Source organism: Dermacentor albipictus, chromosome 7 (genome assembly GCF_038994185.2).
Source record: "Dermacentor albipictus isolate Rhodes 1998 colony chromosome 7, USDA_Dalb.pri_finalv2, whole genome shotgun sequence".
Taxonomy (NCBI): Eukaryota; Metazoa; Arthropoda; class Arachnida; order Ixodida; family Ixodidae; genus Dermacentor; species Dermacentor albipictus.
The window spans coordinates 103,058,959-103,347,316 of NC_091827.1; the positions used below are offsets into that span (position 1 = coordinate 103,058,959).

Sequence of the window (288,358 nt, forward strand, 5' to 3'; positions counted from 1 at the left end):
CAATACGTACAGCGGGGGGACACTTAGTCGACCCCGTAGGAATGTGCACAGCAAGAATCGGAATTAGAGGCTTTACATACGTCAGCAGGTTTATTGTTCTCCCTGAGTGTTCCCGTGATCTGATACTGGGCATGGACTTTTTGCGAACGAATGGCGCAATTATCGACTTGCAAGAATCACGCGTGTTGTTTTCCACAGAAAATGCTGTTACCATTTCTGATACAGAAGAGCCACATATCTCCTCTCTCCGTATTGTGGATGAAGACGTGATGGTGCCGGCACGGTGCAGTATGACTGTCGTTGTAAGGAGCGACATATTTCGTGACTATGAGGGACTTGCAGACGGAAATATCAGGCTGCTACTGGAAAAGCAAATATGCGTGGCAAGAGGCCTAGTTCACCTGCGTAACGGATATGCGGACGTCCTTTTGACTAACTTTGGCAATGAGGCACAACAAGTGGCGAAGGGAACAGCCATAGCGTCTCTTCATGACTATGCACAATTTGCAGATGTGTCAACCCTCGATGCAGCATCACCAGCTTCTGCCACCTTACCTGTCAGTGTCCTTACCTCTATCGACATTGACCGAGAGCTGTCATCACTACAAAGAGATGAGATTGTGAACTTGGTCACAGAGTTTGCGGAATGCTTTTCGACTTCATCGAAAGTCCGTCGTACTCCCGTCGCAAAACACCGCATTGTGGTCGAAGAACCTGCAAGACCAGTTCGCCAACACCCGTACCGAGTAGCTCCAAAGGAAAGAGAAGCGATAAGAAGTCAAGTACAGGAAATGCTCAAGGACGATGTAATCCAACCATCCAATAGTCCATGGGCATCTCCGGTAGTCCTAGTCAAAAAGAAGGATAACACCCTACGATTTTGTGTTGACTACAGGAAACTCAACCTCGTCACGAAGCGGGATGTTTATCCACTCCCCCGCATCGACGACACCTTGGACAAACTACGCAATGCTTACTTCTTCTCTTCTCTGGATCTCAAAAGCGGGTACTGGCAGATAGAAGTGGACGAGCGAGATCGCGAAAAAACGGCGTTGGTGACACCGGATGGTTTATACGAGTTTAAGGTGCTTCCATTTGGTCTGTGTTCTGCGCCAGCCACATTCCAACGGATGATGGACACTGTTCTCTCCGGACTGAAATGGCAGTCGTGCCTCGTCTACCTTGATGATGTGGTGGTCTTCTCCACTACATTCGAGCAGCACGCGCAGCGACTGAGAGCAGTTCTGGATGCTGTTCGCACGGCGGGATTGACCATAAAACCTGAAAAATGCCACTTCGGCTTTCGCGAGCTCCGCTTTCTTGGACACATTGTCAGTGCTGAAGGCGTCCGTCCCGATCCTGAGAAGATCACTGCTGTAAAAATGTTTCCGAAGCCAAGAGACAAAAAAGCTATTAGACGTTTCCTGGGACTGTGTGCCTACTACAAGCGTTTCGTAGAAAATTTTTCTAAAATTGCCGAACCACTCACGCGACTGACAAAAGCAGATGTCCCTTTTTCGTGGGAGAAAGAACAAGAAGAGGCCTTCTCTGAACTACGACAGCGTTTGCAGAGTCCTCCTATACTTGCCCATTTTGATGAAAATGCCGAAACGGACATCCACACCGACGCGAGTAACGTTGGTCTCGGTGCCATACTTGTCCAGTGGCAGAATGGAGAAGAAAAAGTCATTGCGTACGCAAGCCGTACCTTTTCGAAAGCTGAGACAAATTACTCAGCTACAGAGAAGGAATGCCTGGCGGTTATATGGGCCATCAGTAAGTTCCGGCCTTACTTATATGGCAGACCGTTTCGAGCCATAAGCGACCATCACTCATTGTGCTGGCTGGCGAACCCCAAGGACCCTTCTGGAAGACTCGCTAGATGGAGTTTGCGTCTACAGGAGTGTGACATCACGGTCGTTTACAAGTCCGGTATCAAGCACAATGATGCTGACTGCTTATCACGCGCACCAATCGAAACTGCGTCACCTGAATACGAGCAAGATTTCCCATTTCTTGGGGCTGTGAACACGACGGAAATGGCTCATCATCAGCGTACTGATCCGGAATTACTCCTGCTCATCGAGTATCTGGAGGGTCGACAAGTGAAAGTGCCTCGCGTTTTCGTTCGCGGATTGTGTTCGTATGTCCTCCGGAACAACGTCCTCTACAAACGAAACTTCGAGCACAGTGGTGAGACGTTTCTACTTCTCGTACCATCATCGCTGCGAGCTGAAATCTTAGAAGCTTGCCATGATGACCCTGCAGCTGGCCACTTAGGCGTTAGTAGGACTCTGGCGAGAATCCGCCAGAAATATTACTGGCCGAAGTTGATGAATTCAGTGCAGCACTATGTCAAATCGTGCCGAGATTGTCAAAGACGCAAAACACCGCCACTCAAACCAGCAGGTTTTCTGCAACCGATACAGCCACCAACAGCGCCATTTGAACAAATAGGAGTGGATTTACTTGGACCATTTCCAGTTTCAACCTCAGGAAAGCGGTGGATTGTGGTAGCCACCGATTATTTGACCCGGTATGCTGAGACCTGTTCTCTTACAAAAGGAACCGCCGTTGAAGTGGCTCAGTTTTTTGTCACACACATAGTATTACGACATGGCGCACCTAAGGTACTCATAACAGACAAAGGAACAGCTTTTGTGGCCCGTTTGATGCAGTCTGTTATGAAACTAACACATACTGCTCATAGAAAAACCACAGCGTACCATCCACAAACAAACGGCCTAACTGAACGGCTCAATAGAACGCTCGCTGACATGATTTCAATGTACGTGGACGTCGAGCATCGGACATGGGACAGTATTCTACCATATGCCACCTTTGCGTATAATACTGCAGTACAAGAAACGACACATTTCACGCCATTTGAACTTGTTTACGGTCGGACAGTAACAACGACACTGGACGCGATGTTACCTGTAGACAACAGCACCGAAGACGACCCTGACGTTAGCGAGTACATAGAAAGGGCAGAAGAAGCACGGCAGTTGGCAAGGCACCGTATCATACAACAGCAACACGTGGACGCAAACCGGTACAACCTAGGGCGAAGAGAGGTACAGTACAACCCCGGAGACAAAGTGTGGGTATGGACGCCTATACGTACTCCCGGTCTTTCGGAGAAGTTACTGCGCCGTTACTTTGGCCCCTACAAAGTACTTCGCCGGTTAAGTCCCTTAAACTACGAGGTAACTCCTGAAGGCCAAGTCTGCTCCACACGACGCAGGACTCGCCCAGAGGTCGTACATGTAGTACGAATGAAGCCATACTACGAAAGACATTGATTAACAGAAGTTGCACATACGATCAAGCCTAGCACCGGCCATCCTCTGACCACTGTCCTTCCAAAGCAGTTGGCCTCTCTAGGGCTTTCCTACGCATCGGGACGATGCTTCTTCGGAGAGGGCCGATCGTGTGGTTGCACTTTCTGCTGCCTTGCAGCCACATGCCTCCTCAAGAAGTCGACTGAGAACGTGAGTAGAATGATAAGCAGGGTCTCCCAGAAGAGGCACGGCATGAGAGAAGACGACACTCTCAAGCTCGTCAACAGCCTGATCGTCAGCAGAGTCATGTACTCGCTACCCTACCAAGTGAGGACTAAAACGACCAACGAAGAGATCGAACTCGTCCTGAGGAAAGCCTACAAGACGGCGCTGCACCTGCCGAGAAACACCTCCAACGAGAAGCTGATGCAACTAGGGGTGAGCAACACCTTCGTCGAAATGGCGGAAGCACAGCGGAAGGCGCAAATGAAAAGACTAACGGGGACCTACACGGGGCGAAACCTGATCGGTAGGCTGGGCTTCGAAATAGGAGACGTCGACCGGTACGAGGACGTACCGGCGGGAATTAGGAAAACCTTTAACGTAAAGCCTATACCGAAGAACATGGATCCCAGGCTCCACGAAGGCAGAAGGAAAGCTAGGGCCGAATACATAGAAAAGACAGTGGCTAGAGAAGAGAACACTCTCTTCACGGACGCGAGCATAACTGTAATAGGAAGCGAGGCAAAGGCCATCGCGGTAGTAATGAACAAGGAGGAAAAGCTTGTCTCGTGCGTCTCGGCCGAGATATGGAGCGTAGCTGAAGCCGAGGAAATTGCCGTGGCGCTGGCGGCAATGCAAGGCTATAGGGGGAATAAATCTCTAAATATTCTCACAGACTCGAAAGAGACCTGTCGCAACTATATGAGGGGCAGAATATGCAAAACTGCCCTTAGGATCCTCAGAGGGAGTAACCCCTCGGAGGAGGCGGAAATCAAACACAATCTGATCTGGATTCCTGGGCACGAGGGCATAAGGGGTAACGAGGCGGCGGACGGTCTAGCTCGAGCTAATAGATTCCGAGCTGGGCAGCAGCAGGAGTACCGCGCTAGTTACGCCGGGATCCTCAGTGACAGTTATTCGGAGTTACTGCAACACTACAGGGGGACTAGATTCAAGTACCCACCGCCCCATAAAGCGCTGACGAAGGAGGAAGCAACGGGCTGGCGTAGGCTCCAGACAAACACCTTCCCCAACCTTTTCATATTAAACAAGATGTTCCCAACGCAGTATAGGGACACCTGCCCCTGGTGCGGGACTACACCCACACTCTATCACATAACTTGGGAGTGTGAACGAAACGACGCATTCCGCGATCATAAACCCCCGAGTGCGGAGCATTGGGAGAGCCGGCTCGTCAGCTGCGAGCTCGCCGTCCAAAGAAGGATGGTGGAGCACGCTAGGGACGCGGCCAAACTCAGTGGAGCCCTGGACTGAGGGACCACCCGTGCTGAAGAGGCTTCCCTTCGAAGAGAAGACAGCGTGACGAAGAGATGACCTCGATCCGCGAGAATTCCATTTTATGCTTCAATAAATGTTTCTCTCTCTCTCTCTCTCTCTCGGAGGGGGCTAATGCCGCCAGCATTGCGAGAAGACAAAGACGACCGACATATCCCAACTGCGTAGCCGCCACACCGCGAGCGTCAAGCAAAGCACCGCAAGGCAACGCTTGGCCGGGGCTGACAGGCCGGCGGCTCGTGCGCGAGAATCGGACGATTCGCACGCGACAGCAGGCGACAAGGAGGAGGACGACGTTCGAAGGAGCGAAGCTCGAGAGACGTTTTTGTTGTTGTTGAGTGCTCAGTCGGTTTTTGTTGACGGGCACAGGTTCGCCCAGCATAAATCAGCTTTCACAGAAACGGCTGTGGTAACTGTTGGTTACAATATATATATATATATATATATATATATATATATATATATATATATATATATATATATATATATATATATATATATATATATATATATGGTGGTTTGCTGGATACACCTGTCGGTTACACTTCGCTTCTCCAAGAGGCAAGACGTGCGTCGAGTGAGCTCCTGAACAACCCCTTGCAATGTGGCGAACGTGGCATCATGGATCCAGGACCTGAGATGCCTACCGCATTTATCTTGCATTTACGATTATAATTACCATGAAAGTTTTTTCCTCCCCATGTGCAGGGTAGCCAAACTGGCACGTTCATTGTTAACCTCCTTGCTTTTCTCTCTTCCATTCTCTGTCCTACTCTGTATGACGTTGCGCTTCCTTTTATCCGTGGCCTGCCTGATCTTTCCTAGGACGAAGTACGAAATTAAGGAAACCTAGCTGGGCTTGTCGTGGGCAGCTGTTTTCGGATTCGTGATGCGTCGATTTAAAATACAGACTTCCTATATAAACATATATGACGGCGATATAGGCGAGGTGAATTACGGTAGCCCAGTGGGTTTGGACTAACGACGCTCTTCCCGCAGCATTTTCGTCTTATGCGTGTTTGCGAACGGCAGTAAAAGGTAGATGGGGAACACGCCTTCCAGAAATGAAACATTCGGAATAATCCATTGTTCGATTGTTGGAGATATGTCAAGACCCACGATACGATCTACCTTCAGGTCGGTATCAGCTTCCATTGGGGAAGCTCCGATGAATCGTTTTCAAGGGGTTAGGGTTATAGTTATAAACATCTTTTTCTTGAAATTTCCTTCCTTGCCATTAGGTGAAAGCTGACTAATAAGCATTTAAGTTTTCTTTACTCTTAAGATCGGATGTTAATATAAGGTTGATGTCATTGCAATATCCTAAATTAAAAAGATACGAATAATAAATTATTGCGGTAAATATGTAAACACACACACAACAAAGGTCCTAGTTAATTTCTCATTATTCATTCAACGAATATGCAGCACGTCTATACTGTCCCGTTGTATTGATTTGAAGAACAAGGCAGTCCCAAAAGAGTGAGTCACGAATGTAACTAATTATAAGGCGAGCTTTTGCTGAAAAAAAAAACAATGCTCAAAGCACAACGATGGCTACGCGTAAAATCGTCCTACGTCGGAATCTGATCTACGGATCAAGGCTTCGGTTTATCAGATTGTAATCCACCTACATTGCAACGCAATTTCGGGTGCTCAATTGAGATGGAGAATGTACGCCAGTGTTTGCGTCACGCGCGAAATCTGATTACATAACGCTCTGTCGCTATTGAACCTGTGAGAACATTCTGGATATTAGAAATACATTCAGGCGCGTCTTGAGCTGACCGATAACTTTGGGAAAGTGGTTAGAGTCTAAAGAAAGTTCACCACCCCCCCTCCCCCCCAAAAAATAAAGCAATGGTTTAATGCAACTGCTTTATATACTTGCTGAAATATAGTGCTTGTGGTAAAAAGGACCTCCAGGACTGCACAGCGGTGCCGACATACCAGAAATTCAGGGGCGAAACACTTTCGCATTACTCGCATTTATCAAACCAGGATTTCGTGGTTGAAAGTAGCCCTGTACTCCTTGGGCCAGCTCCACCACGGTATTGCGTTGGTGCTCATAGTTCACACGACTGTACGTACGTCAGCATTAATTGTCACAAAATGGCAGTATTCTCTTCTTCAGGTCTTAAAATTAGACTGCCAAAATGTAAGCAGCAAAACCGTCATCCTAGTACTTGAGCACTTTTCGTCCTAACGTACATGTCGGCACTGCTCCACATGTTACAGAGTCCTAAAGAGTATCCAATGCTTTCACACAGGCAGCTGTCTTTATCCCTGATGATGCCAGGAAACTGAGCCGTATGGCACCAACGCTCGGAAATCTTATTAGCAGTGCACACAATGTTCGCGCAACCTTGTGTAATGTACCATAGCGCTGAGGTACTTCTTGTATAATGTAGGAGAATCGATTGTAAAGGCAGAAGTACACGGTTGGGCACATGCATTTAAGGTGATTAACTTGATTTGCGCCAAGATAACCTGTCCAAGCTTTCACACTTGCTTTCTAAGGAGCCTACTGCACCATGAAGATTTCGGCTGCTTTTAACTGCACCGAATAAAAATATTAAACCAATACAAATATTGGCGACATTTTATCATTCGAATGTCCGGATTGGTAACCTCTAGATACGGAGTAAGTTGAGAAGTTGTGTGCGCAATTAACGAAGTTACGTCAATAAATTTTTCAATAATTGATCTCAGGTGGCTAAATAAAATGCTTAGTTTGGAGCCCGTCCTTGAGATTACCTAGCTAAGCGATGAAATATTGTTTAAACATGCTTCTGTGAGAGGTATTGAACAAATATTTCCCGTTTAAACGCTAGTGCAGTGCGTAACTGACGCAGAAACAGAATGTCTTTAAAGTCAACCTGACAGCTCCTAGCCTTTTGTGAATTACTCATGAGAAGTGTGGCTCCGTGAGCATGTTCCTTGTGGTCAGTACGCTTTAGATTTTTATTCAGGCTGTTCTTTCGAAGGCAAGCGGGCAAGCAGCGTAAATTTTTAATGCCAATGTTAGCTTCTGCGGAGCCGTGCTGATGGTGACGGTACCATCGTGACAAAATATGGGCCGGCGATATTGACGGCTCAGGTGCTTTTTTTGCGTTGATTCGACTTCTCGAAGGAGATAACGCTATAACGCATTGCTATTCGTTCTTGTGTCGTTGATTTAAATATGCTTTTAGATAAACTCCACATCCCTATAATTCCCGAGAGTAGGTGGGAGCGGAGAAATGCGTGCTAACTAGCTAACTAGATCGCTAGCTCACTCGCGCGCAGGCAAACACACACATAGATGCACACACGCACGCACGCACGCACGCTTGCACGTAGGCACACACACACATACATACAGAGGTGCGACATATGTTCCCCGCTTTCACATTTACACGCACCCATGCATGCACACATGCACAAAAATGTTTGCGCCCATGCACACACGAACGCTCATATGCTCACACATGCATAAACGCACTCCTGCGCCCGCAGCTTCAAATACGGAGGCAGAAACACGCGCGCACGCTCAAGGCGTTCACACGCATGAACACTCTCTCTCCTTCCTTGCTGCCTCACAAAAACATGCGCGTGCATCCAGATTGAAAGACACACGCTCGGGGATTACCGTTCAAACTCCAGCTGTAATAAATAGCTTTACGGTTTATATTTGGTGCTTGTTCAAGTCAATGTGACCTCTGCAGAGAGGGTGCAAAACCATTTGCTCTTGTCGTGTGACATAACCGCCCATCGCCGTCCAAAACACTGCTTTAACGCACCGACAATGTTTCGGCCATATATGCATACGTTTTTAGAAGGGACTACCCTGTGGTAGCAGTCAGTTGAAATTTCTTGATACTCGGGCAATATATTGAATTAAAGTTTTGGCCATGCAGTTACGCATGCGCATTACCGTGAAGTTCCACATAATGGTGAAGGTGCAATGTTCTCAATTCCTGAGTGTGTACATAAGACAAAGTACGATATCTTCTTTTTGCTTAACACAAAGACATGCACATGACTGTTATGGCGTTCCAGGAATGAAATCTGATTATAAAGGTTATGACTCAACAAATGAGCAACATGTTGCTTTCTTTTAGGAAGAAAAATATTTGAAGAGTACGGCTGAAAACCATATCTTGAGTTGTGTGTAGCTACCATCTAGTGCATCTAGAGGGAGAACGTGGAACTAAGTCCTATACGGCTTCAACGAAATCCCGGAGCGCGGTATTAAACCGCTGTCATCATGACGGGGGACCATAGGTGCGTGCGCTTAAACCACTCAGCCACGAGCTCCGACATTTCCGCAACGATACGCTTTAGTTTATGAAGACACCACGTGAATTTGCACGACTGTGCTACAAAAGTCGCTTTTGGGAACAGTGGTTCTCCATGTGAGGAGAGTGGAGCGGAGCCTCCGGAGTACATACAATACAGCTGTTATTACCATAGCAGCCGTAGTTTTATCACAGCTACCATACTCGTCTCAAAAATCGAGTAGAAATTTTCGTCGCTTCGATAGGCTTCCATTGCTGAACCTTGAACCGCTCTGGGAACAAAATTCGAGCTTTGTACAGCGTGACCACTCTATTTTTCTCGTGCGGGTTGTCTTTTAGAACATGTCTGCCACCTGCCTTCTTCAATGATCGACTCGTCATTCGCGAAAAACCGGTTCGTTCCATTGGAAACGCGCTAGATTCGTGTCGCGGCCGCTTGGGACGCTAGTTTGCACGTTTCCAGAAAACCTGGACATGGATATCGGCCCATTTCCTTGCGTGATGTGTATTAAAATTTTTTTGCAAGTGCGTTAGTTAACAGTTGTGATAGTTAAGTCGTTGTAAGGTCTATGGTAGACAATCATCAAACATTTAGCCTCGGAGGCCACTCTATTCAGACGAACATTCATGTTGCGAAAATGGTGCTAGAGTGGGTACCTGAGGAGATGGTAATGCTATATTTAGCTAAGACGTTTGACAGGGTGAATAATTCATTCCTACTTATTGCACAATAGCGCATAAATATTGGATGCCGGTTCCTTAGGGGTGTCAGAAGATGTAATGCTAATGGTTGAAGGAGGCTGATAGTAACTGGGTCTGTCTCCGATCAGATTATGTTTCTATTATCAGTAATACAAGGATTGTCTATGTCACCGCTTCTGTTCTGCTTGTATTTAGAGCCACTTTATATGTGCATTTTGAAAGAACAAAATTTACAAGGGTGTAGATTGTCGTCGAATGAGATTCGGGTTCTTGCATATGCAGACGACGTGGCCTTCTTTCTCCTGATAAAACAAGTGTTTAGTAGAAGAGCAGCGGTGCCCATGAAACAGCCTTTGATGTCAGGCGATAGCGTAGATCCGTCGTTTCAGTGGTTGTAAAATAATTAAAAGCGAATAATGAAACGAGGTCGCCAGGTAGGCTGGTTTGACCCTGCCTATCGCCATGACTTCTTCACGTCCGTTGAGGTCGATGGTAATAGTTTTTTTCTGTCGGCTTGAGTACCTTGAAAGGGCCATCATAGGGGGGCGTGAGAGATGGTCGGATGCCTTCACGCCGTACGAAAACGTGGCTCGCTGTAGGCATGTCTTTGCTGACATAAACATTGCTTGATGATGCAACCCTATAAGGGCATGGACGGAAGCGTGCAAACACAAAGCGGAGCTGCTGGACATCGCTGAGTCGGGCGTGGCAACAGTAGCTGGTGCGACGAATTCCTCTCACTGACATGACGGTACTTACAGTGCAGTGCTGGGTAGTATCGAAGATGAATCTATCTTTGATACTGTATCATGATTCATCTGGCAATACGTGTATCAGTACCTGTATTTCCTACATACATGAAATAATGTATCGTGTAGCTTAAGACAGAAGACACTGGGCTACTGCAACATCACCGTGCACAACTGTAGACGTTGGCTGAACTCCGCTTCTAAAGCTGATGCCACTGCAAATACGCCACCTGAATGAACAAGGCAGTGACATTCTTTCGTCTTTTCACCACAGCCCTCCTGCTAGGGCAGGCAGAAAAACAGCAGGGGGTGAAACTTCACAGAGGTATTTGCGCCATCGTGCAGATGCTTCTGATTGATGTTCTTGTAATTAAATGGTGACGCGCTAGCTGGCGTGCAAGCAAAGTACCGACCCCAATCAATTACAAAATCGACCCGCAAAAGACGCTGAGAGCGCAGCGTATAAAGAGCCTTGATGCTAAGGAGCTAAAGCAAACCCAGCAAATTGTTTCAGAAGGGAACTATACTTTATCAAGAAAGCTAAAAAAATTGAGATATAACAGACATTTGACCAAAGTGAAACGAGGTGGGCCTGAGTCGGGAAATTTCCCAGCAAACGTTTTAGCACGTATGCGTTTGCTGCTACATTGTATACGAATATTATAAGAAATTTGCGAATGTGTCGAAGTACCATACAAATGAAAAGTAACGTAACGTATACAATATTTGCAGCAGTATCTTCTATCAGTATCTCAAATAATTGTTGCTCGAGCGCCTTGTATCTTTTCATGATGCAAGGCGCACAAGGTATCTTTGCCCAGTTCTGTTACAGTGGCTTCTCGATATGTCAGTGGCTGGATCGCGCGCTTCGGATGCCCCAGCTACTACTGATCGATCGTGATCTCTTTCGCGAACTCACGGGCCAGCTTGGCATCCACCATACCTTTACTACTGCGTATGAACCCTTCGGCAAATAGAATAGCTGAATGCCTTCACCATTAACTTAAAGCCACCTTCATGGGCAGCCAGGCTCACTCTTCTTCGGTTGAAGAACTTCCTCTTCTCCTGCTAGGCGTTCGCTCCTTTTTCAAGCAAGGCCTCGGCTGTACAGCTGCGTAACTGATCTTTGCCAGAACATTGCGGTTGCCCAGTGAATTTTTCGCACAAGCTGCTGTTGCCACGGCCGACCGAAAGAGCAATGTTCGATGTTTGCACGCTCCTGTTCCTGTTTGCACGCTTTCGTCCTTGGCCTAGTAGGGTTGCATAATCAAGTAATGTTTCACAGCGAAGCTGTATATGGCTAGGGTTACATGCATTCTTGTTCTGCGGGAAAAAACTATCATCATCAATGGCTTATATCCCCGTAAGCATTCAAACTCCCGTAAGCAAGCAAAATAGGCAATGGCTTATAGCCCCGTAAGGAAGATGCTACAAGCACTCAGGAAAGTGAAGCGAACAGTGCTTAAATTCTTTCTAATCACTCATAGAACATAGACAACAGCATGCCGACGAAAAATGCCGTCATCAACGGCTCATACCACCATGAGCAACGGCTCATACCACCATGAGCAATGGCTCATACCTCCCGTAAGTAAGCAAAACATGCAATGACTTACAGTCCCGTAAGGTTCATGGCTACTCACTATGCGTGAATTAGTTGCGATCCCACTACGCCTGTTGTCGTTGTTGGTGATTTCAATGTGGATGTGTCCGCACCGAAAACGAAGCGGTTTACGCGTTCCGTGCTGCAGACATAGCCCTTGCAATGCCACACCGATCCGGCCCAACCGACCACCCAGTGGCGTACGTGCCTTGATTTGACATTATCAAAGAATTTGATTGCAGTGGCGAGTGACCACCGGATGAAGACAATAAATGAGTGTGCGTACCTTTCGTCACATTGACGACCCATCAAAACAATAAATCAGTTCGCAATAAACAACTTCGCAGGTCAACCAACTTCACAGAGTGGAATGGCTCATGATTTTTGTCAACAAAGACATGACTACAGCGAGCCACGTTTTTGCATGGCATAAAGGCAGCCGACCATCTCTTACGCCGCCCTATCATGGCCCTTTCTAGGTACTCATGTGGGCGGAAAAAAACTGTTATCGTGGATCTCAACGGACGTGAAGAAGTCGTAGCAATAGACAGGGTCAAACCAGCCGACCTAGCGACCTCGTCATCATTATCCGCTTTCAACAATTTTACAACCGCCGAAACGACGGATCTACCAAACCACCCGGCATCAAAGGCTGTCTCTTGGGCACCGCTGCTCTTCTCCTAAAAGGGGGGGGGGGGCATGCCTTCCAGCAGCCATCGTCCTCCTCCTCGTCCGCCTTTTATATATAGCGCAGTCGGGCACCTGTGCATCGGGCCTCGTGCAGCGAGGTGCGAGGTAATAATAATAATAATAATAATAATAATAATAATAATAATAATAATAATAATAATAATAATAATAAGGAGCTGCTTCGGTTCCTGCTATCGGTCCGAGCTGTTCTCAGGTCTTTCGCTCGCCGACTCACTCATTGTTGCAGTAATCCTAACCTCCATCTCTATAAATGCAAAAACTGCTCTTGCAATTGCTCAATATTTTTGTGCAGCTTCTGGGTATAGCGTCAACATTGAACAAGTACAGGCTATATGTGTGGGTTGCTGGACACAATGCCATCACACTATGGGAGCATTCAATGGAAATAAGATTTGCGCTATTTGGGAGTACCTCTCTCACAGTATCAATATAGCAACAGTCATTGGTCGGGAGAAGTGGAAATAATGCAACATAAAGCGAATTCATGGTGAGCGCGCAATATGTTAATGTTCAGTCGCGCTGAAGTGTGCAATGTGTTCTTAGTTTCCCACCTCATACATGTGCTGCAAGTACTGCACCGCTCACGAATTCGTATTCAGGCACTGCATCGCGTATTTGGAACACTTATTTGAAACTCGAGTTGTAAATCGGTGCTGCGTGAGAATCTGTTCCTCCTTCATGAAGGTAGTGGCCTAGGATTACTCCATCTCTTTGTAAGGCAAATTGTTTCTCGCCCACATTTTCGAGACCATGCCTATCCGCATTTGTGTGAGATGTTACAAGTCCGATTAGTTCATTATCTTCTTAACGTACCAGTGTCATCAGAGGCCAAAATTGTTTCACGGGCTCCTTGCGAATTATTCTAGCAGGTCGCTGACTCATTTCTTAGTTGAAAGTTCGATTGAAACCGGATGACACTATCAGTGTCAGTCGAGAAGCAATTTCTGCTCTACTCGGAAACTCATTTTTCGCCGATCCATTGTATCGTGCATCTAATTTAGGTCAGCCTTATCAGGATGTACTATGTGTATAACTCTTGAGAATAAAACTTATTTGTTAGATTGCATTCGTAAACAGTTTCTGTCAAAACTTCGTTAAACTCGAGGTGCTGTTTTGTGCCGTGGTCTACGAACTGTCGACTGTGTCCACGTGCTGTGACTATAAATCATTGTTTCTTAGTTTGTAGAGATGCTATAATTTGAGGGAGATTCTCCAGCGGACGCTTAGAAACGGCACTGACATCATGCCATACTCAATTAGGTTCCACCGTTTAAAAGTACTGGCGGCCTTCCCTATGACATGTTTATAGTACTGGCTTTCTACATTCTCTGGAGATATAGGCTGTTTGATTGCCATACCGGAAACCTGCGACCTACAAGATCCTTCTATTCTGAAAATACAGCTTATGTGAGAAGTATGTACGCTGCGCTGGAACGTCTCCTGACTGGATGCATTTGCTGTACCCAAGTGTGTGTTTTTCCGAATTTTGAGTGTAGGCTTAAATGGAGATTAAAGGCAAATATTAGATCGACGTGGACTGTTAATATACCATTCCCGAAACCTCGCAGTGCTTGTCTCGTGCCAAGAAAAGACTTAGTTTACAAGAAAATTGCATCTCAAGGGTCCGAATACATTTTCAGAAATTCAAATTGCCCGCCACCCATCCGGGGGAGTGGTGACGTTGCATACGCCATTGCCACCCTTTGCTGCCTGCCGTTGGTGAGGAAAACGGCGCCTGATAGGCGGCCGTACCGATCCAAGACAGAGTGGTGGATTCACCCCTGCAGCTGCGTTTTGGTCAAGTGGCGTAGACCCCTCAAGCATCCTGCAACATCCCATGGAAGTTGAATTCTCTGCTACTTGGAGTTGGTGCGAGTTTCGCAAGCCAGCAAAACCAGTGCAGCACTACGCGATAACGAAACTGCTGAAACGTGACAGCGTGGGCGGCAGGGAGCCCAGCGGAAACGAAACCTTTGGACCACCCGTGTCATTGTCAAAAGTAATTTAAATGACTTCTTTTTTTCTAAAAATGAAATAGTGCTGCGCTTTTGCGGTACTACTTATCACCATTCAACGCCATACCACCCACAAACAAATGACCTCACCGAACGTACGAATGATTACCAGCTTGTTGTCACTGTACGTCTCAGCTGATCACAGGAATTGTGATGCTGTGCTGCCCTTTGACACGTACGCATACAATACAGCCAAGCACGAAGTAACCGGTTATGCACCTTTCTATCTGTTATAGTTTCTACGTGTCTATCGCTCGCAGTCAACAAACGTTCTTGGATTCAATTTGGCCGTTGACACGCAACGAACACATATCCATTCCGCAGACATTGTGTCGTGCCGAAGAAGCGCGTCGGCTCGCTCGCTTAAGAACGCTCTCTTCACCAGTTTCAACCAAGGGATGCTATGACGCCCGGCATATACATGCCACTTTCGCTCCTGGGGATCCTGTGTTACTGTGGACACCTCTACCGAAGAAAGGCTTGTATCGCAGGTCTCACGTACAGCGGTCCACTCGTGAAACTCAGACGATTAAGTGACGAATCGCCGGTCACGGAAGACTCAAGTGGTTCATGTGGCCCGCCTGATGCACTGTCACTACCAATTATGTGGTTCTCTAACTCGCTCGACGAGCTTCGTCTGCGCCGGAGGAAGATGTTACGCTGCGCGGCGGAACCGAAGAAGAGGAGATGGAAGAACTGCGCGCGGCCTAGCAAATGCCCAACTGCCTGCGATCTCGTCTCTACGAACCCTCGATCGTTTGTAAATAAATCCATCTCATCCCTAATAATAGGACTGGACAAGTAGTATTTTATTTCGTCTTAGAATACAAGGAGGAGGAGGGAATAACTTTAATGTGTCCTGAGGAACCCCTCCCCACCCACTCTTGGTTTAGTGGGCGGCAGGGGTCGCGGGCCGCACCCACGTTGGGACGGGAAGCCCGTGAGCCTCCGCCCTTTCGTGAGCCCTCTGCACGGCCCGGAGCTGGGTCTGGTGGTCGTCGCTTTGCAGGGCGTCCACCCAGTCTTCTTCTTTAGTGAACACGGTGCCGTTTAACGCGGAGCATTGCCAAAGCATGTGCGCTATCGAGCAGTAAGATTCGCCACAATCCGGACATTGCGGCTCTACTTCTGGTGAATAACGGCTCAGTCTGCCTCTCGAGGGGAACGACCCTGTCTGAAGCATCCTGAATATCGATGACTGTGGTCTAGTGAGTTTAGCGTGGGGGAGTGGGAAGGTCCTCCTCGACAGCTGATAGTGTGTTGTTATTTCGTTGAAGGTGAGCAGCGGGTCTCGGTGCTCCCCTCCCTCCCCGCCACCTCGCTCGCCACGATCGCCGCGGTGCGTGAGTCCTCGCGCGCGTCCGTGCGCCAGCTCGTTGGCGTTGGGAAATTCGGGGTGCACGTCGGCCCCCATGTGGGCTGGAAACCATTTGATGAGGTGCTGACCCGCGGCTCCCTCGCTGCCGAGGACGGCCGCCGCTTCCCGGGATATCGAGCCCGAGGCGAATGCTCTTGCCGCCGATCGCGAATCTGTGTAGACGTAAGGACGTTCGGGGTCTCTCATTGCCATGGCTATTGCCACCTGTTCGGCCACTTCGGACGTTACCCCCTTGACCGATGCTGCGTTAATTATTGTGCCATCCCAGCGTACCGAGACGGCCGCGTACCGGTCGCTGCGCCCATACTGGGCCGCGTCTACAAATGCCGCCAGGCCCGGGCAGTTGGCGGTCGATTTCAGCAGTGCTCGGGCCCTCGCCTTTCGGCGCCCCTCGTTGAATTGCGGGTGGACGTTTCTCGGAAGAGGTTCTACCTTGAAAGTGCCCCTTACCGCCGGGCTGAGCGCAATCTTGTGTGCGTTGCAGTCTGCCTCGGCATTTATCCCTGCTTCTTCTAGGATGCGCCTGCCGGCCCTGGTGGTCGACAGCCGCACGACCTGTGCCTTGGTCTGCGCTTCGATTATTTCTGATAGTGAATTGTGGACCCCTAACCGATCGAGCTGCTCCATGCTTGTAGTGATCGGAAGACCTAGCACCCTTTTGACGCTCTTGCGCATCAGTGTCTATTTTGGCCGCGTCTCTCTTGGTCCATTTTAGCGCCGAGGCTACGTAATTGACGTGACTCATAAGGAAGGCGTGGTAAAGTCTGATGAGACTGCTCTCGCTGAGCCCTCCTCTGCGGTTCGTCACCCTGAGGATCAGCCGGAGCATGTTCTCCGTTTTGGACGTGAGTTTCATGACAGTTTGTGTGCTACCACCTTTCGCCTCAATTAGCAGCCCCAGGATTCGTATAGTGTCCACTCTGGGAATCGGCTTGCCGGCATTCGTATGTAATTTGATCGGTATTTGATCGATCGGCGTCAAATTCCTCATGCCTTGTTTTGAGGGCCTGTACAGCAACAGTGCCGATTTGTTGGGTGACAGACGGAGTCCCGTTTCCTTCAGGTACTCTTCCGTTGTGTCCAGCGCCTCTTGAAGAGCCTGCTCGACTTCTGCGTCGGACCCTCCCGGGCACCACACCGTAATGTCGTCTGCGTACAGGGCGTGATTGACGTTGGTCACTCTCGTCAGCCGGTCAGAGAGCCCTTTCATTGCCAGATTGAATAATAGTGGGGAGAGCACCGCCCCTTGTGGGGTGCCCCTCGCGCCCAGCGTGTACCAATCGGACGTGGCCTGTCCAATTTTGATCGTGGCTTTCCTGTCTCTGAGGAAGGAGCCTATGTAAGAGTGAAATTTCCGGCCGAGCCCCATCATCGAGATCGTTTCCATTAGAAATCTGTGTTTGACCGTGTCGAACGCTTTCGTTAGGTCCAGGGCCAGTATGCCCCTGGTGTCTCTGGTCATGCCGTCAATTATATGCTTTTTGAGTAGCAACATTACGTCCTGTGTGGAGAGGCCCGGTCTGAAGCCCACCATGTTATGTGGGAAGAGGCCCTCTCTCTCTATGTACCGGGATACTCGGTTATGTATGGCATGTTCGGCCGTCTTGCCTACGCACGAGGTGAGCGATATTGGCCGCATGTTCTCCGCCGCAAGTGGTTTACCGGGTTTCGGTATAAGTATGACCGAGGCCTCTTTCCACACCTCTGGTACTTCTCCCGTTTCCCACACTCTGTTGATTTCTTCGGTGAGCTTCTCGACCGACCTTCCATCTAGGTTCCTCAACAGTTTGTTCGAGACCCCGTCCGGGCCTGTAGCGGAGCGTCCGTGGAGGCCTTGTAAGGCATCCCAAATTTCTGATTCCGTGAAAGGCGCGTCGAGTTCTTCGACCTCTGCCCCGGCGTATTGGGGATAGTCGCCATCGCCTGACGGGCCCAGTGGCAGATACGTCTCCGCCAGCTCCTTTAGGAACTCGCTTTCCGTTTTGCCCTGCTCCTTTTGCTTTTGTAAAATCCTATCGATTGCCAATCTCTGACTTCCTTTGGATTGTTTGTCGTCTAACAGTTGCTTTAGGAGGTTCCATTTGCGCCCGGTTCTCATTTGTCCGTCTACCGACGCGCACACCTCATTCCAATGTTGCTTGGAAAGCTCGATCGAGTGCGCTTCGATTTCCCGGTTTAGTGCCGCTACTTTCTTTCGTAGTCTGCGATTCAGTCTTTGCGTTTTCCACCTGGCCGTGATGGAATTCTTTGCCTCTAATAGGTGTGCCAATCTCGCGTCCATCCTTTCCACGTTCAGTTCAGTTTGGACAACCCTCGTCGCGGTGTTAACGTCCTCTTTGAGCCTTCTAAAAAGACTGTCTAGATCCGCGTATTCGTTTGTGTCTTCCTTCCTTATTTTGCGGAAGGCGTCCCAGTCGGTGACCTTAAATTCTCTCGGTGGTGCCGCCCTGATGGGGATCGTGACCGCCAGTATGTAGTGGTCGCTGCCGAGGTTCTCGTGCAGGTTGCGCCACTCGGCCCCTCGCACGTTCTTGACGAAGGTCAGGTCGGGCGTCGTGTCCCGCGCCACCGACGTGCCTAGTCGAGTCGGATAGCGGGGGTCCGTCACCAGCTCTAGCGAGCACGTAGTGACTGCCACCAATAGCCGCTCTCCCTTAGGCACTGGCCTTGCGTAACCCCATGCTCCGTGGGGCGCGTTAAAATCTCCTGCCACTATGAGTGGGGCCCCCCTGGCCATTGAGGCCGCCTTCGTTATTACCGATGTGAACGACTGTCTGTGGTCAGAGGGCGGGCTGTACACGTTCACTACGAATACGCTGTTTTTCAGCCAACTGTTCGGTATGAGTTCGATCACGGTTACCTCCGCTTTCGCGTTGCCTAAGTTCAAATCTCGTTCCTGGAAAGAGCATTTGTTCGCGACGAGGGTCGCCACTCCGCGCTTACCCTGTTCGAATTTCGACGAGGCGACCCGGTAGCCGGGCAGGGACACCTCGCTACCCAAAGTTTCTTGTAAGATTATGACGTGCGGTTTGTCCGCCTGTGAGGCAACGAACTGTAGCAGCGGAGCCTTGCGCCTTTTGAAGCTAGCGCAATTCCACTGCCACACTAACAGCTCTCTAGTTGAGTTGGTCGCCATGATTGATGCCTTGGATTTGTTTAGCACCCACAGGCGCCACGTGTGCTTCGATACGCGTCACTCTTGCCGCGAGCGCTACCATGCTCTCCGCTAGTTGCTGGACCATTAGCTGCAATGAGCTAATCGACTGCTTAATTCCCAATAGGACGCTACTGGACTCGGGTTCCGCCGGGTTTCCCTCCTCCGTCAGGGGAGGGGCCCTGCGTTTGACCGAGCGAACCGACTGCTCCCCTTGCGGGGTCGGTGTACTTTGCGGCACCTGCTGCTGCTGTTGGTCGAGTAGCTGAGCAGTGGAACCGTGTTTCCGAAACGATTCGAAATCCGCCCTCATTTGCTGAATCTCCGCCTTGAGGCGCGCGTTTTCTTCCGCTAGCTGAGCTGTTATAGAGTCTTCCTTGTTATGCTTTGGCAATGCTACCTGCGTTACCTTTGATTGTGAAGGCGGTTTTGGCTTGGCCCGGTCCGCCCAGGTCGGCCCTTCTTGAATGCGCACTTGGGAGCGGGAGCGCCCCCTGGAGCGAGAACGGCCTCTCGATCGGCTGCGCTGTTGTAGTGTCGGCACTGTCGAACGTCCTCCTCTGGGGGCACTTGACACGCTGGAATCACGTGATCTACTCTCTAGCGGATGGCTCTGCAGCTGCGATTTCTTCGCATTTCTGCGTCGGCGCCTCCTGCGCCGCACGACGTAAGGGATTTGGTATCGTTGCTTGCACTTGCTGTCCGCCGTCGGGTGTTGGCCCCCGCAGAGGGCGCACTTGGGCGAGCACTGGTGGTCTGCAGCCGGGTCGTTGGCTCTGCAGCCGCGGCACCTCTTCTTGTCAGGATTAGGACAGACGTCGACTCTGTGACCCAAGTCACCGCACCCGTAGCACACGTCGTTCTGCCGCCTGTAGAGCGTGCAGCGTATTAGGCTTACGCCACACATGACGTAGTTCGGCACTTTCATGCCGTTGAAGAGCACTACCACCGTCGAGGTGTTTTTGATCCGCTTGGCTTCCAAGGCCATGGGATTTCTTTGGTTCACGACCATGGCCTGAAGCTGGGCCTCGTTGATTTCGGGGTCCACTCCTCTGATGACCCCCTTGCACGTGTTGTCCGGCGCCGCAATGTATGCGGCCACATTGTATGCGCTTTCTCTTAGGTGAAGCTTTTGAACTCCGGCGTATGCGTTCGCGTTCTTCTCGGTTGGCGTGGACACGACGAGAATGTTTTGGGTTGCGTTCGGACAAACGATGTCTTCCTCGGTCTCGTTCGGCGGGAGTGAGGCCGCCATTGCTAGCGCTTGCGCCAGGCGAATCTGACTCACTTTTTTTACGTCGAGGCCGTCTCTCGGCCTCACTATGATGCGAATATGGTCCCTCGGTAGCCGGGGGAGCCTCGATGCGGCGACGAGGCGCTTGACCGCGCTCTGCGGGCCGGCCGTGCGGCGGCCGCCCTTCGTCTCTGCTCGTCCCTCGTTGCCTCGGTCCGGAACGGTCGGTCCCGGTGTGGCCTTCTTTTTTCTGCCCATGGCCGTCGTCCAGCCAGGGCGATTCAATTCTTCTTGGGAGATGGCCTCTCCCGCCACGACGGTCTCCATAGCGGGCATACTGCCGCGCACACGTACGAGCGAGGCCTGGGCCTGCTCGCTCCTCGCCCCCGACGATAGGCCTAGTCGGGTAAGGCTAGCTGAGCCGCGGCGTGGTCCGAACTAAAAAGCCTCGGAAATGGAAAAGAGTTCACTGACAAGAAGAAAAATCGGACATCGGACATACAAGGATGTTTTTTTTTGTGACGAGTAGTTGTGTACTAGAGGCATAATTTAACTGAAAAGTGCTTTCGTCATCGGGCAATTACTTTAATCGCCCGGGTAGCCTCTCATCGTGCCCTGCATTTACTTCAATTTCTCAATTATTAATGCTCTGTTTGCCATAATATTCACGCTTTAAAATTATTCGATCCCTAATTTATCACTTTAGCTTGACTTAATATTTGCCTTTAGTATCCCTTTAACACCCACGCTTGCAGCAGATGAATATATCTGAACCATATGAATTTGTTATACCGGTGGTACGAAACAAATGTGCAAGGAGCACAGTTTCTGTGAAGTATTTCTTGAAGTATTCCGTGATGGTGGAATAGAAGTGATCTCTAGGACCCCACGTAGACCCGACTTGGAGCATTGTAAACAGGAAAATTAGGATTTTGCGAAGATTTATTGCCAAACACACCGCATCCTCGATACCTTTCGCTGGTCACGTGAAATGCCTTCTGCTGGGGAGTTCCTTCACCGGTGGAAATGCTGATCTCTAAGGGCTCATGCGCTTAGCGTCGCGCAACACAGAGAGATAAGCAGTCAATGAGCTTTTAAGGACGATAAATAACTAAAAATGGGCACAAGTCTCCATGCCATCTTCGTGAACGTTGCGCTTACGTTGCCAGAGACAACCCGTTTAATCGCTCCGCAAGAGAGCTTGAGACATACTTACGTAGTGCGAAAAAGGCAACAGACGACAGAAAGAAGCACTTACAACAGAACGCTAAACTTCAACAGAAATTTTTATTACACAGAAACATATGATTCAGGGGATAGAGCCTCGACGCACAGAATCAACATTTATTTTTTCCTTTCCCCACTCTAACACAGGAGCTATAGGAATAAATCGATGGACTGGCTAATTTCTAGATACGAACACTTTTTATGTGTTTCTGCTAAGCAAAAGTTTCAGTTAAAGTTCAGTGCACTGTCCTTTGCGCTTCTTGCTGCCGTCCGTTTTCTTCTTTGCGCTAGTTATTTATGTCTCAAGCTTGTCTTAAGCAGCATCTAGTCCAACTGTTTTCGCTGATTCAACCGAGTTGTTGCTAAAATAAGGAAGGGCTGAGTCCCTTCAGCGTCGAAAATCGTCGTTGAACTCTTGCTATGGTGGCTGGAAGTGTCGCAAGTATTTTAAGGATAGTGGTGAGATTCGCAAGAAAGGCTGGCGCTGCACTGGCTGACTGGCTCGGTCGATACTTCTTCAGTTCAGCCGTAATTGTCAGTCGAGCTCGAAGAAAATTATTATCTTTTGGGGCACCTCACAGCACAGCATACGTAGGTCACTCTTGTTTATTGCTTATATAAGCGACATCCTTTCTATGCAACCGATGTAAAATGGATAGGTTATGCAGCCAACATGGCACTTTTCTTCAAGATGCATATCCAGATAAAATTAGCTTTTTGGGAAACGATGCACCTGTAGGATTGTCGGAGTGGTCCAAGAGCAAACACTTCAAAATTAGTGCGAAAAAATGGAGGATACATTTTATCGTTTGGAACACACAACTGGCAACAGCAGACATTACGCCTCGGAAATGATGCCGTCAGTATTGTTAGCGAGGTTAAGACACTCGATATTACCTTTTCATGGACGTCATTGAAGCTCACGTAGACTTTGGAAATGTCTGCGACGCAGACAAAGAAAAAATCGACGGTAACCACAACATGAATAATAACCAGACGTTTCAGCTCCCGTACGAAGCTGATACGACTTGCTATTTATGTGTGCGGCTGGCGTCTATTTTGCCTTTGACTAAGATTATTCCAGACCAGGCGAGTTGCAGTGGATGAATTGCAGTGGACGAGAAATACAGAGACAAAAGTTTTACAAACAACATGCATCTTTGCACAATGCTGCGGTGAGGAGCTCCTCATTTGAATTTGGTTGGTGACAACTTTATTTATAGTCCTGCAGAGCTTTCGCCGACGGGGCCTGAGGTCTCCCACGTGGGGACGTCGAAGTGTATATGCAAGTTATGCTCATTTGAATAGAAATATTATTTATTGAGCAACAGCTAGCATACTGTCTTTTTGCTGCAGTTTTAAAAACAAGGACAATAACAATTGCACTCAAAAGCTCGTGCACTCGAGGCGTCCTGTTCCAGAGTTTGCACTCGAGGAGTCCTGTTCCGGGGCCAGCAACACAGCCGACATAGGCCCGAGTGTTAACCATCCTGGTGAAAGCCACGTGCTGGGGCGTAAAACTTGGTGTTGCCTAATGTCTTGGAGCTGTTTTCCCGAGAGCGTCTGTGTATACTGTGTTTTCTAGTATGGCTAGGTTTCGTTCCACGAAATCTGCTCGGGCCTGCCTTCCGGCGGCGTGCAGATTCTTGGTAGGGGGCCAATCTCCAGTGTCTGGCGAACGCTGTCTGGGATGCTAGCAGCCCGATCCTCTATTCCGTCTGTGTTATGCACTATTCTTTTTAGGAGCTTGCGGCCGGTGGCAGTCTGCTGGAGCCTGGCGATCTGTGCAATGAGCTGCGCTTCCGCGAGTTCTTCGAAGGTGTTGCTTATTTTATCGTTGGGCGTGTTTCTAGGCAGATGTAGCGCCGTCTTATACGCTTTCCTTAGTAGCGTTTCTGTCTGTTCTTTTTGTGCTTGGTCATGTTGTGGTACGGGAGCGAGTACGTGACCCTGCTGACCACTAGGCTTCTGACAAGCTTGGTTGTGTCTTCTTCTCTCATTCCGCTTCGACACCGGCCCACCGCCAATTTCTCTGAGATATAGAGAAATAAACTTTTTTCATTCCATTTTCCATTCCCGAGAGCACTCAGTAGACCACCGGTACAGCAGCAACACGGCCAGGCGGCCGGGCCTGGGTGTTGATCAGCCAGACGAGAACCAGAATTCGAAGCGTGTGACTTCACTTCACGTACAAACTACACCGAAGCAGCAGCGGCAGCAGTGCAAAACGCTTCCACGCCGAGTCGGTGTGACGACTGCCTTTCCGTGCCAAAGCCACGTCGACATACACGTTGAGACATCCAGCGGTTGTCCTCCCTGGTGAGGCTGTTTGAAACTGAAACTGAACTTCAGTGGTTTCTTACATTTGTAACTGTACCTCGAGTTTTGACACGTTAGTAACGGGCGTCTTCGTTCTTTGATTATATGGGGCAGAATCTTGCACAAAGTTAACGCAGGAAACAGCATCTTAAGCTTCTTGTTTATTTGATTAATTTCTTGGAATTCGGCTACCTTATTTTCAGGCAACTGCATATGTGCGCCTACTTGGCCACTCGGGCTGTTGTCGTCACATACACGTTCACGTCAAACCTGGGGTTTTCCCTTACGCAAGCAGTTTTTCCCATCTCGTGACGCTCGACAGATACTCGAGCGATGCTTGATGACCAGCAGCTTCCAAAATGCTTTGCATAACATGGATTCCCGCAGTGCGTTGGTCTTGCGATTTATTTTTCCACTGTGCAAGCAGCATCTTTTCTCTGCATGGAAGCTGGTACAACATGCGAGGCAGTGGCATTGAAAGATGTTGTCTCTAGCAGACAATGGCATTCCATAGAAAAAGGTGGTGCATCGGAGAGAGGGCGAGTGGGCACGCTGCTGCTGACGTTGCAGGAAAATAAATGCGCACATTTAGTTTCATAACAAAGATATTGCTTTTTATTATGTCCTTGTGCTCTTCCTGTTCTTGTCTGTATTGCGCAGCTCTTTGCCTAACGATGCATGACCGACTCGCCCAACAACATGAATTATTGAAGAAAGAAGCACAAAGCCGTCTCCATAAAACTTATTGCGCGACAACAATGGATGAAGCCCGTGGCTATAGTGAAGTGTTCTTCCACTGCGCACCTGTGAGGTGGGAGCTACTATACATTGAGCTGCCGTTTGCGCTTTATGGCTACGTATGGATGTGTCTCGTAGAATATTGTCGGTTTCGCATTCTCGGTTCTCTTTGGCAGCGAGTGCATGGAGCTGCAGGTGCTTTTTGTGATTCTCTTCGCTTCAAGTTTCGCCTTGTTGGAATCTAAGCTTCGTGACCAACGCCCACGAGCTTTCGGTATTCGAAAGGTAACAATCCTGTCTCAGAATTTACGCACGTTTCATCGAACAAGGGTGATAATTATGACAGCAACGCAGATCCAGTTCCGCGTTCATGAACTGTGCACAGAAAACGCTGGTGCCGACCACGCTGTCATACAGGAAGCTTATTTTTTTACAGCGTGCGGGATGAAAGTTTGTCTAGCTACAATTGCAAAATCGCTACAGCGACTAATACGAGAAAATCAAACTGTGTCGTGTGCTAACGAAACACAATCAGGCCTGACATTTCATCACTGGTCGAACCGCTGTTTCGCGAACTTTCCTCCCTATGTCGAATTGCGATTGAACTCTCATCTTGGATGCACTTGTAGACAACCAGTCATATAATCTGATATAAATGCACGAACAGATCCGATACGCACAAAGTTCAGAGAGCGGGCTTCGAGGAAGCCAACAAATGGTTTGCCTAGGTGGGTACCCTGCCATTAGTGAGTTTCTTGCGTGTTTTGACCCTTCAAGCTCACACCTGTTCAAGAGGAGCCGCAAGACACGGCTACCCAGCATGCAACGCCTGGCCGCAGGAATGCGGTGCAGAAAAAGCTTTCTTTTCCTAGGCATAGATGAGAGGAATTGGCTTGTGCCCACACCATACTTGTTGAGCACAAAGAAGTAGCTGTGTTAAGAAAATTACACTCGCACAGAACACTACTGAAACAGACGCCGAGTAAAAGAAGGCATTTTATTTTGAGGTCAAAATAAATGGCATCAGTTTGTGGGCAACCATGCCGGGAATTTTCAATTTGTGTTAGAAAATTATGAGAGATTTGGTGACGGATCAGAAAAAAACAGTTAATTCCTGTTGGCTTAACCACACAGTCTGGAATGGGTAACGTATCGGGAGGCGGATAGGTTTCCTGTTCGCAGGCGACTCCAAATATTCGATGCCTAGGCGACTATGTTTCTCGTTTAAGAGTTGAATAAATCACTCCTATTATGAACATCAGAGTACCGTGTATATTACGAAATGGTTAGTAGTGGTAGAGTATCGAGCTCGACGGCGCAGCAAATATCGCCGAAACGATGCTGCCAGGTATCGAGCCAGAACTGAACGAGAACGAAAATTTTTTTTTTGTGAAACCGAAGTGAAGCAATGACGGCCTTCGGCTCAGGTTGGCCACCTTTTTAGCAGCTTTTCATCTATGCACTTGTGACTAAGCCCTTGGACTCAACTATACTATCTCGTGCGTAATACACACCATGTTTCCGTGATTTTATGTGTCGCAGCACCGCTAGTACAGTGTTCAGCGTATCACAATGGCAGGAGAGGAGCAGACCAGGTGTTTCGGTAAAGGCCAACTGCAACTAAATTTCACTTGGGCCAGCTTGACTACAAATGTCTAGCGTGTGCTCTCAAAGTAATCTTCGCAAAGCCGCAGGGCTGGTAATCACCTAATTTTGTTGTTAGCAGCTATTAAATAGTGCCTATGCAGACGACGCTTGCACCTGGCGGCAAATCGGTAGCTATGCCGATATGGCGAATATTGAAGAAGCGTACGCAGCTGTTGATCTCTCAGTTGCGCCAGGTTGCGCCTAGGCAGCCCGGCGCATTGCTCGGTCATCATTTGAGAGTTGACGGGCATTTCTTTGTGCGCGCGTCGTGTATGTTGGGCTCGTGATTTGAGCTGTTGCAAGAATGCGGATTTGGTGCGTGGCCGTCGGGTGCTCGAATACGTACTCGGACACGAGCGATGGCTGTGCAGTGCACAACGCTCAGCATAGGAAGGCCCGAACACATCTTTCCTTTCCCAGCTTTCAGAGCGAAAGCGTGCACCGCGGCGAGGCAGGCAAGTGTAACGCGGACCAGCCAACGCACACAAGGCATGTAAACTGCAGTTGACGAAGCTGCACAAGCTACATTTTAACAGTACAGTCCCTTACCCATCAAAAAATTAAATTATGGGGTTTAACGTGCTAAAACCACTTTCCGATTATGAGGCACGCCGTATTGGAGGACTCCGCAAATTTTGACCACCAGGGGCTCTTTAACGTACACCTAAATCTGGGTGTTTTCGCTTTTCGCCCCCATCGAAATGCGACCGCCATGGCCGGGATTTGATCCCGCGACCTCGTGCTCAGTAGCCCAACACCATAGCCGCCGAGCAACCACGGCGGGTACTTACCCATCCAGATCTGCTTGGCAAACGCTTTCTAGGGATGACTGTGAGTACTATAAGCAGCGATGGCGCACGAAAACCATAGTTGTATTCAAGGTTGATTTTCTCGAGCGATAATTTCCGGTAGTGCATCATCTTCAAAGCATTTCGCGCGTCTCTGCATCGGGTGCCTCGAAGTGCACGAATGAAAGCGTTTCTGACACAGCGCCAGAAACGAGCAGGAACCGCATGCTGTATTTGTAACGAAGGAGAACGCGACGCCACGGCCAATGTGTAGATGCGGCGACAAGCCACGAAGGAATACAATGCCACCTGAACGAAATGGGCCAGTCTTTACCACGGCCGCAGTGCGGCTTGTACGTCGTGGTATCTACGCTACGTGGCAGACCGCAGCTACACGCAGCTGTATTACGTATGCGCAGCGTTTGCTTTGCGCACTATAGGGCTTGAGTGTGCGCTCTCGCTCATATGCTCGTGCGAATTTGCTACGAGGTGTGGACTGGTTTTGTCCTTCACCAGCTTGACCGACGGATAGTAGCCATATCCAACTTGCGTGTTTTGAAGCGCTGTCTGTAGGTTTGCCAACGAGTCTAAGCAGGAGCAGTCAGGAGTGAGCGCGCGCTGGCAAGGATGCGTGTGGTCTGACCTTAAGTTTCACCAGGCTTTAGGCAAGTTAAGCGTTCAAAACTAGTCGAAATTAGCGAGACCAGACGGCTACGACACCGATAAGCGGATTGGCCAAAATTTTAATGCTACGCGGGTGGCCGCGGCCGAGCATGCGCAGATGTTATTCGGCTTCTTCCCGAAGTACGCAATTATGATCGAAATTCGAAAGCACATTCTTCCTTACTTAAGCCTGTTTATTAAACTTGGTCAGCAAATATGCGCAGCAACAGTAGGTAGAAGCGCACTGATCAAAAAACCCATCTTGATTGACGTCAGCTGTTGGCCAGTAGCAGCCGCGTACGGGAATTCGCTATATTGCGAAACAAAGCCTCCAGAAAAGAGTGAGGAGCAGGCTTCTGTTGAAAAGAAAGTGTGCGAGAGACAGGTGACTTCGCGCTTCGCTTGCGAACTCCACGCGCCCCGCACGACTGCAAAACATGGCGGAGATGTTCACAGCAGCGTTCGCTACCAGCCGACTACGTCTTTTCACCAAGCCCGAGGAGTGGTTCGGCAACTCTTTAAACAAACCGTTCTGATACCTGGAGGGATGATCATTCGATGCACATACTTACGTACATCTAAAAAATAAAATTTGAAATAAGGCGCACGATAATCGGGAAGAGAAAACAATGTGTCTGTGAGTGCAGCAGAAATTTCTTTGAGGGAGGCAGTGAAAATATTATGCATAATAAAGCGAGTCTTTCGAAAGGGAAAGTCTTCAACAACTACATTCAAGAAGCATCTCTGACAGAGGACGACACAACTATTTCTGGTAGGTGGTAGCTGATTAATCGAAGTTGTAACATCTCTTAGAAATAAACTGATAACAAATGGACTGCTTAGGTTGCAAGCTTTGTATGGTGTGTTTGCTACCAATGTAAGCAGCTCGAGTGTTGATGCATTGCGGCGCGATAACTTTTTCTTCCTCTTGAGATGGGGAGGTTTGGCCTCGTTCACCTTTCTGTTAGGCAATTCGTCTCTCGGTGACTCTTCTTTCGGTATGTAAACAGTGTCACTAAATTAGACTTAAAACTTTGCTAATAATAGATTCTGCATCAGCTGCAGTTGTCCGTCAATAGAGTGTTGTAGCTACAGCGAATAGCCCCCTCACTAAAGTCGGTTCCAATAAAGAACGCCGGCGCTAGTTTAGAAAGTTGTTTGAAGCGCGAGCAGTGATCTGATTTGTGCGCTTCAAGGAACGCAATGCCGAAGGGATTCATACCGAGCTGGTGGCAGTGTACGGTGACCGTCACCGTCATCGTCTTCCATGTGAATCGGAAGAAAACGATTCAAGCCTCGTGGTTATCGCTTGCCCTTGTGACCAGAGCTCTTCGAAGGTAAAAAAAAGTTTGCGATTCCGGACGTTAATAGAATCCCTGCTATCCGTGAACATATCCTGTGACATTTCGCGGAGGAAAGGCACGCTTATGGCGAAGAAACGCAATCCTAAACGCTTCAAGTCGTCAAAAATAAATACCGTAGAGGCCGCCCAAATCGAGCTAATTCTTTCGAAAGGGTGAAATGGGCAGCATCGCTATGTTTAGTAGAGGAGGAAAGAGATAATGACAGATGTGACACACCATGTCTTGTTTTTATTTCAGTTTTTATCGACAGAAGAACATATCTGGACATACAGCTCGACAAAGCCGTCAACTCATCGATGTCAAGTGGACGAAATACTTGATGTGAAAAATACTTCAATTTATTTCAAGCGACAGTTTTATCTCAACCTTCAAAAGTAATTACAATTACAGGATGCGTACGTGATACTTATGTGGTTTTTTAATCTTCGCAGGACAAGCAGGAACATTTTGGGAAAGTTCCATCCAGGCCGCAAGAAACACATGGAGATCGTTCTTCCAGGTATCGCAATACGTTCCAATCTTATATTTTACTCTTGCTGCAACATGTACTTACATATGTCCTATTCATATTGTCACGTTGTATTGACGGTGAAAAACTACAGTCAAAAAGGAGGTCTACAGATGGAGTAGCACACTCTGCTATAGAAAGTTACAAATACGGCCTTAGAAACACTGGCCAAGGTTTCGGCAGGAGGATGGCCTTTCATCAAAGGCGGCGTTGCCAACATCAGCTGGTTAGTTTAACACGTAAGTAGGGTGACGCCACGTGCAATCATTGTCGGCGGCGGCTGACTGTAAAGGAAGATACTGAAAATAATATGAGCGATGTCGCTTGACGTCCCTAGACATGGTTCCTAAAACGAGGAGGCAAGAACAGGAGAGTCAGAAGGCAGCAGAAAAGAAATGACATCGGAGGGTGTTGGGGGGGGAGCTAAAGGTTAGGAAAGCTTTAGATAACTGAACAGAAACCGCAGTTGTCGTAGGCGGCTTGTCTTTGTGGTTTTAGGAGAGCCGGTCAGCCGGTCAGCGCGCGAGTAGCAAAATGAGATGAGTTGAAAGAGCGACTGGGGGTAACTGGAAGGGAGCGGCTTTGTCTTTCGTGGGACGTCAGCTACAGGATTCGGCGTAGGATTCGGCGATGCCGGGATTCCCCGGCATCGTCGCAGCGGTATACAAAAGTGAAGCGACCGTGTGTGGTGGAGCAGTCCGAAAAGATATGCTGCCGTCTGGGACATTGTAATGTGTCGATGTGTCCTGAACAAAATGAAAAATAAAGAAAAGAAGAAAATCAAAGAAGAAAGAAAAAGAAGAAATAGAAGAGAAAACGCGGGATGGGGCAGATGTACGCGTGAAATGAAAGGGCTCGTATGGTTAATATATGCCTACAAGCGTGGAAGAAAATAATAAATTACGTGGTAGGGGAGCGAGAGGGAAAAGCTGGAAACGGAGAAATATGTGGGCTGAAGAAGCAATATTAGCTCGGGGCATAATGTATCTTTGTGCCTTCGCTAACATAATGATAATTTCAGGTTAAGTTGCAGCTTCTAGCGATTCTGAGTTACTACGTGACAAGTTGATTCCCAGCATGCGTAGAAGTTTAAACTTGGGTATGAGGTATTATTCCGGTTATTTCCTCTGGCGAGGTGAACTTAAATTTGTTTGTAGCATATAAGGCGTTGCTTGACCGTATATATGGTCATGTTCATTGAAGTGACTGGCTACTGCGTTAGGTAAATTGTGTTTTGTACCTGCGCGCTGGCCGTTGAGCCTTGTATGAATTGGTTGTCCAGTCTCACCTATCTATTATTTGTTACAAGTAGCACACTTTGCTTGACGGGCAAGTTAAGCTGGAAGGTACCGTTTGAAGGTAATGACGCTGAACATTTCACTGTAGCAGTAGCGAGGGATCGGAAGTTGGCTTCGTCTTTGTCCCTGTACATTGGTATGTACAGCAATGTCCGTGATGTGTTGCGTCTGTAGGCTACTCGGAGAGGGTCGGGAAAGTTCTTATTAAGTTTGTAGTCGTTGGTGGGAATTGGGTAGTATTTGTTGAGGATGTTATTCACGTTTGGGAGTACGTTTTGGAATTTAGTAGCCAGAAGAGGTGTTGTCAGTCTTCTGATCTTAGGGTGGGGTTTGAGGAACTCGGCTCCCTCATCTTTGGTTGTATCGGTATAAGATTTTCGAAGGGCCGTGCGTGGGTGGTTCCTGTTTGATAGTGGTTCCTTAAGGTGATCGAGTCTGTCCATGTAACCTTGGTTTTTAACGCAAATATGACGCGATCGTGCGGTTTGACCTTTAAGCTTGCCTTGTTTGCAATGTCTTGGACGGTTCCCTGTGTATTCTACGTATTGTTGTTTGTCGTATGGTTTCCTATACAGCAGCGTCTTTAGTGTCCTATTGCCAATATACATTGTGTCCAGAAAGTTTATGCTGTTCAGTTGAGATTCGGATGATAATTCAGATGAAGATTACGAAAAGAATTGAGGAACGTTACAAATGTATCTAGACTGTCCTGACCATGTCCCCATATTATAAATGTGTTGTCTATATATCGTAGGTATATGTGGGGCTTGTTTGTGCAACGAGATAGGTCATCTGTTTCAGGAGCGCCATCAATATGTCCGCGCAGGTGGATGCAAAAGGTGTACCCATGCTTGTCCTACGTAATAGAAGGTAGTAATTGCCATGAAAGTCGAAGTAGTTATATGTCAGAATTATTTCAAGAAGCAAACATTTACAAACATACAAACACATACCGTCTACTACTACATTAAAACGTAGAGCGTTGGATTGCCTTCACAAGATAATTTCGAGTTTCACCTGCCCCTGAGGCCAAGTAGTCCAAAGTCCGGAATGTGCCACTTGTAACAAACAATTCATAGGTGAGACTGGACAAATTAGCTCAATACTCAATGGCCAGCGCACAGACACGAAACACAATTTACTTAAAGCAGCAGCCAGCCCCTTCAATGAACACTGCCTTATATTAGATAAACTAAGGCTCTATATATTACAAACAAAATTTTGCGTACAATTCACGGCAGTAAATAAACGGAATAATGCCTCATACACAAGTGTAAACTCCTACACACTGTGGGAATCAATTTTTCACCTGGTAACATAGAATCGGTAAATGCTGCAACTGAAACTTCATATTCTGATGTCATTAACAAAGCCACAAACACACGTTATGCCACCAGCTAAACTTGGGTCTTAAGTTTACCTATTCTTCCGTTCACAGCTCTTCCCTGCTCTCCCCTACTACAGAATTTATTATTTTCTTCCAACTTTTACTCGACAATACTCTTATTTTTGTATACCTATGTCTCATCAATAACCCGCCGTGGCTGCTTAGTGGCTACGGTGTTGGACTGCTAAGCACGAGGTCGCGGGATCAAATCCCTGCCACGGCTACCACATTTCGATGGGGGCGAAATGCGAAAACACCCGTGTACTTAGATTTAGGTGCACGTTAAAGAACCCCAGGTGGTCCAAGTTATTTTGGAGCCCCTCACTACGGTGCTCCTCCTCATAATCAGATCATGGTTTTGGAATGTAACACTTCATAGTCTGTGTGATCAGCTTTTCAAACTTGTCTTGCTTATGCCCACAGTGCGACTGTTTACCGCCCTATAACTGTCTTAAATATTTGACGTTCACAGACAGAGACCACGCTTTGATAATTTTTGTCCGGCCGTCATGTTGATGGGGTCCCATGTGGCATTGCTTGAAAAGCCGAACGTTGCCACACAGCGGAGAGCTGTGGCATCCTCATTACAACAATTTCGTAGACCACGAAGCTCGCTTCATATATTTGTGTTTGTATATATCACTTAACATGAAGAATCAGGGAAATTGAAGAGGTTAATATTTAGAGACAGCTATGCGAAGAGAATGGAAATGTTGTGTTGGAAATGATATCAGAATTTAACTGTTTTACCGATGTTTTATAATTAAATAAAAGAAAATCTACTTAGCGACATGCTTCACATTTTTCGGGCCAGAATTCTTGTTTCGAATCTCCGTTCGCCGCACTTGGCTATTAATAAGATTGGCTGATGGAGGTCGAAGTGCAAAAAAGGCCCACGCACCGTGCTTTTGGGGCACGTCAAAGAACCCTAGGTGGTCAAAGTGGAACAGGATTAAACCACTACGGCGTGTCTCATAATCACGTCGTGGTTATGGCTCGCAAAAATTGAATCTTGAAATTAATATGATGAGTATATCTTTGATAGACCCTCTTGCTGGCATCTTTTAACATTATCTGAGATAAGATTTAAAACTTTCTGGCATAGTGATCTTAAGAATGATCCAACAGCTGTCAATATATATTTCTCTCTCTACAGGTCGCAATTTCACTGTCCAAGAGGATATTCTTTACATCAGTAAAAATCTTGGATGTGCGGTGATTATGATTACGAAGAAAACGCAGAGTTTGTATTCATCTTAGTACGTTGCTAAAAGATAGCGTTCACAGTGACGGCTTTGCGGACGTGATTCTCTTACACAATCAACAACAAATTTCATCTTCAAATTAAGTAATACCTCCGTTAAGTGCTTCTTTTCCAATTCTGGTATTGGCCTCGAGCTCCACCACTGGAAAAGCTGGCGCCACCGTCGGCGTGACGTGCTAGGAGGGATCACGTGGATATAGCGGCCGCGTCGGCTGCTTCGGGAGCGCCGAAGCGAGCTGAAAACGAGTTTAAATTCCCTCGTACGCTGCGGTCCTCATTTAGTGGCGACATTTTCCCGCTTCGAGTGTCTCTTTTACAACGCTTGAAAGCACTGCAATAGGTAGTGGCTGCCTTTGAAGGCGCGCAACATGGTAGGCTACTGCTCGGTGCCGCAGGGCCGAACGCACGTAACGCAGGCCGGTGTCAGCCTTATTCACACGTAGCCGCAGGACAAGAAGCTGCGTGAAGCTTGGCTCGCGAAACATAAAACCGGCAAATAGTCATCGGCTACAACTCGGGTATGCAGCAAGCACAGACGCGAGGAAGATTTCTGCTACGGCGCCCGGTCTGCGATGTTCCGAAAACGCGCACTGAGACGCTCGCCCGAATGCGCTGCCCGACTAATGTCATGACGGTTTGATCTATGAACTTGTCGATGCTATAGATACTGGCAAGTTGAGTGGAGTGGAAAGGCAACGGTAAAAAGCACATTTAAAGAAAGCATGGCATATGGTCATGTTTGTGTTATGTATTAATGCACTGGATTACAAAAAAAGGGGCAGCGGGAAATGGCACGCTGAGAACACCGATAAACATACAGTGCGACGCTACTCGACAAATAATATTGAAAGGTCAAAGAATTTGGAAGAAAAAAAGATTGAATCGTCGCGACGTCACATCACAGTCCCCGTAGGCGTCGAAGTCTCTACAATGAAGTTATTTTCGAACAGCTCTGGTAGCACCCACGCAACAATGGTTGCTTGCATACTGTCAAATGCTCATATTCTGCGGCTTAAAGCTCATGGCACGGTGCGAAAACGCGCGCGCGGAGAAAGCGAAACAGTGCGCGGACAAGCATGCAGACGCGCAGTCGGTCGCTGCGAATCTACGCGATCGCTGCATTGAGGCTTCGTTCTATTACGCTCCATTTAGTTATACAAACACTATAAGAACATATTGCACATAGCTTGCTCTCAGCGTTTACCTACCTTTCACGCAAGAAGCCGGTTCGAGAGACTACATCGCGGCGACCGCGCGCAGTGGCGTTCACTGTACGTATTCGGTAAAGAGATAGCGTCTGTAAACGATTGTGTGCTTTCAGTTTGCCCAAGATTATTATTTAGACAGTAAGAAACTTCTCTCGTTTCGAAAGTACTTACAGAAATGTCCGGGAGAGCTCGCGCGTGGTGTTTTCAGTGAGCGCTGACAGCAAAACCTATGAGGAGCGCGCCGCGTGATCCCTCATACTACGCCAGCGAGGCGCTTCCGCTAGATGGCGACTCCGTAACGCCTCGCCGCCAATACCTAAGATCATGATCAAAGAAGGCACTTTCAGCTCCAACCTTCTATCAGTGAACGTGTGATAGAAATTCAGAGATCAGTTGCAAAGTATTCTGCATACATTTCTCTAGGAGCCTACTTGTGATACTAATCAAACGGCACGGATGAAACGATGTAGCTGAGAAGCACAGTACGACTGCAATTGATTGAAAAAATCTGCGGAATCCATCTCACGATGATTGTCGAGGCTAATAGATTTATAATTTAATCAATATAGCGACACAACATATTGTTCGCCGTCGAAACGCACTTTGTTTGAGGCTTGTACTGCAGTGGAATTCCTCTTTCGCGCTTACCTAAGAACACTCGGCGCCTTGTAGCACCGACACCGCGAAGCATGGCGCGCTGGTTCAAGCGAAAGTGGAGAAACCCGCCATGCGCTAACCAGGCCCCCCTGGACACGCTGCGCCATGTAGTGGCAATACCGCGAAGTCCACGTGCGGCCTCCGAGACGAGCAGAGTGGCGCGCCGGTGCCTGCGAACGCTGAGCATTGTTCCCTCGCTTGCCGCGGACTCAGTAGCGCATACTCAGTGACCCAAGTTGGTGAGAGGAGCGGCACATATCCAGTTCATTCGTGGCACAGCTCGCTCAAGCGTTAGCGTGCAAGGCGTTCAGTGAAAAGCGGCGCGCACCCAGCGCATTTGCGGCTCAGCCTGCTAATGCGTCGAGTTGCTGTCTTTGAGGAACCCTTGCCATGTGGATTCGATTCCGCTCAGCATCGGGTAAATTTAAGGAACCCTTTATGTCATTCCAGAGTGGTACATTGCCAGGGGCACATACCTTGCTACTCAAGTTGGCATAAAAGAGAGAGAGAGAGAGAGAGAGAAGGAAAGAAACATTTATCGATCGAAACAATGTCCCGAGTGAGGCCCGGCATAACGTAGATGTGGGAAGGCTCCCTAGACCAGAAACCTCTGGCCTCGACTGCCCTCCTGGGCCTGGCGACGAGTTGTCGTTGGTCTTCCAGGTCCCCGAGAGTGAACTTGGCCTCAGATGGTTCGAATAGGTGGTTTTTGTTTGCTTGTGCTCGGTTCGGATCCGTTTCCGGTTGTATTTCGCTGCGTTCATGCCACGGGGATTGCAGGAATATATGCGCCAGGGTGTCGGGCACATTGTAGAGTGAGCAGAGTTAGCCGTGGAGCGTCGGGTATAGGTGATGCATTATCACTCCGTGAGTGTAGGTGCTACATTGTAGGCGTCTGAGGATCATGCCTTCTTCTCTGCAGAGTCTGCCTTCCGGAATAAACGTAATGCAAAAGAGCACATGGGCATAGGGTGCTCCTCCGCTCTGCAGTGAGTGGTCTCCTTATGTCTGGGGTCCAGCGGCCTTGCTGGCCTACTAGCTTCGTTGAATAATGCAAAAGGATTGAAAGTTGGGTGAGTTGGTGCGGTAACATCATCTTGGAATGTAGCGCGAAGTGACACGGACACAGATAGCGCTCGTCCTGTCTGCTCCTTTCTCTGTCCGTGTCAGTTCGCGCTACATTCCAAGATCGTTGATTTAGTTGAGCTGATCCGTCGAGTGGGAGCTGAACAGCGCTGCCTCCCATTGCCTTGTGGTGGAATGTGTTATGGGTACGATGCGAGGCGCGGTGTGCTTGCGCAAGGCCATAGCATGTGATAAAGCATTGCGTATTGGTCGCATTGTTAGCATTTATAGGAATACAGCGCAGCGTGTACGGCGTCGTAGAGACTCAAGTGTACATATGTATTTGTTTGGAGTTTCCGTCTTCTTACGGCTTCCTCTCGCATCTGAGCATTGTGAGGTGGTGATAGTGTTCTTCGTGAAAGACGATAGTGGTGCAGAATGTGAGTGTAGGTTAATGGTATCGCCTCGGAGTTGAACTGCTCGGCCCGTCCCTCTCGCAGCTCCCGTTGTGCATGGCTCGTGTGTATAGGTGTGTTCCTGCTGATTGCCACGTAGTCCACACGCCTTGTATGTATGGCGGGGGCTGGTGCGGTCCACTTAGAACACGATGTGTGGCCCTGGAAATTTGGGCCCAGGAAAAATTTCGGCATACCGTCTGAGAGCCCGTCAGCACTATGACGCAATCCGAGTGTGGCGTCGTCGTAATGGCTAATGCTATCGCTAGTTCCTTGATATGGAAGCCGGCGACGCATTTTTTTTCGGTCCCTTGATTGTCGACTACGCTGGTAATGAATTCGGTCCCTCTTGCAGTGTTAGTAGCGCTTCACGCACCAGACATTTAGGTGGTACTCATACTTCCTAGCGAGCGCTTTCCCTCGGGCTTGTCGCCATCCGATGTAGAAGTTCGGGTACATATTCCTGGGAATCGGTGACACGGGCATAGCTTCCTGTATTCGTATGGGGATTTTTGCTAGTGCGCTGGTATTCCGAGCAGAATATCCAAGACGTTTGAAGGCGCAGCGTTCCGATATCATGCGCGGTAACCTATACGACTCACTCACCAGGTGGGCCTGTACGATTTCCCTTGTCTTGTTGTACACACCTATCTCCTCGAAGTGAAAAGTGGCCGTTCCACGTGGGAGTCCGAGCGCTGGTTTATTCGCATTGCCTATCAGCCAGTCCAGAGCATCGACTTCCGCATTGTGCAAATTTAGAAATTGTGCCGAATACGCAAAGCAGCGCAAAGGCGTCCATTAAAGATGGGCACACAGCTAATGGGGCGTATTGTGACGCAAGAACTATACTCAAAGACCAAGCTTGGCATCAACAAGTTTTATTGAAGAGCGGCACAGACTGAGCGCCACATAGACAGTGCTTCAAGTCGGCGTCAGAGAGTTTCTTCGAACAACGTTGAGACAGGGCCTTAATGTTCCCCTGTGGCAGACTTGAGCCCGCGTCGCGTTAAACCTTGCCGGACGTACAAGAAAGTTGCATCCATGCGTCCATGATACTTACCCAGTCCGGCATCCCCATTCACCGATGTAGGCGTGAAAGGACCTCGTTGGTGACCGGCACATGCACATCGCCACATATTCAGACACCAAAGTTGGTCCGACGGTTGGATTCAAACCCAATTCCCTCAGCACAGCAGCCCAATAAGCTTCCCATTCGACCACGTACCAATTGAAGACGTAGGTAGGCTGGAAGAGGTTAGATACAAATAGATAGATAGATAGATAGATAGATAGATAGATAGATAGATAGATAGATAGATAGATAGATAGATAGATAGATAGATAGCCCCCGGAAAGTCCATCAGGACCCTAAGAGTTCTAGCACATTATTATCGGAAAAAATATTCTTTCAATGTCTTCGCTGTTTTTGAATTTTGTTCAGTGACATATTTTTGAAGCTAAATAACAAAAAGATGATGTGCTAAATATTACGAACGTCCAATTCGCTGCAGCTTCTATATGTTCATGAACGGCCGAAGTAGTTTGTAACTGGCCCCCCAGAAATTTGTTACCCGTTTGGAATGCGTCCAGAACAAAGCGCTGCGGTTGATTTTCAATAGATATGAACCACGATCCTCTATTACTGAGTTATACCGCTGATCAAGTATATGTTCTCTCGCAGGAAGGATGAAAATAAGCGGCTTTTCAGATGTGCTTTCAATTTCGAGAGAAAGACGACGAAGTGTGGCGACGGGTCGGATGGGCTCCACATCTGCTCCGCACAGAAGCTACATTTTCGGCGAAATCACCTCCGCATCCAGATTCTACGTAATCATCGTGTGCCTGAAGTCAGCCAGAGCACGTCAACACCAAACTTGAGGGTGTAAGTGCTATATTTTGCATTTTACGGCCACATCAAGTTTCGAAGCGGGGCCGCCCCGCTAAACCTACTTCGCTAGTGGCGAGGCCTAGCAAAGGCTTCGGCCGCCGCACCGCTGCAGATGGCGAACGCGCTGCTCAATGCCGACGCCGACAAAGCCCACCAATCGTCTACCGGGGCCCCGGAGGACGAGGACATGGAAATTCGCGAATCCCAAGGACTTCTTCCGGCCGCCGGGGAGAACGAAGAAGACAGTGAGCCTTGGATCAATGTTACCAGTCGTGCCCGTCGCCGTCGGCTGCAGACACGCTCGACCACGCCCCAACTTTCCCGAACGCCACCGAAGCCCGTTCTCCGCCACAGCCGATCGGCGATGCGCAAGCCCCGACAACCCCCCCTTCCTGCCGATGATTACAAGTTGGCGGTTCGTCCACGGAACGGCCTGCAGCTCAACAAGGTGAGCCCAGGGAAGTTAGTGGACGCCATCACAAATGAGGCAAAGCTACAAATCGGCTCCACTGGATTCAAAATACGCATCGACGAAGACCAAAACATCCTTGTTCTGAGCACTGCCTCAGAAGCTACGGCCTCGGCACTAAGCAAGATGCAAAAAATTACAATTGATGCAACAACATATGATATTGCATCATACGGAATTTCCCCCGATAACTCTTGCAAAGGGGTAATATACAACATCGATCACGACACCACGCCCGAAATGTTACTAAAACGCATTGAATCTCCCGGATACGAGGTGCTAACATATAGAAGACTGGGAAACACAACCACCATGGTGATCACATTCTTGGGAAAAACAGTGCCATATTACATCGAATTTTCCGGCCTTCTTCTGCGGTGCTACCTCTACAAGAGAACCGTGCCACATTGCCGAACCTGCAACGAGACAGGCCACAGAGAGGACGTCTGCCCGCGGCCCCCCGCCACACCCAAGTGCAGAGAGTGCGGCACTTCGCTAGCAACGGAGCAGCACGAGTGCCACCCTCGGTGCTCTCTGTGCGGCGGGGATCACCCGACAGCAGCGAAAGCCTGCCCCAACAGGTTCCTGCCGCCCGTCAACCGCCGGAAACCTCAGCAGACCCCGAGAGCAGGCTCCTCGTCTCCGAGGCCGCGTGGCGAGCACTCCGCATCCCGCAAGTCGCGGTCCCCGAAACGACGCGGAGCTGTCCAGGGGAGGAGCAGTTCCAGGCCGCGTTCCGGTTCCAGGCGTAGGACCTCATCGCGACGACGGACGCCATCCCATGGCAGGACCTCGAGCCGTGGTCGTTCCGCAAGCGGCAGGAGGGGAAGCAAGGGAGCAGCGCAGGTCACGCAGCAGGTGAGCTGGGCACAGGTTGTTTCTCCCAAAGCTCGTCCCCCCCCTGTTGACACAGAGCTGGCACAGGCACATGCCCAGATTAGGCGTCTCACTGAAGAAAACGCAAAACTCAAATCAGAAATTACTAGCGTACACGCAGAATTCGTAGCACTTAAAGATGAATTGCTTGGAAGAAATAGCACTACCCCTACACAAAACACTTCAACCCCACCCCCGGAGAAGCGGAAACGGGAAGATCAGCCAGCTCACACAGTCACTTCAAACCCGACACCGCAACGATCAACCGCGCAGCCCACAGCACCGCAGGGAGTCATACCCGTCCAATATGCCACTCTCCAGAAGGTAGAAGAGGTAGTAGCAAAAGATATTCAGAGCCTTCAGACATCCCTACAAGCTACCATGCAGCAACAACTCACAGCTATACAACAGTCAGCGGCACAACAACAACAATACGCAACTCAACAACAACACTCTAATACTCAGTTGGCGGAACGCATCATGAGGCTAGAGGAACGCATACTAGCACTGGAAGCTCGTCAGAGCCGGCGCCCCAAGAAAACAGCTCATCAGACCCTACCAGAATTGCCAGATTCTCTGGGCTCCCCAGAACCCCATCTTGTGCACGTATCACCACCCCTTGATAACCAAGATGGCTCCGCCTCAACATATATTCAGTAAGCGCGGGGGCTCCCCAGGCGAAACCACGGTGTGGCAGTGGAATTGCCGGGGCTACAAGAACAAGTATGGATCACTGATACAATACATCGCTACATCAACAAGACCACCCGAAATCATCACACTGCAAGAAACGAACACACACGTCCGCCTACCCGGATACGTCACTTATGGCACCGATACAGGCAGCAGCCTTCACACCCTGGTCAGTAAGAAGCTAGTGGCCGTTCAACACCATCTCCAGCAATCCGACCCGCTTGCCATTCTGCTCGAAATTATCCCACAGGCAACAAAGAAGAAGAGTCCCATGTTTGTTCTAAACGTCTACTGTCGGCCGAAAAGCACGCCATCGGTCCTCAAACTGGTTTTGGAGCAAGCCACGCACGCAGCACGCAACCATCCGCTTCTAATTGTGGGCGACATTAATGCAGCCCACCCCCTCTGGGGTTATACGTACACCAACCCCAGGGGAAACATGCTTCACAAAGTTATTGAGGACATGGATCTCACACTCGTCAACGATCCAAAGAATAGCACGAGGCTCGGCACAAGCGTTCAAAGGGACACGAACCCCGACTTAACCCTCACCAGAAATATCCCCCAAGCTTGCTGGACCAATCTGGAGGAGTACCTAGGCAGCGACCACGCGCTGCTAGCCACCACTCTCCATGGGCTCGAATACAAAGCCAGGATAGGCACAGCTCGCCTCACGGATTGGACCAAGCTGCGGGAGATCAGAGAAGAAAGAGCTGCGAACGAACAGAGCCAACGGCTTCAGTCAATTAAGGACTGGATCACTCAGCTTCAGAAGGATGTGAAGGCACACACCAAAATGCTTGAAACATCCACCACCACTCCAAGCATCGACGCCCGCTTGCTCCACATGTGGGAAGCCCGGCGTAGCCTGCTGAAGCGTTGGAAAAGGCAAAGATTAAATCGCAAGCTCAAGAGGCGAATAGCACTACTCACACAAGAGGCTGCGGAATACGCTTCCACGCTATGCCGAGAGAATTGGCTATCCCTCTGCGACAGCTTGAGAGGAAGACTGAGTACTTCCAAGACGTGGAAGTTATTGAGGTATTTAATCAACCCGGCCAGCAGCAAAACGGAATCCCACCACAATATGGCCCGAGTAATTCACCAATTTCCTGGAAATGAGGCGGACCTCCTTTTGGCTCTCAAAGCCCAGTACTTTCCCACACAGCCATCGGAGCCTCTGCCACCCTACACCGGCACCCCTAACGAGCTCCTAGATGAGGACATTCATCTACATGAGGTAACAGCGGCGATAATGGGCTTGAGACGCCACACAGCCCCGGGAATGGACCAAATTACCAATAAGGCACTCGTAAATCTTGACAGCCCCTCGCTACTAGAGCTTACCGCTCATCTTAATGAAGTATGGAGGAAAGGAAACCTTCCTGAGGACTGGAAAATAGCCGAGGTTCGTCTGATACCGAAGCCAGGCAAGCCACAAGCCATTGAGAACCTACGACCGATCTCCCTCACTTCGTGTGTAGGAAAGCTCCTAGAGCACATCGTTCTCAATCGGTTACAACCATTCCTGGAAGACTCGGGGAAACTTCCAACAACGATGATAGGATTCCGTCCACACCTCTCAACTCAAGACATCCTGCTTCAGCTGAAAGAGGAGGTGATTGTACCAGCGACACGCAACTCCCCCACGGCTATCCTCGCCTTAGATCTTAAAGGGGCGTTCGATAACGTCAAGCACACAGCAATCTTACAGAGGCTAAACGCGCTGGGCTGTGGGGCCAGGACGTACTCCTATATCAGAGATTTCCTCTCCGATAGAAAAGCCATCCTAAAGGTTGGGGACAAAGCCACAAACCCCTTCCTACTGGGCGGGCGCGGCACACCACAGGGCGCAGTGTTATCCCCTCTCCTTTTCAATATCGCCCTAATAGGCCTACCGCCGCTCCTCGATAACATCCCAGGGATCCGGCATGGCCTATATGCCGACGACATTACCATCTGGTCGTCCACAGGGTCCATCGGGGAAATCGAGAGCCGCTTGCAGGAAGCTGCAGACGTGGTGAGCGACTATGCTAAGTCATGCGGGCTCAGCTGCGCCCCCCAAAAGTCGGAGCTACTCCTGGTCTCACCGCGAAAGAAGCACAGAAGCGACTCGCCCACTATCAACATACGACTGGAGGGACACACCATCGTTCCGTCTCAGAGCGTAAAGATATTGGGAATGGTTTTCCAGTCGGATCGCACCAATACAATATTAATTCAAAAGCTTAAGAATACAACAGCCCAAGTTACGCACATGATCCGGCGAATAACAACGAAGACAAGAGGCATGGGGGAGGCGGACACGCTTCGGCTTGTCCAAGCCTTCGTCGTGTCTCGAATAACTTACGCTATTCCGTACGCACTACTCAACGAGACGGAACTCAAGAAAATTAACACAATGATCAGAAAGGCATATAAGCAGGCGATGGGCCTGCCAATCAGTACGTCCACAGAACGCCTACTACGACTAGGTGTGCACAACACGGCGGAGGAGCTGATCGAGGCACATTTATCCAGTCAGCGAACAAGGCTGGCGATTACGGAAGCAGGGAGATCTATTCTCTTACGCCTGGGGCTCTCTGCCCCTCTGAGCCATCCGCCGCCTCAGACTGTGAGCTTACCCCATGCCATCCGGAGAAACATCACCGTACGTCCTCTACCTCGCAATATGCACCCAGTGCACCACGCAGAGCGAAGGGAGGCCCGCGCCCTGGCCATACACAAGCGATACGGAACTTTATCCTCTACAGCCTACACTGACGCGGCTTCTTACTCCAGACGCGCAGCCACAACAGCCACCGTAGTCGTCAACACAGAACATCGGAGCAGCATTTCGCTCACACGACACAATCCCCTCCAAGCCGAGGAAGCGGCCATAGCCCTCGCTCTCTCCCAAACAGAGGTTGAAGTCATAGTGACCGACTCCCAACAGGCGTGCCGCAACTTTGCTAGCGGCAGAATTCATGCCACTACACTCCGGATCATCAAGCAAAAGCCGCCAACGAGATCAGTCATGATCATCTGGGCGCCAGCTCATCAAGGCATTCCTGGCAACGAGGTCGCCAACCACGTGGCTCGAGATCTGACCCACCGAGCCGACGCCGAGGAATCTGAACCCGAGCGCATGCACCCTCTAGTCTCTTACCAAGACATCACACAACACTACAAGCTAACCCGCAGAACATATGCACCCCCACACAAGTCACTACCTAGAGAGCAGGAGCGATTCCTCCGAGCTCTACAGGTCAATACATTCCCCCACCCAATCAGAAATCACCTCATAGACCCTACAAAATTCTCTCCGCAATGCCGCTTCTGCGCAGAGCCCGGGTCCCTCAGGCACATAGTAGGGGGTTGCAGAGCGGCACCATTAAATCATCCGAACCCTTACCCCACTAACGAGCTTTGGGAGAGAGCCTTGGCCAGCTCCGACCTCGAGGATCAGCAACGGCTGATTGCGAGGGCCCAGGACGCGGCCCGAGCTCAAGGCATCCTGGAATGAGGACGCCTCTCCCTAGCTGCATTTACCTAATAAAAATGTTTATTCTCTCTCTCTCTCAATTTCGAGAAATTGACAGCTGCTTTTAATATTGAGATCTGTACGTATTTATCTTTCTCCTGTAGCCGCTGTTCACCGGCTAACAAATGAGAAAACGTTATTGCTTAGTGTAGGATGCGCCTGCATGTATGGGAACTCTCTCGAATATTATCGATGGTTGCATTCGCTGTCTGTAGCCTCCGAACCTGACTGTATGCGCAACGCGAATTGTGTAGTAGTTTCTTGAAAGCACGGAGGTACCAGTGATTACGCTTGAAGATTCGTCTAGTCATGTATAAAATCCGACACGTTTGATCTGCAGATCAAATTTTCGGCGATCGCTGGCTGTGTTGCCGCTGTCGTGCTTTGAATGTCATTTGCTTTTTGGTGCACATGTTTGCCCAACAGGAGGTTAATTCCGTCATTCATAGTTTTGCCGCCATGCTTCGAACATCACTAGAACGTGACAATATAAGCAACTATGTCACACCAAATTGTCAAAGAAAAAAATCACACAGAAACTCCTCTGGGAATTCTTAGTTATGCGTGAGCATGGTGCCACATGCTCCTTTACACGCAGCCCGGTGTCATGAAATATTATGAAACTTGATTCGACCAGCATAAACGACAACGCTGCAGCGTGACGAACTGCTGCGTACGGCGGCGCAAGGTGAATCCACGACACAACCAAACTACTGCAGGTGGCGGCGCCAGGTGCGCTGATGACGTTCCGATCATTATAAGCCGTTATCATTCTTTGGCTCCTTATACATCCGCGTTGAACATTATGAACAGTGATCAACCATATTTTGGCGGTGGCTGCATATAGTGCGGCCGCGCAGGCTCTATCTGATTGGGATTTGCGATGAAGACAGGTTGATGGCTTCGTGTGCGCTGTGTTCTCGCCACTTAGTTCACCTTAAAGCAAGATGCGCGCGCCCCTACCTTGCAAGCGATATGCTATGGGGGCAGAGTGCGGCTAGTGCTGATAGGTTCGTGAACGTTGTTTTGTCGTCGCTTAGTTGGCGTTCGCGCGAGAGGCAGAATGAAGGTAAATTCGCTCGCTGCGGCGGGCCCTATCTTGAAAGCGATCTTATTTTGTTATAGCGCAAGCTTGACAAGGACAACAGAAGGCACATCTGACACACACAGCGCTACTTTCAACAACAGATGTATTTCTCGTTCTGGTCGCTAATATACACCCTCGACCCGTCACAACCTCGACCCGTCACACCCTCGACCCGTTACACGTGGTGTATGACGGGTCGAGGGTGTATAGAATATTCGGAAGGAACGTGCGCCAAGAAAGATTAATTGGTTCTTGTTAAGGCTTCACACATTACAGCTTTCCTCTAAGCTTTCTCCGTGTCATTGAAAATCATGGCGTAGAACAATCAGAAGCAACGCAGTGCCCGTGATTGTCGTTAACAGAATTCGCGTAATTTGCTTCATCGGGCAGATTATACATGTTTTTTTTACTGCCTGTAGCTCATGCACCTTCCCTGTTATCTTATGTTAATGATATTTGTCCAGAAATCGGCATGAATATGTGTCGTGTTAAATATTCAGCTTGGTGATTAGGCTCTTACTACACTTAAATAAGCGGCTGGCTTGACACCTTAATGGTGTCAGAAGCTCCACGCATAAATATAAGTACAGGTTGGCTGCTTTCTGCTAGATTTGGAGAACCTAAAAAAATGCCAATGATTACGTTACTTTCTAATGCGAAATTTTAGCGCAGCTTTTCAGCTGTTTGGACTTTTCGATATATTGAGGCAAACAATTCGAGCAAGACGTGTGTAGAGTTACAGACAACTTTTTATTCTCCACCCATATTCCTTTTTCAAGAAACACTCCACTCCCAGTTCTTGATTTTCATGAAGGAAGCTTTGTGGTCGGAGAAATAGCTTGGTGCAACTGCCTCGCTTATCAGGAGGTTGCTGGAGGCAGCGCGCATAGGCGCATAGGAACGCTGCGCGGCGAAGAGATGGCAGCGATTGACTGACGCCGCTGACGCTGCTAGGGTGTCAACTGGAGGTGACACTGTGTTTCGGCTTGGGAAGCGCGCACCGTGATCTGCTAATACCAAGCCGGCGCTTCGGCAACCGGAGAAAACTGCACCCTCTCGCGCGGTCGCCACTACGGAGGAGGAGGGGGGGGGAAGGTGCCCACGCAGTGGCGAACGGTGCACTCTAAAAAAGTTTACACCCTTTGGGGCTTGCCTTGTCCCTAAACAACGATTGTCATCTGCCTTGCTTGCGTTTCCTCTCTCGGAAACTCGGCGCTCGCTACTTTCCTGTGGAGAATGCTTTGCCAAGCTGATAACGCGCAAACCGTTCGTGACTAGGAAGTACTGGGCTCGCAGCCTTAAAGAAAGGAAATGCGGGAAAGTCAGATGACGAATATTGTTAAGGGACAAAATACAACCCAAAGGGATTAAACTATTTTTAGAGTGTTTGCGTTTCAACTTGGGCAGCAGCAGATTATCAAGATCAGCCGCCACCGAGTCGGCGCTCTGATTGCCGCCGCACAGGCGTGGCATTGGAGGCGGAGCGAAGAGAGCAAGACTCGTGCCGTGAGTGAGAGGTGGCGCCAGGAGCGCGCGCAGCTAGAGCAGCGCGTTGGCTCCTGCGACGGAGCTGGTTACGGCGAGGCACAACGGCGACGGCGGCGCGAAACGCAGGAACGGGCGCCAGGGAGCTGTGCTCTAAAAGATAAGATTTACAACATAATAGAAGAAAGATACGGAGAAAATGTTTGCGGATTTTGTGCAGTTCATAACTTTCGCGGTTGCCTCAGCTATGATAGACCGTTTGCCGAAACTTTTTTTGGATTTTTTCAGAATGCATAGGTTAAGTTGAAGAAGATGCCAGTATACGTATTCAGAATACGGCGTTGATAATACAAAATAATAAGAAAAATGTCGTGCGAGCGTTACTGGTAATAAATATCTTGCAGTGCACTATCTTATCTGAGACCTATGTTTAGGGGATCACTGTTCGAGGAAGAGGGATTTCTAAATAGGCTCCAATTTAAGTGACTCTTACGGTAGTTATCACCACGAGCGTGATTCTTACCACAAGAGTTTCGTTGAAGAGCGGTGCGTATGTACACATTGCCTTCAACTCAGTGACCTAAGTAGTGCCAATGATTGGTTTCGAACCCTGTTTTTTCGGCACAGCAGCCCGATGCGCTAACCATTTGATCACGGGCTACCCTGTGAGCCAGGTTGGCTGGAAAACGGCTCGATACAAACGTACAACCATAGATAGTTAGATAGATAGATAGATATATAGATAGATAGATAGATAGATAGATAGATAGATAGATAGATAGATAGATAGATAGATAGATTAGCCTCGAAAAGTGCGTGAGGTAACCTAACAATGCTAACACATTGAAAATTGCCACGTGACTCACTCCTATGCAATTTTATACGCCGCTTTATTGTAGACTGTCAATGGGTACCCATATAGCGGTGTCTATTGGTGAAAAGGGACCGCCGCACTGCTCGTTAATAATGTACGGAATGCTGTTACACCGACAACTTTTATTACGTGTGCAAAGAGTCCACACAAACCACGAGATCTTTTCTGTTCTCTCGTGCAATGGGCGATTTCGACACATTGTAACTACTACTTTTGTTTACTAAGGGGTTTGTTTGTGCGAGCTGGCTAGATTTCATGCTGGCATACGACACATACGAGTGAGTAGTTGACGCGCTTTCATGATGGGCTGAATCAATAGTGTCCTTTTTGTTCTGGCTTCTCTTGCGTATGCATTTCTCGCGTTTCGTAGATTTTGAGAGGATGATATATTTTTCGTTTTAGTAGACAATGTCCATACACATATTTCACGACGCACATGACATGATCTCATATTTCTTTTCTATCTAGGTAAAACCACCATGTACAACCTGCGAGTAAAAAATTCTACAATAATAGATGGCCATTTCACTGACTGTAAAGTGAAATTCAGTGAGTATGAGAAAAGAGCTGTACAAGTATTGTATACAACCGGATGCCAGAACATATTTGCCAAATTTAAGTCTGCACGTCGCAAATAAAACAATCATTAAAACGCAAGGTTTTAAATCATTTTAATGTGCAATTGTCAAGGAACAGCGTTACAGTATCTATGAATGCCGCAAAGAATGTTTAGGCTGCGTAAGAAATATATAAAGTGAATCTCTTGCAGCAGTAGTTACGCCTATCAGCAATTGGACCACTGGGATTTTTCAAGTTTACTCCTCCATACCGGACCGTGTAATCGCACAGCATGAACGTAAAATGCGCGGATAGCATGACATTCACTTTATTTTTCTGTCTAAATGATGTCTTGTCCACTTCGATAAAAGACACATTATTTCTTGTTCGATTTGAAAGTTTTGCAGACGTCACAAGGGATGGATTGATTAGTGGGGTTCAACGTCCTAAGCAACAATTTAGTTACGAAAGATGCCTCAGAGTTGGACTCTGAACCAATTTAGTACACTCGGGATTTTTTAACCTGCACCTAAATCTAGATATAAAGGCATACCTGGATTTCGCCCTCATCGAAATGAGGCCGCCCCCTCCAAGCAATGTCGTACTCAGCAGCAGAAGTGAAAACCATTGACACCACTGCGGGTAGTGTCGTGAATGGTTTATATGCATGCGTATCGTCCTTGTTTGTCATCAAGAATCCTTAGGACACGCTTTTGGGGGTAATTAATCCAGGATCATCGATGCATCATTATAGTAGGGTGGAAGACAACAACAACAACAACTAATAATAATAATAATAATAATAATAATAATAATAATAATAATAATAATAACGCCATTACTTGTTTAGCATGTAGGGGTACACGACACTGGAGGCTAGCAGTAAAAACTGCCATGAATGACAGCTTCACAAAGCCGTGGGCCCCCATGCACTTGACAGCAGTATGGCGGCATTGCTTACACGAGAAAAAAGAAACAGACACTATGCACAGTATAGTACACGACACACCCTGATAAATGAATTCCATTTTGCGGAAATGGATAGAAACAAAATTATCATGATATAAGAGAGAAAGCAATAAATTTGAGGCCCAGGCACTATGGCCATGGGCTCACTCTCAGGCGAAATTTGTCCTCTCACACATCATGGTGGACAAATTTATACACGCCGCACGACCATTTATTCCAAAACCACTCCAATGCCTCATTTGACTAGCTAGGACGCGTGAGCGCCATGAGTGAGAACACGAGAGTTTGCTCCACGCTGCGGCGAACCTCAGGTCCCATTACACTTCGTCGAAGGATTGCCCCAAGCTAAAGAACGAAAAGGCGGTCCTCAACGAAATGACAAGAGACCGTTTTTCGTGCAGAGAAGCTGTTTCTGGCGTTAGGAAGCTGTACCGCCAACACGGTACAGCAGCACGGTACAGCAGCTCCCGCCAACGGAAAACTGCGCTGCTGATGACATATAAGCTCTGGATTTACAGTCCTTTTGATATTCATCGCTCGCCTTCCCCTAGATGGCGCTCACTCTCACTAATATGTCGTAGGCCCAATGTCAGTACTACCGAGGCAGAAAACTGATTGCCGCAGTTCCTGCGGCACGAACTGCATCGTTGTCGAAACATCAAAGTCCTCAACACAACGTGAACGACTACTTAATCTTTGAAATTATTTTCACGCCTCTTTTGAGTTGAACCAAACGTCATTACGTCGCAGAAGTACCGTTTCTCCCGTCATTTATACTAGACATCAAGCACTATTACACCAGGGTTCGTACCGAGTATTATACGCGGAGCACGGTATCATCACCGAGCAAGTTGAGGACATGCTTCGACCTGGTGTTACGTCTTCCTGCAGTCCATGGCCGTATTACGTAGTACTAGTTAAAAAAATATGGATCGATTCGTTTATGTGCCAATTATCGTCACCTCAACAAGAGTGTACGAAAAAATGTCTACCCTCTACCGTGCATAGATGTCGCTGCGGATTGTCTACATGGTGCCGAATTTTTTTCTTCTTTGGGCTTGCTATAGGGCTATTGGCAAGTCCCTTTGAGTGAGTCCGACTACACGAAGACAGCTTTCCTTGCGCCGGACGGCCTGCATGAATTTGCGGTGATGCCATGCATCCTATGCAATGTACCCGCGTTACTGTGTTTGGTGACGTGGTAGTTTTCTCCCCTGATTTCACCATTCAATTCACTTGTCTACGCGAAATTCTTACTTGCCTTGCCACCTCCTGCCTTCAACGCATCCTAAAAAAATGCCGCTTCGGAGTCCGCCAGCTGATTATACTTCACCAGGTCGCTTCCGAAGACGGCATCCTTCTCGATCCTGACGAGCTTCGTGCTGTTGCAGAATTTCCGCATACGACTACAGTGAGAGAGCTTCAAAGTTTTGTCGGTCCCTGCTCTTCTTTATTGATCATCGCACCACTGACGAAGCTCCTGGCTAGTCGTGGTGACCATTGTGATTGGACTCCAACATGTGACCAAATCTTCACCAGTTTGCGTCATCTGCTTACTGCACTGTTCTATCGACGTTACTACAACCCGAGGTCTGTGACTGAAGTTCACACGGACGCCAGTGCCATTGGTCTTGGAGCCGTCCTTGTGCAGCGCAAGCCTGGATTGCCAAAATATGTGATTGCCTACGAGAGTCGTGCCCTTGCAAAGGCATAAACCAATTAATCTGTCAGAGAAAATGAGTGCTTGGCTATAGTTTAGGGCTGTAAGCAAATTTCGCTCTGACTTGTATTGCCATCCCACCGACATGGTGATAGACCACCATGTGCTGACTTGCGTCACTGAAAGACCGGTCGGGGTGCCTGGGATGTTGGGCTCTTCGACTCCAAGAATTTGACATTCGCGTCATTATGACGCAGATGCACTCTCTCTATCACACATGTGATCCGACGGAACGCCACCCTCATCTAGGGAGGGCCCTGCTGCTACGATTACTGTTATTGACGTGCCTCTGTACAGAGAAAATATCAGTGGATTGTGCCTCTCATTGTCGTTCTGACTACTTCTTCAACGGCTATATGCTCTTGAGTCCTTCGCCGCCAAGCCACTCATTTCGTACTACAGGACGCCCTCTTGTACCGCCAGAACTATCAGCCAGACGGCCTCAAATGGCTGCTAGTCATCACTCACCATTTACGTTCAGACATATGCACGTATTTCTACGCCGACCCACCATAACCTTATGCTCCCCTGCTTAAAGCCTGCGAGTGGCAGCCTTAGCGGTGGTACTGGCGCGACATGCATTCTTACGACCACAAATACAGCGTTTCTTTCAGCTGCACTAAGTTTTTGAAATTAGAAAAATATAAATCACGGTAACGTTATGTTTACCATTCGATTTTACTGATTGTCAGCCTCTAGATACAGAGCAATTTCCGCACTTACATGCGTAAGTAGCGAAGTTACGGTAATTAACTTTCTAATTATCAGCTATAGGTGGCTACAGCAGATGAATACCTTGGACTCCGTCGTTGACGACACTACCCATCCGAATGATAAAATTTTGAATAGAGAGGTTCATGTGGGAGCTACGCGAGCAATTAGACCCCCTTGGCAGGCTCCTTGGGGTGCTATGCAGGATGCGTCAAGTTTGGCGAAACTCGGGATCTTCACGAGCTCTGGCGACACCCCAAGATGAAAGCACGAATGGTAACGAGACACAGTTTATCTTTCGACAAGCCTCCAGTTTCATTGGTTTATCAAGATTCACTCTGGCTGGCTATCATTCCTTGGGCGTTGCCTTCTGGGCGGTCGACAAACTGGAGCTCACGTGATCATACCGTCGGTGCATGGTCGTGCCTTCTTTCACTTGTTTGTCGTTCCACCGAGTGCATTACATGCAGAAGGAAGTTGTAAAACAAATGCATTTAGTACAGTATTATTAGTTACTTTAACGTGGTTTAGAAGCATTTTGAAGCTTACGAGATGTGCACTGAATGCGTCTTAGACTAATTTGTAATTTAGTACGCTTCGCATTATACCACGAGGGAACGCTGTAGTGGCGTCATCACATCCATTCAACGGGCAAGCATGGCGGCTAATAATCAGAGAGGCCCAGTGTAAACAAACCCGTACAACGAGCTTGCAGTGCGCGACGTAGTGATCAGGCTCGACGATGGCCACTATTTTTTGGATAGTTCTGTTCCTCCGCAGGCAATCTTCCCGTGCACCCGGTAAGACTGCCAATAGCTTCGGCGATTTTACAGATCGCAACGCGCACCTACTGTTCACGGCGAAGTGCTGAAGAAACAACTTGTCCGATGCTGCTTCTGCGAGTGCGCTGAGTTCCTCCACTCTGCGTGACTGCGAGCGTCACGAACATTACATAGTGTGGGCAAAAGGCAGACATCCTATATAGCGACGATGCGACAAGGAGGTGGTACCGACGATAGATCTCGCTACCAACACAGTGAAGGAGACATCGACAAACTGCAGGTAAGTATATTTCTACTGTTTCATATTTAGCATAATAAGAGTGCACGGATTAAGCCACTTTCGTAGTAACGAACTGAATGTCTAGCAGTTTAAAGAAGGCAGTGAGAACCAATGAGTGTTCGTGCTTTTACATGCAAGTGGGCCCGCGAAAATATGGAAAAGATGAAGGTAACTTTCACTAACTTGGTGAGATAACAGAAATTCATGAGTGACATTAAGCCAGCAAAATTTATGGAAGAGTATCTTTATCCAAGTGAAATATCAATAGCAAGTACTGATATGAAGCAGGAAACTTATACAAAAATTTCATGGGTTGAACAGCACATGGAAGGCATTACCGAATCGTGATTGCCACGTGACCGATATCCTTGAAAAAAGTCTAGAATCATTGCATTCCACCGGTTATGCAATATGGAACATAAACCTGGAGGTTAACAAAGAAACTTGAGATGTCAAGGACTGTGCTGAAAGCGAAGTAACAAGAATTGTTGGAGATAGCATTAAGGCAGGAAGACAGTGGCGTAGTAAACCATGGCAAATGATATGCTAGTTGAGATTAAGAAAAAAGAAAGGAATCGGCAGGCAGGCCATGCAAGTATTCGATCACTTGTTGCTAATTCATATCAGGTGATTACATAAGCATGACAGAATGGATGTCAAGGAGAGAGAACTACAGCCGAGGATGGTAGAAAATTGCGTAATGGGACAAAAATATGATGTTTGTAGGCATAGGATGCAATCAGCTCGTATAGACCGTTTCATCGGGCGAGGAGGAAAGTCTGGCAACATGCGCCTTTCCTCCTTTCTGGCTTGGGCGAAACGGCGTGGTGCGGCACGGAATGCATGTGCTGCTGCTTGGATGTGAACATTTTACGGTTTTAGCGCATCCTGCGGAATATTCATGCGATGTCAGCTAACACCAGGTCATCGGGGAACCACTGCGTTATCTTCGGCTGTACGAATAATTATAGAAAGAGGAAGCTGTTGGCGGAACAAACGTGCGACGTGCATCAACAGCCACGGCGTGTTTGTGGTTGCGAACTCGTCAAGTTTCACCGTTTTCCTGCTGACCCAGAGCACCGGCGTTTGTGGATTGCGAGCGTCAACAGGAAGGACTTCCTACCGTCCGACAGTTCGCGGGTATGCTCGGTACATTTCGTTTCTGGCGAACGTACCGACACGAACCCGATACCGATGAGGAGCCTCGGCTATGAGCGGAAGGTATGTATGTACTACGTAACCTGCTGCTAGTCAAGCGAGAACGCTCCTTATCGAAGAAACAGTCGCAAGTGACGCTCATATCTTGCGCAGGTCAAAGTCGGGCGACGACGAATAGTGAGAGGCGACTACGTGCCTACGAAGAGACGAAGGGTATGTGTCAAAATTATTTTACCGGTCTGTTGATCAGGAAGTGCTGCGCTTTGTTTTGAGCGCGATATCTTTTCAGGCGTGTGCAGCGCTCTCATGTAAAACAACTTTTTTGTCGCCGATGCTGCTATTGCGTGAGCTCTTTTGTTTAGTACTCTTCGATGACTAGACTTAAAAGAGCGTTAGAGCCGTTATTCTCTTTTTGGCAGCGCGTTTTGGTACCGTGTGATCTTGATGTTTGCGTTCACCGATTTTTTTATCCTAGCTTCCTGGAGATGAAGTGGAGTCGGCACAGCCAGAGCCATGCGCACCCATTGATTATGTAAGTAATCTCATGTGCAACAGTGCAAGCATGCGCACAAGTAATAGCACCTACCATTGTGTACATTACATTAATTGGAACATTAAAGCACATTAAAGAGCCCCAGGTGTTCAAAATTAATCTGGAGTCCCCTACTACGGCGTGCCCCATAATCATATTTTTGTGTTGGTATGTAAAACTCCAGAAATCAAATTTTTTGTAAATTTATGCAGCTGGCACACGCCCAGGCTGCAAGGAACAGCTTGTTTAGCAGTTGTAAAACATTTACTCTAGAAAAGCATTTATTTCACTCATGCTTTGACTTAAGGCCCAAAAGAAACAGTGATAAAGTAAATTTATTTTGTGGTCACGCATTAGTAAACAAAAACCAAATGCACCTGTTTTTACACGTTATTGTGCAGCCTTAACTTTGTGGAATTGTACCCATTACATCACTCATGCAAGTTGCCATGCCATTTGCCACCACAACAGGTGCCACAGTAGGTGACTTAGAATAGGTACACCGTCACAGTGCAAAGCGTTATTTCATCACATTAAAAAAAATTTGTGCGTTCCAACTTGTGTTTTTCATACAAACTTTCCCATTCTCAAAATTGATACTATTGCACTCAACACAATTTGACAAAGTCTATGAACAGCAGCGGGTAATTAATCCACAACAGACATGAATAAAGTTAGCTTTTTGAATTATCAGATACTTAGTCTTTTTAAGCGATAGAAAGTCGCTTAGCCTGGGCAATCCATTAAGCGTCCTTTTCATTGATTTTCTAAGGTGATGCCTGCTGCAAATTTATCGTATTGGTGTCTTTACCTTAGAACACAGTAGGCTGTGGTTCAGAAATGCATAACATCAGTTTTTCCCTACCTTGTAAATGTAATAAGGTAAGATAAAAAATATCTGTGAATAATAATTTTTACTCTTGCCTAGGTTCTTTCAACCTCAACAATGTACCATTTTTGACATCTCTGCTGCGTCTGCAGGTGCATTGAAGGATATTCTTACTACCCAGCATGTCAGTAATTTTCCATTGTTTTCTGATACTGGTTTTCTATTGCGGTTTCACATCATGCTGCACCACAGCATGGATGCGGATGTGTAGGATGAAGTTGGTGCTGCAAAGCCCCATTTCGACATAAAAAGAGCAGTCAAAAGCAGACTCTTCATTGCTAATGCATCTCTTTTTATCTGCAGCCACAATTGGATGGTGTGTCGGATAAAAGTGTGGAACCTTCACTAGATGACAATCAGGCAAGTCAACATGATACAGCTTGAGTATAAAACTTGGAGACAAAATGTTTCATACAAAGAAAGTGGATAAAAAGAAACACTGAGACAAAAAAGTGCACCTTCATGGGTGCTTGCCACATTTTAAACCTATTCTAAACGTCATGTCAATGCCTAGCCCCTCCCTTGCAGAGAGCTGCATCTACTTTCTGAATCTGGTGCAGGAGTTGCACCGCAGCCGAACTTGCAGCAGTTTTGCTGGGAAAATGACACGTGGTCCACTGAAGTCTATGTACCAAGGTTATTTTCACAGTGGTAGCAATGTTCCCTAGGTTATTTTCGCAACGGTAGTAACAGTTATTGGTTATAAATGTCCTGGGTCAAAATGTGAGGGCATGGTAGTTTTGTTGAAGAGCCCACTTGTATGTTTGCAAAAAAAAGACAGTAGTATAGAAATATTTGTTTTGTTTTTCACCTTTCGCAAGAAGGCTTCAGCCGCGTTCATATTTGTCTTGATTAGTTGTTTCAGACAGCAGCAATGCAGTGTAGCATATCACTTAATTGCATACACTTGAAACTGCTGTCGACAACACACTTCTATTTCCAAAAGCAGCCAGATATACTATGTGAAGAGGCAGCAGTTGATTCTGCCTTGAACAGCATTGTCATAACAGTATTATCTACTTGTAGGTGCCTAGAACTTTGGCTGGTGATGGTGCCATGATATCAAAAACAGATCCAGATGCATCACGTGAAGAGGTAATTGTGAATTATATTATTAGCCTGGCTAGAGAAGAAGGGTTCGGGATTGCCAGTCAGCCTCTAGAGTTTGTGAAGGAGTGTTTACCTAGGTCAATCAATTACAGAAGACCCTAATCACGAGAAGGAAACTTACAGAAGAAATTAAAAATAGGTTGGAGTGCATACGGCAAACGTCAGATCCTGAGTGAAAGCTTAACATTATCGAGGAAAAGAAAGGTGTGCAATCAGTGCATTTTACCAGTGCTAACATATGGGGCAGAAACTTGGAGACTAACACAGATGCTTGAGAACAAGTTAAGAACCGTGCAGAGTGATATAACAAAGAATGTTAGGCATATTGTTAAGAGACAGAAAGAGCGGTGTGGATCAGAGAACAAACGGGGATAGCAGATATTCTAATTCACAGTAAGAGAAAGAAATGGAGCGGCGCAGGTCATGTAATGTGTAGGTTAGATTGACCATTATGGTTACAGAATGGATGCCGGGAGAAGGGAAGCGCAGTCGAGGACGGCAGATCTCTAGGTGGGGCGATGAAATTAGAAAATTTGCCGGCACTACTAGGAATCGATTGGCGCAGGGCAACGTTAAACGGAAATCACAGGGACATAAAATAGGCTGCTGCTGTGATAACATTCAGTTGTGGAGAAAGCAAATTTGAGTCTCAAGCTCAAGTATTGTCTCTATAAATTTTCCCAATGAATCGAGCCTTACGCATGCTTTGCAACTAGTTGCTTCAAACCTTAAAGCGCCCCTCACAAGGCGCCACTGCAAATTTTGGTTATACACACTAAGTTGTAGGGCACTGTCTCCCTAGGGAGCATCTTACCGAAATAGTTTTTCAAATTGGTTCATTATTGCAGTAAGACAAGAACTTTAGATAGCCCGTTACATTGGTGCCATGAGGCAAGTCACTGCCCGCGTAGACTCTTTTTGTGCCTAGATTATCGTCTGCAAATGACATTCCTTTACTGCCTTCTCTGATACCAGAGCCAAGGGACTGTGAAAGGTTTATCACTAGCCCTGCTTCCTTCTTTTTTCCTGTCGGGCACACTCCTGGTGTCGCGTTCTGCATTTAACAACTTAGTGAAGTCACGTGGCATAATCTGCAACGTTGCACGCAATGCATCTTACGTAGAGGCACCAGTGTGTTTCCTTGACTGCTGCGTGTATGCGGGGCAACCTCAAGAGGAAGGGCGTGCAGGTGTCTTTTTGAAGGTTCAGCTGTTTTCATGCCATGCAGCTGTCTAATACTTTGCAGGCATGATTTCCACCACAGAATCTACGTGCTGGACTTGTTAGTTTGCAATGCCTAAACCTGGTGAGGGGCCTTACTGTGATGATTATTTAAAGAAAGGGGTAGTGCATTTCTTGCTAAGTACTTGCCTCTATTATTCATTGTGAGTTCAAATTATTTTGCTTAGTCAGTAGGTCTTTTATAAAGCAAACTTCCGTCTTCCCTATATAGTGGTATAATTTTTTCTTGCATTCAGACTGTGTGTTAATCAGAACTGTAACTATTTCCAGGTGTGCAAAGTGGACGCAGCTACACAGTGGGAAGATATGACAACTGCCCATCACACATATTCTGCACCTTTAAAGTTGGTAAATATCAGAACACCACTTTTGGAAAAGATGACTGCAGCTGACCTACGATTCTACACAGGGGTATCACCAGACATATTTAAGAAGCTTGCACTGTGCATTCAGAGGACACCTTTGCGGCCTTCACAACTTCACACAGAAGACCAGCTGCTTCTAGCACTGATGCGCTTGAGGCTTGGCCTTCTTTACAGGGACCTAGCATCGAGATTTTGTATTGCACCATCCTCTGTGTGCAATATATTCAAGAATGTCCTCAAATCACTTAAAGAGATCATGAAATATGTCGTAATCTGGCTCCCGAGATCTCGTATTCAGAGCACTATGCCAAGTGCATTCATAGAAAATGGTTTTCAAACCACTACGTGCATATTCGATTGCACAGAGGTTGCACTTGAAAGGCCAACCAAACAAAAGCCACGAGCCCAAACCTACAGTTCATACAAAGCTCATAATACTGTAAAGTTTCTTGTGGTAATTGCTCCAAATGGCCTTATTATGTACATTTCTCGTGCATTTGGTGGTCGTGCTTCGGACAAATTTATTGTCAGACAGAGTGGCGTCCAGGAATACCTTGTTCCTGGGGATGTGATAATGGCCGACAGGGGCTTCACTCTGGACCCCTACTTGGAAGCACAGGGAATCAAATTGAACATGCCAGCATTCACCAAAGGTGAGAAAAGCTGCCCCCATTCAATAACCTATTCTATTAAAGTAGGAAACGCATGCTGTCTTTGTGCTACACCGTGCATGATTATCAAACATGCGTGGTTTGCTATTGTACTTGTGGTTGCCTAATTGCAATGACAGCACTCGGTGATTATTCGGATGCTACATTGGGCTCTGTGCATACATAATGGGGAGAGAATGTGCATTTATTGTTTGCCGGCGTGTTACATGAAATAAAGCGCTGACTTCCATATCACCATTGGAAATTGTCAAGCGCAAAAGTGAGATGCTCTGTAAGCTGCATGAGCAAGCTGCATGAGCAAGTGGCAAAGTGCCACATTGCAAGGCTTACAGATCCTAAATGCTGGTCGATTTGGTACTGTATACTGATGTAGAATGGTGTGATAAACAAGGAAGGAGAAAGAAACACATGAGCTCAGGTTAACAACTCATTTTTATTGTATCTTGCATAGCACGAACTTGTGTAAAAACTTACATATTCGAGTTTCTGAAAATAAACCAGAGTTGTTAATCTGCACTAATGTCATTTCTTTCTCATCCCTTGTGTATCACACTATTCTACGTCGTCATTGCATGGCTTGGTGTGCTATCTGTGCTATCACAGTCATCCTGGTTTGTACTAGTTGTACACACCTGGAACAGCTAAGAACTACTCGTTTAGATGCAACAGCCTTCACTGTTCTCTCATGTGAATTTCAGATATATGCATTTGCAAAGGGAAACATTCTTGTATCAACAATTGTGAGCAAGGTTGAACAACCCATGAATGATGCAACAATGGTAATAGCAAACTCCCATTTTTTTCTGCACGAAAAAAAAAATCAAATGTGGTTGTGCAGTCGGAAGATGCAGACAAGGTTGTTTTACACTGAAAAAATTGGAAACTTGGGCTGAGATAATTAGAAATTCTATTCTAATGGCATTTCTTGTCGCTCTTTGCGGTGACAATGGATAATAATAGACATACAATCTGGTGGAAGAAATTGCTGCATTATACATTCCCTGAAATTAAGCCGCAAGAGTGTTCTGCCACTTAAACATTGTAAATCTTTACATTTGAGGTGCAGCTCCATGCTGGGCTTAATGCACTAGCTTCGCTAATTGAATACACAAATAGGTATGTAGCTTGACTTTGTTCCAGAAATTACTCCTTGGTAAATTTGTGTCAACATCTTTTATTGCAAGCCAGGTGGCAGAGACCTATTATTCGAGTTATATTACCTATTTTAAGGCATTCTTGTAGGGGTTGTCCTCCTTATGCCGTTTCTCTTGGGCCATGCTTGCACACATTTTGTTCTAGTTATAAGGCAGAAGAGACTACTCAGTCGATGCTGTGCAGTTTCCCTGTGCGCAACAGCGCAAATGCATTGGTCTATCAGTGAAGCTCGGTTTCTGCCGATGCCGAGTAGCAAGAGAAACATTCTTGAAAATGGCCTTATGTAGAGCCCAGGATGTCTGGACACTAATGTGCTACAATTTAGTTGTATTCGTGTATTCACATTATTTTCCTTCCTGTGTTGAGAAATGAGGGAATTAGTGCAGCGCTAACATGTATACTGAATTATCATGCATTTCAGGGAAGGGCCAACTTTCTGAACAGGAAGTCACCTCAACTCGGCGCATTGCATCAGTACGAATACATGTGGAGCGAGCCATAAACAGAATCAAGACGTACAGAATATTGAAGTCTGCATTGAGCATCAAGTGCAAAGACACAATTGATAGCATGATCTTTGTGTGTGCAGGCCTCTGTAATTTAAAGGCACCACTAATTGCACAGACCAATGGTCGCACTAGTCAGGAACTGTAAGCAGTTGTATGAATAAATAGTGCAACCCAGGAAATTGTTTTTACTGAGCGTTCAACCACAGAAGTGAACACATTGCAGAAGTTCATAATGGGGCATACATGAAAGAGGAATGGGGCATACATACAAGAGTAGCATAAAAGCACAGACAACACTGTACCACATAGAACACACAAAAAAAACTAATGTAAAAACTACTGCACTGATGCCTCTGGTAAATATGTGGCTCTCCTGTACCAGCACAAACACAAATTTATTGAAACATCTGCACAGAAAATGTTATAAAAAAGCTGGGAAATGTACTTGAGTATCACAGCAGCAAAAAATGTGTTAGAAATACATAATATGAAAATGTATTCAATGTTGTACAGAACGTGAGGCATCTTTGTATGTACATATATTGACTGCTGCAGCTCACAAACTAGAACAAAGAGTATTCACATCTTACAGATAGCAAGGAAATTATGATGAAATTATAAACACTGAATAAAAAACTGACTAGTATAGTAGGGCTTGGTACTATGCACATGTTCAAGTATTCAAAGCAAGAACAAATAAACAAAAATACAGCATTTAACACCACCAAAGTGCTCCCCAACAGACCCACACAAGACAGAAAAATGAGCAGTGCAAATTTTCTGCAAAACATCTAGATTAGACAGATACATTCGACTGGCTCCCCAAATGCCTACTTCAGTATGAATTAGAATGCAACAGAACGGCAGGTCAAATAATGAAAAATATATGCACAAGCACACTAGATGTTAAAGGGACACTAAAGAAATCCACTAAATCAGTGTGGTGAACAGTCCTTCAAAACGGCTTTCATTTGTACGCATAAATGTTCATTATAAGCAAAGAAAGCTAAGACCAAACTTCCATTTCCTTTAATTCCATACCCACAGCTCAGCACTGATACATCAGTGCCTCGTCGCACATTTCAGACAATATTTCCTATTTTGATCATTTTGACAATGCAAAAGCTACACTTGATTTCAGTGTTTAGTTTCTTTAGACTACAACGTCACACTTCTTTATCAATAAAAAATTGAATCGAAGAAAACATTTAAAATTCATGGTGCAGCGAAAAGCTGGTACAGGATCATCAAAGGGGCATTGTGATGTGTACTCCATTGCTTGTTATTTCTTGGTGTCCATATATCTGCTTATTTTATGAGATTCGTTTACGCTTATAGAAGTGCTATTTATTCAAAGTTTAATATTCCTTTTCAGTATCTCTTTAAGAGATGGTTTAGTGTGTCTATTTCGCAAGCATATGATTCATAAAAAAAAGAATGGCAAGACAAACAGATTAATAAACAAGGCATGAGAGCACAGCCATAAGCAAGATACAGGGGAACTCGACAAAACCTCAATCATGCACAGTATGTTGTAGCACAGCGATCGGGGAAATATTTTCTACATTCAAGAGCTTCTAGCACTGCAGCTAAATCAGCTGTCCTTACATTGCTGCAATTTTCTCATATTCTGACAGGTCAAGTTCACCTTCACTTTTCATTCCTTGCAAACATGGAAGCATTCTACAAGAATAGAACCTTTGAAGCCGTGGCATTTCATGTGTGACATAACTTGCGTCAAATGGTACCTCTATGATGATTGCCGACTTTGGTGACCATACATATAAAAAACAGAGCTGCTTCTCAGTGCACAACATAGTGAACTGTACTTGGGAATAATATCCGCTAGGGCCATTCTTATTTAAAATATGTACCCCTTCCTTTTCTATGACATCGTACTTCCCACTCCGTATGACTTCCCTGCAGTCCTGGGTAAACGGGCACTTGGTTTCGAGAATTGCACAGTGTGATGCTATAATTCCATCAGGTGTTGCAGACAGCCATGGTTTTTCTTTGCACACGTATATTCCACGCTGATCAGCAACAAGTCCAGAATCCTTCTGAAATTGCAGTCGTGCCACTACTTCATGGTTTATTCCATGTTGTGTGGCTGCATTACCATAGAAGTTTGGGCTCGTGATGCTTTGCAAAGCTTTCTCAGCTGGAGTTGTTGCCCGCTTTGGTATCCTCCGAACGTTTGAGGCTGTGATTCGTAGTCGCCTGGAGACATGCCACAAATAATTTGCCTGACTTCTTGTTGATGTCTCTAATGCAGCCATACCTGGACCTGACAGTGCTATGTACTTTACATAAAAGTCGTTGCACAGCATACACCCTTGTGGCAAGCTGCTAACACTGTCGTGAGGGCTGTGCTGGATGGCAGGCGTGGTTCGTTGTCCCTGAAGTGGTCGAAACGGAGCTGTCACAGTCTCATGAAGTAGAGTGCCTTGAGCAGAAGTACATAAAACCATGTAAGCATCACAATATACACTTTACTGCGAATTCTGCATGCTTGCATTATTTTCACACTGGTTCTGTGCAAGATGCAGCACAAGATTTTGCGCAAGATATTGTCAATACACAATGGAAATGTGCTAGCAGGGCAACTGTATAGATGATGGAGCCCTTGTATAAGATGCTCATTTACCTGAAGCGGCAAGAATATTGTAGTGTGGCATCCACTAGTGCATTTACTTCAACTCAGCTGGTTCAAGACTGCCCATATGTTCTAGAAAAATGCGGCGCAAGACCACCTGCTCGCCTTATATGGTCTCCGCACTCGCTGCCACTTCGCCTTGTGCTAGAGCAGTGAGCTGGGAGTTGCCACTGTGCATTTCTTGCCTTTTCACCCAATATATAACGCTGTTACAGCCGCATCAATTAACAGCGTATTAATCACAACCTTGAGCAAGACTATCGATGCTGCTATGCAGGTGTGTCAAGCCTGCAGTCTTCAAAGTGGCGCAGTGAATCACCGCTCAATCCACCAAATGCTTGGCCTTGTTCGTTTGTGTCATAGGCATTTCTGAAATGCTTTTAGTGCAATAATGTTGGTGGGTGTCATGGAGGATGACGCCATTCTCATCGACAGTCACAAAGAAGTCTGCACTCGTCCTTTCACTTTATTTTGCAAAGGAAGTTCGTACTAAGGATGAATAGAGCCCCGCAGACATCTGCTTTTATGCATCGTTTCCAGCTTTCTTGCAGCTTTACTGCATTATGATTGTATAGATATATTCTTTTCCTGTTAGACCACAACTGTGCCCCCCAGTTATATTTACGGCTGTATTATTTACGTGTAAATATGGAACTCGAATGAGGATAGTCAAGCCCAATACACAAGCATAGTAATGTATATTCTCATCATGCCCTTAAGGCAGCATCTTGCAGACATACACCAAACATCTTTTCACCTTCAATAATTTCTATAAACATTTCTTGACCATGAGACTCATCAGAAATAAACAGACTCCCGTGTTCTATGTAAATCAGGATATTTATGTTTTCTGTGTTGTTATAATGCTCTTTAAAACAATGATTTATATCATTACCAAGGTGGTTTCAAACTGAACCACATAATACAATAAAAACTCAAGTTATGCAGCGTACCATTCCAAAGCAACACGCAGGCTACGAGGTGCCCAATAGTGGACAACTGATTATTTCAACCACCTGAATCCCTTTAATAACAGGTTAAGCCATATCTGCACATTTTCACCAACAGGACATGCAAATGTTAAGGTGGTTTTCTTGGTCCCCCAACTACTTGGAACATGTATGCAAAATCAGGAAGCTAGTAGCTGGTAGAAGTCAAGACTGCAACAACACACGTCAGGTGCTTTCCGACTTGCAACAAGCATGTTTACCAGATGCCACTTTCGCGTCGTAAACAGTATGCGAAGCAAACAGAGCACTCAGTAGTACGTATTATTGGGCTAGTCGGTTCATAGTGAACAATTACAGACCAGAAGATTTATCGCCACACAGCGCAAAATGAACATGGGGGGAGTCATGAACCTTGTCTCCTCCCCCGTTCTATTTCCATTTTGTGTTATGTTGCCATAAATCTTATAGTCTAAAATTGTGCAAACAGGGCACTGACTGATCGATGGGCTTGGGGAGCACTCTGACAGCATTAAATAGGGGCACAGTGGCTGGTAAGCCTTGCAACAGGTGTGGTTGCATGCATTTGTTGTGCACAGGCATAACGATGCAATGACTGGTTTAATAGTTGAAGCTGTAGACAGCAATAAGTTTAGCCTAGAATGTGTTAAGGCTCCTTTGCTTTTTTTCGTGAAGGAAAAAACTGCTGTCATTTCTTGCTACGTCTTAGTTTGAACACACCCTGTATGATGGTTTTCGGAACTTGAACTAGTCATCCGGCTTCCAATAAACCATTATTGAAAGTAAGCACTAGTGTCCCTCTTGCCTTGCTTCTTTCCCTGCCAAAATATTTTTCTGCTAAACACTAGAAAACAAGCAAAACACCTCGAATGCCTGCAGTCATGTTATTCTGAAGTTTTACAAACGGCACAACAAGCAAACTTGTATGATGTCTTCTCACAGAACTGCTCAATACATGCACATGCAAATGCCAAACATATTTTTCACCTTTAGCATTGACAATCTCTTGGAATAAGCAGTTTCTGTAGAACTCCTGGACGTCTGTATCATCGCCAAGTAGCTGTGGCAAACATGGAATTCTCTTTTTGCAGGTGTCATTGTCAATGGTTCTCATTTGTACTTTAAAATTTATGTCTCTCAGATCGGCAGCCCGAGCTTTCGCCTCCGGCTCGATCTCAAAGGAGGCGGCGGCCATCCTCGGCAGCGAGGGGGCTGCTGGTTTTCATAGCATCAAATGGTTCCCGGCCCATATGGGAATCAATGTACACTCTGAGCTTGTTAACGCCAATGAGTTGGCCCATGACTGTGCGCGAGGTCTTACACACCGCGGCGGTTCAGGTGGACTCACGGGCGGCGACTTAGGGCTGTATAGGGATTCGCTTCTCACCTTCCACGAAGTCTTGACACATTATCAACTTGCTCGGCGGGCCTTTCCGCTACCACACCCTAAACTAAATAGACCACAATCGTCGGCGTTTCGCATGCTTCAGACGGGGTCATTTCCCTCCAGGGGCAGATTCAGTCACTTCGCGCCTAACGTAGAACCCCACTGTCCAGACTGTGGGGAGGCGTACTGCTCCTTGTCCCATATGCTCTGGCAATGCCCTGCGTTACGCAGCTCATCGCTAACCACTCTAACCGACTGGGAGGCAGCCCTTAAGAGCGGCGACCTCTCAGAGCAACTACGGGCTGTCCAGAGGGCCTGCGACAGGGCGGAGGACCACGATCTTCCGACCCCGACGTGGGTGCGGCCCGCGACGGCTACGGGGACTCCCTGAAAAGGGGGGTACCCTAACGCCGGTTCCTCAGGACCATTAATAAAGTTCTTTGTCTGTCTGTCTGTCTGTCTCTCAGAGCGGCTGGTTCAAGGTTCCTTTTTGTTCCACGGTTCCAGGTTGCTGATTTATCAGTGCAACCTTCTCCTGTCAGGCCTTGTGATACCGCCAAATCCAATTTCCAAAGAAGTGCACCGACATGACTGCATACTTTTCCTCTCCCGGCCATGCACGTACATCCACTGGCTTTGACTTCTCCAGTACGCTGGCAGCACACCCATGAATTGTGGTGCATTTTCATTGATTGTGACGCCTGCACTTGACATTTCAGGAGCACAAGTCTCTCATCAATCTCATGAAGGAGCACGTTCCCTACCCATCCACTTTGTAGATAAGTGTAAGATTGCATGCTCCTGAATGAGTTGACTTCTCGCAAGTCACATGCCTTGTTTGTGAGCAGGTAGTGAATTATGTGTGGCATCTGTACCTGTGGCCACTTCTTCAAATCATCACACCAGCTGACAATCTCACTTGGGTGCTGGTAACACTTGCCATCTGCGAAAAAAAAAGAACAGAAACAACAACTTTTTTTTTACATTTCTGCGCAGATATGTTGAAATAATGAAATACAGCTGCTATGAAAATAACCTCACATGTGCTAAAATACATTATTCTAGTGCACACTTTTATGCCACAAACAGTGCACTGTCATGCATACATTTCAGAAGTTGCTGGCTTAACACACTAGTAGCAGGACATAAATATGACTCGTTGAGAACTAACACTTTTTCGGCGACCATGGCACAGTGCTGGGTCAGGAAGGATTTAGTCATGACCTCTCTGTTAGTGCGCGCCTACAAAATGCTTTCGTTTTATGTAGATTAGTTTTGTAGCTTTAGCAATGACAGTCGCAATGATATCGTTGTCTGGGTGTTAAAAAAGGACAGTGTGGGATTTTCGGTGCCAAAACCAGTGTTCTGTGGCAGTGACAAAAGCACAAATTATCAATACAAATGCTGCGGTTAGTGCTGAAGCATGTATCCACCAAACAGAAAAAAAGGGTGCGGGGAAACCATATGGCAGCGAGAAATGACGGCATGCACATACGGCGGTCGATTAATAACATAAATTGCTCAGCAGGCCACTGTTTGTGTTGTCGCACGTTACAAATATGCAAGTGCCGCAACATTTTCAGAATAACCAGCACTCTCGTCGATAAAATGGGCAATCAAGTATGACTGGATTGCCCAGTGCTCGCGTACTGCAAACTCAATGCAGTCTGAATGAAAGGCGTGTCTGGAAAACTGTCAAACATCTGAGCGCCACTCATGAGCACACCTGCGTAAACCAACGATACTGTTCTCGCTTTTCTCAAATCTACGTTGCTACGTCTACACTGGGCCGATGCCGTCTACGAGGCCGATGGCTTGGCTCAACATGGGGATTGCTGTAGTTACTGACAGAGATGTTACATAAGAGTTGTGCTTCAGGAACGGTTCCTCGCCCAGTAATGAGTAATATATAATGGAGACTGCATAAAAAGGATGCGGCGGCTCCTTGTCAGGACGCGATGTCCGTAACACAGGTGGGCGCATCGAAGAGGACCAGCGATACGAAGGTCGAACATAAAGATAGCTTTTCAACGGCCTGTATGTTGTGCGACATCATATTACTACCTAATCAAAAGCGGGACCGACCAAGAGCCGCGTCTAATCGAGCAGTCGCGCAATGTGTCTACAACATAGTTAATGCTTGTCGAAGCGAACAGTAAAACGGCGCACACGCTGTTACTATTGCTTAACGTTTATTCAACTGGTCATTTCCTGCAGAAGTTCGAGAAATACAGGGAAACTTTAGCAACATCGCAATATACAGTGGAATTCTTCAAAAGAAACGAAAAAGCAACTCACCTCCGAGGCTTATTGTAGGCTTGAACACCGACGCACTTTCTGCTTCACCAGCAGCAGAAACTCCGGCCATATCCAGTTAAATGAATTCAGCACGTCACACAGAATGACTTCCGATGTAGAGCACAGCACGTCATGCGAAATACAGCACACCAGTACGAAAAAAAAACGCTTGTAACTGCAGCCGCTCGTATACCTGCCGTGCAAAACAACGCTTTCACCCAAGCCAGTATGGCGCTGCTCATAGGCGGCGCCACTGAGTTCACAAAACGGCGGCGCCCACGAAAAAACGGTCTATAAGACGGGATTGTAGGGTGAGGCATTTGTTTTGCAGCGAACAAAAATAGGTTTGTGGTGCTGACAGTAGAGACTCGTGAAGGTGCGGTGCCACCTAAGCAGCTGGCACACTAATCAACATGACAATTGGCTCTGAAAAAGAAAACCCCAGTTATGAAAAATAAAGCAACGTTGCCCCAACGCATTGTTTTATTATGCATACTACACTAGAGGCTTCCACAGTTAAGGGCACTTAGTATTAATAGTGCAACGAGCATTTTTCTTTGTAAATAATGGTTTGTATGCGGCTGATTCATTCAAATACACTTTTTTGCAGCAAAACATTCTGCTGCTGGAGGCACTCAACTGCCTGGTGGCAGTAGGCGAGCGCCAGGCACGTGCGCTTGAGAGTGTGGCAGAGGTCCAGAGGGCTGCTCTGCAGCAGTAGTATCGGTGCCCTCACTGCTCTCCTGTTGAGCCCACAGAAGGCACATTAAAAGGAGCTTTCAGTTTAATATTTTGTTTATTATTCAAGAACATGAATAAAATTATTGCAGAAAACATTCTGCTGTGCATATTAGGAGACTTGTAACATGCATTTGGTGTCCCTTTAAAATAGGCAGAAACGTAAGACAACCTGTGCCACTCTTGGACCATGTAAATAAAAAATACACCAATGCAGCATACACGTCATCGTGCTGTTTGTTCTTTCTATGTGCAAGAATACAGTGCATGTTGATTAGCCAAAAGATGAACGGTGTGTGTGTAATTCACAATGAAGACAGGAAACAGCAGGAGCCTAATAATGCTATCACCTATAGACTGTGCATATGACTGCAACACTCCCCGATTCAAATGTGCCATTACATGCATGTTCGATACCACATATGCTTTAACATTGTCTTATAATTGCATGTACCATATTTCACACATCTTAAGCCCTTGCATAGCACACTTCTGATGTATCCATTTCATAGGCCAAGTAATTGTACACTTTGTCGTTTTGTGTTGTATGAAAAGCAGCAGCCTTTACAGTCGTATAAAACTTCAGAAGACAGGAGAGGCCCCACCCAGATGACCAAAGCGCAGCAGCCGATTGCTTACACGTCTAAAGAAATAGTCCCTCTCCAACGAGCAGGTCTGTCCGGCGGCACGATGTCAGTCTAGAGTGCGTACCCATTGGTGCAGGCTTGTGTTCACCTGCATTAAAGTGCAGATTCCGCAGCCTCCTAAAGTTGTATCCGACTATAGAAACACGTAATGCCTTGCACCAGTTGCATAGACTTCTGCAACTTGATAGCACACAATGATCAGGAGCAGAAATCTATAAAGGCATCCAAGCAAAGCTGGCTGGCCACACTTCCATTATGAGGGGCTGGAAAAGGTCTCGCCAAATATTCCCATGACATCCTTGAAAAAGAGGTGGTGTTTGGCACTTCTTTAGAATCAAAAACAGATTACACTGAATGTTGTGTAGCACGTCAAAACAAACCGAGCTTGGTTATTTGCACAGCATGTAATGGGAGGTTGTGCTTCACATAGGAAACAAACTGCTCTGTCGAGTACAATTTTAAGGCCGGTATGGCACCTATTATGTCAACAGTGCCTATATACGAATTACACTTTTCACAGGCCATTGATTTCACCACTATTTTTGTATGATGGTTCTTTCAATCAGTGCTTGTATTACATGAGCAGGTGGATTTGAAAGCAAAGCTTTGTTTGCAAACCTTCCGACTTCCATAATTGTGTGGCAAGGCACTGGCATGTTGTCGAATAGCTCACACTTCCTCGGTCCTGCACCAAAGAAGCCCAATGCTCTAATTGAAGTTGGATCGCAGAACAATTCAACGGCACACAAAGAAGTGTAATACACACAGCAAAGCATTCTGCTGTGTGTATTTCTCTTTGTGTCCCGTCAAATTGTTGTGCAATTAAACTTCAAGCTTCGATACCAATACACCGTCTTCAACCTCACCAATGCTCTAGTTATTAGGCCACAATGGTCCACATCTTTGAAATTTCACAACACAAATTAGCTCTCCAAAAAATCACAAATGTTAAATTTTGCAGCGCAGCTGTATGTATGCACGTGCCGTATTCTTTACCACTAAACTCACAGGAATCAAAGAGGCAAGCATTAACCAGCCTTGCTGCTGCCGTTACCATTATCATCATGACACCAATGGAAAGACAGTGCCACGTTTCAGTAAAGGGAGTGCTGGAGGGAAAGGTGTGACAGCGAGGGCTTACAATAAAAATAACGGTTACGAGACATGTTCAATGCCAATATATGCTGCATGTCGCTCAGCCTACTTTGGCATTGCGGCAAGCGTTTACTCGTTTGGGCATAGACACGTTTTGTGTAATCATTGCTCCAAAGCTGTACAAATGGTCTATTTGCTCTGCAATTTTTATTTTTATCATGGTGGGTTAAAGACCCACTTTTCATTGGCATCTGCACCACATTTCTCCCGATATGTAATTTTGCCTTGTGGTTCATGACATCTTCACGTAGAGAGAGTTCTGCAGAGTATCAGATGTGCATTGTTCTAGTGCTTAAGAATTAGAGCCCCATTATGAGACGAAAATATACAATTTATCCATCCAGAATATCGCCGCCCCCCCCCCCCCCCAAAAAAAAAAAGATGCACTGAACCTCTGGCACATGCATCGACAGTGAACAGAGCAAACAATCTGAAGTATTTGCTTCATGCAAGCCAACACACTAAGATCCGCAATGCATTTTCATTTCACCACAAATGCCTAGGCACAACCGGCTTGGCGCAACATCCACATCTCGCGCTGCAACAAATTGTGCAATGCCTCGCTGTTTCATAGTGCGGCCGATAGATTACGCATGACCAAAATTCAGCATTGTGCATACTTAATAACTTCACCAATGAAGAACCCCAAGTTCTTTATGAGATTAGGATTCATAGGTTACTTCACACAATTTGTGATATCCATTTATCTATTTATACTTAAATAACCTCTTTCCCAAGAAAGTGAGCCATTTGGAAGGCACCCTGACAGACAATTAGAACAATCGGCAAAAAGTGATCAACCAGCGAAAAAGTCTGTTAATCACAGTAACGCTGATATTGAAGGCGCCTTAATTCCTACGTACGTTCCGTCGACACGCCCAACTACCTTCGTAATGTTCCCACGAAGTAGGAAGCATTCTTTTATATATGCCCGCTCCGCCGAGGTATTCTGGAAAGCTAGCCACAGCTTACGCACTGCCGCATCGATAAGCGCGTCAGACACATCTCTGACACAGTTGCTAACAGTAGCTTGATGGCGTCCAATGTAACGCTCGGCGCCGACGCTTCCCTGAAAACTCCCAGTCCCGTAGAAACAGAGGGCACAGATGACTTGCTCTACGACGGTGAGCGAATGAAGCCCGCCACGTTGTCTCCGCAGACGAGAGTCTTCGCCTAGCTCGTCACACAGCCAGCCTGATGTCTTCGACAAGTGAAAATGACGCTGAAACTCCCCGTCGGTCATGCAGGTGAACGGGTCCGGACGGTCATACTGACGCTTGCTGCCGCTGGATGCAATGAAACAGGCTGCTGCTGCCGCCGCCATGTTCCCGAGTTCAACTCGGAGGGGGTTTCGCGATGTACGAGTTTAGCACGAGTTCGCCTGTCAATCAAAACCAGAGGTCACGCCCCGCGCGAGGCATGTAACTATTGCGCGCGCACCCACTACAGTTGGGCCACGCCCAACTTATATTCCGGCAACAGCGACGCGGTGTCGAGCTGAGAGGCATCAACAATCTTGACCGCCGACACAAAACACGCACAACGCACTGTCATCGGTGATTTACTGAGCACCACTATCAAAAACAAAGCGTTGACTGTCGCTGGCTTATGCATACATTTTCTCGGGCTGAGATGGCCGCACAACACGGTTTCATTGCCTGCATTGTGGCGCGTAGCGCACAGTAAATAATTATCGGCACGTCACTGTAGCTGCTTGCAAGGCGTCGATGCGTCGAGGGGGACGACGATGCTGAGGAGTGTGTATTGCAGCAGTCGTTTGAGATGGCTGCTCTGTCATCGGTGATGAAACGGAGCCACAGCGTCGTAAACACGATCAGCGTCCGAGAATCGCACGCTCTTCTAGACCCAGTGCCATGGCATTTCTTCATCACAAGCACTGCGCACTCAACAGTTCCAACACCTCTCTCCCTTCGAAATCTGATTTCATAACTGCACACAAGAGCCCTCACCTGCCAAAATGCGAGTGCTGCGGTTTCGTTACGATATCCATCTGCGATCGCTGCTGGCTCCAGCAGAGGTAATCCGCAAGCACCTTCGACTGCACAACACACTCATATACTGCGCACATGCGCTCAGAGGCGCCTTCACTGGGCAAGCGATGACAAGCGATGAATTGTTTCGCTGGGGCAGCACGCACTTTTCGCAATGTATCGCAGAGGCTTGGCGCACAAAGATAAACAGGTACATTTTCACTGAACTGCGTCACTACGCACTCTAAAATAACATACCGCCATTTGGCAGCGACAGGTGTTGTGTCGTTTTTAAGTTGGTAAAGCGGGGGCCTTAATTGCCTAGTGAAGCGCCTGCGATGAACAGCCGTACCGCGGCGCTGCGTTTATATTCCCCTAATAGAGAAAGAGTGGGTATGGCCCTTCATGGATGAAGACCAACTTTATTGCGAATAGCACTGCAGCGCCCCTAGGCGACTTATCACTGTATGAACGCCCTCGTGCGTGCGACCTGCTTCAATGTACCGCTTCTAAGCTTTCGCCTCCCTGTCGCCACTCGCGGCAAGAAGTGCAAAATTTAATAATTTGCTCGATCCCCGTTTGTCATCACAAATTTCTAGCGTTGAAAACGAAAAACAGATACCTAAAGAAATAAAAATGTTTGTTATTTTATTTGTTGTATTTTAACGTATTCGTTCGAGTGAAAGTGCAGGTGCAAGAATGCACCGCATGTACCCTGTCCGCATTCGATGCAGAATAGCAAGACAGTGCGCGAAAGATGAGGCACGCCCTTGACGCGCCCCGGAAAGGCGTGGCAAGCGGCTCACGGCAAGGGTGCAGACAGACAGCGGGACAGTCACGGTATCGCTAAGTTGCGATAATCCGTTGATAACAATACGCGGCGCTGGCGTGTTTCGTTTTGCAGCCTTCTGCGCTTGAAACGTGGAAGCAGCGTGCCGCGCAGGGTGCGCTCATGTTGTCATACGCGGCTTTTTGTCGACATAATTTTTTGCCTGCACCTTCGACGCGTTCCGCGCTATCTCCGTTCACTGACTGCCGTCGAGCAAACTCGGGTAAAACTCGGGTGAACGAGAAACTCGGCGCATCCTGCATAGCACCCTTGGAACTGAAACTGGCTGGTAAAAGAGTGTCTGTGTCGTCGCTGTCATCACCCCCTCCCCCCCCCCCCCCGCCTTTTGTCACGTCTCTGAGGTCACCGCCGTTCCAACTCACCGCCGTTCCGCAAAGTGAGAACGCTTGCGTTCTCACTTTGTTTTACTTCGTCATGCCACTGGACTTACGTGGGCGCTGTAGAGCCAACCCAGTTCTTTGGTTATTTACATACTACAGACATGGCATCATATCAGTCTGTAGCGTCGACTGCGAATGAGACAGCTAAGAATGGCTTCACTGATCGACAGTAGGCTGTCAGTTGAAGAAACAATTGACATAGTGGTCGCTTATTTCAGTATGGGCAGAAAGGTTCATCCAGCGGCACAATACTATTACGCCTGCCATCCAGGCCAGCGCGTTCCTACGCACAATCGTTTATACGCCAGTTCAATGTTTTTGATACAAGTGGATCGCTAATGACATAGCGGACACCGAAGGAATATGTGATGAGCAGAGAGTTCGAAGAAGCCATACTTGGAAATCTTATGGCAAAGCCTGAAGCAAGCAGGAGAGAAGTTGCCGAGTCTTGTGGAATAAACATCACAAGAGTATGGAGAGTCCTCATGAAACATCAAGTGTACCCATTTCATCTGAGCATGCACGAAGAACTAAGAGACATGGAATTCCCGAGACGCCGATACTTTTGCAGTTGCAGGCTGATTCAACTAGACGGAGAACCAGATTTCGTGAAGAAAATAATTTTGACAGATAAAGTCCAGTTTTGTCGAAATTCAGTTGTGAACATTCGCAGTGCATATTAGTTTAAATTTAAATCCCCACTGGATCCATGAGCACAACCACAAAGTACGGTGGTCGGTTAACATGTGGTTCGGGATTTACGATGGCAAAGTTATCGGGCCGTACTTTTTTGTTGGCGCATTCGCTGGGGCGCTATGCACCTGAGCGGATGCTGAAAGAAGCCGTAGGACAATTCGTCGCTGAACTGCCTCTAATTTTCTTGAATGGTACTTGGTAGCAACACGACGGCGCTCCTCCGCATTCGCCTTCTAGAGCTGTGTCGTGTCTTCTCAGCGCTTTCACTCTTAATGGATAGTACGGAATGGATACGTTCCGGCGCACTTTCCAGATCTTTCCCCTCTAGAGTTCTTCTTCTGGGGATATGTGAAGAGTGTTCTTTATGCCGCTGAACCCATCATTGTGGAACAACTCAACGCAAGGATCATTGCCGCATGTGCTGCAATTTAAACTACAATGCTTAAGCGAGTCTTGGGGCCCTATAACGTAAAACTATTCCAATATGTTTCTATTCCAAACTCCTGACGTCAAATTTGCGTAACCACCAACGCAAGCACCGGGCGGTCACCCGCAGGGTTGTCTGAACAGACCAATCAAATGCTCTCATCGTTCATAGGAGGTCACTTTTGTTTGCTTGAAAAACGAATAGCATTGCCTACACTGAGCGGCTTGTCGTATCTAATTGGCTGACAAGAGGCAAGGAGAACGTTCAAGAGGAGAGGGATTCTATGGGGCCGAGCCACTGCACTGAAAGTTGATTACCGGATGAAGAGGGTGGTGCCGGCGTTTACGATTGGTTGGCTTTCCCTTACTTAGCTTGCGGTGGCTGGACGAAAATCGCGGCGGCATGCAACGGAAGCTCAAGAATGACGCTAAAACGGACCCTCAGCAAAGAAGAGTTGGCAGAATGAAGGGGTAAACGTGCCGAATGTGCTCGAAAACGTTACACGGCCACGCAAGAAGTTTTATTATACGCCAGTACACCCATGCTCTCCGGCAGGTGCGAGTAACCAGTGTCTGAGCGATCGGCGGCAGCCACCTTCTATTCCTTTCGGAACGGGGCAGCCTGCGGCTATTCCGAAGAAAATTCAGTTTTGTTCGGCATATTAATGCATCTTTATCGCGCACACGTCACTTTGACGCGGTAAGTTCTTGCGGTTTTGTGACGTCGCGTGACAGGCAGGTGAAGTGGGTGCAGCCCAAAACTTTTTACCAATAGCCGAGGGCTAATGGCGAAAAGGGGTCGAATCACAAATAACTGTTTTTCTTTTTTCTGTCAAATAATGCATAATTAGTGTGCACACATCATATCAGATAGGGAGGTATCGCGGTTTTCGTGACGTTGCGTGACAGACAGGTGAAGTGGGGGTGGTCGAAAAAAGTTTTTGACCAATCGTGGAGGGCTGATAGCAGAATTGGAATAGAAAAATTTGGAATAGTTTTACGTTATAGCGCCCTTGGACTAAACGAGACAGGTTGGTCATGTATGTTGCAACAAATGGCCATCATTTTGAATGGTTCCTTTAAATGCATGTAATTGGAAGAACACTTAGTTGGTGTGTGTGTGTGTGCGTGTATGTGTATGTGTATGTGTGTGTGTGTGTGTGTGTGTGCGTGTGTGTGTTTGTGCCTGTGTGTGTGAAATACGTATACGTGTGCTAAAAAGTAGTTTGCTGAGCAGTGCTTTCCAGGAGTAAAGCTGTGTTGAGTGCATTAAACTCGAGGTACATTGAGCAGGTTGTCTTTGTGGCGCTTGTAGTATTCCTTTCTTTTTGTTTTCTTCACTCCGTGAAATATGTGCCGGTCTGCTTTAGTTTACGCTTCTTTATTTACATTACTCGCACGCGAACGTTCGAGACAACTTTCCCGGAGAAAGCAAATTTTCGACTAAACGTCGTTCTCACCCAAAAGCCTGAAACGGCATTTCATCGGCGGAAGTAGACACGGGAAACTTACTTTTTCATTCCGTTGGGCGCCACGTGTCTACTTCCGCCGATGAAATGCCGTTTCAGGCTTTTGGATGAGAACGATGTTTAGTCGAAAATTTGCTTTCTCCGGGAAAGTTACACACACACACACACACACACACACACACACACACACACACACACACACACACACACACACACACACACACACACACACACACACACACACACACACACACGCACACACACACACACACACACAAACTTACTCGAACGCTCGCGTGCGAGTAATGTAAATAAAGAAGCGTAAACTAAAGCGGACCGGAACATAACTCACGGAGTGAAGAAAACAAAAAGAAAGGAATACTAAAAGCGCCACAAAGACAACCTGCTCAATGTACCCCGAGTTTAATGCACTCAACACAGCTTTACTCCTGGAAAGCAGTGCTCAGCAAACTACTTTTTAGCACACGTATACGTATTTCACACACACAGGCACACACACACACACACACACACACACACACACACACACACACACACACACACACACACACACACACACACACACACACACACACACACACACATAGACATACACGCGCACACACACACAGCAACTAAGTGTTCTTCCAATTACATGCATTTAAAGGAACCATTCAAAATGATGGCCATTTGTGGCAACAGACATGACCAACCTGTCTCGTTTAGTCCAAGACTCGCTTAAGCATTGTAGTTTAAATTGCAGCACATGCGGGAATGATCCTTGCGTTGAGTTGTTCCACAATGATGGGTTCAGCGGCATAAAGAACACTCTTCACATATCCCCAGAAGAAGAACTCTAGAGGGGAAAGATCTGGAAAGTGCGCCGGAACGTATCCATTCCGTACTATCCATTAAGAGTGAAAGCGCTGAGAAGACACGACACAGCTCTAGAAGGCGAATGCGGAGGAGCGCCGTCGTGTTGCTACCAAGTGCCATTCAAGAAAATTAGAGGCAGTCCAGCGACGAATTGTCCTACGGCTTCTTTCAGCATCCGCTCAGGTGCATAGCGCCCCAGCGAATGCGCCAACAAAAAAGTACGGCCCGATAACTTTGCCATTGTAAATCCCGCACCACATGTTAACGGACCACCGTACTTTGTGGTTGTGCTCATGGATGCAGTGGGGATTTAAATTTAAACTAATATGCATTGCGAATGTTCACAACTGAATTTCGGCAAAACTGGACTTTATCTGTGAAAATTATTTTCTTCAAGAAATCTGGTTCTCCGTCTAGCTGAATCAGCCTGCAACTGCAAAAGTATCGGCGTCTCAGGAATTCCATGTCTCTTAGTTCTTCGCGCATGCTCAGATGAAATGGGTACAATTGATGTTTCATGAGGACTCTCCATACTCTTGTGATGTTTATTCCACAAGACTCGGCAACTTCTCTCGTGCTTACTTCAGGCTTTGCCATAAGATTTCCAAGTATGGCTTTTTCGAACTCTCTGCTCATCACATATTCATTCGGTGTCCGCTATGTCATTAGCGATCCAGTTGTATCAAAAACGTTGAACTGGCGTATAAACGATTGTGCGTAGGAACGCGCTGGCCTGGATGGCAGGCGTAATAGGATTGTGCCGCTGGACGAACCTTTCTGCCCATACTGAAATAAGCGACCACTATGTCAATTGTTTCTTCAACTGACAGCCTACTGTCGATCAGTGAAGCCATTCTTAGCTGTCTCATTCGCAGTCGACGCTACAGACTGATATGATGCCATGTCTGTAGTATGTAAATAACCAAAGAACTGGGTTGGCTCTACAGCACCCACGTAATTCCAATGGCATGACGAAGTAAAACAAAGTGAGAACGCAAGCGTTCTCACTTTGCGGAACGGCGGTGAGTTGGAACGGCGGTGACCTCAGAGACGTGACAAAAGGCGGGGGGGGGGGAGGGGGTGATGACATCGACGACACAGACACTCTTTTACCAGCCAGTTTCAGTTCCAAGGAGCCTGCCAAGGGGATCTAATTGGTCGCGTAGCTCCAACATGAACCTCTCTATTCAAAATTTTATCATTCGGATGGGTAGTGTCGTCAACGACGGAGTCCAAGGTATTCATCTGCTGTAGCCACCTATAGCTGATAATTAGAAAGTTAATTACCGTAACTTCGCTACTTACGCATGTATGTGCGGAAATTGCTCTGTATCTAGAGGCTGACAATCAGTAAAATCGAATGGTAAACATAACGTTACCGTGATTTATATTTTTCTAATTTCAAAAAATTAGTGCAGCTGAAAGAAACGCTGTATTTGCGGTCGTAAGAATGCATGTCGCGCCAGTACCACCGCTAACGTTGCCGCTTGCAGGCTTTCAGCAGGGGAGCATAAGGTTATGGTGGGTCGGCGTAGAAATACGTGCATATGTCTGAACGTAAATGGTGAGTGATGACTAGCAGCCATTTGAGGCCGTCTGGCTAATAGTTCTGGCGGTACAAGATGGCGTCCTGTAATACGAAATGAGTGGCTTGGCGGCGAAGGGCTCAAGGGCATATAGCCGTTGAAGAAGTTGTGAGAGCGACAATGAGAGGCACAATCCACTGATATTTTCTCTGTACAGAGGCACGTCAATAACAGTAATCGTAGCAGCAGGGCCCTCCCTAGATGAGGGTGGCGTTCCGTCGGATCGCATGGGTGATAGAGAGAGCGCATCTTCGTCATAATGACGCGAATGTCAGATTCTTGGAGTCGAAAAGCCCAACATCCCAGGCACCCGACCGGTCTTTCAGTGACGCAAGTCAGCACATGGTGGCCTATCACAATGTCGGAGGGATGGCAATGCAAGTCAGAGCGAAATTTGCTTACAGCCCAAACTATAGCCAAGCACTCATCTTCTCTGAGAGATTAATTGGTTTATGCCTTTGCAAGGGCACGACTCGCGTAGGTAATCACATATTTTGGCAATCCAGGCTTGCGCTGCACAAGGACGGCTCCAAGACCAATGGCACTGGCGTCCGTGTGAACTTCAGTCGAAGAACTGGGGTCGTAGTAACGTCGACAGAGCAGTGCAGTAAGCAGATGACGCAAACTGGTGAAGATTTGGTCACATGTTGGAGTCCAATCACAATGGTCACCACGAATAGCCAGGAGCTTCGTCAGTGTGCGATGATCAATAAAGAAGAGCAGGGACCGACAAAACTTTGAAGCTCTGTCACTGTAGTCGTATGCGGAAATTCTGCAACAGCACGAAGCTCGTCAGGATCGAGAAGGATGCGGTCTTCGGAAGCGACCTGGCCAAGTATAATCAGCTGGCGGACTCCGAAGCGGCATTATTTTTGGGATGAGTTGAAGGCGGGCGGTGGCAATTGGTGGTCAATTTGCATTGGAACAAACTGTCCTTCTAAGAAATAATGAATCCTAGGAGCAAACAATGAACTAACTGTTCATTGCTCTATATAACTGGACAAACTCTAAAAAGCATCTTACTTTTTCGTCCCTATGAAGTGCCACCTATCAAAGGTGAGCGATGTCCTTGTCGCAGAATACTTTACGTCCACTTTGCTCTCAAGTTTTCTCATGTCACTCGTACTGTATGTCCAAATGTTTTCTGATATATTAACGAAGTGAAATTAGAGTGAAAATTAAATATAGTGATTGCTAACCATGGCTGCAGGTTTCTAGCTCTCAATACCACCCTGTGGTAATGGCAGCGCCCAGGAGACGTTCATCACTGGCGTGTGCAGCTAAGAAATTAATTTAAGCCATGGTCGGACAGGAATATTTCTTTTAATGTTTTTGCAAAACTGAACAAATAACTTACCACAATAAAAACCACAGACAGCAGGAAGGTGGATAAGGACCAGCACTTGTCTTTGTCCACCTATCTTGTGTATGTAGTTTTTATTGCGCTAAGTTACTTGTTCAGCTATGCAAAACCATCTAGCCCAACAATCAGTCCTTCTATGTTTGGGGAGAGCCTGTGCAAAATCCAACAGCTAATCATCCCATAAATCAATTGAGCAGTTGTTATCTATTAGTATTTTATTCTTAAACTCGGGAATATATATATAAGGCTGTGAGCCAACGAAATACGGCGCAGACTGGGTAATAATGTTATACCGTAGAACATCTATAGAGTACGAGTGATGGTACCACAGCTTCCCGCACGACGGGATCAAGCTAACCTGGAAATTTTTGAACGCGCTGATGACTGATTTTACCCCTGCCCCTCCCCAACATTCCACAACCTCCGCTGCAGTGGACATGCGAAATTACACATGCACAATTAAACCAAACAGCCTGAAGCACGCGATGCGTTGATCTAGAGGACTCGCGTGAAAAGAAAGCACCCTCTGAGCTCTATCGTTCTTATCACCAAAACACAGTTTGTTCACAAGGAAACGCCCTCCGCTACATTTAGATATGGTTATAGGTGCAAAACATAGGACACGGACAGGCACGCAACCACAAAAAGAAGGGCTCGCTGTACCAGAAAGAAAGATTATTAATGTCTGCTGTCATGCTAAGCCATGCACCAACTAGTCCGACAGCAGACGTTACTAAGACCTCTGCTACACATGCAGTAAAAATGGCTCCTCTAAATCGGCGCAAGGCTTGCGATTCCTCAGTATACCCCAGAGATACCGAGATTACCATGGCAGTGAACACGCAGTTCGAATGCAAGGTGACAAGGTGGCACCACCACAATAGCATGCTGTTACAGCGTAAACCGTTGCTGTTTGTACTACAGGTCCTTCCATTGTACAGCGCATGTGCATGACATAAAAGGGCTGCTAAGCCTTCCTTGACCACCTTCCCCCCGGCATGCTTCACTAGAGGCTTTTTTGCCCTTTAGTTCACCCAAGATTCACCGGACTATCCCAGCTGCGACCTTTTTTTGTGTATTTGCACAGCTCCGGTGACAGCCACATCATTAACGTCAGCGAGCGCTTCGTGTTACACCCCAATTTTTTGTCAGTAGGCAAGGTGGCACCTGTGGTATGCGGCCACAGCGTAATCCCGTCCTGTTTGTATTGCAGGCCCATCGTTGTACAGCACTTGTGCGCGGGATGAAACGGTTGCTGGGCCTCCCTTGCCCACCTTAACCGCTGCAGACATCGTTAAAGGGAAGCTGAAACAGTTTTCAATTTCCATGAATTGCTGGGATAGGGAAGAACAGACCTAATAATTGACGGTTCCGAATTTTTTTTTTGTTTTGTTAATATAAGGGGCGGAAATCGCTTTCTAAATCACCCGCGCGGACACGCCCCCATCGCTTCCCGGAGCGCCGGGTGAGGTTGTTGCCACAGGAGAGAACCGGTGAGAGTGACGCCATGGGCGGAGACCGAGCCAACGGAGCTGCGGACCGGCGTGCTGACATGTGCTGGCATGCCTCTTTCCGTCCTGCGCTTTACTGAACGACGCTACGAGAGATCTGCCGCCGCCGCCGCCGCCGCCACCGCCTTGTTTTGCGATTTTCGTAAACTGTTCTTTCCTTCTGTGCTGCGTGAGTGCCCACAGCCAAGGGTGCCCAACATGCCCTCGTTCTGTGCAGCATTCGGCTGCGCGAACACAGGCGGGCGAGATGATGTGGTGTTTCACAAATTCCCGAAGGAAAAGAAGCTTGCAGCGCACTGGGTACGTGCGCTGAGGAGAGAGAAGTTCGTGCCGACGAAATGAACTGTGCTGTGCTCGGACCATTTCAGCGACAGTGACTATCATCGGAGCTTGACAACGATGCGGGAAATCGGTATTCCAGTTAAATCGGCGCGACTGAAGCCCGGCGTTGTTCCATCTATATTCTCCTACAAGAGAAACACCTCGCCACCTCCAAAAGCGGAGGTAAGGCTTTTAATGTGCACACGGGCAATTTTTTAATAGATGACCACCTTAGTGTCGAACAAACGGTCTACGACGAAGCGAGGTGGAGGCACAGCCGGGAATATGCACCTACGTGCAAAGTGCTTGCCGTTTTCATCCTGTTTTGCAACTACAGCTGTTTGTTCGGCGCTGTTCTGATACCGTGAAATAACTGGCCGGGGGTACGCTTGCGCATTCAGTGATATTTGTTATTCGTCCTACCTCGCGGTGCCCGCAGATTTAGCTGTTCAGCATTCGTGTTCAAATCGCACGACATGAGGCGTTACGGTAATATTTTCATGCTCGCGTTAGAGTAGTTGAACTCGGCGTGTAAAAACTTCGTTCCGTAGATTTCACACTCTCAGCTTGCTACCAGCAGCGAAATGCCGCAAAAGCGAGCGTCGGCACAGCCGCGCCCGTGGCAAGGCGAACGGGCTCAAATAATGAAGTAACGTTGTGAGGTATTGAAGTTATCAGCATTCGACGTGGTCTAGCCCAATACAGGCATCGCTGCTTGGCAAAAAAAATTTTTCTTGGCCTTGTTCCTAGGGAACTAGCTATGCATCACGCATGGGAAAATTATTATTTGAAAGTAATTATAATACATTACTCATTACTGTCTTATTACGCTCATTGATTTGAATTATATTACCAATTACTGCCTTAAAAAAGTAATGGTATTATTTTACCATTGCTTCCAAAAAGTTTTCATGCATACAAGAAGCAAATAGCAAAGTATAAACGGACGCCAACCTTTCTATAAGGTAACACACTTTCATGCCCTCCGCCCATGTTTCTCAACGGCACCTCACCACATTACCAACGTTCTGACGCCGTACACAGTTTACTGGTGCATATTTAGCGCAATTACTAAATTACATTAGCCATGAAATTACAGACAAAATATTTCACATTACTATCACTAGACAACTAATCCATCACATAAATTACTGAAAAAGTATTTCAATTATTGTAAGTAATCCAACTGCTGTCATGTATAGTGATATGCTGAAATTCATGACACCAATGCCTTGCACTCTTTCAGATACTAGCAGAGCTCCTTGAGAACCGAGCCTCTGATGAACCTGTTCCACTACCGTCACCAATCGAAGATTTTGGTGCAGCCAGTGTGACACAGGCATATAATGAAGAGTTTGAAGCTAAGATTTCCAACGCGCGAGAAGGTGCACACATCGCTCTCGCTGTTGGCACACTCAACATCGTGGTTGCCGCGGTTGCCGCCATAGTTTTTCGTATCGGCTGTGGGTTCAAACATGTACGGGGAAAATACAAGCTGTCGGAGACAGCGAGAACGTTCCATCTTACAACTCAGCTATGAAGCTAGAACAGCAGAACCGCGTGCTACCAGAGAGAAAGGAATGGTGCTACGCTCTGAAACGGAGACATGCGGCGGCACCGACCGGCGACTACCGCCAACGACGTCACAGCGGCCCCGACCAATCATGGGCAACAGCGGCGTTCGCACCTTGCCCTGAGGCGCTGGTGCGCGTTTTCTTGAAAAAACAGCCGCTTGCGTTTGTTTCCGCCCTTTTTGAACCAGATATTCGTGTTCAGGGGACTGAAAACTGTAGAATGCCGCAGAGAACTCATTTTTTTTAGAAAAGTGTTTCAGCTTCCCTTTAAAGGCTTTTCTGCCTTGAACCTCACTGAAGGATCAACGCGCTGTACCTGCGACGGCCTTCATCGGGTAATATTGTGAAAGCATTATATGGCTCATAAGGCGCAAAATCCGGCATAGTTCGCGTTGCAGTGACCAAAGTTATGGAACCTTCCAACGCTTGTGGAAGTCGAATCCTCGACCTTTGGTGGGAGTCAAACCCACGTCATTTGGTGTTAACTAAGCCCAACCTAATTGAGGTACAGTTAATGTCCCCTTAAGGCACTCAAACGCACGACCTATGTGGGGAGTTTCTGTCACGGGTCCGGCGACAGCCACATCGTCAACGTGACGGAAAGGCCTTTGTTAAAGCCCCGTCTTTCCATTCGTCATTGGACAATGTGGCACAGCTCGCATGGTGGCCACAGCGTAATCCTTCTTATTCTAAGTACAAAACGAGTTATATGCGTATAGTGGTGCGGCCTTGCCCAAGGGCTCTTTGTGTGTGCATTGCCGACTGCTTTGATAGCGTATGTATGCTTGTGGTACTACTCAGCGGTGATTTCCAATCGAATCCTGAACCCAATGTTAAAGACCTCAGAAGTTTCATTAGTGACTAAAAAGAAATTCTTGAAAGGATAAGGGCAGTTCCTGTCCGGCTTGATGACTACATTGCACGAGCAAGCTCGCGTCTGAATTCTATTGAAAGCGCACTGAAGCGTATTTCATCATATAGTGCGCAACTTGACCTTGTGAAAAGGTCTTTAAGCAAAAATCCCAAAATGTTCCATCATTGCACTCTGAAATTGACGACCTGTAAAATCACAGCTGGCAAAATAATGTACTTATCTATGATCTGAACGCAAGAGTTCAAGAAATGCCGACGTAGTGAACAAAGCAGGTAAGTATGTTGTGTGCTTTGGTGGAATGGGCGTCAAGGTATGCAGCGTAGAAAGAATTCATCTAGTCGGCACTAGAATGCAAAACAGTAAAAGGCCGGCTATCTTACGGTTGTAAGATTACAATAAAAAAACGAACTTTTTTAACATGTGCAGACGGCTGAGAAACTTTTGGCAATCAATCTGGCACTATGAAAGATCTAATAAACTTCATTTAATAGGTCGAACGTACAAAATTCTTCTTCGGTAGCAAAAACGAGGCAAACTGATTATGTTTTCTTTCGAATGAGACTGGGACACGCATACAGCACTCATTCTTACCTGTTGATTGGTAATGAACTTCCACTCTGTGGTAGGTGTGGTGAAAAGCTCACCGTTCTGCACGTCTTGGTGGAGCAGAAGCTGAACGAAGAAAGCACTTTCCTCTAGCATACCAATGTGACATTCCCCTTCATCCCTTAATGTTTCTTGGGACAGAAGCAATTTTTGATCATAAATGAGTTTGAATTTTTTCACAATATGCCGATATACTTCGCGTTATGGGCCCACAGTATTCGTAACACATCCTATCAATAGAGGCTGATGCTGCGGTAGTAGCGACCTGTATTTCATATGCGTCCGGACTCTTGTGCATAAGGGCCTTTGTGAGGCAGTAGTGCTACTTGTAAACGCATATTTTAGTACATCACCTCCGCGTAGCACATCGTTTTTCCATAGCATATATGATGTATCGTTGTCTAGATTTATTAGGAATATATTTACGCACTTTCTGGCGAATATTTTTGGGCATCCGTAAAGGCGTCTTGCATCCACGTCCGGATGAACATTTTTTCATTTGCCAATGGCAGTGCACAATCAGAGCCTTGGCGCTCTTTGGCGCACTTCTCGCCCTTGCTCCAATAAACTCCAACCATCATCATCGTCATCCACAAATAAATGTTTCTATGTGTTTCAGTTAATCTTTTGAAAGGAACATTTCTCATTCGCACCCTGCTTCGTGGGTACGTCCTCTTCTAAAACCGCTTCTGTATCGGCTATGTGCAAGACTGTGCATTTATGCGAAGCTATTTTGGCTACGAGCACACGTATTTGAAAGAAGCGCATGGCATTACCATAGCTAACCTAACACTGAAGTTCAACAATTTCACCGGTCGACACCTGTACGTAATGTACACTTCCGCTGAGTGAGAAAAGTCATTCCCCGGATCATGATAGTCGCCGCTGCTTGCTTCTTGTCACATTTTAAAAGGATTCAATTGAAAAAGACCTACCAATTTACGTTAGATAACGAGGTAAATTGCAAGTTTCGTTTACGCGGGGTTTTCAATATATTTATTGTTGTCAAGCTGGCTTTCCTGGTGAACAAGATCCCTATGTGATCGTGTGGCTAACCGATTATATTTTCTATGCAGCACACGATATCACTTAATTTTGCTATGTTCATGCCAACGTTGTGCACGCAATACCGTGGGCGCTAACGCGGAACACTAAGTCTTGTATACAGAGAAAGTGCGACATTACCTGACAGCGTTTGACTACCACACCTTCTTTATTGAGCCTATGCAATGAGAAATGGCTTGTTCACCCGACTCTTGGAGGCCTTATAGCCTATAAGGGCGAATAAATTATTACATTGAAGGAGCGATTTCTTATGCATTGGGCAGGAGTAGCACGACGTTCAAGTTGTTCAGGTGCGTTCAGCAAAGATGAGAGGCATCGCGAATATCAACGAATGTATGCCACGGGAGGAGTTCCACTGCATTCTGCGCGCTATTTCATGTGTGCCACTCCTTCCGGCCCGCAAGAGACAGTCAGAAACAGTTTTCTACAATACACACATTTTAATTCAACAACTAAGCACTCAATGATGCCAAACAACAATAAGAACCGAACACGGCACACACATTTGAAGCACGGTTACAATACTAAGCTAAACATGCAGTATACATAGTTCTGTGCGTATGTTTAGTCCTGAGCTTTGGTACACGTCGGGGCTGCCCTGGTAGCGTAGAAGAGCTGCCTCGGCTCAAGATGAGTCTGATTGCCAGCTGGCTGTCGTTGAGAAGAAGGTAGGAGGGGAGTAGCGTAGGGCAGACCCCAACTGAATGGCTTACGTGGCACATGATCGGGTCACATGACTGCCGAGGAGCCGGAGCTGTGGGATGCCTCCATAGCTCAGGTCGGAACAAAGGTTTGCTGCGGGAACCAAGACAGAGACCGCTATGAGCCGTTACATTACAGCAGCAGGATGCCGTGAAGATACACTGTCTGTCGGTGACTGCCCAGTGCTGCCACATCTTCTTATCTGCCACTTCTATCTAGAGAGCGCTGTTAGAGACACGTCCGACAACCAAAGGTCACGTACCTAATGCATGGCCTCCTTACCCCACCACTTCTTTCATTGCTTCCGTCACTTGGCCGCGCGGACACGCTCTTTTGTGTTCGCATGAAGACGCTAGCTTCCTTCGGGAGTTGCGCTTTGTTTTCCATGTCGGGTATGTCTCTTTCGAGGTAGCCTCTTTCGTGGGCCAATCCCGAAAAATGCGCTGGTTAGAGATGAGAGCCGCTTCACAAGTTCGTGCAGCCTAAAACCATTCCTGGAGGTATCTGCGGTCTAAGCTCGTAGGCAGTTCTCGTGGATATGCGCAGTGTGAAAATGAGGGCGTATTCAGCGGCAGGGGTGGTAGAAAATTTCACCTGTGCCTGTGCGTATGGCAGTCCGAAATTATGGGCCATTCCCATGGGCCATCGGAAACGTATACCACTTGGTGTGTTCCCATTTGTGCCCAATTTTTGAAAATGGGTACATGCCATGGTGATAGGATAGCGATGGAATGCCTAAATGTATGTAAGCATGTGTCGCCCTGCAGTGCTCATCCTCCTGAATCAGTGCCTGTAATTAAATATACCTTGTGAACGGGTTATGCATGTTTCAGGAATGTTTCTTGACAATGACAAACGAAAATTTACCGACAATTGCGGTGCTCCCCAGTGCAAAAGTTGAGTGCAGCTCCATACGTGTTTTCATTTCGCGATATATTGACTGGCGCGGACAATCAGTCACGTGCGTCACGCATGGGCGCCGTTCACAGCATTTGCTGCAGATAGACCTCTGCTCATGCAGCACTTCGCTTCCATATATGGTATCAGTGACATCATAGGTGACCAGACGACACGCGCTGTTCTGGTGCTATCTCGGAGCCTTCGTCGCCACCGAGCCCGTCTTGCCCGGCACTACGCTTTCGTTCTTACGCTTTCGCCATACCCTAGCTTGTGTCACAGCAGTTCGCACTCTGCATTTAGCCAACTCGGCAATTTTTCACTTTTGATCAAGCAACAATCTTGAACATCTGGCACGTGAGCACACACTGCAAATGTTGCAATTACAGCGAGAAAACGCAGGTGATCTCTTTTCTAATAGAAATTTCACTAGGCCGGAAACAAAACCACACTGCCAAAACTACCAAACAGTAGCTGCGGTATTTGAAAAGTGACTTCAGTTATTACTAAAATGTGCTTAGATGCTTGACGATGTAGATCCGACAATTGCAGCTTCTGTCTGATCTTCCGTCCGAATCATATGGTTGTCAGGTCAAACGAACTTGTGGTTTTCGAGCTTTGCATTCCTGGAGGCTGCGAAAAGAGTAATTTTTTTCAGTGGCGTGCGATGATTCCGGTTAAAGGTCGGCCTGTTATGGCTCCAAGAACAACGAATGGCTGACTTGCGCAACCTCGCTCTTCTTGTCTTATGTGCAAAGAGAGCGACTTTCGTTCTCAATTGAAATGCAATATTGTCCATATCAGTGTCAGCCGTAGTGATCGGAAAATCATGTTTATCACTAAAGGCCTGCACTATAGGAAGGAAATTTGCTCCTTGGTAAGCGGTGCTTCTTCCTTCTGTGATGACTGTAGTATAAAAGGAGGGAGGTGCTTTCACAGTCAATAATTTCCATTTAGCGACCTGTTCTCGCTTGGAAGAGGCTCCTTTTGAATTTTCTTAGACTGCTAGAGTTCGATAAATGTACACAAACTTTCTTGCATATGAAAAATTTCAGTACGAAAACTAGCAGTGTTGTTTCGCCAGAGTAGCACACGCCATAATATTCAGGAAACAACTAGCGAAAGCTTGACCAATGGAAGCAGTGGCGGCGACAACAGATGTCTAAATTCTTGCTCAAAAATGTTGGGTGACCAACCTGTGCAAAGTTTGGCGAAGGGACTTATAACGTCCTTGGAAGATGGCAAATTAGCTGCTTCCTAAGTATAGATGCAGTGAAATTAGGTGTCCCTGTAATAATTTGTTTTTGAAGATGTCGTATACAGCAACCAGCGTGGCATCTGAGAAGTGGCGAATACATAATTTGCCAAAAGTGGCACAATGCCTTCTTAGTATATTACAGTGATGCCTGCTGCATTCTCCCTAATACACGGAGAAACACACTTTCAGGGGCTCAAAAGCGTACCAACGATTCGTAAAACATTCCAGAAAGTGGAAGTTCCGTAACAGCTGAGTATTGAGAGCGCACAGTTTTTTGCCGCATGGGCATGACTTTATTCTGCAGTCAGAAGGGCTGGTAAACTTTGGTGTTGTTTCGTCTTACGGCAACGGTGCAGCCAAGGAATAAAAATATGGTCTTATAATGATGGCTGCGGGGTGAGAATAATTCAACAAAATAAACTGGTGCATGGGACATATCCAGCACAGTTTCGATTTTCTAAGGGGAGTCGCAGTGGTTAAAAAATGGAGTATAAGAACAAGTCAACTACGCAATATAAATGTGTACCTTTCATCCCAGCTATTTTCATAATATTACCCTTTTCGTTTTCAAGGCGACTATGCCCTTACCCCTGTTTCATTGTACGGATTTACTATAGACGCCACTGTGTTTTCACGCCAAAAGGAGTCAAAACACATAGAGATGTCAATTCGTTTACTGCTACCGAGAGAGGAGCTGTTTGATGACCTTAAAGTGTACTTGCACGAAATTTTGAAGTGGACATAACGCGTCAGATTGATTTATGGGTGCACACACACGTCGTGTGCAAAACATTACCGGCGAATGTAGCTTAGAACATATTTAAAATCAACTATCAAGTACGTGGGCGCAGTCAACACCGAAACGGAGCACTTCGCGACATCGATATTAAGGAGGGATTGTTAATAACCGAGAAAAGGCTACGTCACAAATTTTCGTTGGCTGCCATGCTGCTTGCATGTGCTCTCCTTTTCCCTTGTTGCTTTTGATGCTATGTCACAAATTTTCGTTGGCAGCTATGTTGCTTGCGTGTGATCTTCTTTTCGCTTGTTGCTTGTAGTGGGACGCTCTCCGTGTAGCTGCAACTGAAGAGTGAAGCGGCATTTTTTGTCGTGTCCGCAGATTTGCCGCACTATCAGCTTGACTGCGCTTACTGACCATTGAACGTGACTGATATGTAGGACTTGAGATTCGTCCTCGCTGTCCCCGGTCGCAATATCGTAGTAGCTGCTTTCTAGTGGCTAAAATTGAAATAGATTGGCCACGGTGGTGGCTACCGCCTGCACGAAATCGTCGCCGCTGGAGGACGACGATGGTGGCGAGTACATTGCAAAGCACGTGCAAGCACGGTCCTTCTCTGACCTATCTCGTTGCTCTCTGAAATCGAAACTTGGATGCATCGGTAAAACAACTCACCAAATGATTATCTGTCATGCTCTTAAGTAAATGAGCTTTCGTGCCGTGATTACTGGGTCATCAATTACTTATTAAAGTAGAAAAAGACCAGTCTCAGTGCTCCTTCAAACAAAATAATACTTTCTTGATGGCTGAAGAAGACTTTTAAATGAAGCAAATAGTTGTCGTGAGCGAGTATTACAAATTCCCAATTATCAGCTCAAGCAAGAGAACTGCGGTAGACGCAGCGAGTAATAGAAAAAAAAGCACTAGGAACTGACTGAGCTCAGTTAGCTGCTCTGACTGCTGCTCAGTATCAGGGTTGTCATCAATCTCAGGCTCTCGAAAACACGACTTAGTTTGGCTGAAGAATCCTGCTTCGCGAACTCTGCGTACCAAATTACGGAAGGCTACCCTAAGCGCAAAGTTCTTGCGAAGGACCATTCCACCCAGTACCAGGTTTACTGTATCTCTTGATACAACAAATCCACGACTCATTTTCTTTGAACAAATTGAAAGCCCCCCTGTAATACAGACATGATCCTTTTGTTGCGCACATGACAGGCATTGTGCTGGTTCTATGGTCTCCAAGGACTCTCTCTCTTTCGCCGCATAGAAGGCTATGCTCAGCTTACTGTGGAATTTCGTGTAGCTCAGGTTCCGTATAACGGTGAGATGCGTCATAGTGCCAATGCGAAGGCATGGAGTGATGGCCTTGCGGCTAAGCGCTTCCTCTACTTTGTCGAGTGTGTCCATAACATCTCCCTGAGAGCGTACACTGAGCCGAGAAACAAGTTCGCTGCGCAAATAGTTTGAAAGGGGAAGAATGGCTATGAACCATACGCTGTACGCCATGGCGTGTGTCAACGGAAAACTTCTTCTACGAGGAATCGGTGAAGAAGTTGCGTAAAAAGAAGCCAGAAGGAACAGAATGTAGCCCATTACGGTGCCGAACTGCAAGTGATTTCTTTCTCCACGGTCAGCAGCGCTTAACACAAGCGAGGTGCACAAGAGGCCAACCAGAAGAAGACCCAAACCAACCTTTGACTCGACTAGGATATTCGAGAAAGACGTCAAGACAGAGTTGGGCTTTTTGACATAGGACATATCACTGTCTTCAAAAGTAATTTGATCAATGGCATAGAATGGAGCAATTCTATCGCTAATAGCAAGCTCGTTTCCCACGATGTCAAGATTGCCCAGTGCGATCTCCAACAAAGCCGTCGCGCTGGCATTGGTGAAGAAGAATTTTAAGGTAACATTGTAAAAACGAAGGGCCTTTAAGATAAATCCAGTGTTCCCTGACATGCAATCAACGTTCACCTTTGGCTGTTGAACGCAGCCGACATAGATCACTTGATTGCTAAGTTCACTTTGAAGGAAATCTCTGAAATTATTTTTCACGTAATTAGGGTGGCATTCTCTAATCGATGCTGAGAAATCGCTCGGCCGTGAAAGGAGTACACATGGTATTCCGCTCCCTTTCGCCTTGCAGACTCTATTAATCTCGCAAGACAACGTTCTTGTGTACCTCACCCGAAAATCGCCACTCAATGCTGCTCGTTCCGATTCATTCTCTTCAATCAGGAAGCAGTCAATCAAAGAAAAATCAGCGGGGCGCATGGGACACAGCCTTAAATATGGTGACGTGTTCGGATCAAGATATAGTGCAAGCACGTTTGTCTTGATACCCGCATTAATTTTTGCTTGTATGTAGTCTAAATAAGTTTTTGTCGGAAGCGCCCACATAGTTACGGTGTAGGGCAACTCGCGGAGCAACATAAGATTATGGGAATTCCAATAGCCTTGCCGCGTAGCCAGTGCTATCTCTTCGGTCCTCCGAATATGCGACTGTAGAGTGGCCAAGAGCTGACCATATTTTCCTTTCGCTGAGACATTTTGTGCAGCAAAAGAAACGTTCCCAAGACTCAACAGTAAATAGAACAACACGCGAGCCTTCAAAGTCATTTGTGAAAAGTGAACAGCTTCCTTCAATAAGAAATGAACTTTTGAATGGCAGTACCTAACAAATTTGTTTACCTTATGACAAACTAATTTTTCTTTGTGATATTTGCCATATTGCGTAAGAAAAGTTTGGTACTTAACTAAGATATTGAACGAGATTGAATCGGTTGATATTGAAAATGATGCCTGATTGTTGCCCACAACAAGCCTGCGTACCCCTTAAGTTGGGTGACAGATTTCGAGCTACAATTAATTGCTATGAGTTCTACGTCATGTACAACAAAACAAATTACACCAGCTTGAGAGATTCGCCGATGTTATCTCATCACAATAGCGCCTGCAATATTCGTCGCCAAGCTTTGGTTGACGCAACTGACTGATGAACGCAATGCAGCTGTTTTGCGCACAACTGCAAGCGATTCAAATGGCTGTCGAAAGCACCTTTTACATGCGCATTATGCTGTGGTCACGATTTCAGCTAAAGGTGGTTTTGTTCACACCTAGAATGAAAATATGTGAAAGAACCTATGCGGGACCATTAACTGAGACTTGATACATCATATGTCGTACAATACAAGGCAATGTGTCCCACATGCACTTATGAAGGGGTATGAACGTCACCCCAATAGGAGGGCTTCTGGCACGTTAGAACGGCGTCTTCGATTCTTTACGAGCCGTCTTGTACCTGCGAGAAAAACAACGAACTTTATTTAGTGCCCTGGTGCTCTAGACATAATCAAATGACAACTTACATTGCGGAACTGGGAAACACTGGCACTCACGCCGGACGGTGTATATCTGACTCAGAGTTTGGATAATATTTTTCCTACGCACGCAGGCATAATTCAGCTCCTTCCATATCCTCCATGGCAAACAATATATAAACTGAGGATTTCCGCAACAAATTTTACTTCCGAAAACACGCGAATACACGCCTCATTTTTAAAACTTAGAGTATAAAGAGTCCGAACAGGAGTTTGTGTTCATTGAAAATCTGCGCACAGTGACATGGAAGCCTTTACTCAGAGATGGTAGGGAGATTAATGCAATGCCTCCGCCGCGGCTGTGCATAGCCTCAGGCGGCTTTCTGGTTCTCTTTTTTTCCACCACATGGTTGCCACCACTGCAGCCGTGATTATTATTATTATTATTATTATTATTATTATTATTATTATTATTATTATGGTGATTTCTGGCACCCCCCTCGAAATGTGGGGGTGACAAATGGTGACCTAGCGTTTTGAGTTACTCAGGTATGATATACCTGCTTTTCACTCTAGCATTTTTGTGTAAGTCTTTTTAACCTATCTTTTTCTTCCTCAATATTTCTCTATCTACCTTGTACCACTCTCTACGCCTGTAACACGTCCGGTCGTATCAATATCGTTCAATGCTTTCAATCTCTTTCAATGCACGCAGACGAGCGCATTCTGGTGTTGCTGCAAGGAACCCAGCGGTAATGTCGCGCGCGTCCTCCACTGCATTTGTTTGGCCTACTAGGCTAAAGAACCGCCACATGGTCCTGGAAACACGGTGAGGTTCGCTAAAGGAAATCGCTTTTAAATTTTGTCGCCTGCTCCTCGCACATCGTAAGAACATATCTGGGCTAATGAAATGAAAAATGGTATTTTTTACAGTAACCGACCGTTTAGCAAAGTGGCGAGTGGCCTTGCCTGTCATTCGTTATTTATCAAAGTTCAGCAGAATGAATATTGTTCGAAAAGTTAGTTAAATGGGGTTTAGTGGCGCAAAAGCGGCTAAGGCTATGCTGCACCAAACACGAGGTGTTTTAAAATCCAGTGAATGAAGGAAAAGGCTTTGTTAATAATCTATATTTTATGTAAAAGTCCAGTGTCGTCTAGAAATTTACGGATGTCACATAATGGGACTAGCGGAAGATCACCTAAAGTTAGAGCAGGGTGTAAAGGTATGTGTAGTTGATATAATTTGTGCAGGAGTGTTCGTCTGTGTGTTTCAGTCTGCGTACATGTGAGTAATATGTGCATAACTGTTAGTGGCTGTTGACATTTCTCGCATGTTAGTGTGTCTTCTTTCGTAAGTAAGTAATTGGGTGTGAGGTGCGTGTGCCCAATGCGTAGTCTGCATAAAACTACTTCGATGAACCGCTCCTGATGATAGCATGACTTCCACTCGCCAACTATGGGTTTCGTGAGATGTAGTTTGTTGTCAGCACAGCGGTCCCATTCGCGTTGCCATTTCGCCATTAAGGCTTTTCTAATCGCGCGGATGCTATCTTTGTATGGAAGTGTTGTGTTTGTTATCTCTTTGTTCGCGGCCTTCGATGCACATCTATCGGCTGCTTCGTTACCCGGCATCCCAACATGACTTGGTACGCAGCAGAAGCGGATTGATCTCCCATATTTATTAAGCGCGACCATGTTTAGTATATCCCCTAACAGGGGTTCACACTCAGATTTCAGATTTAGAGCCTTCAGTGTACTTAAGGAATCAGTGTATATGACTGTGTTTTTGTGTTTGGCAGTGATAGTCTTTTTAACTACAACCCATACAGCATAAACTTCAGCAGTGAAAACCGAAGCATGCTTTGGTAGACGAATACTTGTTTCCCAATATTCCGTTACAGCCCCTACACCAACGTGTTCTTTTGTTTTGGAGCCATCCGTGTAGAATTCCATGTGCCCTTGATACATGTCCTGAAGAGCACGGAATTCTTGTATGAAGTGTTCGTGTGGAGTGTATCTTTTCTTTTAATGTGTTAGTGTCCAGTCACACAACTGTTTGAAATTGTACCATGGGGACAATCGTTGCGGTTTCTTGGCAACCTGGAGGACTTCGTGGGGAATGTCATAAACCCGACAGTATTGCTCATGCCGCAGGACAAGTGGCCTAATCATATTCGGTTTATTTGTGTAGTCTAAGCGCGAGCTGCACTGCGTAAGGATGTTGTAGCATATGTGTTGAGATGATGAGTGAATTCTGAGTATGTAGGAAAAAGTGAGTAATGCTCTGCGCTGCTGTAAGAAGGGCTCATTACTCTCAACAGATAAACTTTGAATGGGTGACGTTCTGTAGGCACCACTTTCCAGTCGCAATCCAAGGTTGTGTACTGGATCAAGTAGTTGGATGTAGGATTGCCTGGCTGAGCCATAAACCACTGAGCCGTAGTGTAAAAAGCTACGCACAAGAGACCGGTAAATACGTAAAAGACAGGTTTGGTCGGAACCCCAGTGCTTCTGAGAGAGAACTTTTAGGATATTCAATGCTTTATTTGCCTTAACTTTTAGTGCTTTAATGTGGCTAGGAAGTTTAGTTTTTTATCAAAGAGTACTCCCAAGAATTTACATTCTTGTTTTACCGGCAGTGCGACGTCATTCAATTTTAGAAGCGGGTCTAAGTAGAACCCTTGTTTTTGCGAGAATAGCACTGTAACGGTTTTTTGCGTAGAGAAGCGGAAGCTATTTTTCTCAGCCCACTCCATTAGTTTATTAATTGTTATCTGCGGCTGCCTTTCACATGTATGTAAGTTTGAGGCGCGGCACGCTATTTGCAGATCATCGACGTATATGGAGTGCATAATAGAGGGGGGAATGACTTTGTTAACAGAGTTCATCTTTACTATAAAGAGTGTTGTGCTTAGTACTCATCCTTGTGGCACACCATTTTTCTGAATGAATGCATGTGACAGCACCGTTCCTAAACGCACCTGGAATGTTCGGTCCGACATAAAATTGGCTAGACATTTCAGCATTCTACCTCGGATTCCTAAATCTGCTAAGTCCCTTAAAATACCAAACCTCCATGTTGTGTCATAAGCCTTTTCTAAGGCAAAGAAAACAGTGAGACAATATTGTTTGTGTAGAAAGGCCGCACGTATCTCGTCTTCTAGCTGGACTAGGTGATCTGTTGTGGAGCAACCTTTCTTGTATCCACACTGATGGTTATCTAGCATGTTCTCTGTGTCAAGGACGTATGTCAATCGTATGTTGATGATGGCCTCATAAGACTTTGCAAGACAACTTGTGAGTGCTATGGATCTATAACTGGTTGCTGTTGTGGGAGGCTTTCCAGCTTTAAAAGAACGGGATTATGATAGCTTTCTTCCACTATTTGGGCCTTTTCCCCGTTTCCCAGATTATGTTGAAGAAATGAAGCGAGGTCTCAACTGCTTTAGGGGATAGGTGAGCTAGCATTGCATAGTGTACCCTGTCCGAACCGGGTGCTGTTTTTTTGCCACTAGTAAGGACTCTGTTGATTTCTGGAAGTGTTAAAGCGCCATTATACAGTCTTTCTGAACTTCCTGTGGTCGGAAGCCTTAGTTTTTCTGCTAATTGCTTATGTTTCAGGAATGCAGCAGAGTAGTTTTTCGAGCTTGATATATCATGGAAATGTTTCCCTAATATGTCTGCCTGTTCTTCTATATTTGTTTGTGTGCCTGGAGGGGACAGTATGGGGATAGTGTAAGAAGCGTAATCGCCTCTAAACTTGCGAAGCTGATCCCACATTCCTTTGGATGTTATTGAACTATTTATAGAAGATACATAATGTTTCCATGACTGTCTTTCTGCTTGTCTGCGTGTGTACCTGGCTTTCGCTTTTGCTTTTTTGAAAGAGAGTAGATTGTCTTGTGTTGGGTATCACCGAAAGATACCCTACGCTTTGTTTTGTAGTTTTTTTGTTTGCGTACGTTCTTTCGTCCACCAGGGTTTTAGATTTTTTCTTAGGAAGCCTGACGATTGTGGGATTGTTTCTGCTGCTGCAGCAAGTATACAGGCGGTGGTCTGATCGTTCATTTCATGTATGGATAGCTCATCTGATATGTTATCGAGAGTGGACTTTTCAGTAAAGAGAGACCAGTCTGCTATATGGAGTTTCCAACGGGGTGGCCTCAGTGGGATGGTAGGAAAAGTAGATGTTCTTTCAATGATGGCAGGCATATGGTCACTACCACAGGGGTTCTCAATAACATTCCACTGAAAATCACAGAAAAGAGATGGAGAGCACAGTGCCAGATCTAAGCAACTCATATCTCCTGTGCTTGGGGAGCAGTAAGTTGCCACACCGGTGTTTAAAAGGCATATGTAATTTGTTAGGATAAAATCTTCGAGCGTTTGACCCCTGCTGTCAGTAGTTTTACTACCCCATAACGTTATTATTTATTATTAAAAATGGTTCAGGTAGCTGGTTTAAAATAAACTCTAGGTCTCTTACGGTAAAATGTGAATGCGGCGGAATGTGTACTGAACAAATGGTGGTGGTTTTGTGAGCTAAAAGGGTGACAGCAGCGGCTTCTATGTGAGTGTTAATGGGAACTTCTCTGGCTGCTATATTACCTGGAAGAACAATGGCTACACCACCTGACAGCCGGTTCGCCTGAGTATGGTCGCGCCGTATAACGGTGAAGCCTTTTGAAATGTTTTTGTGTTTATCGCCAAGGTTGGTTTCCTGTAAGCACAGTGCTACAGGAGAGAAGTTTATAAACAAGTCTTTTATGTCACCTAAGTTATGTAAGAGACCTCTACAATTCCATTGGATCATAAAAGTCATTATAAAATTGATAGGTAAAAATGATATTAACGAGTGAATGGGGGATAAGAAAGATGTTAGGTAACATGAATCTGAAGAAGGCAGATGCAACAGAGCGATAACCCTTAGGTTATCGCCTTCTTATTTAGAGTTGTCATTGGGATTTTGTCCCTCTTACCGCGCTCGAGAGAGCGCTTGTCCTTTGGTGTCGTGGACACCGGGGTTTTTGTTTCGATCTCTATTGCTCTCTCTGAGGCGCTGGAGGACAGAGAGTTTGGCGCCGAGACACGTGTCTCGGGCCTTGGAGTGCGCTTGATCTTAGGGCCCTGTGGGACAGCTGTCTGCAGGGCCGTTGAAGAGGGCGGAGCAGTACTGACTGCTTCCACCACGGGGACGGGAGGAGTCACTGCGGCACCACTGCGCGTGGGCTCGGAGGACTCCGGAGGCCTCTGTGACGCTGCCCCCGCCTGCGTCACATCGGCATAACTTCTTCGGGGAAGGTACGACAGTCTTCTTCTGGCTTCGAAGAACGAGATTTGTTCTTTAACAGTTAGTGCAATGACTTCTTTTTCTTTTTTCCAGCAAGGGAAGGACCGCGAATAAGGTGGGTGATCTCCCTTGCAGTTAACACATTGTGGCGAAGAGGTGCAATTCTGATTGGTGGTCGTTAGAGCTGCATTTAGCAAAAGTTGTTTGCCTTCGGCATGCATGTGAAGCATGTCCAAATCTTTGGCACTGGAAACATCGTCTGGGATTCGGAATATATGGTCTCACATTGACTTTGACATAACCTCCATCGAGTGAAGTAGGCATTACGCTTGTTCCGAAGGTGAGTATAACATGTTTGGTGGGGATTTCTTGATCGTTTCTTCGGATTACGATTCTTTGTACTTTGGTGATATTTTGTTCCTGGAAATCTTCCAGCAGTTCCTCGTCGCTTAAACCAATAAAGTCTTCTCCAGATATTACTCCCCTGCTTGAGTTACTTGTTCTGTGGGCTGAAACAGTCACTGCCGCCTCGCCAATACTGGTAAGTTCAGACAGCTTATCTGCTTGATCTTTGTTATTCAGTTCTAGGAGGAGGTCCCCGCTAGACATTTTGGAGGCTTTGTATGTCTATCCGATTTTATCTTTCAGGCATTAGGCTACCACGAATGGGGAGAGTTTTCTAACAGGCGTGTTGCTTCACCGCGGACTGCATAGTATTTGGGGAAAGATGGAGCGTTGCTTCGAAAGGAGAATTGAAATGGCACTTCGGTGCGGCATCTTTTCAGACGCCGATCATGGACAACGGAAATTTGAGCCGCCATAGGAAAGTATGTGTGTTCGGCAACAGCGCCGACCGCCCACCACGGAGCCCAACGAAGGGACGCGACAGAGCTTGTGTACAAGCCTGCACGACGCCCGCCGTACGCCATCACTATAACCCTATATGGTGTACCCAAGGTAGGATATCCACACAAAGTTAACCCTTGCCGCCGTGGAGAAAGGCAGTAAATGGAAGAGAGAAGAAGACAGGAAAGATATAAAGTGAGAGATAAATACGAAGGTTTGAGAAGAGAGAGACAGGAAGAGGCGACTATCGACTTCCCCCGGGTGGGTCAGTCCGGGGGTGCCGTCTGTGTGAAGCAGAGGCCGAAGAGGTGTGTTGCCTCCGCCGGGGGGCCTTAAAGGTCCAAACACCCAGCATAGGCTCAACCCCCAGGATCCCCTTTTCCCCGGACACGGCTAAGCCGTGCACGGCTACACACGGGAAGAGCCAGCCCTCGTGTGCTCGTGTACGTGGTGTCGCAACACGCCCAACTCCTGCTGACGCAGACGCCCCTGCGAATTATTGTTCAAAAAGATGGCCGCGCAGAAATAGGTGAAATTCTATTCATTCCTCTCATTAAATCATTATCTTGAGGTATTTGCGATGGAAAGGACGACAATGTAAACGGGCATTATTACGTATTTCAGTGGAAAATGAGCCCTATTATTTCGGCATAGTGTATAGCCCAAGTGTCGCCTTGGACCTTTTTTCAATTCATTGCAGGCATCCATACAGATACGATACATTGCCATTGAAGCCTGGTTTGCGTGCCGTGTAATAGTACTAAGCATATCCTATTATCAGCAGTTGTTCAAAAAAATCCCTTTTTAGGGTGTTTTTTATAAATTTTCATTCATGCGAAAAGGAAATCTTGGCTTTTCGTGACTAGAGTAACTAAACTTTTAAATTGCCGACGTCTAGCGTATGTTAACTGCTCAAAGGATAATTAACTTCCCCACACTGAAACGGTCCCGCCAGTTCTAGCTCATTGATGCAGATTCTCTGCTAGGTTCTTCATTTGCAGTGCCATTGTGTTGTTAATTATTTATTGCTACAGCAATCACGTGGTCACTCCAAGCGAATTTCCGTCGTCTTCGTTGCCATTGGTGATGCCGAAGACCTCCGAATAACGGGTGTCCCGACTATCATGCACATAGATTTTAAAATATGCAAGTTCTACGCAGCCAGACAGAACCGAAGTAATGTTATCTGCAGTCGCTTAGAGAGGCTGAAAATTATTTCTGCATTTCGACTAAGTACATATTAACGAGTAAGTAATAAGTTCTAAAACTACACGAAATGTGTCAGTGATAAAAGTGCAAAGCAACATGAAATGCTCACGGTAAGCTTTATATTGCTCGATATGTACCACGTAAGAGTGCTTTTCCGACCATGAAAGAAGCCTGTGAATACACGCAAAGTACCTGGAGCGGCCAGTCGCTTGGCCATCTGGCGTGTGTTCGTGGGCTTTTTTCATGCCCGGAAAAAACGCTTTCATGTAGTACGTATTGAGCAACAGAAACATGTATCGGGAGCTTTTTCACGTTGTCATTTGAGAAGTTGAATAACTAATTAGGAAAGACTATTTAATGAGGCAAAATTCAAAGCATAATCTGAGTATCTCCAAGCGATCGTAAACAACATTATCTTGGTTTTGCCTAGCTACGTGGCTTTTCCATATATTTAAATCTTGGTGCATGGTAGTTCGGACACGCTGTACAGTTACATAATTAGATGCTATATGCTCATTCATGTAGTGTGTGTAGGTTATATTTCTACATGAATCAATTTTTGATGTTGCTCATACCAGGTCTTAAGTTCTTGACTAAATTATTGCTCAGAATTACGAGATAACCTCCACAGTGAGTGCGTTTTGTATAGGTTTTCGGACCAATTAAATATTAAAAGTGCCTAATACTAATAAGACGCAGACGAAAAGATGTATACAAGTATATTTTCAAGAGAATACGCCGCACTTGGCCAAGAGGCCACAACCCGCGCTAGCCTCCAATCGTCATCATCGTCTTCTCACTGCTCGCCTCTTCGTCATTGCAAATGCTGTTCCGTAGCACTACCCTCGGCGGCAAAAGCATCGTCCCGGAGCGACTAAAGGCCGGAATCGAAAGCAGTGTAGTAGGCCTTGAGCCTACTGACGTGCACGACATCACTAGATGCCAGAGTAGAGGACGAAGTTGAACTCACAGGAGCTATTTGATACGTCACAGGCGTCACTTGTCTCAGCACGCTGTAGGGCCCCGTGTATCGCGAAAGGAGTTTTTCTGAAAGTCCGACGTGACGAGAGGGCGACCACAGGAGCACGAGCGCACCAGGCGAAAACTGTACGTTACGGTGGCAGGTGTTGTACTGACGCCGCTGAGTGGTTTGCGAGGCCGTCAGTCGAGCACGGGCAAGCTGGCGTGCACGGTCGGTGAGGGTGATGGCGCCGCGCGCATGCTCGCTTGTTGAGATCGCAGCAGGAGGAAGTGCCGTGTCAAGGGGCAAGGTCGGTTCGCGACCGTAGAGTAGATGAAATAGTGAAACTCCGGCCGTGTCCTGCCGAGAAGAATTATACGCGAATGTGACGGAAGGAAGGGCAATGTCCCAGTCGTGGTGGTCCTTGAAAACGTACTCATATCAATGCTAGGAGAATTCAGCGTTGTTTGTGCGTGCGACGACATGTAAGGGCCATGCGGTGCGGTCAAAACAGACGAGCGGTTGGACACCAAGACGGCGTCGAAGAGTTACAGCTGTCGAGGATTTGGGGGCTGCTGTTTACGGAGACTGCGTGAGTGGGTTGACTGTGAGTCGGGGCTTGCGATGTTCAGTTCGCGGAAGCAATGCCATGGCTTTGAATGCAACCCGTTGCCGCTCGCCCGCACCCATCCCTAAGGCAATCTACGAACGGGGAAGATGCCCCAGTGTGGGTGGAAGTGTTTTTCCTTGCGAGGCTGTGTCTTGCGAGGTTGTGAGACACGAGATCCATTGCACTGCAAAGGGTTCCGGACAACGGCATCGAGATGTCAGAAGTCCGGATGGAATTGCCCTGAAACCCCGTTGTGGGCACACTGCGCGCACCACAGTGTGATTGACGAACGATGGGACGAGGTTGACGTTGCGGATGCTCTCAAGTATACGCGCAGGCTCCTCGGAAAGAGGATTTGGTGGAGATTCAGCAAAGAGAAAGAATACAAATATAACAGCGTTGTAACTTATGACTCGTAGTGTTCTGATGTCTCTATAGATAGTTTCTAGTCTATTGCTTTCCTATTCGATTTTAGTAAGCAGTTACCGACTCCCGGCCACGGCGGGCGCGTTTCGATGGGTGTGAAGTACGAAAACATCCGTGTACATAGATGTAGGTACTCGTGAAAGAAGCGTGGTGGTCTAAATTTTCAGAGTTCCCCACTACGGCTTGCCTAATAATCAGATCGTGGGTTTGGTACGTAACACCCCAGAATTCAATTCAATTCAATTCAAAGATTTCTTTCCATTCAAACCCAGAAACGTTGGTGCACCCGCATATGTCGCATCCGCGTTAGTGTGCGAACGTCGTCCAAGAAGTTCAAGCCCCAGCTCTGAAATGCAGTAAGTGGTTCTCCTTTCGGGCGAAAGTGCCAGTTTGAACAGCAAATATCCGCCATGACATTGAAACAAAATTGACATTAGAAACCACAGCTTGGATGCACAGGTAAGTACTCGTATTGAACCCATTTCCTAGATCATACAGAATTTTCTATGTGAGTAATTCTTTGCGACATCACGCTGCGTACCGGTCGTGAAACGTCAGTAGCGAAATTATGTGGCGGCGTAACATTTCTGCGCTAATTCGTTTTTCTATGTATCGCTTCGGTTCTCAATTTGTCTCATATAAATATACTTATCGTGGAAACGACGGCCACGCAGTACCGTGAGAACAAATAAGAAAGGCGCACATTAGGGTACGCATTTTCAATGGAATATGATTTTAACAGTTGTGAATCTTATTGCAGTTTTCGTAGCCATTTAGGCTTTGATTCCGTATTTTGTACGGACCGCCATTTGCGCAAATGTTGTCCTCCTGCACTTGAGTGAGCGGAATCAACACTTCGATAGGATGAATGGGTTTGCGTTGCGGCTAAGTGAACCCAATCTTTTTAGTGCGAATCATTGTTGCCTGAGTCAAGACAATTTTTGTGGAGCATCTCGCGATGTATGACAGCGATTTCTTGAACCGATCTTGCAGGTAGTGCAGTCACTGAGGCCATTGGTCCCCGTTATGTTCTCAATGTTTCAGTCTAAACAAAATATTAAAGACCTTCTGACGCCTGATTTGAACAAATCATCTCTAGCACAGAAGCCCCATACATTAACCATTACGCCACGGTACGTTTCTGTTTTATCTCATGCTACATATTACAAATATAATACGTACTTCAGTAATGTCGCCATCGCACCGCAGGCGCATGCCTCGACACTCCTTAAAATATTTCCCACCAGAAAGCCACCGTGCTGACACGCTTGCTATACTTCCAATTACGCAACTGTCGGCTCCAACTGAGTCTGCCAAAAGCGACAAAAAAAAAGAGTTACAGCGCTACGAATGGACGAGTGCTTCGTCTGTTTCAGTGTGCACGTATCATTCGTTGCGCTCTTAATGTTTTTTCAGACATGTACCAACCGACCCAAGTTAGTACATTATTTGAGTCTGCCAACTTTTCTTTTTAGTTACTGAAAAGGCTCAACCTGCTCTCCTCTTTCTAACCACAACATACACGGTATTCGATGGCTACTAGAAAGTGATTTGACATACGTGTAACTAACTTACCTTACCACAAAATTTGTCCCCTTAGATTTATTATTAAACCAGCAAAAGAATTTAATTTAAATTTAAGTACCTTCGGGAAATGCATGCCAAACAACTTACGTTGCTGTTTTAAACTGCGTGAAGGAAAGGCCACGATGCTACACATGCGGCGTGAATCGCAGTAAAGTGTACCCAATACTTTGATTACAGCGCTGCTCTTATTGCTCCTAAATGTGTGAAGAGATGTGAGATGCATGCTAAGCCTATTATACATGCGTAATTAAATGAGCTCTGGGCAGAAGCCTGAACCAGGCCTTCAAACATATTGGGGCTATGCCCATCAAGCAGCGGAATAAAACAATGCCCTGCAGTGCACGTAAACTTCGCAATGGTTAAAACGCGTTGGCGGGCTAGTTTGTTTGAATTCCTAATGGAATGTGTACGCGCGACGTAAAAAGAAACAGATACACAGAAACAGTGCTTTATCGCTGTAAGCGCTGTCTCTATGTATTTGTTTCTTTCCACGTCCTCGTTCAGTCGCGCGTACACACTCCTCGCAATGGACTTTTCGGAGTGTGGTACAAAGATTCTATCTGCGATGGGGCAGTTGAACAATAAGGCGCAAGTGCTGTTATCACTGCCAAATAAGGCACAAGTGTTCCAGAGGCACACATCACTAATCGCTAAATTTCATTTCAGGAAAGTAGATACTGAATGAATGAATGAATGAATGAATGAATAGAATTTGTTGGTAGGAAAGACAGAGAGGTCGACCTGAGCTAGTGCGCTCTAGTCTGCTACTCTGCACTGGGGAAGAGGGAAGGGGAGTGAAAGTATTGGGATGAATGATGATGATAAGAGAAGTGGTGAGTGCTTATGTACATCAGACAGTTGTCTCGCTAGAGCCGCTCGCCGAGCTTGGTGTCCTGCAGGAACTTCATCAATACTTTTGTTGCACGCATTGAAATTGCAGTGTCAGGCCATGGGCCGAGGAGAGCTTCCTCCGACAGTAGTTGTCTGCCTACGCTGGCTTGCTAGGAAACTGTCTAACGTCATTCGCTCCAGCATATATGCTGGGCAGTCGCACAGTACGTGTTGCAGTGTTTCGGGCATCTGGCAGTGTACACAATCAGGGCTGTTCGATTGGCCGATGAGGTGTGCGCAGCGACGGGTGAAAGCAACGCCGAGCCGAATCCTGTGTAGCAATGATGTTTTGCTCCGTGTCTTTTTATTCTGATGCCAAGTTTAAAACACTTCGTTGACACTGCGTTAGACACTGCGTTGAGGCCACCGGCAAAGCCACGCCACCGTGGACTTTCAGTATCGACGCCGCATGCACGGCCACAGTGCCTACAGTATTGCAGGTCACGTGATCTGCTTCTAGTGCGAGAAGATAAGGTGAGGGGCTCGTGTCACTTTGTAAGGTTCCACATGCTTATTAAAACACTTTACTGTTATTAAAGAACTGTGCTCTGGGGCCCACTGGCCATTGGAGCTACTTCTGGGTCCCGTTGGTGGCTACATTCCGCCAAGCTGGCGACTTTACGGGAGCGTTCGGTGCTTGAGATTTGAAGTTGGCTCCCTACTCGTTCTTGACTTAAATTTTGGCTAACCGAAATAGCAAATTTTTAAGGGCTCCCTTTTCTGGAGGCACCATGCGGCCAACCACCAATAGGTCGGTGTCTTTCCAAGCGTCTAGAACTCCCGTTGTTGCTGAGCGCCAGGCCGGCAGTGCGCTTGCACCTATTATAGCTGTAGGTACCCGGCGGCAGCACTCGTCTACCTCACATATAAGCAGCGGATGCTTGACTAAGCGAGGGTCTCGGCCCGAGACCCTCACAAATCTCTATACGGCGCCCTTTCTAGATGAAAACCCATGGGACACAACTGAGCGCAAGGTCCTGTTACGTTCGTACAAATTCGAAGGAACCGAGGCTTCTGGCGACAACTGAATTCTAAGTGAGTACCTTGCGCATACATTCACGGCAAACGTAGTTTCTCTCTCGGACAAGTCGATAGGGACACACGCAGTAGCACGTCTTTTTTCGGTGACGATTTTTCACCTGCTAATAACTGTAAGAAAGCTATCGCTTGGAGCAAGATGCGTCTTACTGGTATATTAACTTCTTGAAGTCATTCTCATTCTCACTCATTCTCGAATTGCTTACTGACCTGGAGAGGCCGAGCAGAAGGATTGGTCTAAAATTTTATCTTCACGAAACTAACGTAATGTTCAACAGTCTCGGAGGAGATTAGCAGTTTACGATAGGTAGCGAGGCACTGGAAGTGGTAAGGGAATACGTCTGCTTAGGGCAGGTATTGACCGTGAATCTGGATCATGAGTCTGCAATAATAAGAAGAAGAATGGGCTGGGGTGCGTTTGGCAGGCATTCACAGATCATGAACAGCAGGTTGCCATTATCCCTCAAGAGAAAAGTGTATAACAGCTGTGTCTTACCAGTAGCAACCTACGGTGCAGAAACATGGAGGCTTACGAAAAGGGTTCTACTTACTTTGAGGACAACGCATTGAGCTTTGGAAAGAAGAATGATGCGTGTAACGTTCAGGGATAAGAAGAGAGAAGATTGGAGTGAGGGAAAAACGCGACTTAATGACACCTTAGTTGAAATCATGAAAAAGAAATGGGCATGGGCAGGGCCCGTAATGGGGAGGGAAGATAACCGGTAATCATTAGGGGTTACGGACTGGATTCCAAGAGAATGGAAGGGTAGCAGGGGGCGGCAGAAATTTAGGTGGACGGATGAGATCAAGTTTGCAGACACAACGTGGCCACAATTAGCTCATGACCGGGGTAGTTGGAGAAGTACGGGAGAGGCCTTTGCCCTGCAGTGGGGTTAGCCAGGCTGATGATGATGATGATCTTCTAGAATGTTATCACCAATTCTATAGTGAGAGAACCATGTCTAATCAGATTACATGCACCACGCGAAATGTGTACATCGTTTAACGCACGCCAGCCCCCAGTGATTACTGTGGGATCTATGATCGGTCGTACATTAATAGCTGACGCATTCGACCCATGAACTACATTTCGACAACTGACGACTGTGCCTACCCTTATCGTTGTTGCGTTGAGTAACGCCTGCTTTCCTAGCCACAATTTTGTTCAATAAATCATTAAACTCGTTATTCACAGTTTTTATACTGTGATTTTTCCTCGTCACTAGAACGTGACATCCTGTGAAGATGCTTCGATGTGCAGCCGACCTCCCATGCAAGCTGCAAGCAAACGGCAAGTTGTGAAAGTAATGTCCACTTGGCCGCAAAGCTGCGAACTTGCCGCACGGAGGTAGGGCTGCTACTGAAGCACGGACTTCTGCCTGAGAAGACGAGGAAGATCATGGCCAAGTGCGAAGCCCAAGTGCAGTGCCGCCTACAGTGATCGACCTGCAGTGACTCGGAGCCACCGACCACCCGTGGATGATCGTTTGGAGGTCCCCGTAGCTGGCTGAAGACATACGACCAGGCCGCTATGCTCAACAACTGGGAAGACAAGCATCGTCATGTCTATTTCTCCTTATCAGACGCCGCCAGGATTCGGTTCGGGAATCGAGAGTCCTCTCTGACAGCGTGGAGCCTCTTTTGCAACACCTTCTTAGACAACTTCACTAGCGTCGTGCGTGAAGATAGAGCGGAATCTCTCCTGGATATTCGTGTGCAGGTACCAAACGAGAACATCGTGATATTTATGCAGAAAGTGACTAGCCTGGTCGGCCACGCTACCTCGATGCATCGTGAAAAAGAAGGATTCCTTCCCGATGCTGGCTTTGAATTAAGGTCAATTACGACTCAGTTTGTGGGGCAATGCATGGAACGGATGCCAAACGCCTGAGGCAGGACTTCTCTAATCGTCACGCTCGGCAATTTGAACAAATGTGTCCGTCGGGCGTGTGTGCGACCGGTTTCTCTCTGTGTTCCTTCGTGTGGATTAACCCACCATGACCTACGTTCAACCTTTGCGCTACAAAGATTGGTTTCTATCTGTGTTATTCTGTGTAGATTGACGCGACATGCCCTCACAAGGCCCGCTACGAGAGAGCAAGAGAGAATAAGGTTGCCCGAATGGTGGACGGTATAAGACCAGCGAGACGACACGAGCGGACACATCTCTGGCCATGTGTGCAGGAGCACGCATGCCAAACGTTCCTCTATGTTTTTTCTGGGAGCCCACTGCTCACTGACATTGATGAATTAAGCTTATGTTATTGTTTTTACATCACCTTGTTTTCCTTGCTCGAACGACTCGGATGGTCAACTTGGTTCGAGCTCCAAGCAGGCACTGTTGAAGGTCGCGAAAACCCGTCCCCGTAACAGCGGGTGGCAGCCGCAACGAAATGGATGCCCAATGTTTTGAGCCTTCATGCAAAACTGAATGAATCTCCTCAGATCGCCGGCAGCGATGGGTGAAATAACGTGAGCCCATGTAGATGATGATGACAAATTATATTTATTAAGGGATGGCGCGAAGGCCTATAATGGGGAATAGGAAGGGGAGGGGGGAGGCGTACTCAGAGCCGTCCTAGAAGCTGCGCGTCCTTGGCGAAAGCCAAGAGTGAGTCCAGAATGGCCCTATCGGAATCCATCGAGCCAGTTGCCGGTTTGATCCACTCCTCGTAGGACGACACTCGCACCGCCCTCAGGTGGTGGTCCCGCTGTTGAGCGTGTCGCTGGCACTCCCAAAACAGATGGGCTGCGGATGGCCGTGTAGCCATGTCGCAGTCAGGACACCTGTGTGGCGTCTGGAGCGCTTCTTGGTCCGCGGAGGCTGTGGGATGGCCGGGTTCCTGCGATGGAAGGGAGTTGGGAGACGGAGATGGAGGGCGTCTTTCCCGGCGTGGCCGGTACTGTCGGCACCGCTGCAGCACATCCGGTGTGAGGACGAAGCCGGAACGGAGCCTATGCAGCAGCACTTGCCCCGACCTGGGAAGACCCGCTGGAAGTGGGTCTGGATCTGAGGGCACACTCGCATGGAGTTCCCTCTTGCGTCGGTTGGCTGCCGCTCTCAGAGCTCTGTCTGGGTCATAAGGGGCTCCATTTGTCGTGTTGCTTGCGCTGGTTGTGAGGGCTTCTGAAGGATCCCGGGAGACGACGCGGTTGGAAAGAAGGGCGCGCGCCGCCTCGTGGGCTCTCTCATTTCCCTCGATGCCCTGGTGACCAGGGATCCAATGAAGTGTTGCAGTGACCCCGTGGGCCTCCGCACGCCTGAAGGCCTGCTTGACGAGGAGTACTACCGATGATGATGTGTGGCGCGACTTGCAGGCATGCAGCGCATACTGAGAGTCGGTGTATATATCGATGTGTTAGATAAAGTGCCATTTTTATTGTCTAAATAAGAAGTTCCTTTCTTTGGTATTTGCGTCTCGTATTTGTTAGGTCAGGTTTAGCCTGCTATATCTCGGTTTTGAACACGCCATTCAGCATGTTTGGCGTTCACGCATAATTGTTTTCTCAAGTCCTAGAAACTAAAATTATTTTATAGCAGCCGCATCTTGGCACTCAAAATGACGCTGCAGCCCCACACGGATGCACCCCGAATGACAATTTCTTAGGTAGGGACACAGCGGTGTAAGAGAGGAAACCTGTCGAGTGGCAAGCAGCGTGCTTCTCCATTCGAGCGCGGCTATGGCATGCTATTCGCACAGAAGCGTTCTTGCTAGCTGAGCTGGTATTACTTGAACTGGTTAGAGCCGAACGGCCAGCAAACGGCAAGCCTACTTTATCTGATGTTTAACTGAGTGCTGAATAAGGAGGATGTTTCCCGTCGGCCTCATCTCAACACCACCAATGTAGGACACCTCAACCGCTATCAGTGGTACTCCTATTCAAACTGGCGTTGGCAGAAGCCGGCAGCTGCAAGCGTGCAGTTTCCTTCTGCCCAGGAGTAGTTAATTTGCGTGCTAGGTTACGCCATGTTGCGCCCACGTATATGTAAAACTCCATCCGAGGTGTTCGTGCGCTACGCTAAACGTTACCGTAGCTGTCAAATAAACTTATGCGTGAAAAGATGGCTCACCAGCCGTGTATCCTCCTCTCCATGTCCAACACTTCAATGTACCTGGCTACTTCTATCCCTAGCGCCTTCAAACGGCAGGTTATTGAAGCCCGCCCTTCGGCCTGTTCGGCAGTAGCTGTACCAGCGCCCTTGTCATTTCTAGAAGTGTCGGGACCTTACCACCTTATTTCACAGCGCCGTTGGCGTACGCCAAAGTGCTTGCCTGAACACCTCGACCACATACCTTGACTTATACTCATCATCTTTGTGCTAGCGCTTGCCTTTTCCTAGGCGCGTTCAGCACCTCCATACACGAATCCTTGGCGGACACTGGATAGTAAGCCCATTTGCTTAGCTTGTGTCATCCCATGCCACGTCTCACGCTTGTGCAGCCTCAGGATTCTCATTTGCATGAGAACGCATACATTGTTATTCGCCTTTCACCTACACTACGTCGTTGCTTACGTAGGCGGCACCGACGGCGCCCCATAGATCCGGAAAACTGGTTGTCGCAATTCTCGAAGTAGTAATAGCCTCATAAGCTAACTGTACATGTAACTGTACATGTTCTCCGTTTCGGACCCTATTAATCTGACTGACATCTTTGAAAGTATCGATACAATCGTATTTGTAGGTATTGGAACCACGGTATCAGTTTTGCACCACAACCTCTGTCGTTTGCTTAAGAAAGTTGCGATTGTCATTGCGTAGTGGTAGCAGCCAGCCAATACAGCTGCTAGCGGTTTCCATTATTCCATTAGTATCCATTATGGGTGAGCAATATGCCATTGAGTTCGACGTGCTTTCGCAATGAACCCATGAGGTGATTCTTGTTTGGGATTTCTTATCACATCACCATCAAATGATTGACTGTTCCCGTGTAGAGCTGACGCTCTCAACTCTTGATAACGGCACTGCTGATGACATCCCTCCACAGGACGCCAGCGATGCCACATGTGAGTGCTGTCATTGTGCCCCTCCATGTACCTCAATTTCTGATGTCATTGTTTTTTTGTCATTGTTGCTTTGTGGGGAATGGTTTGGTCACATCCACCTGGTGGAATGTATCGACAATGTTGGCGCTGCTACAAGACTTTCCCAATGCCCAGCTCACCACCGTCGCCCCTACTCCCCCGCAACACATTCCTTATAGCCTACCGCTTGCCACCTTTATTCTATGGACAACATTTACCTGATTAAAGGTTAGAAACTTCCTGCCTTTCTGGGAAAATGCCACACGTGTTTTGACTAGCAACAAGCTCCTTTGAGCTGTGCAACAAGGCTCATCTAGCATAATGACACGGACTTTCAAACACTTCTGCACCGAACGCCCCTATCGTGTTTCACCGACAGAATGCCGTGTCCTCACAGAGCAACCTTGGCAAGTGCTTCAGCGCGTCGTCGCACAGCCATCTTCCAGTCTATGGTCGTCACCTCTCGTACACGTAAAAGGCAAAGATGTCGTCATCGCATACTACGGTGCCTTTTGCCGACTCAATAACGTTGGGCGTAAAGAGGTGTATGCTTTGCCACGTATCAACGGTATCGTCGACAGTTGGCAAGCTGCACTATTTTCATTATTTTAGTTACGTTCTGAATAATAGCAAATGCTCATGGCTGCCACTGACCATCCCAGGCCAGATTTAGGAACACCTGACGGACTCTACGAAGTGGTGGCTGCCTCATGCGTATTTTCTTATTCAAATACCCTAAAGACCCGTACGGGCATTACATAAAGTTGTTACAATATATTAGTGATAGATACAGTATCCGCATTTAAATAGATAATGCATGCTAAAATAAGAATAACCCAAGCGAAAAATCAGGAAAACAAAAGAACAGAAAAAAACAGTGAGAGCAATACAACGACACGTCCTAAACGTTGAAGATACCTATAGAACTAAAGTGGGTGTTACACAATCAACGTAACTCGGTCACTTCTTAAATTGAAAATGCTTGCTACACATACATATGTGGTACCCACATAACTGCTGGTACACATACCAGCAGACACTGTATGAAACAGGGAAAAGCACAGCCAGAGAAAATTTTATGAAGTACAAGGAACTCTGTGATAACCTACAATAAAACCATTTGTTCAAGGAATATGAAAATAAGATGAGAAAAAAAAATAAAATAAGAAAAAGCGGCCAATACCACAGGGATGCCTATAACGAATGAGCAATAGAATACTACGTTAGTATGTTCAAATGGTGTTTTAGTTTTGCTAAGAAATCATCCTGACTTAGAGCTGATAGTATTTAACGTGGTAACATATTGCACTGATATATCGCGAGAAAGGGGTCATGTGACTCAAGAAGTTTGTGCGCGCCAGAACTGGCTGCACTTTAAAGGGATGATCAAAGCGCGGGAACATACGATGGGCGGGCCTGATGTGGGATGCGCAGAAAGACGACCCGCAGTGATGCAGCTTGTTAAAATAGGAAAAAAGTCCTATCAGGCTCCGATTTTCTAGCGAGGGGAGATTTAGAGATATTTTAATGTTAGTGATGCTAGACATTCGTGAGTAATTTTTGCTGATGAAGCGGGCTGCTTTGCACTGACTCCAGCTTGTTAATGAGGTACGACTGATGCGGATTCCAAATCAAAGACACATACTCCATTTTAGAACGAACCAGTGTCGTATAGGCTAATAATTTTGTGGACTTGTTTGCCGAGTAAACGTTACGCTTAATGTAGCCAAGGGTTTTACACGCACTGCTCGTAATTGCTTCGATGTGATGATTCCATGAAGCTTTTGAAGATAAAGGAATTCCCAATTATTTTATGGTTTGCGCATGTGCAGTACTAATGCCGTTCATCGAGTAATGGGTAAGCCTTATGCTACTAGATCTAGAGAAAGCTATAGCCGTAGTTTTTGAAAGATCGATTTCCACTTGCCACTAATTACACCAGTCGGTAATTTTCGCGAGGTCCGGTTGCGGTATGTCAGTGTCGGAAGAGTTAATTATTCGTCTATATATTACGCGATTACGTGCGAATAGTCTTATTGGAGATTTAATATTATTGCTGGTGTCTTTGAGGTATAGCAGAAATTCTGCAAATATTCTTATTGGAGATTCAACATAATTGCTGGTGTCGATCGCGTATAGCAGGAATAAAATTGGTCCCACTACAGAGCCCTGCGGCACCGCGCATTTTACTAGTGATGGCGGAGAAGGACATTGCTTCGTAGTTACTTATTGGTACCGGCTAGTTAAAAACTTAAGTTTACAATTCGTATTCCTACTGCTTATATTAAAATAGCGAAGTTTCAATAATAAACGGTTATGAGCTACCCTATCAAGAGCGTTCGCAAAATCATAAAATATGGCGTCTGTTTGTGATGAGTCGTTAATAGCTTGGTGCAGCTCAGAGACTAGCTGAATAAGTCCGATTTTCTAGCGAGGGGAGATTTAGAGATATTCTAATGTGAGTGATGCTAGACATACGTGAGTAATTTTTGCTGATTAAGCGGGCTGCTTTGTTTTGCACTGACTCGAGCTTGTTAATGACGTACGACTGATGCGGATTCCAAATCAAAGACATATACTCCATTTTCGGTCGCCCATGTGGGACTCACGAATAAGTGAGTCCCACATGGGCGACCCTCTTGGAACCCATGTTGGTTAATGAAGAGAAGATTGTGCTTGACTAGGTATTTCATAATCGCTGATAATATAATGTTTTCTAGTAGTTTTATATGGAATACTGGTCAGTGAAATAGATCCGTATTAAGATACAGATTACGGGTCACCGGACTTAAATATTGTAATTGTATTAGCTTTTTGCATTCGCCAGTAACGCATCCTGAATCAATAAATTGTTGAAAAAGAGCGCGGAAATGCGGGATATCACAGGTTTGGTTACTATTAGTAGTTTTGGGCAGGTTCCGTCCAGACTGGGAATCGAGCTGCTAGAAGAAGGATCAATAGCAGCTTCAAAGCCCTTTTTGGTGATTATGATATCACTCATGATGGGCGTAACACAATCGAATTCAATGTTAGCGGGAACGCGAAATTCACTTGTAAAAAAAGAACAGAAGAAAGAATTTAACGCAGTAGCGACCTCAAATGATGGAAGGAATTTGATGTCTTTCTTTAGGGAAATGAAGCCTGATGATGACAGTTTGGGGTTTATTACTATCCAAAATTTTTGTGTTGTTTACTAAAATGTTGGAAATATCATGGTTGAAATATTTGTCTTTAGCTGCTTCAATTTCGCATTTGCATCACTTGGATTTTTTCCGATAGCCCGTCCAGGCGTCATCAGATGTAGAAATTTAAGCTTTTCAATAAGCGTGCTTTTTTTATTAGTACAGCGCCTTACGTGAGAGGTGAACAACGTAATTCCAGTAGACAGAGTTGTTTGCATTTCTGGTATGTACTTTCCGTTGTGTTGAGTCAGCTTGTTACAAACAATCATCACGTATCATTGCTGTCATGATCATGCATGCCGCATAAGAATTCTACACAAAAAGCCGAGAGCTGGCTGGTGATCGTTTCATATGCTCGCGCATTATTATAAATTGTTTTCTTTTCCTGTACACTTGTTTGGCCCTTTATATTGTATTCACAATGAAGGACGTTGTGGTCACTAATGAAATCTAACACATGAACAGACACATTGACAGGTTCAGTGGTCAGCGCTTGTGCTGTCCCATCTTTAGGGATGGTCCGCCCCGCGCTGTGCTTCCAGTGTAACAACATCGAAGACAGCATCCCCCCGTGTTGGTAAGGAAACTATTTGGCTTAATCCGTGGGCAGAAATGACGTCAAGGTAATCCTTACATTCAGCTTTCCTTGGGCCGCCTCCAGCTGTAACCGTCCGCCTGTTAATTCCAGGGTAAATAATGTCAGGAGCAAGAAGAATCGGTGAGCCGGGAAATTTGTTACGTACAAAGGTTAAAGATTCGTTTAGGCATTTAATTCACATGTCTTGAGTCTGGAGGGATACATGAAACCTGAAGCATCGCCCATAAAATTTCAATACGGGAAAATCCATGTCAAGTAGACGTGGTTGGAATTTTTTCTTTACTGCAACTGTGACACCACCGCCTCATGTTTCTACCCTGTCTTTTGGAAACAAAATAAAGTGTTTAGAAAGAGATAATTCATTGTCGAACACAACGCACGATAGCCATGTCCCTGTTCCCAGTATTACATCAGCTGAGCAGGACTCGACAAACCCACAAAGGTGAGCCTGTTCTGTGAAAATACTTCTAAAATTTGCCACAACAATGGAGAGTTTTTGTTATCTGCATTGAAATTTCATTTGCCATTCGCGGGAGCATCGTGTCTAGGGATGGCAGCCACTTCATTGCTTGAAGGGTCGACTTTGAAAGTTTCGTTGCCCTTTAAAATCTTATCAAACAGCAATTTATAGTTGTCATTCTGCTGGCGCTTCGTGCGTGCGACATCAGAAAGCGTTTGCTGATTAGGTGCATTCATGGTGTAAAATTTTCCTCGATCCAGACGCGAGGGGTATCGAGGTCTTTTAGTTTAATAGAGTTTTTTTTTCAATATATTGCTTTTGTTTTTGAAGTTCAGAAATTTAACCACAATGGGCCGAGTTTGATCGGCTTTACGTTGACGGACTCGATGGGCTCGCTCTATTTCGCCTGGTTCAATACCCAGGTTTGCTTGATAAATTCAGAAATAAGTTTTTCCTTATCGCTCCACTCTTCAGCACCTTGTTCAGGAATACCCTCGAATACGAGATAATTTCGCCTCATGCGATTATTCAGGTCTGAGCAGTCTGTTTCTGCTCTATATTTTTCGACTGCACTTGAGATTCTTGAACAACAGAGCCGACAGCCGTAACGCTTTAGGTCAAGTTGTCAAGAATCTGAAGTCATTCTTCCATTTTCGAGAGCTGCCCTTTGACGTCTGTCACAGTAGTGTGGATATCTTTAAGTTTATTTGTCACTTCCTGGTGAAATCTCTCGTTCGATACTGTAAATTCATTCAATAACGCCACAAATTGGTCAACCTTATCCCGACCCTGATTAACCTCAACGTCTCCGGCACAAAATTGTGCAAGAGAATAAAGTACGAGTAGTAGGCGTGCACCCACGAAGCAACGCCTACCAAACGAACATGACCAGAGCCACTCAAGGCTACATGGATCCTCAATTTTTCTCCGTTAAACAAAACAGCCGATGTGGCGGCGGCAAGTGTACAAACCAATACCCATTACTCGTCAGTCAATGACATTGGACACGATGGGGAATTTCAGCCAGCTAGCGATTCAATAGACTTTAAAGAGACACATTGCAACACACTCACCTAGAAAAGCAGCACACTGTTAGCTCGAAGCTTTGGGCCGCAAATCCCGCTCGGTCAGTGTAGGTAATCTTTTTTACAGGACAGCTGACTAGAGGATGCTCCAAGTGACAAGCAGCAACAGTAACGGTGAACTGCTGATTGTACCGGATGAGATGGCGATTTCAAAACACGGCAAGAGGTAGTAGGGCAAGTGTCTCGTTGGGCGGCAATCCGCAGGAACCAATACGATTCAGCCGACGCCGTTAAACCCAATGCTGCGCACACCTCAGGACACTCGGTGCCTGGAAAAAACAGCACATTATTAGCTCGAAGCTTCGGGCTGCAAGTAAAACCTCGTTTTCGGTTTCCACTGTAGGAACCATGCAAATATACAATAATTTTAAATATATAAACAGGGCAAAGCTTGTTATATATTTAAATTGAAGGAGGGAGCCAATAACAACTATTTATGAAGGTATGGAAAGCTTATGCCTAGAGAATGAATATATTGACCCGAAATAAGTCCGCACGTGATGACACTGGCCCCTTGAAGCGAAAACTAGGGAGTTCGTAGTTGCGTGCATGCTCTTCCAGGATCAGCCATTTCTCCTTAACATCTTGGTGTTGTAAATTTATCAAACACATAATAGCTCACAAATTACACAAATTCTTAGAAGAAAACACACTTTTATCAAATCATCAACATGGATTTCGGAAGAGATTTTGTACCACAACACAATTGGTTACTATAGTTCACACCTTTGCAGCTTGTCTAGATACTACCAATCAAATTGATGTAATATTCCTAGATTACAGCAAAGCATTCGATACAGTCCCACACGATAAACTAATTACTAAGCTTCTGATGATTGGCATACCAGAATTATTCATGTCCTGGATTTCAGCCTATCTGTACAACCGCAAATAATACGTTCAGGTGGGAGAACATGTCTCTGGCTGCCTTCCGGTAACTTCTGGCGTTCCGCAGGAGAGTGTGCTTGGCCCTCTACATTTTTAACTATATATTAATGATATCGTCAATGTCGTTAAGTCCTCAGTTCAGAGTCGTCTATTTTCCGATGACTGTGTTTTGTTTAGAGAAGTTACCTGCATTACTGACCAATATGACCTTAACTTAAAATTAGACAATGTGTTCAAATAGTTGAAGCAATTGGGAATGCTTCTTAATGCAACTAAGTGTGTCTATCTCCCCATAACACGCAAAAAATACCCTTAGACTACACTTACAATTTAGCTGCAGCACCTTTGCTGAAAGTAGCATGCTATAAATACTTAGGTTTAACATTAACGAGTGACTTATCATGGAACTTGCACATAAATACCATCTACTCGGCCGCTTTCCGGAAACTATGCCTTCTGTGCCACAAACCCAAGACTGGTCCGTCTAGTGTTAAACTACTCTCTTACTTTTCCTTAATTAGGCCAAAATTTGAGTGTGCGGCCATAGTTTGGGACCCTCACACAAAAATTAACATTAAGAACCTAGAAGGAATTCAAAGAAAAGCAGTACGATTTATTTACAGTAAATTTAGGGCTACTGACTCCCCCACTGCATTACTAACCGATAAATGTATTGAACTATTACAAATTCGAAGAAGGAAAAGCCGTCTAGAGTTTATTTCAAACCTAATTAATCATAGGATAGCCTCAGACACCTCAAAATACGTATTCCCCTTGACAAGCAGACCCACTTGGCACCACTACCCTCATTTTTTAACACCTATTTTCGAATGGACTGACACTTTTCGGTACTCTTTTTTTCCACGTACAATAGATTAGTGGAATAAACTAACTGAAGCATACCCCCAGTTCCCGTGAGCTGTATAAAAATGTTTTCTTAGTCGTCTACCTTACGACCAAACAATTTGTGTGAAAAAGGTGTCACACACTTGTTTCATCTTGTTCTTCTGTGTATATCATCTTTGTTTTTTTGCTCACCCTGCTAAGACCTCTTATCCTCATTATTGCATAAATAAATAAATAAATAAATAAATAAATAAATAAATAAATAAATAAATAAATAAATGCAGACATTTTTTTAGTCATTCTGTCGCTGTTGAGCTACTTTAACTTGTACTAATTGGGTGGAATTTCTCGTGAACGTGCAGGGTACAGCAGATGTGAAGATCTCGGGAGCACAGGCCCAACCTAAGCCAGGCGAGTAGTTCAGCCAAGCTTACCCAAGTGCACGTACGTACCAGCCGAGGTCTCCAGGGACTCCAGCCACAGCATGGTCTGCTACGCGAATGAACTAGAATGACGAACCAACCACCCCCTGCCGCTGCTGCAACATAGCAGGTGGTTGTCAATCCGTTCAACGGAAGTGCTTCAGAGGACGCCGACGACTGGGTTGACCATTTTGACCGGGTTGCGAGCCTTAACCACTGCACCCACGTGCGTAAGCTACGTTGCGTGTACTTCGGTCTTGAAGATTCCGTGAAAACATGCTTTGCGAACCACAAGGTGGCATTGACGTAATGGGAAGAATTACGTCGGCAGTTCCTCAAAAACTTCGCCAGGGTGGCCAGGAAGGTGAGAGAGGAGTTAGCAATGGAGGTGAGTATTCAAGGCCCGAATGAGCGAGCGACAGCGTACGTAGAAGACATGAATCAGCTCTTCAGACGTGCAGACCCTTTTATGAATGAAAGAAAGAAGGTGCGCCACCTAATGCTCGGCGTGAAAGGGGAAATATTTGCTGGCCTCATTGGAAACTCGCTAACAACACTTGCAGAGTTCCAAGATGAAGACACTACCATGGAAAAGGCCCTTCAACCTCGGGCCACGCAATACCACCGCGACGCCGTGATTTCCAGGGAGCTCTCTGCCGTTCCCCTCGTTATCGACATCGGCGCATTGCGGGAACTCATCCAGTCTGCCATCAATGACGAACTGCAGAAGATGCAGATGACCGCTGTCCCCATGGGACAACTTTCCATTGCGGAAACGGTGCCCGCCGAGTTCCGGCAGGTCGTCCATGTTCCTGGACAGTACGTGGTACCACAGCTGGGTCCACGTGAGGAAATGAATTACGCTGAAGAGTACACCGTCACCTTAGGAACACCATAGACTAAAGTCTAACGTCTAAGGAACACCTAAGACTTCTGTCAACCAAATGACCAAGCAGGATTCCGTAAAGGCTACTCAACAATAGACCATATTCACACTATCAATCAGGTTATAGAGAAATATGCGGAATATAACCGACCCTTATATATAGCTTTCATTCATAGTGAAATATTTAGGGCGCCCAATTGACAAGCACACCGCAAAGGGGGACACACGAGCGCTTACACACCACTGTTTTATTGTCGGAAAGATACAGAACATATATACCCCAGCTATCAGCACTGAGCATGTGCAACAAAAGTCGTCAATTCAGGCACATGCTCAGTGCTGATCTCTGGGGTATATGTGTTGTGCATCTTTCCGAAAATAAAATAGTTGTGAGTAAGTGCTTGTGTGTCCCCTTCACTGCTTCCTTGTCAATTGTGCGCGCTTATTATTTCAGTATGAATTCGTACTAACTCGCCCAACTATCAGTTCTTCTGTAGCTTTCATTGATTACGAGAAAGTGTTTGATTCAGTCGAAACCTCAGCAGTCATGGAGGCATTACGGAATCGGGGTGTAGACGAGCCGTATGTAAAAATACTGCAAGATATCTATAGGGGATCCACAGCCACCGCAGCCCTACATAAGGAAAGCAACAAAATCCCCATAAAGGAAAGCGTCAGGCAGGGAGATACGATCTCCCGAACGCTATTCACAACGTGTTTACAGGAGGTATTCAGAGGCCTGAATCGAGAAGAAGTCGGGATAAGAGTAATTGGAGAATACCTTAGGAACTTGCGATTCGCTGATGATATTGCCTTGCTTAGTAACTAAGGGGACCAGTTGTAATGTATGCTCACTGACCTGGAGAGACAAAATAGAAGGGTGAGTCTAAAAATTAGTCTGCAGAGAGCTAAAGTAATGTTTAACAGTTAGGCAGCGAGGCACTGGAAGTGGTAAGGGAATACGTCTACTTATAGCAGGTAGTGACTGCGGATCCGGATCATGAGGCTGAAATAATCAGAAGAATAAGAACGGGCTGGGGTGCATTTGGCAGGCATCCCCAGATCATGAACAGCAGGTTGCCATTATCCTTGAAGAGGACAGTGTATAACAGCTGTCTTACCAGTACTCACGTACGGTGCAGAAACCTGGAAGCTTACGAAAGGGGTTCTACTTAAATTGAGGTAACGACCTACGGAAAGAATAATGATGGGTGTAACGTTAAGGAATAAGAAAAGAGCACATTGGGTGAGGGAACAAACGCGAGTTAATGACATCTTAGTTGAATTGAAGGAAAAGAAATGGGCATAGGCAGGACATGTAATGAGGAGGGAAGATAACCGATAGTCATTAAGGGCTATGGACTGTATTCCAAGGGAAGGGAACTGCAGCAGGGGGCGGCAGAAAGTTAGGTGGGCGGATGAGATTAAGAAGTTTGCAGGGACAACATGGCGCCAATCAGTACATGACCGGGTAGTTGGAGGAGTATGGGATAGGCATTTGCCCGGCTGTAGGCGTAACCAAGCTGATGATGATGATGGTGATGATGATGATGATGAATACATCTTGCACCACTCTCAAGTGCCTACAGCATAGTACACTCTGCTTAACAAATTTTCATAAGATTCAGGCCTCACAGCCCACCGTACATCACCGATGCAAGAACTAGGAAGAGCGATGTCTGGCGCACCACAGACTACGAGCCCCTTTGTTTTCATTGTGGCGAAGCCGGGCCCATCTACAGAATGTGTCCTTAGCATCATGTGGGACTCCGTGGATATTCGCCGAATACACCTCGTCCATGGCTTGGTGAGCGGCCACTAGAAATAGAGTTCCGTCGCGAATCGTCGAAATGTTGATCAGCGATCACTCCAGCCTCCTTCGTCGTCTCCTGCTCGTTGCAGGTCACCATCACCAAGCCCAGCCTTCACTTGTGGCGCTCCCAGCGCCACAAGTGAAGCCGCCGCTCGTCTAGCCCGGTGGGTCGGGAAAACTGAGTTCAGCGATCTCCGGAGGTGAGCCGCTGACGTCGACTATTCGCAAGATCCTCAACTACGATGACAAGGACGTAAACAGCACGACGTAAACGTAGAGATGCAGTCAGACACCGTATGAGAGGTAGTAACGTTGAACATTCATGTTACCGTAAACGACGGCATTAAGAAATAACGGCCTTAATTGACACTGGAGTGGACACCTCAGTTCTGAGCATGGACCTTGCCTGCAAACTGACGAAATTTTCTACAGAGTGCATTGGATCGCAGATTCGCACTGTAGGTGGCCATCTGCTAACCCCTGTAGGAAGATGGATAGTGCGAGTGAGCATTCGTGGTTTTACCTACCTAGGAGATTTCATTATCCTGCCAAGTTGTTCGAGGAACCTAATTCTGGGAATGGACATTCTGCAGGTTAATGGAGCTGTGATCAACTTAGAAAAGTCGCTGGTAGCGTTTTCGACGGCACGCGCCTTAGCTGGGAGCAGCACTGACGACACTTGTGTCAACGCCTTGGGGATAGTTGACGAGACATCACGATGCCGCCAAGGACCAGCCTATTAACTATTGTAACCAGCAACGCATTCGACGACGTTAGGGTATTGCCGATGCAAATGTCCCACTGCTGCTTGAAAGACACATCTGCATCGCCGGGGGCCTTGCTGCATTACAGAATAAATGCAAGTTTTGTTGGCCAACTTCATGAATGAGTAACAGCACGCCGTTCAAGGCAGAGCTGTAGCGTTCCTAAACGGCATTGCTAACTTCACCGACGTCGGCATGTTACAAGTGAATTCATCGGATGAAACAACCCCCGCCAGCCTGAGTACACGCGTCATCATTAAAGCTGACTTAGCAGATCTATAGAAGGATCAGCTCCTGGGCCTAGTGACAGAATTTTCTGGCTGTTTTTCTACGGACTCTAAAGTCCAGCGCACCTCCGTTACGCAACACCGGAGAGTTACAGAGCAGTCGACGCAGCCTGTTCGTCAACATCCGTAGAGCATGTCACCTATGGAGTGGGAGGTGATTAACCATCAAAATTAAGAAATGCTAAATGATGACGTCATCCAGCCGTCGACAAGAAGGCCTAAAGACAAGAAGGCTGTTCAGCGGTTCCAGGACCTCTGCCCTTAATAACGTCGGTTCGTTGAAGGTTTCTCAAGGATTTCTGAACCTCTCATGAGGCTGACGCAACAAGATGTGGCGTTTGCGTGGACGGAAGGCCAAGAGCAGGCCTTCGCCGAATTGCGCAAACGCCTCCAATCCCCTGCAGTGCTGGCGCATTTTCATGACACCGCGGCAACTGAAATTCTTTCAGACGCAAGAAACATAGGACTCTGGGCCATTCTGGCTCAATGGCAAGACGGCGCAGAACGTGTAATTGCGTACCCGAGCCGTATTCTCACAAAAGCAGAGACTAATTGTTCGATCACCGAAAAAGATTGTTTAGCAGCCATGTGGGCCATGATCATGTTTTGACCCTACTTATACGGCCGGCCCCCATTTCCAGCGGTCAGTAATCACCACTCGCTCTTCTGGCTTGCAAATCTATGACACCCGTCAGGTCGCCTAACTCACTGCAGCCTCCGCCTCCAAGACTACGACATAAATGTTCTCTACAGATCCGGCCATGAGTATAGCGGTGCTGACTGCTTGTCACGTTCTATTCCCTTGACGTCTTCCGACTTGGAGCTCGATTTGGAGTTTCTAGGTGTCGCCGTCGTGGTGCGCTTGGCTGACTATCAACGTACTGACTCAGAGCTGCTTTCAGTTATCCAATATCTCGATGGAGCTGACGTTGTTGTCCCTCGTCCACTTTCACAAGGATTGACGTCATACTGCCTGTGGAACGATGTCCTGTACAAAACAAATTTCGAGAACAGCCAGGAAACGTTCCTTCTCATCGTTCCGACAGCGCTGCGCGAGGAAGCTTTACAGGCGTGTGACGACGGTCCCTGTGCCGGCTTTTAAGGCTTCGCGATGACATTAGAGCACATACGGTAGAAATCCTATTGATCACACCTATTTTCATCTCTTCGGCGCTAGCTGCGAACGTGCAGTGACTGTCAGAGGTGGGAAGTCCCACTCGTCAAGCCTCCCGGCTTCCTTCAGCCTTTGGAACTCACCTCCGGTGCCGTTCCAGCAAGTGGTAATGAATCTTCTTGGTCCTTTCCCCACGTGATCTTTGCAAAACAAGTGGATAATCGTGACAACTGGCTATTTAACTCGTTATGAGGAGACGAAAGCTGTGCCGTGGGGAACTGCTGCTGTTACAACCCACAGATAGCGTTGAGATGCAAAATCTGATACACAAAATGAATAGCACAGCCTCGGCCGCACCCGACGGAATTCAACCGGAGCCGATGAAATATGTCTCAAGCGAAATAAGTGTCATTCTAGCTTATATTGACACAACTATATTTGGCAGAACTATAATTCAGCGGGCATGCGCCAGTGGGGACGACGCTGAAGTAGCGCGGGTTTTTAGGTGATGCGGGGGAAACGAAGAAGACGTTGTTGTTGTTCCCTTGGACGACTGATAAAGTGCGTTTCTTGGCGGTGCTGCTACGCATACTCGTCGATCCCACGTCGTTACAATATTGTTAATTTGTCAATATCATCAGGAATCTTTCGAGATGCGCTAAAAACCCCTCGCATACCACCAATCCATAAAGGTGGCGTGAAAGGTCAAGTCTCAAATTAGAGACCAATTTCGGTCTTAAACATATTTTCAAAGCTTTTCGAAAGCGTCGTGGTTGACAGGCTGTGGTCTTTCTTGACTAAACACAGTGTAATCTCAAAATACCAATATGGTTTCCAAAGAATAAGTCAGCAGAGCAAGCCCTTCTAGATATCAAGGATAAAATAACTGAGAACACAGAAAAGCGGAAGGTTACACTTGGCCTTTTTTCTAGATTTGCGGAAGGCTTTCGACTCGATCAATCATAAAATATTATTCCATAAACTAGAAATCTTCGGAATATGCGGCATCTCTAATCATTTAATAAGAAGTTACCTAACGAATCGAAGCCAGTTTCTTCAGGTAAATTCTATTACCTCGTACATTTTGCCTATATAACAGGGTGTACCTCAGGGCTCAAAACTTGGCCCACTATTGTTCTTAATTTACGTAAATAATACTGTACGAATACAGGACTCACCTGACCTGGCAATGTATGCTAATGATATCGACGTGTTTAAACTTCCAGTGACACTTCTAAACTTTCCATCAGTGTTAATGCGTATCTGAATCGCTTATCAGTTTGGTTGAGTGCAAATAGTCTTGAAATAAATACTGCAAAAAACACACATTTTATTCAGGGCTCGTAACAAGAACATACCTAATGACATTAACATTAATTGCAATGGTACAGCAATTAACCATGTCCAAGAAGAAAAATTCTTAGGCGTTTGGTTGGACGAGCATTTATCTTGGAGTTCGCATATAAGGATGCTATGCAATGACCTTTTTAAATCTGTCGGAATCATTAAGAGGATAGCCCAGCTGATTCCGCATTGGCTCAAACAACATTTATAATATACTCTGCTCTAAACTCTGCTACGGGGTCCTGGTTTGGGGCACAACTTCCAAAACAAACTACAACAAATTAATTCTGTTACAGAAACGAATCCTTCGCATATACTGCAATTACTATTGCTGTTTTGTAGACCTTTACACAGCTCCATTATTTCAACGCTACTCCCTTCTTCGAGCAGACAGAATATAAGAAACTTCTGATGACTATACACAAACAAAAACTATTCACCAAAATAGACAACGATGAAATACCTCGTTATTCACTGCGCCGGAATACCAGACACTTATCGAAAACAAAAACAGATTATGCTAAAGAAACATTCATATATCAGTCGACAGAAACAGTAAACAAGGTAGAACTGCTAAACTTTAGTGCTTCAGAAAGCTCCTACAAAAGACAGCTTAATGCATTGTTACTCGCCGATGACGTTTGCTTTCACTAATTATTAACATTTTCATTTTATTGCACCTGTGTGTAGACATGTATGACTTAACAAAGAGTGCATACTGATAGAATTTGTGCTAACAAGAACTGGCGGAGCGCCACCACGTTGACGTCTCGACTTGGGCGTCGCCTACGGTTTCGGCCTACGGTTTCGGTATTCGATTTCAGAGGAATTCTTATACACAGGAGCGTTGCAAAGCGAGTGCTTTTGTTTTGCGCATGATAAAAATTTTCTAATGCGCCAGATGAAGTGAATTAAGAAACGGCGCATTTAGTTTTATGTTGTCGAGGGAGGATTGCTTCAATGAACTAAATTTCAGCATACTGCTGGCGCAAAAATTTCATCCACCTACTCAAGCGCTTTATCTTGTCATTTTAATTCCACTATTTGTGCGCATTTTACTGTTTAAGTTCTAACACAATGATTAAGTTCTCACATTTTCGTAGCTTCCTCAAAGTTGAATTTTTTCGCATTCACGTTGCTCTCCACTGCATCAATTCGAGATGGCCTATCGCACAGTGTGTGGTGGCGATTGCAACATTATATTGCGTTTAACTCCTATAATCTAGGGGCAATGATGTGCGCATAGTACGAATCTTTGCTATTGTTTACTTAATGAATGTATATTCATATAAGGGTTAGATCGTTGTTCAGTTTCCTGTAGTGGTGGAACGAAATTATTTCAGGGCGAAGCAGGCAATGGAAAATAAAATGGTGGTCTTCGCAGCACGAAAATGCCGCTATCGCAGTAAGTGAGCAGAGAGCCGAAAGAATCACTGCAATGTGCTGTATTATTTCAGTTTATTTTTGCCTGCGTGAATCTTGGTGCTGATAAATTTCTGGTGTAGATCAACCAGCCTTTACTGAACAGGAACTGTGAGCTGAATCGACTATTGTTTTAAGCTGTATTAGGATGAGTTCTACAAACTGCTGCCAACCCACCAAGCATTATCACGGGTATACATGTACATACTACTAGAACAGCCCCGCCTAAGGTGGAGTGCCTGTAATTGCCTAGGTTCACGGGGTCCCAAGTCATGGGACCCCGTGCTGCATCACTCGTCGTCTACTTGCGCAGAAGCTGCAATGATAGACTGTGCGCATGGCCTGTGCTGAGCGCCACCTCTCAACCTAGCTCTAAAAGACCATTTCAAGCAAGGTCGGGCCATTGGGCCTGGCCTTGCTCACGGCCATCACATGCACACTCTCCGCAAGTCATGTGTGCATGTGACGCAGGCGAGTTTTTGCCATCAACTTGAGAAACTTTTAAAAGCAGGCTACTCTCACTCTGTCTTAAATTCCGTGGTCGAGTCCCTCCTGCAGAAGCTAAAAACTACCGCTGTGAGTGGCAAAATGCACTCGAAGGAGAGGGAGCGAGTGAAACCAGAAGTAGTGCATTATGTGCACCGTGCGAGCCATAACCTCAAGAAGGTAGCTACCAGATATGGCATTCCGGTTGTCTTTTCGGCTCCCAACAAGTTAGCTAAATTGTGCCCCTGGATCCCACGCGAGGGGCGGCGGGGCTGTCAGACGCAGCAAGGCAAACATTTCAGGGACTGTGTTGAAGGGTAGGTCTACGAGATACCCCTAGATTGCGGGAAGTCATACGTCGGACAAAAGGGACGTTGTAATAATGAAAGGCTGAGGGAGCACGCTAATAGTATTGCTAAGTGTGACAAGGCGCATCGTCCTGCGCACTGGAAAGCCTGTCGCTGTACGCCATGCTTTGAACAAGTATTGATTCTTGGCAAAAGTAGGGACCAAACTACAAGGCAGTTGTTGGAAGGGTTCTATATTAAAAAAGAAAGGGTCTGATTGCGTCAGCGATACATCTATCGTATTATATTCTGCAGAAATGTGCTTTATCCAAAGTATGTTATCATGAACATGCTGTTCTGTCACACCTTGGCTCCCTGCGCCTGCACAGATGTTATCTTTCCTTCTACGCGTTTTTTCAGGCTGCCATTAAACAGTTGGTAGTTTGGCGCTCCACTGTCTTCCTTTCTTCTGTCCCTTCTCAAGAAATGTATTTTGCACTAAAAGGTATACCTAGGAAATCTAAGCACCAACTTGCCCAAGAAGAAGTCCTTTTGGACCCTTTCTTATTTGTGCTGCCGTGCCCACGGCTATGCGCTGTTGCGATTGAGCATGCGATGCATATACATAAACTCTTTTTACTTGGCGAAGACATGAAGACGAATCCAGACTCTGAGATCAGCCAACAATTAACAGAAATAGCTGCTGATATAAAAGAGATTAAGGAAAGTCGCCTGGCTAAAATAGACAAGAAATTTGTCTTGCTAACGAAACAAGAAGAAAAGGTCGACTGTAAAGAACAAATAGCAAATATGAATATTCCTAATATAGCCATGCAAGAAAAAATCGACGATCTATAGAATCGTAGCAGGTGAACTAACCTGATAACAAATGGCTTACCGGAGGCAGAGGGAGATACACCCTTGATACTTGAAAGTGCAGTGAACAAAACATAATTGTATACACCCTAGAATTAAAACCAGTAGCAATCGACCGTATACACCGGATTGGTAGAGAGGCGCCGAACAGGGTTGGGCCTGTAATTCTTAAGCTGCTTGACTCAGAAGACAAATGTTGAATACTAAAACGGGGAAACAAACTTAAACATACAGGCATATTCATTGGAGAATAACATTGGTACAGTGCGAAAGGAAACCGACAAAAAATGAGAAAGCTTCCCTTGTTCTTGTTAAGCTATATGTAAATGATCGAGAATATGTTAGGAGCAAAGAGAAGGATGACGAAGTACCGCTTAATGAAAAATGCGTATAAGTAGCTACTGCAAGTGCAGCAAAGGCGGTGTACATACCCAGCAACCAAACAAAAAGGGAGCCACTACTCGTCGGACTGCAAAATCGGCGAACTAACACTCCTCATGGTGAATGCAAGATGCGTCATCAACAATCTTGAACACTTGAAAATCTGATCAGTGATCATGAAGCAGACCTACCAGACATTACAGAAACATGGCTCACGCTTGACGTTTTTGATCACGAGTTCGCACTGCCGAACTATTCCGTGGTCCGAAAAGACCGCCCCACACGTGGTGGTGGAGTAGCGTTATTGATGAAATAAGGCCTTTCCTTTGTGGCATTTCCATTTTTTTCAAACTTCTTTGTGACGGTACTAGCCTATTCATAGGTTGTGTTTATCGGTGCCCAAACTCTCCTGATGTTACTGTCAGTGTCATTCATGATTACATGGAACGTCACGTGTTTAGTTCCCGCGTCGTCCTCATGGGTGACTTTAATCTGCCAGACATTAACTGGAATAGTATGTGCTACTCGTAATCAGCTTCGGATGCATTGTTTCAGCTCATAGTAACCTTCACTCTTTATCACATCTTTTCATGCCCCACCCATTCACTGGGAAATACTCAGAGTTTACTTCATCTATTTTTTTTTCAGTAATCACTCTGACATATACCGTATAAAAACTGATGTTCTTCATGATGTATCAGACCACGACGTACCAGTGTGCATCGTACCTTTCGGTGACGCCATAGCCACTGATTCTTCTGTATCTGTAGTAACAGGCTTCGAGAACGCTGTTGACAATAGCCTAGTAACGCACCTATCTTGTGAATTCCAGCATTTTTCAAAAATTGGCTCCGATGCTTCACTAGATGTAACTTCCCTTTGGTCTGACTTCAAATCGGTTGTACTTTACTGCCTCACTCACTACGTGGCTACAAAAACAAAATGCCCTCCAAAAAGTATTGCATGTATCACGCGAATTTTTAAAGCAACGCTACGTTTGAAAAGGTTATGAAGGGAAGCAAAAAACAAAAAGGAGGGGGGAATCTCGAATTCAGAAATGACTGGACGCCATCGCAGAATTTACCCTAAAGCTAACGCGCTAAACAGCACTACTTTGAAGTAACACTAATTTTTTTAATTAGCCCCAGAGGTTCTGCAATTACTGACGTGGCAATAAAAGTACTACACCGCATCCTCTTCCCGAATAAAAAACTGCCAAGGCTAACGCATATAACAATTTTTATTCGGTCTGTGTTTACTATAGATGATAACATAAATCGCGCAATTGCAACGCAACATCAAGCGAAAATCGATAAACTAGACATTACGGATGCCGCTATTTTCGCTCTACTCCTTAAACTTGATCCCAAGTAAGGCAGTGGCCTCGACAATATACCTAATACTTTCCTAAAAAGATATGCAGAGTGATACTAAACCTCTTAGCCTTGTTTTCCGAAAATCAGTACTTCACAACTACCTCATGATTGGAAAATCGCAAAAGTAATCCCTATCCACAAAGGAGGTGACACAACATTATCTTCAAGTTTCAGAATGATTTCACTGACAAGCACATCATGCAAACTTCTCGAACACATAATCGTGAAGCAAATGACAGTAACCCTAGAGCGCAATAATTTTTTTTCTCCCACCCAACATGGTTTTCGCAGAAGTCTGTCCGCAATACCTGAACTACTTAAACTATTCCATGATCTTGCTGTTGCAGCTGATAACCGCGATCAAACTGACTTGATTCTATTCTATTTATCTAATGTTTTTGACTGTGTATGTCAGTGCAAATTAAAAGGCAAATTTAAAAATGTCTTTGGTATAGGAGAAGTTTCTGCTTGGATAACATGTTTCTTAACTAACCACTCGAAATGTGTGGTTTGCAAAAAAACGCGAACAGGGTCTGTTCTCGGACCATTGCTTTTCTTAGTCTATATTAACAAAAAACACAGCAATACAAAAGTATTCGCGGACTACTGCGTCATATACAGAGAAATTAGTCATTAAAATGGTCATATCAGATTAATCGGCAAGTTGGCGACTAATGCAGGGTAATACAAAGTTTGAGAAGTATGTGCACCCCACGCAGGGTGTAAATCGACGTAAGTGAGGCCTTCTCGGCCGTTTAACCTTTATTACCCCTAATTAGCAGTGATGTTGACGGCGAATGTTTAACTTCTTAAGCGTCTAGCGCAATACAATAGTTGTCAGTTGATGGTGAATTTTACTGCTGTTCGTCCGCGTAGTACACCGAACACACACTAAGACGTGGTTGCTTGAGGCGTTGTTGTGCGCCATTAATCATAACCTCCGAGAAGATTAGTATTGCCGTTACCTCGCATGATACACCGCATCGTGTCAGAAGTCTTAAACATTCAATGAATTGTAGTACTGCACTCGCTATAACCACTATAGATTACGAGGCATGCCGTAGTGGCAGACTGCGGCTTTATTTCAACCTCTGGAGTTCTCTAACGAGCACAAGAATCTAAGTACACGAGCGCTGTTGTATTTCGCCCAGACTAAATGTGGCGTCCATGGTCGGAATCAAACCTGCGACCTCCAGCAATCACATAGCCGCAAAGCTACCTCTGTGGGCACAGAAGTGCATAAATGACGTGAGACCTCTAGATACTACGCGGCTTTTATGCGACTTTCAGTCTCCACGTCGTGCGTCAGTTGTCGGCATCAGAAATGTCCATGCTGTTTGTTTTTAAGAAACAGCAGAAACGCTCCGTACTGTACCCTCAACTTAGATTTATCCAGTTTGACCGCAACCGCTTTTCTGTACACTAGTGACGTTTCCTCGCCTTCTCACATCGCCTTTTACTTCTGCAACCCTCACCCATATATGCGAGTTGCGAACGAAGAGTGCTAAGGCTGTAATTCATTCGTTTTGTGGATGCATTGGTTCTACCCATTATGTGCCTGCTATCACCCACCTCCTCCGCACCATTCTACCCACCTCCGCTCTTGACGCTTGCGCGTTGTAGAAGGGTAAGCGTTTTAGCTTCTGCAATGCTTTTGCGAGGGGTTTGGATAATTAGAGCCCTCAGGAGGGCATTGCGGCGACGCCCAGTGAGCTCCATAGGCTATTGTGCAAATGCAACGCGGTGCAAATGTCCGGATGAGATTTTCGCTTCGCCTAAGGTCACTAATGCCGGAGCAACCATTTGCAACATGATGAAGGCTTTCTCTGCTGCAGCCAGACATGTCAAGGCCATTCAGTACTTCCTAAAGAAATGTAAAGAGATTCACCCAGGCAGACCTGTAGCTAACGTAAACCTTCCATAATCACTTGTATTTAAACTGGATGGAAGCGTGAGTGCATGAGCAGTAATGAAAAGAGATGTTTAGATTATTGGTCCGAAAGAAAGCAGTTCAGCTCGACTTTGAAAAGACGACTTCGCGTTCACTTCAACAAAAAGTTCCCGTTGAGTTATAGACATCACTCAGAATCGCCAGGAGTAGATCAGCAATCTCAGATTTCATCACGCCGTGGCAAAATTCAGGACGGTAATGTGAAAACGCAACAGCGTCCATTGGCGTGCGCACCTCATAAACAGCTGTTTGTTCCCTATGATCGTTGATAAAATATGTCATATAATCAGCGCTAGATGACTTTGTATTCGGCTGCAAACAGTATTTATTGCATTCTTACTGGGTAATTTGGGTGGAGAAAAGCAAGGTACTGCTAGTACGCCATAAAACGCCTAATATTTTGGATACTGCCTAAATTTTGAGTTTGCCGCCAGACGGCAGTTTGTACAAATTTCATTACAGATTATCTACACGCATAAATTCACCCAGTGAGACGCATAGGTAACGAGCGCTTTCCAGATGCGCTTGCATTTAGAGCGTACGAAGAAATCAATCGGTCAGCAGTCGAGATAAGCAAACGAGGTTGAGAGTATTGGCGGCAAAAGCAGGCAAGAGATTGATACGTCTGTATCCATTGCAGTCATAGGTAGCGGTACAAGGAAAGTAGAGAAGTTTTGAGAAACAGAAGAAAAGATTACAGAGATGTATACAAAATGCTAGAATTAGAAGCATGTATATCATGCCTGTTTAACTGAATCAGGGTCGATAACTATCTGTGAGCACTCCCTCCGAAGGGGATGCCAACAACAAAAAAACGAAAAACTCGTGCGACACAGGAGTGCGGATGCCGCATCACGCGTTTCGAAGCGTCTTCGCACACCGGCGCGCCATGCTTTTCACAGCCGCACGCAGGCTTTGCGGCAGTGGCGCTAGATGGCGCCGATAGTGCTTGTGAAAAGCGAAAGGGAATCCAGAGGGGATATTCCGCAAGAGTCCACCTAGGGGACTGCCCATTTCAGCCGCTGCTGATTGGATGCAGCTGTACGAGAGAGGAGGAGACGAGCAGCCCTAGCCAATCAGCAGCGGCCGAAATGGACAGTCCACTAGGTAGACTCTTAGAGAATACCCCCCCCCCCCCCCCCGCTGCAGTACACACCTCATGCACACCTGTTTCCATGGAAGCAATACCATGTGTTGTTATAATACTGCAATGCGAAACCGATTACCTTCGGCAGTCATCGTGAGAAGGCTTCGGCGGAATTTCTTTAGACTGACGGGTAGCTTTGCGGTATTCCGCATGTCACCTAACTGCTCGTGTCGAAACAGGCGGACTATGTCATGGGCAATTTTTGCAGGTACCATGCTTAACGTAGCTACAAGTAAGCTGAAACAATAGCCTAGAAATTCTGGGACATGACCTGGCACCTGATAGTATTTTATGGGCTGACAAGCTGGCATGCTGCATCATTCTGTTTAGTACCTGTGAATCTGGTGGTATGCAATATAAGCTTCACAGCTCACTAACCACAAGCACTGCGTTGAAAAAGAACGAAGAAGTACCTGTTTGATGTCCAGTAGCCTAAATGAATGCCTTCCAGTGGGACCAGCTTGTGTTACTATAAGCGCGCACAGAATTATAATACAAAATTGCTTTGTGGCCATTGCATAACGCCTGAACTTTGGCCAGACCGAAAGCTAACGAAGATTCAAGACGCGTACGTTCAGGCAGGAGATGCTTATATCCCAGTGCTGAGACTAAATTATAATTTGTTGGAGAGGCAGATGCAAAGGCTGCGCAGCATTGTCCGCCTTCAGTATTGTTCTGCGACACGACCGCACTAGCCACTATTTCAACGTGTCGCTAGAAACGATTCTTTTATTTTACATCCTCCTTCTATTCAGACGGCGACAAACATTTCTACATCTGTGCTGCTTTTTTTTTTAGATTTAGAAATCCTACAGCGAAGTCCTCCAGACAATGGCGAGCTTCTTTTTACACCGTTCTTGTTACGGCATAATTCATGTCGAACACTTCAAGTAGATAGCTGACAGTACGAGAATAAGAGAATCTGTACAAGTGCGAATAGTTGGTTGAATTGGCTTATATTGAGACCTAAAATGGCCAACGCAGTATTGCTAGAATTCTATACAGAAAACGCACGAGTCTTCTATTAAGCTATCGTCATTTTCTTCAAACAACATTTAAACGGGCGCTTTGTACTGCTGAGTAGACTATAAACATGATGACTTTGGCGCAAACAAGGAAGGCAGGAAGGCAACAAGGGGAGGGCCAACTTTGAACGGCTTATTCTCAATTGTATAACATGCAATGTATACACGCAGGCGATTGAGCTACATACAAGAACAACTTCAATCGCGTGACACTCCGATCACAGCCGGCTATTAAAGAACCTTCTCTCGGCATGCCAAAGCAAAACTGATGCGCCAACAATGCAAGACGAACCTCGCTCTTTAAGTGAATTGCCTCTAACAATTCACGTGCCTTGGTGTACCTGCTTCTTCCAAGAATCCGTATTTTCTCAGCCGTGGCTCACACTTACGGGAATCACAGTGCTTCGGCAAATGTGCTCCGTCTTTAACTTTCAGTGACAGCTCATGTTCCCGCGCACACCCATTTACGCATCGCCCAGTCTGGCCGACTTAAGTCTTACCGCAAGACAGCGCAAACTCACACACGACTCCAGTAGCCCATTTTGTGCCGGGCTTGGCGTGTACTTTAATAAAGCCACGTTCCTTGCTTCATCAGAGAGAATGCGAGGACACAGATGGGCAAGCTTGCGTGGCGCAGAGAATACGACTGGCACGCCATGTCTCTCTGGAAGCTTCCTTAGGTTGTCCGTTATACGGTGCACATAAGGTAAGACCTCCGGCCTCACCGTTCTCTGCGCTTGCTCAGCCTTTGTCCCGTGTTCGTCGCTCTTGAGTTTCTGAAGGAGTGACTCGGCGACGGCAGTAATGAGGTTACGGAGAAACCCAGCGGAACACAGTCGAACCAATTGATTCCTAAAGCTTGCCTGCATTGCGTGAGCGCACGACTGTACAAGAGCGCATTCAATACAATGTTTAGCAATGGTTCGCTTAACTGCCTTGGAATGTGGCAACTCACATGGCAATAATTACTTTGTTGTCCAAGGCGTATAAAGCCAGCAGGTGTGACCCGTCTGGAAGGTGATGTTAAGATCTAAAAATTGCAAGGAAGTGCTTTAAGGTAGTTCGTAAGTAGAAGCCAATCCGTTCCCGAGACGGCAAAATGCTAATGCTTTATCAACAATGGGCCGATATGATACAATGGATTGTTGCTTTAAAATATTGAAAAAAATCGACAGCACACCTAAAAACCTTATCCCCCCTCTTTCCCCCCCATAAATGCTGGTGCAAGGTGCGGTCAATAGTTGATAAAAGCAACTTACAAAGCCCAGGAGCAATACAGGGCCCAGAAGAAATGCGTTGTCTTCGTAGGTGAAATTCGTCATGAAATTTGATGAAGGTGACTTTACGATAAAACTCGAGAAGAGATAAAAAATTGTCAACAGAAACACCTGCAGCACTCTGGAAGGCAATGGCACCGCTCTCGTCGAAGCACCTTCTGACACAGAGGAGCAGTTCATTGTGCAGGACAGAAGAAAACAAATCCTCAACGTCCTCGAAAAACAAGTGCCCTATCGATGGATTCATCTGCAGAAATTGCGTGACATATGAAGAATTCTCTGTTGCCAACGGGTCATCAACAATAGGTGGATTAAGGTGCCTCATTAGAAACTGGCTAATCACATTCTGCCATGCACCGCGTTCACTCAGAATTGTCCTAAACGGAACCCCTGGATTCTGCATTTTTTGCCGTGAAGAAGACAAAGGGCGGAACTGGAACTTGTAAGCGCAACGCCATCGCTGTTTTCTTCACGGTAAAAACGCACAAGCCAGGGGTTTCATTTATGACAATTATGAGTGAACGGGGTGCTTGGCACATTGTGATTAGCCAGTTTCTAATGAAGCACCTTAACTCACTTGTTGTTGACGACCTGTTTGCGACAGGGTATTCTTGATGTGTCATGCATTTTCTCCTGAAGACTCCATCGATATTGTACTTGTTTTACGTGGACGTTGAGGATTTGTTTTATTCTGTCCCACACAATCATTTGCTTCTCTGCGCCGGAATTGCTTCTCTGCGCATGTGTCTTTTGACGTTAGTTCATATATTCTCGAGTTTTATCTTAAAGTCACCTTCATCAAATTTCATGACGAATTTTGTGTACAAGAACAAGGCATTTGTATTGGCGCCTGTATTGCTGCGGTGCTTTGTAAGTATTTATTTACTATTGACCGCGCCTTGCACTAGCATGTTATTGGGGGGGGGGGGGGTTTATAAGGTTTTAGTTATGTTGACGACTTTTTATTTGTCTTAAAGCAACAATCCATTGTATCATACAAGCCCATTGTTGTTAAAGCTTTAGTCCCTTTTGCTGTCTCGGGAAGGGATTGGTTCTTGCTTTACGTGGCACCTTTATGCCATTCCTCACAATTTTTTTATCTTAACATCACCTTGCAAATAGGTCGCCTCTGCTGGCTTTCTCCGCCTCCGACAAGAAAGGAATTACTCCCATATGAGTCGCCACAATCCAAGGCAGTTAAGAGAGGTATTGCTAAACATAGGCTTGAAACCGCTCTTGTACGGTCATTCCCTCACGCAATACAGGCAAGCTTTAGGAATCAAATGGTTCGACTTTATTCCGCTGGGTTTCCCCGCGCGCTCATTACTGCCGTCGCCGAGTCACTCCTTCAGAAACTCAACAGCGACGAACATAGGAGAAAGGCTGAGCAAGCACAGAGAACGCTGAAGTCGGAGGTCAGACCTTGTATGCACCGTGTAACCAACAACCTAAAGAAGGTTGCAGACAGACATGAAGTGGCAGTCGTATTCCTTGCACCACGCAAGCTCGCCAAGCTGTGTCCTCGCATTCTCTCTGATGAGAGCAAGGAAAGTGGCTGTTTTAAAGTACACGCCAAGCCGGACATAACATGTGATACTAGAGTCGTGTATGAGTTTCCGCTGTCTTGCAGTAAGACATATATGTCGGCCAGCCTGGGCGATGCATAAATGAGCTTGAGCGGGAACATGAGCTGTCACTGAAAGGTAAATACGGAGCACATGTGCCTAAGCACTGCAATTCACATCAGTGTGAGCCAAAGCTCGAAAAGATTCGGATTCTTGGAAGAAGCAGGGACACTACGGCACGTGAATTGTTAGACGCGTTTCATAATAGACACCTACGTTCATCTTGGATTAGCGACACATCTGTTTTACTTTTGCAAGCCGAGAGAACGTTTTTTTGATAGCCGGCTCAGATTGGGGTGCTGCGCGATTGAAGTTCCTTTTGCATGTTGCGCATTCGCGTGTATATATTGCATGTTATACAACAGAGAATAAACAGTCGTAAGTTGACACTCCCCTTGTTCTCTTCCGTCTTTCCTTGTTGCGCCAAAGCTATCATATTAATCGTCTACTCAGTAATATCATGTCCTCGTCACGATGAAGCATAAAACACTCATCGAATTGCGAGTTGACAATTTTCTCTTCATTGACCGTTCCGGTGCTCAGAAAAACGAGTTACTCTTAAGCCCCAATTAGAGGGGACGAGCACAGTTTTAGCTCGCCAAATCTGACTCACGGGCCAAGTGAGCGCCCTATTGAAGGTCCGGTTTTGGTTAGTCATATCATGAGAAGCCAACAAACACTGACAGCATTGCGAGGACAACATAGGGAAAATTCCTTCTGCTTAATAAATGAAATAAAAATACAATAAATTATTGGTCATGAAAGTGGATGAAGAAACAACTTGCCGCAAGTGGGGAACGATCCCACAACCTTCGCATACGAAGGTTATGGGATCGTTCCCCCCTTGCGGCAAGATCTTTTATGCGAAGGTTGTGGAATCGTTCTCCACCTGCAGCAAGTTCTTTTTTGATCTACTTTCATTACCATTAACTTCTCAATTCGTTATTTATATGTTAGGCACAAGTAATTTCCCCTATGTTGTCCTTGATGTCAGTGTTTGTTGGCTTCTCATGATACAACTATTTGTACATGCAGCATACTACATAATGAGGCAATCGCTGCTGGTGTCGTGTGCTCGAGAATACGCAACGCTATTAAATTAGACGAGACTCTACATAAACATAAAAGCCGACGCACTTGACCCGCTGATCAGATTTTCGACTATCGCCGACCGTGTTCGCGGCTATCGTTGTGCTTAGGTGTAGCCTGCTTTTGTGGGCACAGGTTCGGCCAATGAAAGTTAGTTTTCTCTTTAACAGTATTGCTACTGTGTTGTTCAACGTCGCCACCACGTGGCATCTGGTGGAGGTGCTTTTCGTTCATGTACCGGACGCCCCCGACAAGCCGTTATCCAAGCCCGGACCGCAAAGAGAACACCAACGCAGTCCCGGAACATCGAGCAAGCCGCCATCTTCAACAGCCGCCCCCGGAGCACGGACTTCTACCGGAAGAGAGCAAGACGATTGTGGCCAAGGCAGCTCCAATGGCAGCCCCGGCGTCCCCCCATCGGGCTGGAGCAGCCCAGGGAACCTCCGACGTTCCGCGGTTCAACATTCGGGGACACAGGAACCTGGCTGCAGACGTGTGAGAGGGTCGCTGCATTTCACAGCTGGAACAGCGACGACAAACTGCGACATGTCTTCTTCGCATTGGAAGACGCATCCAGGACCTGGTTCGAGAATCGAGAAGCGACCTTAACGGCGTGGGACCTGTTCCAAAGCGGCTTCTTGCAAACATTTACAAGCATGGTGTCCAAAGAGGAGCCCAAGCTCTACTAGAAACCAGAGCACAGCTGCCAAATGAGACGATCGCGACCTCCACGGAGGAGATGGCCCGTCTTTTCCGGCACGCCAATCTCAGAGGAGAAAAAAGTCCGCTTCCTGATGCAGGGCGTCAAGCAAGAACTTTTCGCCGGACTTATTTGTAACCCACCAAAGAGTGTGGCTGAGTTTTCTGCAGAGGGATCGATGATCGAGAAAACTGGAAATGCGCACCCGCCAATATAACCGCCAGGGGCTCGCACTGCAGTACGCCATCCAAGGACTGGGTTCGGACGACCTTCAAGAGACCATCAGGGCCATTGTGTGCGAGGAACTGCGGAAGGTCCTACCTTCGTCGCAGCCTCAAGTAGCTTCGATCACTGAGATCGTGAAAGATGAGGATCAGCGACCGCTTGGGGTTCCTGAGATGCAACCTCAATTTCCGCAGCCCCAGCGAGAAGCGATGACCTACGACGCCGTCGCACGCCGTCAAGGTCCACCTCCGGGACAACGCCAGGGCCCTGTATAAGTCGGGGTATGGGCATAGGTGATACACATGGCCGGCTTCTCCACAGTGATAGCAGAGCGGGCGGTTGTCGCGGGCTCGCCAAATGTCCGTCTTCCTCGCGTAGGTGCGCTGGGCGACGGGCGGGCGTGCTGGCGGAGGCGGACGACGGAATTGCGGCAGCTGGAACTGCATGGCGCGTTTTTCGAGAGCGAAAAAAGCGACGCGCGGCAAACGCCCAGGTTACCGCCGACGCGCGAGCACCCATACGAAAAAAAGAAGCGGTGCTTTTGGGCCGCGTTTCCCGGGTTGCCAGGCAACATAAATCTCAACGACATGCATTGTCTCTGTTACCGCATATATAATATGCCCTTAAACTTAAAGAAAACTACAATAAAAATAATCTTAGTGTAATTAGACAGCGACATTTTTTTTCCGAAGTGTATTTATCAAGCCTAATTTCAAGCAGCAATATTGTGTGTGAAACTGCGACTATGTACCTTCCGCATGCTGAGAGGCTTCTGCTTGTTTACAACTTCACATATAAGAAGGAGTGTCGGCCACTTACTACCGACCAGTAGAGGCGATTGCTACTATTAAGGGGGATGCTGAGGGCATCGGCTACACCGTCTGCGCTGAGGGTATCTGCTATAGCTATAGGTCACGTCTGATGTTTGATTACGGTCGCGTACGCCCCACAGGACGCGACGCTTCTTTCCTTCAGGTATTAGGGCCTCGTTGACGGTTGCTTTGTCCACTTTAGGCCAACACCATGCACGAACCAACACGACGTGCGCGAACGAAATCACGGTAGCACGTGCTTTTACGCACGCACCCGTTCTGCCGAGAGAAAAAAATTGCGCCAGAGAGGTTCCGCCGAGATGCGCAGAGAGCAGGGCCATCTGGTGGCAAACCCAAAAACCAAAATGCGACGTGACCAAATGCCACGTGACTTACCTGAACACGGATTGGCGGACGCGCCGCGCGACGTGTTTTTTTTACTACTCCGAGCAGCAGCACACGGCGGCGCGATTTCGTGACGGATCATGCTGGGCACGCGTCAAAATGACCCGCGCGTCCCACCATCCGCGCGTCAATCACGCCTAAAATCGCGCCATGCGGTTCCACCTTTTTGAAGGTTCGCCATCAACACGCCGCGTCCACAGCTTGGGGAGCACCCGTGGCATGGCCGATTACCTAGCCGCCACTCAGTGCAACTCTCGACGACCATCCAGTTCGCCGTTACCAGGTGGCTACCTGTCGCCGCAGCGCCGTCCATACACTGGCCCAGCCCGGAGCTGGTCAGCGAGCCCATATCCGGAAAACTAAAAGCAGCAACCGATGAAGGTGCGGTTGCTGTTCGTCGAACTGACGAAGATTCTCCGCCGCCGACGAAGACGCCGAAGAAACTACCTTGACGGCACACCGACATGCCAACGCACCGACGAAGTGTGAAAGCAAATAATACGACGACAAAAGACGACCTGACGACGTCGCATATCAGCCACAGGTCAACTTGACACAGCCATGATCCGACGCCAAGACCTAACTGCAACGCCAGACAAAGAACCACCGACCTCGACTTGCTTCTCGATGGCCACGCAGTCACCGCCTTAGTCGACACAGGCGCAGATTACTCAGTCATGAGTGGACACATCATCATCAGCCTGGTTACACCCACTGCAGGGCAAAGCCTCTCCCATATTTCTCCAACAACCCCGGTCATGTACTACTTGTTGCCATGCCGTCCCTGCAAACTTCCTAATCTCATCCGCCCACCTAACTTTCTGCCGCCCCCTGCAACGGTTCCCTTCCCTTGGAATCCAGTCCGTAACCCTTAATTACCATCGGTTACCTTACCCCCTCATTACATGTCCTGCCCATGCCCTGCAAACATGTCCATGTCCTGCCTAACATGGGATCTGTTCCACGACAACTTCCTGCAAACATTTACGAGCGTCCTACGCAAAGTGCGAGCTGAAGCTGTGGTGGAAACCCGCATGCCGCTGCCGAACGAGAGCATCGCGATATTTACGGAGGAGATGACTCGCCTCTTCCGACTCGCCTACGCAGACATGCCGGAAGAGAATAAAGTTTGCTTGCTGATGCATGGTTTGAAGCAAGAGATTTTCGCCAGATTTACAGGCAACTCACTTAAAAGTGTTGCCGAATTTATTTCCGGGGCCACAACTGTTGAGAAGACGCTCGATATGTGGATAAGGCAATATAATGAAAGGCCGCTGACCACAAGCCACACTGATGGTCAAGAAGTCGGCAGCGATGACCTGTGGCAGACCACCAGAGCGGTCGTTCGCAAGGAAATGCAGAAGCTCTTTCTAAAGTGGCAGCCCCAAGTGGTCTCAAAAGCCGACATCGTCGAAGAAAATGTTCAGCGATCGCTTGAAGTTCATGAGGTGCAACCACAACCACCGCAGCCCCAGCCAGAACCGATGACTTACGCCGCCGTCACCCGCCGTCAATGCCCCCCTCCGTAACCGGGCCAAAGCCCTGTAACACCGCAGTTCCAGCGTCCACCGCCGCCAGCACACCCACCCGCCCCTTATCGCAGCTACGGTAGGAAGACGGACATTTGGATCGCCCCGGACCACGTCCGCTCTGCTATCACGGCGGAGAAGCCTTCCACACCTACCGCCGATGTCCTTACCGTGAGATGGGACTACGAGGATTGGCTGTCAACGCACCACACACTCAGGAGCGTGAACGCCCTCGCGATATCACCAACTACGTCGCCGCTGCCCCTCGATGACCATTTCGTTTGCCGTCACCAGGCTGCTACGCAGACTTACTGCCGCAGCGCCGTCTATACACTGGCCCAGACCGGGGCATGTCCGTCAGCCCTTATCCGCAAATATAAAGGCGGCAACCGATGGAGGCGTGGTTGCTGTTCCTCGAACTGATGATGATTTTCCACCGCTGACGAAGACGCAGAAGAGACTATCTCGACCACATACCGACGACACACCGCCGTCCCGACGAAGCCTCGCAGCAAACAATGCACAGACCAAGGACCTGACGACGCGACTTACCAGCCACACGTCAACATGCTGCAGCCGTAACAACTTACCTCGACGTGCTTCTTGATGGCCACGCAGTCAGCTCCTTAGTGGATACAGGAGCCGAGTAGTCCGCCATCAGTGGAATATTCGCCGCGAAACTCAAGAAAGTCAAGACTGTATGGGACGGCCCTCAAATGCAGACAGCTGCAGAAGACCTCATGACGCCTACAGGAATCTGCACGGCAAGAATTACATCTCATGACCGGACCTACTAAGCAAGGCTCGTTGTCCTCCAACAGTGCTCGTGTGACGTAATTCCCGGTATAGACTTCCTGAACCAACACAACGTCATGGCCGACCTGAGGTCGAAGTCGATAACGCTGACACAAACCGAGTGATACCGACAGAGATAGAGGCCTTGCCAGTCATCTTGCTTACAGTGCACTTGAGTACCAAGTCAGCGTTCCGCCTCGCTCCACCATTGTCATTTCCCTCGCCAACAAAACAACTGCAGATGCAGAAGGCGTCATCGTGGGCGACCAAGGTCTACTGCTCGACCGTGACAGTGGCGCTGCAAGCGGGAACGCTCCACAGCCCGGGGGGAAAATGAGAGTGATGCTGACAAACTTCAGCCAGGAGTTAAAGCACGTCAACAAGAATACGAGAATTGCATACATCGAGGAACGATTGCATACATTAAGGAAATTGTGGAAACCAGCAATGAGTTTGTCCTCTTGGACTCCGCCGCACCTACTCCGACGACCATAGTTCTCGAACCAGACTTCGACTTAAGCCTAAGTCTCCCAGCGAGTAAGCCGCAACAGCTCAGAAATTTTCTCCAACGATACAAAGACAGCTTTTCGACGTTATCGAGGATTCGACAAGCACCACTTGCAAAGGATCGCATAATATTCGAAGAGTTCGCTCTATCACTTCGCAAGAGCCCTTATTCAGTTTAGACACGAGATCGTGAATCTATTAGGCAATAAGATGACGAAATGCCGCACGACAACATTATCCAGCCGTCAAAAAGCCCATGGGCCTCTCCTGTAGTGTTGTCGAAGAAAAAGGACGGAAACCTACGTTTCTATGTCCATTGTCATCGACTGAAGAAGATCAAGAAGGACGTATACCCCCTCCCATGGATAGACGACGTATTGGATCGGCTGTGCAACGCTAAATACTTCTCGACGATGGACCTCAAATCAGGCTACTGGCAATTAGAAGTCTATGATAGAGATCGCAAAAAGACCGCCTTGACCATGCCAGACCACCTCATTGAGCTCAAGGTTATGCCATTTGGAGTGTGCTCGGTGCCTGCAAAGTTCCAGTGCGTGATGAACACGGTTTTAGCAGGATTGAAGTAGCAGACCTGTCTTGTTTATTTTGATGACGTCGTCGTCTTCGCAGGAAAGTTCGACGATCATCTTAGGTGATTTGCGACAGTACTGGAGGTCATCAAGTCATTAGGGCTCACTCTGAAGCGAGAAAAGTGCCGCTTCGTTTATGATCAGTTTCTCTTTTTAGGACACGTCATCAGGAAATATAGAGTCCGCCGTGGCCCACAGGAGGCAGCTGCCATCGCAACGTTTTCGCAGCCCATCGACAACAAGGCAGTGCGTACACTCCTTGGCATGTGTGCCTACTACAGGCGCTTTCCCAATGACTTTTCACGCATCGCTGAGTCGCTGACACACTTAACTAAATGTGCTGTCGGCTTCAAGTGGGAAACGCCGCCGGATGACGAAATTATAGAACTCAAACGACGCACGCAGTCACCGCCGGTTCTAGTACACTTCGACAAGTACACTGATACCGAAATACACGCTGAAGGGAGTAGCCTAGGCCTTTGTTCCATCCTAGTCCATAAGTAAGACAGACTTGAACAGGTGATAGCTTACGCTAGCCCGTCGCTGTCAAAAGTGGAAGGCAATTAGTCTACGCCCGAAAAGGAATGCCTCGCTATCATTTGGATTACCGCAAAATTCCACCCTCACCTATGTGGCTGGCCATTCAAACTTTTCAGCGACTATCGTGGGTCGTGTTGGATAGCGAATATAAAGGACACGTCAGCACGGCTTGCATGTACATCCTGAGACTATAAAAATATGACATTACTGTAATCTACAAGTCCGGAGGAAAACACTTTAATGCCGATTGCCTATCACGCGCCCCCATTGACCCGCGTCCATGTGATGACGAAGATGACGACGCCTTCCTAAGCGAGGATGATTTCACTGAACAAGAACGAGCAGACCCGGAGCTAAAAATCCTCGTCGAGTATTTGAAAGGGAACACAAACTTTGTGCATGGGAACTTTAAGCGAGGATGGTCTTCGTTCTCGCTTCAAAACAACCTGAACTTCTCACCAGTCCGTGCCAACTACCTTCTTGTTCCCGAAGCGCTGTGTGCAGAAGTACTGCAAGTCCTACTAAACGATCCGACCACTGCGCAACTCGGATCCTCCCGGACGCTATCGAGGATATAGGAAACGTATTACTGGCCGCACCTGACCGACGGCGTCACCCGTTACATCAATGCATGCCGAGGCTGTCAGCGACGCAAGGCACCATCGACAAGGCTAGCGCGAGCCTCCTTGCAGACCATTTCAGCAGATCGGCATGAACTTGTTGGGACCCTTTCCGACGTCAACCTCCTGAAATAAGTGGGTTGTCATTGCGACGGACTACCTCGCCCGCTTAACTGAAACGAAAGCTCTGCCGAAAGTTAGCGTAGCCGCAGTAATGAAATTGTTCGTCGAGAACATCCTGCTGCGACATGGCGCTCAAGAAGTCCTCATCACCGACAGAGGAACGGCCCTTACAGCGGAGCTCACCCAAGTTATTCTGCAATACAGCCAGACAAGCCACAGGAGGACAACTGCCTGCAACCCGCAGAGGAAGGGCCTGAATAAGACCCTCGCCGATGTGCTAGCAATGTACAGGCTCGTCCACTATTAGGGTGAACACGGCTCACCGTGGCCGCGCTCTGCGGGGCGCCAGACCGTCCGGCGCGGCGGCGCATCGAAGCGAAGCGGCGCAGGCGCACACGGACATCTGGGAGGCGCTTCGCGTCGTCTGCTACAGCGCTGGAGCGCACAGCTTTTGCTTTGCAGTAAAGTACGTTTGGCTAGACCCAGGTCACTGAGCGACCGAGGCGGCGTTGAGGGAAGGCGCACTTCACTAACTGGAGCATTTTCCATCTGGCTTGGTCTGCAGCTTGTGAACAGCCTGTTAAATCAATATACATTAGCAGATACAAACTTCTCACCACATAAATCACTTAGCACGTTTTTAATGAGCGATGAGGGTAAAAATTCGGTCATCTTTTGGCGCTCTTTATTAGACTGGGGCCATTTTATTTTACTCTCACAGAACTTCATGCAGTGCATACCGAGAAACCTATTAGGCGCGCTCTTCTTCGTTGGAGTCATCATGTGATGAGCCTAGCGCGCCGTTTCGCACATGTCTTGATACTAGAACGATTTGCTTAATTGAGCTAAGAAAGCGACCGAAACCCGCAATAATTTCCACAGAAAGTTATAGAGCGATTGTTCAGTCATGCATCATGATGTTTGCCGTCGATTTTGCCATTAAGGAGGGCAATAAAAATTGGAGGACGCTTAAGCTTCGCCTTCAAGAGTGGGACGCGACAGCGTTCCCGTCGACCCGCCAAGGGGTATAAGACAATGCGCTACGGCACAGCGATCACTTACGATGCGCCCCGCATCGGACTTAGCGCCCACCTATCACGCGGTGAGCGTCGAGCAACGCAGCGTTCGGCGCGGCAACGAAACGTGCGCCTGAGCGAACGAAACGAACCAAAGAACTCGGTGTCTCGGAGGGGAAACCATCTACGCCAGCCAAACGTCGTGATCGGCACGGGCAGAGAGATAGATAGTAATCTAAACCGGGAGCACGGCGAAGCGTCGTCAGGGGAGAGGGAGTCCCGCGACGCGCCTGGCAGCGGTCCCAATGCGCGCGCGGCGCGCCTCCTGTCGGGGCAGCGCCGTACATTGAGAGGAGGGGGTCTTCTGTGTTTGCCGCAAGATGGCTCTGCGTGTGCGGAAAGCGCAGAAGAAATGCAGCGGAAACGCACTTCGCAACTCGTGTAATTTTGACTTCTGTACGTTACATGTTCATAATTACCGATATACACCGCAGTATAACCTTCCACGGCTCGTTTCTAAGGCCACACCGCATTCACTAGAGGCGCGTTTGCACCGCTTGAAAGCATCGAACTCGTGGCTGAGTCATAAGCTAAAACTTTTATTTCTCTACCAAAAAATGTGTACCCGCGAATATTATGGTTATGTAGTAACTTTAAACAGAAAGGTTCTAAATAAAGTGCAAAGAGCAAGGCTGAGGTCGGACAGCCTTGCTTTATGCTAGACATTACTGCAATCCGCCTGCTCAGTTTGTTGTTAATGATTAAGTTTGTGGTACAACCATCATACATCATTTTTACCCCGTCCAAAATGACTGATCCGACATTAACATATTCAAGAAGTATAAACAGGATTTCGTGGGAAACCCTGTCAAAAGCTTTGGCCAAATCTAGTTGTAGCATAGCTACATGATCTCCCATCGTATCGCAACATTCAAGTATGCTTCGCGCTATATGTATATTTGTGAATATAGTCCTGCCTTTTATACCGCATGTCTGATGTGTACCTACTAGGGATTTGACTACACTTTGAAGGCGATGGGCGAGCACCTTCATAAATACTTTATAGTCAATATTTGCTAAGCTTATTGGCTTATGCCGACGACATAGCAGTGTTCTGTCGTGATAAACAGAGCATTGCAGAAGCTGTGAGGGAAGCCCAAGCTTTTTGCAAGGCTTCCGGTAGTGCCATAAGTTGGTCAAAATGTTTAGGGCTTTGGCACGGGAATTGGCCAGATGCACCAGAGGTCTTTTGCAAAATGCAATGGAGTGTATTACCCGGCACTTATCTTGGGGTTCCACTCAGTGCCTACCGTGAGCCAATCGAATACTGGACGAGCGAGAGAGACGGAATGAAAGAGCAAACTAACAAATGGGGAGGCCACAACCTTTCGATGTTTGCTAGGGCCAAAGTATGTAATATCTTTTTAGTAGCTAAAGTGTTCTACGTCCTGCAGGTGCTATGCATGAGCCGATCTTCAATTCAAAAAATACACAGAGTGTTTGCAGAGTTTATTTGGGGTTCGGTGTGGGAACGCACGAGCAGAAGTAATTTGTTTCACACATTGCGCAGTGGGGGACTTGGTTTAACGCATTTGTTTTTCAAGCAACTTGTATCGAGATTTGTTTTCTTCCGCGACCAAAGCGATGGGTTTCTGCGGACGGTAATCCAAGTGAGATTGCGCGAGGCTTTGCCCGATTTTGTTGTATCGTCGCACGCAATCAAACCGATGGCACTAAAGGGCTATCTGCGTGAAGTTTCCATGGCGATACGTCTTCTAAACGCTCGTTTTTCGAAAGACTACTTGTTTGCAGTGTCACGAAAACAATTGTATAAGGATCTTGTTGAAGTGTTTATACCTACACCAGTGTATCGTTCTATGTATTACTTAGGGCCTGAACGAGATGTTTTCAAGCGAGTCAATAATATGCCTGTACGAGCTAACACAAAATCATTCTTTTTCAAACTGCATACCGGCACACTGCCTGTTAAGCCATGGCTAAGAAGCAAGGGCTTGTTTGTCCCATGGTCAGACAACTGTCTTATATGTAACAAGGAAGAAACTGTCGAACATATTTTTCTTGACTGCCACGATGCCCGCTTTCTTTGGGACATCCTGCAAAGAACATTAAAAAAGGAGCTTCCTATCACTGCGTTCGGAATAAGGTTTTTGCCATGTGCTGAACCTGACGGTGTGCCGGTGGACATGTTGATGCTATTGTGTATGCAAAGTGTGTGGCGAACTCGTATGGCTGTACGCAATGCTGATGTTGATGCAAGGCCAGCAATGTATTATTTTACCGAGAATGTTAATTATACAAGCGAAGTGTTGAAACTGCTAAGTGATCCGCCAAATTGGCTTTCAGTGTTGAACAGTTTGGCTTCGATGAAGCCATTTTAACATGACACGTCAGTCTTAGTAAAGACTAGACTTTTTAACATTCGGATTTATTTGACAATATTTGTATGTACTTGCCAAGCCGGTAATAAAGGAAAAAAAAAACTCGTGGCTGAGTGGTAGCGTCTCCGTCTCACACTCCGGAGACCCGGGTTCGATTCCCACCGGGCCAATCTTGGAAGTTGCTTTTTATTTATGAAGCGCCTGCCATGATTTATCGCTCACGGTCAACGCCGCCGACGCCGACGCCGACGACACCGGCTTTTCTGCGACACGAGCTCCTTAACGCTCTCGCGTTAATATTACTTCGACAGCAACTAAGAAGTGACATCCGCTACTTTGCGACTCTCTTATTGACGCGTTAATGTCGCTGGAAGGGGTGCATGGAGCGCTTTACGCGATGTAGGAAAGTGCTCTCCCCAGCATAGCAACTGATTTGGCGGCAATTTCACTCCCGCTTTTCATCTTTCTACATCCTATAAAAATACACAATTCATTTTTGTTGTCACAGTTTGGGTAAAATCACCGAAGCGGTACCAGTCCTTTGACGGCTACCTGACGCGAGAAGTAACATTCTCATTTAGAGGAATCGTCAGTGAATTATTTTATTACATTGATTGGGTGAAGTAAAACATTTGGCGCCGTCGTTTTTTTGGTTGTTCTTTTTTTCTCTTTAGAGTCAATGCACGCCACATGCGAACGCTGTTTGTGCCCGTTTTGAATACGTAATTGGAGTGGAAAATCTATAATCTACATGTCTGTTTTCTAGCTTAAATTACGTCTTGCCGGGCAATTAAGTCGTTATTCGCTTCTATTTCATTTGAGTACTTCCTCGGAATAGGTCATATGCATATTCTCACTAGCATATAATAATCTGTTAATTGTGCGGTATACGTTCCGAAGTGACACATGGCCTCTGCGTTACGCCATATAGGTGGGCATCGGATAAATTTGGAGAAAAGGAGGAATTGATTTCGCTTTTTTTAGGGGTAGGGGGGGGGGGCGAGGCTGAGCGGGTAAAACCCAAATATGAATACGGCACAGGAACCCTTGCCGCGAACAAGCGATGCTGTTGCCGTCGTGGAGAAGGGGCAGGTCCGTGTGTTCGACGAACGCGGCCACGATAATTAAACCGGCGGTCATGAGGCCGGCCCGGTGTCGTCTGCCGTCAGCATGCCGGTGGTCGGCAAACGGGCTCGACATTTGTATAAGCCAATCCCGGCCCAAGCCATATTGCTGTGGTCGGGCCAGTGTACTTTTTAACTGACCATGGGAGTCAGCCGGATCTACCGCCGAACCTCCCCCCCCCCAGCTTTTTTTCTTGCTTAGGTCACGCTAGCCCATCTTGGCATAATATGATTATGCGGTGCAGCCAATAGCTCCTCATGTGAGTGACTGGCCGCTCACGAGTTAGAGATTCTGGGATGACTCGTCAAATCGAAAGACACCAGAGGTGTTTCCATGAAACGCATTTCTGTCGGCTTGCATGATGAATTGCATTTTGTTCGGTTGCTGGTTGCCATGGCACTTCAGCGATAAAATCGCTGTAACAGTGCAGGATAATTTTATTTCCCCGGTGCACTTTCGGAAACTAGCCATGTCGCGGGCACCGGAAAAAGAAATACGACGCACTGTAGATCTGTGCTTAGAAAACTATTCTCAACGCGTTATATCGGAGATGACAAAAAAGCCACTGAAAACTGTGAATCGAATCGTCCAGGCTTACAAGAAAGATGTAAAAATTACGGATGCTTCCCATAAAGCCCGGCAAAGAGTGACCACTGAAGCTGAATACCTGACCATTGTTGTGGCGGCTGCTGCAAACCCAACCTCCAGCGTTCAGGAAATTAAGAGCAGCCTCAGGCTGGGTGGCGTCTCTGACACGACTATCAAGCGTTGCCTCTACGCCCCAGCCTAATAAAGAGCGCAAAAATTACTGTATTTTTACACTCATCACTTATAAAAACATGCTAAGTGATTTATGTGGTGAGAGGCTTGTTTCTGTTAATGTATATTGATTAAGCAGGCTGTTCACAAGCTGTAGACCAAACCAGCTGGAAAATGATCCCGTTAGTTAAGTGCGCCTTCCCGCAACGCCGCCTCGGTCGCTCAGCCACGTGGCTCTAGCGAAGTGTACTATACAGCAAAGCCAGAGCTGCGTGTTCCAGCGCTGTAGCAGACGACGCGAAGCGCCTCCCCGAAATCTGTGTGCGCATGCGCCGCTTTGCTTCGATGCGCCGCCGCGCCGGACGCGCTGGCACCCCGCGGAGCGCGGCCACGGTGAGCCGTGTTCACCCTAAGAGTGGACGAGCCTGTACATCGACGCCGAACACAAGACCTGGGATGCTGTCCTGTCGTACGTAACTTTCGCTTACAACACGGCGATGCAAGACAGAACACAGATCCCGTCCTTCAATCTGGTTTACTGCAGGAAACCGAAGGCGACTTTTGACGCCATGCTTGTCACCTACGAAGAGAATTGTGATGTCACCACGTATCTCCAGCACGCCGAAGAAGCACGACAGCTCGCCCGTCAGCGGATCAAGAATCAGCGGAGGACCGACAGCCGACACTACAACCTACGACGAGGCTACGTAGAGCACCAGTCCGGCGAGCGTGTTTGGGATTGGACCCCAATACGCTGACGCAGAGATATCGTGAGGCTTGTATGCGGCTATTTCGGACCCTACAAGATCATTTCGCGCATTGGCGCACTCGACTGTGAGGTCATTCCAGGCGGTATTTCGTTACCACAGCGGCGCTGCTCACGACTCGAAATATTCCATGCTGTGCCACATAAGCCCTTCTACCAGCGCTAACGAACTTTGGGACTTTGCATAGCGGAACCTCAGGGGTGAATTTCCGCAAGGCTGCCATTGACTATTTTTAAGGAAACGCTCTTTGCACGCTTGCGCCAGGTCGCCTTCAGTTACGGCCCTGCAGGAGGGTAATACTTCGGTAAAATGGCGGCGCACACGATTGTTTACGTTGTCACGGCAACCGAAACAGCATCAGCGTGGTGCCTCTTTGCCTAAGCACTCTGTGTTTTTTCTTTTTTTTATTTCGACGACGCGCATCGCTTCCTTTCCACCCTTCTTCATGCCCCGCTCACCTTTACTTTTTGCTTCTTTTTTGCCTCTACGCGGCGCGTAATTCTGTTATCGCGTGCGCGCGCTGTGCCAGACATTGGCATGCTGAATTGGCACGTGGCACCTGGGTTATTTATGTGTTTGCACGTACGCAGTCTTGTTCATACTTTGAGTATGCCAGCATATGTCAGCACATGTATAAATTCCACTCCAAGCACAATAGATTTTTGGCCTCGTTTTATTGACTTCCGTTACCGAAAGCAAATATTTTTGCATAACTTCGTTTGACACACGTTCATAAAACGAAGTAAAGTGCAAAATGCATGATATGTACATGACTACTAAACAACCAAAAATTTATAGACAGTGAAATAACAAAAAATAAAAATAAAGCCCAACCAAACACGAAGGCCATTTCATTACACACATCTAAAAAAAAGAATTTTATTTAATGCCTTAAAATCACAGTATAATAACGCTTCTGATAAGCGAAGTGAAATGGGATAGATGATAGTTATCATCTTTGCCAGTGTCCGCCCCGTTGTCACATTGAACGCCGCACGCAAGAGCCACGTCACATCAGGGTAGAGCTTTGCACCGATCCTGACTTTCATGCATGCGTAATCATGTGAACGGCAATTAAAATTTGGAGTTGGATATCTCGGAGCACAGACACGCTAGGGGAATTTTTCCAACTGAGACTGTGTAGAAACATGGCTGTTTCTAACTTTTGAATGGAAACATACCCACTCAATTCAATCATCAAAAAGTGAATTATTCAATTTTAGTTAATTGGGCTGCTGACAGCGATAACTATGTCACTTTGTGACCCCCTGGCCGCACAACTTATTTGCATAGGTGGTCGTCGCATGCCGCCCTGTGCCTAATTTTAAGAAAACCATAAAGGTTAAATTTGAAGACGTTGTATGCACAGCCGCATGCTAAATCCACGTGCATGGAAGGTGTAAGTAACAGAGGATGGCGCATTTCCTAATTCATGAGTTGCTTCCTTGTTCATCTTTTTCGTGCCCTGCCCTGCCTGTGCTTATGCTTTTGTCGCATTTGATGCATAATATTGCTACGGCACATTATGTGCGATCACGAAAGGCCAGCAGTGTGAAGACGACGACGACGGTTAGAAGCTTGCGCGGGCTGTCGCCTCTTGGCCAAGCGCAGCGTATTTTCCTTGTAAATATATTTGTACATAGCTTCTCGTCTGCGTCTTCCTACGTAACATATCTGGTGGAGGTGGACGTTCCCTGTACCTCGTCACGGAGCTTCGCAGTGGACGGTACGTCGAGCCTTCCTTCATGGCTCCCGGTGACGACAACCCGACTCCGCCAGCTCCGACACCTGCTGCCACTTCGCCGACCTACATCACTCTCCCCGCTCCCCGTGATCCTGGCGTATTCTCGGGCCACGATGGGGAAGACGTCGATGACTGGATCAGCCTGTATGAACACGTCAGCCGCAATAACCGGTGGGACCCTACTATTATGCTCGCCAACGTAGTCTTTTACCTCGGTGGCACACCTCGAGTTTGGTATCGCACGCACGAAGATGAGCTCACCAGTTGGGATTCCCTTAAGACACAGCTTCGAGACTTGTTCGGCAACCCCTACGGTCAACAACTTGCCGCGCAGAAGGCGCTTTCCGGCCATGTGCAGACGTCAACAGAGCCCTATGTCACGTACATTCAGGACGTCTTGGCTCTGTGCCGCAAAGTTGACACCCACATGACTGAGTCAGACAAGGTTTCCCACATCCTCAAAGGCATTGCCGATGACGCCTTCAACTTGCTCGTTTGCAACAACGTAGCCACGGTGGATGCTGTTATAAAAGAGTGCCGCCGCCTGGAACTCGCCAAAAGCCGACGTATTGACCAGCAGTTTGCCCGTCTGCCCAACACCCCAGCGACATCTTCCTGTGCCGACGCTCCTCGTCCCAACAACACTGCCGGTGTTACCAGGATCGTCCGGCGTGAGATCGAGGCCGCCTATCCGGCTGCCTTCGACTCCAGTCCCACCAACACATCTGCAGTCACGGTCTCACTGATCCAGGCAGTTGTCCGCCAGGAGTTTGAAAACATGGGTCTTCACACCATCTGCTCGGCCCATCGCCCTGATACCCGCCCGGCTTCTTCGATTTCGCCCCGTCCCGCATCTTCTTACCCACCACGTTTCCGCAACCCATCTGAATGGCGCACTGCTGACGACAAGCCTATTTGTTTCCACTGCCATCGAATCGGGCACATTTCTCGGTACTGTCGTAGTCGCTGGAGTCCCCGATCCGGTCTACTTATACTGCCTACTCTCGCCCATCAGGTGGCCCTTCTCGTCCCTATGCCGCACGCTCCGATAATGCCGCCACTGATTCTCCTGCAACGAACCGCCCCTATTCTCGTTCGCCTTCGCCCCAACGACGACAATCTCGCTCTCCCCAGCCCCGTCGCTCCTACTCGCCGACTCCCTTCGGACGCCGCTCCCAGCCGGAAAACTAGACGATGCAGCGCCTCGAGGTGACGCTGCATTGCTCCCTACGCCGCCAAATCCTCTACTGATTTGCCCACTCATCTGAACCTTCTTGACGTGCAAGTCGACGGTGTTTCTGTGTCTGCTCTCATAGACACTGGAGCGCATTTGTCCGTAATGAGCGCTGGCCTTCGTAACCGGCTCAAGAAAATTATCACGCCCGCCACGACGCCTGTTGTCCGTGTCGCCGATGGCGGAACAGCCCCCGTAATTGGTATGTGTACCGCCCGCGTCTCCGTCGCCGATCGCTCAACAATCGTGCTATTCACAGTCATCGCCCACTGTCCCCACGACATCATCCTCGGCTTAGACTTCCTCTCCGCACATTCTGCTCTCATCGACTGTTCGGCCAGTACTCTCCGCCTTGACCTGCCTGTTCTGGATCCTGCTGAACCCCACCCCAGTCGCCTCAGTTCCGCCGACTTTGTTCGCTTGCCACCTTCGGCACTGACCTACGTTGAACTAGTGTCATCCCCACCAGTCCCCGACGGTCACTACATCGAGGCTCCTATGCAAGACGTCCTCCTTACACACGGGATCACAGTACCCCATACAGTTTTATCTATTACGGCGAATTGCGTCTGCCTGCCAGTGGTCAAGTTTGGCTTGACGACACAAGTGCTGCCACGTGGGATGTCTTTGGCCCAGCTTTGTTCATTCGAGGATCACTCAGTAGCATCCATTGCAGCAGACGACACTTCATCCGATACTCCTCTACCATCGCAGTCGACAAATTGTACCATCGCTGACTTACTGAAAATGATTGCCCCCGACTTGCCCTCCGAGCACGCTCGTGAACTCTACCGCGTTCTGTTTTCCTGCCACGATATTTTTTACTTTAACGATCGTCCTTTGGCCCAAACTACAGCTGTCAAACATCGCATTAATACCGGCGATGCCCCTCCTATTCATCGCCGCCCGTATCGAGTGTCCCCAGCTGAGCGTCAAGTTATTCACGCAGATGTTCACAAAATGCTTGCCAAGAACATTATTGAACCGTCATGTAGTCCTTGGGCGTCACCGGTTCTGCTGGTAAAAAAGAAGGATGGCCCATGGCACTTTTGCGTGGATTATCGGCACTTAATAGGGTTACCAAAAAGGACGTGTATCCCCTACCTCGGATTGATGACGCCCTTGACTGCCTCCACGGTGCTCGCTATTTCTCCTCTATTGACCTTCGCTCCGGCTATTGGCAGATTGCCGTGGACGATCTCGACCGCGAGAAGACTGCCTTTGTAACACCCGACGGTCTTTATCAATTCAAGGTGATGCCGTTCGGCCTATGTAACGCTCCTGCCACTTTTGAACGCATGATGGACTGCCTTCTTCACAGTTTCAAATGGTCCACGTGCTTGTGCTACTTGGACGACGTTATCGTATTCTCCCCAACGTTCGCTACGCACCTCGAGCGCCTCTCAGCAGTCCTGGACGTTTTTCGGCGAGCCGGTCTGCAACTCAACGCATTGAAGTGCCAATTCGGCCGTCGCCAGATTACCGTCCTTGGATATCTCGTTGACCCGAACGGAGTGCAACCGGACCCAGGCAAGATCCATGCTGTTGCGCACTTCCCTGTTCCGAAGTGTGTCAAGGATGTGCGCAGCTTCATCGGCCTTTGTTCGTACTTCCGCCGTTTCGTGAGGAATTTCGCCGCCATAGCACGACCACTAACCGACCTTTTGAAAAAAGACGCTCCTTTCCAGTGGGGCGATAACGAGGCCTCTGCATTCTCTCATCTAATCGACATTCTCACAACGCCTCCCGTTCTGGCCCATTTCGATCCTTCTGCGCCTACCGAGGTCCGTACTGATGCCAGCGGTCACGGAATTGGAGCAGTACTGGCACAACGCCAGCGTGGCCACGACCGTGTTATCGCTTACGCCAGCAGGCTCCTCTCACCCGCGGAGCGCAACTATTCCATCACTGAGCGTGAGTGTCTGGCCCTAGTTTGGGCGGTTGCGAAATTCCGCCCATACTTATATGGCCGATCCTTTTCCGTTGTCACAGACCATCACGCGCTTTGTTGGTTATGCTCATTGAAAGACCCTTCAGGAAGACTTGGTCGCTGGGCCTTACGCCTCCAAGAATATTCGTTCTCTGTCACCTACAAATCTGGCCGACTCCACAAGGACGCTGACTGCCTGTCTCGCTACCCGGTAGACGAGCCTGACGACGCCGACAGTAGTACCGCCGACGGCATTTTCTCTGTGTCTGCCTTCGCTAACATCGCCGATGAGCAGTACCGAGACCTATCGCTGCGAGTACTCATCGAGCGTCTGCGCTCTACACCTACCGACGCATCCGTTCGCCGATATGTCCTCCAGGGCGGCATTCTGTACCGAAGGAGCTTCCTCCCTGATGGCCCTGATCTTCTTCTTGTCGTGCCAAAACATCTACGACAGACTGTGCTCTTTGAGATGCATGACGCACCCACTGCAGAACATCTTGGGGTAACCCGCACGTACGACCGCGTCCGCCGCCGCTTCTATTGGCCTGGTCTCGCTCGCTCCGTTCGACGCTATGTTGCTGCCTGTGATCCCTGCCAGCGTCGGAAGACACCTCAGGTGCTACCTGCCGGTCATCTCCAGCCGATCACCGTCCCTGTGGAACCGTTCTTTCGTGTTGGATTAGACCTGCTCGGTCCCTTTCCCACGTCATCCTCTGGGAACAAATGGGTAGCCGTCGCGACAGATTACGCCACCCGATACGCTATCACTGGGGCTCTCCCTACGAGCTGCGCCACTGACGTCGCGGACTTTCTCTTGCGTGACATTATCTTGCTTCATGGCGCCCCGCGCCAGCAGCTTACTGACCGTGGTCGAAACTTCCTCTCGAAAGTTATCGCTGACATTGTGCGTTCCTGTTCCATTCAACACAAACTGACTACTTCATACCATCCTCAAACCAATGGCCTGACAGAGCGGTTAAACCGTACTCTTACCGATATGCTGGCCAAGTACGTTTCCAAGGACCACCACGACTGGGACATTGCCCTTCCTTACGTAACATTTGCGTACAATTCTTCCCGGCACGACACCGCCGGATTTTCTCCCTTTTATCTACTGTACGGTCGCGAACCTACCTTGCCTTTAGACACGGCACTTCCTCCTGCTGCGGTCTCAACAAGCGAGTATGCGCGCGACGCCATCGCCCTCGCCAACCATGCACGCCAGCTTGCCCGTGCTCGACTTACGGCCTCACAGACCACTCAGCAGTGTCACTACAACGCCCGCCATCGTGACGTACAGTTTTCACCTGGTGCACTCGTGCTCCTGTGGTCGCCCTCTCGTCACGTCGGACTTTCAGAGAAGCTTGTTTCGCGATACACAGGGCCCTACCGCGTGCTGCGCCAGGTGACACCTGTGACTTACGAAATTGCTCCTGTGGGCTCAACCTCGTCCTCTCCTGTGGCATCTAGTGATGTCGTACACGTCAGTAGGCTCAAGGCCTACTACACTGCTTCCGAGTCCGATCTTTAGTCGCTCCGGGACGGCGCTTTTGCAGCCGGGGGTAGTGCTACGGCACAATATGTGCGATCACGAAAGGCCAGCAGTGTGAAGACGACGACGACGGTTAGAAGCTTGCGCGGGCTGTCGCCTCTTGGCCAAGCGCAGCGTATTTTCCTTCTAAATATATTTGTACATAGCTTCTCGTCTGCCCTTTCCTACGTAACAATATTATTCACATCTGATTTTTCTTCCATATCCCAAGCCGTGCTATACTTTGGATAGATTGCATTTTCAACTTGTCACAATTATTGATCATGTAATTATGCAAGCTGCTCCTAAGAAGTGTAGCATTTATATCGTAATGTGGAGCAAGAGGTGCCATATATGACAAGAAACATGATACGCAATATTTTTATGCCAGTGCCTCTTCTATTTCTATAGTCATTTTGTTACACACGACATAATATTATATGTTATTTTAGTTATATGTGTTACCCGCCGTGGTTGCTCAGTGGCTATGGTGTTAGGCTGCTGAGCACGAGGTCGCGGGATCGAATCCCGGCCACGGCGGCCGCATTTCGATGGGGGCGAAATGCGAAAACACCCGTGTACTTAGATTTAGGTGCACGTTAAAGAACCCCAGGTGGTCGAAATTTCCGGAGTCCCCCACTACGGCGTGCCTCATAATCAGAAAGTGGTTTTGGCACGTAAAACCCCATATATTATTAGTTATATGTGAGAAAGAATAACGGTACAATCTCGACAGCGTTAGGAAACTACTTTTGTGAGCATACCAACTGTGTAGGAGATATTGTACCCATCTGTACCGCTTTAAGACCGGTCGGAATATTGCTGCACAGCTACGAGACACACGCTTAGAAACAAAGGGCTGCAGACCGTACACGAATAACTTTATGTGAAATATTTATGACCAAAACTATACCTATGGCCTCCCCTGGGAATATGTGATAGCTTTCTAAATGCACTGTACTCTCGGTCAGGGATATCCATACGTTCTACAGGACGTTGTGACGTTATCAAATAAGCTGCTGTCTTGGAATATGGCAGGAAAAAATGTTTCTTGCACACTTCGTCTACATTATCAGCCTGATGCTTAGCAGCTCATCTGGTCACCTCTGCCGTATAAGCGTATGCGCTTTGTGCTAGAAATGTGCTTGCTGGCCAATGATGTGGTGCATATTCGCACAGATTCTAGGCCCGAGGATCCAAGAATAACATGAAACACGTTGACGCCGGGCCACGTGGGTCTCGAGGGGAACGAAAGGGTGAACGCCCTATCTCGAACGCTAATCAACCGAGCGGAGCAAGACCAATCGTCTCATCAATCCCCACCCTTTACCTTCATGCCCCTGCCGTCCAATTACTGCGACGGACTCGATAATCCGCGACTCAATCGTAGAATTTATCCTCCGCCTCACAGATAGCTCGGCACTGAAGATGCAGTATCTTTCCGACTTGTTCAGACCAACACATTTCCAAAGCTAGACAGATACAGTAAAATGCTCCCACATACATATCGCGGCATCTGCCCCTGGAGTGGCGACACGCACCCTACACTCTTTCACATCTCGAGGGGGTGCGAGGGCAAACCTCAACACTTAAAGACGCCTAGCACGTCATTTTAGCGGTGGGAGGTACAGCTGACCGGCGATGCCCTGGCGGGACAAGAAGCTCGCGTCCAGCATGTACGTCGAGCAGCCATGGCCAGTGGAGTCCTAGAATGAGGACACCACCCACTCGACCTCTAGAGCAACCACCTCGATGGACCGAATAAATGTTTTTTCTCTCTCTCTCTCGTCGATCGTAATGCGAATATTTTGTGAGGTTGCGCACTTTTGTCCTTGCTTAAATTTGTATTGTATACTTTACTTTTGAAAAGATGGAGCCAATTGGGTGTAGATGATATTTCTACACTACAATAGTGATGAAAGTTTAGAGAACGTACTCATGCTTTATTACAAGACATGCTGTAAAGCTCGTGGACATCATCGTAATCTGATTGAAAGTGTGTATGAGTATATATGTCGAAATATTATTCAGTTTGTCTTGTGACTAATTAATAAAGTGTTTGGCCTTTTGAGTGAAACAATGGGACAATTGAATAACTCGGTGACCGCTGATTAAGTCCACTTCACGAAGCATAAGTGCAGACGCTGTTTATTAAGGAATTAAATATTTACGCCATGTAAGTATTGCGAATCCCTTCTAACGTGACTATCACTCTACATTGTGAGTCATCATCATCATCATCCTGTCTACGCTTACTGCAAGGCAAAGACCTCTCCCATACTTCTCCAACTACTCCGGTTGTGTACTAATTGTGGCCATGTTGTCCCTGCAAACTTCTTAATCTCATCCGCCCATTTAACTTTCTGCTGCCCCCTGCTATGCTTCCCTTCCCTTGGAATCCAGTCTCTAACCCTCAATGACCATCGGTTATCTTCCCTCCTAATTACATGTCCTGCCCATGCCCATTTCTTTTTCTTGATTTCGACTAAGATGTCATTAACTCGCGTTTGTTCTGTGACCCAATCTGCTCTTTTCTTATCTCTTAACGTTACACCCATAATTTTTCTTTCCATAGCTCGTTGCATCGTCCTCAATCTCAGTAGCACCCTTTTCGTAAGCCTCCAGGTTTCTGCCCCGTACGTGAGTGCTGGTAAGACACAGCTGTTATAAACTTTTCTCTTAAGGGATAATGGCAAATTTCTGTTGATGAGCTCAGAATGCCTGGCAAACGCACCCCAGCCCATTCTTAATCTTCTGATTATTTCAGTCTCATGATCCGGATCCGCCGTCACTACCTGCCCTAAATAAATATATTCCCTTACCACTTCCACTTCCTCGCTACACATCGTAAACAGACGTTCTCTTCCGAGGCTGTTAAACATTACTTTAGTTTTCTGCAGATGAATTTTTAGACCAAACCTTCGGCTTTGCCTCTCCCGGTCAGTGAGCATGCATTGCAATTAGTCCCCTGAGTTACTAAGGAAGGTAATATCATCAACGAATCGCAAGTTACTAAGGTATTCTCCATTACCTCTAATCTCCGATTATTCCGAATCCAGGTCTCTGAATACCCACTGTAAACACGCTGCGAATAGCACTGGAGAGATAGTATCTCCCTTCCTGACGCCCCTATTTATTGGAATTTTGTAGTTTTCTTTATGGAAGACTACGGTGGCTGTGGAGCCTCTATAGATATCTTTCAGTATTTTTACTTACAGATCGCCTACACCCTGATTCCGTAATGCCTGCATGACTGCTGAGGTTTCGACTGAATCAAACGCTTTCTCGTAATCAATGAAAGCTATCTATAAACGTTGGTTATATTCAGCACATTTCTCTATCGCCTGCTTGAAAGTGTGAATATGGTATATTGTTGAGAAGCCTTTACGGGATCCTGCCTCGTCCATTGGTTGACAGAAGTCTAATGTGTTCCTGATTCTATTTGTGATTACCTTAGTAAATACTTTGTAGGCAACGAAGAGTAAGCGTAGAGGTCTATAATTTTTCAAGTCTTTGGCGTCCCGTTTCTTACGGATTAGGACTATGTGAGCGTTTTTCCATGATTCGGGTATGCTCGAGGTCATGAGGCATTGCGTATACAGGATGGTCAGTATTTCTAGAACAATCTGCGCACCATCCGTCAACAAATCTGCTGTTACCTGATCCTCCCCAGCTGCCTTCCCCCTTTGCGTTGCTCCCAAGGCTTTCTTTACTTCTTCTGGCGTTACTTGTGGGATTAAATATTCCTCTACACTATACTCTCTTCCATTATCGTCGTGGGTGCCACTGGTACTGTATAAATCTCTATAGAACTCCTCAGCCACTTGAACTATCTCATCCATATTAGTAGTGATATTGCCCGCTTTGTCTCTTAACGCATACATTGTGAGTACTTTCACACTATTGGGAAGAGCACTAGCACTCTGTTCTGGAGGAGTACAATATCTCTGTTAAAAGAAGTACTCCCTTTGGAGGTGTAGAAACACTCGGTTTGGAATAGAAGAAGCACTTAATCAGGGGGAGTACGAACACTTTTGTGGGGTAATATTGCTCTTGGGGGGAGAGTGTACTAGCAATTGGCAGATGGTAGTAGCACTCACTTGCGGTGGAGTGATAATATTCTGTCGAGGGGAGTTACTCTACTCTCACTGAAACGGGGTTGATCTACTCTGGGAAATGGAGTTATGTATGTGACAGGCAGATACTTCCACAAAAAGGGTTCGCGGAACTCTTTTTGTTTTTAGAGTATGTAAAAGAGTATTTACCAGTGGAAAGCTTTGTGATATTGCTTTCGGCACTACTGTACAAAGAATGCAAGAATGCTTTGTAATACACACGTTATCAGTGGCTGTTATTCTCCTTGGTAAGAAAAATTGCGGCGGTGCCCTGCCACGAACACTGGCGCCTTAGCAAATCATGTGAATAATTTTTATCTGTAGAAATTATACTACCAATCTAGTCTTCTATGGTGGCAGTAACAAGTCTCTGATTTGCGCCTTCTTCGAATTGAGGTTTGGGAGAATTCAATACAATCTTGAATTCACTAATAACAGTGCAGTACGAAAGTTATGCCACAATTTTGAATTAGCATCAGAAGAAATGCATTTGCCTTTTCTTTCGCAAACACTGTGGCCTACAGACAGAGTTCTTCTAGGTAGCCTAGGCCGAAGCCACGCCATGGACATAGCCCAGGCATGGTAGCTTCAGCGATAATGGAAACAATTACTCTTCCTTTCCTAGCTTTTTGCTATGTAGAATTCTCGGGACTCGCTTTCACATCAAAAATTACATAACAGTTCCCAGTGAGATCTACTTCTCTAGTAGAGTATTATTTCGTCGCGGAGCTGCGATTGTACGTTGCAGCATTAGGACGATTTCAGTGCCCACTACTAGCGCAAAGCAAGCAGCGTCATGTTATGACGTCGCTGCAGGAGAAATAATATTGCCAAAGGTCCACGCATAAGATCACACGAAAGTTGCTAAATTATTACTTTCACTTTTTAATTTTAATACACGTTCTTGATTACAATAGATAAATGTAGGAAAGAGTGGTTAGAGTCATACCTAAAGGTAGGAGGTGGTATAAGCTAGAATATGTATGTACAAGCAATAAATTTTACCGAGTAAACAATAATTGATAAACCTGCTTTTACTGAGAAATAAACCAAACGCAAGAACGAAACATGAAATCTGAATGAGCATAGGGTAATACATAACGTGAAAACATTCATGATAATACAATTAACATAACCTATACCATGGTGCTACATCAACTACAACTACAATTTCATAGACTGCTAATGCATGAAAAGGATAATTACTTATCAATACCAATAACACTTACATAGGAAAGAAAACATGTTTCAATAGAAGAAATGGAAATTAATGTAGACCTAAAAGTGTGTGGAAGTACTTAGGTCCGATCGTTTTGCTGGGGCAAATATTCTTTCAGTGCTATAAAATATGATATATTAAAGGGGTTGTTGTGTACTCAATGACGCCTTGGGCGACAAAAGCAGTTTTTTGTTCCCGATTTCAGTTTGTGTTCGATTTCCAATTTCAAACTTTCAATTTGATAAAACAAATGTGCACTTTATTGATACTATCTACGTTTAGTTATGATTCTAAGCACCCGCTTCTGTAGTGGCCGTATAGGTTCAACGTAGGTTCTAAATGCTCACCCCCGTGAGTCGACGCAGTATGGCTGGTGATAATGAAAAAAGAAAGAAAATAAAGAACTCGGAGAATATTACTGTGAAGATAATTTCTAGTTATTAGAAACATCTTGCACTCAAAGCCTAATTTAGCTCATATTGGGTTGATATGGCTTTGCCCATTTAGGCGGCTGTCGAAAATAACACTCGAATATTTGAAATCCAACGTCTGCTCAAGCAGGCAGTTGCTTATTGTTCATCGAAAAGATTCACTATTTAAAGGTCTGTAGCATGAGTGAAAAATGTTGTATTTAGTTTGCTTTATATTGTTTTTTTTCATTTCTTTACTGAAAACCACTTACAAATGTATTTTTCTAGTTGTGCGTTAGTTTTATGTTCCAGTTCACGCAAATTGTCAGTAGTACCTATGATCGCCATGATACAGCGTACATAAGCCTCTCTGCTGAATTTATTATGTTTGATGCATCGTTCACGTTCAGCAAAAACAGTAAGAGCCTGACAACGGATCCACGCGGTACGCTGTTTTATGTTTAGTAGTAGAGATGAACGATTGCGCATTCTTATCATTTGTTGGCCTTGCTTCTGTAACTGGAAATTTTGCTCCGGAAACCGCAGTGTTTTAATTTCCATAGTGAAACTCTCTGGACTAGTGTATCGAAAGCTTTCTTTACGTCAAGGAAAACTATAGCTGCAAGCAGGCTATTGTGAATGCTGTGGTAATTTTTGTGCTAATGTTAGCACATCTGTTGAAGTGATGTGAGTGAATCCGTGTTGCTCAGAATAACTTCTTGCATGGTATTTTTCTAGGAAGATGCATGCATGTTTTGCAAAAATGAATTCGAAAATATTATTCTGCATGTTCCAAACAGATGTAGGTCTTTAAGTTAAGCGATATGAGTCATCGCTATATCTATATATAGGTCCGACCTCAGCTTTTTTGAAACAAAAGGGATACTTTGATTTGCGAAATGAATGTTTAAATGCACGGCTTAAGACGTAGTGGAACATATCAGTAATATATTTCAGTAGCCCTGCTGTAAACTCATCTGGCCCAGTAGATTTACTGGTGCTCGTGTTATCAACAGTGTATTGAAATTATTCTCTAGTACTGCTGTGAACCCGAAGAGTGTTCGTTAAAGAGTGTGAAAAACATTAGTTTCTTTCAGAAGAAAACTGCGCAGTTAATCGCAAAACGGACTTCACGAGATATTGAATAATGTTATCCATGGTGCATGCGTCGATAGTGTCAGGTAACCCGCGATGGGAAGGTGGATTTCCAACAGCCTCCTTTAAATCTCCCAAGCACTTTTACCTTGAGCTTGTTTATTAGAACGGGCATAACATTCCCTCTTTCTCTTTCTCGTGAGAGATACGGTCTTACTTCTGATAAATTTAAACAGGAACAAATAGTAATCACTATGTTTGTGTTGGCCCCATGTATGGTACCAGATATATTTTTGCTTCAGCAATGCAAAGATCTCGTTCGTCATCCAGGGGCTGAAATAAGTCTTGTATGAGCGCACATATTTGTTTGAACGGCTATCAATGACGGCACAGAAAAGAACTTTCACTTCATTCTGGAATCCAACGTTGATGTTATTATCGTCCCACTTACCAGTCAATGGCGATAATATTATTCTGCAGTAAATGATAGTCTAATTTGGTGAAAGTTGTCAAAAATGTTGCACTCTTTTTCCGTACGTCACTAATGGAAAGAAAAACAGGAAGATGATTTCATATTGATTTGTCGCAAACGCAAGCATTTATTTTCGCTTTTATGTTAGTCGGTATCTGGTCAATTGTAGTTCCCGACGTATTAGTAAACCTGGTGGAAATATGGATCATGTTGTGGTAATTGAAATAAGGAAGTAGTTGGGTATAATCAATCAATATGGCAAGTTCTATGTGTATCAATGTTAACGCCTCCAACGATTACTGCCGCGTGTTACTTCTTCGAAAGAATTAAGAATATTGCTACGCGCGAGTGATATTTGCTTGTTTGAACAAGGCGCATGGGGGCCATCACTGGAGAAAAGAGGAGAAGAACAAACTGCGCCCACACGGTGAATCTAACCGGTCAGCGCTGCAACTGCTGTTGTAGATATAACCTGTAAATAGTTACTTGTCTTACTGACTCGTCTTTCGCGTAAAATTGTGCTGGAGGCGGAACGTTCCCCGTCCTCGTAACGGAACTCCGAAGCGGCCGCAACGTCATCTTCTCAACGATGGCTTCCGATGGAACCACCCCATCGCCACCTACACCTGCGCCATCTACCACAACGTACGTTACAGTACGTAGTCTCCGTGATCCTGGGACATTCTTCGCACAAAGTGACGTGGACGTCGACGACTGGGTCAGTATGTATGACCGTGTTAGCCAAAGCCACCACTAGTACCCTACCATCATGCTTGCGAATGTGATCTTTTATCTGGAGGGGACACCCCGTGTCTGACTTCGCACGCATGAGGACGAGCCCTCCAGCTGGGGCGTTTTCAAAGAGCGGCTTCGTGACCTATTTGGTAACTCGTCAGGTCGCCAACAGGCTGCGTCAAAACAGCTTGCCACCTGTGCCCAGTCGTCGACCGAATCGTATGTCTCCTACATACAGGAAGTGCTCGCGCTTTGCCGGAAAGTCGACGACCACATGACCGAGGTTGACAAGGTGGGCCATATCCTAAAAGGCACCGCGGACGACGCCTTCAATTTGCCCATCTATCAGTCTGTCAAAGACTCCCAGAGGTTTGTGGGGCTCTTTTCTTGTTTCCGACCGTTCGCGAAATATTTCGCAGCAATCGCTTGACTTCTGAAGAAAGATGTCCCTTTTACGAGGGACATCGTGGAACTATTCGTGGAACTATTCTACGCTAGCCGGCTCCAGACAACTGCAGAGCACCACCATTCCATTACTGAGTGCGAATGTCTTGCTCTCGTCTGGGCTATTTCAATGTTCCGCCCATATTTATATGGCAATCCCTTCTCAGTTCTCACAGACTATCATGCACTCTGTTGACTTTCGTCGCTCAAAGGCCCTACTGGCCGGCTCGGCCGTTCGGCCGCCCGACTACAAGAATATCCCTACACAGTGACTAACAAGTCGACACGCCAATATCAGGACGCAGATTGCCTCTCTCGCTACCCAGTCGAAGTCGCGACCTCTACGTCTGATACTGACACTGACGCCTGTGTTCTCTCTGTTTTTCCACTGCTCCATGTCGCTGACGAGCAGCGCCGGGACCCTTCCTCATGTGTCATCATAGACCGCCTGGATTCGTCACTCGCCAACAGTTCCCTTCGCTTATTCAGACTTCAAGATGGCGTACTCTTCCACCACAATGTTCACCCCGATGGCCCTGCATTACTGCTGATGATCCCTAAACAGCTTCACTCGGCTGTTCTCCACGAACTTCACGACCTCTCCACTGCCGGGCACTTGGCTGTGTCAAGTACCTACGACCGGATCCGCCGACGCTTCTTTTGGCCAGGGCTTGCTTGTTCCATTCAAAGATACGTAGCTGCGTATGAGAAATGCCAGCGACGCAAGACACCCTCGACGCTCCCTGCTGGGTACCTTCAACCGCTCGACATTCGCACAGAACCATTCCTTCCGATTGGTTTGTACTTGGCCTTTTTACTTTTTCTACCTGTAGGAACAGGTGCATCCCTGTGTCCTCGGAATACGCTAAGCCCTACGCCGTCACCCGAGCGCTTCTTACAAGCTGCGCCACATATGTCACCAATTTTCTCCTACGCGACGTGATTTTGTTACATGGAGCTCCGCGACAACTTCTCACAGACCACGGCCGGAGAATCCTATCAAAAGTTATTGCGAACATCCTGCGGCGCTGTGCCCACAAGGCACAAGCTGTCCGCGTCATACCATCCACAAACAAGTGGCCTCACGCAGCATCTCAGTCGCAATCTCACAGACATGCTCGTGAAATATTTCTCTTCAGACCACACTGGCTGGGAGCTCGCTCTGCCGTTTGTCACATTAGCTCATAATTCCTCGCGCCAAGACAAAGCCGGTTATTCCCCATTTTTCTTTCTGTTAGGCCGAGAACCCGCGCTGCCCCTCGACACAACCCTCCCTCTTTATGCGGCACCGACCAGTGAATATGCACATGACGCCATCGCCCACTGTGCCCACGCAAGGGAAATTGCCCGTGACTGCCTTTTGAAATCCCAAGACAGTCAAAGGCATTTGTACGACCAGCGCCACCGAGACGTGCGCTTCCCGCCTGGTTCTTTGGTGCTTCTATGGTCTCCTTCACGTCAGATCGGCCTGTAAGAAAAACCGCTGTCTCGTTACAGAGACCCATACCGAGTGCTTTGTGCCATGACTTCCGTCACCTACGAGATCGCCCCTGACGCCCCATCTGCTTCCCAGTTCAGGGATATTGTGCACGTTACACGACCGAAGCAGTATCATTGTCCCAGTGATGTCATTTCGACGCTCCGAGATGTCGCTTCTGCCGCCGAGGATTATGCTACACGCGTGTGATATTTGCTTGCTTGAACGAGGCGCGTGGGCGCCATCACTTAAAAAAGAGGAGCAAGAACTAACTGGGCTCGTGCTGTGAATCTAACCGGTCAGTGCTACAACCCCTTTGTAAATATAACCTGTAAATAGTTACTCGTATAACAGACTCGTCCTTCGCGTAGCAATATTTGTTGATTTTATCGAATAACAAAGCGACGTTGGAACTTAGGGGCCGAAAAACAACGTCCTCCAAGAAAAGCCCTCCTTTCCCTCTTCGCATGCAAGCGGGTGGTGTTCTTGCCCTCTTGCAGTGCGCTGGCCGCGCGGCGACATTTGCCAAATCGTGGAGCCGAACCCGCTGAAGTGTGCCGTGTTTACTAGGCACCTTTCTTCTAACACAGTGACCTTGGGAGCTTCTATTCATTTTTAAAGCACTGGGACAGCGCTCGTACACAATAGTGCCAAGCAATTAAAATTTATACAGCAAACCGTCATTATTTACCACTATTCGAAGGTAATATATTACAGTTCGTCATTTCGTGAAAGTTGTTGATTTGAAATTCCTAACTTGTGGTTAAACTTAGGGCTACATTTTAACTGGTCCACAGATGTGGTGGGAAGTAACATAAAGAAAATAACTTCCTGGCACCATCAATCATTAATTTGATTCGTGTGTTGTGAAGTGGAACAACTAAAGCTAGCCGATTTGTCAGTCAGCCAAAACTCAACACAACTAAAAGTCGAACGTGTTGGTTTTGTTCATACATTCTGCACTGGAAAAAGACTGACCTCCATACAGTGCGAAAGTTTCAACTTGCAGAAGCAATTTCCATGCACAACTGAAATTTATGCATAATGAGCCAACATGGACTCCAAAAGATCCAAATGAATGCGAAAAAAAACCTTCATCGGCTGGTCACACGGAACTTGGCTATCACATATGTTTTGACAGCGACACATTTTGTGGGGCACAGAACGAAGGTAGAGTATAATACATGAATTTCATCGACAGCATGAGAAGTAAGGACCCACAGAATTGAAAGTGGCTGCATGCATCAGCTAGAACAGAAAGTAGCTTAAATTGCTTTCATTATTTGAACTACATGTAGAAAGAGGGAACATACTTTTAAAGCACTTAGAGGCACATATAATCTGCCTGCCGTCGTACTTTGCGTCGTAATCATATTTACAGAAAAGCGCACCGAGTATTGGGGCACTATTCTGACACAACAGCAATGCAAGCAACCAACCATTCATAAAAAAAGAAACTTTATAGCACTCTTCGTCGCAAGGGACATTACCAGTTCATACTTATTGAGCATTAAGTACTCTATACTTGTATTACTGGTATTATGAAATACGTTTTGCCAGCAAAACAAATAGCATTGCGCCTGGCCTATAGTAGAAATACTCAAAATCTTTCACACACGGAAACTGAGCCTAAAGCAAGGTATCTGACCGTATGATACCGTCTACACTCCAAATTTCATAAAACACTCACAGAATCAACCTTCTTCAGTACGATAGCATAGTAGAGGTGCATAAAAACGCAACAAGAAATAACCTGCATGCATTCTTTTGCCATTGTTGCTCTTGAAATTTGAGAAAATGTCACGGCTGTGTCTATTTTTTCTTTGCTTCAGCCTTGGCTGTATGTGTCGACAAAGTAAAGAGTGCACAAAATGTATAGCCCAACAAAGATGCACTCAAGCCCTTCAGTACAAGTATTTCACCGACAGCGGTAGGGTAGACGTCATGACGAATCGGTCGAGCGACACTGCTCCTATGTCAGTCCACTATGGCTTGCACAGAACTGGTTTACACATGAAAAAAGAATACCTGCTAAAGAAATAAAATGAAATACTTCTGCTTACTTGCTGTCATTATGAAACCTGAAATACTTCGCGGAACGGGAATTTCCGGTGTTAAAACACCACGGAGCCGCACAAGACATATGATGCCGCGATTTAACCATCCTCGTCTAATGCTTGGTTTGTTTGGCTTTCTGCGTCTTTCTGCGTTTCTGCGTTGCATCCCTGATCCAGCTTCTCTGTCTTATCTTTCCCATCTTCACACTTGGGACCACAACTCAAACAGAAGGCCGAGCATGATCCGACGTGTGGTATCGTTTAGTGAGTGGCAAGGATGACTGGTGGTAAGCTCGACAGAAGAAGCACGACGACAACCACTTCGCGCGCTTCGCCCGACTTAAAATTCCCCAAAAGAGAAATAACAAAAGTATGGATGTGCGGCAACCACAAACTGCCCAGCAAACCGAAAGTAGCACTTGCCTTCCGGGGGTTGGACGAAATTAGGTCCACTAGTTTTCATTAGGCGAACATGTGCCCACAGAAGCAAGTTACACTCGAAGAACGATGATAGAGGTGAACATAGTCGGCGGTCGTCAAAATCTCATCGGTGGGCAAAGCTTGTCGGGTTTGATGCAGCCCACGTCGTAGGTGCCAGCAATATGGCTGCTGCCTGCGATGTTTCCAGAAACTACTACACAATTCGTATCGCGCATGCACTCTGATAATACGAGGTTGGGCGAGGACATACACAAAATGTAGAATGAATGATAACATTCACGGAAGTTCGAAATCATACAGGTGCGCCTTGCACTGAGCGATAACATTTACCATTTTGTAGCTGAAGTCACCGCAGGAGGATAAACAAGCACGCGTTAATGCCGCCGTCTCAAAAAGCACCCTGCCGATGGTCCAGACAGAGTTGCAAGCGGAAAGAAAACGACGAATGATAAAGAAAAAACAACAGCACAGAAACACAACTTCGTCAGCCGGCGTAGGAAGGCGACAGACGCAGCATGTCGACAACTTAAGGTCGTGCGCAGCACTGCTGTGTTTGCGAAATGCCGTTTAGCACGACCTCACAGTCCAGTGTGTGGATACGTCGGATGATATTATAGGGTCCGAAGTAGGGTCGTAAAATATTCGCTTAGACCTCATCGGCGTATCGGAGTCCAGAGCTAAACATCGCCATCGGGCTGGTATTCAACGTAGTTTCTTCGAAGATAGTAGTGTCGGCTGTCGGTTTTATGCTGATCCTTGATGCGCAGTTGGGCGAACCGTCGGGCTTCTTGAGCACGCTAGTGATAGGCGGGACCGTAGAGAATCCCTTCGTGCGTGACGTCGTGACGTCGTGCGTATTACAGGATGACGTCAAGAGTCGTCGTGGCATTCTATCTGTAAACGAGCTTGAACGACGTGATCTGTGTCATTTGTTCTACTGCCATATTATAAGCGAAGGTTACGTACGGCAGGATGGCATCCCACGTGCTCTGCTTGACGTCAACGTAGATTGCTAGCATGTCAGCGAGGGTCTTGTTCAGCCGGTTCGTAAGACCATTCGTCGGCTGGTGGTACGCGGTTGTACTACTGTGGCTTTTCCGACAGTATTGCAGAATGACTTGGTTGAGCTCTGCTTTGAAGGCCGTTCCTCTGTCAGCGGTTCAGACTTCTGGAGCACTCTATTGCAGTAGGCTGTTTTTGATGAAGTTTCGCCATTACAGGTGATGTGGCTTTAGGAAGACGTTTCGTTTCAGTGAAATGGCTAAGATAATCCGTAGTGGAGACGATCCGCTTATTTCAAAGGTTAGGGTTAAAATATCCCCCCGATCTGCTGAAACGGTCGGTAAGGAGGCTCGATCGGCTGCTGTAATCGCTCTGGCCTCGTCGACAGTGTCTTGCGTCGATGGCAGCCAGAAGATGCATTAACAGAACGGGCGATGTAGGCGAGCAGATGTGGCCAATAATACATCTCTTCTATTTCTGCGAGTGTATAGGAAAGCGCGAGGTGCCCGGTTGTCTAATCGTCGTAAAGGCGTGCGGGACATCTTGCCGGAGTGCTGCGGGCCCAACGAGCAGGTAGTTGGCTCGGGCTGGGGAAGAGTTAATCTTCAGCTGGACACCGTTTTGTATGATAACAAAGGCAATCCGTGCCTAAATACCCTCGCGTTAAAATCAGTCATGCTTTCCAAGTATTCAGCAAGACTTCACAGCTCTGGATGTGCTCGCTGCTGATCGGCAAGCTCGTCTGCATTTATTGTTACTAGGAAGCGACGTCATCCAGTTCGCTTTGCGGTGGTGGGTCTGCAGGGACGCGCGACAGGCAGTCGGTCTCCGAATTTTGGTCCGAAATACGGTCATGTCGAATTCTTAGAGTGAGACTAAATTGTGCAAGGCAACCGGAAGGATCCTTTTAAGTTTGCCAGCCAACACAAGGCGTGCCGGTCGCTGACATCATTTAAATGCCTGCGATATATGTTAGGCGAAAATTTCACTCTCACCCTAGTGATCGCGAGGCACTCTTTCTTCGTCGTAGAATAATTCGCTTCCACCTTCGGCAGTGACCTGCTATTAGGCTTTCAACTCCACCCTTCCTTTAAACCAGCATGGCACTGAGGCCTACGCTATTTATGTCGGTGTGCATTTCTGTCTCGGCGTCTTCGTCAAAATGTGAAAGCACCAGCGGTCACGGCAGCCGTCGTTTGGGCTCCTAAGATTAGCTTATTGCCATTTTTTCTATTTAAATTTGACGTTCGATTTTGTTAGATGAGCAAATGGCTCCGCAATTCTGGAAGAGTGCCTTACAAAGCGCGTGTAGTAGGCACACAGGCCACAGAATCTGGGTACTGCCATCTCGTCGAGGGGCTGCGAGAACTTAGGGATGGCAGCTGTCTTCTGTGGGTCGTAACGGACTCCAGACTCGCTGAATACGTGCCCTAAGAACAGAAGTTCTACGTATGCAAATCGTAACTTTTCTGGTTTCAGGGTGAGTATGGATGATTTGATTGCTTGCATACTGCCTCAGGCCACCTAAGGTGATCGCGAAAATTCCACGTGAAGACGACGACTTCATTAAAGTAAGAAGACAGGCCTGCGACTTCAACCCTGGCACACAGTGTCCATCACGCGCTTGAACATTGCAGGCGGCCGGCAGAGTCTAAGTGGCCTGACCTTAAACTCATAGAGCCCGTCCAGCGTGATGAAGGTGCTCTTCTCGCGATCAATCTCCTCGACTTCTCTTTGCGAGGCGCCATTCCTTAGATCCATCGACGAGAAGTATTTAGCATTGCAGGGCCTATCCAATGCATCATCTGTTCGTGGGAGGGAGTATACGTCTTGCTTCGGGATCTTGTTAAGTCAGCGATAATCGACCAGGAAACGTAGGGTTTCGTCCTTTTTCTTTAACAATACTACAGGAGATGCGCATGGTCTTCTAGACGGCTGAATAATGTTGTCGCGCAGCATTTCGTCGACTTATGCGCACTCTTTCGTTATGATGTGATGCTTTGCAACTGGTATTTGACGAATCGTCAATGGCATCGTAAAGCAGTGTTTGTATCATCGCAGAAGACCCTTGAGCTGTTGCTGGTTCGAGAACTAAGGTCGTCGATGTACATCCGAGAGCACAAACGCATTACTGGCTTCCGCAATTTCCTCGGATGTATGCGATCGCCCTGCCCTTGTTAATGCGTTTCAACTCCTCACTGAAATTGGTCAGCCTCACTTTCACTTGCCCTCCGCGCAGTCGCGCGATCCCTCTTGCGGTGCGAATTTCACTATCGAGCAGCAGTCGTTCACCGCCCTCGATGACGCCTTGTACGCCTGCTGTTTCGGTGCTGATTGAAATAAAAATTCTGGAGCGAGGCGGGATGCTCACTTGATCTTCGAGCGCACCCAAAGCATAGTGACTACGAGAGCTCTCCGGCGGTATTCCTTGCAGAATGGCTGGGTCAGTTTTCCCATGACCTCGCCTGCCAAAGCCAGTGCTCAGGCGAATTTCGCAAGCAGAGGGCGAATTGCGAGTGTTGTCGACAGCGAGCACGGCACGCTGATCGCCATCCAGCAACCAAAACGTCTCAAACCGGGGGAGACCCAGAGTTTCATGACCCGGAGAGGGTACTGTGCATTCAACACCGTGATCGTGCGTACTCATTGAATTTAGAATTTCTTCTCGTTTAATTTTTCGAACTGGCCAGCTTTGGCATCTAGCATGGCTATTTGTGTACTGCATGGATAGCTACGAACATGACGGTGTGCAGTGTAGCTTGCTATTTTTTGCCGTGTCCACCTGTGTTCTCACTGCAGTTTTCATTGAACGCATCGCATGATGTGTGGTACATCCCAAAATGCTTCTTTTCTTTGTTTTTGTACGTAGTGGAAAGTTCAAGTCTTTATTTTTTCTCGGTTGTGAGTAGCTGTAATTCAGCCTGATTTTTGCAAGTCGGAATGGGGAAGTTTGAGTGGAGAGCTGCACGAGTTATTGTTATATGAGCTTACTACGAACTGCAACAACAATTCGTTTCACTTAACTTTTTCAGTTGGCATCGTAGCGTCGTAGATTCATGTTGTAGATTCATTCATGTTGGCATCGTAGCGTCGTAGATTCATGTTGTTTTGCGCAATTTGGGTACTTCCACCGAGTCACTTTTTTACCACTTTGCTTCAACCATGGCCCTTAAGGTGTGTGATGGCGACATCAGAATGCTTGACATCGACCCCCGTTTCCTGGGGTAATTCCACGACTCATTTGTCTGTACTGCGCAGGAGAAAAATGTAAGGGGGCAAAAAAGTAGTGAAGTAGAAAAGTGATGAAGACATACAGAAGGTATGCATAAATACACTGACACAGTGGTTTTCTTAACACCTTGCGTCTGGTCCGGTGATATTCAGTTAGGGCAGAGCAGCCCTTGTAGATATGGATGCTACTGTACGGTCACACATTGCGGGCCAACTAACACTTTCAAACAATATCTGCCTACCAGTGCTTGTTAGCGTCGAACCCAGTCTCTTCCGCTGTGATGAATATTGAGGGCAGTCGCAAAATAGATGTCGCAGTCTCAGACGCTTGGCAGCCTTCACAGTCCGGGCTGTCTGCACGAGCGATAAGGCGCGCATAGCGTCGAGTGAAGGTGACGACCAGGCGAATCCATGAAGCACCCCATTGGCACCGCTTCGCTTTAGCCAGGAGGCGAAAGGCCTGCCAGAATCTATTTACTGCAGTCACCTGTACCGATGGTATGGTTGAACGTATGAATGTGATATGCAATCTCACAGGAGCGCAGTAAATAAAGGTTTACATTGCCTGGAGAGTATGGAATCTTTATGCCAACAGGTTTCAGATAGCGGTTATTGCTTTCACATCCTATAGCTCATAGCCGGTCAAACCACAGTGGCCAGGTGCCCAGCTGAAGGTAACTTAGTGTCGGTATCTCTGAGCAAGATAAAATATTTGTAGGGTGTCTAGTGCTAGCATGTAATACTGGCCTCTTATCGAGAGAGAATCTATGGCTTGCAGCACTGATTTTGCATCACAAAGTATAGTACGTGTACGCGGTGTAGAGTAGGATGCAAAGCGGACAGCTTGCACGTGTGTGAAGACATTAAGGGTACGTTTTGGGTGCATTCCATGGATGTTTATATCAGAGCTTTCCGCATGGCTTTCAAAAACGGATATTAGGTTCGCACTAGAGACTGTGTGGTAGATTCAATGTCGCAGATATGTCCTGGACAGAACGTTCATGTACCTATCTCCTAGACATTGTGTGCGCACTTACTGTACACAAGAGAGTGCAGTGTGCTTCTGCTTTCGCTATGCCCTCTGCCAGGCACAAGTGACACATTGAAGTAAGTTAACATTTCGAGCTAAGTTTGTCAGTATGCATGCAATCAATGCTGTACGCAGCTGCACACATGATAGCATCGGAATACAATTTGAACATACTGGGGCAGTTACTTCACTCGCAAAGACACTACAAGATGAAGCCTCTTGGAGGACCCATCTTGGTATTCCAGTACAAGGTGTACATAGGCTATTCTTGTATGACCTTGGCAAGATATTCAAACATCCGTAACCTGACGGATGCCATATTTGTCTCCAAAACAGGGATTAGATGTGCACGTTGGTAGTTTTAATCCCACAGAAAATTGTTTTTAAAGCAATTACTTTCCATTACTAAATGTAATCACCACCTGTTACATTTTCATCTCACACGAAACTCAGGCTATCCCCCTGAAGCCTTGGATCCCGACACCTGTCCCGGGACACCGAAAGGGCGAGTACATCCGGATGCATGTCTCTCTCTGGAATGTTATGGAAAGGTGTAAAGTTCTTCTGAAGAGCAGGTTCCAATGCTTTCAATGGTACCGGACTCTGCTCTACAGCCTCTAGAAAAGCCTACGCAGCTCTCAACGGCATTGTGCTGGAGGCAGGCAGCTACGTGTTATTGATGACGAGGTGGTACAAATTGAACTGCAGCGCCAGTGGAGCACGAGCAGAGAGTTGCCACCGCAAGTAAAGCGCCTACCACCACCAAACGGCTTCCTCTTGAGAGGAAGACATTAAAGGAACAGTGTGGTCAACCTATTGAGGGGACGACAGGGGGCACACACTGCCTACCTGCAAATAATGTGGTGGTGCCTTGGCTACTCAAATGGCCTACACTAGGAGTTACGTACTATTCCGTGACGCGCGCCTCTCAGATGCTTGACAGGTGAACTATCTTGCTCGATTTCTTCCTTGTAATAGGTGTGGAAACAGTCCCTTCACGAAATTTTGCGAGGCTTCGTGACAAAGCTGCAGAAAAAATTTATGGGGACCCCATCATGATGAAAATGTGCATTTGTAGATCTGAAGTGCTCTTAAGGGCTGATTCGCTCTGCACCATGTATATATAGAATAAAAAAGCGTAATGATATTTGACGGCATTTCTTACATTTTCGATTCTTGCACAATGAGCACTGAACGGTAAGCAAATCTGGCAGGACCAATGCAGCCAAAAGCGATTCAGCTAAGAATTTAGCTAATGTTGTTAAATTTTGGCTGCCCTTATTGCATTCTTCACATGCCCACAAGTGTGGGAATGTGACCAATCATCTCGACAGCACGCTTCATGCATTTCGCCTTTAAGCTCTGCGCGTACAGCTTTTCTTGGCAATGTGCCTTCCACCGCCACGTGTCCATAGTTCGCCATCTGGCTATGCAGAAACCGTACCACAAATTCAAGACCTCGGCACACCTTCTACCACCATTACCAAAGCGTGGTCGATCGGTGTTCCATTCGCCGCCCTGAAGATCACGGCTACGACAGCGCTAGCCCCTCTTGCGTGAGGCTTAAATAGCCTGCACCCCATACCAGCGTTCAGTGGCCTTGTGAGCAGCCATCTCGACAACATACTTCATGCGTTTTGGCTCTACGCTTCGCAGTTTCGTAATCAGTTTTCTTTTAACACTAGAAGATGCGACATTCGCTTTTTTATTGCTGCTTCCGTGGCCACGAGTTTTAATTGCTGCCTTGTGTGGATGAGTAGACGTCACTCTCGTGTTGCTTCAGTCGGGTGATGTCGAAACTGTTCTTGGCCTTCCCATGACTACTCGATATAACTCTACCACATCATTAGGTGAGACCGACGTATCTGAGCAAATGCTTCAAATTTTGAAGATATCAAAGAGCAGACTTCAGAGCTTGCCCGAGGGCTGTCTAACCTGAAACTTGACGATTCCCTTGAAAACCGAATGAAACTACTTGATCATATGAAATTCGACTTGTCCGACATTCACAAAACTACTGAATTTCTAAAATATCAGCGAACTTAGCTTGAATCTAAACTAAATGACTATGAAGACCGTTCGAGACGTAACATTTTCATTCATCGTGGCATTTCTGACGTTCACACATATGGGCTTCAAACCAAGCCACGTGCGGTTGCTGCCATTTTATCTGCTCTTGGGAATGAATGCCCTGCCCTCGAGTGCAGTCTAAGGCCTCCATACATAGAGTCTAAATGTCGCCCAGTCATAATAAAGTCTAACAACTTCAAAACAGAACAAACCGTGCTTCCCTTACGACGGCAACAAAAAACCCAAAGTATCTTATCTGTACATTATCTCCCTGCCACCCGGAAAATAAGAAAGAAGCTGCTTGAGTTCGCCGAAAAAAAAACAGGGGTTTCTTACTTCACTATAAAATATAAAATAGTGCACTTGCATGGCAACCGTTTTGTGTAGGACCTGGCGACGAACAGCACCTCAGAAGATGAATGGCCATTCACTTCTCTGGAACAAAACATTGCTCGTGGTAGTTTGATCGCACGTAGATTGCCATGAGACACTTCTACATAGAGATGTGCGAGGGGACAGACGTGGTGTTTCTACTTCACCCAATTGCGTCGATGATCCACACCTGTCTGTTCTAACGTGTAACACGCACAGTTTTCTTAACAAGTTCCCGTTTTTATTCAGCCCTTGATTCCTTTGACGCTTATATCATTGCCATAACAGAAACTTGGCTACATTCAAAAAATAATTGTCATGAAGTTTTCTCAAATGTCTCGCGGTTGGGAATTTCTCGCTGTCATCGCATATTGCGTCGGGGCCGTGGTGTACTGTTAGCCATCAAAAGAATGTATTGCCACGGCTTCTCACTTTGAACATTGAACTAAAAAACATTTGGCCAGTTGTCGAGCTAGGTTATATATCGCAAATTTATATGTCGTATGTGTTATCGTCCACCTTCCTACACGGGTGACTTTGTCAGTGCGTTATGTGACCTGCTAGGCACTATTCGTTCTCACTTTCGAAACACTCCCTTTTTTCTAAAGGGAGATTTTGGTTCCCCAAACATACAATAGTTTTTACACCGCCTATAGCTCGTCCCCCGTCTGCAGAAACCAGCGTAATTTTGAAACTCTGCTTATTGTTTGCTCTTTCACAGCTGGCCTGTAATCATACCAGACTCGCAAATGGAAAAGTCAACACACTGTACTTAATAGAAACGTCGTGCCCTGGACTTGCGTTTTACATTTGCTACGTACTTGATTAAAGTGACCACTTTCTTCTTGCTCAGTGGCTGTGGTGTTGGGCTGCTGAGCACGAGGTCGCGTGATCAAATCCCGGCCATGGCGGCCGCATTTCGATGGGGGCGAAATGCGAAAACACCCGTGTGTTTAGATTTAGGTACACGTTAAAGAACCCCAGGTGGTCGAAATTTCCGCAGTCCCCCACTACGGCCTGCCTCATAATCAGAAAGTGGTTTTGGCACGTAAAACCCCATAACTTAACTTAACCACTTTCTCCTGGTATTTAGTATTTGCGCTCATATCTCAAAGAAGCATGCGAGTAGTAATCTTGGATTACCATAAGGAAAGTTGCGAGACAATCAATAATGACTTACAAAATTTTCTCGACCTCTTTCTTAGTAATTTTGATGACAACACTGTTGAGGATAGTTCGCCACTTTTCAAAACTAAGCATCACGAACCCGTAATGAAGTACATCCCTTTGCGCAAGCTTGGCTGCACTATCAACGCTCCTTGGTACCACGCTCATTTAAAACACCTGGCATATAGAAAATACCAGGCATACCTTGCCGCTGGGTCTTCTCCTTCTGACACACTATGGGAAGCTTACCATACTGCTAACAGTACATTCGTGTCAGCGCTAAATCTATCTAGAAGTAAAATTATTCAAGAAACGTTGTCTGCAGTGTTAACTAAAGATGCCCAGAAATTTTGCCGAGTGATTAACCCTTCCAGTCATAATGCTGTTAACCTTTGTAATGATGCTGGTGTTACTATATCGGATCTATAATGTTCCTCCTTCCTTAATAAAGTTTTCTGCAATAATTGCGTTCTTGTTCCTAATCCACATTCGCTACCACCACACCCTGCGCATACCGCCACACCGTGCATGCTCATCGATCCATGCGGTGTTGCTCAAGCTTACAGAATCATAAAACCGTCTGGCTCGCCTGGCGCTGAGCTCATTATTTGCGAAATTCTCTTAAGCACTACCTTGCATTCATCAATTATTTTTTGAAATTTTTTCAAAAGCATTTCCAGTAAAATATTTGACCATATTCTGTCTTTTTAACCCACCTCATTTCTCGAATACATCTCATGTTTTACTGCTTTCTAACACGGCCTTCGAAAATAAATCTCTTGTGAAACGCAGCTACTCTGCTTCACCCACAAACTACAGTTAATTTTGGATAGTACTTCCATGGCCTATTGTATATTCTGTATTACTCAACGGCATTCGATAAAATTTCTTACAAACTACTTTTTTAGTTAAGCAAAAGTAGTATAGATTCTAATTTTCTTAACTGGCTTGAAATACTCAAGCCGTTTCTTTAATGCAATGAAGACAGATCACCTACTAAGCCTGCACATTCTGGGGTTCCACAAGAGTGGAGTTTAGGTCCCCTCCCCTGCGTTTTATGTACTGACGACCTGCCTGCCTGCGCTTCTTCTAAAACTGTCTGTTTTATTGTTGACTGCGTCATTTTCCATGAAATTGCCACCGATAATAACACTAATGCCCTTCAAACTGACCTTGACGCCATATATGACTGGTGTAATGGATGGATTATGCAGCTAAATCTTAACAAATGCAAAGTTATGCATGTAACTCGAACCTCATCCACCTCCCCCTGCTATTTCCTGAGTAATGTGATCTTGGAATATGTTGCTTTATACCGATATCTCGGCGTAAACATAACACCAACCTTAAACTGGACTACACACAAGATTATCATAATTAACAGTGCTAACCGCATGCTAGGTTACCTTCATCGAAACTGCTTCGTTCCTCTTTGCCCCAACGAACTCCTTGTCTGCAAAACGCTTGTCAGAATAAAACTTGAATGCGCGTTTTCTATATGGGATCCTTCTCCTAACACTATCATTACCGCACATGAACTCGTCTCGCACAGCCAGCATCACTGAAATGAAAATCACAGTTGTACTCCCTCCACTTGCTTCTCGCCGCAAGCATTCTCGCCCGTACTTGTTTTCCAAAATACGTTACCAGGTACTCCAGCTACGTTCTCACCTAGTGCCCCGACCATACTAGACGTGTTCACGCATCACCCATGTCCCCAAGGTTGGTATTCCTCCGTGCTGTACGAAAATACACCTGGACTCTTTCATACCGCGTACTTCTAGGAATGGAATGGCTGTGCTGGATGAATCGTCTGCATTCAAGACCTTTTTAGTTTTATGCGCACTTGTAGCCAACACTACGCCTTAAATAGTTGTCACCATAGGTGTTATTTAAACACGTATTTCTACTTTTCTGTGCATATGCTTCACGTTGTCATTGTATAAGGAACTTACATTCTGCACCGGTTTTGTTTCCCACCTAATTTCTTCTGTTATTATATACCACTTCCCTCTAATGCATCCGGGCCTTGATGGTACCGATAAAAAATTCATAGTATGCGTTTAAGGCTAGGTGCTCTAGGCGTTTATATGAATGCACAGAAAAAGACAACGACCGAGTGGGGCGAGCGCGAGCAACAACAACAACCATCTTCTTCCTCTTTGTCTTCTGCTGGCGCCCATATTTCTCACTACAATCACTCCCATGCGAAAAAGGAGCCATCCTGGCGACCTATGGAACAGGCTGCGCTGGTTGGTTGTAGTGCGGCTTTAGTCGGTCGACATGAAGTTTCGCGTCCGCGATGGCGTAGGTCCATAGATGACTCAATACGCTCAATGACGTAGTTGACCGGGGACGTGTGCTGTAGAACCCGGTAAAGGCCTTCATATTTTGAGTTGAAGTTTGTGCAATGGCCACGAGTAGAGGATCGAAGGCGAAGCCATAGCAGCGTTCCAGGTGAATATGACGGAAAAGTCAAGTTTGCGTCAGGCCATGTTTCTGCTGGTCTAGTTTTGCGCGGTAAGTGAGCGACCGATCTAACGAAATTTTCGGCATAAGTGACGGCTTCGCATATAGTCGTAAATTCGGAAGCGTCGGGGTGATAAAAAAGATTTGTGTCCACAAACAAGGAAGGTTCACGACCATAAAGAAAGAAGGGAGAGAATCCCGTGGTAGACTGAGTGGCGCTACTGTAAGCATACTTAACAAAGGGGTGGATGCGGTCCCAGTTAGTGTGGTCAGCGGAGATGTACATGGCGAGCAAGTTGCCGAGAGTACAATTTAAGCGTTCAGTTATACCATTGGTTTGCGGATAATAGGCACGTGTAGTTCGACAGACGATGTTACATTCGCGAAGGAGGGCTTCTACAGCTTCGGATACATATGAACGACCACAGTCACTCAGCAGCTCGCGAGGCGCACGGTGTGGAAGAACAACCTTGCGAAAGACAAACAAGCCGACTTCACGTGCTGTGGCCGCAGGGAGCGCTGAAGTTTCGGCGGAGCACGTGAGGTAGTTCAGGGTGTCGAGGTGGTCCATGGCGACCCAGTAGTTGCCATCTGAGGTGTACGGTAGAGGGCCATACAAATCAATGCCGATACGGTCGAAAGTCCGGGAGGGCCAAGACAATGGTTGGAGTGGCCCTGTTATCTAGTGACGTGGGCCCATGCGAGGTAGGCACTTGGAGCACGAATGGACGTTATGCCGAACGAAGTGGCACATTCCTCGCCAGTTGTAACGAAGACGTAGGCGTGCATGCGTCTTTAGTACACCGGCGTGGGCGCATTGCGGATCCGCATGAAAAGAGGCACAGACGGCGGAACGTAAATGGCAAAATATCACTAGCAATCATTTACGGTCATCAGGTAGGTAGTTGCGGCGGTACAGAAGCCATGCGCGGATGGCAATGTGGCGTGCAGTGCGGCGAAGCGAGTGGTCAGTGGGGCGTGGTGACGGTTGAGATAAATACTGTAGAAGAGAGGCTATCCAAGGATTTATGCATTGCTCTGCTGACATGTCGGCGAATGTAAGAGACGAAGAATTGTAGCTGGAGAGAGACGGAGTGGCAGGCTCGTCGCGCAGTGGTGAACGCGAAAGAGCATCAGCATCCGAATGCTTGTGGCCATCAGCATCCGAATGGTTACGGTAGACAACAAGGATGTCATAATCCTGTAGACGAAGCGCTTAACGAAATAGGCGGCTAGATGGGTATTTTAATGATGACAACCGGCACAGGGTGTGGTGATTGTTCGCGAGGTCAATTGGACGGCCCTATACGTAAGGTCGAATTTTGGTGAATGTCGAAACTATTGCAAGGCATTCTTTTCGGTGACCGAGTAGTTTGTTTCCGCTTTGGTGAGAGTGCGGCTAGCGTGAGTGACGACCTACTCTTCGAAGGCTGACTTACAATATGCAAGAATAGCGGCGAGGCCTACTCCACTCGCGTCCATGTGGATTTCGGAAGGACAGTCCGAGTCAAAGTGACGTTGAATAGGTGGCGATATCAAAAGATGGCGTTATACGGGGAACGCGCGTTCACAAGCGGTAGACCATGCCGAGATGCCTTCGCTGTTGGCAAGCAGCTGCGTGAAGGGGGCGATTATGGACGCGAAATAACGCGCAAATTGGCGAAAGTACGAATACAGGCCTATAAGTCTACAGAATTCTTTCAGCCTAGACGGGCTTGAAAACTCGGTGACGACACGAAGCTTTGCAGGCTTGGTAAGGACACCATCCTTGCAGACAACATGGCATAACATGGTAAGCCGGCGGGGGACAAATTCGCAGTTCTTCAAATCAAGCTGCGGTCTAGCATATGAAAGGCAAGTGAGGACTCTTGTGAGGCGGGTCAGATGGGAGTCAAAGTCTTTGGAAAAGACCACGACATCATCCAGGTAACAAAGACGCATGTGCCATTTCAAGCCTCTAAGAATGTTGTTCATGAGAGGTTCGAAGGTGGCAGGTGCATTACTAAGGCCGAACGGCATCACGTTAAACTCATATAGACCATCTGGGGTTACAAATGCAGTCTTGAGACGGTCAGCTTCCGTTATAGGGAACTGCCAGTACCCACATCGAAGGTCCAAAGAGGAGAAGAACTCTGCTTCTTGCAAGTAGTCGAGAGCGTCGTCAGTTCTGGGCAGGAGATGGACATCTTGTCGAGTGATATTGTTGAATAACACCACGATGAAGCATGTCGTTCACGTGTTCATCAATGACGTGGTGCTCAGCGTGAGAAACTTGGTATGAACTCTGGCGTAGGGGTGCATGAATGGCGGTGTCAATGTGGTGAGCGATGGCAGATGTCCGGCCCAAGGAAGGTTGCTTATGATCGAATGACATCCGAAAGCGGTCAAGCAGCTTCAAGGGTTGGGTACGCCAGCCCGGCGGGAGTTCATAGTCATGTGTCGGAAGGAAGGCCTCTGAGGACCAATCGGCGCTGGTCACCGGATTGAGGCTGTTGACGACGAAACAACGTATCGTCAGGCAGTTGAGCAGAGCAGACGAAATCGATATAGTGAAGTCGACCTATGCATTAGCCACTAAATAAGGTGGCTGTTGAAGAAAAGCGACATGACACGTCATAAATTGGGCTGCAAGAGTTTCCGACGGTGAGAACTGCCAAAGGAAGGAGGAAGTTTTTGCGAGACGTGAATGCTTAAACAGGGTGGTGGAAGATGGCGCAAAACCGCAAGAAAGTGGTACAAGAACATAAGACGAATGAGGTATGTCATGCTCCGCTGCGACGACTACTGGAGAAGAATGTGGCTAGTCAGATGAGGCGTCACACGTCGGCGACAACTCAAGTTCGGCACTCGCACTCTCAACAACGGCATGGTTAGTAGCAAGAATATCCCAACCCAAAATAACTTTGTGCGAATAAGGGGAAAAACGATAAATTGCACGGTGCGCGGTGACGGTACGCAGGGAGACATCGGGAAGCAGAATCGTAACCTTCTTTAACTAGCGGCACAGTTCACCACTAAGAACAAACACAGCAGCTTCACTATCAATAATTGCTTACACGGAAACACCTTCGATATTCATGGTTATTTCGTTCGCAGGTAGAACACGAGGCCTTGAAATTGTCGACACAAGCGCAGATCTTGCCTCTGGAACTGCAATGGCTAGTTTTCCGCTTGAACGTGTGTGTGTGTGGGGGGGGGGGGCGGCACCGAAGCATAGGGGAACGTGAGCGGCAACGTAGTGAGGGCGACCGAGGTGTGCCGTAGCGACGTCGATTCGGTGAGTAGGTGTCCATGGTTGTGTGGGGGGAGGTTGGGTGTGGTGGCTAAGGACGTAAGTAGCCGTGATGTTCTTCGCCCACACTGGAACGGAATTCACGACAACGGTATAAACCACCGACATGGCCAGGTATGCAATAGAAGAAGCAGATAGGCCTGTTGTCCAGGGTGCGCCAAGGATTAGTGGACGGCGGTGCGGGAAGGCGAGCGATGGCACTGCCAAGATGGCCGTTTCTTTTTTATGCCTGCTGTTGCTATAAAACCTTACACTTCATCAACTGACATACATCTAAAAACACCAGTTTTACTCTACCATATGACATGGAGTCTATTTATGTTCCTTCCTAACAAAACGCAAGCATGCTCTATGGGATAAGTCGATAACACTGTGCAGCGTGTCGCTATAGGCAAAAGTAATGTGGATGGCGCCGAACCGTTTGGCGAACCAGTTCATGAACCACTTGAATTTTTTATGTGTAAGAGTCGGAAATCTACTGCAATGTAATCAGATATCGTTTAGTCAGAACCATTGTTTCTTTACCCTGACACCCTAAATAGTAGTGAACACCGAAGTTTACCTGATTATGAGCTTGAACGGGCACGTGTGAGTGTGCAGACGTGTGCGCAAGGGAGTGCGTGTGAGTAGAGGTGAATGTGAATGGGACATTGACGTGAGCTTTTGAGTGTTGTATCAGTCGGTGATTGCGTTAGTGCGAGTGGGACCTTGTAATAGAGAGAGCCTTATTGGGTGTGTGTCCATGAGTCTGGGTCTGTCTGAATCTGATTATGGTGAGTCAGTGTGGGAGTGAATCCGGCTGAATAGATTTTAAGGAGGACCGAGCCCACGAGCGGGGGAGGTTGCAGCTGACTAGACTTTTGCTGAGTCTGAGCCCGAGTGAGGGGGTGGCCTCTCTTAGGGATATCGCGAAACTTTACCATCATGTCCAGCAAAAAGGTCACGAGGTCACTTTTCAGTGGGTACTTGGCCATTGTGGAATCAGTAGCAATTATTCCGCCGATAACGCTGCTCGCACAGCACATCATGAAGAGCACAGCGTTCCAATTCCGCTTTCGAGGACAGACGCCGCAAGGCAGCTTCGACACCTGGCACGCAGTCTCACACTGACCGTGTGGAACTCGCCAAATTTGCGACTTACACGACTGCATCGACTAAACCCCTCCCTGCAGCTCCGACCTCCACTCAGACATCCTCGACGTGAAGCTACGCTTCTCTGTCGCCTTTGATTAGGAGTTGCGTTCACAAAGGCATACTCTGCATTAATTGAATTGACTGACAGTGGAGCATGCGAGGACTATGGCACGAAAGAAAACATCGACCACCTGCTGTGCCACTGTACACGATACACCCCTGAGAGACAAGAATTTGCCAAAGCTTCTCAAAAACTGGAAATCGGCCGCTCTCTGTGCAGGTGCTGCTGGAATACCGCCCCAATCGCCTGTCGGCCCATAAAGCGGTGAAGGCACTTTTGTGCTTTTTAAGGACGGCGGGCTTGTGCGACCATCTGTGACTATTAATGCAATTTCTGCAAGGCCACATGCGTCAGCGAACTCACTGCAATTTCCTTCTTTCCTTCCCTCCTCTCTCGCCCTGTTAACTTTGTTTTCCCCATTTCCCATTCCCCAGTGTAGGGTAGCCAACCGGACGTTATTCAGGTTAACCTCCCTGCCTTGTTCATATCTCTTTCCCTCCTCCCTCAGCAAAACAGTGAATTTTTGAGTGAGTCTGAGTAGGCTGCTCATTTTGCTGACCCAGGCTGTAATCGAATGTGGTCACATATGACTACCATTTTTCTAATAATTTTGTTTGCCTGCTTACGCGACTGCAAATTCTTTAAACATGTTTTTATTTCTCTTTAAACAGCCGTGGGAGCCTAGCTGTTTTTTGCTACACCTGGAAAATGCACGTTACCTCACTATTTACGAATTCATAGAGCATATAAGGGAAAAAAGAATACCATTCAACTCAACGTCAACTCAGGATAATGTCTTCCTGAGTGAGCAGGGGGCGAGAAAGCGGCGGTGTCACTGCGTACTGCACTCTGCCACGTCACCCCTTGCGTGAGTACATTTAGAGAAGCGTCGGACTATGTAGATTTTCTGCATGCCGAATCTTCGAGATCAGCACAAATTTTTAGACTGCAGATAACCACCCGAACAATTTTACACTTGTGTACAATCGGGATCGACCCGCATTTTACAGTACACTATGTCCGATGTCAGCTCACAAAACAGGCTAGAATTACGCATGCCTAATACGGGGAGGGGGCGAAGGTAACTTCCCATGAAAAATATTGCTTCTAAAATCGGGCGGTTAATGCAAAGAAACGGCACGGCGTGTTATGATGGGTGCCGTAAAGGAGCTCCCCGAATCAGTATCGACCACCTGGATTTTTAATGGGCAAGCAATGCTCCCATTACAAAAACTTTTTTTATTCCATGCCGAAGTCGACAGCTCGAGCAGATTATACATGATATCAGCTTCGGTAGTATTGAATTTCGCACAAATACATTTTCCTACTAGAAAAAAAATATACGTCATTCACAGCAGTTATCACCCATTTCGGCCAAATATGTCTTTTTTGCTTTCATCGGGACCACGGTGTACGTGGCGGCGGCGGACATAAAAGGCAGGACAAAGCATGGTAATTACAGGGCTAATAAAGTAACTTCACCTGATTACCTTTTTAACTAAATCACCAAAAACGTGGATAACAATATATAAACTGATATGTCCGGTTTGTACCAGCTACATGCGCGTGTTTAATACAAAACATGCGATTCGCCGGACCTCTTTAGGACGATGAATCTCCATATACATGCGAACCAGAAACTCACATGCTGATGGGGGCATGCGGCCAGATCTTCAGAGACGTCACTGGTTTTGGATGCATCTGGCGTTTTGATTACGCTGTACAGCGTCACACATTAGACGGATAACTAGGATAACGTAGAACGAATAAAACACTACAAGTAATAAAACATTTTTCTTTCTTTTTTCAACAGGAATGCACCCATTTCTCCTGTTATAACCTGGATAGCAGAAATCAAGGCGCGAACGTCATTGTGCAGCGTGATTTCTGAGAATACGATGAGGTGCTTGGATCGCTGGAGGCGGGGTTACCTGAGCAACTGACGGAGTTAATTAGACTGCTAAAAGTTCTGTTATGTGGTGGTATGTCAGCAACAACAACAAAAAAACGCACGTGAATATAAAATAAGGGTGTTTCATCAAGGCCTCCATCGAATAAGCTAGAAGCTCGGAATAAACGCACGGAAGCGCAAACCTGCAATCAAAGTGTAGAGGGAAAGCTTCAAAGAATGAGATTATGGGAAGAAATATAATATTCCACTTCTGCGACAATCATCTTCGGTTCACTTGTCTTAGCGAAGGCACCAGACATAGGAATATTCTCACGGCACTCGTGTAGGAACGTTCCACTGCAATATCTGGGATGCCGCCAAACATTTGCTTTCGACAGATACCGCCGATAGCACTTGTTACACATGACATAATAATGTCTTGAGCATTGTACAGCGGCTGGCGGGCAGCGTTTAGTCAAACCTCCTCTGTATCGTAGTTCCTACGAATTGAATATTGGGCGTTACATTGAAAACCTGCCAATTCCATTCAAAGGGGGTACCAATGCTGCGCAAACCACCGCATTTAGAATTATTGGCTCTATGTATGTCTGAGAGTATGACTCCATCGGTAGAGCATCAGGCTATACGCTAAAAGATGATTGTTTGAATAATCTCACTTCTGTGAAAATTTCCTTCTTATTGAAGAAGGCCCACACAAGGCGAGACTCTTGCAAAGACGCGAAGGAATTGACTAAAAACTCACATCCCTATGTGAGATTTCTAGTTGAACATCCCACCACTTCTTGGGGCTCGCGCCACCGACAAAAATATGATGGTATTAGCGTGCAGCATGACGCAGCGCGTGAGCTTCAGTGCAGTTATATCAGTACCCATTGTCATGTGCAAGCAGAAGGACACACATGGCCACAAAATTTTCGTAGCAATGCCTTCCGCTCCATTCTGTGCCACTCTTGTCTTCCACATTTCACCGCCGGCTGGTGCCGTTCATAATGCGCATGGAGCGTCACTTCCAGGCTAAAAGGGATATGACCGGAAAATCTACAGCTACAACATTGCAGCCCTGATAATTTCTATGGGTTATCACCATTATTAAATATCACTGAATTGGCCACGTCTTTAGTGCCGCCCTCCATTTGCTACTCCGTCTTTAGCTATAGCAAACCCACCCGTTATCCACAAGGAGGAGGAGGGTGATCTCTCGCAGACCTCTGCACGGCTACGAGCCTAGCTAGCAGATTCAGTGGTCTAGATTAAGAGGAAGCTGTAGCTCAGGCCCAACTCCGGCATGGTCTATTCAAATATATTAAAAACGTGAAAACGCTTTTCTGACGTAACCCCTGGACCGATTTTATCGAAATTTGTTGCATTTTAGAAAAAAAGAAATTCTAGTAACTGCTGGCTGTGGAATTTCGACTCGGGACTTGAATTTTGCAAAAAAAATTGTTCGAATATTCGAAAGCTAAAAAGTAGATATAGAAGCACTAAGTTTACAAATGATAGCTCTTCATCAAGAACAGACATCGCTGTTCTGTAAACGGCATCCATTAGATCATTCAACACGGACCAAGTAGATAGGCCAATATACATCTTATGCGAATTTGTTACGTTTTGTACACGGATTCTGCAGAAGCTGTAGTTTCATATTGCTAAAATTTTTCAGACTCATGTGTTACATACCAATATTATGTGGTTCCGATTTACTACTGGATGCAATTTCCAGAATTGTGATAGCGTTTTTCATTGCTGAGTTACAGAGTTGAAAACCTGACAGTTTCGTTTTCTGAAAATTTGCGATCTCTGCCAATATTAATTAAAATATTTACAACCAAAATCAAAAACTTGAAACAAGCAGTCACTAGGCTATACGTTTTTCTTTTGAATGCAACCAACCTCGTCAAGTTTGGTGCAGTGGTTGCAGAGGGAAACGAGTTCTCTTTTTAGGTGTACTCAGGAGCACCAGAGCTACGGCTCCCTCTTAAGCACTCGTGCTATGCAACAACTTAATTACATAGTGGCTGCAAACCGTCATGTCCTTCCGCCCCCTCAAAAACTAATGCACCGTACGAGGGACGTCATATGTTTATCCTCAATAACAATGGCTAGCCAACCTGTGCTTCTATATACATCGACTGGAGCAAATGCATCTCGGGACATTTATTCAAACGTGTTTTTTTTATCGCCACACATACGCACACATACCACACAACTGCAGGCAACACGCTAACAGTGGCAATTACCCTCTACCACTTTGCCTAGCTATGTATTTCTTGTTTGGATGAATCTTCACCTCCGAAAGGATTAACGTTCGCCGCAGGCATTCAGTGCAGGACAGCATGGTTCTGCAGCATACGAGTATTCACCTGCTTTCCCTGCCTGTGCCTTCTAAATCTTCACTCTTTGCAGGATTATATGAGCGAGTGCATGCAAACTACGCCTCGCAGATTTCGAGTTGCACATCCAGCATCGTAGCGCACTCAGTAACTGACACAAATAACAAAAGCCTGTGAACGCCTCTTTGCTACAGTGTTCCTTTTGCTGAAGGTACTTGCCAATGCGCCACTCACGATATTATTGTCAGCATGATGAGGTGACTAATGTTTTCTCATGTCAACACCTACGTGTGCAGACCATCCTGCGTGCGCAATGAGGACACCCGAAACTGTTAGACGCGCCGCTCAGAATAACACAATACTAATAGCTCTTTTGTTCTCCTAGGCGCCATACCAAATTTTTTAGTTGGTTGTCAGACATCATCACAGTCAGCATCGCCAGCATATGAGCAGATGAAAAGATGATGATGATGTTTGAGGTTTAATGGCGCAAGGGCCAGGTTTGGCCAAAGAGCGCCATGCTAGTGGTAATTATTATGTCGTGGTGTGATGGGTTCTGTGAATTTTGTGTGACGGGGCTGTAGAGGGGCATAAAAGAGTTGGTGAAAATGGCATAAAAACTACACCTAATAAAATTATGGCAATGATTAATGATGTTTACTATGATCACTAAAATGCACAAAGAAAGAATGATGCATTCTATAAAATATGCGAGATGCTAAAATTCTCTAAGAGCACTACTGCCTCGCGAGAGTCCTTGAAACGCAAGGGCCGAGAGGCATGTGCTATACGAAATAGCTATCACAGCGGCATCCTCTGAAGAGAGGAGACGCTACGAACGTATGGGGCTAATTACATGTAACACCACATCTTTCAGGTTGTCTAGGACGCCGTTAGTGTCAAAGGGCGGTTCTGGGCCGAGTAACATTACAGGATGAAGGGGAATGTGCTGCTGGTATGCTAACGGAAAATGTTTCTGTCAGATTCGGCTTTCCGACACTCCAGAAGGACGTGGAGGACGGTCAGCCTCTCCCCGCATCTCCCGCAGCTTAGGGGCTCATTTCCAGTGAGTAAGAAAATGTGGGTGCCAAATGTGTGTCCTATTCTTAGACGACAGGATAGAACATCTGTTCAGCGTGATTTTGTTGCCGAAGTCTAGAACCCTAACTGTGGCTTTATTACGTGCAGCGTTTTATTTGTTTCCATGTCCGACAAGCGTTGCCAGTAGTTTCACCGTTTCCTGCGCAAGAAGGGCCTCAGATCTGTGACAGGGACTGCAGCGGTAGGAATAACAGAATACGATGCAATTGATGTGGCCATCCGGTCCACCAGAACGTTACCTTCGATGCCCCTATGATCCGGCACCCAGCATATGATGACATGCCGGTTACATATATACGCTTTACATAGGACGGAATATATTTCATTGATTACTGGATTTTTCTGCTTACAAAATGACATTAAGGCCTTCACAGCACTTAGGGAGTCCGTATAGATAACTGCTTTCTGAAGTTTTGATTTCTTTATATGCTTTACAGCCGACAACAGTACGTAGGCGTCAGCCGTGAAGATACTAGTTTCCGGATGCAGTACATAGCTTTCCGAGAAGAATGGACCGACGGCTGCATAGGACACCCCGTCGTGTGACTTCGATGCGTCTGTGTAGAACTCCGTGCAGGAGTGTTTTTGCTGGAGTTCCCGGAAATGCATTTGGATTTGAATCTCTGGAGCGTGCTTTGTAAATCGAGTGAAAGATGTACCGCATTGTATCAGCTGCCACTCCCAAGGAGGTAGCAGCTTGGCTGCATGCATTAGGCGAAGCTCGAGGAGCGGAACATGCATTTCTTCACTAAGCTCCCTCACACGCAGCGAGAAAAGTTGTCTTACGGAGGGATGATTGTGAAAGAGTGTACCATATGTCATATCGTTAACGGTATTAAAACACGGATGTTAGCGATTAGAGTGGACTTTCAGAAAATATGTTTGGCTGATGTATGTTCTCTGGAGATGAAGTGACCATTCATTCGATTCTGCATATAAACTTTCAACGGGACTTGACCTGAGAGCGCCCGTGGCTAAGCGGATACCTAGATGGTGAACAGGGTCTGGCATCTTTAGCGCGCTCGGGGCGGCAGAATGATGGATCACGGCACCATAATCTAACCGTGAACGAATCAGGCTCTTATAGAGATTCATTAGGCACCTCCTGTCACTACCCCACGTAGTCTGCGATAGAAGTTTCATTAGGTTCATTGCTTTCAGACATTTTTCTTTAGGATGTTTAATGTGGAGGACGAAAGTGAGTCTATGGTCAAGTAAAACACCTAGAAATTTGTGTTCTTTGTTTGCAGGTATCTGGTGTCCACATAGTTCTAAGCAAGGATCTGGGATCTGGCCTCTCTTTCATGTAAAAAGAACACAAGAACTTTTGTTAGGATTGGTCTTAAATCCATTTTTGTCTGCCCACATTGACACTTTGTTCAGGCCATGCGGTACCTGTCTCTCGCACACTCCGAGGTTACAACATTTGAAAACTATTTGAATGTCGTCCACGTAGACATAGTAAAAGATGGCCGGTGGTAAGGAAGCACGAAGCGTGTTCATCTTCACGATGAAGAGCGTGCAACTGAGCATGCCTCCTTGGGGTATACCCGTTTATTGCGTAAAAGGACGTGAAAGTACATTGCCGACGGGAGGTACGACTGGACAGATAGCTTTTTATGAGGTTAAGCATATTGTCACGTGGAGGTGAGGTTGAAGAACACAGTAGCAATGCTGTGAAAGACAAAACTAACTTTTATTGGGCGAACCTGTGCCCACAAAAACAGGCTACACTTATAGCACAACGATAGCGGCCAACACGGTCGGCGATCGTCGAAAATCTGATCAGCGGGTCAAGCGCGTCGGCTTTTATACAGCAGACGTCGAATGTTCCAGACTAATCGTTCGGACACACGTGCCTTCCACAAAGTACTACACCATTCGCATCATGTGATGAAATCAGCTAACACAAGGTTCGGTGACAACAGAAAGCCGGATAGAAACATCGATAACTTTTTAGAAACTTCGGATACATGCAGGCGCATCCCACGCTCTACGGTTACATTTGTTAGGCGGAGAAACGTGGTCGCCCGATAAAGATAAGTACACGGGTCAATACCCCCCTCTTAAAGGGCCCCTGAAACGGTTCGGACAAATTTTGTAGGCGCGTAGGGTACAGCCTAAGTAGAACATTCGCACCACAATTTAAGTGAAGCGTTACGTATTAATGGAGCTGCAAGCGATTAGAAGTTACCCTCCTCGCTAGCTATGCTTTTCCTCCTCAACTCACTCGCCGAGCGAGTGGCGCTAAGCTCCGCCTTCACTGGTTCAGCGTCACGATGCGACGTCACATCGCTCACTTCCGGTTCTTTAGGAGCACGCCCCCTCCCGCGCGAGACATCTCCGCTTGCCGCTTGGCCGTCGACCGAGAGCTATCGAAGCAGCGTGCGTTGCGAGCATTCTGTCGTAGCGCCGAACGTGTCCGGTACTCCGCTAAAACAGGCAAGCTGGTTATTTCGGCAAATGACTGGAGGCATAAACTCAAGCTGATGAAGGAACTTTAGCGTAGACGTACGTGAGCAGCCTGATCGGTCTGCACGGTCCAGACACTTGCTGGCGCAGCGCTTAACCAGTCAAACAAAGCGCTAATATTGCTCTAACCAAGTGTAAAGCATTTTAAACATTTATAAATCAACGTGTTGATGATTACGCTCCTGCGAAAAATACACACCAGCAGCAAAGAATACACTTCGTTGCTGCTACTGTGTATGGTTGAGCTCTGTGCCACCCGGTGGCTGCACCGTGCAGACCGTTCACATTTGCCCTTCTGCTCATCTCGTGGCTCATCCCGGCACAGTCAAGCGGCCAGACCCTGTCCCCTTGCGCTTGCGTTTGCCCTAATACTGGACTCGCGGTTTGCAGGTCGCTAGGTTTGCAGTCCACAAGGCAACAAAGTCGAATCATAGTGCTCGCAAAAAGACTGAGACCGACTCTGACCGCGGAGCTCTCGTCAAAATGGAGCACGTTGTAACACAAGCAGACGACACTTGCTGTGAGCCGGAAGTGCTGAAGTGTACTAAAAAACTATTCTTGTGTATTCTCTTTAAGTTATTTTCTTTTTACAAAACAAAGTAACTAACATTCCAACTATTACGAGCATCATTTGTTCACCATAAAGTTGGAAAAATTATCGACCACGCGCCCTGGTCAGCCAATCAGATAGCTCGCCCATGTGACGTAATATGGGTTATTTGCATCATATGGATAGGGGCGGCTTAAAATTCCGCCGAGCAGTGCGCTGCGATCGGCAGCGATGTGTATTTTTAAAACCTTATAATAAATTACACGCTTTACGCAGAGCACTTAGATGCATCAATTAATGATCAGAAGAACCTACTCTAACGACTCAGTACGTTTGTACAAAATCGCCAAAATCGTTTCAGGGTCCGTTTAAGAAACATCGTCCCGATGCTACAAATATAAGAGAGCGAAACACGAAACGACACTTATTAAGCATAGGTAAAAAACAACAACAAAAAGACAGAAATTCCAAAGGTCAGTTACGCGAAGTACCAAAGTTCTTTAACGCTGGCAGTACGGCATGAGTCGCACAACGTGGACTTTTTTAGGTCATTGAGCGGCGCCGCTGTGATAGCGAAATGCCGTCTGGCACGGCCTCATAGTCCTGTGCGCCAATACGTTGAATGATCTTGTACGGTCCGAAATAGCGACGCAAAAGCTTCGACGCAGTCCTCGTCGGCGCATAGGGGCCCAAACCCAAACATGGTCACCGGGCTGGTACTCGACGAAGCGTCGCCGGAGGTTGTAGTGTCGACTGTCGGTACGCTGCTGGTTCTTGATCCGCAGTCGGGCGAGTTGTCGGGCTTCTTCGGCGCGCTGGAGAAAGGTCGCGATGTCAAGATTCTCTTCGCCGGTGACGTGCGTCAGCATGGCATCGAGCGTCGTTGTCGGGTTCCTGCCGTAAACCAGCTATAACGACGTGATCTGTGTTGTTTCTTGCAGCGCCATGTTGTAAGCAATGGTTACGTACGGCAGGACCGCGTCCCACGTCTTGTTCTCGACGTCGACGTACATTGCTAGCATGTCGGCGAGGGTCTTGTCCAGGCGCTCCGTGAAACCATTCCTTTGTGGGTGATATGCAGTTGTCCTCCTGTAGCTTGTATGGCTCTACTGCAGAATGGCTTGGGTGAGCTGTGTTGTAAACGCTGTTCCTGTGTCGGTGAAGAGCACTTCTGGGGCACTATAATGCAGCAGAATGTTCTCGACCAAAATTTCGCCACTTCGGCTGCGCTGCCCTTCGGTAGAGCTTTAGTTTCAGCAAAGCGGGTGAGAGAGCCCGTCGGCATGACGATCCACTTATTTCCGGATGTTACCGCCGGAAACGGTCCCAACAAATCCCTCCCAATCTGCTGAAGTGGTCGGCAAGGAGGTTTGATTGGCTGTAGTAATCCTGATGGCCTTGTCGGTCGTGTCTTGAGTCGCTGACAGTCTCGGCATGTCTTCCGTTTCATTCTGCCCATTCCAAGTTGATCAAGAGAGGCATTGCTAACCTTTGCCCTAATAATTCTTTGAAAAAGTCATGCCACCACACTGTTTCGTCTAGCTTTGCCTCTCAGTGCGATCGGCTTTCGCAGGCTGGTTATCCCGTGTCCCTACAAGTGTCAATAGCAGAACGGATTCTAAGAGAGCGTAGAAAAGACAACCAGCACGCAGATAATCCTGTAACTACTAGGGGTAGGACTAGCGTCATCCCTTATATTCACACCGTCTCGCATAATCTCAAGAAAATCGCCCAGCGAGCGAATGTTCGTGTAGTGTTTTCTGCCCCTAACAAGCTAATGAGGATTTGCAAACTCACTAATCCCAATAAGGTAGCTCCTCTTTCCTGTGACAAGAACCACAAAAATAAGTTTGTTAATTGCACACATTGTATCGTTTATTGTTTTCCACTCAAGTGCGAAAAACGTTACGTTGGTCAGACTGGCCGATGTCTGAATGACAGGCTGCGCGAACATTGTTACAATGCCAAGAATTGTATTACAGCTGGGGGGTTTCTGGCGCAGCACTGCAAAACGTGTGGTTGCGAACCTGTCTTAGAGGAATGCGTCATTCTTGGTCGCAGTCGTAATCAGCTCACAAGAGAAATCATCGAAGCAAAGGCTATCATTGGTCTGGGCCATGCATGTGTAAGCTCACCTTCATTATCATTATCAAACAATGAATTGGCGTATCTCCGACTGCAGCCACAGGCTGTCTGAATATGTTACCACTTGGTTAATCGGTTTTGTTGCTTCTTTTCTTTGTTATCTCCTGATGTCATATGGTTTGCCGAGTGTATAAGTAGTCTTGTGTCACGAAATAAACTGTCAGTTGGAAGTTAGCGCTCACTCTGTTTCCCGTTCCCTTTCATTACCCCTACCTCATTCCTTTTTTGCTCTTCCGAGCTGCGCTACAAGCCTAAAACAGTCATGACATACTAACTCACCCAAACTGCTACGCTTTTGACCTTCATTTCTAGTTCAACGGGCCCCTCTCTTGCTACAACTCGTGACCCGTATGCTACTGTTTCGCTCATCGCGGCAACCGTGTGCAAAGCCCGTACCTTGGCATTTTGTGCTCGCCGCAAGATCATCCCACTGAAAGTAGGTTCCCTCTTTGGTGGATTCATTCCCTCATCCGGACATTCCAGCAGAATCTGCAAGATTCTCAAATCCGAGTTGCACAGGCAGGCTCGGCTCTACCGCCAGGTGCTCTCTACTCAGCTAAAAGTTTCTACGGAACCTTCCTCGCTGGGTCTGGCACTGCGGAAATTTCTACGCTTCGCTGACCAGAAAACCGAGGGCTTGTGGCAGTGCCAGTTGCGTGATCTTCGTGGCCGTTGTTCCGGAAGAAGACCGACTCCTGGAAACACTGTTCACTCGCCGGAAAACTTGGACCTACCAGAACACATCCACAACGTTTTGGCGTTGGGACCTAAGTTCGCGGTGGAGTCTAGTAAACCACCGGCAGATATGCTCTCAATGGTGAGGCAGATTTCCAAGTTCGCTGCGGAAAAGGATGTTTCGCGCGTTATTTCCGAAGGTGTAGGGGCCATATCCCGCTCTAGACAGGCACTTCCGAAGATGTCGTTGAGACGTGTAGCTAACTATCTGCGTGACAATTCGACTTGCGTGTTACCGGCAGATAAAGAAGGCGGGTTCTGTGTATTCTCGGAAGGGAATTTTCACGCAAAAGCTGGTCTGGCAATTTCCGCCGTTTTTAAGCGTCAGGATACAGTGTGCCTACGTAAGGTAAAAGCTAAGGCTAAGAAACTTTGCAGGGAATGCAACTTGGACAAAGTGTTAAGAAATATTGCCAGCAGCAAGCGAGATCACCTAGAGGTGTTCTTTAGCGCGAAAACACACAAGCCTGACGTCCCGTTGAGGGTTTTTGTTTCAGAAAAAGACACGTGGCAGAAGTCTGTCGCACTGTTTCTGCAGGCCAAGCTAGCCATTTTACCCGTGAATGACCCGTTGTTAATACGCAACTCCGATGAAGTAATTGAATTTTTAAAGGACAACTCTGATCGAGGCTTTCAACTCTTCTCCGTCGATGTGAAGGACCTCTACTATTCTATTCCTCACAATGACCTGCTGTCAGCTATTTCGCAGACAATTGATGAATTTGGCGTCACCCGTTTTCAAAATAATGCTGGGATGTCTAGTGATCACTTTTTAGAACTTTTGAGCTTTTATTTGTCATCTACGTTCATTACATGGAATGACACCATCTATTTGCAAAAAAACGGAGTGTGCATTGGTTCGTGCAGTGCCCCGCTCCTCAGTGATTTGTTTTTAGCTCGCCTAGACGTCGCCATGTCAGTCAACCTTTGTCAGACTAACATTTTTAAAATATTTCGTTACGTGGACGATTTTTTGTTTTGTGTTCAGTGTTCTCCGGCTGACCTTGAGACTGAGGTTGCCTCTGTAGTGCCAATAGTCCAAGAATGCCTAGCGCCCCTTGACGTTACCTACGAGCTCCCACAGGATCATGAGATCCGGTTTTTGGATTTGCGCTTAGCTTCTTCGGATATTCATACGTGTTGGTCCTATGAACCGCGTGCTAACAAACCACTTCTTCCGTTTCATTCTGCCCATTCCAAGTTGATCAAGAGAGGCATTGCTAACCTTTGCCTTAATAATGCTTTGAAAAAGTCATGCCACCATACTGTTTCGTCTAGCTTTGCCTCTCAGTGCGATCGGCTTTCGCAGGCTGGTTATCCCGTGTCCCTACAAGTGTCAATAGCAGAACGGATTCTAAGAGAGCGTAGAAAAGACAACCAGCACGCAGATAATCCTGTAACTACTAGGGGTAGGACTAGCGTCATCCCTTATATTCACACCATCTCGCATAATCTCAAGAAAATCGCCCAGCGAGCGAATGTTCGTGTAGTGTTTTCTGCCCCTAACAAGCTAATGAGGATTTGCAAACTCACTAATCCCAATAAGGTAGCTCCTCTTTCCTGTGACAAGAACCACAAAAATAAGTTTGTTAATTGCACACATTGTGTCGTTTATTGTTTTCCACTCAAGTGCGGAAAACGTTACGTTGGTGAGACTGGCCGATGTCTGAATGACAGGCTGCGCGAGCATTGTTACAATGCCAAGAATTGTATTACAGCTGGGGGGTTTCTGGCGCAGCACTGCAAAACGTGTGGTTGCGAACCTGTCTTAGAGGAATGCGTCATTCTTGGTCGCAGTCGTAATCAGCTCACAAGAGAAATCATCGAAGCAAAGGCTATCATTGGTCTGGGCCATGCATGTGTAAGCTCACCTTCATTATCATTATCAAACAATGAATTGGCGTATCTCCGACTGCAGCCACAGGCTGTCTGAATATGTTACCACTTGGTTAATCGGTTTTGTTGCTTCTTTTCTTTGTTATCTCCTGATGTCATATGGTTTGCCGAGTGTATAAGTAGTCTTGTGTCACGAAATAAACTGTCAGGTGGAAGTTAGCGCTCACTCTGTTTCCCGTTCCCTTTGATTACCCCTACCTCATTCCTTTTTTGCTCTTCCGAGCTGCGCTACAAGCCTAAAACAGTCACGTTTCTAAGGTAATCAACAAGCGTGAGACAGCGGACATCAGGAACTATAATATGGATAGAATTGAACAGGCTCTCAGGAACGGAGGAAGCCTAAAAACAGTGAAGAGGAAACTAGGAATAGGCAAGAATCAGATGTGTGCGGTAAGAGACAAAGCCGGCAATATCGTTACTAATATGGATGAGATAGTTCAAGTGGCTGAGGAGTTCTATAGAGATTTATACCGTACCAGTGGCACCCACGACGATAGTGGAAGAGAGAATAGCCTACAGGAATTCGAAATCCCACAGGTAACGCCAGAAGAAGTAAAGAAAGCCTTAGGAGCTTTGCAAAGGGGGAAGGCAGCTGGGGAGGATCAGGTAACAGCAGATTTGTTGAAGGATGGTGGTCAGATTGTTCTAGAGAAACTGGCCACCCTGTATACGCAATGCCTCATATCGTCGAGCGTACCGGAATCTTGGAAGAACGCTAACATAATCCTAATCCATAAGAAATAATAATAATAATATATGGGGTTTTACGTGCCAAAACCACTTTCTGATTATGAGGCACGCCGTAGTGGAGGACTCCGGAAATTTCGACCACCTGGGGTTCTTTAACGTGCACCTAAATCTAAGTACACGGGTGTTTTCGCATTTCGCCCCCATCGAAATGCGGCCGCCGTGGCCGGGATTCGATCCCGCGACCTCGTGCTCAGCAGCCTAACACCATAGCCACTGAGCAACCGCGGCGGTTTAATCCATAAGAAAGGGGATGCCAAAGACTTGAAAATTTATAGACCGATCAGCTTACTGTCCGTTGCCTACAAAGTATTTACTAAGGTAATCGCAAATAGAATCACGAACACCTTAGACTTCTGTCAACCAAAGGACCAGGCAGGGTTCCGTAATGGCTACTCAACAATAGACCATATTCACACTATCAGTCAAGTGATAGAGAAATGTGCAGAATTTAACCAACCCTTATATATAGCTTTCATTGATTACGAGAAAGCGTTTGATTCAGTCGAAACCTCAGCAGTCATGGAGGCATTACGGAATCAGGGTGTAGATGAGCCATATGTAAAAATACTGGAAGATATCTATAGCGGCTCCACAGCCACCATAGTCCTCCACAAAGAAAGCAACAAAATCCCTATAAAGAAAGGCTTCAGGCAGGGAGATACGATCTCTCCAATGCTATTCACAGCCTGTTTACAGGAGTTATTCAGAGACCTGGATTAGGAAGAATTGGGGATAAAAGTTGATGAAGAATACCTTAGCAACTTGCGATTCGCTGATGATATTGCCTTGCTTAGTAAATCAGGAGACCAATTGCAATGCATGCTGACTGACCTGGAGAGGCAAAGGAGAAGGGTGGGTCTGAAAATTATTCTGCACAAAACTAAAGTATTGTTTAACAATCTCGGAAGACAACAGCAGTTTACGATAGGTAGTGAAGCACTGGAAGTGGTAAGGGAATACATCTACTTAGGGCAGGTAGTGACCACGGATCCGGATTATGAGACTGAAATAGCCAGAAGAATAAGAATGGGTTGGGGTGCGTTTGGCAGGCATTCTCAAATCATGAACAGCAGGTTGCCACTATCCCTCAAAAGGAAAGTGTATAACAGCTGCGTGTTACCAGTACTCACATATGCGGCAGAAACCTGGAGGCTTACGAAAAGGGTTCTGCTGAAATTGAGGACAACGCAACGAGCTATGGAGAGAAGAATGATGGGTGTAACGTTAAGGGATAAGAAAAGAGCAGATTGGGTGAGGCAACAAACGCGGGTAAACGACATGTTAGATGAAATCAAGAAAAAGGAATGGACATGGGCCGGACATGTAATGAGGAGGGAAGGTAACCGATGGTCACTAAGGGTTACGGACTGGATTCCAAGGGAAGGGAAGCGGAGCAGGGGGCGGCAGAAAGTAAGGGGGGCGTATGACATTAAGACGTTTGAAGGGACAACATGGCCACAATTAGTACATGACCGGGGTAGTTGGAGAAGTATGGGAGAGGCCTTTGCCCTGCAGTGGGCGTAACTAGGCTGATGATGATGATGAATACTGTTGCAAGCCGCCTAAGGTGATCGTCAAAATTTCCGGCGAAGACGACGACGTCATCCAAGTAATCGAGACAGGTCTGCCACATCAATCCTGCTAAAACCATGTCCATGACACGCAGGAACCTTGCAGGCGCCAAGCACAGTCAGAATGGTATAACCTTGAACCCGTAGAGGCCGTCTGGGGTGAGGAAGACGGTATTTTCCGATCTCTTTCATCGACTTCTATTTGCCAGTAGCAAGACTTGAGGTCCATCGACGAGAAGTATTTAGCGTTGCAGAGCCGATCCAATGCCTCGTCTATTCGTGGGAGGGGGTATACGGCCTTCTTCGTGATCTTGTTCAGACGACGATAATAGAAGCAGACACGTAGGGTTCCGTCCTTTTTCTTCATTAAACAACTGGAGAGGCCCACGGACTTTTCGACGGCTGGATGATGTCGCGGAGAATTTCGTCGACTTGTTACCTAATAGCTTCACGTTCTCGCGTCGAAACTCGGTAAGGGCTCTGGCGGAGTGTCTGAGCGCACCCGTCGGTTATTATGCGATGCTTTGCAACGGGTGTTTGACGAATGCTCGATGACGTCGAAAAGCAGTCCTTGTATCGTCGGAGAAGACTTCTGAGCTGTTGGTTCTTGCTCATGCGGAGACTTGTATTTACGTCGAAGTCTGGTTCGGGGACTATGGTCAGCGGGTTAGATGCGGCAGAATCTGAGAGGACAAAGGCACTGCTCGTTTCCACAATTTCCTCGATGTACGCGATTGTCGTGCCCTTGCTGATGGGCTTGAACTCTTGGGTGAAGTTGGTTAGCATCACTTCCGTTTTCCCTTCGTGGAGTCGAGCGATCCCTCTTGTGACGCAAATTTCACGGTCTAGCAGTAGACGTTGGTCACCCTCGATGACACCTTCTACGTCGGCAGGTGTTTCGGTGCCGACGGAAATGACAGTGCTGGTGCGAGGTAGGATGCTGACTTGACTTTCGAGCACGCTAAAGGCATGATGACTACGAGAGCTCTCCGGCGGTATCGCTTGATCTTCAGACAGGGTTATCGACTTCAGGTCGATGACTGCGGCGTGTTGGTTTAGGAAGTCCATGCCGAGAATGATGTCGCGTGAACACTGTTGGAGAATAACGAAGGTGGCAGGGTAAGTCCGGTCATGAACGGTAATTCTTGCCGTGCAGATTCCAGTCGGCGTAATCAGGTGTCCTCTAGCGGTCCTAATTTGAGGGCCTTTCCGTGCAGTCTTAACCTTCTTCAACCGGGCGGCGATGTGTCCACTCATGACGGAGTAATCGGCGCCTGTGTCGACTAAGGCGGTGACTGCGTGGCCGTCGAAAAGCAAGTCGAGGTCAGTGGTTCTTTGTCTGGCGTTGCAGTTAGGTCTTGGCGTCAGATCACGGCTGGGTCAAGTTGACCTGTGGCTCATATGGGACGTCGTCAGGTCGTCTTTCGTCGTCGTATTCTTTGCTTACACATTTCGTCGGTGCGTCGGCATGTCGGTATGTCGTCAAGGTAGTTTCTTCGGCGTCTTCGTTGGCCGCGGAGGATCTTCGCCAGTTCGACGAACAGCACCCGCACCTCCAATGGTTGCTGCTTTTAGTTTTCCGGATATGGGCTCGCTGAACAGCCCCGGGCCGGGCCAGTGTACGGACGACGCTGCGGCGACAGGTAGCCGCCTGGTGACGGCGAACTGGACGATCGTCGAGAGTTGCACTGAGTGGCGGCTAGGTAATCGGCCATGTCAAGTGGGCGCTCCCCAAGCTGTGGACGCGGCGCGTTGACGGCGAACCCTCAAAAAGGTGGAACCGCATGGCGCGATTTTAGGCCCCATTGATGCGCGGATGGTGGGACGCGCGCGTCATTTTGACGCGTGCACACCGCAATTACAAGAACATCAAGCGTGACCAGGCTTGGCGAGCCATAGCAGATGCCCTCAGCGTAGTCGGTATAGCCGATTCCCTCAGCATCCCCCTTAATAGTAGCAATCGCCTCTTCTTGTCGATAGTAAGCGGCCGACACTGCTTTTTATATGTGAAGTTGTAAACAAGCAGAAACCTCTCAGCATGCGGAAGGTACATAGTCGTAGTTTCGCACACAATATTCCTGCTTGAAATTAAACTTGATAAATACACTTCGGAAAAAAAAAATGTCGCTGTCTAATTACACTAAGATTAGTTTTATTGCAGTTTTCTGTAAGTTTAAGGGCATATTATATATGCGGTAACAGAGACAATGCATGTCGTTGAGATTTTTGTTGTCTGGCAACCCGGAAAACGCGGCCCGAAAGCACCGCTTCTTTTTTTCCTATGGGTGCTCGCGCGTAGGCGGCAACACGGGCGGTTGCTGTGTATAGCGTTTTTCGCTCGCGAAAAACGCGCCATGCGGTTCCATCTGCCGCAATTCCGTCGTCCGCCGCCGCCAGCACGCCCGCTCGTCGCCCAGCGCACCTACGCGAGGAAGACGGACATTTGGCGAGCCCGCGACAACCGCCCGCTCTGGTATCACTGTGGAGAAGCCAGCCATACGTATTACCGATGCCCATACCCCGACTTATACAGGGCCCTGGCGCGGTCGCGGAGGGGGACCTTGACGGCGTGCGACGGCGGCGTAGGTCACCGCTTCTGGCTGGGGATGCGGTAATTGAGGTTGCACCTCAGGAACCCCATGCGGTCACTGAACCTCATCTTTCACGATGTCAGTGATCGAAGCTACTTGAGCCTGCGACGAAGGTAAGACCTTGCGCAGTTCTTCGCACACAATGGCCCTGATGGTGCCTTCAAGGTCGTCCGAACCCAGTCCTTGGATGGCGTACTGCGGTGCGAGCCACCGGCGGTTATATTGGCGGGTGCGCATTTCCAGAGTTTTTTCGATCATTTATCCCTCCGCAGAAAACTCAGCCACAGTCTTTGGTGGGTTACAAATAAGTGCGGCGAAAAGTTCTTGCTTGACGCCCCGCATCAGGAAGCAGACATTTTAACGCGACAGCGTTAAGGAGCTCGTGTCGTAGAAAATCCGGTGTCGTCGGCGTCCGCGGTGTTGGCCGTGAGCGATAAATCCCAGAAGGCACTTCATAAATAAAAAACATCTTGCAAGATGGCCTGGTGGTAATCGAACCAGGGTCCCCGGAGTGTGAGACGGAGACGCTACCACTCAGCCACGAGTTCGTTCCTTCAAAAGGGGACAAAATCACCTCTAGTGAATGCGGTGTTGCCTTAGAAACGTGCAGTAGAAAGTTATACTGCGGTGCAGATCGGTAATTATGACCATGTAACTTACAGAAGTCGCAGTTTCACGAGTAACGAAGTACGTTACCGCTAAATTTTTTCTGCGCTCTGCGCACACGCAGAGCCATCTTGCCGCAAAAAGAGAAGACTCCCTCTTCGCAACGTACGGCGCTGCCCCGATATGCGGTGCGCCACTCGTCCCATGATCGCTTCCGCGTTCATGGCGCGTCGGGGCCCGGCTATCTGTGACAATCGCGACGTTTGGCTGGCGTAGCGCGTTTGAGTAGGCGGTGCGAACGGGGTACGATAACGCTATCGCGTTCCACTCTTGAAGGCGAAGCTTCAGCGTCCTCTAATTTTTTCTCCTCTGAGATTTCCGGGTCGGCCTGCCGGAAAAGACGGGCCTTCTCCTCCATGAAGATCGCGATCGTCTCATTTGGCAGCTGCGCTCTGGTTTCTAGTAGAGCTTGGGCTCGCTCTTTTGGTACCACGCTTGTAAATGTTTGCAAGAAGCCGCTTCGAAACAGGTCCCACGTCGTTAAGGTCGCTTCTCGATTCTCGAACCACGTCCTGGCAGCGTCTTCCAATGCGAAGAAGACATGTCACCGTTTTTCGTCACTGTTCCAGCTGTTAAATGCAGCGACCCTCTCATACGTCTCGAGCCAGGTTTCCGGGTCCTCGATTGTTCAACCGCGGAACGTCGGAGGCTCCCTGGGCTGCTTCAGCACGATGGGGGGATGCCGGGGCTGCCATTGGGGTTGCCTTGGCCACAATCTTCTTGGTCTTCTCAGGTAGAAGTCCGCGCTCCGGGGGCAGCTGTTGAAGACGGCGGCTTGCTCGATGCTCCGGGACAACGTTGGTGTTCTCTTTGCGGTCCGGGCTTGGATCACGGCTTGCCGGGGGCGTCCGGTACATGAACGAAAAGCACCTCCACCAGATGCCACGTGGTGGCGACGTTGAACAGCACAGTACCAATACTGTGAAAGAGAAAACTAACTTTTATTGGCCGAACCTGTGCCCACAAGAGCAGGCTACACTTATAGCACAACGATAGCGGCGAACACGGTCGGCGATCGTCGAAAATCTGATCAGTGGGTCAAGCGCGTCGGCTTTTATGATTATGTAGAGTCTCGTCTAATTTAATAGCGTTGTATATTCTCGAGCACACGACACTAGCAGCGATTGCCTCATTATGTAATATGCTGCATGTACAAATAATTGTATCATGAGAAGCCAACAAACACTGACATCAAGGACAACATAGGGGAAATTACTTGTGGCCTATTAATTAAATAACCAATTGAGAAATTATTGGTAAGGAAAGTAGATCAAAAAACAACTTGCCGCAGGTTGAGAACGACCCACAACCTTCGCATAAAACAACTTGCCGCAAGGGGGGAACGATCCCATAACCTCCGTATGCGAAGGTTGTGGGATCGTTCCCCACTTGCGGAAAGTTGTTTGTTCATCCACTTTCATGACCTATAATTTATAGTATTTTTCTTTCATTTAATAAGCAGAAGGCGTGCCCCTATGTTGTCCTCGCAATGGTGTCAGTGTTTGTTGGCTTCTCATGATATAATAACAAAAATCGGGCCTTCAATTAGTCCCCTTTCTTCTCCTTTATGTACAAATAGGGCGCTCACTTAACCCGTGAGTCGGATTTGGCGAGCTAAAACTGTGCTGGTCCCCTCTTATTGGGGTTTAAGAGTAACTTGTTTTTCCGAGCACAGGAACGCTCAACGAAGAGGTAAACTGTCAACTCGCAGTTCTATGAGTGTTTTATGCTTCATCGTGACGAGAACATGATATTACTGAGTAGACGATAAATATGATAGCTTTGGCGCAACACGGAAAGACGGAAGAGAACAAGAGGAGCGCCAACTTATGACTGTTTATCCTCTGTTGTATAACATGCAATATATACACGCGAATGCGCAACATGCAAAAGGAACTTCAATCGCGCAGCACCCCAATCTGAGCCGGCTATCAAAAAAACGTTCTCTCGGCTTGCAAAAGTAAAACAGATGTGTCGCTAATCCAAGATGAACGTAGGTGTCTATTATGAAACGCGTCTAACAATTCACGTGCCGTAGTGTCCCTGCTTCTTCCAAGAATCCGAATCTTTTCGAGCTTTGGGTCAGACTGGTGTGAATTGCAGTGCTTAGGCACATGTGCTCCGTATTTACCTTTCAGTGACAGCTCATGTTCCTGCTCAAGCTCATTTACGCATCGCCCAGGCTGGCCCACATATATGTCTTACTGCAAGACAGCGGAAACTCATACAGGACTCTAGTATCACATGTTATGTACATCTGGGCGTGTACTTTAAAACAGCCACTTTCCTTGCTCTCATCAGAGAGAATGCGAGGACACAGCTGGGCGAGCTTTCGTCGCGCAGGGAATACGACTGCCACTCCATGTCTGTCTGCAACCTTCTTTAGGTTGTTGGTTACACGGTGCATATAAGGTCATACCTCCGACTTCAGCGTTCTCTGCGCTTGCTCAGCCTTTCTCCTATGTTCGTCGCTATTGAGTTTCTGAAGGAGTGACTCGGCGACGGTAGTAATGAGCGCGCGGGGAAGCGCAGCGGATCAAAGTCGAACCATTTGATTCCTAATGCTTGCCTGTATTGCGTGAGGGCATGACCGTACAAGAGCAGATTCAAGGAAATGTTTAGCAATGGCTCTCCTAACTGTCTTGGAATGTGGCGACTCATATGGCAGTAAGTCCTTTCTTGTCTGAGGCGGAGAAAGCCAGCAGATGCGACCCGTCTGCAAGGTGATGTTAAGATAAAAAAAGTTGTGAAGAATGGCATAAAGGTGCCATATAAAGCAAAAACCAATCCCTTCCCGGGACGGCAAAAGGCCGCGAAATCTTTATCAACAATGGGCTTATATGATACAATGGATTATTGCTTTAAAACAAATAAAAAGTCGTCAACATACCTAAAACCTTATAAACGTTCCCCCCCCCCCCCAATAACATGCTAGTGCAAGGCGCGGTCAATAGTAAATAAATACTTACAAAGCGCCGCAGCAATACAGGAGGCAATACAAATGCCTTGTTCTTGTACATAAAATTCGTCATATAAAATTCGTCATGAAGTTTGATGAAGGTGGCTTTAAGATAAAACTCGAGAATAGATGAACTAACGTCAAAAGACAACCATGCGCAGAGAAGCAATTGATTGTGCGGGGCAGAATAAAACAAATCCCCAACGTCCACGTAAAACAAGTACAACATCGATGGAGTCTTCTGGAGAAAATTCATGACCAAGAAAAATACTCTGTCGCAAACAGGTCGTCAACAACAAGTGAGTTAAGGTGCCTCATTAAAAAGCGGCTAATCACAATCTGCCAAGCAGCCCATTCACTCATAATTGTCCTAAATGAAACCCCTGGCTTGTGCGTTTTTACCGTGAAGAAAACAGAGACGGCGTTGCTCTTACAAGTTCTAGTTCCGCCCTTTGTCTGCTTCACGGCAAAACACGCACAATCCAGGGCTTCCGTTTAGGACAATTCTGAGTAAACGCGGTGCATGGCAGAATGTGATTAGCCAGTTTATAATGAGGCACCTTAATCCACCTATTGTTGATGACCCGTTGGCGACAGAGAATTCTTCATATGTCACGCAATTTCTGCAGATGAATCCATCGATAGGGTACTTGTTTTTCGAGGACGTTGAGGATTTGTTTTCTTCTGTCCCGCACAATGAACTGCTCCTCTGTGTCAGAAGGTGCGTCGACGAGAGCGGTGCCATTGCCTTCCACAGTGCTGCAGGTGTGTCTGTTGACGATTTTTTATCTCTTTTCGAGTTTGATCGTAAAGTCACCTTCATCAAATTTCATGACGAATTTCACCTACGAAGACAACACATTTGTTCTGGGCCATGTATTGCTCCTGTGCTTTGTAAGTTGCTTTAATCTACTATTGACCGCACCTTGCACCAGCATTTTAGGGGGGGAAAGAGGGGGGTTAAGGTTTTTAGGTGTGTTGTCGATTTTTTTCAATATTTTAAAGCAACAATCCATTGTACCATATCAGCCCATTGTTGATAAAGCTTTAGCATTTTGCCGTCTCGGGAACAGATTGGTTTCTACTTACGAACTACCTTAAAGCAATTCTTTTGCAATTTTTAGATCTGAACATCACCTTGCAGATGGGTCACACCTGCTGGGTTTATTCACCTCCGACAACAAAGGAATTACCGCGATATGAGTTGGCACATTCCAAGGCAGTTAAGAGAACCATCGCTAAACATTGTATTGAATGCGCTCTTGTACTGTCGTGCCCTCATGCAATGCAGGCCAGCTTTAGGAATCAATTGGTTCGACTGTGTTCCGCTGGGTTTCTCCGTAAGGTCACTACTGCCGTCGCCGAGTCACTCCATCAGAAACTCAAGAGCGATGAACACAGGAGAAAGGCTGAGCAAGCGCAGAGAACGGTGAGGCCGGAGATCTTACCTTATGTGCACCGTATAACGGACAACCTAAGGAAGATTCCAGAGAGACATGGGGTGCCAGTCGTATTCTCTGCGCCACGCAAGCTTGCCCATCTGTGTCCTCGCATTCTCTCTGATGAAGCAAGGAACGTGGCTTTATTAAAGTGCACGCCAAGCCGGGCACAAAATATGCTACTTGAGTCGTGTATGAATTTCCGCAGTCTTGCGGTAAGATTTAAGTCCGCCAGCCTGGATGATGCGTAAATGGGCGTGCGCGGGAACATGAGCCGTCACTGAAAGTTAAAGACATAGCACATTTGCCTAAGCACTGCAATTCCCGTAAGTGTGAGCCACGGCTGAGACGATACGGATTCTTGGAAGAAGCAGGTGCACCAAGGCACGTGAATTGTTAGAGGCGTTTCACTTAAAGAGCGAGGTTCGTCTTGCTATATTCGCACATCAGTTTTGCTTTGGCATGCCGAGAGAAGGTTCTTTAATAGCCGGCTTGATCGGAGTGTGGCGCGATTGAAGTTGTCTTTGTATGTAGCTGAATTGCCGGCGTGTATACAATGCATGTTATACAATTGAGATTAAGTCGTTGAAAGTTGGCACTCCCCTTGTTGCCTTGCTGCCTTCCTTGTTTGCGCCAAAGTCATCATGTTTATGGTCTACTCAGCAGTACAAAGCGACCGATTAAATGATGTTTCAAGAAGATTACGACAGCTTAACAGAAGAATGCTGTGTTTTTTGTATAGAATTCTAGCAATACTGCATTGGCCATTTTAGGTCTCAATATAAGCCTATTCAACCAACTATTTGCACTCGTACAGTTTCTCTTAATCTGGTACTGTCAGCTTTCTACTTGAAGTGTTCGACATGAATTATGCCGTAACGAGAACGGTGTAAAGAGACGCTCGCCATTCGCTGGAGGACTTCGCTATAGTATTTCTAAATCTAAAAAAAGCAGCACAGATGTAGAAATGTTTGTCGCCGTCTAAATAGAAGGAGGATGTAAAATAAAAGAATCGTTTCTAGCGACACGTTGAAATAGTGGCTAGTGCGGTCTTGTCGCACAACAATACTGAAGACGGACAATGCTGCGCAGCTGTTGCGTCCGCCTCTGCAATAAATTATAATTTAATCTCAGCACTGGGATGCTATATACGTTAAGTATAAAAATCCTGGAATATAAAAATCCTGGAACGCTGCACTCGGGACACGAGAGCCATCCTTGGTTTGGACCTGGAGAAGGCCTTTGATAACATCCGTCACGAGTTCGTCCTCGACGCCATCTCCAAGCTCGACCTGGGCTCGTCCTTCCATGCCTTCGTCAGGTCCTTCTTGAGCAAACGATGCGCCATCCTCAAGGCTGGAGATTTGGAATCGGAGACAATGGAGCTGAGTAGAAGAGGCACCCCCCAGGGATCAGTCATCTCACCACTCCTCTTCAACATCGCAATGGTTGACCTCTCAAGGTATCTAGGCAAGGTCCAGGGCATCGGTCACACGATATACGCGGATGGGATCACTGTCTGGTGCGGGGGTGGCAGTGACGGACAAGTCGAAGCCGCTCTCCAGGAAGCTGTCGACACTACAGAGCGCTTTTTAACCAACACGGGACTCCGGTGCTCCCCAAAGAAATCGGAGCTCCTTCTCTACAGCCCAAGTAGAAAGGGCCAGAAGCCAGAGAACTGCAAACCGCCCACTGAAATTGACATTAATCTCTACACCAGTTGCGGAGATCCCATTCCCAAAGTCGCGTCCATTCGAATCTTGGGAATGACACTCGAAGGGACAGGCACAAATAGCATCACCATTCACAAATTAGCAAAGAAGACGGATAGCGTCATCGGTCTAATCAGGCGGGTAGCTAACAGAAGGAGAGGCCTGAGCGAAGAGAATCTGTTAAGGCTAGTCCACGCTTTCTTGTTGTGCCATTTTCCGTACGTAGCGGCCATGCACGTCTGGAAGAGGGCCGAGCGAGACTAACTAAATGCCATGATAAGGAGGGGGATCAAGAGCGCGCTGGGATTACCAAACTACACACGTACCGACTGACTCCTGCAGTTGGGTATCCATAATACCCTGGAAGAGATTGCAGAAGCACAAGAAGGGGCACAGATTCTCAGGCTCTCCGGCACCAGGGCGGGCAGACGACTCCTAACTGAGATGGGCGTCCCCCCGGCCACTGTCGAAGACGCCTACCAAGGCCTACCGAAAGAGCAGAAAGATAACATCATCATATCGCCCACCCCGCGCAATATGCATCCCCAGCGCAACGTAGAAAGAAGGAAGGCCAGAGTGGTGGCGCTCCTACGCCGCGCAACAGAACTCCCTGGCGGCAGCTGCTTCGTTGACGCGGCCCAGTATGGCAACAGCGACAATTTCACGGTAGTGTCAATCAACCACAGGGGTTCGACCGTTAACGCGGCTTCGGTACGAAGCACGTCGTCGCGTGCGGCGGAGCAAGTGGCCACTGCCTTGGCCCTCCTGGATGATGAACATGCCAATATCTTCAGCGACTCCAGGGTAGCCATCCGCGCCTTCAGCGTTGGCGCCGTGTGTAAAGAAGCCTGTCGCATCCTCGACGGCTAAAGCATCACCACCCACACTCTCACGTGGTTCCGCGCTCACATGGGATCCATCACGGGAGGCCCCACAAACCTCAACGAGCTGGCCCACTCCAAGGCGCGAGGTCTCACTTTCCGCGACCATGGAGAACTCCAACGCCGGCCCGCAGCGGTGGAGAGTAGCGATCAACCGACCACATATAAGGAAATTGCGCAGCACTTTTATCTCGGCAGGAGAGAGTTTCCCCTTCCACACAAGAAGTTAAATAGAGCGCAGGCATTGACCCTCAGATTACTGCAAACAGGCTCATATCCCAGCCCGGCTTTATTCCACAAAATTTATCCTGACACCTATGCCACTAATTCTTGCAGGCATTGCAACGACATCGCTAGCCTAGATCATATGCTCTGGCGTTGCCCCTCGTTACGAAGCACAGAAGAAATCAATGAAGACAAGTGGCTCTCCGCTATCAAGAGCCCTGATGCCGGGGTGCAACTATGGGCTGTCCAGAGGGCCCACGATGCGGCGGTCGGGCAAGGCCTGACTGTCCCAACGTGGGACCGGCCCGCAGCGCGCTGAGTCGCGTACCTCAGGACCTTATTAAGGTTTCGCATCCATCCATCCATCCATCAGCACTGGGATATAAGCTACTCCTGCCTGAACGTATGCGTCTTGAATCTTCGTTAGCTTTCGGTCTGGCCAAGGTTCAGGCGTTATGTAATGGCCAGAAAGCAATTTTGTATTATAATTCTGTGCGCGCATAGTAACACAAGCTGGTCCCACTGGAAGGCATTCATTTAGGCTACTGGACATCAAAACAGGAAACAGGAAAACGCAGTGCTTGTGGTTACTGATCTGTGAAGCTTATATTGCATACCACCAGATTCACAGGTACTAAACAGATTGATGCAGCATGCCAGCGTATCAGCCCATAAAATACTATCAGGTGCCAGGTCGTGTCCCAGAATTTCTAAGCTATTGTTTCAGCTTATTTGTAGCTACATTAAGCATGCTAGCTGCAACAAATAGCCCATGACATCGTCCGCCTGTTTCGACAGGGGCAGTTAGGTTACATGCGGAATACCGCAAAGCTACCCGTCAGTTTGACGAAATTCGGCCGAAGCCTTCTCACGATGACTGCCGAAGGTAATCGGTTTCGCATTGCATCAATATAACAACACATGGTATTGCGTCCACGGAAACAGGTGTGCATGAGGTGTGTACTGCAGCCGGGGGGTATTCTGTAAGAGTCTACCTAGTGGACTCTCCATTTCATCATCATCATCAGCAGCCTGGTCACGCCTACTGCAGGGCAAAGGCCTCTCCCATATTTCTCCAACAACCCCGGTCATGTACTAAGTGTGGCCATGCCGTCCCTGCAAACTTCTTAATCTCATCCGCCCACCTAACTTTCTGGCGCCCCCTGCTACGCTTTCCTTCCCTTGGAATCCAGTTCGTAACCCTTAATGACCATCGGTTATCTTCCCTCCTCATTACATGTCCTGCCCATGCCCATTTCTTTTTCTTGATTTCAGCTAAGATGTCATTAACTCGCGTTTGTTCCCTCACCCAATCTGCTCTTTTCTTATCCCTTAACGTTACACCTATCATTCTTCTTTCCATAGCTCGTTGCGTCATCCTCAATTTGAGTAGAACCCTTTTCGTAAGCCTCCAGGCTTCTGCCCCGTAGGTGAGTACTGGTAAGACACAGCTATTATACACTTTTCACTTCAAGGATAATGGCAACCTGCTGTTCATGATCTGAGAATGCCTGCCAAACGCACCCCAGCCCATTCTTATTCTTCTGATTATTTCCGTCTCATGATCCGGATCCGTAGTCACTACCTGTCCTAAGTAGATGTATTCCCTTACGACTTCCAGTGCCTCGCTGCCTATTGTAAATTGCTGTTCTCTTCCGAGACTGTTAAACATTACTTTAGTTTTCTGCAGATTAATTTTTAGACCCACCCTTCTGCTTTGCCTCTCGAGGTCAGTGAGCATGCATTGCAGTTGGTCCCCTGAGTTACTAAGCAAGGCAATATCATCAGCGAATCGCAAGTTACTAAGGTATTCTCCATTAACTTTTATCCCCATTTCTTCCCAATCCAGGTCTCTGAATACCTCCTGTAAACACGCTGTGAATAGCATTGGAGAGATCGTATCTCCCTGCCTGACGCCTTTCTTTATTGGGATTTTGTTGCTTTGTTTATGGAGAACTACGGTGGCTGTGGAGCCGCTATAGATATCTTTCAGCATTTTTACATACGGTTCGTCTACACCCTGATTCTGTAATGCCTGCATGACTACTGAGGTTTCGACAGAATCAAATGCTTTCTCGTAATCAATGAATGCTATATATAAGGGGTGGTTATATTCCGCACATTTCTCTATAGCCTGATTGATAGTGTGAATATGGTCTATTGTTGAGTAGCCTTTACGGAATCTTGCCTGGTCCTTAGGTTGACAGAAGTCTAAGGTGTTCCTGATTCTATTTGCGATTACCTTAGTAAATACTTTGTAGGCAACAGACAGCAAGCTTATCGGTCTATAATTTTTCAAGTCTTTGGCGTCCCCTTTCTTATGGATTAGGATTATGTTAGCGTTTTTCCAAGATTCCGGTATGCTCGACGTTATGAGGCATTGCGTATACAGGGTGGCCAGTTTCTGTAGAACAATCTGCCCACCATCCTTCAACAAATCTGCTGTTACCTGATCCTCCCCAGCTGCCTTCCCCCTTTGCATATCTCCCAATGCTTTCTTTACTTCTTCCGGCGTTACCTGTGGGATTTCGAATTCGTCTAGACTATTTTCTCTTCCATTATCGTCGTGGGTGCCACTGGTACTGTATAAATCTCTATAGAACTCCTCAGCCACTTGAACTATCTCATCCATATTAGTAATGATATTGCCGGCTTTGTCTCTTAACGCATACATCTGATTCTTGCCAATTCCCAGTTTCTTCTTCACTGTTTTTAGGCTTCCTCCGTTCCTGAGAGCATGTTCAATTCTATCCATATTATACTTCCTTATGTCAGCTGTCTTACGCTTGTTGATTAACTTCGAAAGTTCTGCCAGTTCTATTCTAGCTGTAGGGTTAGAGGCTTTCATACATTGGCGTTTCTTGATCAGATCTTTCGTCTCCTGCGATAGTTTACTGGTATCCTGCCTAACGGAGTTACCACCGACTTCCATTGCACACTCCTTAATGATGCCCACAAGATTGTCGTTCATTGCTTCAACACTGCGGTCCTCTTCTTGAGTTAAAGCCGAATACCTGTTCTGTAGCTTGATCTGGAATTCCTCTATTTTCCCGCTTACCGCTAACTCATTGATCGGCTTCTTATGTACCAGTTTCTTCCGTTCCCTTCTGAGGTCTAGGCTAATTCGAGTTCTTACCATCCTGTGGTCACTGCAGCGCACCTTGCCGAGCACGTCCACATCTTGTATGATGCCAGGCTTAGCGCAGAGTATGAAGTCTATTTCATTTCTAGTCTCGCCGTTCGGGCTCCTCCACGTCCACTTTCGGCTATCCCGCTTGCGGAAGAAGGTATTCATTATCCTCATATTATTCTGTTCCGCAAACTGCACTAATAACTCTCCCCTGATATTCCTAGTGCCTATGCCATATTCCCCCGCGGCCTTGTCTCCAGCCTGCTTCTTGCCTACCTTGGCATTAAAGTCGCCCATTAGTATGGTGTATTTTGTTTTCACTCTACCCATCGCCGATTCCACGTCTTCATAGAAGCTTTCGACTTCCTGGTCGTCATGACTGGATGTAGGGGCGTAGGCCTGTACAATCTTCATTTTGCACCTCTTATTAAGTTTCACAACAAGACCTGCCACCCTCTCATTAATGCTATAGAATTCCTGTATGTTACCAGCTATATTCTTATTAATCAGGAATCCGACGCCTAGTTCTCTTCTCTCCACTAAGCCCCGGTAGCACAGGACGTGCCCGCTTTTTAGCACTGTATACGCTTCTTTTGGCCTCCTAACTTCACTGAGCCCTATGATATCCCATTTACTGCCCTCTAATTCCTCCAATAGCACTGTCCATTTCGGCCACTGCTGATTGGCTAGGGCCGCTCGTCTCCTCCTCTCTCGTACAGCTGCATCCAATCAGCAGCGGCTGAAATGGGCAGTCCCCTAGGTGGACTCTTACGGAATATCCCCTCTGGACTCCCTTTCGCTTTTCACACGTACTATCGGCGCCATCTAGCGCCACTGCCGCAAAGCCTGCGTGCGGCTGTGAAAAGCAAGGCGCGCCGATGCGCGAAGACGCTTCTAAACGCGTGATGCGGCATCCGCGCTCCTGCGTCGTACGAGTTTTTTCGTTTTTTTTGTTATTGGCATCTCCTTCGGAGCGAGTGCTGACAGATAGTTATCTACTCTGATTCAGTTAACCAGGCATGATATACATGCTTCTAATTCTAGCATTTGTATACATCTCTGTAATCTTTTCTTCTGTTTCTCAAAACTTCTCTACTTTCCTTGTACCGCTACCTATGACTGCAACGGATACGGACGTATCAATCTCTTGCCTGCTTTTGCCGCCAATACTCTCAACCTCATTTGCTTATCTCGACTGCTGACCGATTGATTTCTTCGTACGCCATAAATGCAAGTGCATCTGGAAAGCGCACGTTACCTATGCGTCTCACTGGGTGAATTTATGCGTGTAGATAATGCGTAATGAAATTTGTACAAACTGCCATCTGGCGGCAAACTCAAAATGTAGGCAGTATCTAAAATATTAGGCGTTTTATGGCGTACTAGCGGTACCTTACTTTTCTCCACCCAAATTACCCAGTAAGAATGCAATAAATACTGTTTGCAGGAGAATACAAAGTCATCTAGCGCTGATTATATAACATATTTTAATGAACGATCATAGGGAACAAACAGCTGTTTATGAGGTGCGCACGCCAATGGACGCTGTTGCATTTTCACGTTACTGTCCTGAATTGTGCCACGGCGTGATGAAATGTGAGATTGTTGATCTACTCGTGGCGATTCTGAGTGATGTCTTAAACTCAACGGGAACTTTTTGTTGAAATGAACGCAAAATGGTCTTTTCAAATTCGAGCTCAACTGCTTTCTTTGCAACCAGTAATCTAAACATCTCTTATCATTACTGCCCATGCACTCACGCTTCCATCCAGTTTAAATACAAGTGATTCTGGAAGGTTTACGTTAGCTACAGGTCTGTCTCGGTGAATCTCTTCACATTTCATTAGGATGTACTGAATGGCCTTGACATGTTTGGCTGCAGCAGACAAAGCCTTCATCATGTTGCAAATGGTTGCTCCGGCATTATTGACCATAGGCGAAGCGAAAATCTCATCCGGACATTTGCACCACGTTGCATTTGCACAATAGCCTATGGAGCTCACTGGGCGTCGCCGCAATGCCCTCCTGAGGGCTCTAATTATCCAAACCCCTCGCAGAAGCATGGCAGAAACTAAAACGCTTACCCTTCTACAACGCGAAAGCGTCAAGAGCGGAGTTCGGTAGAATGGTATGGAGGAGGTGGGTGATAGCAGGCACATAATGGGTAGAACCAATGCAGCCACAAAATGAATGAATTACAGCCTTAGCACTCTTCGTTCGCAACTCGCATCTATGGATGAGGGTTGGAGAAGTAAAAGGTGATGTGAGAAGGCGAGGAAACATCACTACTGTACAGGAAAGCGGTTGCGGTCAAACTGGATAAATCTAAGTTCAGGGTGCGGTACGGAGCGTTTCTGCAGTTTCTTAAAAACAAACAGCATGGGAATTTCTCATGCGGACAACTGACCCATGACGTGGAGACTCAAAGTCGCATAAAAGCCGTGTAGTATCTAGAAGACTCACGTCGTTTATGCACTTTTGTGCCCACAAAGGTAGCTTTGCGGCTATGTGATTGCTGGAGGTCGCAGGTTCGATCACGACCGTGGGCGCCACATTTAGTCTGGGCGAAATACAGCAGCGCTCGTGGACTTAGATTTTTGTGCTCGTTAGAGAACTCCAGAGGTCAAAATAAAGCCGCAGTCTGCCACTACGGCATGCCTCGTTATCTATAGTGGTTATAGCGAGTGCAGTACTACAATTCATTGAATGCTTAAGACTTCTGACACGATGCGGTGTGTCATGCGAGGTAACGGCAATACTAATCTTCTCGGAGGTTATGATTAATGGCGCACAACAATGCCTCAAGCAACCACGTCTTAGTGTGTGTTCGGTGTACTACGCGGACGAACAGCAGTAAAATTCACCATCATCTGATAACAATTGTATTGCGCTGGACGCTTAAGAAGTTAAACATTCGCTGTCAACATCACCGCTACTTATGGGTAATAAAGGTCAAACGGCAGAGAAGGCCTCACTTACGTCGATTTACACCATGCGTGGGGTGAACATGCTTTTCACACTTTCTATTACCCTGCATATGGTCGCCAACTTGGCATTTATTGTGATATGACCATTTTAAGGATTAATTTCTCTGTATATGACGCAGTAGTCCGCGAATATTTTTGTATTGCTGTGTTTTCGTTAGTAAAGAGTAAGAAAAGCAATGGTCCGAGAACAGACCCTTGCGACTCCAGTTGTTACTGCGACTGTGTTAGAAAGCGTTTTTTCGCCAACCACACATTGCGAGTGGTTAGTTAAGAAACCCGTTATCCAAGCAGAAACTTCTCCTATACGAAAGACATTTTTAAATTTGCCTATTGATTTGCACTGACATACACAGTCAAAACCCTTAGGTAAATCGAAAAGAATCAAGTCAGTTTGATCGCGGTTATCAGCTGTAACAGCAAGATCATGGAATAGCTTAAGTAGTTCAGGTACTGTCGATGGACTTCTGCGAAAACCATGTCGGTTGGGAGAGAAAAAATTATTGCGCTCTAAAGTTACTGTCATGTGCTTAAAGATTAAGTGTTCGAGAAGCTTGCATGATGTGCTAGTCAGTGAAATTGTTTTGATACTTGAAGATAATGTTGGGTCAGCTCCTTTGTGGATAGGGATTACTTTTGCGATTTTCCAATCATGAGGTAGTTGTGAAGTCCTGATTTCCGGAAAACTAGCCTAAGAGGTTTAGTATCACTCTGCATATCTTTTTAGGAAAGTATAAAGTATATTGTCGAGGCCACTGCCTTACTTGGGATCAAGTTTAAGAAGTAGAGTGAAAATAGCTGCATCCGTAATGTCTAGTTTATCGATTTTCGCGTGATGTTGCGTTGCAAGTGCGTGATTGATATTATCATTTATAGTAAACACTGACCGAAAAAAAATCGTTATATGCGTTAGCCTTAGCAGTTTTTTCTTCTGGAAAAGGATGCGATGTAGTATTTTTATTGCCACGACAGTAATTCCAGAACCTCTGGGGCTAATTATGAAGACATTTAGGTAGTGTTACTTCAAGGTAGTGCTGTTTAGCGTGTTTAGCTTTAAGTTTAAATTCCGCGATGGCGTCCGGTAATTTCTGAATTCGAGATTACCCCCACCTTTTTGTTTTTTGCTTCCCTTCGTATCGTTTTCAAACGTAGCATTGTTTTAATAACTTCTCGCGTGATCCATGCAATATTTTTTGAGGGCATTTTGTTTTTGTAGCCACGTAGTGAGTGAGGCAGTAAAGTACAACCGATTTGAAGTCAGACCAAAGGGAAGTTACATCTAGTGAAGCATCGGAGCCAATTTTTGAAAAATGCTGGAATTCACAAGATTGGTGCGTTAGTAGGCTATTGTCAACAGCGTTATCGAAGCCTGTTACTAAAGATACAGAAGAATGAGTGGCTATGCTGTCACCAAAAGGTACGACGCACACTAGTACGTCGTGGTCTGATACATCGTGAAGAACATTTATACGGTGTAGGTCAGAGTGATAACTAAAAAAATAGATCTAGTAAACTCTGAGTATTTCCCTGTGAATGGGTGGGGCATGAAAAGATGTGATAAAGAGTGAAGGTTACTATGAGCTGAAACAATGCATCCGAAGCTGATTACGAGTAGCACATACTATTCCAGTTAATGTCTGGCAGATTAAAGTCACCCATGAGGACGACGCGGGAACTAAACACGTGACGTTCCATGTAATCATGAATGACACTGACAGAAAGATCAGGAGAGTTTGGGCACCGATAAACACAACCTATGAATAGGCTAGTACCGTCACAAAGAAGTTTGCAAAAAATGGAAATGCCACAAAGGAAAGGCCTTATTTCATCAATACTGCTACTCCACCACCACGTGTGGGGCGGTATTTTCGGACCGCAGAATAGTTCGGCAGTGCGAACTCGTGATCAAAAACGTCAGGCGTGAGCCATGTTTCTGTTATGTCTGGTAGGTCTGGCTTATGATCAGTGATCAGATTTTCAAGTGCTAAAGATTGTTGATGACGCTTCTTGCATTCACCATGAGGAGTGTTAGTTCGCCGATTTTGCAGTCCGATGAGTAGTAGCTCCCATTTTTGTTTAGCCGCTGGGCATGTTCACCGCCTTTGCTGCACTTGCAGTAGCTACTTATACGCGTTTTTCATTAAGCGGTACTTTGTCATCCTTCATATCGCTCCTAACATATTCTCGATCGTTTACATATAACTTAACAAGAACAAGGGAAGCTTTTTCTTTTCTTTGTCGGTTTGCTTTCGCACTGTTCCAAAGTTCTTCTCCAATGAATATGCCTGTAGGTTTAAGTTTGTGTTCCCGTTTTAGTATTCAACATTTGCCTTCTGAGTCAAGCAGCTTAAGAATTACAGGCCCAACCCTGTCCGGCGCCCCTCTAGCAATCCGGTGTATACGGTCGATTGCTACTGGTTTTAATTCTAGGGTGTATACAATTATGTTTTGTTCACTGCACTTTTAAGTATCAAGGGTGTATCTCCCTCTGCCTCCGGTAAGCCATTTGTTATCAGGTTAGTTCACCTGCTACGATTCTATAGATCGTCGATTTTTTCTTGCATGGCTTTATTAGGAATATTCATATTTGCTAGTTGTTCTTAACAGTCGACCTTTTCTTCTTGTCTTGTTAGCAATACTAATTTCGTTTCAATTTTAGGCACGCGACTTTCCTTAATATCTTTTATATCAGCAGCTATTTCTGTTAATTGTTGGCTGATCTCAGGGTCTGGATTCGTCTCCATGTCTTCGCCAAGCAATAAGAGTTTATGTATATGCATTGCATGCTTCATCGCAACAGCGCATAGCCGTGGGCACGGCAGCACAAATAAGAAAGGGTCCAAAAGGACTTCCTCTTGGGCAAGTTGGTGCTTACATTTCCTAGGTATACCTTTTAGTGCAAAATACATTTCTTGAAAAGGGACAGAAGAAAGGAAGACAGTGGAGCGCCAAAATACTAACTGTTTAATGACAGTCTGAAGAAACGCATACAAGAAAAGATAACTTCCGCGCATGCACAGGGAGCCTAGGTGTGACAGAACAACATGGTCATGATAACATACTTTGGATAAAGCACATTTCTGCAGAATATAATACGATAGATGTATCGCTGACACAATCAGACCCTTTCTTTTTTATATAGAACGCTTCCAATAACTGCCTTGCAGTTTGGTGCCTACTTTTGCCAAGAATCAATACTTGTTCAAAGCATAGCGTACAACGACAGGCTTTCCAGTGCGCAGGAAGATGCGCCTTGTCACACTTAGCAATACTGTTAGCGTGCTCCCTCAGCCTGTCATTAATACAGCGTCCCTTTTGTCCGACGCATGCATTCCCGCAATCTAGGCGTATCTCGTTGACCAGCCCTTCAACACAGACCCTGAAATGTTTGGCTTGCTGCGTCTGACAACCCAGCGGCCCCTCGCGTGGTATCCAGGGGCACAATTGAGCTAACTTGTTGGGAGCCGAAAAGACAACCGGAATGCCATATCTGGTAGCTACCTTCTTGAGGTTATGGCTCACATGGTGCACATAAGGCACTACTTCTGGTTTTACTCGCTCCCTCTCCTTCGAGTGCATTTTCTCACTCACAGCGGTAGTTTTTAGCTTCTGCAGGAGAGATTCGACCACGGAATTTAAGACAGAGTGAGAGTAGCCTGCTTTTAAAAGTTTCTCAAGTTGATCGCAAAACCTCGCCTGCATCACATGCACACATGACTTGCGGAGAGTGCGCATGTGATGGCCGTGAGCAAGGCCGGCCCCATGGCCCGACCGTGCTTGAAATGGTCTTTTAGAGCTAGGTTGAGTGGTGGCGCTCAGCACAGGCCATGCGCACAGTCTATCATTGCAGCTTCTGCGCAGGTAGGCCACGAGTGATGCAGCACGGGGTCCCATGACTTGGGACCCCGTGAACATAGGCAATTACAGGCACTCCACCTTAGGCGGGGCTGTTCTAGTAGTATGTACATGTATACCCGTGATAATGCTTGGGTTGGCAGTAGTTTGAAGCACTCATCCTAATACAGCATAAAAGAATAGCCAATTCAGCTCATAGTTCCTGTTCTGTAAAGGGTGGTGTATCTACACCAGAAATTTATCAGCACCAAGATTCACGCAGGCAAAAGTAAACTGAAATAATACAGCACATTGCAGTAATTCTTTCGGCTCTGTGCTCACTTGCTGCGATAGCAGCATTTTGCTGCTGCGAAGACCACCATTTTATTTTCGATTGCCTGCTTTGCCCTGAAATAATTGCGTTTCACCACTACAGGAAACTGGACAACGATCTATCCGTTATATGAATATGCATTCATTTAGGTAAACAATAGCAAAAATGTGTACTATGCGCACATCATTGCCCCTAGAAAATAGGAGTTAAACACAATATAATGTTGCAATCGCCACCACACACTGTGCGATAGGCCATCTCAAATTGATGCAGTGGAGAGCAACGTGAATGCGAAAAAATTCAACTCTAAGGAAGCTACGAAAATATGAGAACTTCATCATTGTGTTAGAACCTAAACAGTAAAATGCGCTCAAATCGTGGGATTAAAATTACACGAAAAAGCACTTGAGTAGGCGATGAAATTTTTACGCGAGCGGTATGCTTAAAATTAGTTCATTGAAACAATCTTCCTTCGAAAACATGAAACTAAATGCGCCGTTTCTTAATTCACTTCATCTGGCGCTTTAGAAAGTCTTTATCATGCGCAAAACAGATGCACTCGCTTTGCAACGCCCCTGGGTATACGAATTCCTCTCAAATCGAATAACGAAACCGTAGGCCGAAACCGTAGGCGACGCCCAAGTCGAGACGGAAACGTGGTGACGCTCCGCCAGTTCTTGGGCACTCCGGACGGCCTTGAGTTGGAGTTTGAGGTCCAGGCTGTTGAGGGCTTCTTCCCATTCGGGCTCACTGGAGAGAGGGCCCTTTGGTACCGCGGCACATTTCCATAGCATGTGCGCGAGTGAGCAATAATATACTGGGCAGTCTTTGCCGGGCTGTCTGGGTCGTAGTAACTTAGTAGGCCTCGTCACGGATAGGAGTCCGTTTATAGCATTCGAAAGGCGGCCGCCTGCGCGCGTTTGAGTTTGGCGTGCAGGAGCGGGTACTTGCTTCTGCCTTTTCGATAGTGTGGGGTGATTTTTCGGTAAGTGAGTAGCGGGTCATTAAACTGAATATCTTGCCACTCGGAGGCCATGGGACCGTCGCGGTGGGCAAGTTGTCGCGCCCGGTCGTGGGCCATTTCATCGAGGTTTGGTTTTTCCGGGTGAATGTCTTTCCCCATGTGAGCAGGAAACAATGAGAGGCATCGTTTGCTCTCTTTTGAGCTCGCTAGTATGATACGCGCTACTTTTTTAGACCCGTTGCCGCTTTGGTAGGCCCGAATTGCGGCACGCGAGCTCGTGAGCACATGGGTAAATGTGGAATCTCCCACGGCGATGGCTACGGCTATCTGTTCTGCTTTAGTGCTTGTGGTCGTTTTAACCGATGCAGATGATCGCACCGTTCTGTTGCCGTCCACGACTGCTGTCGTGAAAGGGAATGTGTTGCCGTGCTGAGCCGCGTCCAAAAATGCGGTGGCTCCACGATCCGCGTCGATGCGGTCGAGAATCGCGTGGGTACGGGCCTGGCGCCTACCCACGTTGTGTTGTGGGTTGACGTTTTTGCGGAACAGTGAGACTTTGTGGTTGTCTCTAATTTCGCGCGGTAGGGTAACCGCATGCTCGAGATAGGGAGATGGGGAGACATTAACTTCGTTTAGGATTAGTCTACAGGCTTTGGACGAGGATAGGCGGAGTATTTGCGCCATAGTCTGAGCCTCGATCACTTCGTCGATGTTGTTGTTCGTGCCTAGCTGGTCAACATTTGCCATACTTGCTCTGTGTGGAATGCCTAAGACATATTTGATGCTCTTGCGCATGAGTGTGTTTAGTTTCGTCTTTTTTATTTTCGTACAGTTGTGGGCAGAGGCGACCTAATTAACATGGCTCATAGGGAACACGTGGTATACGCGCAGAAGGTTATGTTCGCAGAGACGCTTCCTGCGCCCCGAGACTCTGTGGATGAGTCTGATCATGTCTTCGGTTTTCGCGGTTAAGTGTTTGATCTTATGTCCGTGGCAGCCGGTGGCTTCAATTAGGAGCCCAAGAATGCCTATGTGGTTGATTCGCGGAAACTATATATAGTCGGTCTCTTGCGTGTAGTGCGATCCGAAGTTCGTCTAGAGGAGTTAGGTAGCGGACTCCTTGGGAAGACTTGTGAAATAATAAGAGTTCCGATTTCTTGGAGAATAGCTTCATTCCTGTATCTAGTAGGTACTCTTCCGTGGCATCTAGGACCGACTGTAATGCCTGGCCCATATCTTCCAGGGAGCCTCCGAGGCTCCATATGGTGATGTTATCTGCGTATAGAGCGCAGTTGACGCTTGTAATGTCTTGTAGTTTGTCTGCCAGTCCCTTCATCACTATGTTAAGTAGTAATGGAGAGGTGACTGAGCATTGCGCTCTTCTGACGGAGCCCAGCCTGTAGGGGTCCGACTTAAGTGGCAAGACTCGCACTCGGGCTTCTCTGTCTTTTAGGAAGGAGCCTACGTACTCTTGAAATCTCTGGCCGAGGCCGAGACCTGCCCCAGACTCCAGTACGAAGCGGTGCGAGATGGTGCGAATGCTTTCGTGAGATCGAGGGCGAGGATGCCTAGAACGCCTCTTGTTTTAAGGTTGATCATCTGTCTCTTTAGGAGTAACATGACATATTGGGTGGATAGGCGGGGTCGAAATCCTACAATGTTGTGTGGGAGGAGTTCATGTTCCTCAATGTAGCGTAACAGTCGGTTTTGAATGACGTGCTCCCATACTTTACCCACGCATGAAGTAAAGGAGATGGGGTACAAATTGTCGAGGTTAAGTGGTTTGCCGGGTTTTGGAATGAGGACCACTGTGGCAGTGCGCCATTGCGTTGGTACCTGTCTTGTTTCCCACACGTGGTTGACGTCTTTTGTGAGTAATGTAACAGCTTGGTCATCTAAGTTACGTAACAATCGGTTGGTTACCCCGTCGGGTCCTGAGGCCGACCTGCTGTTTAGGTTATGTAGCGCTTCTCGGACTTCTGCTTCCGTGAAGGCAACGTCTGGTTCGGGAGTGGTTTCGCACTTTATGCTCGGGTAATCGTTGGAGTGAGCGTTGCCTAGCGGAAAGAATCGCTTGGCAATTTCTTACCAAAAGGACTCTTCTGTTCCCCCTTTCTCTTATTTTGAGTGTAGAATTCGGTATAGCGAGTGGCTTTGATTATCCTTCCTTTCGCTGTCGTGCAACATGCGTTTCAGGCGGTTCCACTTACCTCTGCTCCGCATGCGGCCGTCGACCGCCGAAGAGAGTTCGTGCCATTGGAGCCTTGTGAGCTCCGTACAGTAATGGTCGATGTCTCGGTTGAGGATCGCGATGCGCTTGCGCAGGTGCCTGTTGAGACACTGCTTTCTTCATCGCGCAAATATCGAAGCCTTGGCCTCGAGTAAGTGTGCAAGGTAAGGGTCCACCTTTGGGACCTTCATTTCCGTTTGGATGGTTTTCGTGGCTCTAGTTACGTCAGCCTTTATCGCAGAGAAGTGTTCCTGGAAGGAGTCGAACGTGTTCGTTTCTTCCTTCCGTAACTTACGGAAGGTATCCCAGTTTGTGAGGGTGCACGATTGGGGCGGGGCCGTCGTGTTTGGTATTTCTGTCCGTATGACAAAGTGATCGCTGCCCAGATTCTCTTGCGTGTTCGTCCTTGTGTAGTTTGCTACATTTCGGAGTAACGTGAGGTCCGGCGTATTATCGCTTTGTGTTGACGTACCCAATCTGGTGGGGAACATGTGGTCCATCACCAGGGTGTGGAACCGGTCGTGTATTGCGCGCGAGAGATTGTTGCCGCTAGGCTTGATTGTGGCGTAACCCCATGATGAGTGGGGGGCGTTGAAGACACCTGCGATAATGAGCGGTGAGTTTCGTGCCAATGATGTGGCTTTAGTAAAGATCACGCGGAAGGCTTTTTTTTGTAGTGCGCGGGAGATCTGTAGACGTTTAGTACAAAAACGCTTTGTTTTAAGAGACGGTTAGCAAGGAGCTCGATTAGGATCGCCTCGATGCGACTGTTTTTCCTTAGGACGCCATGAACGATGTGCGCGATTTTCTTTTAACGAGTGTGGCGATGCTTCTCCTGGTGTCCCCTCCTCTTTGGGAGACGAGGCTGTACCCTGAGAGCATGACGGTTTCGCATAGGGTTTGTTGTAATAGTATTACGTGCGGTTTGCTTGGGTTGAGTTTTGAGGTACTGTTGCAGCAAGGATTCGCGTTTGGCGTCGCTAGCGCAATCCGCTGCCACATTTCTAAGGTATCCGTGTCATGTCAGCCATGATGGTTTTGCGGGGGATTTATTGGTGGCGAAGCGTGCGTCGTCTGGTCCATCTGTTGTGGCTGACTAGCTTTATTTTTAATGTTTATGGTGACTTTGTTTTCGACCACCTCTACACGATTCGCTCGGGTACGAATACTTTCTAGGTTATCTCGCGTGAGGCGCAGAATTTCGCCTAGGGTGTCTTGCAGTGCATTACTCTCTTCTTCCATCTCTGGGAGTGGCAGGGGGGGGGGGGGGCAGTTCTCGTTTGTAAATGGAAGATGGCTGTGCGACGACGCGCTGAAGCACTTGATAAGATTGCTCTGTGACGACACGGCATTCTCTCGGTGAAACACGATAGGGGCGTTGGGTGCAGAGGTGCTTGAAAGTCCGTGTCATTACGCTAGATGAGTCTTGTTGCGCAGCTCAAAGGAGCTTGTTGCTAGTCAAAAGACGTGTGGCATTTTCCCCGAAAGGCAGGAAGTTTCTATCCTTTATTCAGGTCAATGTCGTCCATAGAATAACGGCGGCAAGCGGTAGGTTATAAGGAATGTGTTGCGTGGGAGTAGGGGCGATGGCGGTGAGCTGGGCATTGGGAAAGTCTTGTAGCAGCGCCAACATTGTCGATACATTCCACCAGCTGGATATGACCAAACCATTCCCCACAAAGCAACAATGACAAAAAAACAACAGCAACATCAGAAATTGAGGCACACGGAGGGGCACAATGACAGCCCTCACATGCGGCATCGCTGGAGTCCTGTGGAGGGATGTCATCAGCTGTGCCGTTATCAAGAGTTGAGAGCGTCAGCTCTACACGGGAACAGTCAATAATTGTATGGTGATGTGATAAGAAATCCCAAACAAGGATCACCTCATGGGTCCATTGCGAAAGCTCCAAGAACTCAATGTCATATCGCTCACCAATAATGGATGCTTAGTGCAAACCGCTAGCAGCTGTATTGGCTGGCGACTACCACTACGCAAAGACAATCGCAACTTTCTGAAGCAAACGACCGAGGTTGTGGTGCAAAACTGAAACCGTGGCTCCAGTACCTACAAATACGATTGTATCGATACTTTCAAAGATGCCAGCCAGATTACTAGGGCCTGAAACGGAGAACAGTCGACGACATGGACAGTTAGCTTATGAGGCTGCTCCTACTTCGAGAATTGCGACAACCAGCTTTCCGGATCTATGGCGTGCCGTCGGTGCCGCCTATGTAAGCGACGTCGTGGTGTAGCTGAAAGGCGACTGACAATGTTTGCGTTCTCATGAAAATGGGATTCCTGAGGTTGCACAAGCGTGAGACATGGCATGGGATGACACATGCTAAGCAAATGGGCTTACTATTCAGTGTCCACCAAGGATTCGTGTATGGAGGTGCTGAACGCACGTAGGAAAGGGCAAGCGCTCGCACAAAGATGATGGGTATAAGTCAAGGTATGTGGTCGAGGTGTTCCGGCAAACACTTTGGTGTACGACAACGGCGCTGTGAAATAAGGTGGTAGGGTCCCGACAGTTCAAGAAATGACAAGGGCACTGGTACTGCTACTGCCGAACCGGACGAAGGGCGGGCTTCAATAGCCTGCCGTTTTATGGCGCTGGGGATAGAAGTAGCCAGATATCTTGAAGTGTTGGACATGGAGAGGAGAATAGACGGCTGGCGAGCCATCTTTTCACGCACAAGTTTTTTTGACAGCTATGGTAACGTTTAGCGTAGCGCACGAACACCTCGGACGGAGTTTACATATACGTGGGTGCAACATAGCGTAACCTAGAACGCAAATGAACTACTCCTGGGCAGAAGGAAACAGCGCGCTTGCAGCTGCCGGCTTCTGCCAACGCCAGTTTGAATAGGAGTACCGCTGATAGCGGTTGAGGTGACGTACATTGGTGGTGTTGAGATGAGGCCGACGGGCAACCATCCACCTTATTCAGCACTCAGTTAAACATCAGATAACGTAAGCTTGCCGTTTGCTGCCCGGTCGGCTCTAACCAGTTGAAATAATACCAGCTCAGCTAGCAAAAAGGCTTCTGTGCGAATAGCATGCCATAGCCGCGCTCGAATGCAGAAGCACGCTGCTTCCCACTCGACAGGTTTGCTCTCTTACGCCGCTGTGTCCCTACCTAAGAAATTGTCATTCGGGGTGCATCCGTGTGGGGCTGCAGCGTCATTTTTAGTGCCAAGATGCGGCAGCTATGGAATAATTTTAGTTTCTAGGACTTGAGAAAACAATAATGCGTGAACGTCGAACATGCTGAATGGCGTGTTCAAAAGCGCATTATAGCAGGCTAAACCCGACCTAACAAGTACGAGGAGCAAATATCAAAGAAAAGAACTTCTTTTTGAGACAATAACATTGGCACTTTATCTACATGGGCCCACGTTATTTCATCCATCGCTGTCTGCGATCTGAGGAGATTCAGTTTTGCATGAATGCTCAAAAGATTGGGCATCCGTTTCGTTACGGCTGCCACCCGCTGTTACGTGGACAGGTTTTCGCGACCTTCAATAGTGCCTGCTTGGAGCTCGAACCAAGTTGACCATCCGAGCTGGTCGAGCAAAGGAAACAAGGTGATGTAAAAACAATAACAGAAGCTTAATTCATCAATGTGAGTGAGCAGTGGGCTCCCAGACAAAAACATAAAGGAACGTTTGGCATGCGTGCTCCTGCACACGTGGGCAGATATGCGTCCGCTCGTGTCGTCTCGCTGGTCTTATGCCATCCACCATCTGGGCAACCTCGTTCTCTCGTGCTCCCTGGTAGCGGGCCTTGTGAGGACATGTCGCGTCAATTCACACAGAATAACACAGATAGAAACCAATCTTTGTCGCACAAAGTTTAAATGTAGGTCATGTTGGGTTAATCCCCACGAAGGAACACAGAGAGAAACCGGTCGCACACACACCCGACGGACACATTTGTTCAAATTGCCGAGCGTGACGATTAGAGAAGTCCTGCCTCAGGCGTTTGGCATCCGTTCCATGCATTGCCCCACAAACTGAGTCGTAATTGACCTTAATTCAAAGCCAGCATCGGGAAGGAATCCTTCTTTTTCACGATGCATCGAGGTAGCGTGGCCGACTAGGCTAGTCACTTTCTGCATAAATATCACGATGTTCTCGTTTGGTACCTGCACACGAATGTCCAGGAGAGATTCCGCTCTATATTCACGCACGATGCTAGTGAAGTTGTCTAAGAAGGTGTTGCAAAAGAGGCTCCACGCTGTCAGAGAGGACTCTCGATTCCCGAACCGAGTCCTGGCTGCGTCTGATAAGGAGAAATAGACGTGACGATGCTTGTCGTCCCAGTTGTTGAGCATAGCGGCCTGTTCGTATGTCTGCAGCGAGCTTCGGGGACCTCCAAACGATCATGCATGGGTGGTCGGCGGCTCCGAGTCGCTGCAGGTCGATCACTGTAGGTGGCACTGCACTTGGGCTTCTCACTTGGCCATGATCTTCTTCGTCTTATCAGGCAGAAGTCGGTACTTCAGTAGCAGTCCTTCCTTCGTGCGGCAAGTTCGCAGCTCTGCAGCCAAATGGACATTACCTTCACAACTTGCCGTTTGCTTGCAGCTTGCATTGGAGGTCCGGTGCACATCGAACCATCTTCACAGGATGTCACGTTCTAGTGACGAGGAAAAATCGAGTTTAACGATTTATTCAACAAAATTGTGGCTAGGAAAGCAGGCGTTACTCAACGCAACAACGATAAGGGTAGGCACAGTCGTCAGTTGTCGAAATGTAATTCATGGGTCGAATGCGTCAGCTATTAATGTTCGACCGATCATAGATCCCACAGTAATCACTGGGGCTGGCGTGCGTTATACGATGCACACATTTCGCGTCGCGCTTGTAATCTGATTAGACACGGCTCTCTCACTATAGAATCAGTGAGAACATTCGAGAACATTCGAGAAGATCATCGTCATCATAATCATCATCATCGTCGACATCATCATCAGCCTGGCTACCCCCACTGCAGGGCAAAGGCTTCTTCCGTACTTCTCCAACTACTCCGGTCATGAGCTAATTGCGGCAACGTTGTGTCTGCAAACTTGATCTCATCCGTCCACCTAAAGTTCTGCCGCCCCCTGCTACCCTTCCATTCTCTTGGAATCCAGTCCGTAACCCCTAATGATTACCGGTTATCTTCCCTCCCCATTACGTGCCCCGCCCATGCCCATTTCTTTTTCTTGATTTCAACTAAGGTGTCATTACGTGCCGTTTGTTCCCTCACTGCAATCTGCTCTCTTCTTATCCCTGAATGTTACACGCATCATTCTTCTTTCCAAAGCTCACTTCGTTGTCCTCAAAGTACGGTGAACCCTTTCGTAAGCCTCCCCGTTTCTGCCCCATGGGTTGGCACTGGTAAGACACAGCTGTTATACACTTTTCTCTTGAGGGATAATGGCAACCTGCAGTTCATGATCTGTGAATGCCTTCCAAACGCACCCCAGCCCATTCTTCTTCTTATTATTTCAGACTCATCATCCACATCCGCGGTCACTTCCTGCCCTAAGCAGATGTATTCCCTTACCACTTCCAGTGCCTCGCTACCTATCGTAAACTGCTATTCTCTTCCGAGACTGTTGAACGTTACGTTAGTTTTCTGGAGATAAATTTTTAGACCAACCCTTCTGCTCGGCCTCTCCAGGTCTGTAAGCAATTCGAGAATGAGTGAGAATGAGAATGAGAGTGACTTCAAGAAGTTAACATACCATTAAGACGCGCGTTGCTCCTAGCGATAGCCTACTTACAGTTATTAGCCGGTGAAAAATCGTCACCGAAAAAAGACGGGCTAGTGCGTGTGTCCCTATCGACTTGTCCGAGAGGGAAACTACGTTTGCCGTGAATGCATGCGCAAGGTGCTCACTTAGAATTCAGTTGTTGCCAGAAGCCCCCGGTTTTTTAGAATTGGTACGAATGTACCACGACCTTGTGCTCAGTTGTTTCCCATAGGTTTTCATCTACAAAGGGCGCCCTATAAAGATTTGTGAGGGTCTCGAGTCGAGACCCTCGCTTAGTCAAGTATCCGCTGCTTATGTGGGAGGTAGACGAGTGCTGCCGGCGGGTACCTACAGCTATAATAGGTACAAGCGCACTGCCGGCCTGGTGCTCTGCAACAACGGGAGTTGTAGACGCTTGGAAGGACCTATTGGTGGTTGGCCGCATAAGGCCGCCAGAAAAGCGAGCCCTTAAAAATTGGCTATTTCAGTTAGCCAAAATTTAAGTCAAGAACGACTAGGGAGCCAACTTCAAATCTCATCAACCGAACACTCCCGAAATGTCGCCAGCTTGGCGGAAAGTAGCCACCAACGGGACCCAGTAGTAGTCCCAATGGCCAGTGGGCCCCAGAGCGCAGTTCTTTAATAAGAGCTAAGTGTTTTAAGAAGCATGTGGAACCTTACAAAGTGACACGGGCCCCTCACCTTATCTTCTCGTACTAGAAGCAGATACGTGACCTGCAACACTATAGGCACAGTGGCCATGCATGTGGCGTCGATACTGAAAGTCCACGGTGGCGTTGCTTTGCCGGTGGCCTGAACGCAGCTGAAGTATCTTAAACTTGGTATCACAATAAAAAGATGTATCTACTCACCTGAAATGAAATTTCACCGAACAAGATAAGCCGACAGCGCTCACAGCGATAAAGCGCTGTCCCTGTGTATCCGTTTCTTTTTACGTCGTGCGTACAAATTCCATTATGGATTCAAACCAACTAGCCCGCCAACGTGTTTTAACCATTACGAAGGTTATGTCCATTGCAGTGCATTGTTTTATTCCGCTGCTTGACGGGCATAGCCCCAATGTGTTTGAAGCTCTGGTTCAGGCTTCTGCCCAGAACTCACTTAATTACGCATGTATAAAAGGCTTAGCGGGCATCTTACATCTCCTAACACATTTAGGAGCAATAAGAGCAGCGCTGTAATCAAAGTATTGGATGCACTTTACTGCGATGCACGCCGCATGTGTAGCATCGTGGCCTTTCCTTGCCGCAGTTTACAACAGCACCGTAAATTGTTTGGCATGCACTTTACGAAGGTACATAAATTTAACTCAAATTCTTTTGCTGGTTCAATTTTAAAACTAAGGGGATAAATTTCGTGGTAAGGTAATTTAGTTACACGTATGTGAAATCACTTTCTGGTAGCCATCGAATCCCGTGTTAGACAGAGGAGAGCAGGTTGAGCGTGTTCAGTAACTAAAAAGAAAACAGGGCAGACTCAAATAATATGCTTACTTGGGCCAGTTGGTACATGTCTGAAAAACGTTAAGAGCTCAACGAACGATACGTGCACACTGAAACCGACGAAGCGCCCGTCCTATTCTTAGCCCTGTTACTCTTTTTTTGCTGTCGCTTTTAGCACACTCAGTTGTAGCTGACAGTTGCGCAATTGGAAGTATAGCAAGCGTGTCAGCGCGGTGGCTTTCTGGTGGGAAAAAATTTAAGGGTTTCCATTCCCCCTGTCGAGGCATGCACCTGCGGTGCAATGACGACCTTACTGAAGTACGTAATATGTTTGTAATATGTAGCATGCGATAAAACAGAAACGTACCGTGGCGTAACGGTTAACGTATCGGGCTTCTGTGCTAGAGATGATTTGTTCAAATCAGGCCTCAGAAGGTCTTTAATATATTATTTAGACTGATACATTGAGAACATAACGGGGACCAGTGACTGCACTACCTGAAACATCGGTTCAAAAAAACGCTGCCATACCATCGCGAGATGCTCCACAAACATTTTCTTGGCTTAGGCAAGAATGCTTCGCAATAAAAATATTGGGTGCCAATTACTTTTATGCAGCCGCAACGAAAAGCCATTCAACCTATCGAAGTGCCGATTCCGCTCACTCAAGTGCAGGAGGACAAGATTTGTGCAAACGGCGGTCCGTAGAAAATTATTGAATCAATGCCTAAATGGCTACGAAAACTGCAATGAAATTCACAACTGTTAAAATCATATTCCATTGAAAATGCGTACCATAATGTGCGCCTTTTTTATTTGTTCTCATGGTACTGCGTGGCCATCGTTTCCGCGATAACCATATTTATATGCGACAATATGAGAACTAAAGCGATACATAAAAAAACGAATTAGCGCAGAAATGTTACGCCGCCACATGATTTCGCTACTGACGTTTCACGAACGGTACGCAGTGGGATGTCGCAACGAATTACTCACAGAGAATATCATGCATGATCAAGGAAATGGGTTCAATACGAGTACTTACCTGTGCATCCAAGCTGTGGTTTCTAATGTCAATTTCATTTCAATGTCATGGCGGATCTTTTTGCTTTTCAAACTGGCACTTCTGCCCGAAAGGAGAACCACTTACTGCATTGCAGAGGTGGGGCTTGAACTTCTTGGCCGACGTTCTCAGGCTAACGCGGATGCGACATATGCGCGTGCGCGAACACTTCTGGGTTTAAATTGAAATAAATCTTTGAACTGAATTGAATTCTGGGGTGTTACGTACCAAACGCACGGTCTGATTATTAGGCACGCCGTAGTAGGGAGCTCTGAAAATTGGGACCACCTGGGCTTCCTTAACGAGCACCTAAATCTATGTAAACGAATGTTTTCGTATTTCACCCCCATCGAAACGCGCCCGCCGTTGCCGGGATTCGGTAACTGTTTACTAAAATCGAATAGGAAAGCACTAGACTAGAAACTATTTATAGAGACATCAGAACACTACGAGTCATAAATTACAACGCTGTTATATTTGTATTCTTTCTCTTTGCCGAATCTCCACCAAATTCCCTTTCCGAGGAGCTTGCGCGTATATTTCAGAGCATCCCCAACGTCAACCTCGTCCCATCGTTCGTCAACCACACTGTGGTGCGCGCAGTGTGCCCACAACGGGGTTTCAGGGCGATTTCATCCGTACTTCTGACATCTCGATGCCGTTGTCCGGAACCCTTTGCAGTGCAATGGGTCTCGTGTCTCACAGCCTCGCAAGACACAGCCTCGCAAGGAAAAACTCTTCCACGCACACTGGGGCATCTTCCTCGTTCGTGGATTGCCTTAGCACGGGTGCGGTCGAGCGGCGACGGGTTGCATTCAAAGCCATGGCACTCCTTTCGCGAATTGAACATCGGAAGCCTCGACTAACAGTCAACCCACTTACGCAGTCTCCGTAAACAGCAGCTTACCAACCCCTCGACAGCTGTAACTCTCCGCCGCCGTCTTGGTGTCCAACCGCACGTCTATTTTGTCCGCACAGCATGGCCTTTACGTGTCGTCGCCCGCACAAACAAAGCTGAACTCTCCTAGCATTTATATTCTTAGGCAATTTATTATCTAATTAGTCTGAAAAGCTGTAGAAAACGCATTCACTATGGACGCTGTCTCGAAATTCTGCGCAATAATTTCGTCAAGAACTTAAGACCTCGTATGAGGAACTTCAAAAATTGATTGATGTAGCAATATAACCCACACACGACATGAATAAGCATATAGCATCTAATTATGCAAATCTACAGCGTTTCCGAACTACCATGCACCAAGATTTGAAAATATGGAAAAGCCACGTAGCTAGGCAGAACCAAGGTAATGTTGTTTGCCGTCGCTTGGAGATACTCGGATTATGCTTTGAATTCTGCCTAATCATATACTTGTTCCTAATTAGGTATTCAACTTCTGAAAAGACAACATGAAAAGGTCCCGATACACCTTTCTGTTGATCATTACATGCGACATGAAAGTGTATTTTTCCGGGCATAAAAGAAGCCCGCGTATAAACTCGAGATGGCCAAGCGACTGACCGCTCCAGTTACCCTGCGTGTATTCACGGGCTTCTTTCACGTTCGAAAAAAAACACTTTTACGTGGCACATATCGAGCAATATAAAGCTTACCGGGAGCTTTTCATGTTGCTTTGCACTTTTATCACTGACACATTTCGTGTAGTTTTATTATTTGAAAAGTTAACTGATTACTTACTCGTTATTATGTAATTAGTCGAAATGCAAAAATTATCCTGAGTATCTTCAAGCGACGGCAAACAACATTACCTCGGTTCTGTCCGGCTACGTAGAACTAGCATATCTTAAAATCTTTGTGCATGATAGTCGAGTCACCCGGCATTCGGAGGCCCTCGGCGACACCGGCGGCGACAAAGACGACGGAAATTCGCTTGCAGTGCCCACGTAATTGCTGTAGCAATAAATAATCAGGAAAACAATGGCGCTGCAGATGAAGAACCTAGCACAGAATCTGCATCAATGAGGTAGGAATGGCGAGAACGTTTCAGTGCGGGGAAGTTAGTGATGCTTTGAGCACTTAACAAACGCTTCGCGTCGGTATACCAAAACTTTAGTTACTCTCGTCACGTAAAGCCAAGATTTGCTTTTCGCATGAACGGAAATTTAAACAATACACCTTAAAAAGGGATTTTTCTGGACAACTGCTTATAATAGGAGATGCTTAGTACTATTCCACGGCAGGCAAACCAGTCTACAATGGCAATGTATCTTAGGTTTATGGATGCCTGCAATCAATTCAGGAAAGCTCCAAGGGGACATTTGTGCTATACACTATGCCGAAATAATACGGCTCATAATCCACTCAAATACGTAATATGGCCGGTTTACTTTGTCGTTCTTGCCATTGCGAATAACTCAAAATAATGATTTAATGAGAGGAACGAATAGAAATTCACCTAATTCTGCGCGACCATCTTTTAAAACAATATTCAGTCTGCTGCACTCAGATAAAGAACGCACGACAGGCAGGGCAACTCGTCACTTTGCTAAAGGGTCGCTTAATGTAAAAAAATACCATTTTCCATTTTATCAGCCACAGATATGCTCTTACGATATGCGAGGAGCAGACGACAAAATTTGAAAGCGATTTTGTTTAGCGAACCTCGCCATGTTTCCATGACCACGTGGCGGTTCTCTAGCCTAGTAGGCCAACCAATTGCAGCGGAGGATGCGCACGACATTACCGGTGGGTTCCCTGCAGCAACACCAGAATGCGCTAGTCTGCGTTCATTGAAAGAAAGCAGGGACGAGAATGATATGACCGGGCGTGTTACAAGCATAGATAATGGTTCAAGGTAGGCAGAGAAGTATTGAGGGAAAAAAAGGTTAAAAGATGTATATAAAAATGCTAGGATGAAAAGCAGATACATCATACCTGAGCATCTCAAAAGGTTAGGTTACTGTTGTCACCTCACATTTCGAGGGGGATGCAAAAATCATCTTCATCATCATGGCCGCAGTGGTGGCAGCCGTGTGCGGGAAAGAAAAAAGGGAACCAGAAAGCTCGTGCGAGTGTATGCACAGCCGCGGTGGAGGCATTGCATTAATTCTTCAGCATGTGTGAGTAAAGGCTTCCATGTCACTGTGCGCGGTTTTTCAATGAACACAAACTCGCGTTCTGACTCTTTATGCTCTAAGCTTTAAAAATGAGGCGCGTATTCGCTTGTTTTCTGAAATAATATTCACTGTGGAAATCGCCAGCTTAATTATTGTTTGCCATGGAGGATATGGAAGGAGCTGAATTATGCCTGTGTATGGAGGAAAAATATTCTCCAAACTCGGAGTCAGATATACACCGTTCGGCGTGAGTGCCAGTGTTTCACAGCTCCGCAATGTAAGTTGTCACTTTAATTATGTCCTGAGGACCATGGCACTAATAATAGCTCGTTGTTTTTCTCGCAGGTACAAGACGGCTCGTAAAGAACCGAAGACGCCGTTCTAACGCGCCAGAAGCCCTCCTATAGGGGCGACATTCATCCCTCTTCATAAGCGCATGTGGGACACATTGCCTTGTATTGTACGACATATGATGTATCAAGTCCCAGTTAATGCTCGCGCCTAGGTTCTTTCAGATATTTGCATTCTAGGTGTGAACACTTATAGCTGAAATATATGACCACAGCTTAGTACACATATTAAAGGTATGTTAAACAGCCATTTGAATCGCTTCCAGTTGGGCTCAAAAGAGCTACGTTGCGTTCATTAGTTGCGTCAGCGAAAGCTTGGCGAGGAATATTGCAGGTGCTATTCTGATGAGATATCATCGGTGAGTCTATCAAAATTGTGTAATTTGTTTTGTTGTACATGACGTAGAACTCATAGCGTTAATTGTAGCTCGAAATCTATCACCCAAATTACGGGGTACGCAGGCTTGTTGTGGGCAACAATCCGACATCATTTTCAATATCAACCGATTCAATCTTGTTCAATATCTTAGTTAAGTACGGAACTTTTTTTGCGCAATATGGCAAATATCACAAAGAAAAATTAGTTTGTCATAAAGTAAACACATTTGTTGGGTACTGCCATTCAAAATTTTATTTCTTATTGAAGGAAGCTGTTCACTTTTCACAAATGACTTTGAAGGCTCGCGTGTTGTTCTATTTACTGTTGAGTCTTGGCAACGTTTCTTTTGCTGCACAAAATGTCTCAGCGAATGGAAAATATGGTCAGCTCTTTGCCACTCTACAGTCGCATATTTGGAGGACCGAAGCGATAGCACTGGCTACCCGGCAAGGCTACTGGAATTCCCACAATCTCATGTTGCTCCGTGAGTTGCCCTACACCGTAACTATGTGGCCGCTTCCGACAAGAACTTATTCTGACTACATTCAAGCAAACATTCTTGCGGGTATCAAGACAAACGTGCTTGCACTATATCTTGATCCGAACACGTCACCATATCTAAGGCTGTGTCCCAGGCGCCCCTCTGATTTTTCTTTGGTTGACTGTTTCCTGATTGAAGAAAATGAATCGGAACGAGCAGCATTGAGTCGCGATTTTCGGGTGAGGTACACGAGAACGTTGTCTTGCGAGATTAATAGAGTCTGCAAGGCAAAAGGGAGCGGAATACCATGTGTACTCCTTTCACGGCCGAGCGATTTCTCAGCATCGATTAGAGAATGCCGCCCTAATTACGTGAAAAATAATTTCAGAGATTTCCTTCGAAGTGAACTTAGCAACCAAGTGATATATGTCGGCTGCGCTCAACAGCCAGAGCTGAACTTTGATTGCATGTCAGGGAGCACTGGATTTATCTTAAAGGCCCTTCATTTTTACAATGTTACCTTAAAATTCTACTTCACCAATGCCACCAAGACGGCTTTGTTGGAGCTCTCACTGGGCAATCTTGACATCGTGGGAAACGAGATTGCTATTAGCGATGGAATTGCTTCATTGTTTGCCATCGATCAAATTACTTTTGAAGACAGTGATATGTCCTACGTCAAAAGGCCCAACTCTGTCTTGACGTCTTTCGTGAATATCCTAGTCGAGTCAAAAGTTGGTTTAGGTCTTCTTCTCGTTGGCCTCTTGTGCACGTCACTTGTGTTAAGCGCTGCTGACCGTGGAGAAAGAAATCACTTGCAGTTCGGCACCGTAATGGGCTACATTCTGTTCCTTCTGGCCTCTTTTTATGCAACTTCTTCACCGATTCCTCGTAGAAGAAGTTTTCCGTTGACACGCGCCATGGCGTACAGCGTATGGTTCATAGCCATTCTTCCCCTTTCAAACTATTTGCGCAGCGAACTTGTTTCTCGGCTCAGTGTACGCTCTCAGGGAGATGGTATGGATACACTCGAAAAAGTAGAGGAAGCGCTTAGCAGCAAGGCCATCACTCCGTGTCTTCGCATTGGCACTATGACGCATCTCACCGTTATACGGAACCTGAGCTACACGAAATTCCACAGTAAGCTGCGCATAGCCTTCTACGCGGCGAAAGATAGAGAGTCCTTGGAGTCCATAGAACCAGCACAATGTCTGTCATGTGCGCAACAAAAGGACCATGTCTGTATTACAGGGGGGCTTTCAATTTGTTTAAAGAAAATGAGTCGTGGATTTGTTGTATCAAGAGATACGGTAAACCTGGTACTGGGTGGAATGGTCCTTCGTAAGAACTTTGCGCTTAGGGTAGCCTTCCGTAATTTGGTACGCAGAGTTCGTGAAGCAGGATTTTTCAGCCAAACTAAGTCGTGTTTCGGAGAGCCTGAGATTGATGACAACCCTGATAGTGAGCAGCAGTCAGAGCAGCTAACTGAGCTCAGTCAGTTCCTAGTGCTTTTTGTTATATTACTAGCTGCGTCTAGCGCAGTTTTTATGCTTGAGCTGATAATTGGCAATTTGTAATACTCGCTCATGACAACTATTTGCTTCATTTAAAGGTCTTCTTCAGCGATCTAGAAAGTCTAGTTTTGTTTGAAGGAGTACTGAGGCTCTCGTTTTTTCTACTTTAATAAGTAATTGATGACCCAATAATCACGGCGCGAAAGCTCATTTACTTAAGAGTATGACAGATAATCATTTGGTGAGTTGTTTTACCGATGCATCCAAGTTTCGATTTCAGAGAGCAACGAGATAGGTCAGAGAAGGAACGTGCTTGCACGTGCTTTGCAATGTACTCGCCACCATCGTCGTCCTCCAGCGGCGACGATTTCGTGCAAGTGGTAGCCACCACCGTGGCCAATCTATTTAAATTCTACCCACTAGAAAGCAGCTACTACGATATTGTGACCGGGGACAGCAAGGACTAATCTGAAGTCCTACATATCGGTCACGTTCAATGGCCAGTAAGCGCAGTCAAGCTGATAATGCGGCAAATCTGCGGACACGACAAAAACTGCCGCTTCGCTCTACAGCTGCAGCTAGACGGAGAGCGTCCCACTACAAGTAACAAGCGAAAAGAAGAGCACGTGCAAGCAACATGGCAGCCAACGAAAATTTGTGACATAGCGTTAAAAGCAACAAGCAAAAAGAAGAGCGCATGCAAGCAGCATGGCAACCAACGAAAATTTTTGACGTAGCGTTTTCTGGGTCGTTAACAATCCTTCCTTAATGTCGATGTTGCGAAGTGCTGCGTTTCGGTGTTGACTCCGCCCACGTACTTGATAGTTGATTTTAAATATGTTCTAAGCTACCTTCGCCGGTAATGTTTTGCAGACGACGTGTCTGTGCACACATAAATCTATCTGACGCGTTGTCTGCTCTTCAAAATTTGTGCAAGTACTCCTTAAGGTCCTCAAACAGCTCCTCTCTCGGTACCAGTAAACGAATTTGCATTTCTATGTGTTTTCACTCCTTTTGGCGTGAAAACACAGTGGCGTCTATAGTACATCCGTACAATGAAACAGCGGTAAGGGCATAGTCTCCTTGAAAACGAAAAGGGTAATATTATGAAAATAGCTGGGATGAAAGTTGCACATTTCTATTGCGTAGTTGACTTGTTCTTATACTCCATTTTTTAACCACTGCGACTCCACTTAGAAAATCGAAACTGTGCTGGATATGTCCCATTCATCAGTTCATTTTGTTGAATTATTCTCACCCCGCAGCCATCATTATAAGACCATTTTTTAATCCTGAGCTCCACCGTTACCGTAAGACGAAAAACACCAAACTTTACCGCCCTTCTGACTGCAGAATAAAGTCATGCCCATGCGGCAAAAAAACTGTACGCTCTCAATACTCAGCTGTTACGGAACTTCCACTTTCTGGAATGTTTTACGAATCGTTGGTACGCTTTTGAGTCACTGAAAGTGTGTTTCTCCGTGTATTAGGGAGAATGCAGCAGGCATTACTGTTATATACTAAGAAGGCATTGTGCCACTTTTGGCAAATGATGTATTCGCCACTTCTCAGATGCCACGCTGACATCTTCAAAAACAGATTATTGCAGGGACACCTAATTTCGCTGCATCTATACTTAAGAAGCAGCTAATTTGCCATCTTCTATTTGGCTGCAGCCTGTGCGGCTTCGAAGACGTTACAAGTCCCTTTGCCAAACTTTGCACAGGTTGGTCACCTAACATTTTTGAGCGAGAATTCGTCCATCTTTTGTCGCCGCCACCGCTTCCATTGGTCAAGCTGTCGCTAGTTGTTTCCTGAATATTATGGCGTGTGCTACTCTGGCAAAACAGTACTGCTGGTTTTCGTACTGAAATTTTTCATATGCAAGAAAGTTTGAGTACATTTATAGAACTCTAGCAGTCTAAGAAAATTCAAAAGGAGCCTCTCCCAAGCGACAACAGGTCGCTAAATGGAAATTATTGACTGTCAAAGCACCTCCCTGCTTTTACACTGCTCTCATCACAGAAGTAAGAAGCAGCGCTTACTAAGGAACAAATTGCCTTCCTATAATGCAGGCCCTTAGTGATAAACATGATTTTCCTATCACTACGGCTGACGCTGATATGGACAATATTGCACTTTAGTTGAGAACGAAGCTCGCTCATTTTTTACAGAAGACAAGAAGAGCGAGGTTGCCCAAGTTAGCCATTCGTTGTTCTTGGAGCCATAACAAGCCAATCTTTAGCCGGAATCATCTCACGCCAATAAAAACGACTCTTTTCGCAGCCTCCAGGAATGCAACGCTTGAAAACCGAAAGTTCGTTTGACGTGACAACTATATCATTCAGACGGAAGATCAGACAGAGGCTGCATTTGTCGGATTTACATCGTCAAGCATCTAAGCACATTTCAGTAATAACTGAAGTCACTTTTCAATTACCCCAGCTACTGTTTCGTAGTTCTGGCAGTGTGGTTTTGTTTCCGGCCAAGTGAAATTGCTATTAGAAGAGAGATCACCTGCGTTTTGTCGCCGTAATTCAAACTTTTGCAGTGTGTTCTCACGTGCCATGATGTTGAAGAATGTTCCTTGATCAAAAGTGAAAAATTGCCGACTTGGCTAAATGCAGAGCGCGAACAGCAGTGACACAAGCTAGGGTATGGCGAAAGCGTGAGAACGAAAATGTAGTGCTGCGCAAGACGGGCTCTGCGACGACGAAGGCTAGTCACCGATGACGTCACTGATACCATATATGGAAGCGAAGTGCTGCATGAGCAGATGTCTATCTACAGCGAATGCTGTGAACCGCAGCCATGCGTGACGCACGCGCTGCCTCTCGCCATCTCCTCAGTAGCCAGGCAGTCGTGCCCCACGCCACGCCGTTTGCTGCGTGCCGCACGCGACTGATGGTCCGCGCCAGTTAATATATCGCGATATGAAAACACGTATGGAGCTGCACTCAACTTTTGCACTAGGGAACACCGTAATTGTCGGTGAAGATTTTTTGTCATTGTCAATAAACATTCCTGAAACATGCATAACCCGTTCACAAGCTATATACAATTACAGGCGCTGATTCAGGAGGATGAGCACTGCAGGGTGACACATGCTTATATACATTTAGGAATCCCATCACTATCTTACCACCGTGGCACGTACCCATTTTGGAAAATTGGGCACCAAGGGGAACACACCAAGTGGTATACGTTTCCGATGGCCCATGGGAATGGCCCATATTTTCGGACTGCCATACGCACAGGCACAGGCGAAATTTTCTGCCACCCCTGCTGCTGAATACGCCCTCATTTTTACACTGCGTATATCCACGAGGACTGCCTAGGAGTTCAAACTGGAGATACCTGCAGGAATGGTTTTAGGCTGCATGAACTTCTGGAGAGGCTCTCATCTCTAACCAGCGCATTCTTCGGGATTGGCCCACGAAAGAGGCTACCTAGAAAGAGACATACCCGACACGGAAAACTGAGCGTAACTCCCGAAGGAAGATAGCGTCTTCATGTGAACACAAAAGAGCGTGTCCAGACGGCCAAGTGACGGAAGCAATGAAAGAAGTGATGGGGCAAGGTGGCCATGCATTAGGTACGTGACCTTTGGTTGTCGGACGTGTCTCTAACAGCGCTCTCTAGATAGGAGTGGCAGACAAGAAGATGTGGCAGCACAGCGCAGTCACCGACAGACAGTGTATCTTCAAGGCATCCTGCTGCTGTAATGTAACAGCTCATGGCGGTCTCTGTCTTGGTTCCCGCAACAAACCTTTGTTCCGACCTGAGCTATGGAGGCATCTCACAGCTCCGACTCCTCGGCAGTCATGTGGCCCGATCATGTACCACGTAAGCCATTCTTCAGTTAGGCTCTGTCCTACGCTACTCCCCTCCTAACTTCTTCTCAACGACAGCCAGCTGGCAGTCAGACTCCTCCTGAGCCGAGGCAGCTTTTCTACGCAAACAGGGCAGCTCCGACATATACCAAAGCTGAGGACTAAACCTACGCACAGAACTATGTATACTGCATGTTTAGCTTAGTATTGTAACAGTGCTTCAAATGTGTGTGCCGTGTTCGCTTTTCATTGTTGTTTGGCATCATTGAGTGCTTAGTTGTTGAAATAAAATGTGTGTATCGTAGAAAACTGTTTCTGACTGTCTGTTGCGGGCCGGAAGGAGTGGCACACGTGAAATAGCGCGCAGAATACAGTGGAACTCCTCCGTGGCATACAGTCGTTGAGGTTCGCGATGCCTCTCAGCTTTGCTGAACGCACCTGAACAACTTGAACGTCGTGCTACACCTGACCAATGCATAAGAAATCGCTCCTTCAATGTAATAATTTATTCGCCCTTATAGGCTACAATATCTCCAAGAGGCGGGTGAACAAGGTATTTCGCATTGCATAGGCTCAATAAAGAAGGTGTGGTAGTCAAACGCTGTCAGGCAATGTCGCACTTTCTCTGTGTACAAGACTTAGTGTTCTGCGTTAGCGCCCACGGTATTGCGTGCACTACGTTGGCATGAACACAGAAAAATTAGGTGATATTGTGCGCTGCATAGAAAATATAGGCGGATAGCCACGCGATCACATAGGTGTCTTGTTGACCAAGAAAGCCAGCTTGACACCAATAGATGTTTTGAAAACACTGCGTAAGAGAAACTTGCAATTTACCTCATTATCTAACGTAAATTGGTAGGTCTTTTTCAATTGAATCCTTTTAAAATGTGACAAGAGGCAAGCAGGGGTGACTATCGTGATCTGGGGAATGAGTTGTCTCACTCAGCGGAAGTGTATATTGCGTACAGGTGTCGACCGGTGAAAATGTTGAACTTCAGTGTTAGGTTAGCTATGGTAATGCCATGCGCTTCTTTCAAATACGTGTGCTTGTAGCCAAAGTAGCTTCGCATAAATGCAGAGTCTTGCACAAAGCCAATACAGAAGCGGTTTCAGAAGAGGACGTACCCCACGAAGCAGAGTGCGAATGAGAAATGTTCCTTTCAAAAGATTAGCTGAAACACATAGAAACATTTATTTGTGGATGACAATGATGATGGTGGGAGTTTATTGGAGCAAGGGCGAGAAGTGGCCAAAGAGCGCCAAGGCGATGATTGTACACTGCCACTGGTAAATGAAAAATGATCGTCCAGACGTGGATGAAAGACGCCTGTATGGATGCCCAAAAATATTCGCTGGGAAGTGCCTAATTATATTCCTAATAAAACTAGACAATGATACATCATATATGCTATGGAAAAACGATGTGCTACGCAGAGGTGATGTACTAAAATATGCGGTTACAAGTAGCACTACTGCCTCACCAATGCCCTTATGCACAAGAGCCCGGACGCATGTGCAATACAGGTCGCTATTACCGCAGCATCAGCCTCTATTGAGAGGATGTGTTACGAATATTGTGGGCCTATGACGCGCAATAAATCGGGATCTTGTAAAAAATTCAAGCTCATTTATGATCAAAAATTGCTTCTGTCGCAAGAAACATTAAGGGATGAAGGGGAAAGTCATATTGGTATGCTAGAGGAAAGAGCTTTCTTCGTTCAGCTTCTGCACCACTAAGACGTGCAGAACGGTCAGATTTTCACCACACCTACCACAGAGTGGAGGTTCATTACAAGTCAACAGGTAAGAATGAGCGCTGTATGCATGTCCCAGTCTCATTTGAAAGAAAACACCATCAGTTTGTCTCCTTTTTGCTACCGAAGACTAATTTTGTACGTTCGGCCTACTAAATGAAGTTTATTGGTGGTTTCATAGCGCCAGATTGATTTCCAAAAGTTTATCAGCCTTCTGTACAAGAAAGGCTTCGTCTGCTGGAGGAATAAATATGGTAGTGCAACAGACTCTCGTTGTTACGGATACACAAGCTTGTCTGCAAGCACATCGCCCACTTCGCCTCGGTGGCCTGGCACGGAACATACTACGATATGTTGGATATAGATGCCCACATAGTGCGCCGACATGAGTAGAGGTGGTTGACTACTGGACTCTTGTGATTCCGTAAAGACTCCAAAGCACTTACAACGCTTAGAGAGTCTCTAAACACGACAGCTCTTTGTACTTTTAATGCCTTTAAGTGGTTTACCGCCGAGAGTAAAGCGTAAACCTCTGCCATAAAGATGCCCATTTCTGCGTGCAGAATATGGCATTGGAGGATGTAAAGAAACTTGGAGATGAGATACTTGGTTCTTGACTTAAAAACAAAGGTTACGGCGCTAAGCTGACGAGGACAAAGTAAGAAGCAACCTACATTTATCAGTGTTAAGTAATTTGCACCCTTTATAGTAAGAACTGCGAATCATAACTGCCTTAAAGCGCGTTGTCCTTCAAGAAAGAAACCATCATCATGTCTTTTTACGAAGCATGACGTAGCTTTCGATGTCTCAGCACCCTTACATCCACAAAAATGGTGTACTGACGATGAAAATTGGGCGAGGGTGTAAGGGCGTTTTTCTATATTGTTATTACATTCAGAAAACCTGCAGTTGTACGAAGAGACAGCGTGTCTCCGTGCTACAAACCAGTGGCGGAACCAGAAGCGGGCCTTTCCCTACACCCAACCCCTTCCCCAGAGACGTGCCGGGAATTAAAAACTACATAACTCGCGCAGAGAGTGCCCCTCTGTTTCGTTGTCTCTTTTGCTCAGCCATGCTAAGAATGTTGACCTAAACACCTGTTGCTGAAGCACTACTAGCATCATCATCATCATCATTTATTCGCGGCGGCCGCATTTCGATGGGGGCGAAATGCGAAAACACCCGTGTCCTTAGATTTAGGTGCACGTTAAAGAACCCCAGGTGGTCGACATTTCCGGAGTCCTCCACTACTGCGTGCCTCATAATCAGAAAGTGGTTTTGGCCCGTAAAACCCCATAATTTAATTTTTTTATCATCATTTATTATTCCCTTAAGGGCCCCATTTGGGGTATTACATAAGGGGGAGGCAAAACAATAATACAAACATCGAAGGAATAGTCATGTACAAAGCAAAGAAAGGCAACAACTGAAAAGGCACTAAAAAGAACAGGTTTTTGCATAATCAGTTGCAAATATGGGTGGTTAGTAACTGTCGAAATTTCGAAGGGTTTCGCTGTACAACAATTTCGGTAGCGAGTTCCATTGTTCTATTACAGAGGGAAGGATTTGTTGAAAGCGTTTGTAGAACCATGAAGGCGTTGGATACACAAAGAATTGAATAGACGATGGGATGAGCGAATGGGTGGAAATAAAAGTGAGGAACGAAGGTCAGGGAAGTTATAGTACAATTTCTGGAATAGCCAGAGTTGCGAAATTATGCGTCTTGATGCGAAAGGGGATAGACCAATAGAAAACTTCAAGTTAGTGACGCTGATAGTGTTGTCACAGTTCGATAAGATCAAGCGGGAGGCACGATTTTGAGTAGCTTCTAAAATATCAATCAAGTATTTTTGATGCTGATTCGCAATTGTAGACGTGGATTCTAATTTGGTACAGGTGAAAATTTCATATGCTAGTTCACGAATCGACGGAGGAGACAAGGATAGGGATCTTTTAATATAGTTAAGGGATCTTGAGGCATCGGCTGTTATTTGTTGAATGTGGTTCGGCCAATTTAGTTTGTTAGTGATGATAACGCCAAGGTAGCGGTAACTGTCGACTTCAGATAAATTTACAGAGCCCAAAGAATATAGAAATTTGCATGTAGATCGTTTACGTGATACATGCATTAACTTGCATTTGGAGACATTTAGTTCCATCATCCAGCGTGAGCACCACTGTCGTTATGTGCAAGGAAGCTAAGTGGTACACAGTTCTCTAATGCCGCCGCGCGCAAATTCTGCGGAATCCGTACAGTCACTCATACTTTTCTAGTATCGAATATTTATCCAAAAGAAAAGTCTTGAAAACATTTTCACTGAGGTAAAACTTGTGCAGCTCTTGCTTTTGGGAGACCAGGGATTAAGCGGAATGAATAGACCAAGTGACAGCGTGCAGTTGGACACGCCGCGATTTCTCCAAGACAATGCGATCGTCTAGCTTTATTTCAAACACAACAGAACAGGTAGGAAAGAGTACGACGAACACGTCGGAACGTAATCGCCTAGGCGGACAAAATATACGCCAACTCGGGAAGCCCTGACTTCACCCGCCACTCTTTCGTCACGGTAATAACCCCAACCCTTTTTGCTTTTCTCCTATGTTAAACAAGGTAACTTCGTTGGCAAACGAGTATTCTCATCCACCACAATTCTTTGCTCAAACAGCATCTACAGAAAGTGCCGTGCAAACTGCTCATGACTATGAATTCGCGCGAATTTACGAAACTGGCTGCACAAAAAGCCACTAAAAAGTTAGTAGTGTTAAGAAAAAAAAATTTCTGTTGGCTTACAAAAACCTGAACACCGGACAGAAAAGAGTGCGCAAAACGAAGGGGAGGACAACGGGAGAACGTCCGTCTCACAAAAACTTTGTGGAGGTCACTACAATGCTTTCTGAAGCTCTTCGTTATTGTCAGAGTGCCCATCCAAACACCCTGGCCATCTATACAATGCCATGTGGACGACTGTAATTACACGTTAGCCACCCACAAAGGTATTGCGGAAGCTGCAGCTCTTAGTTTTGTACTCACATGCAACAGCCCTTACGGGATATAGTATTGTAGTAATAAGAGAAGACAAGAGAACGCGTAAAGTCAACCCCCAGACGAAATGAATGAATAATAGCCGCTCTTCGCTCGCGTGGCAGCTTGCGCCCATAGTATGGCCCCTGGGGAAGGGAAGGGCGCTGTCAGAAAGCATGATTTGTTTAGGGTCTCTTGAAAAAATAAACGTTCCTATGGCATGGCAACAGTTGCAGCCAAACAGTAATACTTTTATGGTATGATAAGACATGTTCCTGCTATTTATAAAAAATAAAGACCGAGAAAGTTTGCACATGTGGACAAGTGACGCAGGGCTTGAAGACAAAAAGTCGCACTGAAGCACCGCAGCGTCAAGAAGACAACGCGCAAGCGGCTGTCCAGCAAATCAAGGCTTCAGCTACGATGCGATGCGCCCATGTGAGGGAATGAGAGTGTTAACTTTCTCGCAAGCTACGAACCATGGCGCACAACAATATCTCGAGCAAACACGTCTCCGCTGTGCATTAGCATTTAACGTCACAATCCAACTTTTGTAAACCGTGAACATCAACGCCAAATATCGTCAATGAACGCCAATAGACAAGCAAGCTTCGCTTATATCGATTCCCACAGTGCTTGTGATCTGCTTAAGTTTCTTTTTTTTTTACTGGTTCGAATAGGTTTCCTGTTCCTAAGGAGGAAATTGCAGAAGAAACCTACATGTATGAGGAGGACCGCACGTTGGAGCTGCGCAGTCTGTGGACGAGAGTTTTGTTTGGAAGTCAGAATGGTCAGCATTATTAGAGTTGCTCATAGCCAGGGCGGAAGGGAGCACAAATGCTTTTCGCGCAACTCCCTATTTCAGTCATCACAATTCCGACACTTTGCCATGAAGGAATTATTCTATTGCCATTACCACAACTGCATCCTCGCAGAGCAGAGGGTATCGGCTACGGTATAGGCGAACCTGCTGAAGGGGTCAATACAACATTGCTCTCGTAACTGTAGTTTTAGGTCGAGAGTATTTTCGTCGGAATGCACTTGTTTGCCGCAGGCACAGAATATTTTGATTGTGAATATGCCTTCCTCAATGCCTGTCATACTGGTATTCTGGCCAACTATAATAAGATAGGCCCGACATAACATTATAACAATGACAACTCTCGGTGCTCTCCACCGTGGGGCTCGTTGTTGTACTTATTCTTTCGTTTTAGCGATCATCAACCCCGCTTTCTTACCCATTCGACAAAAAAGGAAGGAAAACGAGAACTGGGTCCGCTCCTTATGCACACTCATGAGACCACACAAAGAGAGAAGGAAAGCCTTCTCGTACTTGGACACTTAAAGTTGTGTAATTGTGTATGTGCAAAGTTTCTTGGTTTAATCTATACTTGCCTATATTTAGAAAGATAATATGTAAGTGCTTCTGTATCTGTCATTCGTCCAAGCTATTTGCAATTTGCGTAAGCACGCCAGTTCAGAAATATGCGCATTGTCAAGTTCTTGAAAATGACAGTTTGCTCTCTCTGTCTTGGCCGACAAACACAAATACAGATTTGCAAGCATCTCAGAAACTTATACAATCAGAAAACCCGCCATTCCAAGCAAACGTCCAAGCAAAAAGAAAATGAATTTTTTTATAAGGTTTATTTGGTTACACGCAGTTACCAGCCCTTCCGTGTCATTTAATCTAATTTGCAGCTTCAGATTTCAGTTTATTTCTTTAATAGGTTGATATACATGCTGGCACAAGTATACAGAAGGAGGTCTCAGAGCACGTGGCTGAAAGGGGACCTCCTGTGAGAAAACATATAAGAGTAAATACACAGCATAAAACAGCAATACAGTAGTGACTAAGTGGAAGATTATACAAAGTAAATGTAGTACAAACTGCAAAATAATATAAAGTCAATAGCTAGTCGTAGATTTAAAACAGTTGGTTAAGGTATTCGAAGCAGGACAAGCCAAAAATATTTATAAAGGCTACAAATGAAAATTAAACTAAAGAAAAACTAAGAACGGAAAGGAAATAAGCACGAGTGAAGTGATTAGCTTAGATATGTTGATTATTTTGGCTATCTAGTAGAAAAGTTAGTAATGTTTTCTTTAAGAAACCTAAAGACGAAGACCGCTTGACATCAAGTGGGAGGCTCTTCCAAGTAGATAGGGCGCCGAAGTATCCAGATTTTTTTCATAATTAGTATGTATTACTGGCAATAAGAAATTGTTAGCTGCAAATATCGTGTGGTTCAAGTTACCCAAAGTAGCTTCCGCAAATATATTTACTGGGGGAGGATTACCTTAAATAACATTGCGGCTAATTTATATATAAGAAGATTTTATTACTGAAAGTATTCTGTGGTTGAGAGGCATATAAGAAGCATTGCAGTAGATGAAAAGAAATATGGGGTTTTACGTGCCAAAACTACTTTCTGATTATGAGGCACGCTGTAGGGGAGGACTCCGGAAGTTTTGAGCCCCTGGGGTTCTTTACCGTGCCCCTAAATCTAAGCACACGGGTGTTTGCGCATTTCGCTCCCACCGAAATGCGGCCGCCGTGGCCGGGATTCGATCCCGCGACCTCGTGCTCAGCAGCCCAACACCATAGCCACTGAGCAACCACGGCGGGTATGCAGTAGAATGAGCTGAACGAGAATATCCGGTTGGCTTGATTCTGCAAATGCTCTAGTGGTGCTATATGAGTTGGATATGTGTTACCCCATGCTGTAATACAATAATTGAGATGGCTGTGGTTAAAAGAATAATGTAAGGTTAGCAATGTTGATTTGATAAAATAATGTCTAGATGTAAGTAAAACTCTAATACCGGGAGAAATATTCTGCTTCAAATAGGCGGTATGCTTCGTAAATTTCAAGTTTGAGTCAAGAATTATTCCAAGAAATGAGCATTCATTAACTGCACTGATGTCAAGAGAGTTTAGGTTGACAGTGGGAATGAATTCTGGTGTCCTTTGTTTCGAACGAAACAGCATAAAAGACGTTTCGGTAGAATTTATTCTTAGCGGGTTAAGCTGGCACCACTTTAAATATCTTTAAGAACAGTGTTTAGCTTAGTAGTCAGAGAAGTTAGTGAACGATTGTTTGCAAGTAATGTAGTGTCGTCAGCATAAAGGACAGCCTCAGTTTCTGTTAAATAAACGGGTAAATCATTTATGTAGAGCAGGAATAATAGTGGACCAAGTCCAGACCCCTGCGGAACTATTTATAGGTTCCTAAATTCGGGAGACTGGAGAGTAAAGACCAATGTTGTGGCGATATTATTCAGCATGCCTTCAGTTGAAATAAAGCGTATTTGCTAATCAGATGGTAATGGATTCCAGAATTCGCTAATCACTTTTATCGAATAGTACTTTCTGTTGGAATATAGCGCATACTAGCACCTTGAAGTCACGGGGGTTAGTGACCGATGAAAGTGGGCACTGTTACGAATGTTTCTGCTGCTGAAGAGTTGCGGCTCTCGCGCAGAGGCACACCTGTGACCGAATGAATTAACGCGTGGGTGTTGACAACTTGTCCGGAGAAGTTTCTTGCTGTCATTCAAGATAAACTCGGTGTTTTGGGGCAGCCTGTAAATCTGCTAACTCGATTCGGTGAAGGAAATTTACTTTTTTATGACGATCTCCCCATGTTTGCACCCCACTAAATGTGAGAGCTGCATGTGTATCACGCTTAGCTTATTCAATGAACACAGCAGGTCTACATAGATGATATTTCGCTTAACTTCATCCAAACTTTAAGAATATACAAATGCCACGTAAATGGACAGAACCAAGGTGATGTTGTTTGCCGTTGCTTGGAGATACTCAGATTAAATTAAACGTGGCAATGAAAAAAATGCAAGGAAACATGAAAAACTCCCGATACAGCTTTCTTTTGCTGATTATATGCTACATAAGAGTGCTTTTCCGAGCGTGAAAGAAGGCTACGAATACAGGCAAAGCACCTGCAGGGGCACTCGCGCGGCAGTTTTGGATGAATTCACGGGCTTCTTTTACTCTGGGGAAAACATTTCTATGTAAAACGCATTAAGCTACATATAGCTGTGTAGAGAGTTTTTCATGTTGCTCTACACTATTAAAGTTTGCACCGTTTGGGTCGTATCTTGTCCCACAACAATAGACAGTTTTAGTGTTGCGTACGTAGCGTACACAAGGGCGTTGCGGACGTAAGGTCACTATACGCTCCGCAAAGTGCACATGTGCAGAACGCCACACGAACGGTACGTGATGCGTACGCGGCCGCTGCATACGCACGCATCCGATTTTTGCGTGCGTACGTAGGGAGCCTTGCGTGCTGCTCTTGTGGTTCTCGTTTGTTCTGGAGCGCGCGAGACTAAAGAGTTTCCCAAAATGGCAGTGTCAAAGGCGACCAGCGGAAGGCTGCACTCTTCAATGGCCTACGATTTCGCTTTGCTGCGTGAAGGGAACGCGCAGAAGCCATTCACCAATCCTGCACGGAGGGAATGCATAGCAAGAATAGGAACTTTGTTTTCGAGAAAGTTTTCAGTGTGTTTTGTTTGCGCGAAAGGGTGAACCTGCTTTTGGTGCAGTTCGTCGCAAATGACCGTGCCAGCCTGAGAAAGCAAGTACTCGGTTTTTATTTTTCTAGATAGGATTGGTGAATTTCATCCGTTATAAAAGTAGAGTCCCTTAAAGGCCTAAATATTGTTCGATGAAGCGGTACGTGCCCAATCGTTACATCACGTTAGCGAGATCAACAGCCTCTAGTTAGACCGACGGTTCGACGTACTGGTGGACGTGGCCAATTCGCTCCGTCGCGCCTGGCGTTTAAAGCTCGCCCGTTTACGCACGCAGTCATTTCGCAAAAAATCAGCCTCACAATACCTGGCACCTCAAAAAAAGCTGATCTATCATCACCAGCCCTTAAACAGCACACGCAACTACATTTGTGCGAGAACTACTGTGACTCTAGGCATATTTACACTGGTGGATGTGTCCATCCAAGCAGCTCCGCGGCGGCGTGGACAATATTCTGCGATTCGAAGGCGGCACTGCCATCTCTACTGTCACCTTTACGACGCGCACCGCACGAACAGCTATTATTTAATATTACAGAGACGTTACACCATATAAGTGATGCAGGCCACGAAATAACCTTCGAGTGGCTTCCAAGTCACTGCGGGATTATCGGCAATAAACGGGCGGATCAAGCTGCCCCCTCAGCCCATACTGAGGAGCACCACGTCCCAGTTCCTCTTTCTTGAACCGACGCAGCACGGAAGCTCCGCCTATTTGCTTGGCAATGCACCGCGCCGCAATGGAATGAGTCACATTTAAGAAATACGCGACTGTACTCACTTGATCCCACATTAAGTCTTCGAGCGCCATCACAGCTTCGCCGTAGAGACGCCACGCTTTTATATTGACTGTGCACATAGTTGGGCGTTGCCTTTACCAAAGCCTATGTATTGCGCATAGGGTTGACTGACACCGCAACCTGGGACCACTGCGGTCATGAAGAATCAGTTGACCATATTTCGTGCGCCTGCCCGCAGTACAGTCCACAGAGGGAATGCCTTCGCCACGAACTTGACCAACTGGACGACCAGCCGCTATCGGAAAAAAGAATTTTACACCATCGAAAGGAAAGAACCTACCGTCACAGTAGAAGGCCGGGTAAGTTCTATTGCGCTTTTTGCGATCTACCGGCCTTTGTGAACGTCTTTAACTGGAACGCCCCTTGTGTGTGTGTGCCTACGCGTGTGCGTGTTCTTTTTAACGTTTTCCTCTAACCCCTATCCTCTAACTCACCCCTAACTAACCCCTTCCTCTAACCTAACCCCTATCCCCCATCCCCAGTGTAGGGTAACAAATGGGAGACTGATATCTAGGTAACCTCCCTGCCTTTCCTCTTTATCTCTCTCTCTATCGCTCTCTCGCAGTAGTAAAATCCCTAACGCGACACGCTCTCCTACGTTCCGCAAAGCACTTGCGTGCTGCGTACGTATCGTCATGGTGCACTACTAAAACTGTCTAATAATCGCGTGCCTTGCTTGCGTTTCCTTTCCTTAACGCTGCGAGCCCTGTACTTCCAAGTCACGAATGGCTTGCGATTTATGAGCGGGACACAGCATTCTCGACAGGAAAGTAGCGAGCGCCGAGTTTTCAAGAAAGGACACGCAAGCAAGGTAGACGATGATTATTGTTGTTTGGCAAGACATGCCCGGAGGATGTAGGCTTCTCTAATAGTACACAATTTTATCATTGACATTTCTCATTTAACTATAATAATTAGGCCATTCATTAAATATTTAAACTAGTTATCTAATTAAGCAGAATTCAGGAACTATTCCGAGTATCTCCACGCGACGGGATTCAACATTTCCTTGGTTCGGTCGAGTTATGGGGCATTTACATGTTTTTTTATGGTTGACTCCACGTGAAACACCCTGTATATCACTAAGCATATATGAGGTATACGCAGTTGCTTTATTTGCTACATTAGTGTTGTTATGATAGTGCACCTGGTAACTAAAAGCAGCTGTTTATAATTTACGAGTAAGTAAGGTGAGCGGGCGTGCAGTTAGGAATGGGCATTATGTGCAGGCATGAAATATGAGATAAGCATAACGTTGTCATTCTCAGAAATCAGACTTGATTATAATCTTATATTGCTTAAACCGCTACAAAAGGCGAATGACACAACTTCCTTCCTTTTTTAAATATTAAACTAAATCAAGGCTATTGCGTGGCAATACCACGATATGACTATGAACCACCAGGTATAGTTGTCACCACCTGGGTTTGTTTACCGTGCACTTAAATAGTGGGCGATCATTCCTGAATTTCCGGCATTTTTAACTATCCCCTGTTGTTGATATCATAATTCTAGCCCTTGAGCTGGATTAATTAGATAGGCGGACATTACTTGCACGATAACTTGAAATAAATATTGAAGTTATTATAAAATTTTCTCATTAACCTGATTGTGTAACGTTACCACAAGAACGTAATGCAACTTACGAATGGTAGCCGAAATTGCAAGGCGTATCCACTTAGAATGAGTTTACAGAAGGACACCAGTTTAAGAGTTAAGCGCGATCAATGTGGCTTAAAAATAAACTGATGCTCCACTTGTTTAACAAAATGCTCTTGTATGCATTGATCCGCCAACGTAACTGGAATGCCCATGTTTTTCTTGTTGAACTTTGGAAAATAATATCTTGAAACTGGTGTGATTCTGTAAATTCATTTCAAGTGGATGTGTCTTGCGAACTCACCGGCTACAATTCGTAATTTGCAATATTTGCGGCAATAATTGTAAGAAGTTAGCAAAGTAGTGTTATCAATTGATTATGCGTTTCATATTATTGTGCTAGTAATGCCGTCCAGTTTGTTTGAATAATGCAGCTGAACGACCATATATGGCCCTTGAGCTGACAGCATAACTATATTATGCTGTCTGTCACAGGCTATTCCTAAAAATTCTTGAAAACTTGAAAAAAAAAATTGTGGCAGCGCATAAGAACGCAAGTGTTTTGCCCATTTCGCCCCCTCATTGAATTCAGTGCCCCGTACTGAAACCACGAATTCGAGTTTAGCACGACAACGCCATAGCCACTATTAACACTAATTAGGCCATCGCGCCGTATTGCATCTTTTTTCATTTTCTTTACCATAGGCTAGAAAAAAATTGAACGTGGCTTACTGGCCTATAATTAGTACATACAGTGATTCCCCAGCTAACATTGAAGGATCTGTTTAGCAAAAAAAGAGATAACGCTAAAAGAACACGGTACAAGATACAATTTTGAGACCTGCGCTGTGCGGTTGTCCAAAACTTGACGACTGAGCACAGTAGGTTTTTTAATTCTATATTGCCCGGTGCTTTATAAATATATGTATTTTTTCACTTGTTGAGCAGCTTTGATAAGGTTAGCTGGGACGGACGGTATAATGTCTAAATAAAATTGTATTCCGAGCCTAAGATCCGAGTACAATAAATGATCCTTTACTAATTACTCCGCATTCTGTTATGCAAGGAAGACGGCAACATTACCGGAATGGTGCGGTGATTTTCTTGTACGCAACCCTGAAAACAGGGCGTGGGATGGGACAGGTATGTTATATTTCTTTAGAGCCGCAAGCATAAAGGATACATGTATTTTCAGTTCGCGCTACGCAAGACCTAGTGATGGTCAACTATATGCGAAGGAACACACTCGAGAGGCGCAAATGCTACTTTAAGAAGAACCACAATATATTTCTTCTTCAGGGGAACTACAATAACATTGTCGAATGAAAACCGACTCAGCCACCGCGATGCACACGCAGATACCGCGCGGTGTGAAAAGAAATAAAGGAAAGAAAGGCATTTATTTTTAAGACATAAGTATACGTCATATGCAATTAGCAACACTATTTGAGCGGTCCAATAGCAAATACCACTGTGTCAAGTAGTACGGAAAACCCTGCGGAGTAGTCTCACTAGCAATGTCCAACTGCTCGACCTTTATGTATGCGAAACTGTTTCGATTTCAGCGCCACCGCAACTTTATTTCTTTTTCGTCGTGGCGCCTCACAGGAAAGCATGCGCCGCCCCGGCGGCTCTTTCCACGCAGCCTTCATCTAGTACACGAAACAATTCCTTCTTTCCACATAGGGTGGCAGCACTCGCTCGGCAACGAACAGCTGAAACAGTAGCGCGCTTTTCAAACATACAAACGGCGCAATAAATACAGAGCATCGACCAATTGAGACATGTTCGTCTTGACGTATATTTACATACTTGACCCTCAAATGTTAACTGATGCACGTGTGTCATATGCAGCAGAGGCGCTTGCACCCAGTGAATTTATAGCTTCACGTCAGCTAGCTTCTTAGCTCACGGTTTGCCGCAAGGTGGCCGTAAGGTCGCAGCACACTAGGTTTAGCCTGGCGCTGGCCACAGCGCTCACATTGGCCAAAAAGGCGAAACGTTGGAATTACTTGAAGAACTTTAGTATTCTCTAAAGCTCGTTAGTGCTTGATTAAGATTGTCGTGGTGTCGGAACTTTTTTGCCTTTGATTAAATTATAGACATCCTCGGCAATTCTCTTGAATAGCTGTCTGACCTGGTATTCCTAGGTCATATGGCAATCTACATATTTTCGCAACTTCTGTATTCCTAGTATGTATTTTTGTATTTGTACGGATACAAGCAAGGTATTTATCAAGGCATTGGAATACACACAACAATGATGTAGTGATTGTGAATCAGTAGCATATAGAATTGCGTACGGAATCGAGTTCCAGTCGTTAATAGTTCGTGAAAAATAACAACAATATTTGAACACTTCGGTTACATGCAAAATATGTGGTCAAAGGTGCCCAAAACCAGCTTTTATCGAAGTGCAAAAATGCGTTTGAAGACAAAATAGGGTATTCCAGAAGTACTTTGCCACAAATTGTACTTAAGTGTGTATAGGAGAAGCGGAATTATTGGCAATGAAACACGCCCTTCCCGGTGCTTTCCCCCCTTCTTCATTGTCGTGCACTGCGAATGCTACTTTGGAACAGAGCGTGCCGCCAACGCTCCGCCTACTGAAAGTCACCATGGCGCGCAGCTCAAAATTGAATTAAGAAATTAACGTAGATGCCACTACTTCCGATTTTAGCGTCGACGACGCGGAAGACGTAAGCTAAACGCGGTTGTCCTCAGCGAGCCGCAGTGTTCTCAACCATTGGACTTGGCGCGGCACTCCTCGGTGGCCACAGTATCTGCGCTAAGCAACAGACCGGAAGCTACATGCAACAGCAGCGTTTGTTTTGTGCCAGACAGGGATAGAATGCGCGCGTGCTCACATGCTTCTGTCTGGCTGTGCTACGTGGTGCAGACCGACTTCTCCAGATTCACCAGATTCACCAGATTGGCCAACGGATAGCAGCCATATCCGACGTGCGCGCTGTTAAGCGCTATCAGCAGCTCAATCACCACGAAGCGAGCTGCGTCAGGGTATCTAACCAGGTGCCAGGCGGAGTGCGTGTGGTTTGAGCTTAAGTGCCGCTTCGTTCAATGCTAGTTGAGCGTTCAAAGATAGTCGAATGTAGCAGGACTAGAGGGCCACAACACCGATAAGCAGGACGGCCAAAGTTGAAGTCCTATACGTGCGGCCACGTCCCAGCGCGAGCAGACTACGGCCGGCTGTAACTAACCAGGCGGTGGAGCGGGTTGTCCCGGAAAGGTGGCGTACTCGGGTTCGAGTCCCGGACCAGGACGAATTTTTCTTCAACCGCGAGGCTTTTCTTTCGAGGAACCCGTATGGGCTTCCTTTGTAGCAATCGCTAATTGGATGAATGTACCTTTTTTTTCCCTTTAGTAATGCGTACTATTTTACGTTTCTCACATTATTTTTCGACATAGTCCCCACACTTGTTCAGACAATTGTCCCATCGCAGCACCGAATTTAAGATGCCTCTGTGGCAGAATTTGTCCTTCCCTAACCCTTATTATCACGCCAGACTTCACGGCCTTTTGCGAACTCACTACACCACTACCTCACATTTCTTAAAGCGACACACCTTTCTCCATGCGTGGGCTACATTTCCCTGGAGATTTAGATGAGCGTTAGTTTCTTGCTCCATGAAAAGCGAATCAAACTTCGTTGCTCGTACTCCTTGAACGTGTGACGCACAACCGCCATCTTGAACCACTGACAGCAGCACCATGTCACGGTGCTACCAGCAGATGAGGCCGGGCTTGTCCGAGAGAAGTCCTCCGCTGGGGAATGGATATGTTGACTTCGCACTTACAGCCGTAATTTCTCTTAAAAAACAGGCGCGAATACTTTTTGATGCGCCCTTGTGCAAGCCACTGTTGGTTCCACTGTGCGTACGTATCTTGGGTATGTTTATCCTGGGACTTGTGTCAGGTACAATAATATTTTATCAGCATCTTTCTTTCTTGCACTGGCATCTCTGTAGCACATTGAGTTATGGAACGAATATATCCCACAATATTACCATACCTTCGTGGTTTGCGAGCCAAAAAGCTCGCTTTCATCGAGAAAACATCGCAACGTTGCTCATCTGGGTGGTAGCTTCCACCGGGCGGACTGGCTGGATCATTCGTATTACGCGAGCAAGTGTTAAACATCTTCTCCCGCTTTTCCGGCAAAGCTCTATTTACTGTTGCCCAGAAAACACTGTACAACGTGGGCGCCTTGGTACACACCGTGTTCCTACCTGCAAGAAGCGTCGATGTCCGGCAAGTCGTCGACTTCTACAAATCTCCAGCAGTAGTGCGTTTGTTGTGGCAGCTAGCATCTACTCCATATATACATTTGTATATATATATATATTGAAGCGGTCTGCACTGGGCGCATGCAAGAAGACGAAGGAATGGGCCCAGGGGAGACGTGAGAAGGAAGAGGTTAGAATAAAATGGCGGACGACACCCGTCTCACTTATATTATGTAATTTCTGTTGCCGTTCTAGTTAGGAACGCTACATTTTGGCGCAGCCGACAGTTTTCGAAGACCAGGCATGCGGGTGACGTTTTTCGTCGAGCAGGCGTCATCGGAGTCCGTTGTGTTCACCCGATTCCAAGTGCACGGTGAGCCAGCGACGGACCTTCCTCTTGAAGTTAGTTCTACCGCGCTGATCAACGTGCTGCAGCAACAAGCTGCAATCAGCCGCCAAGCCCTCGTGCAAAGAGGATCGGTGACAGTGAATCTACAACTGCAGATACTGAGCGAACTCGTTCTGGAACCCATACGACGTGGCACCCTCAAAGAGGAAACGCCTGCCGGGAACGTGAGCCTAGACTTGAGTGTTATGGAACTGCAAAGGAACATTATACAACAGATCGAAATAATGAGAACTTTTGTCCAAGCGCTTAGTCGAGAGCAGTCAGCACGAAGCATTGTTGAACCAGATGTTTTTGAAGGAAACTCGCAAAATGCACACTACTGGCTGTGGTTTTTCGAGTACGCCTGTGACAAGAATATGTGGCACTCCGACGACACAAATATTTTTCATATGCGCCGCTATTTGGGCGGTATAGCCAGAAATTGGTATGACGTGCAACTCATGGATCATGGAACAACATGTTGGGAACTGTGGAAAAGCTACTTTTTAGGGGCTTTCGAAGACAACGCAGTAGAAAGATGGGATGCGGCACTACGGTTCAGCTATACAGGTGGCTCTCTGCTTGAGTACTGTCTTGAGAAGCGTCGCCTATTGTTTTCTGCAGAACCGAAGCTGTCGTCTTCTGCTGTTGTAGCTTTGATAACGCGAGGGCTGTGTATCGAGATCCGTAGTCATGTCCAGCTCAAAGGTCCAAGAACGAAGTTCCAAGAATTACATCGAGAAGACAGCCAGATGTTAGAACAGCGCAACTTGATTCTCGTGAGCTGAGTGAGCATCTAGAGTCGTTGCCGTCAACTGAATGTTAAGACAGCTTCATAAACAAATCTCTGTGAAGCGTAAATCATGACTGTGAGGATGGGGAAGAACCAATTACCGCAGTTCACGGCAGCCTACTTCCACATAATCTGTCTACCGTGCATCACAAGCCCCAGAAAAAGAGCTTCAGTGAGACAGTGTATTTGGTGTCGTCAAGCTTATTGTACGCCCCCAGTAAGGTAGATGGCATTGAAGTGAAGGCTCTCGTTGACAGTGGAGCTTCGGTATCTATTATCGACAAGACTCGAGTGGATGCCAGTCGTCTGCTCGCTGGTAGAACATTGCGTGTCCAAGCCTACGATGGGTCAGTGACCATGCATAGCGAATAGGTAACCCTGGCTATTGAATTTCAAGGAAATGCTATTACCAGTGACGTATTGGCAATTCCCTATGTCACCTACGATTTTCCTTTGTCCCGTCCAGACATGAAAAAACGTAAGATGAACCTCTATTGGGATGACAAGGTAATGGCCGAAGACACGATGAGAATAGAAGATCCTGGTGAAGAACGTAGTGTATCAAGGCTAATTTTTCACCAGAAAGACATCAAGACTAAGTACCCAGAGCTTATATGCATGGGAAGCTACCCTCCAGCAATGAAATCCCATGTCGTTCCTTTCGAGCTCGCAGATAAAACAGTGGTTCGTAGAACCCCCTGTAATATGTCCAGAGATAAAAAGGTGTGGCTGAAAAAGGAGTTGCAAGAAATGTTAGACGCAGGTATCATCCGGCCTTCTGTATCCCCATTTGCTTCTCCTATAACTATTGCACCTAAAGAAGACGGGACATTCCGCCTCTGCACAGACTACCGGGCTCTCAACCGTCAAACTGAATTGATACCTTATCCAATGCCGAGAATCGACATCATTGACAAAACTTGTGGTTGCCATTGTTTTTCACGAATAGATCTCTGCAAGGGCTTTTGGCAGATTGCACTAAGTGAAGAAACGAAAAAGTACACCGCGTTCATAACCCCATTTGACTTGTTTGAGTACAACCGCCTACCATTTGGTTGGAAAAACTCCCCTGCGTGGTTTCAGAAGATTATGACGGGCATTCTGAAACCTTACCTGGGCATATTTTGCAATGTGTACGTCGACGACATTATCATCTACTCAAAGACAAAAGACGAACACCGTAGTCATCTTTGAAAAGTTCTTCATGCCCTCAGTCTTGTCCAACTCAAAGTCCACTTCAAGAAAAGTGCATTCTTTCAAGATGCCATAGCATTTATTGGCAGGGCGTTTGATGGACAGACTAAAAGCACTAAGCAAGAATCGGTGGAGAGAATTTCCAAGCTAGTAAAGCCTTATGATGTGCACTCCCTGCGCGTTTTTCTTGGCCTTGCAAGACACTCCCGGGCGTTTATAAAAGACTACGCACTGAGAACAAGGTGCCTCACACGTTTAACTCAGAAAGGCGTGCCTTTTCATTGGGACGAGAAGTGCGAAGCTGTCTATCGTGAGCTTGTAAAACTAATATCGTCGGACGCCATCTTGTGAAAACCGGATTTTTCTTTGCCTGTCGTGTTGAACACGGACGCATCACACTATGCTACCGCTGCAGTTCTATACCAGAAGCCATCCAAACAAGCTGATCAAAACAAACACTACGTCGTGGGGTACTACAGCTATACCCTGAAACCCGCCGAAATTAATTACTGTACCACAGAAAAGGAAGCTCTGGCCGTCTGAAAAGTTGCGCAGTACATTCGTACTTACCTGGAAGGTGCCAAATTCATACTTTTCACGGACCATCAAGCACTGACTCCACTTCTGAGCATGGCCCAGCCAAGAGGCCGCATTGCTAGATGGGTAAACTATCTGCAACAATTTGATTTCGTAATTTCGCACCATCCTGGCCAACACCTCACTGACGCTGACGCACTATCAAGATTACTTGTACAGGAATCAAGCAATAATCCAGAGACAATCAATCATATTAAGCTATGGGAAGGTACAGAAGAGCTCCAGTTTATCAACGGACGGTATCACGTACCACCAACTATGATTCCATGGATTCTTCATCTATACCACGACACCCCTGAATCAGGTGGACATGATGGCTTCTGGCGCACTTATAAGAAATTGCTCATGAGATTCACGGCTGGGCATGAAAAACGACATCAGCCATTACATCCGCACATGCCACCTCTGCCAGGTGAACAAAGTTATATTCAAGCAATCGACAGACGTTAGGACATTAGGACAAGTAGTTCATTTGGACTTCGCGGAGCTCAAAAAGAAGGGGGAAGGAGTCAAGCGAACTCAAGCTTTCTTGCTTTCCATAGATGAGTGCACAAGGACGATTGCGGTTAAAGCAGGCAAAGAAGACGCAAACAGCGTAATAGATCTCCTCAAAGCTGAATGTTTTAAACACACAAAGACGCTCGTCTGCGACAACGGGCCGGCTTTCCGGAGTGCCAAATTATCAAAGTGGGCCCAGGAGCACGGCATAATGATAATTTATTCTTCTCCATACTACCCGGCAGCAAATGGCCTAGCGGAACGTGCCATACAAGACATCAAACAGTATCTGAAGATGTATCCAGGCTTTGCCGGTCGCTGGAAGTGCTGTCTCGAGGCCGCTGTGAAACATCAGAACAGATCATACACCACGGGCTTAGGCTGCAGCCCTCATTTTGTAACTTCAGGTACAGCGCCCATACTTCCTGCAGATCGTGAAGCTGGGCCCCCTAGAGAACCTCGAACTTGCGGAAGTAAGGAAAACTGTCAAAGAACAGGAGGTCTACAAGCGCCGCATGAAGCGAAACTTTGATAAAAGGCACAGTAGCGAGATACCGGGCATACAGCCTGGAGACTATGTCCTTGTAAGGAAAGGAGCTATGCCCTCAAATTCAAAATTTTGCGGACCATTTCAAGTTATTAAGACTGCATGCCAGCATGGAATATTGAAGAATGTCTGGTACGCCGGAGCCTCGGACCAAACTGAGAGCGCCGCTATTGGAAACATATTCAAGTATTACCCCAGGAGGTGTAATTAAAAGAAATCCGGAAGAGTGAAGCGGTCTGCGCTGGACGCATGAAAGAAGACGAAGGAATGGGCTGGGGGAGAAGTGAGAAGGAAGAGGTTGGAATAAAATGGCGGACGACACCCGTCTCACTTAGATTGTCATTTCTGTTGCCGTTCTACTTAGGAACGCTATATATATATATATATATATATATATATATATATATATATATATATATATACACATATATATATATGCTCAGGTCTTGCTCAGGTCTTCAAATTTCTATGCGGGAAACACTGGGGTACACCAGTCCATTCTATGTTGCAGCTGTACAGGATTTTGTTTCTTGGACTCCTACGTTACAGCCTAGCAGTGTTGTCAAATGCATGCAAGACGAACTTTCGCGCCTTGGAGAGCATACAAGGTCAAGCCCTACGCACGTGTTTGGGGCTGCCTCGGTGCACGTCAACAGTAGCAACAATTGTCATCGCAGGAGACCATACAATCCAGACACATGTAGCTGTCGACTCTCTCAGCGCGCACATTCGCCATCTGTCAAGGATCCCTGACCATCATTTGGCCTCCCTGCCAGCCGAGAGACCTCAAGCGACCTTGATTAACGCTCATCAAGAGTACATAGCAGCATCTTTTACACTGGCGGCGAAGCCTTCCTCCCCCTTGTGGTGCCTGCGACAGCCTCAAGTCAATTTTGCTATTCCTGGAATTAGAAAAAAGTCCAATCATCCATTGCCGCCTCTGACGCAACTTACACTCATATTACTGCACCAGACGTATCATGACTGCATACATATATATAGCGATGGTTCCACCTCACCTACCAGCTCAACTGCCGCATTCGTCGTTCCAGCGAAGAGCGTTAAATTCAAATTGTCGCACACGACTACATCTACATCGGCAGAACTTGCAGCTCTCCATGCCGCGATGATGTACATTACCGAAGAGCCAACAGAGAAATGGGTCGTATTTTGTGACTCTAAGGCAGCCCTTCATAACATTAAGTCCGCATTACGTCACAGAACTAACAAGCAGATGACATCTGAAATCAGGGAACTGCACCACCATGCTCTGGAAAGAGGACACCACATTATATTTCACTGGATTCCTGCTCACTGTGGCATCGTCGGCAACAACCTAGCTGACAAGGCTGCCCGGTGTGCCCACGAAGATACCAAGACGCGTCCAACACCTTTGGCGAGGTCGGACGCTGCCAGAGAACTTCGCCTACTTGCGCGCAAGAAGTCCGAAGATCTCTGGATTTCAAGTGGCTTCAATTGTAGATTACGTAAACTGGACCCCACGCTACGGCTACAACTGCCATCTAGCCTTTCCCGCGGCGAAGCAACCTTGTTATGTCGCTTGTGGTTGGGAGTGGCGTTCAGGAACGCATACGCCTACCGTATGGGAATGGCCGAGAGCCGGATGTGCGATTCCTGTGGGTGCGAAGAGACCATCGAGCAGCTATTGTGACCTGCCCTCGCTACGATCTCCAACGCCTCTCTTTGCGGGCAACTTTACGCAGACTAGACCCGAGACCGTTTACCGAGTCAAAGATACTCGGACCGTGGCCACAACCGTCACTGCCTCGAAAAGCGATTCGTGCACTAGTGCGGTACTTGAAGTGCACGGGCCTAAGAGACCGCTTATAGTGTCATTGTGTACGGTGTCCCTTCTACATGTGCTCAGTGCGTACTCTCTCCCTTTCTTCCTCTTTCTATTCCCCTTCCCCCACCCCCAGTGTAGGATAGCAAACCGGATGCTGTTCTGGCTGACCTCCCTGCCTTTCCTACCCTTGCTTTCTCTCTCTCTCTCTTTATCAAAACTGTTACGTCTCTACAGCCCTGGTTGGCTGCCGACGATTTATTAGGTCAAGAAAACAGGTACATAGTAGCAGACACTAGTTCATGCATAGCAGCCAGCACTGAAGAGGGGTTGGTACCGTGGGGTGCGCTCGTGCCAGAACCGTCAGTGTTAGACGAAGTCTCCATAGCGGTCTGGAGGCCGCCTAAGTTCTGGTGGCCGCAGTTGCCTCGGAGTTCCTATTAGTGACGTCGAGGTCGATGGTTGAAAGGAAGCATTTTCTTTCGTATAGAGTCAATCCAGTACCAGAGGAACAGCAAAACTTCTTTCTTTTGGCATTGCCTCCAATAATTCGTCTGCTATGCTGCAATGCGTTGACGCTCGGGTTGGTTGCCTAGACTGAATCGTTTTTTTATGTGTTTAGGGTGACGTCCAACCGTTCCGAGCGCGCTTTTTTTACGCATGGATCGTGGTCCGAAGCAGCGCATTATTTCAGCCTAAATGTAGTCTGACTTGTTCAAAAACTGACGGATAAGCACTCTTTGCCCTACTGGGAAGCGACGCAATTGCTTCAGTGTCTCCTGGCCCTCAAGGATATGTGTTTCAATCTCCGGCTTAAGTAGGCCGAGGGGACACAAAAGTTCTCATCCAAACATTGCTCTCGCAGGTGCCATTCCTGTAGCTATATCAACTGTCTCGCAAGGTGACACTGTATGGACCACTTTGTATCCATCAGGAGCCCTCTTTTCAGTTCTGCCACATAGCGCTGTGCCTGGCCATTTGTGGCAGGGTGATACGCTGACGATGTGCTGACCTTCATGCCATTTGAGGCATATAACTGCTTTATCTCACTAGAAATAGTCTTTTCCACTGCCGGAGTGAACTTTTCGTGGAATGCCAAAAGGCGCAAAGAGACTTAGGAGTATATCGACGACAGCTGTGGATTTTGGTTGCGTCCCGTGAGGGATTTCTACTCACCTTGTGTACGCGTCCACATCTAAATACGTGTACCCGTGTAGTGGCCCAACGACATAAACGTGCAGTGTGTTCCACGGCATCCGGCGATGGCACCAGGTGGGAATAGGAATTTTGCATGGACTCTTCTGCATTGACTGGCATGCACGGCACTGTCGTACCGTTTCTTCGATAACCTTGTCGATTCCAGGCCACCATGCGTAGCTTCTTGCGCACTTCTTCATGGCTACCATTCCTCGGTGACCAGCATGTACAAGTTCCAGAACGTGAGACCGCGCTGAGCTTGGTATAATCACCCGTGACCCAATCGTGCAGCCGTCACGATTAACTGCCAGTGCAGTCGATTTTTGTCGGTAAGCAGGGAAGTCATCTTCGCAGAGTTTCTCCACTGTACCTTACATGAAGAAAAGGGCGCTACGAAGACGCGGACTAAAAGAGGAACATGTACGAAGGACAAGGCGTCTTCTCAGCGCTCTTTTCTTCAAGTATGTAAAACCAACTGGCCGACATCAAGCTTCTGCAACTGTACCATTTTGCAATGACTTGTACAGCCTTTGCAGGATATTGTCTTGTTGTCTCAGACGTGCTATCTCTGTGGCTGTAAACGGTGGTCTAAACAACGCTTCAAACAACAGCACGTCGCCTGGTGGCCATGGCTCGTCAGTGTATTCTGGTAATGGCAATCAGCTCAAGGCGAGTGCATTTTGATGGCTCTTGACGTGCCTGTAGACAGTTTTGTAGTCATACGCCAATCACTTGATGCACAATGGGGCCATTCGTGGCGAAAGGATTTCAGCTATTCGTTTCTGCTGGCTCCCTATACCCAGCAGTGGCTGATGGTCAGTGACGAAAGTTACCTTTCTTCCCGCAATATATTTTGGAACTTATGAGCTACAAACAGTACAGTAAGGCCTTCTCTGTCCAACTGTGCATAGTTTCGCTCCGCTGGCCCAAGAGTCCTAGATGCAAATGCGGTCGGTGCTTCTCCATTCTAGTCATCACGTTCAGACATACCAGCTCCTATGCCGCATGGTATAGATAAGAAGCTCCTTCCGCTCGTTGTAGTGTGCCAGTACAGTCTGAGTGAGAAGCAATCTCTTAAGTTCGTCAAACGTTCCTTGATGCTGAGTTTCCCATCGCCATGTGGCGTGCTGCATAAGAAGCTTGTAGAGCCTGCTCGCAATTGTTGCCCTGTTCTTCAAGAATTTGTCGTAGAACGCCAGTATTTTCAGAAATGGCTGCAAGGCTTGCTTGCAGTCTGGTGCCGGAGCCTCAGTGATAGCTAGGACGTCCTCGTCGCTGGTGGGAACTCCTGTTTAGTCAATTTATTGTCCTAGAAAACGAACTTGTCTCACTTCAAAACAGCACTTGTCTTTTCCGACGTGCAGATTGTACTTTTGCAGCCTCTTGAAGCCTTCTTCCATTCTGATGGCGTGTTCCGCGGCGTCCTTTCACCTGATGATTATGTCATCTAAGTAGGCACAAACGCCTGTGATGCCAGACAACATAGTCTCCATGAAACGCAGAAGAAGGGCTGGTGATGCAGACGTTCTAATAGGCAACCGTTTGACCTTGTAGAGCCCTTTCAGAGTGTTGAAGGTCAATATCTCTGGTGTCTGTGGTGTCGCGTGAAGTTGCTGGTAAGCTTCTGCTAAATCCATGGTACTGAAGACCTTGCCACCCCTCAAGTGGCTCTGGACCTCATCTGTTGTGGGAAGTGAGTAATCTGCCTTTTTCGATACCTGATTCACTGTACAATGATAGTCACCGCATATTCGTAACGAAACGTTCTTCTTTCAAACGAGTACGAGAGTCGTCGCCGAATTTGAATGCTGCGCAGGCTTGAATATGCATTAATCTTGCACTCGATCCAGTTCAGCCACTACAGCCGACCACAGCGCGACGGGAACCGGACGCGCTTTTAGAAACTTTGGCGTTGCTTCTTCAACAAGTTTGATGTGTACCGCCGGAGCGGCGTGTCCTGAAATATCATCGTCGAACACACACTGGTGCTTGTCCAGAAGCTTGCAAACAAGTCCGTCGGCTGGTACGTTATTGATGGTTGCTATCTACTCAGAAGAGGAAACTGGTTTCCTGCTAGGAGGTTACACCCTGCTTCCTTGATAACTAGAAGTGGCAGTGTGAACAATTGTTCCTTGTACGTAGCTTCCACAATTGCACAACTGCGGACTCGAAGGGGCTGACCTAATCATGTGCGTAGGAGAAGGTTGTGTGTCTGAAGCTATGGTGGGTCATGTGTTCACGTGGTTTTGAACGTGCCCTTATCTATGAGAGAGCAGCCTGCACCTGAGTTGACCTCAAAAGTCAAGGGCTTGCCCTATATGCGTAGCTGAATCATGACCTTCTGTGTCATGACCTTCTAAGGAGTTGAGCTCGTGAAGCGCCATGACTAGTGCTGACGCTGTTGTCGAAATTCCTTGTGAGGTGGGTTTTCGATATTGTTATTCCTCTTAGTTCTTGCCTCTTTCCGCTTCTATATGCACGCTTTTTCAACGTGACCGCGTTTCTTGCAGTGGTTGCACGAAGCTGTCTGAAACTTGCGAGTGTCCGCACAATGTTTTGCGTCACAACGCCAACAGCGCTGATTCTTCTTTTGGTGTCCTAGAAAACGAACTTGTCTCACTTCAAAACGGCACTTGTCTTTTCCGACGTGCAAATTGTACTTGTGCAGCCTCTTGAGGACTTCTTCCAATCTGACGGCGCGTATATGTACTGGAGCTGCCTTGCTTTTCTGACTTGCAAATGTTTGTGCTGGCTTCGTGAATGTGTTCAACTTCCACCTTCTAGTTTTTCTGACGTTCAACGGCGTTTCGAAATCGTGTCACGCCTTAACTCCGACCACTACTAGCGCATGCAACAAAAGTTGTTTCCAGTCTTGGGCAACGCACACACAAAAGAAACACGAGAAGACAGGACAAGCGCTGGGCCGGTATTTTGCAGCGATGCCTTTTCCGATTCTATTCTTTTCCAGACTATTCGCGCTTGGCCAGTGGTCAGAGCGACGGTCTGCCCACATTATCAACGGGATCGGGCGGCCGTGTGTGGTGGATGATAAGAATAGCATAGAATAAGGCATAAGGCATCGCTACAAAATAGCGGCCCTGATCTACCAAGTGAAAATTTAGTTGAAGAAAAAGATGATTTACCCAGTAATCATGAAATTCATGTGGAATACATGTAAAAATCGTCATACATTCCCGAGCGGCACGTGAAGGAGATCTCTTCGTTAGCCAGCTGTTTACTTACTTAGTTCGGTGCACCGTGGTAATCCTTGTCTGTCATCTGGCTTCCTCGTACGTTCTATTTTTTTTTTGAAATCGCTAGAATTTGATTGGTGGCTTTAACGCTTTCGTGTTAACATTGCTGTTATGGGAGTTAACAACAACATAGTAATTTTCAGTCTTCCGAAGAGGCGCCATCGCAAACCAGAGAAGTTTTCCGCGCAGCGCGAGCTTTGCCAAAGCGCAACCATGAACGGGAGCGGCGGAAACGTACACCGGTGGGAGGTGAAATTTTTTCGCCAAGGCAGAAACGAGTGCTGACGTCTAGGACGAAATAAAATTCCTTGATAATTTCTAAGCACCGCCACACTTTGAACTCTGCCGCCCACGCGCAACCTCCGCCCTGACTCTCGCCCCATGCCATCCCGTAAGCGAAAACCAGTTTTGCGCCCGTTTTTCTGGATGACCATTGGTCTCCTTGTCGTTACCCTTGGCGACGCGCGGATCTTGCGTTTTGCTTGTGTTTTGATTTTTTGGTGGGCGCCATTTTTTACTTAGCCTGACTGGCTTGGCATAAATGCGTTTAGCTTGGTGCAGCGAAGGTAGCACGCTGTGTTTTCTGCGGTGTTGTGCTAGCGCTATGATGCCACGGTGTAGCGCATGTGATAGCAACAAGCAGCCTGAAGTTGATTACGTAGAATTTAAGATGCCACCAGGAAAACATGACGGTTCCAGCAAGAAGCAGTGGCGGCACAACACTGGCCAAAAGTACTTTGTTCCGACATAAAACAGTGTTCTTTGTAAGGTAAGGCGTCTTCTAATTGCTTGTGTCAAATATCCCCTAATGCTTCTTTTTTTAATTCTTCCGGCCTGTTTATCTGCGCTTTTGCTGCGACAATTTCTACGTTGCAAAAACTGGGGGCTTCCTCAGTGCGCTAAGCGTTCTCCTAGGATTCATCCCCTCGCACGTCGTCAACTCTTATTCAGCCGAAAATGCGGCACTGAAGGTTCATCTTTCCGCTGTGAACAATTATGTGCCAAGATACAGCCTCTCGATTGCACTTTTCTTTAATTGTTAGGATCCATACCTTGTTTTACTTAAAATCGAAGTAGCGGTATAGATAGGTGCTTTTTTTCCAGCTTCTTCGATGTGTGTGACAGTCCCTTATTTGCAATGAATGCAGGCCCTGAAAAAAATAATGGCAATTACACCTGTGGTATGGCAGGAGGTGAGCGCTAGCTAGTCTGTATTGGCGCTTTTAATGCGAGAACATTCTTTGGCGAGTACCCCAGTCCCGTCACGCGAAAAGTGTAATGCCTTGTATCTGCACAAAAATGAGTAATTTGCAAACGTAAGATATGTGATCGTTATGATCGTTATAACAGAGTAAATGTAGGTGATTGGTAGCTTTATAAGCGATCAGAAATAATTTAATGCCCCCTCCCTCCAAAATAATATTGAAAGAATACCCATGCAGATACGTGGAGCTCCTCAGAGAATGCATGAGAAAGCTTGTAGTATGGGTGGGCCGACTGAAATTTGGGGATGAGCTAGCTTGAAATTTAGAGACTGGCCAACTGAAATGTGGGGGTAGGCCAACTTGAAAGTTGGAGGTGCGCTATACTAAATTTGGGGGTCAGCCAACTTAAACTTGGGGATAAGGCAAGTTGAAATCGGGGGGTCAGCTAACTGAAATTTAGGGGTGGACCAGCTTAAATTTGGGGGTGGACGCAGTTCAATTTTGGTCCGCCGAGTTCAATTTAAATGTTGATGAACATAAATTTGGAAAGAATAGCAGCTGAAATCTGGGGGTGGTCGAACTTCAAATTTCGACGGGATCTAAATTAGGCCTTGGATCACTTAAGGTAAGGCGGCGGCCTAACGGAACTTTGTAAGTGGGCCAGCCGAAATTTGCGGCTATGCTTACGCGTACTAAGACAACTGCAGTGTAATTTCTGCATTATGTTTCGGTTCTTGAATTTGCTTTGAATGTGGCTTCTACACAAGCATGAGTAGGCGACGAATATTATTCGCTTTTCTCACGGATACAGGCAATATGAAAGGGGGGGGGGGGTGCACACGATCGCGCATACTTGCTCACATTGAAATTGTGCAGCCGTCCTATTGTGCTTAGAAACCACAGCGCAAAAGCTACATTCACATTGAGGAGACAAAAGCATGGATGAACGATGCACTAGTAACTAATTAATTATAAGAAGGCACGCTGAATGTAATACCTGCGGTGCACATGCGCGCACAGAAAAAAAAAAGCCGAGCACGGAGGGATGTGCCACCGCAAGCCATAACAGATAAGATGCACAAAGTAAAGCATCTCACCGTGTGTTGGAAAAATATCTTGTTTATGGAACTCGCCTCAAAGCTCGATTCACATCCGTATACAACATACATACGGATTTGAGAAGATACTGCAGCCTCCTCATGAACGCTACCTTCAGCATTATCGATGCTGTTATCATAATTTTTCAAAGCGTTCTACACCACTCAGGCGCACAACTGGCCCGGAATCCTAAGCTTCATCGAATGCTGCAGCCCATATCCGCGGGAGCCAAGGAGCAAAACCGTGCCGTGCGGAGCGCCTGCAGCTTGGCGCGCGAGGAGAATCGATGAGGAAAGCAACGCGGCGAGGAGACTGTCACTACTTTCCAATTATCAGCGGGTTTTAGGATGGATCTTTACGTGCGGCCGCCTGTAGAGAGCACGGATGTAACTTCGTTCGCTGCTGCTGCCGCGTTTCCTCAAGCTAGCATTTTCACAGCGAGCGCGACTTCCTCATGTTTGTTGTACACACTGACACCATGCTTGTTAATTTAGTTAGCAAGCAAACGTTTGAAAGCTGACGCGGTTGATAAATGTGCTATCTTTGCTTCCTATGGCTGTCTGCTAATTTGCTATCGCTATCGATGTTTCGCCTTTCAGGTGAAACTAGGTCTCTTTTTTTCAAAAGTCGTGAAGGCCAGCATACCAAAATCACTCTAAGAGTAAAAAAGGACAAATAATGTTTTGTTAATGTTGTTATGAAATTCTGCCTTGAATATAAAATGAAGGACGAACTTCCATTTGTTTTGTGTTCTTGTTTCGCACTACAACATCAATGTCGGAACCCTGGTACATGAATCATTTTGGTGAACTAAAACCCTCCAGGCTTGCCAAGTGCGATCTTGCGCTGCTATAAAAGACAATTCAGTTCGGACGAGCGAACACTTCTTATGTTTTTCTGGTATGCGCTTTTCGACTGCTAACGGCCGTTTTATTGGAGTCGGCCGATGTGAGATGTGCCTTATTTACCTAACTTTCCTGAAACATTTTCGGCGATTGCATGGCGAAATCAATTTCTGTCCAATTACATTGCATGGCGCGAGTAGTGGTGTACTTTATGGAATCCACGTGAGCTTGAGCGATTACGCTGGCATGCCCCAGACGTCATGCTCAAACAGCCGAGGCGCCTCATTCGCAGAGTCGGTTTCGGTGATCGACGACTGTGCTCACCACTTTTGTTGTGCTTTGAGTGTCACCTGTCTTTCTGGGCCGAAATTTACCCAATGAAACGTGAAATTGGTTACTCATAGCTTTGCTACAAGCTCGATCTTCGGGCTCACTACACTGTGATAACGTTTATGAGTATAAGTATGAGCAAGCTACACCTAATTTGAAGCCGTTGAAAGTCCTGACGCCATGGCAAGCTGGTGCGCGAGCTTCAAAGCGGCATGCACACAAAACACTGAATAAGTCTCAATCCACCACTTGGCGACTCCTTCAGACACGAACTTTTCCGAACCCCGTGCTTTACAACCGCATGCACCCCGATACATACTCCCCACTCTGCCAAGCGTGCAAAGCCCGTGCTGACCTCGATCATATTATCTGGCAATGCCCCAGAGCCTCACCCACCAACACATCCCACACTAACACACGCATCATTAGTACGGCCGAGCAGTGGCAGACATTGCTGCTCAGCTTGCACCCAGAGGAGCAGCTCTGGGCCGTCCGGATGGCTGAAGATGCCACTAGAAAGCAAGGACTGGCCGCCATCTGAGGAAGGGGGAGATTGAGGGTTAGTCTCCCGCCCCCCTTAACGCCATCAAGGACCTAATAAAGTTTTATCGCTCTCTCTCAAAGGGGCATAGACGCCAGTATTTAATTTTAGCGTGCTTTATGGCTTACGTACTTTAATCTTACCGTCAGAGTGTCTTCTGAGGGGATTGCGCACGCAAAAGTTCCTAATACAACCCTACTACAATATATAATTTGTGTATTTTTTATGTGCATCGATGAACAAGGACACACAAAGGAAACTGTTAGGTATGTGATACGGAGGAAAGAATGTACCAGAAATCACACGCGAGCCACAGCAGTCGACAAAAATTGAATTGTTTATAACCTTGATGGAAAACAACGTACTCGCCTTCTAGGTGCTTCCAGAGGTTAAAAAGAAACAGAACATATTTCAAGCAAACAAAGGCGAAATAGATGTATCAACGGGCAACCTTTTACATTAACAAAATCAAACGTATCAGATGTAAAAATACCACCGTCATCGAGTAGTTCATTAGCAGCTGCAGGGCAACTATCCCGCGTGTAATCGGACAACTTAAAGCGCTTCACTAGTGTACAGAATTACTGATCTTTCTTTCGACGGCTGTTTTTAGCGAGTCGAAAGAAGCGCAGCTTCGTTAAGTGACGCCTTCGTTTCTTTGCTTGCGTGAAGCTTCCTATCGAGATTTTCTGACGCTTCCTGGCAGGACCGGACACGTGTGTCTGCGTGTAAAGCTACAGATAATTAAATTTGCTGTACTGCGCAGGCGCGATTTCAGTGGCCGGCCAAATCAGGACGGCCATTAATTAACCCAACATGTCGGAAGTCTCATCGAGTTCAGTTAGCGAAGCTGCTTTGCGTAGTTATATCTTGGTTCTAGTAGTAACGCACACCTAGACAGCCAACTAAGTTTTCGTACTCTCACACTGCTTAAAGATATTCGTTTGCTTAGCATGATTGAGAAGATTTACGCGGTACCCAAAATAGGTATGCAAGAACAATCTCTATGCACGATAGCTCGTGGGCTTTTTTCACTATTTTAGCACAAGTATTTCTGAAAAAGAAATCGTCTCTGCTGTAGAGAAAAAGCATACAGGAGCCAGTAAACATTTCGAAAGCTGAATAATGATTGAGAACGTTAAGATGGCGCCCAGCAGCACACATAGTATGCCACCTACTTTCACCAAAGGTAAGTTCCATGTGACGTTGAGGTATCGGGCGAAACCAGGAAATATAGCGAAATAGAGGAAATATAGGAAATATAGTCGTGTAAGCTTTTCGAGCAGTTTCATAAGTAAAATTACACCTCGATACAACAAACTCCATATAAAGAACTATTCAACTTTTTACAGCTTCCAGTCCAAAGAACAACTTGTACTTAGAGTCGCAATATAACCAAGTGTGTTTATATACGATTTCAATATTACGAAATATCACTCCCGTGGCGAAAGAATGCTAAGACCATAAAGGAGGGAAATTTCGGCGGACGCAGATAATCAGATGGTTGAAGTAGGAGTGGCTGCTTGCGAAGGCACCTTGCAAATCGCGCACCGTGTGACGAAGAGCGACCTCATTAGCAGAGGAGCGTCATTTTGTGGGTATAAAGTCGAAGTTCGATGAAACCTAGCGCGTCCCTCGTGCTATATGTGTTTAGTGCCAGTGATGCGTGCAAAGGTCAGCTGTGAAAGATGGTGACTTGATTTGTGCTGATTTGTGCTGTGCACAAATGCAAAGCAGTGGGGACAACGGAGCGAACTTGCAGTAACGCTTTCAAGCGTATGGGAGGGCGAGGGGGGAGGGGGGGGAGTGGGAGTGGGAGACGCAAACTGACAGGCTTGCGCGTGTCTCTTTTTCGGGCTAAGCGATGGTAGCGGGAAGAATTTGCTCGCTGCTGCTGGAGCTTTTCATGCTAGCGTCTTAATTACCACCGCGGGCAACACCATCAACCGTGGTGGCCGATCGGAGGCGGAAGCGTGCCTGACCTCGCTTCGTATTGCTAATGTGAAGATATCGTCGAAGCGGCATGAAGCAGTACATTTTGTTGTCGACTTTATATATAAACAAATTGAATTTTTTTATCATCAAAGTTTCCTTTTCCTGATTACCAAATTGTCCGCAAGATTTAGCGGGTCCCTTCCACATTATATCAATCTATCGGCCACAATCTTATTTGCATAAAAGCTTAGATGTTAATTAAACAAAATTTTGCTAAACGAAGGAAAATGCTGGTTTTGCCTACTTTGTGGTATCGTGGTATGACTAATTTTTCCTGAAAGTGCTGCAATTTATTCAGGTGCCTTTACCTTTGCGTACAGAGCGGTTCTAATATTTCCCCCATTTCCAATAAGCATGCCTTCCGTAGATACTACGGATAAACCACGACAACCGAATATACCCAGCGTAGTTTGCAAAACAGACTTACAATGCTCGGGAGCGCTTGAGTAGATAATTTTCAGCAAAATACGCAATAACCCACACATATTGGGCTGCGCCTAGCCATCACCAATTTATTTTCGGCATTTTAATGAAGTATAACGAAGCTGCCTTCGCTAGATCTCTACGGACATTCGAGAACTCTTGTTGGCTCGCGGGCAGCATCGCGCCACGTGACCCCTTGGTATCGTTATAACACCGTCCGAGTAGCTCGAGAACAAGGGGCCGTATAACGTAAAACTATTTCAATTTGTTTTTATTCCAATCTCCTGACGTCAAATTTGCGTAACCACCGACTCAAGCACCGGGCAGTCACCCGCAGGGTTGTCTGAACAGACCAATCAAACGTTCTCCTCGTTCATAGGATTTCACTTTTGTTTGCTTGAAAAACAAATAACATTCCCTACATTGAGCGGCTTGTCTTATCTAATTAGCTCACAAGAGGTCAGGAGCACGCTCAAGTGGTGAGGCATTCGGCGGCGCCAAGCCAGTGCACTGAAAATAGATAACCGGATGAAGAGGGTGTTACCGGCGTCTGCGATTGGTCCACTTTCTCTTGTTTAGCCTGCGGTGGCTCGTCGACACTCGCGGCGGCATGCAATGGAAGCCTAACAATGGCGCTAAAACGGATCCTCAGCAAAGAACAGTTGGCAGAACGAGGTCGTACAAGTGCCGAAAGTTCTCCAGAACCTTACACGGCCATGCAAAAAGTTTTATTACACGCAAATAAACCCATGCTCTCCGGCAGATGCGAGTAGCCAGTGCCTCGGCGATCGGCGGCAGCCAACTTTTATCCCTTTCGGAACGGGGCAGCCTGCGGCTATTCAGAAGAAAATTCAGTTTTGTTCGGCATATTAATGAATCTTTAATGCGTACACATCACTTTGACGCCGTGAGTTCTTGTGGTTTTGTGACGTCGCGTGACAGGCAGGTGAAGTGGGGGTGGTCCAAAAAGTTTTTGACCAATCGCGGAGGGCTGATTGCAGAATTGGAATAGAAAAGTCTGGAATAGTTTTACGTTATAGCACCCCAGCTTAAACCTTTTTTTGTCAGTTCTAACGCTTTGTTTTCAGGGAAACTCTCAATACTAACAAAAATATATAAATAAAATGAAGTAGCTTTCATCATCATAGACTGAAAAAAATCTTCTTACTTTTTAAGGCGAAAGCCTTAAACGGCTCATGGGACGACAAACCCTATATCCGGCCTTACGCCGTCCGCATTATCGCACCAAAATTCATCGCGTCAAAATTTATAGGCATTTGAGCCCGCTACCTGTGGTGTTAATTACGGTAAAGTGAATTCAGGCAGAATTCATGAAGATAAAGGTATTGAACACACTCGAACACACCACCTTTCATGGGACTTGAACCCACTACTCTTGATGGTAATTAAGGCGAACTTAATAATGGCACGCTTAATTAAAGCAGTGTTAATTAGGGCATTCGAAGCCATCACCTGTGGTGGGAGCCGAACATGATATTTGTTGTTAATTAGAGCGAAATTAATGATACATGTAATTAAGGTAGAGTTAACTAAGGTGCTCTAATCCACGAATTTCGGTGAGATGAAAGAATAAGTTGGAACAACACGTTGGAATGATAATTCCAAGTAACCTAATGAATGTATCGTGAGCAGGCAGGCTTTCCCCTTCGTCCTATTTAGCGTATGCTAGACTGTCAAGGTTTTTTTATTCGGTTCAAAAAGCACTTAGTCTGCACAAATATTAAAAATATATTTCATTTATATCTAACATACTGTTTGTCAGAGCAGCCAGAAGGCACTCCATGTAAGAATGGCGAGGAGCAGATGGTATATGCTAATCACTATACGTTAGCTTCGGCCGTCGTGCTTGCATTCTGAACGTGGCATAAGCCAGCTGACCTACGCTGCTTGCACCTTCTTCTAGAGCCTTGCTGTCAGCCCCGTTAGTGCTGCACGTCGTGGATTAGGTCGTTGAGTCTGGTTGCTTGCACAGCAGCTGAAATTAAAAGATAGCAGGACTGTGAGAACAACAGGCTGAACCGAATAAGCATGCTAGTAGACATGTAACCCAGTATAACTATGTTATCTGGCAAAGAAAATTTAAAGCTATTGAAAGCAATAGTGCATGTGCCTTAAGTCGAAGAGCCCTACCACCGCAAATCAATGTCGAGGCTTCTATAGTGCATGGTACTCGGATCAGTGATATACAGTGAGATATGCTTTGTCGTCTATTTCTACATATGCGAAATTAAGCTGCAGGTGCATGAGATCAATGCTTGGTTCAAACTTCCTGTCCGCGGTCATCGTTCACGAAAGGCAATATCAACAGCACCACCGTGAGCAAAATATAAATTTCTCGTTTACCCTTCACCCAGTGACCCATAGTGCGAAGTTGCTTGTGGTTTAATGCTACGGAATTGATTCTGTCTTCTAGCCAGGAAATTGATACCGCACCTCTTTCATTATAACTGTTGCAGCAAATAGTTAGCTTCGAAATCAACATTAGGTGCTTCGCCATACGAGTACACTTCCCAAGGACGTCTTGGTCGTCCCGCAAAAAAATTATGCGACATCGTCTTAAGCGGCCTAACATACTCTTAATCCTGTGCAGTATTCGTCCGATAGCTACGTAGTGCTTGCGCTTTATGGTGTTAAATGAAATGCGTGATAATGGAGTTCATGGTAAGCTTATTCTTCCATTAGAGTGCAAGTGCGGCTGCCTTAATTTCTTTGTGCACTATGAATGAATTCTGACAGCAGCTGTTAAGCGAAGAGGAGCAGCCTATCTGAGCCTTGTGTCTCACCCTGTCAAGCAAATCTTTGCAGGGAAAAACGAGAGGCCTGCAGACAGGATACAAAAGTAGGTAAGTGGACAACACGAACGCTGCGTTCGTGCTGTCCCCTTCTCTACTCTTGTGTCCTATCTGCAGGCCTCTCCCTTTTTGCATAACGAATCCTTAACAACTAGCTCAGCTTTCTGTCGTTCTTAGCAGGGTGTTACTTTTTTTCTTTGGTTCTCAATTCCAGTGCCACCTCGTGTGCCTCCACTCTCCTCTGTAGGGAGGCTGTTTGATTGCACAACAGGAATGGACGGACTGCTAAATGAAGAAATAATTTCATTCATTTCGCTAGATGGGAAGGCAAAATTTTCGGCTTCTGGAAAGGACACAAAGCCAAAAACAATAAACTTAAGCCGAATAATATTTTACGCGGCAGCAGTAACGCAACGGCCCCTTACCATTAGGAAAGGCTAGGTGAGGCACACAATGCGCCAGCAACAGGACGATATCTTAACCAAAAGTAAGAACGAGGAGTTGACCGGAAGTGCTTTTCTCTAGAATACCCTTGGGCTAAAATACGCGGTATGTGCACTATACATACACTGCATACATACACGCATAAAAGCTATCGTGCCAACCCCCATCGCCCGTATTTCCCAAGATCGCTTCATTCTCAGCCAGCACAGTTCTTTAAAAGGAATAACATATTCTATCTCTTAGTACAGTTTTGGGAAACGTGGCTGACTCGACATGCTTCACTTGTTCAGAAGAAATTGATTCTGAGTAGCACCAAGGAGAAATAACCTGCGCTCGGTATGCTTGTTCACTGAGGAACTTCATTCAATTATTGGACCATTATTGCTGCTGATAATAATTCGTTATATATGCGGCGCGCACCTAAACATTTTACTCCTACCTTATTGACAGTAAACATTATTTATAGCTGTCTGTCTCTGCCCGCATTTGAGAGACTAGTGTTCCTCGTTACTTTGTCAGATGCTGCTCATAGTGAGTATTTCTTGTGTCTTTCTAAAGACGTTCAAGTGGCATGTGCAGGCTTGTGTAATGCTTACATATATTTTCACACTCGCCGCAATAGATATAATACCGAGAAGTGAAGTAGTGGAGATGTAAAATCATTCACTGCCAATTTGTTGGTCGCAAGTTCTAATCCTTATAGTGCGATAGCATATTTTTTTTCTGTTTTCATTTCTCGAGCAAGTTTTTTCAGATTCTAGCGACGGAAGGCGGCGGACGCCGGCGGACGCAAACTAACTAGGGAACGTCAGCCTAGAGCTATACCTGCAAAAAAAAAAAGCTACTACCATTTCTGTCTTAACACTTTCAAATCAAAACAAAGCATCAATACCCGTATTTATGAAATCTGTAGGCGCAAGCGTGCGCTCATGTGTCAGTGAGTACCGCTAGGGCCTGTTTGTATGTGCATGCGTGTACAAATGCTTTAGTGTGCGGAAGCGTATGTCCATCCGTGTGCAGATGTTGAACCGTTTGTTTGCACGCGCGTACATTTGTTTTCATTTATGTGACCTTGCGCACGCACACATTCCCGCGTGTGAGCAGCTCACGCTTTTTCTGTTGCCAATTCGGACGCAATCATTAATTTTAAGGCGTCTCAGATCTAAGCCCATTTACCCCCGAACGAGCTAAGTGACACGTTACCGTGACTAGTGCAGAACAAAGCGTTTTCATTCGCGACTACTATAGTGCAAATCGCATGCTGGAAGTGTCATTGTGCGCTCATAATGCACATTCCAATTAATGTATTCTTATTCTTATGTATTCTTATTCGTCGACAAGTTGCAGTCGCAAAATATCAAGCAATATCTCCGCAGAAGAAATCGCTCACGTAACACAACTGCACTACAAAACGCACGAAACGACACTCCTGTAACTACTCTTTGCACAGCTTATGCAGAGTTAACTCAGTCATAATGCGGAGCATACTCAAACTAGCTGCAACGCTAGAAAAACTCCCATGATTCACAAGGTTGCGCACTAGCTAAGTGTTGCATACAACATCTGCTTTTCAAAGCACTGGCAGCTTATGTCGATGCAAGAACACAGCTGATTCAGTAAGATTAAGAAGGAAGTATGAGCTTATCGCCTAGTGAACGGCAAAATTCTCGACTTTTAAAGTAGGCTTGAAAATATCTTAATGTCCGTAGACATAATACCCGTCATAAAAGTATGTGCTTATTTTATTTTGACGAGACATGCTTTGACTGGTTACCTTCTTCCAGAACCTCCGTTCGGAAGTGCAAATGCTCTGCGGATTCTTGAACATTTGTGTTTAATTTACGCCTCAAAGAAAGTTGGGAGCTAGTAAGCGTGCCTACAAGGCAATAGACCTGGCCAGCATGCATTTTCCTTCAGAGATTGAAGTTCGCAGAATTCAAAGTTGCGTAAGTGAAATGCAGGAGATACTTGCACAATGTGAACTTTGAGGATGGGTTAAAAGCAGTGGTGGATTCGAGTTGTACTCCAGTACCTGATGAAAAAACTGCCAGGAAAACAATTACGCATTTCAGGTCTTATGCGAGGATGTTACTTTTCTGCATACGTGATTTTCTTGTCCCCTTTCTTGTTGGCAGGGACGCCGCGTGCAAATGTTTTGAGGAAGAGACCATTCGACTGAATGTCAGTATTTGGGCCTTGACAGCGTGTCGTCCAGGCTCTTGTAGCAGACTACACACACACACACACGCACACACACACACACACACACACACACACATATATATATATATATATATATATATATATATATATATATATATATATGTATGTATTCACATAGAGGCGCATCTGCTCAGGCTCTAATTCAATTTGTTGTCGTCCCGTTGCTCCGCTGTTGCCAAGCACTCCGATATTCTTATCCGTGAGGTCAAGAATTTTAGGTGCGTACTGCTCACATGTGATTAAATTTCGGATAATTTGGAGGATTTTTAGTTAACTACGTTTCTGCATCAGACCAAGGCAAAATTTGTTGTTCGAGACTTTAATCTCGCAGTGGTGACAAGTCGTTAGTTGTGGCGCGTGGTCTGGTCCACATGCGTACTACGTGTAAGGATATCGGAGCCGGTGTGCTACATTTTGTCCTATACGCCACGCGCAGCGCATATAGGGGCGCCACTAAAAGCCGCGTAACGGCGCGCCTTGAAACCACAGGCCTGCCTTGTGCTGGAGAAGCCTGTTTTTCACTGCAGGCATGACTGAAGTGTGTGTGTGCAATTTGCCGCTTGGTATGCGTCCCAGATAGTTACTTCTGCGATGTGAGTGTGCACAAGGAAATCGCACTGTACAATAGGGAACATATACGTCAGACAGCCGTCCGACTTCATGGCTGTCTGCGTTCGTTGGAGACATCAGGGCTTCGAAGTATAGGCGTTTCCCATTACCGCGAAGTGATCTTAAGAGGTTGAATGCCCTGTCAAAACCTTCGATGCTCACTGACGCCAAGTTGTACAGTCAACATACAGATAGCCGGGGCCAGCGTAAACGGAACGTTCTACGCCGCAGGGCGCATTGCAGTGCCATCGATAGGTAGAGCGTCAGCCGATCCCATGCAACGCATGATAGATTACGTGACGCTTTTCTGAAGGCGCCGTCACCAGCTTTTTCATACGGGGCCCATTGTTCAAAGTGTCTAAAGCCAATGAGCCCTTCGCAGCTTCGCATTGTTCGCCATTCGTCTGTTCTATGCCAGTGCCCGCAGCACAGTGCGCAGAGACAATCGCTTTCAGCCGTGCTAAACGAGTTGGACGACCAGACGCGACCGGAAGAAAGAATTTTACAACATCGACGCGACTTAACATCGCTTCAAAAGGCCGCGCAAGCGCTACTGCGCTTCCTGGGATCGACCGGCCTGTGCGAACGCCTGTGATTGGAACGCAGTTTCTGTTACCTGTATTCTCTTCCTTCTCTTACTTTTTTTTCTCCTCTATCTCTTGGTTGTCTTTACAAACCGTACATCCCCACCCCAGTGCAGGCTAGCAAACCGGGGGCCTCATTTCGATAGGGGCGAAATGCGAAAACACCCGTGTACTTAGATTTAGGTGCACACTCAAGAACCGCAGGTAGCCAAGATTTCCAGTCTCCTACTACGGCGTGACTCATATTCAGATCATGGTTTTGGCACGTAAAACCCCATAATATAAGAATCTGATCTAATTTTAAACGTGGAATCGTTCAATAAAGGCGCAGCGACAACAATCAAGAAATAAAACTTAGTAATCGCTCTAAAACTGCAGTAAACAAAGCGCGATTGTTTATCCTCTCCGTTGAACAGCTGCGATACACAGCTGCCGTCGCTCTTGCTCTTGAAGCAGCACACGAAACGAAATGTGTGCCTGGCGAGTTTTGTGCGTTTTAAGGCACCCAACTACACAACAGTTATTTCAAGACATTTGTGAAGGCTGGTAGAAGCGTTAAATCAAGATTAAGGACGCAAGCACGACAGCAAATGCATAGGCGGTGACGGAAACAGTGCTCGCCCGAGCCCGCGTACGTTTACCAGCCTTGGCGGCAGGCGGCGTTGTCAACGTTTTGCGAATGACGTATAGATGTGTACGTGGCCACAAAATAAGAACTCACGTTTCGGGCCGAACAATTTATTGATAATCGCCATTGTATTGTACTACGCTATGTGTCATGTATTAGTAACGCTAACTCCTGCACACGAGGCATGAATGGTGCAAGAGCAAAAGAAAAAGCAACTGGTATGGTCTTGCTCATTATGAAATATTTTCACTTTTGGAAGGCATTGCTAGAATTTGGGTGCAAAGCCTGCGTGGTCTATTTACGAACCTGCTCATTTCAAGGACGTTTCTTAATAACAAGAGGATAATTTTTGCCAAATATATTAACCTAGAGCCCACACATACTTCCCGGAGGCACTCGAAATGCAATTAGATGAAATTTAGTGTGTTTAGACACAATCTCTTTTCATCCTTTAGAAAACCTGAAAGAAGAAAATTTCTTTTTGCAGATTGCTATACAACATGATTTAGTAGTATTCGTGGAGTGCATCAGGAAAGGAAACTGAAACGAAAAGCTTCCTGCTGTTTTAATTTGTGTGTTTATTTGTATTTGTCATCTATCATCAATTTATCGTGCAACTTGTTCCCCTCTTTTTCGTTTACTCAAGTTATTTGACAACATCGCCACATCTACCAATGGACGCATATGCAGCGACTACGTTTTGATTTAATGTCTGACAGCCGAGACGTGATCACTGTCACCAGTATCTTACGAAACCCGCAATCTGTATCGCTATCTTTCGTTACTCTTACTTATTTATTTTTGATTAAAGTGCCATGTCAACAAATTGTCGCCAGTGCAACATTCAATTTTCTGAACGTTGCCGCTAATTCTAGAGGAACATAGGCACGTCAGGTCAGATTATGGGCGTCGCGAATAGTATTGCACATTGTGTAATGCACACGAGCACGATAGGAATGTACAATAACTCTTATATAAATCGCAGACACACTTGGGCCGTGAGTTCAGATTTCGATGACAGAATGCTAGCAGGATCCGCCGCTATCGCACCGCTTAAAATGTCATTTTCAATGCAATTGCCTTGTAGGCGGATTTAACCAACCCCCCAACGAAAAACGCGGGCCGACGCTGGAGTAATTGAAGTAGCAAACGCGGACACTGCCATGTTATGTTGAGACCAGTAGTCGAAAGGCTTGAATTTGTTGTGGAGAAGCTAAACAGCTTCACCGGAATAGCAGTACAGGCAGATTACACCCTGTTTGTAGGTCTTCGCATGACGAAGAACTCGGGATGTGTGAGCACTCATAAACACATCACAGTGTGCAGAAAATTGGAAGTTTGTAAGACTGCACTAACACAATGGGTACAAATACTTTGTAGGTAATGGATAGTACGCTGATCAGTCTATAATTTTTCAAGTCTTTGGCGTCCCTTTCTTTTCTTATGTATTATGATTATGTTAGCGTTCTTCCAAGATTCCGGTATACGCTCGAGGCCACGAGGCATTGCGTATACAGGGTGGCCAGTATTTCCAGAACGATCTGCCCACCATCCTTCAACAAATCTGCTGTTACCTGATCCTCCCGAGCTGCCTTCTCTCTTCGCAGAGCTCCCAAGGCTTTCTTTACTTCTTGCGGCGTTACCTGTGGGATTTCCAATTCCTCCAGAGAATTCTCTCTTCCATTATCGTCGTGGGTGCCACTGGTACTGTGTAAACACCTATAGAACTCCTCAGCCACTTGAACTGTCTCATCCATATTAGTAATGATATTGCCGGCTTTGTATATTAAAGCATACATCTGATTCTTGCCTATTCCTACTTTCTTTTTCACTGATTTTATGTTTCCTCCGTTCCTGAGAACATGTTCAATTCTGTCCATATTAAACTTCCTTATGTCAGCTGTCTTACGCTTGTTGATTAACTTGGAAAGTTCTGCCAGTTCTATTCTAGCTGTAGGGTTAGAGGCTTTCATACCTTGGCGTTTCTTGATCAGATCTTTCGTCTTCTGCGGTAGCTTACTGGTATCCTGTTTAATAGAGTTACCATCGACTGCTATTGCACACTCCTTTATGATGCCCATAAGGTTGTCGTTCATTGCTTCAACATTAAGATCCTCTTCCTAAGTTAAGGCCGAATACTTGTCCTGTAGCTTGATCCGTAATTCCCTCCTACCGTTAACTCATTGATCGGCTTCTTATGTATCAGTTTCTTCCGTTCCCGCCTCAAGTCTAGGCTAATTCTAGTTCTTACCTTCCTATGGTCACTGCAGCGCACCTTGCCGATCACGTCCACAGCTTGTATGATGCCAGGGTTTGCGCAGAGTATAAAGTCTATTTAATTTCTAGTCTCACCATTCGGGCTATTCCACATCCACTTTCGACTATCCCGCTTGCGCAAGAAGGTATTCGTTATCCGCATAATATTCTGTTCTGTAAACTCTACTAAAAACTTTACCCTGCTATTCCTAGAGCCATATTCCCCCACTGAATTGTCTCCAGCCTGCTTCTTGCCTAGCCTGGCATTGAAGTCGCCATGGCATTGTTTTGATTTTACCCATCTGCCGATTGCACCTCTTCATAGGAGCTTTCGACTTCCTGGTCATCGTGACTGGATTTAGGGGCATAGACCTGTACGACCTTAAATTTCTACCTCTTATTAAGTTTTACAACACCTTCCACCCTCTCGTTAATGCTATAGTGTTCCTGTATGTTACCAGTTATATCCTTATTAATCAGGAATCCGACTACAAGTTCTCGTCGCTTCGCTCAGCCCCGATAGCGCGGGACGTGCTCGCGTTTTAACACTGTATATGGTTCTTTCGTCCTCCTACCTCAACTGAGCCCTATTATATACCATTTACTGCCCTCTAATTTTTCCTAGAGCACTGCTAGAGTCGCCTCACTAGATAACGTTCTAGCGCTAAACGTTGCCAGGTTCCAATTCCAATGACGGCCTGTTCAGACCCAGGTATTTTAGCACCCTCTGCTGCGTCACAGGGCTGACCACCGCCATGATCAGTTGCTTCGCAACCACTGGGGTTAGAGGGCCGGGGTTTGATTGTTGTATTCATATAGGAGGGGTTGGCCAAATATTGAACCAGAGTGGCCCATCCTGCTCTGGTGAGGAAGTGCGTCGCCGGTTCTGGTCACTGGGATCAGGCCGCACTCCAGGCCTTTTAGTGCAATTTTATCAACACGCGTTTTTTTTAATCCGGTGGAAAATTGCACGGCACTGGGATTCGAACCACGGTCATCTTGCATGCGAGGCGTATATTCTACCTCTACGCCACTGCTGCACCACGCGCGTCGGTGACAAAATCGAGACAACATCGAGAAAAACATTACTTGTAAAGAAAATATTGCGCCTGTGGTACGCATGTGTGCTGCGACATATGTGAAGATGGTGCGCGTGCAAGGAGAACGAAGACATCTGTGCTTAGCGTGTTCAATAAACAATTACATGTTAGGTGTTAGCTTTATATTTTTGTCACTCCATGTGTGATTTGTTTTCTCATTATCTGCTCTATAGTTGCGTTAGAGGTATATCTCACCTGTTGATCGCATACAATGTTGTCGCGTACTTAGTTGACGACGCTACGTATTGGAGTAGCTTTTTTAAATTTATGGGAAGAAGTTCCCCATTAGAGAGATATGTTTCTAACTAACGCTTTTGTCAGTGTTTTGTTCTACGCCTCGCAACAACGCCACAGTCAACAGATATAGAATATTATTCGGCACCTTGTGTAAGTTTAAAGCAAGCATTTTTAGGGACGTTACGGGGCGAGTTTTTTTAGGATCTTTCATTTAAGGCATGGGACGCGAACGCAAAAAAGTCTTATGTGGACAGATCTTCAATTAAGAAGAATTGCTGGCAGGGCACATTATCACGGCATCACTGTAAGGGACCACCACGAGCGTAACGCTGGAGACGGACGTCGACATATTGCGCATTTAGTGTCATCCATGTCTTGGTTCCCTAAAGAGGGTGCCTTCTGAAGCCTCGCATCAAACCCCTGCAAGGTAAAACAACGGGTCAGCAACCATCCTGCTGTTTGTTTGGCTGTGTTGCAAATACTAGTCTCAGGCTCCAAAGTAGTCGGTTAATCGGACAGAAGCCGTTTTAAGTCTCATTCCATTTCAGACGAAAAGGCCGAAGAAGACAGCTTAGTGAAGACAGCATCCAAGAAAAAAACAACCAAGCAGGCTATTTTCCTGTCCCAACGGGATGACGGCCGTCTGCGCACAAGAAGACTGTCACGGTGTAGACATTTTCACCGTACCAGGCTTTTTGGCGTGGTCAATATAGACCGGTTAGGAAATACGAAGCGTAGGCTCTCTGACGCACACACAGAAACAATGCTTTATATAAATTTGATGACGTATAACTGCTGTCAAAGGTTGATCTGGATAACTTAAAGTAGGGAGTCTCTAAAAAGTGTGCGTAATACAGAACCAGATTATTAAAGTTCACACATCACCATATTGTTTGGTGAGGGCCGTCGGACGAGGTCATGTAATGGTGCAGACGACGAGTGGGCTGCTGCTGAGGTACCTGAGCTGGAGTCGGGAAGCGAGATGACGCGGCACGACGGGGCAGGAACGTAAGCCAGGAGGCAAGGTCGCGAGCACAGAAGCTGTGCATGGCTGGTGCTCCGCTGGGCGGCTCGCAGACAAACGCCAGGAGCAGACGTTGAGCCGTAGGCTCAGGAAGACCAGACATAGGCAGGAGCTCGGACTCATGGGCCAACGGACTGCTTCTTCCGCCGTGGGTCTCCATCACTCTGATTCCTACATCACCTAAGTACCCTCGCGCGTTCCATGCTCGCGCCGTGAGGCTCTCAGGAGGTTTTTCTTTTCTTTTTCACTTTTACTGGTGCCGTTGCGCGATCATGTACGCGCCTTCATAGTAATCGTTGTCGCGCTCACCTTGCCTTTTCAACGCAGCACGTGTACATCTTGACAAAGACGCAGCCACGCTTTCCTTTGCGCTTTTCTATGTGCTTTCATAGTCAGGTTGTGCTTTTTTATAGGTTCGCACGCGTCAACAGGTAAAATACTAAAATAGGTTGTGCTTTCCTTACTTTTTTATTGTCGCTGCGAAGTAGCCTCATGTCGCAGAGGTACTTTCCCTTGATTTTCCAAATGGCTCCGGACCTGTTCTATTACTTGGGCCCGGGGCTCTTTCATTAGCTGCCTACATAGACTGTCTCCGATGCTGGTCAGAATTGGAACACACCTTTTACAGACGCGTATTTTCAGGCTTACAGACGCGCCGGTCTGTTTAGAGGACGTAAAAGCCTAATTCAACATTTAGTCGCGAACAAGAATAGCGATACTACAGCCATGAGGACAATTTGCAGATACGCGAGAGTCAAGGGTGCCGTCATGTTTGCCGCTAAATTTAGTGCGAAGTAGTCTTCACCAACTACAGGCGCTTTAACCGTGTCTACCTATTGAGCCTCCGATGCCGTGGTATGGAGGCTGCCTACCAAGTCGAGCCACTGCGTATACGCTCGCGTTCGCGATGCTGCCCTGGTCTCGCCATTGTCGTCATTCGAGCTTCATCATCCGACACTCGTCTCTAATTCTGGAGCGCTACTTGCACTCGTGCCATGTGGTCCGCGTAGAAAGAACAGGATATGTCGGCAGCGGATCACCGGGTGGTATGGCATCTGTACGAACAGTGATTCGAAAGTAAGTTTTGCAGGAGCGTTGCTTTTCGATAAACGGACAACAAGACGCCGCGTCCAGGTTCCTCCTCGTGCTCGTAGTAA

The 288,358-nt window shown here is 46.7% G+C and overlaps 2 protein-coding genes and 1 long non-coding RNA gene across 22 annotated transcripts; 2 read left to right on the forward strand and 1 right to left on the reverse strand.

Moving 5' to 3' along the window:
* Positions 1 to 24,992: 24,992 nt before the first annotated feature.
* Positions 24,993 to 236,473, forward strand: LOC135914006 (uncharacterized). 17 transcript variants are annotated; one of them, XR_011507516.1, is made up of 7 exons: positions 24,996 to 25,197; positions 29,612 to 29,748; positions 29,806 to 29,873; positions 29,977 to 30,121; positions 33,724 to 33,810; positions 38,898 to 39,098; positions 48,580 to 48,762. XR_011507516.1 is itself a non-coding variant. In XM_070522563.1 (6 exons), the coding sequence occupies exons 1-6, from the start codon at positions 25,096 to 25,098 to the stop codon at positions 103,507 to 103,509; spliced, it is 531 nt and encodes a 176-aa protein (XP_070378664.1). In that variant the 5' UTR covers positions 24,999 to 25,095; the 3' UTR covers positions 103,510 to 103,524. The 17 variants fall into 17 exon arrangements, 3 of the variants coding, with proteins under 3 accessions (XP_070378664.1, XP_070378665.1, XP_070378663.1); XR_011507518.1 differs by lacking the exons at positions 29,977 to 30,121; positions 33,724 to 33,810; positions 38,898 to 39,098 and adding exons at positions 52,903 to 53,131; positions 68,682 to 68,872 and having other exon boundaries at positions 24,993 to 25,197; positions 48,580 to 48,660; XR_011507517.1 differs by lacking the exons at positions 29,977 to 30,121; positions 38,898 to 39,098 and adding an exon at positions 103,454 to 103,503 and having other exon boundaries at positions 24,999 to 25,197; positions 33,724 to 33,826; positions 48,580 to 48,660.
* LOC139047566 (uncharacterized) lies at positions 53,889 to 61,799 on the forward strand. 4 transcript variants are annotated; one of them, XM_070521408.1, is made up of 9 exons: positions 53,889 to 54,352; positions 54,443 to 54,502; positions 54,579 to 54,633; positions 54,765 to 54,821; positions 55,750 to 55,834; positions 56,014 to 56,070; positions 56,737 to 56,805; positions 58,333 to 59,080; positions 60,675 to 61,799. In XM_070521408.1, exons 4-9 carry the CDS (start codon positions 54,775 to 54,777, stop codon positions 60,905 to 60,907), a joined length of 1,239 nt encoding a protein of 412 aa, XP_070377509.1. In that variant the 5' UTR covers positions 53,889 to 54,352; positions 54,443 to 54,502; positions 54,579 to 54,633; positions 54,765 to 54,774; the 3' UTR covers positions 60,908 to 61,799. The 4 variants fall into 4 exon arrangements, with proteins under 4 accessions (XP_070377509.1, XP_070377507.1, XP_070377506.1 ...); XM_070521406.1 differs by lacking the exon at positions 54,579 to 54,633; XM_070521405.1 differs by lacking the exons at positions 54,579 to 54,633; positions 55,750 to 55,834 and adding an exon at positions 59,797 to 59,877 and having other exon boundaries at positions 60,675 to 60,808.
* LOC139048108 (uncharacterized) lies at positions 86,648 to 133,210 on the reverse strand. The gene is made up of 3 exons (XR_011507520.1): positions 133,030 to 133,210; positions 116,315 to 116,595; positions 86,648 to 93,099 (listed from the first exon to the last, which is right to left on the reverse strand). It is a non-coding gene; the product is annotated as an uncharacterized lncRNA (long non-coding RNA).
* Positions 236,474 to 288,358: the final 51,885 nt, after the last annotated feature.

Coding starts and splice junctions, on each gene's coding strand:
- LOC139047566 (XM_070521404.1), top strand. CDS start 54,038: ATGTCAGCTAACACCAGGTCATCGGGGAACCACTGCGTTATCTTCGGC. Junction 54,503..54,764: donor TGCCTACGAAGAGACGAAGG/GTATGTGTCAAA, acceptor TTTTTATCCTAG/CTTCCTGGAGATGAAGTGGA. Junction 56,071..56,736: donor CTTCACTAGATGACAATCAG/GCAAGTCAACAT, acceptor ATCTACTTGTAG/GTGCCTAGAACTTTGGCTGG.
- LOC135914006 (XM_070522562.1), top strand. CDS start 39,217: ATGGCGAACGCGCTGCTCAATGCCGACGCCGACAAAGCCCACCAATCG. Junction 40,432..48,579: donor CAGCGCAGGTCACGCAGCAG/GTGAGCTGGGCA, acceptor TTTTCTATCTAG/GTAAAACCACCATGTACAAC.